The 288,358-nt window shown below is 35.6% G+C and overlaps 10 protein-coding genes and 1 long non-coding RNA gene across 15 annotated transcripts; 4 read left to right on the top strand and 7 right to left on the bottom strand.

The window, feature by feature from the left end:
• Positions 1 to 7,058: 7,058 nt before the first annotated feature.
• On the bottom strand, positions 7,059 to 39,801 carry LOC123556938 (NTF2-related export protein 1-like). Its single transcript, XM_045348039.2, has 4 exons — positions 39,688 to 39,801; positions 26,874 to 26,960; positions 9,894 to 10,038; positions 7,059 to 7,888 (listed from the first exon to the last, which is right to left on the bottom strand). The coding sequence occupies exons 1-4, from the start codon at positions 39,703 to 39,705 to the stop codon at positions 7,719 to 7,721; spliced, it is 420 nt and encodes a 139-aa protein (XP_045203974.2). The 5' UTR covers positions 39,706 to 39,801; the 3' UTR covers positions 7,059 to 7,718.
• Positions 12,005 to 24,245, bottom strand: LOC123556937 (serine/threonine-protein phosphatase 6 regulatory ankyrin repeat subunit B-like). Its single transcript, XM_053543259.1, has 2 exons — positions 19,911 to 24,245; positions 12,005 to 17,358 (listed from the first exon to the last, which is right to left on the bottom strand). Exon 1 carries the CDS (start codon positions 24,038 to 24,040, stop codon positions 22,433 to 22,435), a length of 1,608 nt encoding a protein of 535 aa, XP_053399234.1. The 5' UTR covers positions 24,041 to 24,245; the 3' UTR covers positions 12,005 to 17,358; positions 19,911 to 22,432.
• A 19,616-nt stretch (positions 39,802 to 59,417) lies between the features above and the next one.
• Positions 59,418 to 63,799, bottom strand: LOC128557302 (dentin sialophosphoprotein-like). The gene is made up of 5 exons (XM_053544552.1): positions 63,675 to 63,799; positions 62,815 to 62,893; positions 60,189 to 62,064; positions 59,923 to 59,975; positions 59,418 to 59,485 (listed from the first exon to the last, which is right to left on the bottom strand). The coding sequence occupies exons 1-5, from the start codon at positions 63,768 to 63,770 to the stop codon at positions 59,418 to 59,420; spliced, it is 2,172 nt and encodes a 723-aa protein (XP_053400527.1). The 5' UTR covers positions 63,771 to 63,799.
• A 22,507-nt stretch (positions 63,800 to 86,306) lies between these two features.
• LOC123564604 (uncharacterized) lies at positions 86,307 to 88,794 on the top strand. The gene is made up of 2 exons (XM_045358310.2): positions 86,307 to 86,734; positions 87,131 to 88,794. The coding sequence occupies exons 1-2, from the start codon at positions 86,465 to 86,467 to the stop codon at positions 87,638 to 87,640; spliced, it is 780 nt and encodes a 259-aa protein (XP_045214245.2). The 5' UTR covers positions 86,307 to 86,464; the 3' UTR covers positions 87,641 to 88,794.
• LOC128557301 (uncharacterized) lies at positions 87,859 to 89,223 on the top strand. The gene is made up of 2 exons (XM_053544551.1): positions 87,859 to 88,422; positions 89,032 to 89,223. Exons 1-2 carry the CDS (start codon positions 87,859 to 87,861, stop codon positions 89,221 to 89,223), a joined length of 756 nt encoding a protein of 251 aa, XP_053400526.1.
• A 1,648-nt stretch (positions 89,224 to 90,871) lies between these two features.
• LOC128557300 (uncharacterized) lies at positions 90,872 to 92,719 on the bottom strand. Its single transcript, XM_053544550.1, has 2 exons — positions 92,553 to 92,719; positions 90,872 to 91,882 (listed from the first exon to the last, which is right to left on the bottom strand). The coding sequence occupies exons 1-2, from the start codon at positions 92,717 to 92,719 to the stop codon at positions 91,213 to 91,215; spliced, it is 837 nt and encodes a 278-aa protein (XP_053400525.1). The 3' UTR covers positions 90,872 to 91,212.
• Positions 92,720 to 95,704: 2,985 nt separating this feature from the next.
• On the bottom strand, positions 95,705 to 101,838 carry LOC123553745 (uncharacterized). Of its 2 annotated transcripts, none has more exons than XR_008370956.1 (4): positions 101,643 to 101,838; positions 99,485 to 99,623; positions 98,720 to 98,809; positions 95,705 to 98,373 (listed from the first exon to the last, which is right to left on the bottom strand). It is a non-coding gene; the product is annotated as an uncharacterized LOC123553745 (long non-coding RNA). The 2 variants fall into 2 exon arrangements; XR_008370955.1 differs by having other exon boundaries at positions 101,647 to 101,832.
• Positions 101,839 to 114,941: 13,103 nt separating this feature from the next.
• LOC123555718 (uncharacterized) lies at positions 114,942 to 120,245 on the bottom strand. The gene is made up of 2 exons (XM_045346310.2): positions 119,882 to 120,245; positions 114,942 to 116,384 (listed from the first exon to the last, which is right to left on the bottom strand). The coding sequence occupies exons 1-2, from the start codon at positions 120,243 to 120,245 to the stop codon at positions 115,834 to 115,836; spliced, it is 915 nt and encodes a 304-aa protein (XP_045202245.2). The 3' UTR covers positions 114,942 to 115,833.
• A 57,935-nt stretch (positions 120,246 to 178,180) lies between these two features.
• Positions 178,181 to 183,634, top strand: LOC128557471 (N(4)-(Beta-N-acetylglucosaminyl)-L-asparaginase-like). The gene is made up of 8 exons (XM_053544852.1): positions 178,181 to 178,333; positions 180,501 to 180,657; positions 181,035 to 181,147; positions 181,296 to 181,408; positions 181,830 to 182,020; positions 182,349 to 182,456; positions 182,813 to 182,946; positions 183,573 to 183,634. The coding sequence occupies exons 1-8, from the start codon at positions 178,201 to 178,203 to the stop codon at positions 183,632 to 183,634; spliced, it is 1,011 nt and encodes a 336-aa protein (XP_053400827.1). The 5' UTR covers positions 178,181 to 178,200.
• A 2,259-nt stretch (positions 183,635 to 185,893) lies between these two features.
• Positions 185,894 to 193,651, top strand: LOC128556981 (complement C1q-like protein 3). The gene is made up of 2 exons (XM_053543257.1): positions 185,894 to 186,213; positions 191,254 to 193,651. The coding sequence occupies exons 1-2, from the start codon at positions 185,973 to 185,975 to the stop codon at positions 191,664 to 191,666; spliced, it is 654 nt and encodes a 217-aa protein (XP_053399232.1). The 5' UTR covers positions 185,894 to 185,972; the 3' UTR covers positions 191,667 to 193,651.
• On the bottom strand, positions 192,250 to 287,750 carry LOC123558312 (solute carrier family 4 member 11-like). 4 transcript variants are annotated; one of them, XM_053543254.1, is made up of 19 exons: positions 287,614 to 287,750; positions 253,013 to 253,470; positions 252,592 to 252,629; positions 249,825 to 250,029; positions 236,159 to 236,243; positions 223,207 to 223,330; positions 219,998 to 220,189; positions 218,020 to 218,104; positions 211,395 to 211,517; positions 207,397 to 207,510; positions 206,100 to 206,232; positions 202,913 to 202,986; positions 201,932 to 202,121; positions 198,724 to 198,830; positions 197,886 to 198,057; positions 196,952 to 197,125; positions 196,154 to 196,346; positions 195,508 to 195,677; positions 192,250 to 194,894 (listed from the first exon to the last, which is right to left on the bottom strand). In XM_053543254.1, exons 1-19 carry the CDS (start codon positions 287,649 to 287,651, stop codon positions 194,834 to 194,836), a joined length of 2,736 nt encoding a protein of 911 aa, XP_053399229.1. In that variant the 5' UTR covers positions 287,652 to 287,750; the 3' UTR covers positions 192,250 to 194,833. The 4 variants fall into 4 exon arrangements, with proteins under 4 accessions (XP_053399229.1, XP_053399231.1, XP_053399228.1 ...); XM_053543256.1 differs by lacking the exon at positions 287,614 to 287,750 and adding an exon at positions 283,163 to 283,260; XM_053543253.1 differs by lacking the exon at positions 287,614 to 287,750 and adding an exon at positions 282,705 to 283,002.
• Positions 287,751 to 288,358: the final 608 nt, after the last annotated feature.

Here is a 288,358-nt window from a genome sequence, read left to right as displayed (position 1 = left end):
ATGCGCAAGAACCAGGTCCCTAGGTCTAAGGTCCCAAAGGGCACACTTAGAGGTCAAAGGATACAAGAATGAAAACTTTGTCCGGAGCATTTCTTCTTCATGCATGGAGGGATTTTGATATAACTTGGCACAAATGTTCACCACCCCAAGACGGAGTGTCATGTGCAAGAACCAGGTCCCTAGGTCTAAGGTCAAGGTCACACTTAGAGGCCAAAGGTCAGATACAAGAAAGACTGTCCGAAGCATTTCTTCTTCATGCATTAGAGGGATTTTGATGTAACTTGGCACAATTATACACCATCATGAGATGAAGTGTCATGCGCAGTTCCCTTCTTTAGAATTACTTCCCTTTGTTGTTACATATAAATAGCTTATATTGTAACTTTTTCATTACTAGTCGTAGGGAAAAATCGAGACCACTTTTCTGTAGTACAACATGCATGCTACATCCAATTATGAGGTGTATTTTGACCAATCTCTACCTGGTAAAGATTTTTGTGTGGACTTACAATTTTTTTTTGATTTTTTTTTTTTTTTTTTAAGATTACCTTCCCCTTTGTTGTTACTATAAATAACTTATATAGTAACTTTTTTATAATTGGGCCGTAGGGAAAAAACAAGACCACTTTTCTGTGTACAACATAGATGTTACTTTCAAATTTTAGGTGTATTTTAAGGTATCTCTACCTGGTAAGAGTTTTTTTGTGGACTTAGAAAAACAAAAGACTTACAATGATTACTAAACAACCACAAAATTAAAATTCCATTTGGAAAACAGGTGCTAGAGTAAAGAAATTTGCTGTGACGGGCGTATATTGTGACATTCTGGCACTCTTGTTTTTTATTATTTGACATAGTGACCTAGTATTTGAGCTCATGTGACCCAGTTTTGAACTTGACCTAGATACCGAGATAAAAATTCTGACCAAGTTTCATGAAGATCCATTGAAAAATATTGACTAGAGAGGTCACAAGGTTTTTCTATTATCTGACCTAATGACCTAGTTTTTGAAGGCAATTGGCCTAGTTTCGAACTTGACCTAGATACCATCAAGGTAAACATTCTCACCAATTTTCATGAAGATCTCATGAAAAGTACGGCCTCTAGAGAGGTCACAAGGTTTTTCTATTAATTGACCTAAGGACCTAGTTTTTAAAGGCACGTGACCCAGTGTTGAACCTGACCTAGATATCATCAAGGTGAACATTCTGACCAATTTTCATGAAGATCTCATGAAAAGTATGGCCTCTAGAGAGGTCACAAGGTTTTTCTATTTTTAGACCTAATGACCTAGTTTTTGACCATACGTCATCCACTTTCGAACTTGACCAAGATATCATCAAGGTGAACATTCTGACTAATTTTCATGAAGATCCATTGAAAAATAAGGCCTTTAGAGAGGTCACAAGGTTTTTCTATTTTTAGACCTTATGACCTAGTTTTTGACCGCACGTGACCCAGTTTCGATCTTGACCTAGATATCATCAAAGTGAACATTCAGACCAACTTTCATGAAGATCCATGGAAAAATATGGCCTCTAGAGAGGTCACAAGGTTTTTCTATTTTTAGACCTACTGACCTAGTTTTTGAAAGCACGTGACCCAGTTTCAAACTTGATCTAGATATCATCAAGATGAACATTCTGACTAATTTTCATGAATATCCATTTAAAAATATGACCTCTAGGGAGGTCACAAGGTTTTTCTATTTTTAGACCTACTGACCTAGTTTTTGACCGCACGTGACCCACTTTCGAACATGGCCTAGATATCATCAAGATGAACATTCTGACCAATTTTCATGAAGATCCATTGAAAAATATGGCCTCTAGGGAGGTCGCAAGGTTTTTCTATTTTTAGCTCACCTGTCACAAAGTGACAAGGTGAGCTTTTGTGATCGCGCGGCGTCCGTCGTCCGTCCGTGCGTCCGTCCGTAAACTTTTGCTTGTGACCACTCTAGAGGTCACATTTTTCATGGGATCTTTATGAAAATTGGTCAGAATGTTCACCTTGATGATATCTAGGTCAAGTTCGAAACTGGGTCACGTGGGGTCAAAAACTAGGTCAGTAGGTCTAAAAATAGAAAAACCTTGTGACCTCTCTAGAGGCCATATTTTTCATGAGATCTTCATGAATATTGGTCAGAATGTTCACCTTGATGATATCTAGGTCAAGTTCGAAACTGGGTCACGTGCGGTCAAAAACTAGGTCAGTAGGTCTAAAAATAGAAAAACCTTGTGACCTCTCTAGAGGCCATATTTTTCATGAGATCTTCATGAATATTGGTCAGAATGTTCACCTTGATGATATCTAGGTCAAGTTCGAAACTGGTCACGTGGGGTCAAAAACTAGGTCATTAGGTCTAAAAATAGAAAAACCTTGTGACCTCTCTAGAGGCCATATTTCTCAATGGATCTTCATGAAAATTGGTCAGAATGTTCAGCTTGATGATATCTAGGTCAAGTTCGAAACTCGGTCACGTGGGGGTAAAAACTAGGTCAGTAGATCTAAAAATAGAAAAACCTTGTGACCTCTCTAGAGGCCATATTTTTCATGAGATCTTCATTAATATTGGTCAGAATGTTCACCTTGATGATATCTAGGTCAAGTTCGATACTGGGTCATGTGGGATCAAAAACTAGGTCAGTAGGTCTAAAAATAGAAAAACCTTGTGACCTCTCTAGAGGCCATATTTCTCAATGGATCTTCATGAAAATTGGTCAGAATGTTCACCTTGATGATATGTAGGTCAAGTTTGAAACTGGGTCACATGCGGTCAAAAACTAGGTCAGTAGGTCTAAAAATAGAAAAACCTTGTGACCTCTCTAGAGGCCATATATTTCACAAGATCTTCATGAAAATTGGTCAGAATGTTCACCTTGATGATATCTAGGTCAAGTTCGAAACTGGGTCACGTGGGGTCAAAAACTAGGTCAGTAGGTCTAAAAATAGAAAAACCTTGTGACCTCTCTAGAGGCCATATTTTTCATGAGATCTTCATGAATATTGGTCAGAATGTTCACCTTGATGATATCTAGGTCAAGTTCGAAACTGGGTCACGTGCGGTCAAAAACTAGGTCAGTAGGTCTAAAAATAGAAAAACCTTGTGACCTCTCTAGAGGCCATATTTTTCATCAGATCTTCATGAATATTGGTCAGAATGTTCACCTTGATGATATCTTGGTCAAGTTCGAAACTGGGTCACGTGGGGTCAAAAACTAGGTCATTAGGTCTAAAAATAGAAAAACCTTGTGATCTCTCTAGAGGCCATATTTCTCAATGGATCTTCATGAAAATTGGTCAGAATGTTCAGCTTGATGATATCTAGGTCAAGTTCGAAACTCGGTCACGTGGGGGTAAAAACTAGGTCAGTAGATCTAAAAATAGAAAAACCTTGTGACCTCTCTAGAGGCCATATTTTTCATGAGATCTTCATTAATATTGGTCAGAATGTTCACCTTGATGATATCTAGGTCAAGTTCGATACTGGGTCATGTGGGATCAAAAACTAGGTCAGTAGGTCTAAAAATAGAAAAACCTTGTGACCTCTCTAGAGGCCACATTTCTCAATGGATCTTCATGAAAATTGGTCAGAATGTTCACCTTGATGATATGTAGGTCAAGTTTGAAACTGGGTCACGTGCGGTCAAAAACTAGGTCAGTAGGTCTAAAAATAGAAAAACCTTGTGACCTCTCTAGAGGCCATATTTTTCAATGGATCTTCATGAAAATTGGTCAGAATGTTTACCTTGATGATATCTAGATCAAGTTTGAAACTGGGTCACGTGGGGTTAAAAACTAGGTCAGTAGATCTAAAAATAGAAAAACCTTGTGACCTCTCTAGAGGCCATATTTTTCATGAGATCTTCATGAATATTGGTCAGAATGTTCATCTTGATGATATCTAGGTCAGGTTCGAAACTGGGTCACGTGGGGTCAAAAACTAGGTCAGTAGGTCTAAAAATAGAAAAACCTTGTGACCTCTCTAGAGGTCATATTTTTCATGAGATCTTCATGAAAATTGGTGAGAATGTTCAGCTTGATGATATCTAGGTCAGGTTCGTAACTGGGTCATGTGCTGTCAAAAACTAGGTCAGTAGGTCGAAAAATAGAAAAACCTTGTGACCTTTCTAGAGGCTGTATTTTTTCAGGAGATCTTCATGAAAATTGGTGAGAATGTTCACCTTGATGATATCTAGGTCAAGTTTAAAAGTGGGTCACGTGCCTTCAAAAACTAGGTTATTAGGTCAAATAATAGAAAAACCTTGTGACCTCTCTAGAGGCCATATTTTTCAATGGATCTTCATGAAAATTGGTCAGAATTTTTTATCTTGATGATATCTAGGTCACATGTGCTGAAAAACAAGGTCACTTTGTCAAATAATAGAAATAACGACGTCATACTCAGTTCAACACTGGGTCATGTGGGGATAGGTGAGCGATTCAGGACCATCATGGTCCTCTTGTTAGACCTACTGACCTAGTTTTTGACCGCACATGACCCACTTTTGAACATGGCCTAGATATCATCAAGATGAACATTCTGACCAATTTTCATGAAGATCCATTGAAAAATATGGCCTCTAGGGAGGTCACAAGGTTTTTCTATTTTTAGACCTAATGACCTAGTTTTTGACCGCACTTGACCCAGTTTCGAACATGACCTAGATATCATCAAGATGAACATTCTGACCAATTTTCATGAAGATCCATTGAAAAATATGGCCTCTAGAGAGGTCACAAGGTTTTTCTATTTTTAGACCTACTGACCTAGTTTTTGACAGCACGTGACCCAGTTTCGAACCTGACCTAGATATCATCAAGATGAACATTCAGACCAACTTTCATACAGATCCCATGAAAAATATGGCCTCTAGAGAGGTCACAAGGTTTTTCTATTATTTGACCTACTGACCTAGTTTTTGATGGCACGTGACCCAGTTTCGAACTTGACCTAGATATCATCAAGATGAACATTCTGACTAACTTTCATGAAGATCCATTGAAAAATATGGCCTCTAGAGAGGTCACAAGGTTTTTCTATTTTTAGACCTACTGACCTAGTTTTTGACCGCAGTTGACCCAGTTTAGAACTTGACCTAGATATCATCAAGATGAACATTCTGACCAACTTTCATAAAGATCCCATGAAAAATGTGACCTCTAGTGTCGTCACAAGCAAAAGTTTACGCACGGACGCACGCACGGACGGACGACGGACGCTGCGCGATCACAAAAGCTCACACTGTCACTTTGTGACATGTGAGCTAAAAAAAAAAAAGGAATGGAAATATAATTATATACATGTATGTATATATTTATTTTTTTAGGGGGTGGGGGTGCGGGGGAACGGGAGAGGAAACAAAATTTCACATGTTTCACATGTTGATTATAAACATTGATGGAAAATTAAAAATGAAAAAAAAAAAAAGAGGTAAAAGGATGAAGTTTGGGGGGGGGGGGGGGGAGATGATGCATGATTAGTGGTGGGCATGACTGTATGGAGGAGTGAGGTGGGGGAACTTGCATGTTGATAAATAATCATTGAAGGTTTGAAAAAAAAAATTCTAAAATAAGAAATGAAAAAAAAATATTATTCGTTTTTTTTTGGGGGGAAGGGGGGTTACCAAGGCAAGTGGGTGACGAGGTGTAGGTGCGCAACTTCACATGTTTGTAATAAATGTTCACAGAAAAGAATGAAAGAAATTTAATGAAATTCTGCCGAATGGTAAGTTATGTACAAATATGTGGAATTTTTTTTTTGGTGGGGGGTGGGGGGGGGGGGCAGAGGATGCATGATCAGTGGTGGGCATGACTGTATGGAGGAGTGAGGTGGGGAAATGGTACAACTTGCATGTTGATAAATAATCATGGAAGGTTTGAAAAAAATCTAAACTTAAATGAAAAAAAAAATATTTTTTTTTGGGAGGGTGGGGGGGGGGGGGGGGGGTTGGGATGGGGAGGGAGTGTGACCAAGGCAAGTAGGTGACGAGGTGTGGGTGCATAACTTCACATGTTTATAATAAATGTTCACAGAAAAGAATGAAAGAAATTTAATGAAATTCTGCCAAATGGTAAGTTTGTTATGTACAAATATGTGGATTTTTAGACAATTAAAGGGCAATAACTCTGAAGTTACAAAAGAAATCCGTACAAAATTATATGTGCACAACCACATTATATTGCATAGTTTCATAGTTCAAGGTCAAATATATCAAAAGTTATGATGCAGAAATTAATTGCCATATCTATAGATCTATAGTTACCCTATATTATAGTTAACACTAGAAACTTCTAAGGGCCATAACTCTGGTGTTACTTGGGCAATCTGTCTGAAACTTGATGGGCCCCATAACCTCATAGTGGTGAACATGTTTATGAAGTTTGTCTGAAAAAATGTAAAATAATGAATTTTACTTTTTTTTTATTTATTTTTTTTTTTGGGGGGAGGGGGAGGGGTGTGATCAAGGTAAGGGGGTGACCAGGTGTGGGAACACAACTTCACATGTTTACAATAAATGTTCATGGAAAAGAATGAAAGAAATTTAATCAAATTCTACCAAATGGTAAGTGTATTATGTACAAACATGTGGATTTTTATACATTAAAGGGCAATAACTCTAAATTTACAAATAAATCCAAAAGAAATTGTGTGTACACAACCACATTATGGTGATCTAAATTCTGTTTAAGTTTCATAGTTCTAGGTGAAATATATCAAAAGTTATGATGCAGAAATTGCCATATTTATAGTACCCTATTATAGTTAACACTAGAAACTTCTAAGGGCCATAACTCTGGTGTTACTTGGGCAATCTGAATGAAACTTGACGGGCCGCAAGAACTCATAGTGGTGAACATGTATATGAAGTTTTAAATAAATATTCCCAACCATTTCCTAGATATGGCTCCGGACGGAAAGACGGACGGACGGATGGAAAGACGGACGGAAGGACGGACGGACGGACAACGCCAAAACTATATCCCTCCGACTTTCGTCGGGGGATAACTAGGTCAATCTGCCAGGTACAGTAAATTGATACAATAAATCTGTTACTCTTGTAAAAATTGATATCTTTAATCAGACATTTAAAAGTCATTATTTAAAGCAATGTACTATGCTCAAGCCAAGGGCTCGTATATACAAAACACACTGTTCTTGATTTAGAAATTCATCTTCAGCAATAATCATCTCGTCTTCCCACAATAATATTTCTGTCTAAACGCTCCATTAGACTGGCACAACAATTTCTTTTCAAAGTCTGAACTGTCAATAATCTACAAAATGTCTGTAACATAATCATTAACTTTCTCTTGATCATTCCAGTCATCAACCTTGAAATATCAATATATCACTGGCAATCTGAATGGTGTCTGTGTAGCTCACTGGCTTTTCCATGTCGACTAGTTTTACAGTTACTGCCAATTAATATCTGGATTCTGAATGTATCACTGGCAATCTGGATGTGTCTTTATACAATAGAACACATCAGTAGGTTCTTCTGTACAGTTGCTTAACATTTATTGTTTTTTCTATAGCATTCATCACGTATTTTCTATTGTCCAATTGTTTTACAATTTATTTTCAATTGTTCTACATTTACAATTTATTTGTTTTACAGTTATTTTCAACTGCCAATCTTGTCCGGAAAGCTGAATGCACCAGTGTCATTCTCTGTCTCTAACACATTCTAACTTAATGGCTTATTTTCAATGATCAGTTATCTGACTTATCCTGAAATCTGAAATTGTCACTGATAATTTTCCAGACATTGTTCTGTGACGTGAGGATAAAACTTTGATAAAATGATTTCAGAGCATTATTTGGGTACTTCACTGTGCCATATGTCTTTACAACTATGGTGAACTGCCCCCCAGAAATTTCCGCTGAAATGGATAAGAAAAATGGTTAAAAATAGGTGTGTTATGTAAATGAAAACACAATTGTTATAACAATGACACAGATGTAAGACTATCACACAGGTGTTATTATGTAAATGACATTGCAGTAGTTATCACACTATCTCAGATACAAGACAACCACATGTTTTGTTGTGTAAACAACATCACAGTAGTCATCACACTATCACAGATACACGATTATTTGAGTGTGACCTTGACCTCTGAGATAGAGGCCTTGGGTTTGCATGTGACACTTATGCCAAATAAAAATAAGATTGTTCATGCATGTCAAAGTTATGGCACAAACAAGCTCTAAAATGACCTTTGACCCCTAAGTGTGACCTTAATCTTTGAGGAAGGGGAATGCGAGTTGCATGCTACACTCCGTCTCAATGAGGCAAACATTACCACCCAATAAAAACAAGATTGCTTTATGCATGGCAAAGTTACAGCCCGGACAAGCTCTAACCTGACTTTTGACCCCTAAGTGTGACCTTAACCTTTGAGATAGGGACCTGAGGTTAACGCATGAATCTCCGTCTCATAGAGGTGAACCTTTATACCAAATAAAAAAGATTGCTTCATACTTATTAGTCATGACCCAGACAAGCTCTTAAATGACCTTTGACCCCTAACTGTGACCTTGACCTTTGAGATAGGAACCTTGGGTTTGCATGTGACATTCTATCTCATCAAGGGTAACATTCTTGCCAAATATAAACAAGGTTACTTAAGGCATGTCAAAGTTATTGTTCAGACAAAAAAATCTGGATGCGTCCATGCACTAACGTACATACAACTGTACACCAAACAGCCATTTGGAGGACTATGTTTGCTCTCTGCAAGCAACAAAAATCAATTAATCTTGTTGGGAAATGCAAGAATAGAAAAGAGTAAATAATGAAAGCTGAAATGATTCACACTGTAGCTTTTTAAAAGCTAACCTTGTGATTTTACAGTTAGGCTTGAGTTGTCCTCAGACAAGTAAAAATCTGAGATCTGTTGAAAAATGTTCCATTCACAATAAAATATAATCAGCTCTTGACAGGTTTTTATTTAGCAGCATAAGTGGTGATTGTTTCATAAAAGATATTTTCATACACAGGGATGAAAAAAGTATTTAGGTGGCAGTTTTTTGTTTATATGCATAGTTTTATAAATGTACATACATGTGAGAAAATGTTAAATTTAGCAATATTGGCAGTTATCATGGATCATCACTCAAAAAATACCAGAAAGTACAGAAAAAGAAATGAAGAGCAATTTTCCATTTTGGGAAGGGACCTAATAATGATGATAGAGACCAAGTTTGATGAAGATCCATGCATCAGTGAGTTCATATCAAGAAATCAATTAAATGTATTTCTATTAATTTTTTAGCTCTAGTGGCCTCTAAAAGGGACCAATCTCCTCCACTGGAACAAACTAATGAGAGGACTTTATAATAACGCTGCAGACCTAGTTTGATGAAGGTCCATCAAGCAGTTCAGAAGAAGTCGATTAAGGCTATTTTTAAATTTAGTCCTAGCAGTCCCTACAGTCCCATTTCAACAAAAATTGGGAGAGGACCTTTTAATGATGCTACAGACCAAGTTTAATAAAGAGCCATCCAGCAGTTCATGAGAAGAAGTTGTTTAAAGGTATTTCTAATTTCAGCTCTAGCAGTCCCTAAAAGGGGCCAAGTGCCCCCATTTGAACAAAATTTGGAGAGAACCTTATAACAATGCTACAGACTGAAGTAAATGAAGATACATCAAACAGTTCATCAGAAGTTTACAAAGTTTCTATTTTAAGCTCTGGCAGCCCCTAAAAGGGCCAAGGTCAACAATCTGAAATCACTTGATAGTTGATACATGTCCATGCCAGGATGCTACTGACCAAGTTTGGTGTAGTTCTGACCAGTAGTTTCAGAGGAGACGTTTTAGTAAAAATGATGACACAGGACTCCAGACCATCCACGTAATATTAATAATAATATTAATAATTTTACCTGACAGAGGATGACAGTCTAAGGATTCTACTTTGTGTTCTGTTGTTGGTAACTCCTCAAAGAATTTCAATATGGCTTCTTTCCCCTTGAGATTATTTCCATTCCAAGTTGCCTCCCCTGTGTGTTGATACAGCTTTGTCAGTAACTGAAATATCACCATGGTATTTTGTTTTCAATTAGAACTCCTTATCTGAAGAACTCCTATGCTGTTTGTTGCTATGATGAAACAAATACCTTGTACTAAGTTGTTTTCAATCTGAAACTTTCGAATATTCAGTGTCATAAACTCATACTGTCAACTTGATGTTCAGCTTAAAGTGTTGAGTCATATTGGAAAGGAGGATTTTGTTTCTTCAAACAATTGAAGTCATTATCCATGTTCTATTATAAACATTCAAAACTAAAACTATACCTTCCATTAGGACAGAAAATATAAATTCATACTTTGGATACATAAATCAATGTACATATATAAACAATTCGGTAATGCCACTAAAAACTATATTTTTTTCTTAACAAATAGCTATTAATACATACAACAATTAAATCTGATTGCAGCCCTACAGACAGTTTAGGTTTACATCAAACTTTTTTAGTGAAAGATATATATAGTGCATCCTTAAAGTTTCCACTACATATATATATATAAGAAAAAGTTACCACACCACCTGGTGGCCATGCTTTTTGATTAGGGATGGGAATGAATATTCTAATATTGGAAAATCATTCGAATATGAAAATCAAATTCGAATATTCGTAAATTATTGTATAATTCTTTTTTCAAAATAAATATCATTGATTTTGGGCAATATGAGCATGCTAATTCAACAGAATAAAACCCTGTCGTGTTTGTTAATCGCGTATCAAAAGATGTCCAATTAACAAGAAAATAGCAATGCATAACTGGCAGGGGCTATTGTTACGGATTAACAGTTTGCAACAGGCGTCAATGTGTCAGATGCAAAAGTATCTGGACAAACTTGGTACTGAGTCACTGAAGTGAAATTTCTGTGAAATTACTTCAAAACTGGATTAGGGATATGGAAGGTGATTTGATTGGAAGAGTTTTCTATTTTTAGCTTGCATGGGTATGTTTTGACAATGAACAGTCTTCAAAGAGGATCATCCAAGGAATATTTTTGTGAAACTGTTCCACAGACCAGTGGTATAACGGAAGTCAGTTGAAGATATTTCTACTTTCAACTCATGGCCATGTTTTTTTACCAATTACAATAATTTGATGATCAAAGTTGAAATGTTTACATATAGGTGAACAAACTCGAGTTACAAGTGGTATAAACTTTATGCACATTATAAGTCAAGGGCAATAATGTATGTTGTACTGAGTAAATCCTTAACAAAACTCAAGGTGCACAACTAAACTTCATTAAGCTAAATAACATGCGTATGTTTTTTGATTCTAGGTTAAATGACAAACCTTAGAATCTTCACCAGGACTAATGCATCCATAAAGTGCCCACAAATCTGGTTACACAAATACTAGTAAGAGTTAGCACTAAACAATATTAATATCCAACATGCAGTTTTGATGCTTTGACCTACATGTGTGACCTTGACTTTGGATCTAGTGACCTGGTTGTCATCTTTGTGTAGTTACCGGTACTGGAAAATCCATAACCTCTGGGGGATATTAAACAGGAAAGATATTGACCAACATGTTGTTTTTGTTGAGTTTAACATCACATCGACACAACATTATGTCATACAGCGACTTTCCAGCTGTTCAATGAGTAGAGGAAAACCCCATGTTTCCCTCTGGGCATTATTTCATCACAGACCTTCACCTCAGTAGAACCACTGACCTTCTGTAAGCCAGCTGGATGGCTTCCTCACATGAATAATTCTACGCCCTATGTGAATCTCAAACCCAATCTATGAGGAGCAAGTGATTTGAAGTCACCAATCTTAACCACTCAGCCATGGAGTTCCCTCAACCTGCCCGTATTACTCCAAAACACCTTCTATATTTTAAGCATATGGGTATATAATAATTTCACGACATTAGAAACTTTGCTTTTTAAGCTATAAACATGTATCACTAGTAAAATTTAATGTTCTATAAAGGATTTATTGACAAAGAAGTACAAAAATATAGTATTATTATGTTCTTTAATAAATGAATTCATACAGCAAGACTATTTTAGAAAATAAAATACCACAGAATATTTAGCAAGTTCATGATTCCTTTGATTCCATTTTAACATACTGCATATCAGATATATATATCTAAGTTAATATCAAAATTCTATTCAGTCTTAAATCATTCAATCTGAAAACTGTTCCAATAAAATCAGGTGCAAATACAATGTACTCTTTGATATCGAATAAAATCACATTATCTATACATAACCTTTTCTATTCCTAGCACTTAGTACTTACTCTAAGAGAAAAGCAGCTCACTACTCTTTCATAAACTAAACAAAATCATACGAGCCGCACCATGAGAAAACCATCATAGTGCGTTTGCGACCAGCATGGATCCAGACCAACCTGCGCATCAGAGCAGTCTGGTCAGGATCGATGTTGTTTGCTAATAGTTTCTCTAATTGCAATAGGCTTTGAAAGCGGACAGCATGGATCCTGACCAGACTGCGCAGATGCAGCTCAATTATTCTATTTTCTTGGTTAATTTAGCAACTAGTAATAATCTCTTGGTTAACAAAAGGAAAAGTTAAAAAACATAAAAGACAACAACACAAAAGTATTGATTATACCTATAAATCTCACATATATACAAACCTCAATAACTCAAATATGACCATATAAAACTAGAACTGTCACAGAAGTGACTCATACCCCCACAATACGGTCTTGTCACAGAAGAATGGCAACCATAAGGAATCTTAAAAATACTTTGGAGTACTTCATCCTGGGCTTCCACATATAAGTAATACTAGTATAATACTAGTATAGTAATACTAGTAAATATATTAAATCTCTAATATTAGAGATACACTACAAGTGAATACAAAAAAGTGTCTTACCGACCCATGTTACCACGGAAAAATGTTTTTACTTTTTACATAGGACTTATAATAAACAAGAGCTGTCCATAAGACAGCCAAGCTCGACTATTCGAAATATTGTCCCAGAAGCAGGAAAATATTACCCAAAAAGGTTAAATATCAAAAGAGTTTTAAGTTCAAAAGGGGGAATAATTTGACCAAAATGCATATCAGTTATGGGACTTGCTGCTATCAACTAGTTTTATAACCCCGAAGGCACATGTGAAGTTTCAATTCAATATCTGCATTAGCTTTGGAGATAGAAACTTGCATGTAAAACTTTAACCAGAATTTTCAAAGTCCAAAAGGGGGCATAATTTGCCCAAAATACATGCCAGAGTTATGGGACTTGATCCAGTGAGGTTAGTAATTGATCTAGAAAAAGAAAAAATAAGTTTCAAATCTATATGCCTTTTAGAAATAGCTGTATGTACTTGCACGCAAAACTTTAACCAGAATTTGCTAAGTCCAAAAGGGGGCATAATTTGGCCAAAATGAAGGTCAGAGTTATGGGACTTGCTGCTATCAACTAGTTTTATAACCCCGAAGACACATGTGAGGTTTCAAATCAATATCTGCATTAGTTTTGGAAATAATAACTTGCATGTAAAACTTTAACCAAAATTTTCTAAGTCTAAAAGGGGGCATAATTTGCTCAAAAAAACATGTCAGAGTTATGGGTCTTGACCCAGTGAGGTTGGTAATTGATCTTGAAAAAGAAAAAGTAAGTTTCAAATCTATATGCCTTTTAGAAATAGCTGTATGTACTTGCACGCAAAACTTTAACCAGAATTTTCTAAGTCCAAAAGGGGGCATAATTTGGCCAAAATGAAAGTCAGAGTTATGGGACTTGCTGCTATCAACTAGTTTTATAACCCCGAAGACACATGTGAAGTTTCAAATCAATATCTGCATTAGTTTTGGAGATAGTAACTTGCATGTAAAACTTTAACCAAAATTTTCTAAGTCCAAAAGGGGGCATAATTTGCTCAAAATACATGTCAGAGTTATGGGACTTGACCTAGAGAGGTTGGTAATTGACCTAGAAAAAGAAAATATAAGTTTCAAAGCTATATGCCTTTAATTGATGGCTGTATGTACTTGCATGCAAAAACTTAACCAAGGTGTGACGCCGACGCCGACGCCAGGGTGAGTAGAATAGCTAGACTATTCTTCGAATAGTCGAGCTAAAAAGTTAGAAAAATACCTAAAATATTGAAAATCTAAAAATAGGATTTCTAAAAATAGACTAATTCCTGGAATTTAAGGGGAAGAAACTCAGTACAAAGGTTAAAAAAAAGGTTACTTCCCTTTGGCTCTAAGCCAATCAGAATGAGATATAGTGAAAATACATCTAAATTAACCTTAAATTCTAGGTAAAAGGGGACACAATTCAAGAAAAATAGTGTCAGAGTTATGCACCTTGTGTCACATGATGTGGGTGATGAGGTGGAACATCTATTTTAAGTCTGAATCAAATCCATTCAGTAGTAATTGAGATATAGTGAAAATACATCAAAATTAACCTTAAATTCTAAGTAAAAAGGGGCATAATTCATGAAAAATTGGTGTCAGAGTTATGCACCTTGTGTCACATGATGTGGGTGATGAGGTGGAACATCTATTTTAAGTTTGAATCAAATCCATTTTGTAATAATTGAGATATAGTGAAAATACATCAAAATCAACCTTAAATTTAAAGTAAAAGGGGACATAATTCATAAAAAATTTATGTCAGAGTTAAGCACCTTATGTCACATCATCTGGGTGATGAGGTGGAACAACTATTTTAAGTTTGAATCAAATCCATTTAGTAATAACTGAGATATAGTGAAAATACAACAAAATTAACCTTAAATTCTAAGTAAAAGGGGACATAATTCATGAAAACTTGGTGTCAGAGTTATGCACCTTGTGTCACATGATGTGGGCACATGATGTGGGTGATGAGGTGGAACATCTATTTTAAGTTTGAATCAAATCCATTCAGTAGTAACTGAGATAAAGTGAAAATACATCAAAATCAACCTTAAATTCTAAGTAAAAAGGGGCATAATTCATAAAAAAAATGGTGTCAGAGTTATGCACCTTATGTCACATGATGTGGGTGATGAGGTGGAACATCTACTTTAAGTTTGAATCAAATCCATTTAGTAATAACTGAGATATAGTGAAAATACAACAAAATTAACCTTAAATTCTATGTAAAAGGGGACATAATTCATGAAAACTTGGTGTCAAGAGTTATGCACCTTGTGTCACATGATGTGGGTGATAAGGTGGAACATGTATTTTAGGTTCGAATCAAATCCATTTGGTAATAACTGAGATAATAGATTTCGGGACGGGACGGGACGACGGGACGGGACGGGACGCGACAAAACTGACTCCTATATACCCCCCTCAAACATGTTTGTAGGGGGTATAAATATGAATAGAATATTTCTAGTTACTGGCAATAAAGAAGGGTTTTAGATTCTAGCTACTACAGGTAAGCAGTCATTTGTTTTTTTCCAAGAAAATCAATTGCAAGATATCATCTCTCTGGATTACACTCTACACAAATAACCTAACACAATATATTTATTAAGGTAATTTAGGTGAAACAAGAGCACTGCCTTGCAGGTGCTGACGCTCATCTGATTTTTTTTGTATAATAGAAAAATTGTCCTACCCATGATTTTCTAAGTCCAAAAAGGGCCACAATTCTTGCAAAAAACAGGATGGAGTTATGTTTCTTGATGTACAGAGCCAGCTTATGATGGTGGACAACTGTTGCAAGTTTCAAAGCAATAGCTTGAATAGTTTAGGAGAAAAGCCGACCTAAACATAAAAGTTAACCAATAAATTTATTTTCTAAGTCCAAAAGGGGCAATAATTCTTGAAAAAAGCAGGATGGAGTTATGTTTCTTGATGTACAGGGTCTGCTTATGATGGTGAACAAGTGTCGCAAGTTTCAAAGCAATAGCTTTGATAGTTTAGGAGAAAAGCTGACCTAAACATAAAACTTAACGAAGAAATCTGATATTTTTTAAGTCCAAAAAGGGGCCATAATTCTTGCAAAAAGCAGGATGGAGTTATGTTTCTTGCTGTACAGGGTCAGCTATTGATGGTGAACAAATGTTCCAAGTTTCAATGCAATACCTTTGATAGTTTAGGAGAAAAGCTGACCTAAACATAAAACTTAACCAGGCAATGCCGACGCCGACGCTGACACCGAAACCGATCAAGTGATGACAATAACTCATCATTTTTTTTTTCAAAAAATCAGATGTGCTAAAAAACCTTATGCATACTAAGGAAAACTAATCTGGCTGAAATAGTAGGTTAAAAAATTCCCTTAAATAACCTTTTCATGTTAATGTGTTCATACTTTTGGAAATTTAATTCATGAAATATTTAACAACAAGAGCTGTCACTAATGGTGACAAATGCCCCCGCAGCACCTTGACCTTTGACCTGGTGACCCCAAAGTCAGTAGAGTGGTGTACTCAATAAGTACTATCAGCATGTTAAGTTTGAAGATCCTGGGTGCAGTGGTTCGCGAGTAAAGTGCCTTCATGCAAAAAGTTAACGTTGGCCCCTGTGACCTTGACCTTTGACCTGGTGACCCCAAAGTCAGCAGGAGTGGTACTAAATAAGCACTATCAGCACGTGAATATTGAAGGTCCTGGGTGCAGTGGTTCACGAGTAATGTGCCTTCATGCAAAAAGTTAACGTTGGCCCCTGTGACCTTGACCTTTGACCTGGTGACCCCAAAGTCAGTAGGGGTGGTGTACTCAATAAGTACATTCAGCACGTGAAGTTTTAAGGTCCTGGGTGCAGTGGTTCGCGAGTAAAGTGCCTTCATGCAAAAGTTAACGTTGTGACGAACGAACAAAAGAACGAACGGACGGACAGTTGAAAACTAATATGCCTCCCTTCGGGGGCATAAAAAGTAAAGCTGCTTTTATAAACTGATGAAGTGTCACTTGGCACCATATTATCAAAGATTTTTTTTTTCACTGTAGGTTGAATAGGGACATCTCTAACAAATTACTTAACTTTTTATCAACGTTTACATCAAATTATTCCTTGATATCTCTTACAATATTAGACAAAACAATTCATACGTTACATAAAAAATTCTAAAAGTAGAAATAGGAACTTCTCAAATTCTAAAAATATCTTGAGTACTAAGGTAATCAAAGAAAAAATTTGAGAGTAATTCTAGGACACCAAAACTTTCAACTGTCATTTTATTTCTTGATAGATTATGAAATTTTCAAAATAGCACAGAAACAACATTTGCCCGCAAAATTTTGTAATATTTTCTGACAATCAATTTTTCAAAAAAAAAAAAAAACAAGAGGACCATGATGGTCCTGAATCGCTCACCTCTTCCCACATGACCCAGTTTTGAGTATGACGTCGTTTTTTCTATTATTTGACATAGTGACCTAGTTTTTCAGCTCATGTGACCCAGTTTTGAACTTGACCTAGATATTTTCAAAAATAAAAATTCTGACCAATTTTCATGAAGATCCATTGAAAAATATGGTCTCTAGAGAGGTCACAAGGTTTTCTATTATTTGACCTATTGAAACCCAGTTTTCAAGGTACGTGACCCTGTTTGACCTTTAACTAGATATCAAACAAGGTAACATTCTCACTATTTTCATGAAGATCTCATGAAAAACATGGGCCCCAAGAGAGGTCACAATGTTTTTTCTATCTTTAAACATACTGGCCTAGTTTTGACCGCACATGACCCAATTTCGAAACTTGACCTAGATATCATCAAGGTGAACATTCAGATCAATTTTTTATGAAGATCCATTGAAAAAAATGGCCCCAGAGAGGTCAAAAGATTTTAATAATTTTAGACCTACGACTTAGTTTTTGACCGCAGTTGACCCAGTTTCAAACTTGACCTAGATATCATCAAGATGAACATTCAGACCAACTTTCATACAGATCCCATGAAAAGTATGGCCTCTAGAGAGGTCACAAGGTTTTTTTATTATTTGACCTACTGACCTAGTTCTTTAAGGCACGTTTACCCAGTTTCAAACTTGATTTAGATATCATCAAGGTGAACATTCTGACCAATTATTTATGCAGACCATTCACAATATGGCCTCTAGAGGGGTCACAAGGTTTTTTCCCATTTTTAGACCTACTGACCTAGTTTTTGACCGCACATGACCCTTTCGAACTTTACCTAGATATCAACAAGAAGAACATTCAGACCAATTTTCATACAATCCCATGAAAAATATGGCCTTTAGAGAGGTCACAAAGTTTTTTCCATTATCTGACCTACTGACCTAGTTTTTGATGGCATGTGACCCACTTTCGAACTTGACCTAGATATCATCAAGACGAACATTCAGACCAACTTCATACAGATCCCATGAAAAATATGGCCTCTAGAGAGGTCACAAGGTTTTTCTGTTATTTGACCTACTGACCTAGTTTTTGAAGGCACGTGACCCCACTTCGAACTTGACCTAGATATCATCAAGGTGAACATTCTGACCAATTTTCATGAAGATCTCATGAAATATATGGCCTCTAGAGAGGTCACAAACTTTTTCTATTTTTAGACCTACTGACCTAGTTTTTGACCGACGTGACCCAGTTTCAAACTTGACCTAGATATCATCAAGATGAACATTCAGACCAACTTTCATACAGATCCCATGAAAAATATGGCCTTTAGAGAGGTCACAAGGTTTTTCTATTATTTGACCTATTGACCTAGTTTTTGATGGCACGTGACCCAGTTTCGAACTTGATCTACATATCATCATGGTGAATGTTCTGATCAATTTTCATGAAGATCCCATGAAAAAAATGGCCTCTAGAGAGGTCACAAGGTTTTTCTATTTTTAGACCTACTGACCTAGTTTTTTTATGGCACGTGATCCAGTTTCGAACTTGACCTAGATATCATCAAGGTGAATGTTCTGACCAATTTTCATGAAGATCTTGTGAAATATATGGCCTCTAGAGAGGTCACAAGGTTTTTCTATTTTTAGACCTACTGACCTAGTTTTTTAAGGCACGTGACCCAGTTTCAAACTTGACCTAGATATCATCAAGGTGAACATTCTGAGCAATTTTCATGAAGATCTTGTGAAATATATGGCCTCTAGAGAGGTCACAAGGTTTTTCTATTTTTAGACCTACTGACCTAGTTTTTGACGGCACGTGACCCAGTTTCGAACTTGACCTAGATATCATCAAGATGAACATTCTGACCAATTTTCATAAAGATCCCATGAAAAATGTGACCTCTAGAGTGGTCACAAGCAAAAGTTTACGGACGCACGGACGGACGCACGGACGGACGACGGACGATGGACACCGCGCGATCACAAAAGCTCACCTTGTCACTTTGTGACAGGTGAGCTAAAAAAAAAAAAAAATCATGGTTACTGTTACCAATAAAATTAGTATTATCAAAGATACCTTTAATATTCAGAAAGTTCCTATAACCTGGAAACCTTCATTATGAAGTGTATAACTTATACCTGGAAATTCATCAAATACCCTGTAATAAGAATTTGGTGACTTGAACAGTGACTGCATTCAAGAAAACAAGATATCCAAAACCTCGATTTTATTGTTACTTCCAACACAACCTGATTTATTTCCCTATCAACTCTTCTCCTGCTAAATGTCTATAATGAACTTAACCATCTTTCAATTTGGATAGTACCACTAACTGTTAAAACGCTGCACAGATGTGCAGGCTGATCAAAATCTACACTGATCACAAAGACATGATCAATCCTGTCCAGCATGATAAGGATTAAACAAAGAGGACTGAAACTGTGTGTTATTAGGCACTGTTTGTACATCACAATGATTACATTATTGTGTCAAATGTTGTAGTGGCACCCAATAAAAGAACAAGAGGACAATGATGGTCCTGAATCGCTCACCTCTTCCCACATGACCCAGTTTTGAGTACATCGTTTTTTCTATTATTTGACATAGTGACCTAGTTTTTGAGCTCATGTGACCCAGTTTTGAACTTGACCTAGATATTATCAAGATAAAAATTCTGACCAATTTTCATGAAGATCCATTGAAAAATATGGTCTCTAGAGAGGTCACAAGGTTTTTCTATTATTTGACCTATTGACCTAGTTTTCGAAGGTATGTGACCCTGTTTTGAACTTTACCTAGATATCATCAAGGTGAACATTCTCACTTATTTTCATGAAGATCTCATGAAAAATATGGCCTCTAGAGAGGTCACAAGGTTTTTCTATTTTTATACCTACTGGCCTAGTTTTTGACCGCACGTGACCCAGTTTCGAAACCGACCTAGATATCATCAAGGTGAACATTCAGATCAATTTTCAAGAAGATCCATTGAAAAATATGGCCTCTAGAGAGGTCAAAAGATTTTAATAATTTTAGATCTACTGACCTGATCTACTGACCTAGTTTTTGACCTCAGTTGACCCAGTTTCAAACTTGACCTAGATATCATCAAGATGAACATTCAGACCAACTTTCATACAGATCCCATGAAAAGTATGGCCTCTAGAGAGGTCACAAGGTTTTTTTATTATTTGCCCTCCTGACCTAGTTTTTTACGGCACGTGATCCAGTTTCAAACTTGACCTAGATATATCAAGGTGAACATTCTGACTAATTTTTCTGGAAATCCATTCACAAATATGGCCTCTAGAGAGGTCACAAGGTTTTTCTATTTTTAGACCTACTGACCTTGTTTTTGACCGCATATGACCCTGTTTCGAACTTGACCTAAATATCATCAAGATGAACATTCAGACCAACTTTCATACAGATCCCATGAAAAATATGGCCTTTAGAGAGGTCACAAGGTTTTTCTATTATTTGACCTACTGACTTAGTTTTTGAAGGCACGTGACCCACTTTCGAACTTGACCTAGATATCATCAAGATGAACATTCAGACCAACTTTCATACAGATCCCATGAAAAATATGGCCTCTAGAGAGATCACAAGGTTTTTCTATTATTTGACCTACTGACCTAGATTTTGATGGCATGTGACCCAGTTTCAAACTTGACCTAGATATCATCAAGGTGAACGTTCTGACAAATTTTCATGAAGATCTTGTGAAATATATGGCCTCTAGAGAGGTCACAAGGTTTTTCTATTTTTAGACCTACTGACCTTGTTTTTGATCGCACGTGACCCAGTTTCGAACTTGACCTAGATATCATGAAGTTGAACATTCAAACCAACTTTCATACAGATCCCATGAAAAATATGGCCTTTAGAGAGGTCACAAGGTTTTTCTATTATTTGACCTACTGACCTAGATTTTGATGGCACATGACCCAGTTTCGAACTTGACCTAGATATCATCAAGGTGAACATTCTGACCAATTTTCATGAAGATCTTGTGAAATATATGGCCTCTAGAGAGGTCACAAGGTTTTTCTATTTTTAGACCTACTGACCTAGTTTTTGATGGCACGTGACCCAGTTTAAAACTTGACCTAGATATCATCAAGGTGAACATTCTGATCAATTTTCATGAAGATTTTGTGAGATATATGGCCTCTAGAGAGGTCACAAGGTTTTTCTATTTTTAGACCTACTGACCTAGTTTTTGAAGGCACGTGACCCAGTTTCAAACTTGACCTAGATATCATCAAGATGAACATTCTGACCAAATTTCATAAAGTTCCCATGAAAAATGTGACCTCTAGAGTGGTCACAAGCAAAAGTTTACGGACGCACAGATGGACGGACGGCGGACACTGCGCGATCACAAAAGCTCACCTTGTCACTTTGTGACAGGTGAGCTAAAAAGAAAATCACACAAAAAAGGCAAACATTTAGTGAATTTCTTCAAATATGTAGAATAGTCCTTGAAAACAGTTTAAAATTGAAATAATATATTGAATAAAATCATTGTTTGCCATTTAGATATGAATTTTTATATCATTCAGGCTGTGCCATCATGAGATAATTCCTTCACATCTGAACTCTAAATTATGATTTTATTTGATGACAAATCACTGCTTTGGCTATATTATTATGTAAAGAAGTCATTGTACAGGGTTCAGATTCATATCAATTACATCACAGGAGTGCAGAGCACGCGATATAACGATAAGCATCTGAATGATAAAGATGTTATTCATGAATAAAATCACTTTTAAGTTGGGGATATATTTTTTATTATTCTAACATGACTTTCACCTGTTTTGTGATGTATTCTTTTTAGGACCCCGCTATGGTACATTCACTATGACGTAGAAAAACTGGTTTTTACCGTAGAATAATATCACACTTTTACCCTTCTTTGTTTAACCTTTAGTCTGCTGCAGGCAAGTGATTATGCCTTTTCGACCAGTGCAGACCAAGATCTGCATTGTTCGCCATTCAGTCAGTAAATATTTAGTGAACACCACTTCCAATAATAAATGGTACTGCCCAAATTGAATGATAGACCAGTCCATTATAGAAAGGTCAACTGGAAAACCAATCAGGTTGTGTTAGAATCGATATATCTTAGAAATCATCAGAATAGTCATCAAATGAATCAAAAGGTGATTCATGCGTATTCCTTCTTTCTTTTAGAAGGTCTTGCAACAACATTGCATCTGCAACTCTTTGGGGTATGAAATTCTGCTTGACAAGGGACTCCACAATTTTCAGTATGTCTGTTCCATATACTCTTCTCAGGTGAAGCCGACATAAATGCTTCAGAGTTTTGGGAGAATAAAAGAAATCATATATCCATTCCACCAGTTCTTCATTCTCCCTCACATTTTTGGGGAGGCGCTTCAAACGAACCTGATGTTCCTCAACAGGAAAGCCTGCCCTTAAAAGCAACTTGATCATTTCATCATTATTACATGTGAAAGCTATTTGTAAGGCGTTCATGGGATTGTAAAGATCTTTATATGCAGAATAATCGTCCAGCGCACAATTTTTGCTCAACAAAAGTTTTACTTTCTGTGTACTGCCATTATCTACAGCATAGTGTAATGGAGGTGCACCTAGTTTTGTTGTGACATCGACGTTGGCACCACGTTCTAGAAGAAGAGTAAACAGATTGTTATTTATATCACAGGCAGCTTTACAAAGTAACGACATATTGTAATCCCGGTTTGTAAAATTTACGTCACCTCCATAGTCTAGTAACATTGGAGCAATAGTGGCGTTATTGTCAGAGACTGCAATCCAAAGTGGTGAATTGCCATCAGAATCTACAACATTCACCAGTGCCCCTGCACGCAACAAATGTTCCACACATCTATCTTCACTCTTTGCGACTGCAACATGCAGTAATGATTTCTCATACTTATTCTTGTAGTTTACGTCAGCGCCAGAATCAATCAAGACTATCACAGTTTCAGTATTTACTTTCTGTCTACAAAGAGCAGTCATTAACGGACTACTTTTTTCCGTATTTGCATTAACATCTGCCCCAGACTTTATCAATTTTTTTACTAGACCTGTACTGTGCCATTTCCCAGCAACAACATGTAGAGGTGACATATTTGATGGCGGACTAAGATTCACGTCACAACCTGCTAATATTAGTGCATCTATCGCCTTCCCGTAGTTATTTTCTTTAAAAGACGTATCAGACCTATAAACTGCCTTCATAAGGGGAGTTAACCCTTGGTTATTCTGTTTGTCCTTCAAGCTATTATCATGCTGCAGTAAAATTTCTACACACCTATAATGCCCATGCTTACAAGCAATATGTAAAGGCGACTCTCCTTTCTTATTTTCTATTTTTGCATCTGCACCTAGGTCTAGAAGGCATTTCACAAGTGCATGACCATCTCTCTTACAAACAAAATGCAGCGCTGTCCAGCCTTTGTAAGGTAGCTCTATAAACTGTTCAGTAAAGGCATGATTCACATCCACCGATGAATTGGCAACAAAGGAAGTAAGTGTTTCAACACTCTCTTTCTCCTTTAAACTCTCATAAAATTTTTGCATTACATTTTCCATGCTTTCTTCTGTTGTAAAGTGATTCTCAATAGTTTTACCATCATATTCAAGTTTTAAATCCTCCATTCCAACACTGTCAAAGTCTTTTGACTTAACATCTTCATCTGTTTCAACATTTTCATGCAGTGAATTCATTTCAACAGATGCCATTATTCTTAACAGATTTCTGAATATTTAGGAAAACAGATGTCAGCCTTTGGATTTTTTATTCTTACAAAGCACCTTTGGTCTCTTTAGAATACAGGTTATCAGCTAGGTAAATTTATCCATATTTGAAGAGTAGCTTTCCCGTCTCTCAGTAAATTTGGTCGATTGTAAACCTCATCAATATGGAACACACTTAGTACCGTAAAGTCTGAAAATTTAATAAGATTATTTGCCACACACTGCTAAAATATTCTTGTCCATGCGTTTAGTAACGCTGGTCTTGATGTAAGAGAAAAAGAATAAAAGAAAAAGACAAAATACAGATATACAGTTACAATATTTGCAAACAATTTTAATTATGTAAACATTACAATGACAATTTAGTACTTAATAGAATACATAATGGTGAGAGAAGTAACACTACTACAAGTACAGTGAACCACCACTCCCTCGAGCATCAGTGGCTTAAAGCACCAGGACTGACCACAGCAATCACTGTGATCCCCAGCAGTTTTCCTTACATGTTCTATATTTGGATTGCTCAAAACCCCAAACATCTCAAGCAGTTTGCTCATACCCTTGAGACTCTGAGCAATTGGTGCTTTACTGTAATGTGTAGCATTTTCATAAATTTAAATCTTTGACGAATAATAATTTAATTTAATGAATAATGGAACTTTTTTCACTTAAGTTTCCTGACGTCTTTTAGCATAGAACACATGCTAAGACTTTTGAAAAGCAAAATTAACAAGAGCTGTTTATAAAAAGACAATATGTCTCCTCATGTGACCCGCCAGAGGAAACTGGATGTGTTTTTTGTTGTTACTTTGATCTAATGACCTACTTTTGGGTTTATCCATTGATGATAAATAAGCATACTATGAAGTCTGACAACTATAGGCCTAGGCAATCTCCAGCTACACATCTAATATACACTTTAAGTCACAAGGTCAATGTGACCTTGACCTTTCACCTCCAAAACAATAGGGGTCATCTACTGACCACAGAAAATCGTGCAATACAGCAATAGGTCCAAGCCATCTCAAGCTTTCAATAAAAATATCATATATCATCTCACTGTCACTACGACCTTGACCTTTTACCTGCTGACCCCCAAGCCATAGACATCATCTACTGTAAAATCTGGTAAATTAGCGTATACGCTTATAATGATTTTAGTGACACTTTTATGCGCCTATTTTTGATATGCGCTTATACTTAAGCTAAAAATATGCGCTTATTTTTGATATGCGCTTATAGACAAGCCGTGTGCAACTACTTTTGATATATTAGGAATAATGACAGTGCTTACTTTGGTTGAAAAAATGAAAAAAACATATGGTCATGGACGTGGGCAGTGAACTACTTCCTTTTATTGCATAGGGCTACAGTATTTATACATAATGAAACCATAATGAACTTCATAATTTGCAAAATATGTTCAATCTCTCGGACCCTTCAATAATTGTTCAACTGTAAGATTTAGCATTTTATCCATATTCTTTTCAAAAATTTACAAAAGAATGACAAACTGTTATGACCACGCAAACAACTTTTCTGGTATTCAAACTTTTACTTTAATTCACTGAATTTACGTTATAATCTTTTAACACCCATCCGCTATTCAGCAGGTATGAAAACTTGTCACCTGTATTTATGATAATCAATTATTACTGTATAATACCATTAATTACAGCTTTTTTCTGCATCTGTTGTTTGTTTACCAGTAATCAGATATGGGCCTACTTTAGAGACAAAATTATGGTAAGGGCATGACATGTGCTTATTATCCCATACGGAATAACGGTAAGGCCGTATGCGCTTACTTTTGATATGTGTTTATATTCGAATATGCGCTTATTTACCAGATTCTACAGTATTTTATAAGCTCAATCAATTCATGATATCAAGTTTGAAGATACTTGGTCAAGTGGTTCTCAAGTTATTGTGCAGAAACCGTTTTTAAGGTTTAAGCACCTGTGACCTTGACATTTGACTTACTGACCCCAAAATCAGTTCAGGTCATCTACATCATAAGCCAAATCATGCTATCAAGTTCGAAGGTTCTGGGTCAAGTGGTTTTCAAATTTTCTGTGTGGAAACCATTTTCAAGGTTCAGGCAACAGTGATCTTGACCTTTGACCTATTGGCCAAGAATCTGTAGGTGTCATCTACTTTATAAGCCAAATCATGCTTTGTTAAGCTGAAGTTTCTGGATCAAATGGTTCTCAAGTTATTGAGCAGAAACTGTTTTCAAAGTTTGGGTCCCTGTAACCTTGACCTTTGACCTAGTCATTCCCAAACCTAAGCAGGTCATTTACTTCACAAGCCCAATTATGCTACCAAGTTTGAATGTTCTAGATCAAATGGTTCTCAAGTTAATGAGCAGAAACCATTTGCTCTATCAACAGACGGTTTGAGTCTCACCCGAGGTGTTGAATTTCTCATGTGAGGCAGCTATCCAGCTGGCTTATGGAAGGTCAGTGGTTCTACCCAGGTGCCCTCCCGTAATGAAATAACACAAGGAGGGGCATCTGGGGTCTTCCCACCATCAAAGGCTGGAAAACCGCCATATGACCTATAATTGTGTCGAATCGACGTTAAACCCAACAAAAACAAAACCAACAGATGGATGGACAGACCAACCGACATGCGCAAAGCAATAACATATTTATTATCAGTTTTATACTCCCCATCTTCTTTCAACTGCAGCTGAAGTCAAATAACAAAATGTTATCACTTCTGAGTAAAAATATCTGGGCTTAAAAGTTATTTGTCACCACAGTAATATTCACTTCACACTATAATTTTATTATGCATGTCTTGTAATACTTACATGTCGCTTTTTATCAATAGTATCATAATACAGCTTTGAAAACTCCTGGCCAGCCTGGCATGCTTGCTCTACTCTCAGATGATTGTCCTGGAGGAAAAAAAAGATGTTACCATCATAAAATATTAAGTGCTTACTTTTCATTGTTACTTATATTTCTACGGCTGACTTTCTGTATACATGGCTAATTTTGCGTATCAGAAACCATGTCCGTCTAGTGGTTTATCCAATTTTTACTGAGAAAAACAAGAGCACCGCCTTGCGGGTGCTGACGCTCATCTGATTTTTTTTGTATAACAGAAATATTGTCCTACCCATGATTTTCTAAGTCTAAAAAGGGCCATCATTCTTGCAAAAAGCAGGATAGAGTTATGCTTCTTGATGTACAGTGTCCACTTATGATGGTGAAAAACTGTTGCAAGTTTTAAAGCAATAGCTTTGATAGTTTATGAGAAAAGTTGACTTAAACATAATATTCAACCAAGAAAATGATTTTTCTAAGTCCAAAAGGGGCAATAATTATTGCAAAAAGCAGGATGGAGTTATGTTGCTTGCTGTACAGGGTCAGCTTATGATGGTGAACAACAGTTGCAAGTTTTAAAGCAATAGCTTTGATGGTTTAAGAGAAAAAGTTGACCTAAACATAAAACTTAACCAAGAAATCTGATATTTTCTAAGTCCAAAAGGGGCCATCATTCTTGCAAAAAGCAGGATGGAGTTATGTTTCTTGCTGTACAGGGTCAGCTTATGATGGTGAACAAGTGTTGCAAGTTTTAAAGCAATAGCTTTGATAGTTTAGGATAAAAGTTGACCTAAACATAAAATTTAACCAAGAAAACTGATTTTCTAAGTCCAAAAGGGGCAATAATTCTTGCAAAAAGCAAGATGGAGTTATGTTTCTTGATGTACAGGGTCTGCTTATGATGGTGAACAAGTATTCCAAGTTTCAAAGCAATAGCTTTGATAGTGTAGGAGAAAAGTTGACCTAAACATAAAACTTAACCAAGAAATCTGATATTTTCTAAGTACAAAAGGGGCCATAAATCTTGCAAAATGCAAGATGGAGTTATGTTTCTTGCTATACAGGGTCAGCTTATGATGGTAAACAAGTATTCCAAGTTTCAAAGCAATAGCTTTGATAGTTTAGGAGAAAAGCTTACCTAAACATAAAACTTAACCAAGCAACGCCGACGCAGACGCCAACAACCGCTCAAGTGATGACAATAACTCATCATTTTTTTTCAAAAAATCAGATGAGCTAATAAGCACAGAATAATATCTAACATTGCCTTGTGCAATCTCACATACATCTGGGCTCGTATCCATCAAAGAACAAGGTCATTACAGTTGTTATTGCAGTTCAACACACTGAATAGGTAGTTTTACATTTTTATAAAAAAAATGAAGAACTAGAAAATGCTTTTGTAAAAAAGCACATGTCTCCCCCAATGCAAAGTCCTATAGGCAAGAAGTCAATAGGGGTCAGGAGCGAAAGTCAAAGAGACACTGATGGTTGCCTGCAATAGGGATCATCTACTTGGCATGTCCAGTCATCCCGCTAAATTTCAACATTCTTGGCCTAGTGGTTCTCAAGTCACTGTTCAGACTCCTATGACCTTGACCTTTGATCAAGTGACCTCAAAACAAATAGGGGTCATCTACTCTGCATGTCCAATCATCCTATTATGTTTCAACATTGTAGGTCAAGTGGTTCTGAAGTTATTTCCAAAAAACGATTTTACATGAACAGGCCACTGTGACCTTGACCTTTAATAAACTGACCCCAAAATCAATAGGGGTCTTCTACTCTGCATGTTCAATAATCCTATGAAGTTTCAACATTCTGGGTCAAGTGGTTCTCAAGTTATTGATCGGAACTGGTTATCTATGTTCTGGCCTCTGTGACCTTGAACTTTAACAGAATGACCCCAAAAACAATAGGGGTCATTCACTCTGCATGAACAAACATCCTATGAAGTTTCAACATTCTGGGTCGACGAGGTTCTCAAGTTATTGACTGGAAATGGTTACCCATGTTCAGGCCCCTGTGACCTTGACCTTAAATAGAGTGACCCTAAAATTGTTAGGGGTCATCTACTCTGCATGATCAATCATCCTATGAAGTTTCATCATTCTGGGTCAAGTGGTTCTCAAGTTACTGACCGGAAATGGTTTTCAATGTTCGGGCCCCTGTGACCTTGACTTTTAACAGAGTGATCTCAAAATCGTTAGGGGTCATCTACTCTGCATGACCAATCATTCTATTAAGTTTCAACATTCTGGGTCAAGTGGTTCTCAAGTTATTGATCGGAAATGGTTTTCAATATTCAGGCCCCTGTGACCTTGACCTTTGAGGTAGTGACCCCAAAATCAATAGGGGTCATCTACTCTTCATGATCAATCATCCTATGAAGTTTCAACATTCTGGGTCAAGTGGTTCTCTAGTTATTGATCGGAAATGGTTTTCAATGTTCAGGCCCCTGTGACCTTGACCTTTGACGGAGTGACCCCAAAATCAATAGGGGTCATCTACTCTTTATGACCAATCATCCTATGAAGTTTCAACATTCTGAGTCAAGTGGTTCTCTAGTTATTGATCGAAAATGGTTTTCAATGTTCAGGCCCCTGTGACCTTGATCTTTGACGGAGTGACACCAAAATCATTAGGGGTCATCTACTCTTCATGATCAATCATCCTATAAAGTTTCAACATTCTGGGTCAAGTGGTTCTCTAGTTATTGATCGGAAATGGTTTTCAATGTTCAGGCCCCTGTGACCTTGACCTTTGAGGGAGTGACCCCAAAATCAATAGGGGTCATCTACTCTTAATGACCAATCACCCTATGAAGTTTCAACATTCTGGGTCAAGTGGTCCTCTAGTTATTGATCGGAAATGGTTTTCAATTTTCAGGCCCCTGTGACCTTGACCTTCGACGGAGTGACCCCAAAAACAATAGGGGTCGTCTACTCCAGCAGCCCTACAACCCTATGAAGTTTGAAGGTTCTAGGTCAAATGGTTCTCCAGTTATTGCTCGGAAATGAAGTGTGACATACGGACGGACAGGGCAAAAACAATATGTTTCCCCCAGAGGGGGGGAGACATAATTATTGGTACCTGTCCTTGGTATTTCAAATTCACACTCAACCGCTATTAGTAAGCTGGGCTTGTTTCACTTCTGAAACTTAGGGAGCCCAAGCATATGACATAATACCATGTGGTATGCCTTGCATATATACTTACTTGTTTAAGATTGTGAATGAGGAATAAATGTACTGTAATCAATATAAAACATCAATTTACATTTATAAGTCATTTTGATCAAACAGAATTATTATCACCATTGTCAATGTGCTTAATAAATTTCAGTTTTCCAGAAAAAAATTACCATTAAATAATTTTGTAATATTATTAAATCAAAACAAGTCTGCATAATTATAAGATATACCTAGAACAGCAGCTGCATTACCGGGACACCCATTACCATAATTATAACATATACCTAGAACAGCGACGGAGTGACCCCAAAAACAATAGGGGTCGTCTACTCCAGCAGCCCTACAACCCTATGAAGTTTGAAGGTTCTAGGTCAAATGGTTCTCCAGTTATTGCTCGGAAATGAAGTGTGACATACGGACGGACAGGGCAAAAACAATATGTTTCCCCCAGTGGGGGGGAAGACATAATTATTGGTACCTGTCCTTGGTATTACAAATTCACACTCAACAGCTATTAGTAAGCTGGGCTTGTTTCACTTCTGAAACTTAGGGAGCCCAAGCATATGACATAATACCATGTGGTATGCCTTGCATATATACTTACTTGTTTAAGATTGTGAATGATGCATAAATGTACTGTAATCAATATAAAACATCAATTTACATTTATAAGTCATTTTGATCAAACAGAATTATTAACACCATTGTCAATGTGCTTAATAAATTTCAGTTTTCCAGAAAAAAATTACCATTAAATATTTTTGTAATATTATTAAATCAAAACAAGTCTGCATAATTATAACATATACCTAGAACAGCAGCTGCATTACCAGGACACCCATTACCATAATTATAACATATACCTAGAACAGCAGCTGCATTACCAGGACACCCATTACCAGAATTATAACATATACCTAGAATAGCAGCTGCATTACCAGGACACCAGGCCCGTGTGCAGGATTTGTTTGCTGGGGGGCCCAACCTGGGGTGGGTTCGGAAGGGTATCCCCTCCGGACTGCGGATTTTTTTAATATGGCACATGAATAGATGCATTTTCCTGCTACCTGAAACACCTTTAAGGATGCATGAATGTATCATATTGTAAAAGGAGCGGAAAAATGTGCAGCCCGATACAGGACTCGAACCTGCGACCTTCTGCTTGCAAGTCAGATGCTCTACCAACTGAGCTAATCGGACAATCAATATCATAGACTAATTATATACATTATACACACACTGCTACATTCCTCTCTCCTTTTTTTCAAAGACAAACTCAGGTTCTTTTGACTAACCTAGCCATTGCTTCACCCTAGCTCTAGGATTCCAAGGCTAGTCACCACACTCACGGCACCAATGTAATAGGTGCGGAAAAATGTGCAGCCCGATACAGGACTATACAGGACTCGAACCTGCGACCTTCTGCTTGCAAGTCAGATGCTCCACCAACTGAGCTAATCGGACAATCGATATCATAGACTAATTATATACATTATACACACACTGCTACAATATATTTAAGGAAAAGTCTACTTTTTATGCCCCCGAAGGGAGGCATATAGTTTTTGAACCGTCTGTCATTCTGTCAGTCTGTCGGTCTGTCCGCAATTTTCGTGTCCGGTCCATATCTTTGTCATCGATGGATGGATTTTCAAATAACTTGGCATGAATGTGTACCACAGTAAGATGACGTGTCGCGCGCAAGACCCAGGTCCGTAGCTCAAAGGTCAAGGTCACACTTAGACTTTAAAGATCACTTTTCATGATAGTGCATTCGTGTCCGGTCCATATCTTTGTCATCGATGGATGGATTTTCAAATAACTTGGCATGAATGTGTACCACAGTAAGACGACGTGTCGCGCGCAAGACCCAGGCCTGTAGCTCAAAGGTCAAGGTCACACTTAGACTTTTAAGATCATTTTTCATGATAGTGCATTCGTGTCCGGTCCATATCTTTGTCATCGATGGATGGATTTTCAAATAACTTAGCATGAATGTGTACCACAGTAAGACGACGTGTCGCGCGCAAGACCCAGGTCCGTAGCTCAAAGGTCAAGGTCACACTTAGACGTTAAAGGTCATTTTTCATGATAGTGCATTGATGGGCGTGTCCGGTCCATATCTTTGTCATTCATGCATGGATTTTAAAATTACTGGGCATGAATGTGTACCACAGTAAGACGACGTGTCGCGCGCAAGACCCAGGTCCATAGGTCAAAGGTCCTAAATTCTAACATCGGCCATAACTATTCATTCAAAGTGCCATCGGGGGCATGTGTCATCCTATGGAGACAGCTCTTGTTAATCATTTCATCAAGCCTTTTCAATGTATGTATGATTGCACAGTCACAGTGTATGGACTTATTTTTCTGTATGATACCCAGTTGAAAAAAATGTTGAAGTTTTAAGATAATTATTAAGTAGACTAGCTCCTAGACTATGATAATTTTTTTTCACATTTTTATGATTTCATGTAGTGAACTGAGCCAGTCTATATACTATGTCCAATATTACAATATTAACATCAGTCCTCTTAGAAAATCTCTAGAATAGACTGGCTTTTGTCTCTATGAACATAAAAAAGAAGAAAAAAAACATAGAAATATCATAATTATCAGTCTAGTGGCTAGTCAAATTATTAAGGGTATCCTATTTGCAAAATGGCCAAAATTTTTTTAGATTTCCAACAAAACAAAACAAAGTATTATGACAATTACTATTTACATCATAGATTTCAAATGACCAAAGATCTATAAAATAAATAGATGTGTATTTTATACTTCTTTGACTGTACAAACTATAACATCACAGAACATATTAAATGATATTTTTATGTATAAAACCCTCATAAGTAACGAGTTTTAGATGCGTTTTGTAAGATTTACTGAGAAACTACTTTTAAAACTATGAGAGTTTTTAAGGTTTCGATGGAGGCCTTGAGAAAGAAAAATCAAACAACACCAAATCATAGAAAGAAAGAGTTGTTTGACATGAAAATTAAACAGCATGTAAAACATGTATATTACTTTACGAAACAAGTGTCAGTATACTGATATAAACATTGAATTCCGGAAAAGGGCTGCCTAAAGGGGCTCCACTTCCGGACAGTTAAACGCCTTTAAAAACTCACCATTTTCAAAGAACTGTTACACATGTTTGTTTTGATGCATTTGCAATAGCGTGCGAGTGGTGAAATTTCACGTAACAAGGTGGAACATAGTTTTCAGCAATTGTTTATCTTTTCTTCTTTACAAATGGCATTTATTTTCAAAGGGAGACAACTTTTTCTCAAAGATTACTTAAAATAATCGGAAAAAGTTGTTTCCCTTTGAAAATGAATGCCATTTGTACTTAAAATAATCGGGAACAGTTGTCTCCCTTTGAAAATGAATGCCATTTGTAAAGAAATAAAGATAAACAATTGCTGAAAACTGTGTTCCACCTTGTTATGCGAAATTTCACCACTCGCACGCTATTGCAAATGCATCAAAACGAACATGTGTAACTGTTCTTTGAAAATGGTGAGTTTTTAAAGGCGTTTAACTGTCCGGAAGTGGAGCCCCTTTAGGCAGCCCTTTTCCGGAATTCAATGTTTATATCAGTATACTGACACTTGTTTCTTAAAGTAATATACATGTTTTACATGCTGTTCAATTTTCATGTCAAACAACTCTTTCTTTCTATGATTTGGTGTTGTTTGATTTTTGTTTCTCAAGGCCTCCATCGAAACCTTAAGTAAGGTTATTGGACCCAAAAGAGTAAAATTGATACAGTAGTTTCAAATTCATAATCGTTGTAAAATAAAAAGATAGGATAAATATCTATCAATTTAATAAATTTGGGGAATGTGCCTTAATGTAAAAACAAAATACAACCATCATAATGTTTCAATTTTCAGATTCATTTTAAGATTTACTTAACAAAACCAACAATGTTCTGATCATTTTATAACACTTCCAAAGAGTAAATAACATAATAGTTTCTCAAGTACCGATCAATGAAGCATGCACAGATAAACTTTTACCTATGACATGCCTGGGGCTAATTTCCACTACCGGACACGGTTTTATGGCTCTTTAGCCTGTGTATTGCTGTCAAATCAAGCCAGTTGCGCTTGTGTATAAATTTGTTAATTGAGGGGCCCATAGTAACAAAAATCGTAACTAGCCAGCCAGCTGGGGGGGCCCGGGCCCCCTGGCCCCCCACCTGGACACGTGCCTGGACACCCATTACCATACATGCAGTCATACCTAAACAAGGATCATTCATAAATGACAACTGTCCATATTTTGTTTCAATTATGATTTTTCATAAATAATGTTTTCATCACAGCAATCAGATTGTTATACTTTACAATCCATCAAATAACTCCACCACTTTGGAAGCAATATACATGCCAGAATCTTTACATGTGCACAGACACTGGACATTCAGTAATAATGTATCAAATATACATTTGGGCTTAGTATATACTTGTCATCAGATGAAGTCTAAATAATAATAGAATTACTGGAAATCGCAATTTTTACATGTAGCAGCTTGCTGATTGGGCAATGTCGTAAAAGATTGGCGAGTGTTAATTTGCCTGTATTATCCAGGTGAGAGAGATCGCTTTTTGGACCAGGCCAGTTAATTTGCTAAAAGTTCATTATTTTACTATTATTATCCTATCTTTCACTAGTTTCCATCTAAAGGAAAAAAGTGTAACATGAGCACCAACATTATGCATTGCTTTCAAAAGAAAAACAAGGCCGTCGCCTGAAAGTGTCTCGCCCACTGAAGCTAATATGAGTTTTTGAACCATCCTATAAGGTTTCAAAGCAATATTATGTAACGGTTTTTAAGGCAGTCATTTTTTTGTGAATTTTCAAAGGCATCATTTTTTAAAAATGCTAATTTCTTCAAAGTCAAGGTCACTAGGGGGCAAGGACTCACCAAGAGGGTGTAAAATGAGTTTTTGAACCATCCTACAAGGTTTCAAAGCAATATATGTAACAGTTTTTGAGACACTGTCATTTTTGACGCTCATCTGATTTTTTTTGTATAAAAGAAATATTGTCCTACCCATGATTTTCTAAGTCTAAAAAGGGCCATCATTCTTGCAAAAAGCAGGATAGAGTTATTATTCTTGATGTACAGTGTCCACTTATGATGCTGAAAAACTGTTGCAAGTTTTAAAGCAATAGCTTTGATAGTTTATGAGAAAAGTTGACTTAAACATAATATTCAACCAAGAAAATAATTTTTCTAAGTCCAAAAGGGGCAATAATTATTGCAAAAAGCAGGATGGAGTTATGTTGCTTGCTGTACAGGGTCAGTTTATGATGGTGAACAAGAGGTGCAAGTTTTAAAGCAATAGCTTTAATAGTTTAAGAAAAAAGTTGACCTAAACATAAAACTTAACCAAGAAATCTGATATTTTCTAAGTCCAAAAGGGGCCATAAATCTTGCAAAAAGCAGGATGGAGTTATGTTTCTTGCTGCACAGGGTCAGCTTATGATGGTGAACAAGTGTTGCAAGTTTTAAAGCAATAGCTTTGATAGTTTAGGATAAAAGCTGACCTAAACATAAAACTTAACCAAGAAAACTGATTTTCTAAGTCCAAAAGGGGCAATAATTCTTGCAAAAAGCAAGATGGAGTTATGTTTCTTGATGTACATGGTCAGCTTATGATGGTGAACAAGTATTCCAAGTTTCAAAGCAATAGCTTTGATAGTTTAGGAGAAAAGTTGACCTAAACATAAAACTTAACCAAGAAATCTAATATTTTCTAAGTACAAAAGGGGCCATAAATCTTGCAAAAAGCAAGATGGAGTTATGTTTCTTGCTATACAGGGTCAGCTTATGAATGTGAACAACTATTCCAAGTTTCAAAGCAATAGCTTTGATAGTTTAGGAGAAAAGCTAACCTAAACATAAAACTTAACCAGGCAACGCCGACGCCGACGCCGACAACCGCTCAAGTGATGACAATAACTCATCATTTTTTTCCAAAAAATCAGATGAGCTAAAAATGCTAATTTCGTCAAGGTCAAGGTAACTGAGGGGTCAGGACTCACCATGGGGGTGTAAAATGAGTTTTTGAACCAACTTACAAGGTTTCAAAGCAATATAATATAGGCAATGGTTATTTGAAAAATTATCATTTTTGTGAATTTTCAAAGGTGTCAAAAATTCTATAAAATGCTAATTTCTTCAAGGTCAAGGTCACAAGGGGGCCAGGACTCACCATGGGTGTAAAATTAGTTTCTAAATCATCCTACAATGTTTCAAAGAAATATATGTAACGGTTTTTGAGTTATTCCCAATTGTTGATGCTGTCGCTGCTTCTGGATTTTAGATTACGTAGTCTCGACGAGGGGCAAGATAAAAATATAATTTTACTATTATGTCATTTCATTACTGGGCTATCATAGACCGATTAATACTAGTTCTTTTTATTTCAAAGGTCACTTATACACGGCCTATGGTAAATTAGAAATGAGTAAAAAATGATTTAGAGTTTAATCTAACGTTACAACATATGAATACGAGATTTAACAAATCAACAAAAGCAACATGGCATCCTAAAACTATAATACAGTTCCTAGTATCTTATTAGTTAGCCATACGTGTTCAGTTTATGGATGGCTTTTATTTATGATCTGATATTTTATAAACAGTAGCAATAACCACAGGAAAGATAACTCTTGCAAACCCTGGATAAATGATTTCAAAAAAGTGAGTCCACAAAAAAACCCTCACAATCTGTTTTCAAACCTGGCTTATTAGTTGCATTGAGTGTATTTAAAATACTGTAAAATTACTCGCATTAGAAACTGTAAATATTTTGTAATTTCTCTAAAACTAGAAATGTGTCCATGGGACACAGATGCCCCCACTACATGACAAAGGACAGGGGCCATAACCCCTACAATACTGAATGAATCCAGACGCGAAATCCCAGGTGCACAACTGCAAATGCTGACCAACATTCCTGTAAACTTTGGTGACTCTAGGTCAAATACTTTCGGAGCTACACGCGACACAACATTAAAATGACCAATTTTTAACTAAGTCAGGGGCCATAACCCTACAAGACTGAATGAATCCGGACGGGAAACCCCAGGTGCACAACTGCACATGCTGACCAACATTCCTGTAAGCTTTGGTGACTCTAGGTCAAATACTTTTGGAGCTACGCGCGACACAACATTAAAATGACCAATTTTTTACTAAGTTAGGGGCCATTACTCCTACATGACTGAATGAATCCGGACGCAAAACCCAGGTGCACAACTACACATGCTGACCAACATTCCTGTAAAGTTTTGTGACTCTACGTCAAATACTTTTGGAGCTAGGCGTGACACAACACTAAAATGACCAATTTTTACAAGTCAGGGGCCATAACCCCTACATGACTGAATTAATCTGGACGCGAAACCCCAGGTGCACAACGACACATGCTAACCAACATCCCTGTAAAGTTTTGTGACCCTACGTCAAATACTTTTGGAGCTAGGCGCGACACAACATTCTCGGAAGGACAGAAGGACGCACTCCAATATGATTCATGTATTAGGTGGTCATTCCATTATTTGAAAACAATAGAATGACCACTTAAAGAACAAAAGAATCTAGTGGTTACGGAATGAATACAAAGGATTTTTATTGTCCTAGGCCACACCTCCTATCACCTAAGGTACCAATCGTGTGCTCGGACGGACGGACGGACAAGGGCAAATCTATATGCCCCCCCCACAAAGTGGGAGCATAAAAAGAGAAATCTATATTTGTAATAGATGAATAAATCTTATTAAAATAAACCAAACAAATGTAACACAAAAAAAATGAATATGTTGTGTCAAAATCTAGAACACAACTTTAGCACTAAATGTGTATCAGCTCCCTAAACAGAAGGTTGTTGTTTTTTTATAAAAGTATACATATCTGTCTATGTCATTATTAGGCCTAACTCTTTATTAACTCAATAACATAGATTTCTCCGTTTTCATAATGTACTTACCGTATTTTCCCGAATTAAGGCCCCCCCCTCTAATTAACGCCCCCCCCCCACCCATTTTGGAGGGGAAAAAAGTCAACAAGAACGAGAACAAAATACCCTACCTCATTTTTGTAAGTCCATGTAATAAGTAATTTAAAGTACTAAAGTCCAATGTATCAAAAATTAAACACACTTTTAAACAGTCCATGTACCGTAAGTCCACAACATTTGTACTAAGTATGGTACGTATCCAATCATCAAACAGAAAATTAAACGGTAAATACATTTTTGATTTGTTTTTACACCACTCGCGCACACGCTTCCCGCCGACTTTAAACAAACTTGCAGCAATGTGTTTACGATATACCCTTTTCTTCGGCAGTTTTACGAACTTTTAATTTAAAGGCAGTGGCTACGATTACGGTACCGTAATCCTAGCCTCCGGTTCTAGGATTACGGAAGTTCCGTATTCCTAGACAACCCTATGAGAATAGGCTAGGATTACGGAAGTATTTAAGAGGCATCAAATTTATGTTAGGACATGCATAAATGACATTGTAAACTTACTCATTTAACTTACTTTCACTAAATATTTCGTGCTATCGATCGGCCGTTTGGGTAAGTATAACCTTAATGGCGCTGGGCGGAAATATAGAATTATCTATGTTTCGTATATGCCTGCATTTTTTTCATCAAGTCACCACAAATGGTCTTTAATAACATACAATATGATTATAAATAATAAAATTCAAAGTATAGATTTTTTTTAAATCTAACTTTGACACTCGTATTTCTAATATATCTCCGCGCGCCGCCATTAAGATTATACTAACCCAAAACGGCCGATAGAAAACACGAAATTATAAGGCAGGCTTGAAAAATTAAGTGAAATAAGTTAGTTTACAACACCATTTATGCGTGTCCTAACATATACTTTATGCTTCTTAAAATACTCTCGTAATCCTAGTCTATCCTCATAGGGTTGTCTAGGAATACGGAACTTCCGTAATCCTAGAACCGGAGGCTAGGATTACGGTACCGTAATCGTAGCCACTGCCTAATTTAAAAGCAGGCACAGCAGCGTGTCAAACCACTGACATTGTGTATTGCGCTATTAGCTACCCGCATGTACTAAGGAAAATGTTATCGGAGTACACAGCTGTTTGGGTCATGACGTAATGTGTATTGTTGCGAGCCTGTCAAGAAGCCAGACATGGAATACACGAGGTATCGATACCGTATTTAAATGCATAAAAGACACACTGCATTAAACTGGATGCCAAATAATTACGTTTTTGGGGGGATTAAACAACACAGAAACACTTGACAGCTAGTTTGAACCATGTTTTTAAGTTTTGTAAACATTTTCAGTTTTTATTTTTTTACCTCAAATAAACGCCCCCGGTGGCGTTTATACGGGAAAATACGGTAACAATTGTACAACCTGGTAAAATTCTATCCAAAATTGCCGCGACCGACTACCTGTTCAATTTACTAATATTGTGTAACGTTTTAAAACCAGGTGATCTTGTGGGAAATAGAGGTTTCTAATAAGAGCTGAGGTTGATGGTAACAGTTATATGGCATGTTCTTTTGTAATTAGTTCACATTACCTCAGGAACTGATCCCATTTCTGTGTCATATGATTTGTGTAAACAAATGGCAAGAAGCGAAAAGTGTCAAAATTATTAGACGAAAAGATGGATAAAAAAAAGAAAATATCGGTAAAACCGATGCTCCCTACCTGTTTAAAAAACAAAAGTGGAATTCACTGACTGGGCATATATAGTAGCTTATTTTGAATAATAAAAGGCAATATCTTATTGAAAAATAATCCCAACGGAACATGAAGATTGAAACGAAGCATCCTACTGGTTGAGGACCACCAAATCTGGACAACCACCAAACCGGACAGCTGCTAAATTTTGCTATATTTTTAGCAATCTTTTATAAGTCAAACACACATTTGATTTTTTAACAATAATGTGGAATTATATCTGACAAAAATAACTTATTGAGGAGGAAATTTCATTTTTTGATTTCGTCATTCATACTGAAGCATGAAACTATCATGGGGGATTTGGAAATCCGCACTGCATTTCTTACTATCATATAGCAGTTTTCCACACAAAACAAATCTGAATAAAATTTATATCTTTCTGGCCAATAATGAATACTTTGACTCTTTTTCACATCACATAGCAAAATGTCATCAGTACAGAGGTTCCCATAAGTTGTAAAAAAAACAAACTGTCCAGATATATGGTACTGCCAAGATGTGAAAGTAAGTAGTTTAGTTGACCCTACATTCGGCCCTGGAAAGGGCATTAATCATTCGTTAGGGGTAAACAAATTAAGTCTTCTTCTTGAGGGTGCACCTAACTATGTTCATGTGAAATTTCACAGTTGTAATGAAGGAAATGAAAGAGAAAATGGCGAAAAACCTCTAAAAGTGTCCGGTTGTTGGCCTCCGACCAGTATGGTTGCTGAGAAATACTCCAGATAGGGATATCGCTATAATTTACTATTAATGTTGAGTAATCCTAGGACGATAACGGCAGCCTGGAAAACCTGGGATGGGCTCATGGGTTGGTATGGGATGGGCTGAAGGTCCAAATGTCAAAGAAATATACAGCCAGGAATATGAATTAAAAGTTCAACTGAGCAATTAAGAAGTCAGCTAAGGATAACAGGGACACAACCTGTGATTACAATTCCCAGAATGAGTGTATTCGCTGCCAAAAAGTGAAACAAAGAAAAATACTAATACTTAGTCCTCTAACTTGTTAAAACGTACATATACGATTCCGATATAAGAAATGAAAATTTAAAGGATTGTATTCTTTATCACAAGTAAAGCAAAAAAGCAAATATTTGGAACAAAATATAATCATTTATTTCCATTTTGTGTGAATGTAAAAATCAAAAATTATTTATTTTATCTATATTCAAAAATTGACATATGTCTAATGTATCTAAATTCATTTCTGTAATCTATTTTTCATATTGAAATCTGTCAATTAATGCTGTTATCTTTCTATTTTCAGTAACTTTTTTTCAAAATTGAATTGTTTCCATTTCACATTTTCTCTCAAAATTAATTTTTATTTCTAACAAATTAATGTTAAGGAAAATCAGTGTAGGTTCATTCTCTGACTTGGGTTAGAAGTCAACTGCTGAATCATCATTTTTCTCCCGGTGACATAATTAATTCTAACCTTTATCTTCATAAATCTTCATCGTACTGAATTGTTTGATATTCAATTTTTTTCACCATATAAGTCTACTGTTATTTCATAAAGGTATCACTTATAGATACATATGTATTCTACGTGTTTTTATTTTTTATAATCATTACTTTAAAATCATTACTGTTTTATTCGGTGTACTACAGACTGGATCAAGATAACTAATTAACAATAATAATGATAATGATTATAAGAAAATGTAACTAGAAAATGCTTTTGTAAAAAAGCGCATGTCTCCCCCAATACAAAGTCCTATAGACAAGAAGTCAATAGGGGTCAGGAGCGAAAGTCAAAGAGACACTGATGGTTGGCTGCAATAGGGATCATCTACTTGGCATGTCCAGTCATCCCGCTAAATTTCAACACTCTTGGCTTAGTGGTTCTCAAGTCACTGTTCAGGCTCCTGTGATCTTGACCTTTGATCAAGTGACCTCAAAATAAATTGGGGTCATCTACTCTGCATGTCCAATCATCCTATTAAGTTTCAACATTGTAGGTCAAGCGGTTCTCAAGTTATTTCCAAAAAATGATTTTACATGAACAGGCCACTGTGACCTTGACCTTTAATAGACTGATCCCAAAATCAATAGGGGTCATCTACTCTTCATGACCAATCACCCTATGAAGTTTCAAAATTCTGGGTCAAGTGGTTCTCTAGTTATTGATCGAAAATTGTTTTCAATGTTCAGGCCCCTGTGACCTTGACCTTTGATGGAGTAACCCTAAAATCTATATGGGTCATTTACTCTTTATGACCAATCATCCTATGAAGTTTCAACATTCTGGGTCAAGTGGTTCTCTAGTTATTGATTGGAAATGGTTTTCATTGTTCAGGCCCCTGTGACCTTGACCTTTGACGGAGCGACCCTAAAATCAATAGAGGTCATCTACTCTTCATGACCAATCATCCTATGAAGTTTCAACATTCTGGGTCAAGTGGTTCTCTAGTTATTAATCGGAAATGGTTTTCAATGTTCAGGCCCCTGTGACCTTGACCTTTGACGGAGTGACCCCAAAATCAATAGGGGTCATTTACTCTTCATGACCAATCATCCTATGAAGTTTCAACATTCTGGGTCAAGTGGTTCTCTAGTTATTGATCAGAAATGGTTTTCAATGTTCAGGCCCCTGTGTCCTTGACCTTTGACGGAGTGATCCCAAAATAAACAGGGGTCATCTACTCTTCATGACTAATCATCCTATGAAGTTTCAACATTCTGGGTCAAGTGGTTCTCTAGTTATTGATCGGAAATGGTTTTCAATTTTCAGGCCCCTGTGACCTTGACCTTTGACGGAGTGACCCCAAAAGCAATAGCGGTCGTCTACTCCAGCAGCCCTACAACCCTATGAAGTTTGAATGTTGTAGGTCAAAAATTTCTCCAGTTATTGCTCGGAAATGAAGTGTGACGTACGGACGGACGGATGGACGGACGGAAGGACGGACGGACGGACGGACGGAAGGACAGACGAACGGACAGTGCAAAAACAATATGTCTCCTGGGGGAGACATAATTACTGTTATTTGCCTATAGAAAACAAAGAAATATCAAACAGGGAATGCCACGTACCAAAAACGCAGCCTCCACAAAACGAAATCCACAGCACGTAGACATGCACACCACGCACACACACACACACGCACACACACTCGCACACAGGACAAAACGAACGAACAAACAAAGGAACACAGTGGGGCACCGCCTTGAAACGGTCAGTGGCAAAAACACCACTGAGGAGCATAAACCGGTTTATGGTGCGCACCCAACCTCACTCTTACCCCCACCATGTTCAAAAGATACGGGACAGTGTAAATAAAAGTTATTCCCGCCAGGTGAATCTCTAATACACGCAATGGAAACAAAAAGGCATGGCATGTAAAACACAAAAATGATCGTGTATAAATATATAAAAAGCAAACCTTAAGAACCAAAAACGTATGTACTCGATGTCTTTTCAGAAGACAGAGCAACACGACAAACACCCTTAAGGGTCCGATGAAATAGGCCAGAAGACAGATATCAAAACAGTTCAGTCCTGGTAGGATTTAAAAAATGCTTTTCATAGAGTCCTCCCTCTCTTCCGTCAGACACAATCAAGGAGGGAAGCGTAGTGTCCAACTGTAAACGGGTTGAACACTTAACATGCGGTTTGTCTCAAAACAGTTGGGTCGTATAACCTCTTTTAATAAAACGTTTTATAATTTTACCAAATACAGTTGGATAATTACCATGACCCGAGATCTTACGAAATTTTTAAACCACATCCCCATAAAAAGCGGGTTTAGAAATACCTTCTCGCAGAAGTGTCTTTAAATTACTATTGAATTTTAAAACCGAATCAGAATTACGATAGTAAAATTTAGCAAAATATTTACGCAATTGTAATAACGGTAACCTTGCTGAAGAAGTTTACTTGTAATACATTGATTACGTTCATTAAAATCCTTGACATGACTACACGCTCTAGCAAACCGAATTAATTGAGAAATATGTACCCCATAAGATGTAAAGATGTAGCCTTAGGTACATCCCCATCCAAATGGGGAAAAAATTACAATACTAAAATTAAAATCAACCCTCTTGTAATAAATTTTGGTATGTATAATATTATCATAAATAGAGAGATGTAACTCTAAAAATGAAGCAGCAGTATCCGAATTGTTAGTTTTAATTAACTGAAGCTCCCTATGATAAATAGTATCCATCAATTGACCAAAAAACGGATTATCCACATTAAGGATATCACCCAGATAGCGTGATGTATTATTAAATGCATTTATAATATCTGCCCGCGTATCAGGAGACAGGCTGAACATAAAAGTCTCTTTCATAACAATTTAAAAACATATCTGCGACAAGGGGTGCACAATTTGTTCCATTGGGAATACCAATTACTTGTCTGAAGACTGCATTCCTAAACCTGATGTAAATGTTGTTCAATAAAAAGGAAAGGGCTTTACAAACTTCGTCACAGGTCCACATTGTATAATGTTTAATAATATTGCTAGTAATAAAAGCTTTCTCAAAATTGCAAGCGAGAAATGTAGCATTCTCTCTGGCAAAAGTCTTTTGAATTAGGGCAGTTAGTTTGTCATTTATTAAATTATGTGGTAAAGTGGTATACAAAGTAGAAAAATTGTATGTACTGACTGCAGATACCTTGTAATTATTAATTTTAAACTTATCCAGGATTTCGCCAGAATATTTAATCGACCAAAATAAGTGTTTACCGGAGTTTTCATGTACTTTATCGCAGTATCTTTTCACGTGGGCTTTCACAGCAGTTAGGCATGATGTTAATAGTTTTGAAATATTTGTAGTGGTACAAGAGCTTGAATTAGCGATGAAGCGAGCTTTATATGGTTGTTTATGTAATTTAGGAATCCAGTTTAATTTGTTGATCGTCTATACGAACTTTCAAATTATAAACTTCAGCGATGTGATCAGTGACCAAATTATTTTCAACAGAATGACTCAGTGTATAGGCTTTAGTGCTATTTAGTTCGTTTTGTACAACATTAATATAATGTAGGCGTCAAATGATGATAATATTGTTGGCCGCCTTGTCTGCTGGAACTAAGACATACTTAGAATGAAATTCTTGGAAGAAGACATTAACCCCTTTTGTTACTCTCGACCAGATCTTATTGGGGTATCATTTATTTTGTAGAGAACTGTTTCACCTAAAGACACCTTCGAGAATCTGAGAAAATGTTTGGGTCAAATGGGTTCAGCCCATGTCCTTGAGCCAATCCCATCCCACGAGACCGTCCAAGGTTTTCCAGGATCCCGGTAATTACTCAGTGAAAACCATCCGACCGGTACATAAAGATAAATATGCCAATCTTAATTCTCTTGGGAGTGAAATAGCTTGTCATAAAGTTTCGATGAAATCCAGCCAGTAGCTGCTGAAGAATACTCCGGAAAAGAAATAGTACTATAGTAAACTAATGTTGAATAATCAAAGACCAATAACTTAGTGAGAAATCATCCTAACAGAAGATAAAGATAATATGCGCATCTCCTCATAAAAGTGAAGCTCCCAATAAAATTTGGCTAAATTCAAATCAGTGGTTGCTGAGAAATATTTAGGACAAGAACTGTTCTACAATAAACAAATGTTGAGTAATTAAAGGGCAATAACTCGGTGAAAAAATTAACCGACCAGAACATGACAACAATATGCTCATCTCCTCTTTATAGTTAAACTTCGTATGAATAAAATCTGTAAAAAGATCCTTTGGAAGCATATAGAATTTAACCAAGAATATAATAGCATAGTGACGAGGTTTTATTGAGTCTGTTCATGAGAGGCAATGAAATATGCAACACCTCTCATGCGTTCTAACAGTGGTAGGTGAGAAATAGTCTGTTTCACTGATCTGTCTTATTGAATACAAATGTTAATATGTAGTATCTAACGCGTGGAAGAGTCTAAGGTGAGAAATACTCTGGACAAGAATTGTACTACAGTATACAAATGTTGAATAATCAAAGAGCAATAACTTGGAGAAAACGTAGCCGACCAGAGCACAAAGACAATATGCGTATCTCCTCTTGAGAGTGAAGCTTTCTATGAAGTTTCGCTAAATCCCAACCAGTGGTCGATGGGAAATCATCCGGACAAGAAATGTACTGCAGTATACTAATATTGAATAATTTAAGGTCAGTATCTCTGTGAAAAATCCTCTGACCGGAACACGAAGACAAAATGGGCATCTCCTCTTGATAGCGAAGCTAAATTCCAACCAGTGGTTGCTGAGAAATACCTGGACAAGAATTGCGACACGGACGGACAGACGGACGACTGTATGCTTCCCCTTCTTGGAGCATAAAAACAAATAAAGCCTACCTGTGTTGATAATGTGGATAAAATTTTACCGTTCTTTGTTAATTATAATTGTACATATACCATACCTGGGATAATAATGAATATACCATACCAAGATAATGGCCCATGCGTAGCAAACAATTTTTTAAAAAACAAAGTTGCCTGATACTGCGGATGTTTTTCTGTTCATAATTAGAGCTTTTTCAGTTAGAACATTTCCTATCCGGTTAAACATTTGATGAAAATTTGTTTTCATGTTGTTGCTTTTTTTTTTGGTGCTGTTAGTAAAAGCATGTTAACGCTCACATCTAATATTAACATACATATTATGAGAAAAGAATAACATCTAATGTTTGTTGTAAAGTATTTGGAAAGGTTTCCAGTCGTCATTCAAAATGGTTGAATATTTGTGATTCTCTCTTTTTTTCTACTATGGTATGAAATAGAGAGGTAATCTAACAGTGTTGAATTCAGTTGGACCCGTACACGGCAGTAATAACCCATAGTTGGACTAGGCGAATTCCGAGTCCAAATATGGGTTATTACTGCTGTACACGAGTCCCATTGATAGACTTCAGTATTGTACTCAACACTGTGAGATAACCTCATACTATATAACAGACAAAAAATCCCATACATACATCAAGTTACTAACCATGTCAAAGCCGACATCAGCTGTTGTACAGAGGTCAATTCCTATCTAGAATCCCTAATACAGTGTTATCATGGTTATCAGGTTATTTCAATACTCCAGATATAGATTAGTTAACTGAGTCCCTGAAGTCCAAATACAAGTTCAAAGACCTATTTGAGGACTTCCCTGATAACCCCTTCAACCTGCAGCAAATGGTCAATATTCACACCAGAAATGAGAACCAAATTATAATACAGTTTTCCATGAAATTAATATTAAGATAGGCAGACCCTTTTAATTGGACTTATAATTATATTCTTGTACGTACAACATGTGTAAATGTTGAGTTCTGCTCAACCCGTGACTAGAGGGCGTGGACGGTAGCTTGCATTTCCGCTACCGTCCATGAATAGGCTCAATCAAACCGAGCCTGCAACATTTTCATTTATGTCGTGTTGGGCGACCTATGGTTTTCCACTTTTTTTTTTAAATTAAGAAATATAATATAATAAAACAACTTGGGTCAACTTCACAACTGTCTACACCCACCTTCTCACTTGTCAAATGCTCCAGAGAGCTAAGACGATGTAGTTCCTCTCTGAACACATTCCAATATTAAGTCAATAGTTAAGAGTATAGAGTTAGAGCAACGTTACGAATAAATACCTGGTGCGTTTTATATGCTAATAACGTAATGCAGGCCTTAGCTTTTTATGTTCAGGGCTATAATGACTTTTTTTAAGACGGATAAGACTTCACAAGTAAGACACAGAACGGTATCCGCTTGATTGCGTTGCGTAGCGACCCACTCGAAACTGCGTTGCATTAGGTTTTCGACCGATTTTTCAGAAACAAACCCAATAATTCTATGAAAATACACACGCTTTGTTTTAAGAGGTAGCCCTTTACATAAAAAGTGTTTTAATAACTACTTGTATCCGATAAACACTATATTTGATGCGATATTATCAAAAACTGGCAAAAGTCTCCTTCCCCCGCCGGACTGTACAGAAGTGTTTGAATAAACGGCACAAATCTCAGCTAAATGGACACATGTGCTAAAAAATGGACACATTTGGCCTTCAGGTGCTCCCATCGTTTTCATTTGCTCCTAACTATTTTTGCACAAGAAAACAGTATTTTGTACTATCGATGCAGTCTTCAAATGTATAAAAACATAAAAAAATATGGACAAATATCTTATGTAATATACTTACAACTTGGCTCACTTGGCCTTAAGTTGAATACTCTATTCAAAAGCTCTATCTAAGGTAACCAAAACAAACCTCATTGACTAGCTTCGATGCGGTTTTATATGAGTAATAGTGAATATCTTCGTTTTGTATTACTATAATTATAAGTAATTTATTTCGAAATATTAGTTAATATATTATCATATCCTGCTACTTAGCATACTCTAAAGAGAATTATCCCACTTATGTTTCACTGAGTGAGGTTCAACAATGTGAATAAAGAATCCATTAAATGACAATGGTGTGTCCACAGGTGCCGATCGAGACGAATCTTTCCACCCCATATCAGCCTATCTATCTGTAAAACTATCAAAGAATATTTAAATTCGGATTGATAAGGGGCTGGAGTGGAATTCGTCCCTTACCTGTGGGTGTGCCTGCAGTGGTTATTGCCACTTCTCACTTCTATGCCCTGTTGCAAATATAAGTGAGGTTTTGCCAATACATCTATATCTACATGTTTCTGCCGAGCAATCATTTACGATTTTAATTGGGATGCGCACGTCTGGAAAACTGCGTGTTAGTTTATAATGGTTATGTGCCAACTGGAAAAAGTTAGCTGCTCCATAACCACAGATGCCCTCTCTAAATCCTAGTTTGTTTAGTTCAGCATAATTATTTTCTAGTTTAGGGCAAAAGCATTATCTTATCTTGGGACCATACGCCCCTTTTCGTGGAATTGCACCCTGTGCATCATAGAAGGTTCCATGTGCACCGCCGTATGAAAACATCTGCAGATGTCTCTAAATTACATTGTGGTTCTTATAACATGTGTAAATGTTGAGTTCTGCTTAACCGGGGCTAGAAGGCGTAGACGGTAACTTGCATTTCCACTATACCGTCCATGAACCGTCCATGAACAGGCTCAGTGAAACCGAGCCTGCAACATTTTCCTTTATGTCGTGCTGGGCGACCTGTGCTTTTCTACTTTCTACTTTTTTATTTTAAAAGATATAGAACAGTATAAGTATGCTAAAAGAAAGATACAATCATTGCGGAGACTGAGGTCTAGAAGGTATCTGCCGCCAACCTGTCACAGAAGACATTTATGCTGGGGCTAGACTGAGTATATGTTGGAAGAGCATTCCAGTATGTGATGGTTCTGCACAAGAAAGGATTTGAGTGATACTAGGGTATGATAAAAAAAATTTGGTGCCGTGTTGGTATCAGGTAACTGTGGCCAACAAAGACAAGTTTATACTTGATCTTTTCTAAAACGATAAGTTACAAGTTTTGAATTTGTTCTATGGTGTTCTAGAGATTTCTACTGGAGTTCTTGAGTCATTTTAGTTACACTATAAGTAAAGTCATAGTTGGTACAGACATATCTAACAGCAGGTCTCTGGACACTCTCAATTTTACTAATAAGGTGTTTTTGCCAGGGGTGTCAGACAATAGAGCAATATTCTACCTGGGGTCTTACATATGTGTTATTGCTATTGTTTATATGTTAGCTCCAATTTAGATCTTTTGCAATGGATATACCAATATAGTTTGGCCAATCAGTCGTTTTAGTTCAGTACCATCGATGATATAAGGGTAGATAATTGGATATTATCTTTCGGGTGATCCTGAGCACTTTAAATTCCATGACCCAGTCTTTTTCCCAAGATTCCTGACAGCGGATATAATTTTGTAACTGTTCAGCGTCTGTCCTAAAGTCAACGGTAAGTTAGACAGTTGTGTCGTTGGCAAATAAGCAGGTTTTACCTTTTACAGTATCAGGGAGATCATTTATGTAAGTCATGAATAAACAGGGCCAAAGGACAGAGCCATGTGGAACCTCTGATAGAACTAAAAGCTTCTCAGAAAGGTGACCATCAACCGTTACTCTTTGGGAGCGATTTTGTAAGAATGACCTAATTCATGCTGTTATTTCTGGATTTACATCTAAACTCTTAAGTTTATGTATAGATGTATAGCTTGTTCAACCTTATCAAAAGCTTTTGAAAAGTCCATGACTGTCATGTCAGTCTGATGTCTTTTCTCTAAATTATAAAAATCTCCTGTGTGAAGTTAATCAGCTCGGTCTCGCAGCTCTGTTTTGACCAGAATAAATGTTGGAAGGGGATAAGTATCTCATTTCTATAAAAGGAAGTCATCAAGTTTGAGACTATAACGTACTCCGCGAGCACTGATGAAATACAGGTCAAAGATATTGGTCGGTAATTGCTAGCCTTAGGCTTTGGACCTTTCTTATAGACGGAGACAATAGTTGCCATTTTTCCAGTCATGAGGGACAATACCTGTGTGAAGTGACAAGGTGAAGTGTGAAATGATAAGGTGAAGATTCTACACAGCATTGGGGCTACCTCAGTATGAAGTTCTTTGAGGACATAAGGTGATATCCCGTCTGGGCCTGAAGCTTTGTTTGGGAAGAGACAACTTAGTAGTTTGTCTGTACCCTCAACTGTTATACTTACTGGAAGCATGGAAGCGGTAGGAGAATTCACCAAACGTATACAGATCTGTTTGAGGCTTAAGGGTTGGGGACGTGAGAAGACCGATTCAAATTGCTTATTTAGGATATTAGCATTTTGTGCAGGAATAGTATGCTTAATGCTCTGTAACAGTGGTACTCTACGACTTTCAGATTTGTTGTGTCTGGTAAAACTATAAAACGTTTTGTTCCTGTTTGGCTCAGAGTCCCCTTCAAAGATAACCGATTCTAAGTATGTCCAAAACGAGCTGTGAATTTTTTTCTGCTTTTAGATGGGAATGAGACTTTGAAGCAGATCTATTGCTTTTCATTTTAGAATATAATTCGTCCCGTCGCCTTTTTGTACCTAGTACATGTATGTTAGGGTTATCCAGGGGAAGAATGTGGTTGTCTTTTAAAGGATGAATGCCAAGCACAGATCATTTAGCTTGTCCTTAGAAGCAATCCAAGCAAAGTCAGGGTCTGTATAGCTGTTTTTCTTGAATTTTTTACCAAGCTCCGAAAGCTGCTTTTTTAATTTTGACCAGCTTTATTTTAACAAAAGATATTTCATCTGGTCTGGAGTGGCCCTGTGTTGAGCTGTATTTCCTGGAATGCAATATTGTGATCAGAATTTGCCAGACTTGGAAGGGTTTTTACCTGATGTACAGTTGACGGCATGTTTGTTAAGAAAAGATCAATATGTATTTTAATTTCTTGTTAGAATTTTCATCATTTGTTCCATGTTCATGTTGACAAAGTTTTCAAGGAAGCTTTCACATCAATCTTTGCATATGCAAGTTTGTTTCAGTGTTTCGATTGTCCAGTCTATGTCAGGCATGTTAAAATTTCACAAAGGTGTTGGAGAGCCTTATCGTCAAGTTTATTTGGTTTACGGTAGGAACAGATGTAAACAGCTTTAGTACCTGGGATGCATAGTTTAGCCCAACATCAGTTACAATTAGTCTTAATTTCTGGTTGCTCTTAGCTGACAAGACATTTTGAAACTGCCACAAGGACTCTCCCACCCTGGCTCTATGTTCTGTCATCACGAATAACATGAGGAAATATTTCAGAGGCATGTCTCTCTGGTCTGAGCCAGGTTTCTGTACAACAGATAACATCTGGTTTTATTTGGTCTATCACTTGATGTAGACCAAGGAGTTTATTTTTTGACTGAGCGACAATTTATACAGCGATATGTTCAGTCCTGTTTAGCATACTTTGTTTCTTATTCTTGGATTTCTGTTTAATTTTTGTAGTGCAGGTAGCTTTAGGATAGGAAAAGGATTAAAGGTGTTGATGGATGACCTTACTGATAGGTTTGTTTGGTTGCCTTGACTGTTGGAAAAGGAACTTTTTCGAGATTTTTGTAAATATTTTTGTCTTTTGGAAAATCCAGAGACTCTACGCGATAAGGGGTAGTTACTACTATGTACCACACCCCTGGCAAAACCATCTGAAATGCATGTGAATCAGACAGTTTGTTGTATGTTGAATTACCAATCCCCTGGCAATCTGCATGGTACCACCTGTCACATGTACTGCATAAGATAACTCTTTGATTCAATATGAAATCCACATCAATTTTCCACAAGGACATTGTGGGTTCTGACTCTGACTCTCCAGTGGTGGTTTTGCCACTGACCGTTCTGTGTGTCGGTGTGCTTTGTGTTAGAGTGTGTGTGTTGGTCGTGAGCGTTCCCGCGTGCAGGGTAAACGTTTGTGGAGCCTACGTTTTTTTGGATCGTGACTTTCCCTGTTGGATTTTATCCTTGTTTTTTACATGCAGAATATCTTTTATACAGCAGTCGATACACTCCAGTATATCCCAATAACCACCTAAGTCACGCAAATTCCGTTTGATAAGTGTATTTTGTTATCACATCATTTAGAATAACTCAGCTTTGAATTTAGCGAAGAGCAGCAAATGAAGATGATGAAGATCAATCTCAGTCTACTCCAAAGCGGAAACTGCGGCAACGTAATGTTAGAGGATTTGCCATATCAAGGCTACCGACAGAAATTGGACAATCAAATGTCAAAGCTGTTTTACGCCTGCAATCTGCCTTTTAATATGGCAGATAACGGTGTATGGAAGGAAACTGTGGAAATGCTTCGGCCTGGATATCAACCTCCTAACCGGAAAGAGATAGGCGGCCCTCTATTGGAGAAAACCCACACAGAGTTTATTTTGAACATGAAATGTGAACTGAAGAGTAAAAATATAACTCTAGTTCAGAATAGGTGGAGTCACATACATAACACACCTGCTATTGTAACAAGCTTACATACAAATGGCAAGAACAATGTCTATTCTTAATTTGAAACAGGCACCAACAAAAAGAGAGCTGCTTACTGCACAAGCATTGCAATGAAAATTATTGAAGTGGCCGAAACAGAATGTGACTGCAAAGTAAATGCTGTAGTGACTGATAATGAAAAAATGGATGTCATGAGGAATAATATCAGATAATCAAGACCAGATAATTTCACCTATGACTGTTAAGCTCACCGGCTTAATTTATTAGGCAAGGATGAGACTCCTTCCCAAGTTATCAATCAAATTGTTAAAATAAAGAAATATTTCCGAAATCACCATCTTCCTAGTGCCCTACTTGGGCAAATTGATGGATCTGTAAAGACATAACTGCCAGAAGACATTCGTTGGAATAGTCAGTTGCAGTGCGTGAAAATATTTCTGAAGAACAGACCCTTTATGGTATTAGCTATTGCATAGAATGAAGATGTATCCGGAATTTTATTCATAACATGTGCTTATTAAATGAAGCAAAACACCTTGTGCAACAGTTTAGCCCAATATCACAAACACTGGACAGCTCACAGGGAGAATCAACTTCTATAGCTGATGCTTGCAAACAGCGACTGAACCTTACTCAGTCGGCTGACCTGGAGCCACATAAAAACTCTGTTGCAAAGAGATTTTCACAAGCAATGACCTCGCCCATTTCCTTTCAGAAGACAGAGCAACAAGACAAACACCCTTAAGGGTCCGATGAAATAGGCCAGAAGACAGATATCAAAACAGTTCAGTCCTGGTAGGATTTAAAAAATGCTTTTCATAGAGTCCTCCCTCTCTTCCGTCAGACACAATCAAGGAGGGAAGCGTAGTGTCCAACTGTAAACGGGTTGAACACTTAACATGCGGTTTGTCTCAAAACAGTTGGGTCGTATAACCTCTTTTAATAAAACGTTTTATAATTTTACCAAATACAATTGGATAATTACCATGACCCGAGATCTTACGAAGTTTGTAAACCACATCCCCATAAAAAGCGGGTTTAGAAATACCTTCTCGCAGAAGTGTCTTTAAATTACTATTGAATTTTAAAACCGAATCAGAATTACGATAGTAAAATTTAGCAAAATATTTACGCAATTGTAATAACGGTAACCTTGCTGAAGAAGTTTACTTGTAATACATTGATTACGTTCATTAAAATCCTTGACATGACTACACGCTCTAGCAAACCGAATTAATTGAGAAATATGTACCCCATAAGATGTAAAGATGTAGCCTTAGGTACATCCCAATCCAAATGGGGAAAAAATTACAATACTAAATTTAAAATCAACCCTCTTATAATAAATTTTGGTATGTATAATATTATCATAAATAGAGAGATGTAACTCTAAAAATGAAGCAGCAGTATCCGAATTGTTAGTTTTAATTAACTGAAGCTCCCTATGATAAATAGTATCCATCAATTGACCAAAAAACGGATTATCCACATTAAGGATATCACCCAGATAGCGTGATGTATTATTAAATGCATTTATAATATCTGCCCGCGTATCAGGAGACAGGCTGAACATAAAAGTCTCTTTCATAACAATTTAAAAACATATCTGCGACAAGGGGCGCACAATTTGTTCCATTGGGAATACCAATTACTTGTCTGAAGACTGCATTCCTAAACCTGATGTAAATGTTGTTCAATAAAAAGGAAAGGGCTTTACAAACTTCGTCACAGGTCCACTTTGTATAATGTTTAATAATATTGCTAGTAATAAAAGCTTTCTCAAAATTGCAAGCGAGAAATGTAGCATTCTCTCTGGCAAAAGTCTTTTGAATTAGGGCAGTTAGTTTGTCATTTATTAAATTATGTGGTAAAGTGGTATACAAAGTAGAAAAATTGTATGTACTGACTGCAGATACCTTGTAATTATTCATTTTAAACTTATCCAGGATTTCGCCAGAATATTTAATCGACCAAAATAAGTGTTTACCGGAGTTTTCATATACTTTTTCGCAGTATCTTTTCACATGGGCTTTCACAGCAGTTAGACATGATGTTAATAGTTTTGAAATATTTGTAGTGGTACAAGAGCTTGAATTAGCGATGTAGCGAGCTTTATATGGTTGTTTATGTAATTTAGGAATCCAGTTTAATTTGTTGATCGTCTATACGAACTTTCAAATTATAAACTTCAGCGATGTGATCAGTGACCAAATTATTTTCAACAGAATGACTCAGTGTATAAGCTTTGGTGCTATTTAGTTCGTTTTGTACAACATTAATATAATGTAGGCGTCAAATGATGATAATATTGTTGGCCGCCTTGTCTGCTGGAACTAAGACATACTTAGAATGAAATTCTTGGAAGAAGACATTAACCCCTTTTGTTACTCTCGACCAGATCTTATTGGGGTATCATTTATTTTGTAGAGAACTGTTTCACCTAAAGAAACCTTCGAGAATCTGAGAAAATGTTTGGGTCAAATGGGTTCATTTTCTTTTCGTTTTCATTTTCATTCCCGTATTTTTGTTTCTTTCTTTGATAGTTTGTATTTGTATGTATGCCCTAATATAAAACAATAGTATTATTATTATTTGCATGGCTTAAATGCATGCATTTAGTCAATATCATCTTTGATATAATGGTAAACTTTTCTGATCTGCCATATCGGCTTAAGATACTTCTCAGCTGTGTTGTCACAAAGTTCATGACGGAATCTAAATCTTTAAGAGAAAAAAGATTAATGTCGATGCTGAGTTTCGAACCCACACGGCAAAAGATCTATTTAACACGGACTGTATGCTTTACCACTGAGCTAATTTGCAACTGGTACAAAATCTGGACATAATTAGATTGTAACATGTTAGAAAAATGTTGAATTCCCTATGTTCCATTTTAATCTATTTATAGTCATGTTTGTAAATATCAAGTTATCGTTGGGGCATAGTATGTACTAAAAAGTTTATTGTCTTTGCAACGGAAAATATGCACTCATTCTTTAGCGGAAGAATTTTGCGCTCCTAAGTCACACAATATTTCAGCTGCAGAACTTGTGCATATTTCCCGAGACAAAGCTTATAATCTATAAGTATAATCATTTTATTTAATGTAATTTTTCATGTTGTCACCTATATAAATATTACTTTCCTGGAAAAAACTGGAACGAACGTCAGTAACTGAAATCTTAAATCAAACTATGATTTCAAAATTTTTGACCTCCACCTCTGATGCATGTGGGGAAGTTGGCAGTTATTTGCGGAGAACATGTTTTTACTGGTACAGAATCCAGGAACACTGGTAAGGTTAACTGCCTGACGTTACATAACTGAAATACTGTTGAAAAATGGCGTTAAACAAACAAACAAATCAAAATTCTGCTTGAATGTTTTGTGATGGTAGAGGTCTCTTTTCTGAAAGGGGAGAGCACTGCGAAGAGACTGATCACATCGTATGCTTGTAATTTCTTAAGATTCTTAAGAATGTTGTTGTTTTAAGATGATTTAAAAGTGCTTCAAATGTATGTGATTTCTGTCATTTACAGAATAAAAGTTGGAAGGCGAATGTTAAGTTTTTAATGAAATCTTGAAAACCAATCACCATTATCCAGATTATATTTGACAGAATAAAGATGGAGCCCAGAAATATGTCATCTAGTCGATTACAAAAACAAAATGATGGAGGTGAAATTGGAAAGCCCACACCTGCATATAACCGTACAGCCCTACTTAACTAGAATATGACCAAGAGACAAGTGTGTCAGCACCTGATTTTGTTTTCTGGTGTTCTGTGTATAATTTGACCCACTAACAAAACAGTTATGGTCCTTGTTTGTTTTGTTTTGGGTTTAACGCCGTTTTTCAACAGTATTTCAGTCATGTAACGGCGGGCAGTTAACCTAACCAGTGTTCCTGGATTCTGTACCAGTACAAACCTGTTCTCCGCAAGTAACTGCCAACTTCCCCACATGAATCAGAGGTGGAGGACTAATGATTTCAGACACAATGTCGTTTATCAAATAGTCACGGAGAACATATGCCCCGCCCGAGGATCGAACTCACGACCCCGCGATCCGTAGACCGACGCTCTACCTACTGAGCTAAGCGGGCGGGCTTAGTTATGGTCCTTGAATCAATATTTTATTCACAATTCTGCTAGCTTGATATAATGGTGTTTTGGTTGGTATGTCTGTTGATAGACCATTTGGTTTCTGATCAATATCATCTACATATACTGTAGAGAATACTTTGGCCTACAACAGCTAAACTTCAAAAGGTGATTGGCTATGGTCAACAGATTTTGTGAATTAATAAAAGGTCAAGGTCACAGTGACTTTCAGACATGTAATGGTTTCCAGACGATAAGTGGAGACGGTTTTAGTCTAGAGTTGTCAATTATTATATGATTGATTATTCCATTGTAGTGGTCAAAGGTGACATTGCAAACCAAGATACCTCTTACATAAGAATTTATCAGTTTTTAGCTCGACTCAATCTGACTAAAATACATCTCCTATTACGCTACGCATAGGATCTGACAACGAGCTATTGATGGCCTCGTTCTGACAACCCTTCAGTTAGCCAATCAAAAGCTACCTTACAGCATTCTGCAAGCTTTAAAAAGCCTTAGGTTTTGATATCAACAATTTTTATGTCGAAAATTTCAGATAGTCGATTAGCTCAGTCGGTAGAGCACTTGCTCTGTAAACGAGAGGTCCCAGGTTCTAGCCCTGGATTAACTTTAAATTTTTCTTACTCTTTGACATTGGAACACGTTATCTGATTGGTTCAAACAAAAATAGATTTGCGAAAATAAAAATAGCAATATTGGAAATCCAAAATATACAGAAGACAAATGTGAATGGGTCGTTCTCAGATCTTCGTTTAGAAGATCAAGTACTTTAGTCAGATTGTAGCTCGACTATTCAAAGGATTGGGGAGCTATCCTACTTGACGGGTAAAAAAACAAATGGTCACTGCATTTAATCATGTACATTATAGGTCTTTGATTTAAAGAGACATCACACGGAAAACCGATAAAAATATTTTTTATAATTACTCGATTTGAAAAAATTACAGATTTCATTGTTTATTAAAGCCTCATCAAAGTACACAAATCAATATCAAAGACATGATAAAATTCTATATATACCGGTACATGTACTTTTTTGCCACTCTTTAGTAGAGTTATAAGAGACTACTAAAAACATAATACTATCACAGTTTTCAATAATTACTACACATTTAAAATAACATGATTCATTTGTTGGGGCTTCAGTTGAAACAAGTGCAGAAAATCGTCTTTGAAACCCGACTGTACAAAAAAAAAAAAAAAAAAAAAAATGGGCTGGCAAACATGAATGAAACCGGAGTGGTGCTGTTTATCAAATCGGTGTTTTAAAACGTTTCTATATGATATTTTGTTTACATCAGAAGAGAACATATAACTTTATGAAATGTAGTTGCTTATTGAAGTACAACGTAAGTGAAATGAAATATCCGTGGCCAACCCGCGTGACCTTTTGGTACTATACATGCGGGAAATTCGAACTTAGCGTTCACATAACGTACACATTCGGTCCGCGGCAGATTAAGATACTGAGGCTTTTTAGCAGAAAATATGTGTCGTGTAATTCACTTTGATGCATTGTATTTTATAGAATTCCGTCAAGAATGAGGAAACATCATAAAGTATCTGCTGTGTATACGGTACCGAAGTCACGTGCGTTGGCTTTTAGACTAGTTACGTACACTGTGTCAATGCCGGCAATTTTATCCTCGCAGGAAAAACATCAAAATTTAAACAAAGTAACGATCACACATAACACTGAATAACTGTCTTCATTGTATGGTAACTCGCGGTGACCGGTAACTCAGTTTTAATGCATGACATGCTTATTTCTTTACCCTATCACGTTTTACACAAAATATGTATGAATTGGGTGTGGTGGTGCGCGATGGTAGCGCGATGTCAGGATTCGTTCGACGATTGAGTTATCAAAATTTCCGGAGCCCTGTGCACCAGTATAACACTACAACCAGATCCATTTTGAACTTTATGAATAATAAAGCAGTCTGCAGTCAATCTTGCTTAGTTGTTAACAGACATGCATGTATTTTAATCCTTAAGCCTGTGATTCTGCCCTTGCGATCAGTGCAGATCAAAATCAGCCTGTACATCTGTGCAGGCTGATCCTGGTCTGCACTGTTCGCTATTCAGTCAGTAAATTTTCAGTGAAAAACTCTTCAAATAATAAATGGTACTGCCCAAATTCAATGATATACCAGTCCAGTTTAGAAATTTGGCAGGGTAAAGGTTAAAACATATTCGAGTATACTACAGTCAGACTTGCTCAAGAGACCACGTCTATTACAACACATTTTTATTTCCTTTTTTTTTAATGCTAAAGAATAAATTATGTTGTGTTGAAAGACCATTTGTATTAAGAGACTGCTTTTTGCTTTTTCACTAGGTGGTTGCTTAACCTTTAGCCTGCTAAATTTCTAAAATGGACTGGTCCATCAGTACTACTTATTATTTGAAGGGGTGTTGACTGAAACTTTACTGATTGAATAGCGAACAGTACAGGTCATGATCACGGATGTGCAGGCTGATCTTGGTCTGCACTGGTCGCAAAGGCAAAACCACTTGCTGCCAGCAGGGTAAAGGTTAATGTAAATTTAACTGCATATCCTTAATGCTACATGTACCTCATTGGACTTGATGAATCAGACTTTTTCTGTTCTGGCTTCTTCAGTTTCTGGAAAACTAAATAAAAACACAAAAATGGTAAACAACCTGAAAAACACATTCAAGTATTGATTTGATGTACAACAAAAATTTAATTTAGAATAGAACATTAATTTAGGATTTTAATTTGGAAGTACAGTAACTATACTGGTATTTCACATACATATTTGTCGGATATCTCACCAGTCAAGAGAAAATGTGCTCACTTCATTTGTGTTTAAAACTATTTTCCTCATTATCTCAACTGCACAATGGACAGTTTACCTAACCAGTGCAAGAGCACTTGCTTTATCTCCACACTGTATTGATGATAAGCCATACAACCTCTAGAACTGTAGGCTTGATTTATCCCTAATGAACTTACTGCACAAAAAAAAGTAAGAAAAACATTAACGAGTTTACTGCAGCAGACAGCTGAAAAAGGTTATAATTATGAAATACAGCTAAAAGCATACATGCTTCAAGGTCACCATCACTACTGGAATCACTGCTGAATCTTCTACTGGACCTGAAATAACAATACATTCGATTATTCGCACGTACCTGGGTGCCCTAAGTCAATTATAAGTCATCCACTATGATATTACTTTATATCATTTAATAGTGAATTTAGAATTGCAGTATTGCTGCCAGCCATTCTTAGTATGACTAGCATTACTTCCATCAAGATTCATGCTTATTAAAATTAATCATGTAAAAATAAATTACTCGGAACACTCACCTCCAGCTCTGGTCTGTGACATCTACTTTCTTCTGCTTCTTGTTCCTAGACTTCTCAGCAAGCTTCGCAAAACTTGCACTAATAGCATCTGAGCTATCACTACTGTCACTAGTTCTTGCAGAGATATCCTCCCTACTTCTTTCACTGGTATCAGATTCATCTGATATGTCTTCCATCATTTTCTTCTTCCTAATAAAATCTGCCTCATTTTTACTGACACTTTCATCATTGCCAGAACATTCATTTTGTTCCTTTTCTTTTAGTTCATCCTCACTGCTTCCAGCTTCAACATTACTTTGATCTGATTCTTTCTGTTCTTCATCAGCAGAAGCTCTCTCTACCTTATAAAGCTCTTCAGTTTGTGTGCCGGCATCATTGACTTCATATATACTTTCTTCAGCTTCTGACTTTGTTTCAGATTCGGTACTATTAATTTCACCATCAGTGATTTCTTCATGCACATTTTCCACACCATTATTTGTTTCTTGTAAATCTTCATTAACCCCAACCAATGGTACATATGCTTCAAAATGATTATGACCAGAATCTGTGATGTTTGTTTCTTGATCATATACAGCAGTGTTGTTATCCAAACCAGTAGTATTATTAAAAACATCTGTTTTTGAAAAAGACTTGCTTTCATGACCAACTGTTTCTTTAGAATAGTCATGAACATGTGTACTTATAGTTGTTGATGCAAGCTTGTCTTCAATAACTGTAATGTTAGTATATAGAGATACGCCTAACTGTTCTTTTTCTGAATTTGACAATTCTAAAGCATCCGATACTTGTTGAAGAGAACGACTTTCTGCAATAGCATGACTATCCTGCACAGTGTCTTCATCATACATATCAGTTGTTCTATACCTGTTGTAAAAATCAAGAAGTTTTCCTTGGGTGTCCAAAATGGTTTCTTCTTTATATGCTCTATGCACTTTCTTATCTGATTCGCCAGTCTGTTCTAAACTATCAATGTCAGCAATAACAACTTCATCTGTCTGAGTGGCAGTGTCCATTACTTCCACCTCTTCTTCAGATTCACTCTTGTCTGAATGAATCGGGCTCCTTATTTTACATATATGATTGTCATTTTTCTTTTCTTCCCTGAGGTTATCTGGCTTTTTTCTCATTTCTTTGATGGGAGCTCTATCACCAAATTTTCCGTTAGAGTGATTTGACTGTGATGAATTCAATGTATCATCAACGATTTCTGTTGCAGTTACATAATTAGTTTCATCACATACTGATGCTTCATGGTCCATCATTTCATCTGCCAGCTTTTCTCTTCTAAATGTGTTAGTATTTTCAACCACTTTGCAATCTTCTGCAGAACTGTCCAAATCTTCAATAATTCTTTTGTAAGTAATACTGCTTCGTCTATGTATTCTGGTAGATTCAACTAGTGGTTCACCAAGATTGTCAAGATCTAGTGTACAAGAAGCAAGAGAAACTCTGTTCTTAACAACAGTATCATTATAGTCTATATCAGATTCTCTCTTTGGTTTTACATCTAAAATTGGTTCGAACTTTGGACATGACATATTTTCTGGTACATATATACCTTCAACTGCATCTACAAAGCTTTCTTTAATACATGCATTAGAGTTATTATTAGCAATTCCAGTATGTGCCAGATCATCATCAGAGTCACTACACACTTGAAGGACAGCCTTTCCATTGCCTGTTTTGACCTTTTGTTTAGGTATGTCTGTGAAACTTGAATCACTGTCAGAGGACAGCAACACTTTAAAACTTTGGGCTTTAGTTTGTAGCAATGTCTGTTTGGCAAGAGTTCCTGATTTGTCTGATTGCTTAGAAGCATCCCCTGTAACTTTTGTCTTCTTCTTTTTCAGTTTCAGTTTGTCTGTCTTCTTTCCTAAATAAGAAAACAAGTAATCGTTTTACCGGTATACAGTCTCAAAACGTATTTCATAATACTGATTAACATGGAGCACACTTTATAACCAGGGTTTTTTTTGTAAGTGGGTAAAGAGCTTGGGCCTGTTACTCACATGTAAAAACAAGCTCAGTATTTTAGTACAGGAAAATAAAAATCCCACTGTAAAGTCAATTTTAGGGGAAAACAAAATGATCTGAAGGGCCCTATAAACCACTCCAACTTTAGGAGAAAACAAATCCTGATCCCTATAAAATTCATTTTTGTAATATTGGTTTCAAAGTCTAATCTACAAGTATAAGATAGTACTGTTTACAATTGAAAATCTGTCTGAAAGTTTACAAATGTAAAACAGTCAAAAATAAAGCAAAGATCTTACTTACTTACAGCGATACATTGAGGATATTTGTTTGTTTCAGTGTAAGACTGAAATATCTTTCACAAGTGAACACCAGATGCAATATTTTCATGAGTGGCATAGCCTCGAGTGAAAATTTATGATATGGTGTTCATAGTGAAAGATATTTTGATCTTACATGTGAAACACACAAATTTTCTTTTTATTTCATATTCTGACTAAATTTATTCATTTTATAGTTTCACTTTACCACTGGAAAACATATTTGATTTTTTTTCACTGTGAGAACCCCGATAAATTTCGCTCTAATTTTTCGGTAATTCACTGAAAAACATAATAAATAGTTTCAATGACAAAGAAAATTCTCTTACCATTTGATTTGGAATCATCAATCACTGTGTCAACATTTCCTTTCTTCACTTTTGTTTTCTTCTTTGCACTCAGTGTCACCTGCAAAATCAGAACCTGCCAGTTGAATGTCAACTTGACAAGATAGCAACATAATATAAAATTGATTTTGGTCACAAAATCAATGCAATATGATTGCAAAGGACACCAGTTAAAAATCATTTCCTTTGAAAAAACAGTCCGGGAGTGAGTGTTCATTCAAAGTTTATGTATCAGGTATTTGACACAGTTTTGCAATTCATTTGCTGGTTTATTTTTGGAGCCTAAAGTGGGTCAGTTAAAGAAAAGTAAAATGACAACTCTATGTTTTGTATTCTCATTGTGACAGACTAATAAAAGATTGATGGGGTTCTATACCAAGTGCTCTGTAAAGACATTTATGCACCTGTATTTCTAGTACTATCTCTCATTTCAATATATATCAGACTTTATTGAAAACTGTAGTAAATTTCTCTAATTTCTCTGTCTTTTCTGTTCCACTGATTGTAAATCTGAAGTCTGATGAAAGCAAACAAATTATAAACCAATTTCTTCCATGTCTTTCAGTTTTAAAGTAATCATAGAATTCATTCTGAATCAGTTTCCATGTCCATCAAACTTTTATAAGCCTTAAATACCTTTCAGGCTGAAAAATAACAAAAGCTTTATTTCATCTTTTCCATTTTTTCTGATTTAGGTCATGGAGAAAATGCTTAATATGATAAGAAGTAAATATCCATATAAATCGATTTTCAACTGAACAAAATTTAACAAATATTACCAAATATCCTTGCATTTAACAAGACAGTGTAGTTAAGAACCTAGTCTAACAATATGCCCTTACTGCATTTTTGGCCTCATCCGAATTATTATGCTTGAACCAGCCTAATTTCTCTCCCATCTTTTGAAACATTTCATTCACATCAGTTCTCTCAGCCATTTTGTTCAACTATTACTGGATCTGAAAAAAAAACCCCACAGCAAATGAAAACTGATGGTTTCCATGTCATAAATTTACTAACTTGGTGATTCTGGTGAATACCATCATCAAATTCTTATCATGTTTCACTGCTGTAATGTATGCTGAATTTCTACATTGACTGTGATGCACAGTTCAGTTTTAATTTTGTTTCTATAATTACCTAAGGCTAACACATTCAATTTCAGATCTGTTTAAGAGTAGGTAACAGTTTAGGCTGAGGTTCTATGGTATCACTAAAATTACTGCTTGAAAGGCAATTCTAAGAGCACAAAATAAAACAAATTTTATAAATGATTCATTCTTATTTCGAAGAAATCCAGACTCCTTCCAAAAACATCAAATTTAAATGATCTTGTCCTATTTACTACTTTCAGTACAGAGCTAATGACATTGTAGCTCACTGAGGTGGTAGTAAATTAGAGATAAAACAGCTATTTCTGTGATACAATTGAATGTGTGCTTATAATGGTGTTGTTCATAATGTGTATTTGTAAAGTTTGTATTCATGACATAATTATATATTCATGAATAAATCTATCTATCTAACCCTGAGAAAGACATTTTCACATTTTGCGTCAAATGTAAAAATATTGTTCTGGCGTGTTCCGGTAGAGCATGCGCAGTGTTAGTAAACAAATCTGAATGAAAGAAGTATGGATTCCGAGGGTAAATTTATGTTTTAAAACACTGTAAAGAGTCTAAATATTGAATGTTTACATTATACAGTGTGATCTGTCATTTAGCATAGATATTATAATGAGCCCTATGTCATACTCCAGTAATTGTACATGTAAGAAAAGTACAGGTGCTATAGGTAATAGCAAATAATGGTATAGAAATAGAATTATGAAATTCCGCTCTGTCTGCTGCCACTTTGAGAAAAATACCTGATTTGCCACTTATAGGCTATATATAAATAAAAGAAATTGTTCTTTGTTTCATATAAAATTCAGCTACTTCAGAACAATGTTGATACAGTTTCTAATTTTCACTCTGTCGTAGACTTATTTTCCACAAGATATCCATACATTTGCTTCAAGAAAATGAAAAGACAAGAGAGCCATGATGGCCCTATATCGCTCACCTGAGTACCATTGCTCTTAATGACAAGATCAAGTTTTGACATAGATCACATGGGCATACACATTAAATATCATCAGGATAAAAAAATTCTTGCAACTGTCCCTTTTGACATATGGGTCACATACTAGTCAGGGCCAATCTTCATACCAAGTTTGAGGGTCCTAGGCTCAAAAGCTGCATTTTTGTACTAGCATGACTATTTCTTACACTGGAAGACTTAAATAACATTTAAAACCAATCTCATTAGATGCTGCTGATGTATTTTCATTTACATAAAAAAGGGAGGTAATTTGTCATAAATTCAGTCAAAAGTTGTCTACCCTGATTGTCCGAGTCCATCTGATGGCATAAATGACATTTCAAATCAGTATATTCATTGGTTACTGAGATATGCCCATTTTAATTTGAAACAAAGGGAGGTAATTTGACATAAAATCAGTCGATATTATCTACACTGATTGTCTCAGTCCAACTAATGACAATAATGAAATTTCAAATGAGTCCTATAAATACTTACTGAGATAAATCCATTTTTATAAAAATCAGGGGAGGTAATCATGCATTGGTATATACATGTAGAAGATACAGAGTACAGAGTACAAGCTTTTACAACAATATATCAGAAAAGTATTCATATCGATAAACCTTCAATCAAGAGTTATCTAACTGTAACTTGACGATTTCTTACCATGGAAGACATAAATAACCTTTCAAACCAATCTAAATAGAAGCTGCTAGGTAAATTCATTTACATCAAACAATAAAGGGAGGTAATTTGTCATAAATTCAGTCAATATGTATCTTCACTGATTGTCCAAGTCAATCTGATGGCATAAATGAAATTTCAGATAAGTATCTTCGTTAGATACGCAGATATACCCATTTTAATTTGAAATACAGGGAGGCAATTTGACAAACAATCAGTCCATAGTTATCTACCCCGATTGTCTCTGTCCACCTAATGACAATAATGAAATTTCAAATGAGTCCTGTAAGTACTTACCGATATAAATCCATTTTGATTAAAATCAGGGGAGGTAATCAGATATAAATAACTCCGGAACCTATGATTGGTTCTGACAGATTCATCATGGAATCCAAGATTTATTGTTTTTGAAGATATTTTGCAAGTTTGTATCAAATCAAACCATAAATGAAGTCTTTATATGGCTGCAAAAGCCATAATAGCAAATTTTGGCCCCTTTAAGGGGCCATAACTCTGGAACCCATGATGGGATCTGGCCAGTTTTCGAAAGGAACTGAGATATTATGCCAATACAAGTTGTATGCAAGTTTGATTAAAGTTGATTGCAAAATGTTGTCTCTATCATGTTCACAAGCCAAAAAAGGCAAATTTTGGCCCTTTAAGGGGCCATAACTCTAGAACCCATGATGGAATCTGGCCAGTTTTCGAAAGGAACTAAGATATTATGCCTATACAAGTTATGTGCAAGTTTGATTAAAACTGATTACAAAATGTTGTATCTATCGTGTTCACATGTCAAAAATGGCAAATTTTGGCCCTTTAAGGGGCCATTACTCTAGAACCCATGATGGAGTCTGGCCAGTTTTCGAAAGGAACCAAGATATTATGCCTATACAAGTTGTGTGCCAGTTTGATTAAAATCAAATACAAAATGTGGTCTCTATCGTGTTCACAAGGAAATTGTGAACGGACGGACGGACGACCGACGAAGGGCGATCACAAAAGCTCACCCTGTCACTATCTGACAGGTGAGCTAAACAAGAGGGTCATGATGACCCTGGATTGCTCACCTGAGTAATATGAGCTACATGTTTCAAATGCCAAACTGATGATAAAATATTAAGAAAGTCAGTAGGTCACATTCAATGAAATTCAGTTTTACGATTTGTGTGCAAAACTGTGTATGTCATCAAAATTTCCAGGCTGTATCTTAAAAAACAAGAAAGTAGGTCAGTAGGTTAATGTCACAGTCAAGTGACATCATATTACTTGGGGTCATCAGGTAATTATAATCAAATAGTCTTGGAAATAGGATCAGATGATTTTTTAAGTATTTTTCCTATATAACTCACATAATAACTAAGTGACCCCAGGGCGGGGCCTCTTTTAACCCCAGGGGCATAATTTGAACAATTTTGGTAGAGGACTACTGGACAATGCATCATACCAAATATCAAAAATCCTAGGTCATACCGTTTCTGACAAGAAGATTTTTAAAGCCTTTTCCTATATAAGTCTATATAAAACTTGGGACCCCAGGGCAGGGCCTCTTTTCACCCAAGGAGTACAATTTGAACAATTTTGGCTGAGGACCATAAGATAATGCTACAAACCAAATATCAAAGGTCTAAGTGTTGTGGTTTCAGACAAGAAGATTTTTAAACTTTTTTTCATATAAGTCTATGTAAAACTTGTGACCCCCGGGGCGGGGCCATATTTGACCCTAGGGGGATAATTTGAACAATCTTGGTAGAGGACCACTAGATGATGCTACATACCAAATATCAAAGCCTTAGGCCATGTGGTTTTGTACAAGAAGATTTTCAAAGTTTTCCCTATATAAGTCTATATAAACCATGTGACCCCGGGGTGGGGCCATATTTGACCCTAGGGGGATAATTTGAATAATCTTGGTAGAAGACCACTAGATGATGCTACATACCAAATATCAAAGCCCTAGGCCATTTTGTTTTGTACAAGAAGATTTTCAAAGTTTTCCCTATATAAGTCTATATAAACCATGTGACCCCCGGGGCGGGGCCATATTTGACCCTAGGGAGATAATTTGAAATTTGGTAGAGGACCACTAGATGATGCTACACACCAGATATCAAAGTCCTAGGTCCTGTGGTTTTGGATAAGAAGATTTTTAAAGTTATTCCTTTCGGTTGCCATGGCAACCAGAGTTCTGCATGGAATTCATTTCTTTGAACAATTTTGAAAGGGGGCCAGCCAAGGATCATTCCTGTGAAGTTTGGTGTAATTCTGCCCAGTGGTTTTCAAGAAGAAGATTTTTTAGGAAATGTTGACGGACGGACGACGGACATTGAGCAGTCACAAAAGCTCACCATGAGCCTTTGGCTCAGGTGAGCTAAAAAAGGGTGTTGAATAGTATGCAGTGAAATGCAAGTCAGCTGAAGTCAGGTACCCTCATATTGCCGCATTTCAGAAAGCGGACCACAGAATAAACACCTTACTTTCGTTTTCAAGTAAACAACTCAAAAAACATGCGAATATTAGCATGAAAAGTGTCTTATTTTATGTAAAATTCATTCCACAAGTGAAATAACGCCCATTTCGCCCCTGGTTTACGCGTAAACACACGAAAAATGGAAAAATTTGGATCTATTTATTAGGGACTTTTTTTCGACTACACCACAGAAGCACATTTTTGACCGAATTACTGCTATATAATCTATGAAACATGACAACACTGCGCATGCTCTATCGGAATGCACCAGAACAATATTTACACAATTGGCATTGTTTCGTTCCATCGTTTTGGCGATCGCGCCAGAATGATAGAATGCCAAGACGACATTTTTTGTAAGTGTCGTTCTTTTGTTCTGTTGCATTGCATTCTTCGTTAAATCGTTTTGGTGGGGGCGCCAGAACGAGGGAAGTGTAGTGACTTGAGGCTTCTGGTAAACCAGGAGCCCGGTTAGCTCAGTTCGTGGAGCACCTGACTTCAAGCTCAAGGTCTAGGTTTTAGCCATACAATGGGTAGATGATTTTCTCACCAAAAATACATCACTGGTGACGAGGTAAATTGGTAAGTGCAGGCTACAGTGGCCAGGTTATATACAGCATGCGGTTTGCTAGGGCTATACTTTGCTGGAAGCTGAACAGTTGATGCCTCACTCTGCAATTCCACTGTAAATAAAGGCTACTTGCAGTACTTGAAGAGGCTATACTATGTTGGAAGCTGAATAGTTGATGCCACGCTCTATGGTTCCACAATAAAGTTTAAGCCTTCAAAATTAAAGTGAGGAGGAGTGTAGTGATTAGAGGCTTCTAGTAAACCAGGAGCCTGGATAGCTCAGTTGGTAGAGCACCTGACTTGCAAACAGGAGGCCATAGGTTCAATACCTATACTGGGTAGATGATTTTCTCACCAAAAATACAACAGAACGAAACAATGTCAAAAGAGGAAAACGTCGTTCTGGCAGGGGCGAGACGCCAAATGTGAAAACGTCGTTCTTTTGTTGCGCCAGAACGACACTGGCAGAAATCAGCCACCTTAGATTATTGAGTAAGTAATCATTTCTTAAAAATGATAACATCTACATCTACATCTATGGAGATACTCCCAACAATCAATTTCTGATTATAACTGGGAGGTCGGGGCAGTTATTAAAAGCATGTTGCTTTGTTACATGATACATGATATTCATGTTGTTAAGAGAGTAAGAGCAGTAATATATACAGCTTGTTAAAAATTTCAAAGTTAAAAAGGGACATCAAAATTCAAATCAGAGTTATGGGAATTGTGTCTCCTAGTGTAGACTTTGATAGTAATTAACTCTTTGGAGTTTCAAGTCAAAAGCTTTAATAGTAACAAAGATATCTGACTTTATCAAAAAATTTTACAAAAAATTCTATGTTGAAAAGGAGCATAATTCTGTCAAACTTCAAATCAGAGTTATGGGGTTGTTTCTCCTGGTATAGATTTTGATGATTAATAAGTATTTTAAGTTTCAAGTCAATAGCTTTGATAGTAACAGAGATATTTGACTTTATCAAAAACTTCAACCAAAAATTCTAAGTTAAAAAGGGGCATAATTCTGTCAAAATTCAAATCAGGGTTATGGGGATCGTTTCTCCTTGTGTAGACTTTGATAGTAAATAATGTTTTAAGTTTCAAGTCAAAGCTTTGATATAACGAGATATCTGCCCCCCCTTTTATAAAAACTTAAACCCAACCGCGACCCCGCCCGGGGGGTTGTAATACTTATTTTTTTCCGAAAATCAAGCTAATAAAAACAGATGAGACATTATACATATAGACTAGGTCAACTGAAGCCGAAATTCACACTGCCCTTATGTTATAAGAAAGGTTCCATATCTGTTTGTGTGGAGAAAAAAGGGAGTTCATATGAATTGTGTTCTTAAATTTGGGATGAAAAATTTTCAATTTCAGGGGTTTTGTCAGGTGGTTAGATCACAGAGATAGGTTTTGCGTGTATTTTATACAACTTTTTTAAAAAGATGCAGATTTTTTTTTTGTTCTAAGGAACCATTTAATGTTTGCCATTTAACGGCTGTAACATCCCGAGGGGCTAACGACATAAAAAAAATTTTTTCTTTAAAAACTTGGTTTCCATTTATTAAGCATAACAAATGTACAAATTAAAAAAAAATACCTTTGGGTGCCTTCATTTTTGGTAGAATTTTTCCCCCCTTTTCAGTTTTTTAGATGCAAATTTTTGAACCAAAAAAAATGTTCTAATGCAAAGTTTAAAACAAAAAAGGTTTCAATGGTTTTCTAATGCTCTAAATTTAAATTGCGCTAGTACATGAATGTGTACTTTTTACTCTGTTTTCATTTACAAAATTATAAAAAAATGTTAGTTCTAAAAAAAACGCTCATACATCTGCCTAGAAACAAAGTTTTTTACCCTAAATATATAGAATAAAGTATTGGCGCACGGGTTGAGCAAAAGAAAGCCTTAAACCTTTTTTTTTTTTAAACTTTGGCATTAAACAAAAAGTTTTTGGATTCAAAATTATGCATGATAAAAATCTGAAAAAGGAAGTAATTCTAACAAAACTAAAGGGGCAAAAAATGATTTCACCTTGTCAGCATCAATGTTAGCTTAAAAATGGACCAATTTGAAAGAAATATTTTCATTTTTTTTAAAGAAATATTTTTTTTTATTTCAAAAGCCCAGTGGGCAATATTACCCCTTTAAGAAATCAAGCATTGACTTACGTGCTTTGGTATGAAGTCATTCATGCGCCTTTTCCTTTCTATTTGATAGTTAATTTTTCTGCCTGGAGCCAATAATTTAAAGTTTTCAAATTGTGGGCGAACGTATTTTTGTGGGCGAAACTTTTATCTGAAATCTCCCCAACCTTTTTCGCAAATTTGGCCAATTTGGAAAATCGCGAAATCATGTAAAAAGAGAAGAAAGTGAAAACAAAATCAGTTGAGTAAAAATAGTTTCAAACCTTTGTTTATTTTCAGAACAAACTTTTAAAATTTATTATCAAGATGCGATCCGCTTACTTAAAAAATTTTATCAAAAAACTTTGATTATTTACTTTTTTTTTCGGGGTAAATCCCCGCTTTGGGAATTTCCCCAAAATTACTATCTTCCTTTCCTGTCATCCGAACAAGATTTGCTGCCCAAAAAGGTTTCCTTATAGCACATATAAAATATTTTTAAGGGATCTGTTTTAATCATGTTCAATGTTTAATAAAACAATGATGAAAAATATGTTTATTAGTTTAGGCTTTCTTAACCGGTCAGTGAAAACACCCTGGCACCCGGGGGGAACTTGGACGTTTCCCCCCAAGACATTTCGACCCCAAGACATTTCCAAAATTTTAATTTTTTTTGGAAAATTCGCCCCCAAAGACTTTTTCGACCCCTCAAAATATTTTGATTTTTCATTTATATTTCTTCCAGTTGCAATTTTAGAAAATATAATATATAGATTTTATAAAAGCTTTTTTTAAAATAAAATCAACACAAAATACATTTTGTGAAAAACTGCGGCCCGGGAAAGTTTATTTTGGAACTAATTAAATTTTTTCTTCTTTTTTAATTGATAATTTAAGAAGAAAAATTATTATAAAAATCATTTTTAAAAAAATTATATCATGTTTTTAATGAAATAAAACGTTTACTGTATTTATTGCCAAAGCCAAAATTTATGCCCTTTGATTAACGGCGAAACAAAAACTCCTCTATTATTTGATAGAGTTTGTTGGATTATCCACCTGTTGATTATATCAATTAATCAGTAATTTGAACACCACAGGAAGTACATTAATTTTTTTAAAGTTTAAGGAAGTGCTTTTAAATATGATAATTTTTATTTAATTTAAAACAAAAAAAAACCCGGCGACTGTTGTTCTTTCCACGAGTGCGCAAATTTCCCGTCCCCTCAACAATTTCAACTTCGTGTAAAAATTTTTTGTGCTTTATTTCCTTTTGAAAATTAATTTTTTATTTGGATATGATTGAATTCTATCAAAAACCCTAAAAACACTTTTTATTTAAGAAATACCTGTGTACATTAGAGAACTAGGACAGGAAATTCCAAAATGCACACTTTCCGTGCGCAGGCCGTTTTTAATCAGTACAAGACGAACCGCAAAAGTTTTTCCCTTTTGAAAAATAAATTTTAGATATAATTTTTGAAGTCATCTAAATCATTAAAAAATACCATTTTTAAAAAAAATAGGGGTGTATTTCTTAGGGAAATTTTCCGCGTGGTCGCCGAATTTCAGTTTCTTATAAAATCTTTTTGCGTTAAAAAATTTTTACTTATCCTTCTGAAACTACGCCTATTTTTAAATTCACAAATGATTTCTGCAAAAACCCTAAAAAAAAATACCATTTAAATAAAAAAATTTTTTGGGTAATGGAAATTTTGCGTGAACTTTTTTATTTTCCTTTCGTTTTTTATTCTTTTATGAAAATATGATTGAATTTTTTTTAAAAAAAAAAAACCTTAAAAAATACCTTAATTTACAAAATACGGGTGTTCCCGGTTAGGGAAAAAATTTTTCCGGGTACCCGATTTTTTAGGTGGATTCCCGTTTAATTGGGACCGAAATCGCTTGAATTTCTAAACAACTTTTAAAAACATATTTAAAAATCACGGTATTTCTTAAATAATAGAAAAATGAAAAAGGCTGCCACTTTTCTTTACAGAATAAAATGATAATAATTTTTTCCCCTTTTAAAACAGAACAGATCTTAATTCTTAATTTTTTGCAGAAAGGGGGTTTTCTTTTTGTTTTTTTAAATGGGGGAATGCTTCTAGAAAAAAAAAGAGCAGTTTGAAATAACAACAAAATTCTTTATTCGTAAAGCAAATTTTTACGTGTGCGTCAAAATCCTTGCGAAAATAACATTAAAGCAAGGGTTTGTTAACCTACGCTTTTTTTTACTTTTTTGCCAAAATTTTAAAGAAAATTGACACTTTTTTAAAATATCCGGTCACCAAAATCGCTTAAATTGTTTTTTAAATTTGCAATGCCACTGCTGAAAAATATACACGGGTTATTAACAAACAATTTATCAAGGTTAAAATTCCAATCAAAAGGTCACTTTTTTATTATGTTTTAAAAAACAAGTAAGAGATGGTGACATCTTATTTTTTCTTGAGTTACATTATAATTATTTTTTTTGGGGTATTTGTTGAAAAAATAAATAAAGGGATTAAAGATGTGACTTTTTTAAAAGTTATTTTCATAAAAAAATCAACGCCGGCCCATGTTTTAAAAATTTTTGTTTTTTTTTTTTTTTAATATGCGTGACTAAAAAAACCTTTAAGATTTTTAAAAATATAAATAAACACCAAGTATAAAAAACTTATAAAAAAGGTTATTTTAAGATAGAAAATCAAACGGTTTGTTTTTAAATTTATTTACGTATAAACGCGGCGATACAAAATCCCGTATTTCGTTAAAAAAAAAAAAATATGATGTTTTTTTAATTTCGTAATTTGAGATAAAAATCATCATTCTCAAAAAGGGGTTTTAAAAAAGTCTTCAGAAATTGAAAAAAAATTTTTAGAAAATGAAAAAAATTTAGAAAATAGGGCTAATTTCGTAAACAAAAATCTTATTTTCACGAAATAACCTTTTTTTAAAATTTTAATTCTAATTAAGCATTATAACTTTTTGAAATTGCCAAAACTATAGATTAAAACTTAATTTAATAATACGGATTCTTAGATTTTTTTCTGGATACTTGAATGGGGTCAAATGCCCAAGATTTGGGGGTTGAAATGTTTTGGGGTCAAATTGCTTTTGGGGGTTGAAATGTCTTGGGGTCGAAATGTCTTGCTACCTGGAACCCCCGGGTTTCTTAATTACTTTAGAAAACCTTTGTTTTAATTTTTAATTGGGATTTTATGCTTTAAACAGTAATGGAGAATGATTACAGGGTGTAATAAAAAGCTGAGTCAAAACAAAACCCCGGGATCTTGAAAAATTCTTCACAAAAAAGGCTTTCATTTATAGCTGTACCTTCTGAATATTAAATAATTGGCGTTTATTTTCACGGACTTTTTTCAATCTGAAATGATAGCTCTTGGAAATGTCACGCATAGAGTACACAGTGGAACAAACCGGTGATTCACACCCGCATGGAAATGCCAAAAAGGAAAGACATTTGTACACAAATTTTTAACCAACCCTCTTTTTATCATTTTTAAATTTTGTTTGACACTTGTAATTCTTTTCTTTATTTTTTTTTTTACCCCGTCATAGTTGTTTCTAACGAATTTTTTTTAAACATTCAAAAGCAAGATTTTTCTTTTCTTTCCATTTTTCATTCATATTACTTTATACAAAAAATAAAATAATAAAATAAACCAATACAAAAATTTTGTTTAAAACAACCACCGTAATCTACTAAACGATGTCTCTAACTGGACTTTTTTTGCAACTTACTGTAACTCTCGCCGCTTTTTTTAAATTTAATAAATTTAAATATTTTCAATAAAAAAAATTTATATATGCCATTTTAAAATGGACAAATACATTAATTTTGAGTTTGATTCATTTTTGAGAAAAAAAATTGATCTATCTTGAAATTTACATTGTTGTTTTTTTAAAGCAATAATTTTAACTGTTTTAAAGCTTTCATAAAAATTCAAATTTCGGTAACGAAGAAAAGAGTAAAGAATACAAAAAAAATGAATGAAAAAAACATAATAAAATAGAAAAAAAAAACCCCAAAAAAAAAAAAAAAAAAAAAGAAAGAAAAAATAAAAAAACACAAAAAAAAAAATTAAAAAAAACAACAAAAAAAAGGGGCCATGCAAAGCGCCCCCCCGGGGGGGCCCTGGATATGTTTGTACCTTATAGAAAAACCACTATTTTGATAATATGCGACTTTAAATTTTCTACTAAAAAAAAAGAAAATAAACGCCAGTTATTAATATTCAGACAGAGTCAGCTGAACAAACGCTCTACCCGTAAGAATAATCAAGCGTCCCGGGGGTTCACTTTTTGGTACACAGGGAAACTTTTCTCCTTTACTGTTTAAAAGCAAAAAATAGTGTACTAACGCGGGGTAGTCTTACTTATTGGGCCCCTTTCGCTTCGCCCCTATCCCCGGTGTCTGTTGCTGATCGGGAAAACGTCGCTTTTTTGGTTAGCTTTTTTAATTAATTTGTCTTCTTTTTAGATTTTTGTTCTTTTTTGCATTACTTGATTAGGTAAATGACATTTCAACTTTTTAAAAAATTTTTCACATTTAAATCGTTTAAAAAATTAAGAACCATAATCTCGTTGCTTAGACTTCATTCGAGATAGAGTCTGCAGGGGAAGGGGGGCAAAACGCAATTATTTTTTCAATTTGCGTAAATAAGTGAATTGAAAGTTTTTTTTAAATACTTTTTGCCACTTTTGATCCGTCTTGTATCTTTTTACCGTATTCCCCTGTACAAAATATTCAAAAAGTCATCAGATCCAATTTTTTTATTTAAAGTCACTCTCACCCCTTTTACATTTAAAAAAATTTGATTGACAGCACCTGCACGCAGTCTGTACGGCAAGAGTCGTAAATCAGGGAAAAAGGGTTAAAAAACTCACATAGGGAAAGAAGTTTTTTCCATAAAAATACGGTTTGCCCCCCCATGAAAAGTCCTGTAGCTAACTTTTTGTCCAAAGTCATAATAAATTTTCAACTCAAACTTTTTTAAACCCCAAAAAATTTCCTTGGCATTTGGGACCCCATTTTGGGGTTCGGGAAAACGCAGAATTCGGAGTCCCCAACATTATTTGCCCCTGGATACGTGTTTAAATGAAGTTTGGGGAGTCCCCGGAACAAGTTTTGCAGGGGAACCATCTTTAACCCCGTAATTAATTTTTTTCAAACACCTCGCATATGTAGAAATATTAGGGGGCGGTTACCGCTTGTCATTGATACCACGAAAAGTCAATCAGCGTTGCCCGTTTGCATTACCCGCAAGCCATGAGGGGACATGTATTACATTTGCAGTTCATGTGATTTCTGCTGTTTGCTAGGTTACAAACTGATAGTGACTGTAAAATTTGGTTTGAAGAATATCAATGCTTTCTCATGTACTAAAGCAAATAAAGGCAGAATTTAAACTTAAAAAAAACATTCGAAAAAGTTGTAATTAGTCTTTTTTAAAGTTTTTTTAAAGTGCTGTTCAGGTTCCACTAAAATTACAATTCGCCCTAGACTCCCAAAGCTGAAAAGTTGCGCCCCAAAATACTGATAGACTGAGGACAGACTTAATTTTTTTTCGTAAAACACAGGCCCAAATGACTGTCAAATTAAGTGAAAAGACCGACAGACTTTTGTAACACAATTCTTCACCCAATATTTTTAAAGGGTGCAATGTAAAGGTAAGGAAAAAATGTACTCAAAAATTAAGTAGGACAAAATCACCCCGCAAAACACCCCCACCCCCCACCCCCTCCTCTCGGCCCCACCCCTGCTTTTCGATTTCCTGGACAAAACCCCCCTGTGAAATTTTCAAGGTGGAAAAAATTTCCCCCTTGTAAAAAAAAATTTTAGAAAAATTTCCCCCTTTTGATAATTTTTTCTTTACCTTTTATTTCTAAATGAAGGTAATTAAAATACAGTGAAAAAAAATACATGAAAATTACTGATTTTATTTTAATACTTAAAAAAGAAAAACATTCGTCTAAAATACATTAAAAATGCACAGTATTCTATGATAAACTTTTTAAAAATAAATGTTTTCTTCTAACTCATCGTTTTGCAGAAAAATTATACGACTAAGACGGGCATGCAGACTTAAAATTCCCGGGAACAAAATTTTTCCTTAACATCACTTTTTCAAAAAAAATTTTTTAAATCCCTGGTAATTATACGTGAGAAAACAATGGGATTTTACTCCAAAAATACGTACCCGTCGTTAAAAATTTAGAATTGTCCCCTATCAATCACGCCGAAAATCAATGTATACATTGAGTTAATTATACATATGCAGCAAATCTCTCAGTGACTGAAAACGGAAACCTAAATTGGCATACGGGGCTATCGGTGACAAGGGGTGACCCCGCCCCATATTTTGCTCTCGAGTCAAACCTTGTGTATTCACAGGTTTATGTAATAAATTTAAATTTTTCATTGCGTCCGCTGCAAAAACTGCGCCCGGGGACCCCCAAGCTGCAAAAACACCGTATACCGGGACCAAAATTTAGCGTACGGGGACCCGATTTCCGCTTTCCAAGAACCCTGCTGTTGATCCGTTTTAACTGTGATAATTTCATTAAAAATTTAATATTTTAAAAATTTTGTTCAATTTGGCAGAAAATTATTTTTTTTTTTTGGAAAAAAAGAAAAAAAAACGATCAACGAATCCTCTGACTCGCATGAGATCGTAGTGACATGTTGCAAAAAGTTTTTAAAGCAATTTTTATTAAACAAAAAGAGTATTTCATTTCCCTATTCTGTCTTTTACCTTTTACTCATTTAGCTCTGTTTTGGGTTTAAAAAATATTGTGATCAAAATGTCACTGTCGAACTTTCTGTACAAAAAAGGGCCCAAAAATTTTTCAAATGTTAATCTCCTGCAGTCTATTTAGGACTGCAACTTCTACAGCTTTGGGGGTCCCAGGACGCAACTTTAAAAATTTCAGGGGAAAAACCCTGCATTTTTTAATAAGAATGGTAGAAGGAAAAACACTGTTTTTTAAATATTTCCCTTAAATTATATTTAGAAGGATGCGTTTTTTTTTATCTCAACTTCTCAAAAAAAGTGACTATTGATCCCCGCCGTTGGGTTTAAAATTTTTGATAAAGTAAATATCTCGTTATTCAAAGCATTGACTTCAAAATTAAAAATTATTTAAAATCAAAGTCAACAAACCAGAAAAAAAAACCCCTAAATCTGATTCTAATTTTTTCAGTTTTGCCCCCTTTTTTAATTAAAAATTTTTTGGGTTTAAATTTTTTTTAATAAAAAGAAAATCTCTGTTACTATTCAATTTGACTTTAAAATTAAAAAGTTATTTACATCAAAGCAAACCCGTGAAACAATTCCCAAAAATCTTTTTTGAATTTTTGACAGAGTTAAAGCCCCTTTTTAACTTAGAACTTTTTTTTAATTTTTATAAAGTTTTTTCGGAAAGCTCAATTCAAGTCAAGCACTTTTAAAAGTCACATACTGTCTTTTTAATATGAAAAAGGTGCTCCTAAATGGCAAGTGCACTTGGCAGTACGTGCCCCCCAAAAATTTTTTTAAAGTGGTTTATTGCTAGGCAAATTTTAATTACGGATTTCTTTGTTCTATAAAAAATAAATTTTTCTTTTAAGAAATCCAAATTCATGAAGAAATTTAGTTTGTTTTGAAACTTATACTGCATTAAAAAATTAAAATCAACATGTGAAAAACCGGGAAATTTCAAAAAAAAAAAAGTGTGGGCCATAAGAGCAAAAGATAATGAAAAAATTGTAAAATTTTTGTTAATTTTAGTTGTAATTTTCAAACAACTGTATTTACAATTTCACAAAGGGAAATTATGGTCAGAGAAACCAAGCCAAAACTAAATGCTTTAAAAATTAAAAGCTTGTCATTAAAAGTAACCAGAATGGGCAGGATTACGCCGTAATTTTTGCCCGCCTTTTTTAAAAAATTCACCCACAAGTTCCTGCGGTGGGCATACAGCCTTGTGTTTACTACCTTCTATTTGATCGTTATTTTTAAGTTTTAAATAATTTACATATACAGTGATGCGCTTGCACACCCGGGAAAATTCCTTCAGATTTTTGTTTTCATTGCTAAGTCTGGCTCAACCCCTTCCGTTGGGGGTTAAAATGGCGATTTCTACCCGTTTTTTTTAATACTTGGGAAATCAGAATTTTTAAAAAAACATTTTTAAAACGAAAGCGTGTTTATTTTTAATATAAATTAGAAAATCTCAAAAAATTATAAACATAAACCTTTTTTCACCCATACTTTTCATAAAATATTTTTCAATTAAAAAAAAAAAAAAAAATTTTCACCAAATAAAATCTCTATTCTTTTTGCCAAGTTATTTCGAATCCCTTAATGCATAAAAGAAGTTTGCCGGGACAAAAAAAACCCTGTTTAACCTTTTAAGTTCACATTAAAGAGAAAAGGAAAAAAATAAACCAATTAACACAAAGCGGTGTTTTGTGTAAAGTTTAGAGAGGTAGGTGTAAAGTATTCAAGGGTCACACTTTTAAACCGGAACCACCTAAAAACCGGGAAAACACCGGAAAACCTTTGAAACCGGAATACACCTGTTTTTTTCGCTCCCGAGCAAAGCCAGGGGAGTTTTTCTGACGCTCGATTTCCCGGGGTCCGTCGTCTGTCGTCTGTCGTCTGTCAAAATTTGCTTGGTATCGATAGAGCGATTTTTCATTAATCTTCATGAAAATTTGGGCAAATAAACCTTGATGAAATCTAGGGGGGAGTTCGAAAATGGGTCATCTCGGGGCAAAAACTAGTCACTAGGGCAAATCAAAGAAAAACCTTGTTATCATAAGGCTGGATTTTTCAATTAAACTTCATGAATATTGTCAGGGTGTAACCTTTTGAAATTAGGCCGAGTTTGAAAATGGGTCTCTGGGGCAAAAAATAGTCACTGGGCAAAACAAAGAAAAAACCCTTTTGTAGCGATAGAGGCTGTATTTTTCAATGGATCTTTATGAAAATTGGCAGAATGTTGCCTTGAGAAATCAGCCGGTTCGAAAAGGGGGTTTTTTCGGGCCAAAAACTAGGTCACTAGGGCAAAACAAAGAAAAACCCTTTTGTATGCATAGAGGCTGTTTTTTCAAATTGATCTCATGAATATTGGGCAAAGATTGCCCTTTATGAAAAACAGCTGGTTCGAAAATGGTCTCTCAGGCTAAAAACTAGGTCACTAGGGCAAATCAAACAAAAAACCCTTTTTATGCGATAGAGGCTGTATTTTTCAAATTATTCTTTATGAATATTGGTCAGAATTAAACCTTGATGAAAAACTGGGCCCAGTTCGAAAAAAGGACTCGGGGGAAAAACTGGTCACAGGTCAAAACAAAGAAAAAACCCGTGTTGCGTAGAGGGGTATTTTTTTGTTGACCTTCTGAATTTTTTGGGCAGAATATTACCTTGATGAAAACTAGGCCAATTTCGAAATGGGCATTGGGGGCAAAAAATAGGGCACAGGCAAATCAAAGGGAAAAACCCTTTTGTATGCGATGAGGCTGTTTTTTCAATTGTCTTCATGAATTTTGGTCAGAAGATTACCTTTAGAAATTTTGACCAAGTTCGAAAAAGGGTCATCTGGGGCAAAAACTAGGTCCTAGCTCAAAAGAAAGAAAAACTTTTGTATGCAATAGAGGCTTTTTTTTTAACTGACTTTAGAAATTTCCAGAAGTCCTGGAAAAACGCCGAGTTTGAAAAAAGGGCTCTGGGTTCAAAAACAGGTCACAGGTCAAAAGAAAAAAAATTGTGTATGCAATAGAGGGTGATTTTTCAATTGATCTTTAGAAATTTGGGGAGATGATTGCCTTGAGAAATCTAGGGGAAATTTTAATTGGGTCATTGAGGGCAAAAACCCAGGTCACTTGGGGCAAATCAAAGAAAAAATTGGTAGTGATGGGGTTATTTTCAATTGATTTCATGAATTTTGGTAAATGATTGCCTTATAAAATCTGGGCGAGTTGAACATGGGTCACAGGGTCAAAAACGGGGAACAAAAAAGCTTGTTTTATCGCAAGAGACCCAAATTTTTTGGTCATCTTAATGAAAATTGGCAGAATATTATTTCCCTGAAATCACTTGGTCAAACATGTTTTTCAACGTTAGGTGTTTTCTTTTGGTGGCGACCTAGGGCCCTCTTGGCCCTCTTGTTTAATTTTAAAAGGGAATTTTAAGTGTTTTTGAATAATTCATATTTTTCAAAATAATTAACATACAAAGAAAATAAAATACGTTCCGCAAAGATTGAAATTTGGCACGCGCCGAAATTTCCATAACGGGAAAAACAAACCCTATTTTTTAAAAATGGGATTTTTTTAGTGGTTTTTTTTTTTTTTTGAAAACATTTGTGTTTAATATAAATAATAATTTTTAAAAGGAAAAAAAAAAACTTAAAACAAAACGATTTTACAGATTGAAATTTTGGGGACCGTCGGGAAATTACCATAACCAAATACACCCGTATTCTTAACAAATGGATTTTTGAAATAGTTTTTACTGAATTCAAACATATTTATATAAATAAATTAATTTTCGAAAGGAATTAAAAAAACTTTTTTCGCATTACGTCTTGGCACATTGAAATCGGCGTGCGCACTGAAAATTTGCGGCATTCCTGAATGAATTTCCATGTCCTAAAAATTTTGTAATTTCCCCGTATTTCTTAAATCAATCGTATTTTAGGGTTTATGACAGAATTAAAACATACTTTAATGAATAATTAATTTACAAAACAAAAATTTAAAAGGGGCAAAAAAGTTTTTTATAAGGTTTAAAATTTGTTGAGCGCATGGGAAAAATTTCGCACCTTTTTTGGGTGAACCCCAATCGCCATAATTTGTTACTTTTTAACATTTAGTGGACACTGAGCTTATATCAAACAAAAAAATTTAAAGAAATTAAAGATGTTTTTAGGCTTTTCGTTGTCAAAATAATCTTCCTCGGGAAATATGCTTCATTTAATAAAAATTAAAAACCATAGCCCAAAAAAATTTTTACAGTTTCTTACACCCTGGAAAATCAACCAAGGGGAAAATCTTTAAAAATTAATGGGCCTTTTTGGGGTTTTCTGGAAAATTTAAATCGAAAAAAAATTAGGCCAAAGTATGAAAATCGCAATTCATGCTGTTTTAGTAAAACTTGATAAATGTTTAGACGTTTTAATTAAGAATGGCGTTAAGCTTTTCGGTCAAAAAAAAAATTATACGAATGTACCTGTTTTTTTAAATTTTTTAGCTCACTGTTTTTTTTAAAAAAAAAGATATTTGTTCTCACTTGAGCGGGTTTTCGGCGTCGGCGCGGGGCGGCCGCGTCAGCGTTTCCCGGTTAAGTTTTTTTTTAGGCAGCTTTTCTCCCAAAATATCAAAAGATTTCTTTTTAAAATTGGAATACTTGTCACCATCATAAGGACCCCCTTTTAGCAAAAAATAACCCCCTCTTGCTTTTTGCAAATTTAGGCCCCTTTTGTAATATCAGATTTCTTTGGGTTTAAGTTTTTTTGTTTTGGTAACTTTTTCCCTACTATCAAAGCTTTTGCTTAAACTTGGAATAAATTTTTTCCCATCAAAGCAGACCCTTCATCAAGAAACATAACCCATCTTTTTTTGCAAAAATTATTGCCCCCTTTTGGGTTTTAAAAAATTTCTTGGTTAATTTTATGTTTAGGTCAGCTTTATCCTAAACTATCAAGCTATTCCCTTTAAAAACTTGCCCAACCTTGTTACCATCATAAACTACCCCCGTACAGCAAGAAACATAACTCCTCCTGCTTTTTGCAAGATTTTTTGGCCCCTTTTGGGCTTAGAAAAATCAGTTTTTTTGTTAATTTTATGTTTAGGTCAACTTTTCTTTAACATCAAAGCTATTTCTTTTAAAATTGCAACCTTTTCCCCACATAAGCTGACCCTTACAGCAAGCAACATAAATCCATCCTGCTTTTTGCAATATTATTTCCCCTTTTTTTACTTAGAAATTTCATTTTTTTTGGTTTAATATTAGTTTAAGTCAACTTTCTCATAAAAATCAAGCATTTCTTTTAAAAAAATTGCAACATTTTTTCATCTAAGTGGACACTGTACATAAGAAACATAACTCTATCCTGCTTTTTTCAAGGTGATGGGCCCTTTTTTGACTTGAAAATCAGGGTAGGACAAAATTTCATTTTACAAAAAAAATCAGATACGTCGCACCCGCAAGGCGGTGCTCTTGTTTAATTTGCAATAAAATCGACAATTTAAATGAAAAAAAATAAAGGCTTTTCAATTTAACTGACTTCCCTCGTTAACATTATTTGTCACATGTCATTGTGTGTGCTTTTCAAATATACCATTAATTGGTTCATAGGGGTGATAATCCAACAAATTCTACGGGCAATCAAGGGGAAAGTGTTTGTTTTCCCGCTATTTTTTAAGGAATTTAAATTTTCTTGGCAAATGAAAGCAGTAAACTTTTTTAATTTTATATATTAAAAGATATAATTCTTTTTAAACTGATTTTTAAAAATATTTTTTTCTTAAACATGTTTAAAAAATCAGATTAATTCTGAGAAAATAATTCAATTAGTTCCAATAAAAAACAAAAGGCCGGTCCTTCAGATCGCGCACTTATGCGCGACATGGTTTTTGTGAAAAACATTTAAAAAAAAGAATTTGTATTGTTTCCCATTTTTTTATTTTTTATTGTTTTCGAAATTTGAAGAAAAAATTAAAAATTTTTCCCAAAAAAAACATAACCCCCTTCCGTCTGTTTGTCCCTTTCCGTCACGCGGTTTATCCACGCGTATTTTTTATATAATTCATTTTAAAAAACAAAAAATTTCTATTTTATAATTCCTAATTTATTTTCTCTTTTATTTTTTAATAAAAATGAAGAAACAATAATAATTTTTAAATAATAAACATAGACAAACCCCCTTTCCGATCATTAAGCCCCTTTTTATCATGTGGTTATGTCATGACCCCTTTTTTGTCATAATTCATTTTTAAAATTGAATTGGGATTTTTTACAAAAATTATTTTTTTTTTTTCATTTTTTAAAAAAAAGGAGAAAATATTTAAATTTTTCCTTTTCAAATTCCGGTATCTAGTCAGAGCGAATAACGTGCAACTTTCCCTAAGCTCCCGAATTTTAAACTATAAAATCGTTTTGCTTAAAATATTTCATTTTCCTTTTGTAAACTAATTTTTTTATATTATACCGAAGTTTTCTGCAAAAGCCCTACAAAAATACCTTTATTATTGAAATAGGGGGTATTTCGGTTTGGGAAATTTCTGGCGCGGACGCCAAAATTCAATCTCGAAAAATTATTTTTCGGAACTTTTTTTATTTTCCTTTCGTAATTTAATTTTAGATAAATATATTGAATTAATCAAAAAAACTTCAAAAAATACCTTTAAATTAAAAAAAAACAGGGGTTTCCGTTATGCAAAGTGTATTCCCATGATTCCGTTTTTTGGTGGATTTCCGGTTTAATTTTGGGCCGTATTCAAAATTGCACGACCAAATTTATGAGACACACATACAAACGACTGAAAGCAGACCGATGGTGCCCCCTTTTAACACCCTCCTTTAATCGTTGCGGGTTATAATTATGAAGAAAACTACAGGACAAGAAAAAAGCTGTTTTTATAGATAATCATTGCAGACAGGGACACAGTCCTTTTTTTCAAAGTCGCAAAAATTTTACAGTACTCAAGCAAAAATGCATACAACGGGAAAACAACCGACTTCTTTCATTGGGGTTTCAAGTTGGGGATTTTAGCAATGGTTTTTTTTTTTTTTTACCCAAATTTTTGGTTCTTTATCCATGAAACTGAGATTTATTAGGTCATTTTTCAAGCAAGAAAATATGTACTTTGACGCCAACAAGAAAATTTTTGACAAAATCATGATCAATTGGGTTTTTTTCTGTAATTTTTCCTGTAAACAGACTATTTAAAAAACATTATATACAGGAACAAATCTGTTCGCTTCCAAATTTTAAAATATACATACCCTCAAAGCAAATTTATCACTTTAAAATGGGTTTTTCAACTTTTTCTGTCAGTTTAGTTTTGATTGGGCGCAAAAGAAGAGGGGAAAACTCGTTTTTAGGGTGTGTTATTTAGTATATCTCATTTTCAGGGTTAAAAATAGTATACACTCAGGATGCTAAATCAAATAGAGGATTTAAAACCCAAAAAAAAATGGGCCCCAAAACTAGCTAAAGGGATATAATATTGGATTCAATGAGGTAAGCCAAGCAACCCGGGAAAAAAAGAACAAAAATTTAATATTGAATTGTAACTAACGCAACAAAATTCATGGGGTTTGTACCCAATAAATAGTTTTTAAAACTTATTTTTTTGCTTTTCCCTTCATAAATTTTTTAGGTAAATTCTCCCAGTCGTTTCAAATTTTCCTTTTACTCATTCACAAAAAAAGTGTGAGTAAAAATTCAAGGCCCCAAAAAAAAAATCGGAGCCCGACCAGTGAAAAAATTTTTGTTGATAAAACTTAAATTTTTAAAATTTGTCCATATAATATTTAATTTTAAGTTAGTGAGGGGGAAATTTGGGAAAATTTTGGGAATTGACAAATTTTTATATTTTCCCAGCGTAAAAAAACAGCCAACCCATCATAAAAAGTACCATAACATGGAAAAGGGAAAAAAAAAAAATGATACTTTGTCTCTGCCCGTATCTTACAAGTGAAGCTACTTCTTTGGGCCTTAAATCCTCAAAATAGCCAGATTTTTTAAGGTAAAGATATCATAATTTTTCGCGTAGCAAAAAAACGCAATCAACATTGGGTAAAATTTTTACCTTATTTAGTTTTTCTTATTTTTTTTTTGAACGAAAAGAATATTGAGAGAAATTTTATGATTTTAAAAAAAAAGGATAAAAAGCCACACCTTTCAACTGGAGATTTTCCCCCCTCTGGGCCCTTTTTAAAAGGGTAACAATGCGCCCAAAAGTGCAATTATTAAGTCAGACAAATCAGTGATTGGGTTTAATTTATTTTTACCAACTTAAAATTTGAACTTTGAACTGATCATGATTCATGCATGTGTGTTTCTGAGGACATACTTCTGATAAACACATTTTTTCTGAAAAATATTTTTGACTAAGTGTTTGGACAGTCTTGTAAGCCATAGATATATAGCAATCACAGTACTAATAACCTAAAAATTCTACAAGAAAAAAAAACCATTAAATTTCTAAAAGATTTAAATATATTGCTGCTTAAAGGCTATTAGTAAATTCCTGACAAAAAATACCTGTAATCAGGTGAAAGTCTCTGTGATTGTTAAAGTTCCTGTTTCCATCTAATATTTTCTAATCTTGTTGTGTACTGAATTAAATTACTTTTTGAAATAAATTAGTATAAGAGACTTACCTAATGTCTGTCTAATAGCCATTTTAAAATTTCTAGCAACAAAGTTTATTTCCATTCCTCCAAGAAAGAACTTCCTGTTTACAGTTCATTCAAATTTTCATATTCATGGGCAATTTCCTTTGGTATACTTAAGTACTGAATAGCATTTGTACGATATCTAGGCCGTTTCTATTTATAGCTGGCACTCTTATCAGCAGTCTGTGACGTCAGGCGATTCGGACAAACATTTCGGAATCGCACTGAGTAAACTGTAATGTACATGTAAACAAAGCTCAAGATTAAATATTTCTGGAGATAAATTAATGGATAAATCATGGTAACAACTAAACACTGTTGTTATGGAGATTGTAAAAGTGACTCGAGGACTTTGAATAATGATGGAATTTTTTTCATTGGTTTTGGAAATGGATTTCCAAAGCCCAAAACAGATCGTGAAAAGTGCATGCGTTGGGTGCAAAACTGTGGACGGAAATATTTTACCATCGCCAATGTTAACAAGGATACTTATATATGTTCATTGCATTTCGTCGGCGAGAAAGGTCCGACGGAAGAAAATCCAGACCCGATCAAATGTGGAACAGAGGTAAAACCGTGTTTCATTTACAGACTATTACTGAGTATTGAGTCAGTATTATGTAAATGACCGTCTGCCGAACATATGAAAACGCGTTGATTTTAATAATGAAATAATACAATCTTATTTGATAATGTACTTAGAATGTGTATGCACCAATACTGAATCGAATACACAGTAATGAAACAATGAAATAATAATAATCAATAGGATGCCACTAAAAGTTTGAGAAGGTGGGTGGGTGGGGTGTTGTAGACTACCTTGTTAAAAATCAAGTTTTGAAATTCTTACTAGTATAACCAATCAAGACAAGACTCCTAGCCGTAGACCAGGGCGTACGCGGCATATTTCACCCCAGATTCTGTTGTGCATGATTTTAACTGAACTCCACTTTTATATGTACAGGTTACCAGAAAGAGAAAAAGACCTGCTGAACGCCTGCCATACAAGACACCAAAACAGCAGCGTACAGAAAGAAATGAAGCAGCCCAAGCAATGATGATGTTACCAATGACTGATACTATCAGTCCTGTCGTGAGTGAAAATGCACATGAGGGCTTTGAGACTGTTGCAAATAATGCTCCAAAAACGTTGTTCACAAGTACAGGAGTTAATTGTAAACCAGATGTACAGGAAAAGGAAAGTCAGACAAAAAAAACTGTGTCATCAGATATTGTACGGTTAAAAATACAGAACAGAATTTTAGAAAACAATCTCAAAGTCTCATCTCAAGATCAGTTCCAGATTCAGAAGCCAAAGAAACAAAATACAGTTGAAGAAAAGGCAAGAGTCACTGAGGCCTTCAGTGTGGACACCTATATGAACGATGACAAAGCGTTTAAGTTTTACACTGGTTTGACATGCATTCAGTTTTGTGCCTGTGGGACTTCTTGGGAGACTGTACACAGAAAATAAATTTTTGGAATTCCAGTGTAAGCAATCCAGACAAGACTCCTAGCCGTAGACCAGGGCGTAAGCGGCTTATTTCACCACAGAATCAGTTGTTTATGTTTCTCATGCGAGTTCGGCTTGGATTGTTACACCAAGATTTGGCGTACAGGTTCGAAACAAACACGAGACAAGTTTCCACAATAATAATAACCTGGGTTCAATTACTTTATAAACAGTTTTCGATGTTAAAGGAACTTATGTTTGCTTCCAGAAGGAAAGTCCGAAAACATTTGCCAAGATGTTTTAAGAAATATAAAAATATACGCTGTATAATAGATTGTACTGAAGTTCATGTGCAATCCCCAGGAAATTTTGAAGCCCAGGGAAATCAGTACTCTTCTTATAAGGGATACACTTCATATAAGTTTCTTGTTGCAGTTGCACCAAATGGCGCTATACTTTATGTAAGCGATGCGTTTGAAGGCAGTATAAGTGACAAGGAGATTGTAAAACAATCAGATTTTTTAGAATTTCTTGAACTAGGTGATGTTATAATGGCAGATCGTGGGTTTCTGATAGACGATATGTTAAATGAACGTCAAGTTAAGTTGATTAGACCACCATTTCTTGGTTCTAGGCATCAGTTTACGCCGCAGGAGGAAGCTTTGACAAAAGACATTGCTAAACATAGAATTCATGTCGAGCGTTCAATTGAAAGAATTAAAAAGTTTAAAATTCTTCAGCGAGTTATACCACAGGCTTTGCAGCCAGTTTTCTCACAACTAGTTTTTGTTATAGCTTGCTTAGTAAATTTTCAAGACCCACTAGTTAAATGAACAATTAGGCGTAAAAAAATTGTTTGTTTCTGGCATCACGACCTACCCTAAATTTTTGGCTCTACCCTAAATGTTTTTATGGCCTTGGAGAATATTTTTTCCAACTTATTAACAAAAAGTTGCAAAACTTCACTTTTTATGCTTTAAACATGGTCAGTGATGTTAGAAACCAACTTACTTATTATATAAATGCTCTAAAGGCATAACCCCCTTACTTGTAAAAATTACTTTTTGGACATAAAAATAATTTCTGAAAAGTCTCTTAATAAAAAAAAATTCCCCCCAAAAGATTTCCAACCTACCTATCCTAATTTTTTTGAGCATGTTACCGGAAACAAAGAATTTTTTAGGCCTTATGATCTGCAGTTTCAACTTTTGTCCTATAAAAACACAGGCAATTCGTTTGAAAAGAGAAAAGTCAATGATCACTCTTAAATTTGTATTTACTTTTCATGTATTTACATATGTTACAATAATGATTTCAGTTAATACTACAATACTAATAAAATCATGTGTAAAGTTAACAATAATAAATATTTGTTTTCACTATATTCATACATTGCTTATAATGTATAACAGATACTGGTTAAACCAGTGTATACAGATTCTGCACTAGTACTGACTTGTTCCCCACAAGTACTTAACAACTTCCACTCTAAAATAAAAATATGTGCATATACACCAAAGGATGGTAACAAGTTTTCCAGGCCCCATTTAATCAGTGTAAATGGATTCTGGACCAGTAGTGACTTGTTCTCCACAAGTGCTTAACAAGTTTCACTCTAAAATAAACATATATGCACATATACCGAAGAATGATAACAAGTTTTCAAAACCACACTTAACCAGTGTACACAGATTCTGCACCAGTACTGACTTGTTCTCCACAAGTACTTAACAACTTCAACTCTTAAAATAAACATATGTGCTTAACAACTTCCACTCTAAAATAAAATAAACATATATGCATATATACCGAAGGATGATAACAAGTGTTCCGAGCCGCACTTAACCAGTGTACATAGATTCTGCACCAGTACTGACTTGTTCTCCAGAAGTACTTAACAACTTCCACTCAAATAAAATATGTGCGTATACACCGAAGGATGATAACAAGTTTTCCAAACTGCACTAAACCAGTGTATACAGATTCTGTACCAGTACTGACTTGTTCTCCACAAGTACTTAACAACTTACACTCTAAAATAAAAATATGTGCATATACACCAAAGGACGGTAACAAGTTTTCCGGGCCCCACTTAATCAGTGTACACGGATTCTGCACCAGTACTGACTTGTTCTCCACAACTACTTAACAACTTCCACTCTTAAAATAAACATATGTGCTTAACAACTTCCACTGTAAAATAAAATAAACATATATGCATATATACCGAAGGATGATATCAAGTGTTCCGAGCCGCACTTAACCAGTGTACATAGATTCTGCACCAGTACTGACTTGTTCTCCACAAGTACTTAACAACTTCCACTCTAAAATAAAAATATGTGCATATACACCAAAGGACGGTAACAAGTTTTCCGGGCCCCACTTAATCAGTGTGCACGGATTCTGCACCAGTACTGACTTGTTCTCCACAAGTACTTAACAACTTCCACTCTTAAAATAAACATATGTGCTTAACAACTTCCACTGTAAAATAAAATAAACATATATGCATATATACCGAAGGATGATAACAAGTGTTCCGAGCCGCACTTAACCAGTGTACATAGATTCTGCACCAGTACTGACTTGTTCTCCACAAGTACTTAACAACTTCCTCACTTGAACAGAACATTCATTGTCAAGTTTATATAATTTTTAAGCTGCTAAGCTCACGTGGTGTCCTCATTTCGAATAATTCCGGACAAATGTAAGAGTGGTGAAAATTTATTAACTTTTCCTTTATTTCAACCCAGAAAGTTTCATCAAACCTAATCCTTTGAATAAAAGTCTCCTTGCTTGACCAAACAACAAAATCACAATACTTTAAGCCTGTTACCCCCATTTGCATCTGAACTTGATAGAAGTACGCATGTTTCTTTTTCAATGTTATTTCCCCGTTACAATCTTCTAAACAGAATGTTTTCACCTGTGCTGGCTTAAGCACAGTCTTGAAGTCAGAAATTTTATGATTTTCCAAAATTTTGGGGCATTTAACTTCTAAAATTCCATATTTGCACTGGGCTTCATCCAGATCTAGAATTAATCCATCTGGACTACATGCAAGTTCAGGATTTGTACCATTTACCCAAAGACCTGTGTTTATTGTTTTCAGACGTTCACTGTTTTTTAAGTCTTTGTAACATTTAATAGCCTCTGTCTCATTCTTGACACCATAGCTAAGAGCTGCTGATGTCACTTTTTCTGTACTCCAGAGTTTTCTGTACAGGAAGTTCCCTATGGCAGTCCCTGACTGGAGGTGAACTACAGTGTGGCAAGTTGACGCAGTTAGCCTAACTCTTCTTTCGGTAAACCAACGATCGCTCCTTTGATCCTCAACCAAAAGAGTTGGATAACTGTTTTGCGAAGGCACTTTGAGATGTTCTAGAAATATTTCTCTCCACTCTTTGATTACATTTATCTGATCACTAGTCACTTCATAATCCTCATAACTGAATTCTAGAATAGAATTCCACATTGATGAACTAATTCTTCTATTTTGCAAGTTCCACAAAAAATTGTCCTTGACATTATCTTTGTCTTTGTTTACTGTTGATGGCCCCCTTGGATCAAAGTCAATTACAGAATTAATATTACGTTTTTTTTGAGCTATATGATAATTCTTGTACACGTTTTGGATTTTTCTGTTTTTGACGACCTCTATTCCATGTACAGGGTAATGAAGTGCAGCTGGTAAGGTCTTTACCCGATAATGACAAGAAATTTTCCAACGCATACAACAGTCCAGTCACATGACTACAACGTCCCATAGCGGATGCAATGCAAGTGCAAGATGCATCTTTAACAAAGCCAGAATGTACACTTAATGTCACTGTCACATCATATTCCACATTTGTCCGCATGGAAGCCATTACCTTGCTCTTTAAAAAATAGTGCTCAGATTTGACACAGTCCTGCATTTTCTTCACATGTCCGCTCTCAAAAAACTTTAACCCCTTTTGCATTGGCTTTGCAGTGTGAAGATCTTCAATATCATCATCACTTTCATCACTTACATCTTTGGCATTCACAAACTGAACTGATTCCACAATGTGGTGGTGAATGTGGCCCTTATTGAAAAGTTTTGGCATTTTCTCCTGACAAGATGGGAACTTTCCCCATCCACAGTATGGTAGCAGAGGAACACGAGAAGGCACTCCTGCAAGTTGTAGCTTACTTTCCTTTTTCAGTTCATACCATTTCCCACAATCTACCCCGACATCAATTTCCTTGTCTTTGCCAGCACTGATACAACTATGAACTCTGCAAATAGAAACAAAAATAGAAATAATTTTTCAAAAAAATACCTGGTAAAAATTTATGAGGCAAACTACCTAACGCTTGTCAAAAATCTCTGATTAATTTAATGTAGGCAGTGGCTAGGTAGTTGGCTCTATATATTCATCGTATATGAACATGTAAGTCAAGTTCAGGGTTCTCGGAAATGCCATATTTGGTCGAGGTAGCCGGCTTACTATATATACATACCATAATGAACATATAAGTTGAGTAAGTGTGTCAAAGTAGCCCATCCATACATACTAGTTAACAGGTACAATGAATATATGGATGGCACTTGTTTGAAATTAACTGAATAAATGATCTAGCATTTACCACAAATGACTACGCATTATTGCAGTTTCAAACAAATCTACAGTACTGTACCCTACTGCAGTACTGTAAATATGTTACTTTCGGTTCAGTTCGCACTACTGTTTCGGTAATATAATATTCCAGACAAATACACATGCATATACACGAGAGTTACGCTTTTTCATGTAATTTTTTAGTTAACGATCATTAATTTACACTTGCCTGTTCCTTACAATGAACAAGTTCACATTGCATCCACAATACACATCACATTAACAATGTACAGTCTACTAACAGATGTAGTACACGGCATAGAGTTAACACAAAGAAGTTGACTTACCGCTTCAAGATTTCACTCCTATTTCCAGTTTTACATAGTCCTCGGCATTCCAGCCACCTACTTAATTGTGTATTTGAATGTTTTTCAATAGACTCATAAACAAACTTTGCCCCAGGCACTTCGTTTTCATTTAATTCTATGTATTGAAAAGGTTCACTCGCTGCCATTGTTGATAATTCTGAGATAATGTTTGTCCGAAATCTTGACCACGTGACCTTTTGTACTATAATTAGAATGACCGCATCGCTTTGTGACGTATGCATACCTGGATATCGTACAAGTGCTATTGAACATTTAGAGTGCTAATAATATCTGTATGTACAGTACAAGGGGGGATTTGTTCATGTATGTACTGATTTAATTTGCATAGATGATTGTAATAGTAACAGAAACAGAAAAAAATGGGACTACTTTTTGAGCTTCAGCAGCCAAACATTGCATCTTCATTTTCATTGGTTCTTATCTTGATGAGGTTTCTAAATGTAAGATACCATCTGGTATCAGTTATCTCTCTCTACATCAACTGAACAGCAGAATATTTTATTGACCCTTAGATATCTAATGACTGTGAATCAGTCAAGGTATAGATAAATCATGTTATGGTGATGCAACAGACTAGCAGAATAGTACCCTTCTTTGGCTATATGACATTTAACCCTAATAAAACTTAATGTTTTACTTATATACTTGTTTGTGCTATTGTTTGAAATGTTCAATAATAAAGAGAAGATGCAATTATATTAAAATGATTACTATATCTAATTAATTTAAAAACTTGTGTGTTTTTTTTCAAACTATAAGAAGTGATTTTTTTCTAATTTAGATTTCTTGTTTCATTTCAATTTATTTGAATACCTGTACCTGTATAAAAAAAGAAGGTACCTGTATAAAAAAAAGGAAAGTAATGAATTAATGAAGTTAAAAAACTTTTCCCATTGTTCTGACTTGAAACTTTTTCTGCCAATTTCTGTTCCTGGCTACCAGGACTTTACTGGGAATTGTATGAAGACTACTTTTCCCAGGTACCAGGATACCAGGAATTTGATTTTTGTGTGTAGCTTACAAATCTGAAAAAAGAATTCCTAGCTCCTGGTTTTCCTGGTATTTTATATGTTAAATTCCTAGGTCTCCCTGTTATTTTTATTGTAACATTAAATTCCTGGTATTTTCTTGGTTTTATCCTGGTCCTAGGTCCTAAAAATCCCAGGATCCCAGCTTTTCTTGAATACTAGGATTTTCATACCAGGATAGAAAGATTTCCCAGGAAATTCTTTTACCTGGGAATAATTTCTGCATGGGTTTTGCACACCAGTCGTAAAACTGAATTTCATTGACCATGAATATGACCTACTGACTTTCTTAATATTTTATCATCAATTTGATCTTTGAAACATGTAGCTCATATTACTCAGGTGAGCGATCCAGGGTCATCATGACCCTCTTGTTTTTTTTTATTTAAATTAATTTTTTTTTGTCAGAAAATGGATACAAATGAGGGATTTTGCCTTTAGTGCATCAGTGAGTTGATTTCTAAGATCACTGACCATGTTTAAAGCATAAAAAATGCAGTTTTGCAACGTTTCGTTTAAAAGTTGAAAAAATATTTTCCAAGGCCATAAAAACATTTAGGGTCGGGCCAAAAATTTAGGGTAGGTAAGGATACCGGGAACAAACAATTTTTTTTTACTCCTAAAATGATCAGCATTCCACTTCTAGCACTGGGACATTTTCTGTTGTATGTAAAATGACTAACATTCATTTGGGGGAGTTAGCCATTGTGATTAACTTTGATACACACATACACATAGTGTATATTATGAAACTTGCATTTTGCATTAAAAGAGTAATTAAAAATATGTGAAATTGTAATATTTTTCTCTTAACAGGGAAAAGAGCAAGCAAGTACCAAGATTGCACTGTTTGTTACCAGTATACAGAGGTAAATACAAATTGTGTTTCTTCAATGTTTTCTTTCACATTATACTAATGTCAGAAAAATGGTGTAACAGTGGAACTTAGAACTGTCAGAAAGAGAGATACCAATGTGAAGGAGTACTGCAGTTGTTTATTATAATAAAAACAGCATGATTTGTGGACTATCATCAGGGATATTGCTAGAACATAACTGAGTTGACAGGTCATAGGAGCCTGATCATCTTTATCATATTTAACAAGCGTTTTAGTAGCATAATATAGTATTCTTTCTAAAATACAGTGAGAAAAGAAAAGCGAAAAAAAATACAGAAATTTGTACAGTGATGTATAGTAGTCTGCATTTCGATGCAAGTGATCATGATTGTTACAATGAAAGAATAAGAATTTGTTTAGGCCTCATAACTTGTGCAGTTGTACTGGTTCAAGTCGTAAATTCGGCCAGGTTGTAAATATTCAGCCACACACTTAGAAGCTTTTTTTGGAGCCAGATGATTGAGAACGCAACTGTGTCATCAAAAGCACATGCGTTAGCAACAAAGTCGGCAAAAATAATGAGTTGAGATGAGTAGAAAAAAATTTGTCTTTACCTAAAGTTGCGTACTCGAAATAACAAATATTTTGTCTCACCCCAGCAAACACACCACGTTGTTACAACGTTGTTATGACGTCTTTTCCTGACGTTGTAACAACGTTGTTTTTTGGTTGATAATGAAAGGTGCGTTGACGTCTTGTCACAACGTTGGAAAGACGTCTTTTTTGCAACGTTGGAAAGACGTCTTGTCCACAACGTTGGAAAGACGTTGTTATTTGGTTGATAATGAAAGGTGTGTTGACGTCTTTTTCACAACGTTGGAAAGACGTCTTTTTCACAACGTTGGACAAACGTTGTTTTTTGGTTGATAATGAAAGGTGCGTTGACGTCTTTTTTGCCACCTTGGAAAGACGTCTTTTTCACAACGTTTGAAAGACGTAGTTTTTTCTTTGATTGTGAAAGGTGTTTTGACGTCTTCTGCAGTGTTGGAACAACATATTTTTCACAACTTTGGAAAGATGTATTTTTTACATTTGAATGACATCTTTTCTCAATGTTGTTTCGTCTAAAAGCACAAAAAAAACCCAACAGTCTATGGTTTTAAACAAAAGTGTACTGAATAATAGAATAGTCACAAGACGTATCATAACATACTGGGTCTAGTAAGAAAAAATACTAAATATGATTCAACTGAAATGTTTTTATTAAAAAGTACATATACCATTCAATCAAAAATAAATTTTGTTGATGCATGTAATCTGTAAAAAGAGCTGTTCAGGGACAGCAACAGTCAATCGACTATTCAATAGCTTTTTAACAAAATATTTCATCAATGAATACAACGATAAACACTTGTGGAAATGGGCAACCATTTTGCTTGAATGTAATAAAGTGTCATAGCATATAAAAACAAGAGCTGTCATAGAAGCAGCATGTTTAACTATTTTAAAACTTGATACTAAGTGAAGAAACATTATCTTGAATTCTAGCATAAAACTGCTGTTATTGTCACTTTTCAGGGGTGTCTTAACAGGAGAGAAAACGTGTATTAACAGAGAGATTCTCGCGCTCACATGCTGTTGTAACACCTTTTTATTTATGCGCGTTCCGTGGCAAAGCGTAAACGTATTACGGCCCCAAAACGAATAATTCAAAAGGAAATGACGTGAACGTGATAAAACAAACTTTACCGCGCATTTCATGGGAATTTAATGACGTTGAGGGACAATATATTCATTTACTTGGTTTTGCGTTTTATGCCAGAATAGCGTTAGCGCATGTTATTTTCGTGTTATAACATCTACAGAATCCCTCAGGAATCATTGGTACCTGGCTTGGGTACCAACCAATCCCTCGGGATTCTGGAGATGTTGTAGCACGAAAAACATGCGTTATCCCTACACAATTACTTTATGTTTGAACAAAAAGCATTGAATAATAGCCATAAATGAGTGAAACTGCCTAAAATTCCTTTAAATAATTCAAGAATACTGGTTCGATACCACACTTCGGTCTGTGAAATCTGATCTTAGATGCCGACAGAAAACAAGTAGGATAGCTCTGCATATAGTTTGTACAGTCTAGCTAAAATCTTAAAGTTACTCACCCACAGTTTGGGTGAAATTTTTCAACATCTTCCTTTCAAAAAGTTTAGCAGAGAATGTGTATTTGACACAGAAATGTGATCTAAAACGGTTGAGAATAAAATTTAGATATTGGTAAAAATGCAACAGGAATGTAAATTTTCTGCAATATTTCAAATTTAGTATACTACATTCTGCACAAGATTTATTGTTATTTAATGGAATATCTTGCTTAATCATTCCAATAAGTTTGACTGAACCAATTTCCAACTCCAAAAAAGACCATAATTTATCCAAACTCGTTGACAGAGTTATCTGCTCTTGCCTACAGATGGAAATCATGATAGTAAGTAAGTAAGTGTTCAAAGTTTCAAAGCCATATGTCAAATAGTTTTGACAAACAGGTACTTGTAGGCAAACTGAACCAATTTCTAAGTACAAAAAGGCCATAATTCAGCCAAAATAGTTGACAGAGTTATGAACACTTACTTACAGATGGCGATCATATAATAAACAAGTGTTCAAAGTTTCAAAGCCACACATCAAACAGTTTTCACAAAACATGGACTGGTAAGAAATTGTACCAATTTCCAAGTCCAAAAAGAGTCATAATTTAGCCAAAATACTTGTAAGAGTTATGCACTCTTACCTACAGATACAGACTATGGTATAATAATAATCAAGTGATAAAAGTTTCAATGTCATATGTCAAACAGTTTACACAAAATATGAACTAGTAGGAAATAAAAGGTACCCTAATTCAGCAAAAGTCCTTGATAGAGTTATGTGCCCTTGCCTGAAATTGGATATGGTGATGATAACAAGTGTTGAAAGTTTCAAACCTTTATCCCCGAAGGTTTTGCCAAAATGTAAACTGGTACCAAAAACTTAACCAAGGTGTGACGCAAAGCTGATGCCATATCGAGTAGGATAGCTATTCTTATAGTTCAAATAGTAAAGTTATAAAGGTCCAATTGCGGCATCCTTTATGCAGTTTCCGAAAATGATTTTAATAAAAAATCTTGCAAAAAAGTTCTATGTAGAACAATCTAAACAAAATACATTTTTTTTCATATATAACTTTCAGCCAGGTCATTTAATATTGATTTATGTGACAAATTATTTTAATTATTCTCAAAATCACTACAAATGGATAAAGTCTGCCCATCACTTAGCTTGAGACAACATTAACCTTAACCAACAAATTCTTGATTTTGCCTTGTGAATGAGTAATCTAATCCATTCACAAAAATATTAAGAATAAATAAAGTAAAGTTTAAGTGTAATGGACTGGCAAAACAATGAACAAACAACTGCAAATTTTTGAAAAACAATTCATTGTGCAAACTTTTTTTCTCGAGATACTATTTGAAATATCTTCACCTTGTAGAATTTTAAATTATCTGAAAAAAATTCCAATAACACTGTGCATCCAGAAAATGAATTGGATACAAGTTCTTCAGTTTTGTATACAACAAAAAATCAAACTTAACTTGCACTGTTTTCACACATTTCATGTATATCACTTTTCAGCTGCATTTAGAATTTACTGAAAGATTCATTTTGTAAGTAGAACTGTTTTGCATTTAACACATTTTAAATTCAAATGTTTGTGTTTTAGAGCAGATTACACAGTATGTAAGTCATGATTTCTGCTATTTCACTATTTCAGATTTCCTTTTGAACTGGATTTCTATCTGATAGTGCATATATCAGTCACAGGCACTTCTCCCACTCCTAGCTCCCCTTCCTGGTCCTATGTCTACGCAGGCTGAAAATATACATTTTAACACACATGTGAACTTAAACGTTTTGTTAAAAACTAGAAGATGATCACACATATTAGAATTATGTATAAAGTTAAATGTATGGTAAGGTGACGGTGTATCATTTTTAATGCATGACATACTAATTTCTTTACTTTATCACAAAGTTTATACGGTAATACAGTGGGTGGGATAGCGCCGATGTCGTGAATTCATTTCGGACATACTGAGTTTTCAAAATTTCTGGAGCCCTGAATACATTGGACAGGTTCATTCAAATGCTAGAATTTCTATTCTTACTAACACCATTCTCACGTAAGTATGATCAAATATCATTTCTTAAATATTTACCCTTCAAGATCGAAAACAATGTTGTCCTTTCTTCTCCCAGTTTGCTTTTCCTCTGATGTTAACATGGTCATTAGTTTCATTGTCATCAACCTGTGAAACAGAATGAATTTGGTGATAAAAAGTTAATAAAAAAGGTACAATTTGAATCTATATCACTAAAAATTAAATCAATAAGACAAGTATGCCAAGGAGCAGAGTGTTGAGCCCGCCAGCTGTCAAGTGGACCTTGGACCTAGGGACCTGGTTCTTGCGCACGACACTCCGTCTCATAATGGTAAACATTCATGCCAAGTTACATCAAAATCCCACCATGCATGAAGAAGAACTGCTCTGGACAAACTTCAGTATGACCGTAGGCCTCTTATCTGTGACCTTGACCTTTGAGACAGGAACATGGGGTTTACGCATGGCACACCTTCTCACTTAGGTAAACATTCATGCCAAATATAAACAAGATTGGTTCATGCATGTATAAGTTATGGTCCGGACAAAATCAGACAGACACAAGCACATACATCGAAAGTGGCGACTATATCGAGCTCACCGTAAGTGGGTTCAACAAAAACTTGACACAAGACAAATACAACTCTTGCATAATTATTATTTTTCATTCGCTTAAAGTATTCTTCTAAATTTAAAACATGCACAAAAATGCTTGTGAAACACGATTCAGATGAGTTTCAGTTAAGTTCACGCATATTTTATTCAAGAGGAAGTAAAAAACAGGTAATAAATTTATGGAAACTTTATTCCAATATTACTTACTTATCAAACACCATGATATCCTTGTACAGCTAGAAATTGTGCCACTCGCCCATGAGTAAGTGTTGTATATAAGCAGAAGATAAAGATTCTATTCACAGTCCCTCATAGATGTTCTTCCAACAGCAGACAACATGGAAACCTGTCAACAGCAAAAAATTTCAAATTAGAGCTACTTTGTAATAATCTACATTTTAAGCACACACAACAGTAGTACACCCATGCATAAAATAAATTTTGAGAATTTACTGTCTTGCATTTTAGATGTAAACAACCTTGAATCAGTTTCACAACTAGTTTACGGTTAACCTTTAGCCTACTAGCAACAAGTGATTCTGCCTTTGCGACCAGTGCAGACCAAGATCAGCCTGCACATCTGTGCAGGCAGATCATGGTCTGCACTGTTCGCTATTCAGTCAGTAAATTTTCAGTGAACACCCCTTCGAAAAACAGATGGTACTGTCCAAACTGAACGATGGATCAGTTCATTTTAGAAACTTAGCAGGGTAAAGGTTAATGAAAACTTATGCCTGACTAAACTCAGACATACCAAAGTCTTTGTAAAACAGATCCTAGGTTTTCTGCACGAGGCATATATGTTACTAGTCAAAATAATTCGCCGTTCAGATTGTTTTATATTTGTGACGGGCAATCTAAACGTCAAAACTTTGAAGGACCAAAATAATGGAATATAAATCACAGTACACAGTCATGTAAAGTTATTGGTTTTGCGTTTTCGCATATTTGCATGTAGAGACACGGTAAACTTTAATCGTGTACAGTACATACATACATTTAAATCACCAGAAAATAAGTAATTTTGGATATTATTTGATAATTTTGGCATAAATCATTGAGAAATTGAATCCCCGTTCAATACATGTAAGTTTATTTGAATTTAAGACTAATGTTTGAAAATAATCGGCATTTAAACCTATAGCATGTAAAGCGTTGGCAGCGATGAAAATTTCATCGGAAATTGCTTCAACTATTTTGGTCTTTAGAGTGTTTGACGCAAGTGGGGATACTGCCCATATGAAAAGAATTATCCCAACATTTCCTAGGATCGCATCAAATTAGTTGGACTATTATGTTACTTCTGAAGAGAATCATCAGGCATCAAACGAATGTGAAGCAGTATAATAAATTATATTATATGGAGATGTCCAAATACAACGTAACAGGATGTTTCGGGACAGTGTGATAACTTGACTGTCGCTGTCTCAACATGTCTAAACTTATTTGGCACGATTTCTTTCAGGAAATCTCTAAAACATGTGACGTCACGCAATGGCTTTGACTACAAACAAAATGTTAAAACTGTTGATTTTATGTTAGTCAATATGGTGACAGCGACAAGTAAGCATAGTTCCGGCTATATTTCTGTTGCCTTTAGATAATGGATGGCACTTCTGTTAAATTTTCTTGTTGTATGATGGATGGCGTGTGAATGCATTGCACGTTATTATGCAGAAGGGGGGATGGGCAGGGACTTTTTTCATATACAGAATTTTGGTGGCTTGATAGAATTTTGATCAGAATTGATAAAAAAAAATATTGATAGAATCTGTGTTTTAAGAATATTGATGCAGTTAGAAAAACATCATTGTTTACAAAAAAAAAAAACATGGACGTCTAGCCGCTCACTGTCTTATCAGTTCTAAAAATAGAAACTACAACGGATTTGTTTACAAACACCATCTAGTCTAGTCCTATATCATGACCCGCATAAAATTAGTTTGACTACCACACCCCTAGTCGCTTCCAACAAGTAATGCTGTTTGGTGACAGATATCAACATACAAATGGCATGTAACTGTTAGACACTAAGCATACGTGAATTTATAAACTAAAAACCCTTTGTCAAAACCTTTATAATTTATGGAAAGTTCTAACTATTTTTTGCACTGTAAACAGTAAAAGACTGCAAAATGTTGACAGTCTGATCTTCGTCGCATGCAAGATATTTTAAGTAAGTCCATTTCTAGCCTAAAATGCATAATTATTAATTTATCCTCATGCAGCACAACAATGTCAACATACAAATTACCGGTAATAGGCCTACCGCGAAAATATATGACAATATAAGTTATAGCTATAACTTCAACAGTTTTAAAAACGTCATGACAAAAAATAACTGCTGTAAAAACTAACAACATACTTACAGGTGGAGAAGCCATGATTTGACATATAATCTGTACAGGGCGCTTTTTAAATACTTCCACGAATTTTCAAAACTCCGATCAACAACATGAACGAGGGCAAAAAGGCACGTGAGCTAGACCTGTTTTGATTGGTCAATTTCGAACACATGTCGGAAATCATGGGACGGAACTCTTTCGAGTTAATGTTAGATGGTTAATGTTACTAACCTCACGACATGACGAATAGCGCTAAACGACAAATATGCAATAAAGTATTCACGCAATGAAATTATTTTTGCAGCTTGAAATAGTTTAAAGTTTCAGTAGATCTAAAGACGTTGTTCCAACGTTTTTACAACGTCGGAATAGCGATGTCGGATTTTGGTCGCTGTAAAGCTGTTGGAACAACGTCGGAATTAGCGACGTCGGATTTGGTTGCTGTAAAGCCGTTGGAACAACGTCGGGATAGCGACGTCGGACTTTGGTCGGTGTAAAGTCGTTGGAACAACGTCGGATTCTGGTCACCGACGTCGCGACCCCAAAACAACTATAAAAAGACGTCTTTGCGACGTCGTGTGTTTGCTGGGACGGGTCGCATAACGTCATCGCATGCGCTCGATTATGCTGAGGCCCGGCAAGGGTTAATTCAAATTAGTAAGAAAATGCGCTTACTAGCATAAAACGCGTAAAACCAAGTAAATAAATATATTGTCCCTCAACGTCATTGAATTTCCATGAAATGCGCGATAAAGTCTACGTTGTTTTTTCACATTGACGTCATTTCCTTTTGAATTATATGTTTTGGGGCCGTAATACATTTACGCCTTGCCACGGAACATATGTAGAAAGGTGTTATAACAGCATGCGAGCGCGAGAATCTCTCTGTTAACACACGTTTACTCTCCTGTTAAAAAAAACACCCCCGAAAAGTGACTAGAAAAGCTGTTTTCTGTTAGAATGTGTAATAAACAATGACGTAAAAACTAAACTACATCATACCGGTGTGAGAAGAATGACGGACGCTTTTTAAATCTATTGGCAAATATTTCCCACGAGGTATGCTATTGAAAATTAATTTCAGTTTGTTGAAAAAAGAACGATTTTGGCTGTAGCATTGATTTATTTCCAAGACAATGTTGAAAACATAACCAACTTTACGTTTAAAAAGTGGCCGAATATTTACAACCTGTAGAAGGTAGAATGTGGAGGCTAAACCTGTCTGTTATTTTAAGCGCAGTTTTATTGTTTACCATACTGTGAATGGTCGTGGATGATAACAATCAATGTTGCTTGTATTAAAGCACATATGGTAGAAATTTTGTACAAATCAGTTGTATAAAGAAAGAAATATTTATGAAAAACCACAAAAAGTGGCCGAATTATGACTCGAACCACTATATGAAAATGTTTAAATCTCATAGATCAAGGTTATCATAAAAGCAACTTATTTTTAGCTCACCTGAGCGAAAGGCTCATGGTGAGCTTTTGTGACCGCTCAATATCCAACGTCCGTCGTTTGTCGTACGTCCGTCAACATTTTCTAAAAAAAATCTTCTTCTTGAAAACCACTGGGCAGAATTACACCAAACTTCACAGGAATGATCCTTGGGTGGTCCCCTTTCAAATTTTTCAAAGAATTTAATTCCATGCAGAACTCTGGTTGCCATGGCAACCGAAAAGAAAATTTTAAAAATCTTCTTGTCCAAAACTGAAAGGCATAGAGCCTTGATATTTGGCTTGTGAGATCATCTTATGGTCCTCTATCAAGATTGTTCAAATTATGCCCCAGGGGTGAAAAGAGGCCCTGCCCCTGGGGTCACAAGTTTTACATAGACTTATATAGTAAAAAACTTTAAAAATCTTCTTGTCTAAAACCACAGGACATAGGCCTTCGATATTTTGTATGTAGCATTGCCTTGTGATCTTCTACCAAGATATTTCAAATTATGCCCCTGGGATGAAAAGAGGCCCTGCCCTGGGGGTCTCAAGTTTAACATAGACTTATATAGGATAAAAACTTTAAAAATCTTCTTGCCTGAAACTGCAAGACCTAGGCTTCTGATATTAAGTATGTTGCATGTTTCTCTACCAAAAATGTTCAAATTATGTCCCTAGGGTGAAAAGAGGCCCTGTCCTGTGGGTACCAGCCCGGCTGTAGTATGTCCATGGATTCCATGGATTTCAGCATGGTCTGTTGTCCATGGAGTATTGGAACACATATCCATGGACAAAAACTGTGTATCCCTGGATAAAAATCCATGCCTGTCCAGGGACAGTGGCCATGGACAATGTCCATGGCATCCATGGCCAGTGTCCAGGGCATATCCATGGACAGTGGCCATGCCATCCATGGACATTGTCCAGTGTCTAAGCCGTCCATGGATGGTGTCCATGCCATCCATGGACTGGGTCCATGCTGTCCAAGGACCTGTCATCATGCAGCACTTCTTAGCCTAACCTGGCAATTGTGGCTTGAACTTAGCTTCAACTAAAAAATTAAACTAAAAGATATATTAAATGTAAAAATTATTTAATAGAAAGTTATGAATACAACAAAATCATTTTTGGAGTTATGTTGGCTCAATATAGGTGGCACCAGAATGTCTCTTAGCTTTGCTAAAACCATCACCAGGGTCAGGAACCTCATTCCAGCCATTTCTGAAATTGATATAACACATATATAAACAATTTATATTAATAATTGCAATTAAAATGTTTAGACAATATAATATTACCTATGTGAAAATGAAAACTCTAAATCCAGAATTAATTTGCAGTTACCATTTAAATGTTGTATCAAAACCAATTACTTTATAATTGGACACTGAAATGAAAATAAGAGCACAATCTGTGGGTACTATCCCTCATCTCAGTTAATGCCTATCAATAATGATGACAGGCAAGCTTAAAAAGAAATTTTAGAATTCCGTTCTGACAAAAAATTAATGTCATAAAATGTTGATGGAATTATCAGCCTGTCAGTGGAACCATAAATCCTCAACAAGATAAATTAATACATCATCAACCTTTTATAGAAATAAATATACTAGTATAAGTGTTTGCAAATATTTACTTACAGTTAAGTGTTTGATGGGGTCTCTGTCTGTGATCTCATTTCATCCTGTAGCATAGTCACTAAAGCCATCAATTATCTCTGATTACATCATTTCATTCATACATGTTGAAGACAATGCTTCTAATAACTCAATATGTACACTCTTGTATCTGCAAAGTAAAATTATAACAATGTTTAGACTTTGTTGTAAGCCAAAGTGATTGTAGGACTAATTACAAGAAATGAATAATAGAAAACTGCAAGAACTATATGCATTAAATAAACTGTTGCTACAGAAGCATAATTATGTATCATTCACATATACCTTAAAAAATACCTGTAACAAGGTGAAAGTTTAAGCCACTGAGATGAATAAAGTTCCTGCTTCAGTCTATTTGTTTTAGTTCTATGATATATAGATTTAAATTATATTTTAGTTTAGAAAGTTTAATGTTCTTACCTGATATCTCTCTAAAAGCATTTTAGAATTTCAAGGTACAAAATTATTTAGCTCCATTCCATTTTGCCTCCAACATCTAGAACAAAGCACTTCCTGTTTACATTCAAATTTTTGTATTCATGAGCAATATTCCTTGGTACAGTATAGTTACTGAAGGGAATATCTGGAATGTTCTTAAAATATATATATACAGTTCATGAGAATTTTTCCATTTATTTGCTCACAGAATTTGCAAAGATCACAGAATTTTTTTTTTAAAAAGTACTGGGATTATTTCTTGGGGCTACATGTGTAAAACGGCTTCAGAAGCCTGCACATTTCCATTGGTCTTTATCTTGGTCAGAATCTCCAGATGTTATCAGCTATCTCTGTGTGTTCATTTATACAACAGTACACACTGAACAGCAGTGTATTAAAAGGCTGTAAAAGCTAGATAATTAATCACTGCCTGGATTATCAAAGGCATAGACTAATTCAGTTTATAATATGATGAGTTTACATATATGAGCATAATTTCATAACAATTTCTTTGACTATATGACATTTAATCCTTATGAACTACTGTATTTTTTTTTGGTGCCATTGTTTGAGATGTTCAATAACAAACTGAAAGAAATAAATAGCTTATAGTGGGATATATTTTCAATGATGTATGATATCTTGTTACATCAACTGTCAGGATGAATTAATAAAATGATGTAATTCTAATTTACATTTTTTTTTTAATATGCAAAATGAAAACATTTTATTTAGTTACATTCCTTGTTTCATTTCAATTAATTTGAATACCTATATGACCATAAAACTAAGGACAGTAATGAATTAATAATTTTTAAAAAAATTCCCATTTTTTCGACTTAGAACTTTTTCTGCCTTATTCATCAGAGAATTTCTAAGTGTGAACAGAAAAGCTGACCATGGACCATGTCCATGCTGCTATTCACTTTCCATGGACAATGTCCATGATATCCCTGCCTTCATCCCTGGACAACTGTCCATGGATTCAACTTTTCCATGGCAAAACTCCTAATTCACCTGGATATCCATGCTCTGGCCATGGATATCCATGTTTTAACCATGGATAAAAATATCTGGCCATGGACATTCTACAGCTGGGAAGTTTAACATAGACTTATATAGGGAAAAAAAAGATCTTCTTGTCTGAAAGTTCAAGGCCTGGGCCTTTGATATTTGGTACATAGCATTGCCTGGTGGATCTCTAACAAGTTTGTTCAAATTATACCCCAGGGGTGAAAAAGAAGCCCCACCCTGGGGGTCATTTGTTATAATTATGAGTTAAATAGGAAAAAATACTTCAAAAATTATCAGATCATATTTCCTAGACTGTTAAATTATAATTACCTGAAGACCCCAAGCGAATAGGGATCACTTGACTGTGACCTTGACCTACTGATCTACCTTCTTGTTTTTTAAGATACAGCCTTGAAATTTGGATGACATGTACAGTTTTGCACACCGATATTAAAACTGACTTTCAGTTACCATGAATGTGATCTACTGATCTACCTTCTTTATATTTTAGTATCAGTTTACCATTTGAAAAATGTGGCTCATATTACTCAGGTGAGCGATTGAGGGTCATCATGACCCTCTTGTTAAACAATTTTGATGAATGGTTTCGTATTTTCTATACAGAATGTTACCAAAAGCTCGAGTGTTGTACTGCAGTGCCACAGGATTGACAGATGTAAAGAACATGGTAAGATTAGAAGTTACTTGTTCACAGGAAAGTGGAGAATCTTCATTTACTAAGAATTTGACACAAAATACCCATTAAGACAGAGACATAACAACACAAGTGAAAATTTGCTGTGCTGTCTGTGCACCCCATGTGGATACTTGAAAATGTTTATATCAATACACAAAAGGATATTTTAACAAGACACTAGTAGCCATTTCATTTGTTTGTTGCTCTGTCTGTCCATCTATCTGTGTGTGTGTGTGTGTGTGTGTGTGTGTGTCACAAGTGGTGGATTCTACCCTTAATTAGTTTTTAAAGTAAAAAAATATTTTTTCATGAATTCGAAGACAGATATAGAAGGCACCATGTAGAATATCAATGTTTGAAAGAAAAATATTTTTATGAAACATGCCTTATATGTGTATTGGGCTTTGCTGCATTTTCTCAGTTTTGATAGGTCAGTCTACTAGTCTACTAGGAAAAGGCATTGAGCAACTTACATTTTAGCATTCAGGTTTTTACATCATTGTTTGTAGGATACTGAATTACTGTTCATTTCTTTATCACAGGCATTTATGGAAAGACTTGGACTCTGGGGTGAAGGAGCTCCGTACAAGAATTTTGAGCAGTTTCTTGACTCTGTACAGAAGAAAGGTTTAGGTGAGAATTATTATGGACTAAATTAAGCCACTATGTCTCCCACATGCAGTGGTTTTGCTTTAGTGCTGTCCATCTGTCTGTCTGTTTTTGTGTCGCAAAGTTTGTCCATGCAGTTCCTCCAACACTGTCAGGCTGACTTACGGAAGGTTGATAGTTTTACCCAAGTGCCCGCTTGCGATGAAATTATGCACAGAGAGGCAGCTAGGGTCTGTGTTGGTGTTACATTAAATCCAACAAAACAACAACAAAAATCTAGCAGATTTACACCAAACTTCAAAAAGTGATCATTTCCAAACGAAGCTGTGCATATCTTGGACATGTTCCTGTTTGATGATTTGATGGAGTTATTGCCCTTGATCTGTCAAATTTTATATTATTTAGGAAGCTTATCTTATTGGGCAGATTTTCACCAAACATTGCAGAAGTGATCAGTGCCAATCCTGATTGTGCATGTTGTTTGTATGTCACATTATGCCAGTTCATAGATTTTCAGAGTTATGACCTTTGCTTTGTTGTATTTAAGTGTTTACACTACTTGATGTATACCATAGGGCTGAAGTTCTCCAAACCTCAAGAGTGATCAGTGTGAAGCTTAGTTGTGCATATCATTGGCATGTTCTGTTTAAATGATTTTCAGCAGAGTTATCACCCTTGATTTGTCAAGTTCTATAATTACTGTGCTGCTTCTCCTATACCACTGGTTGAATTTCACCAAACTTTACAGGAGAGATCAGTACAAAGCCTAGATGGAATATTTTTGATCATTGATTTTTCACAGCAGTTGTGGCCCTTAATTTGTGGCATTTTACAATGTCTGCCTGTTAAGTGGTGGGAGACATAGGTTTTTGTGAAAAACAAGCTCTAGTTCTTAACTTGTGTTCTGGATCACTATGTTTACATGCATATTTTGGTAAAGTTCAGTTAACACTCAGATTTTCCAAGAGGCTCGAGTTATGACCGTTTAATGACTAAATACTACAAAAATTGACAGTGTTCACTGTCTAACTTGAGTAGTTCTTACTAGAAGTTCACCTTTTTTGGTCACAATGTTAATTGTCATTAGAATCATTTGATAACGGACTGAATACATCCAGTCACTACTCAAGCTATGGCCTTGAATTATTCTGAATAATTGTGAAAATTGAATGTTCATATAGTAACTTAAGCAGTGACAACAAGATGGATAGTCCTTGTTAAATTGGAGATATAGCCCTTGAAAAAGTTGAAATTTAAAAAATTGGTAACTTGTGTACTTAGTATGTAGAGTTTGTAAGAAGTCAAATATGATTTGCTGTGATGGACATATATTGTGAGAGTTTGCCACACATGTTAAGACTGCTATCTGTATTGAAAATTCTGCTGTGTTGCTGTAATCTGGAGGCATACCTTTTGAAAGGAAACTTAATATTTCAGGTATGGCTGAGATGTTGGCAATGGAGATGAAATGAGCTGGAATGCACGTGTCGAGAGGTCTGAGTTACAAGCAAGCTGAGTTTCTCACAATAGAAGCTACATTGACGAAGGAGCAGGTGAAGATGTATGACACAGCAGTAATAGCTCAAAGGTCAAGGTCACAGTCCTTTGTTGAACTTACCCAATTTTCACTACATATACAGATTACTAAATTTTCAGGTTTTCTTACAATATTTTTTTGCCAATAAATAGGGCCAAGGGTCCTTCATTTAGTTTGTGAGCAGTACCATGCCTGTGACCTTTCTCATGTTTCAAGGGCATCCGTGTCTGTGACACATTTCTAATTTTAAGTATAGACAACATTGGTCAAATAAAGAAGAATTTTTTATGTTGAGCAGAAAAAGTTAACATGTGATAAAAATGTCTTTCCACAGTTTAAATCAGGCATGAGTTTAGTAGATGATCTTACTCGAGTGTCTTCATATTGCTCTGATTAAACTCATTGCATAAAAATGGCAGAGCCTCATGTTTTATTATTTTATTCAACTTGTTTAATAAATTCAGTATGAAAAAAAAGCTCGTGTAAGAGCTTCTATCTAAAAGATAATCATGCCAGGATCAAAATCCTTTATGTAAAGCTGTACTTTGATATGGCTTTTTGAAAGTCGGTGGTTCTACTAATTAATATGCCTAAAACTGCCTGAGAAAAAATCAACTGGAGATATGGAACATTTTGTGAAGAAATGTTTCTGTACCAGTAAAATTCAAAGATGTTATATTATGCTTTCCTATCAGTATGACTGAGATTGGGTGTGCCCCATTACCTTGCAACAAGAAGTTCCTCATCAAATTTTATCAAAGCTGCAATGTATGTTCTTTCACAGATCATTTAGACTTCCTTAAGGTTGTAACTATGTGTTAATAATTTGCTAAAAAAAGTGAAGTCTGTGTCATACATATTTCACAGCTGCAAATTAGTGTTTTGCCAGCGTGCTTGCAGAAAGTCTGTGGTTTTACCTCAGTCCACCTGGACTTGAAGTAGTGTGAGATGGACAGTTGTTGTCTTTCTCAACCCCTAACAGCTAGATAATCACTATATGACCTAAAGTGTGTTTGTGTGAAACCAAACTAAAAGGAAGCAAATACTGTATGTTTACTTTTAACCAATATTTATCTTTTGTAATATATAGGAATGAGTTGCGTAAAGCCCTGGAGTCAGCCATCGGAAGGACAACCAGCAACTACACAAGGCTGTGGGCCCAGTTCTGGTCCTGTCACCAGAGATTTTTCAAGCAACTGTGGTGTGTATATTATTTTGTAGAGAGTTGATTAAAATTTGGAAAGGTAATTGTAAGAATATTCAAATTCAAACAGTTTGGTGTCAGGTTTCTACCAAAGAACTTTAATTATTTGATTGAAAGAAACTTGGTAATTATAGTGCACTACTTAAAGGCGTACGCTAGAATTCCCTGTATATGAGATGGGCGAAAATTTTCCCAATAACAGAATTTCTTTAAACTTTGGATATTGAAGGACAATTATCTAAGAAACAAAAAAATGCAATAAAAATCATAGGTCACCGGATTCGAAAAAGAGTTATCTGCCCTTGAAAACGTCATTTTTTGGGAAAATGCCGTTTTCAAGGGCAGATAACTCTTTTTCGATACTGGTGACCTATGATTTTTATTGCATTTTTTTGTTTCTTAGATGATTGTCCTTCAATATCCAAAGTTTGAAGAAATTCTGTTATTGGGAAAATTTTCGCACCAAATTCTAGCATACGTCCTTAAATTACCTTCCAGACTTAAGCTTATCTGAATTTTTTTCCTCATAAGGCCATTGGTAGATCACTTGGTTTCAGATCAACTAGAGGTCCTCTACCAAAAACATTCAAATTATCCCCCAGGGTCAAATATGGCCCCGCCCCGGGGCCCATGGTTTATATAGACTTATATAGGGAAAACTTTAAAAATCTTCCATTACACAACCACATGGCCTAGGGCTTTGATATTTGGTATGTAGCATCATCTAGTGGTCCTCTACCAAGATTTTTCAAATTATCCTCCTAGGGTCACATATGTCCCCGCCCCGGGGGTCCCAAGTTTTACATAGACTTATATAGGAAAAAAAACTTTAAAGATCTTCTTGTCTGAAACCACAACACTTACACCTTTGATATCTGGTTTATAGCACTGTCTTATGGTCCTCAACCAAAATTGTTCAAATTGTACCCCTTGGGTGAAAAGAGGCCCTGTCCTGGGGGTCCCAAGTTTTATATAGACTTATATAGGAAAAAGCTTTAAAAATCTTCCTGTCTGAAACCATACGACCTAGGCTTTTGATATTTGGTATGATGCATTGTCTAGTAGACCTCTACCAAAATTATTCAAATTATGCCCCTGGGGTTAAAAGATGCCCTGCCCTGGGGTCACTTAGTTATTATTGTGAGTTATATAGGAAAAATACTTAAAAATCATCTGATCCTATTTCCAAGACTGTTTAATTATAATTATCTGATGACCCCAAGTAATATGATGTAACTTGACTGTGACCTTGACCTACTGAGTAACTGACCTACTTTCTTGTTTTTTAAGATACAGCCTTGAAATTTTGATGACATACACAGTTTTACACACAAATCGTAAAACTGAATTTCATTGACCATGAATGTGACCTACTGACTTTCTTAATATTTTATCATCATTTTGACATTTGAAACATGTAGCTCATATTACTCAGGTGAGCAATCCAGGGTCATCATGACCCTCTTATTTAAGATACACCATGAAATTTGGATGACATTGTACAGTTTTGCACACCGATCTTAAAACTGACTTTCAGTGACCATAACTATGACCTACTGACCTACTTTCTTGTTATCCCCCGACGAAAGTCGGAGGGATATAGTTTTGGCGTTGTCCGTCCGTCCGAGCTCACATTTGCATACTTAGGTGGCTATAGGAACAATAGGTAACTGTACTTTTTCTTTGATGTCATTCATTCCGTAAGGCTATTATGTGGCTATTTTTCTCTTATGTGGCTAAAAGAACAATAGAGAGAACAAAAGAGTAGCCGCATAAGTATCCATATGTAGGAACTTCCGTCCATCGGTCCAGAGCCATATCTAGGAAATGGTGGGGAATATTTATATAAAACTTCATATACATGTTCACCACTATGAGTTTTTGCGGCCCGCCAAGTTTCAGTCAGATTGCCCTAGTAACACCAGAGCTATGGCCCTTAGAAGTTTCTAGTGTTAACTATATAGGGTACTATAAATATGGCAATTTCTGCATCATAACTTTTGATATATTTGACCTAGAACTATGAAACTTAAACAGACTTTAGATCACCATAATGTGGTTGTGTACACACAATTTCGTTCAGATTTATTTTGTAAATTAAGAGTTATTGCCCTTTAATTGTATAAAAATCCACATATTTGTACATAACAAACTTACCATTTGGTAGAATTTCATTCAATTTCTTTCATTCTTTTCCATGAACATTTATTGTAAACATGTGAAGTTGTTCACCCACACCTGGTTACCCCCTTACCTTGATCACCCCCCCTCCCCCCCCCCACCAAAAAAAATTAAAAATTATTCTTTATTTTAGATTTTTTTCAAACAAACATCATATACATGTTCACCACTATGAGGTTATGGGGCCCGTCAAGTTTCAGTCAGATTGCCCTAGTAACACCAGAGTTATGGTCCTTAGAAGTTTCTAGTGTTAACTATATAGGGTACTATAAATATGGCAATTTCTGCATCATAACTTTTGATATATTTGATCTAGAACTCTGAAACTTAAACAAAATTTAGAGCACTATAATTTGGTTGTGCACACACAATTTCGTATGGATTTCTTTTGTAACTTCAGAGTTATTGCCCTTTAATTGTCTCAAAATCCACATATTTGTACGTAACAAACTTACCGTTTGGCAGAATTTCACTAAATTTCTTTCATTTCTTTTCCCTGAACATTTATTATTAACATGTGAAGTTGTTCACCCACACCTGGTCACCCACTTGCCTTGGTCACACCCCCTCCCCCTCCCAACCCCACTCCCCCTCTAAAAAAAAATAAAAAAATGTTCATGCCTTATTTTAGATTTTTTTCAAACCTTCCATGAATATTTATCAACATGCAACTCGCATATCAATTAACTGCATTTAATTTTAAAAGCTAAGCTTATTACAGTAAGCATATCCCATTCAAAATAAATTCTTTAGTCAGGATCAAAGTATCATACATTTATTATGTACTCTTTAATTAAACATTTGTTTTCTGTTAAATTGATTTTGACTAATGAAATTATTTGCTTCTTATTAACATCCTTAACTTTTTGCCTGATATATTTTTTTGCCATTCCTCACCACAAAACCTTTCGGCGGGGGATACCAATTCATCGAATTTGCTTATTTTTTAAGATACAGCCTTGACATTTGGATGACATGTACAGTTTTGCACACTGATCTTAAAACTGATTTTCAGTAACCTTGAATTTGACCTACTGACCTACTTTCTTGTTTTTTAAGATACAGCTTTGAAATTTACATGACATGTATATTTTTGCATGCAGATGTTTAAACAGACTTTCAGTGATCATCAAAATGAATCGTGTAAAACTTCTTTATGTAGACTAATTTGAACCTTTCAGGTGGCGTCAGCGAGTTTAACGAGGATCGAGAAGCTAGGACTTGCATCTTGAGGGTAGGATAGGATAGCGGCTAGGACTTGCATCTTGAGGATTGAAGGAGGTGTCGGAGATAATGATGACGACAGTGGCGCTGACGCTGACGGTGAGTAATAACATTAATATTAATAACATTAGTAAAGTATTACGCCCGACGTATGACCGCCCGTCGTGTATAAATAGTGATAAAGCACTGTTTTGCTATAAATTATTAACTGAGCCGTGCCATGAGAAAACCAACACAGTGCGTTTGCGGCCAGCATGGATCCAGAACAGCCTGCGCAGTCTGGTCAGGATCCGTGCTGGTCGCTTTCAAAGACTACTGTTATTAGAGAAACCATTAGCGACCAGCACGGATCCTGACCAGACTGCGCCTGACCAGACTGCGCAGGCTGGTCGCAAACCCACTATGTTGGTTTTCTCATGGCACGGCTCATTTCTTAAATTAAAAGTAATAACATTAGTAAAGTTTTCATGTTTCAGGCCGAATACAACACTAATGTGACCAACTGACCAACGTTCTTGTTTTCTAAGCTACAACAAAAGGATTTGGATCACCTGTAATATTTTTTTACAGATTTCAAAAGTAATCTTGCATAATCTTTACCTTGACCCACTCTCCTACTTTTCTTGTTTTTAAAGTTTTAGCTAAGAAATTTGTTCTAGCAAACAACTCTACTCAGGTGAGCGATATAGGGCCATCATGGCCCTTTTTAGCTAGACTTTAAGTAGAGCTATTGCACTCGCCCTGGCGTCGGCATCGCTGTTGGTTAAAGTTTTTGATGAAGTCAAATATCTCTGTTACTATCAAAACTATTGACTTGAAACTTAAAATAGTTATTTACTATCAAAGTCTACACCAGGAGAAACAATCCCTATAACTCTGATTTGCATTTTGACAGAATTATGCCCCTTTTTAACTTAGAATTTTTGGTTAAAGTTTTTGATAAAGTCAAATATCTCTGTTACTATCAAAGCTATTGACTTGAAACTTAAAATACTTATTTACCATCAAAGTCTACACCAGAAGAAACAATTCCTATAACTCTGATTTGTATTTTGACAGAATTATGCCCCTTTTTAACATAGATTAAAAAAATTTTTTTTTGATAAAGTCAAATGTCTCTGTTATTATTTTATCATTCTGAAAACCGGACGAGAACCACATGACAAATGGACAACAGACACCGGCAAGATTTGATAGTTAATGGACGTTGCCGCCACGGCGACAGCATAACCTGTGACGCTCTAATTATTTCTGGACTGACGTCCATCCCCTTAAATATTGACAACAGATCTTTATATGAGCGAACGGACTGACGGACAGAAGCTGATAAAGTGATACCTTTGTGTCAGAACTTGACACAACACAAAACCAAAATTCTGTAAGTTTAATAATTTATTACGGCCTTTACTAGCCAAGATAAGATAACATTACACATTGTATAGTCATATTTATGAATACTAGTAGTAAGCTGCCATAATTATTAATAGAAGTATGGAAGATATTGGCCACTTAACAGATGACAGGGAATGCCGAAGCAACTGTCAACTGAAGAGAAATCCTATCAGCCGAGAGAAGAACAAGCCTACAACGAATTACCGGCAATTAACTAAGCTAAAAGCGAATACTGTTGCGGATTCATTTAGCAAATGGCAATACTGTTACGAATAAGGCGACGCCTAAGTACAAAACCAAGACACGTCATTTGGCAAGCGTAACAGTACAAGCAAGCTAGGATTGTCAGCACCTTATGGGCAAAACCTAGAAACGCAACATGGAAACTGTGCAAACGCAACAGTTTACTAGATTAAATCAACCCGATTACATACAGCTACAATAAAGGAAACCAGCCGCCTTTGCTCCATGACCGACGGGAATGAAGCCGGAGCCCCAACGACGATCACTGAGCAAACACGACCGTTATGATTACTGCAAAAATACTGAATTTGAACATTAATAACGGCGCGTTTTGTAAGACTGGCTAGCTCGACCCTCGACTGACAGAATTTTCCGCCACAATAAATTTTTTAACAAATTTATCCCCCAAAATTCTGCGTAGAAACCCAAATGCAGTAAATGATTACTAAATGAACATAAGATACTGCAACATATGGAATGATTAAACATCAGTTTTGTCGAAAAAGATGATTAGCCTATATATGTTCTTGAAAGTTTACTGTAACTACATTTTTTTTTTTTTTTTTTTTTTTTTTTAACTTAAGTTTTTTAGCAGTATATCCCTTAAGCCATCCAGGTAGAACTCTAATCCTACGTCATTGAGGTGGACCCCGTCACGTAGCCAAAATTCAGTCTCTACATCAATGTCGTGTGACAGAGAGTCGTAACGACCTTTACAACTAACCAGGTATCGACCCCAGCGATTAATTCTCCTTCTCTTGAATTCAATAGTTTTCCAAGACTTAAGGGCTCCTTGCCACTTGCGCCTGGGTAATATATCAACCCAAATGATAACTGTGTCAGGGAAAGCTGCTCTAAAGTATTTTATTTCTCTCTCAATAACGTTTCTGATCTGTAAAATAGATCGAGAAGTCAAATCGTTTCCTCCAAGGTTGATTACGAGGATCTTTGGTGGAGAAGCTAATAATACTGAAGCCTCAATACAATTGCGGAGCGTTTGCCAGCGCAGGCCTCTAACCGCCCGCCAAGCAATGGTCTTACCTGGCAAGCGGAGGTTTGGCTTTCCAGTAGTTCTGGCTCTAACTCCTGCCCAGTATGGGATCGAATCCCCCAATATCCACACGTCTATAAAAAAATAAATTTTATCAAAGTACGTTGCAAAATGCTAAGGCTATTTAAACCTTGATCAAGTGTGCGGCAGGTCAGTTAGTAAGTTTATAAAAAAGAAATGTACTAAGATCTGATATAAACTTTATATGAATCAGAGGACCAGCGGCCCATTCTCCTAATTGTTTCAGCAGGAAGTCCTGAAGCCGCGAGATCAGTTGCCCTCCCCATTCTGAAACTATGAGACCTGTAGTGGCCGTACCGAAATCTAGTTCTGGCAATGCATTTAGCAAGAACCCCCGAAAACTGAGATCTTGTGACGGGTACACCATTTGCGTGAATAAATAGGGGCCCTTGGAATTTTTGCCTTATAGACAAAAAGCTGTTAAAGGGTTTTACGGGACAAAGCTGGTGATCTACCCGTGGTAACTTAATGCTAATTGGTTTTCCACACTGATTAGTTTTGAAACAGCGAAGTTTTATTATAAGGTGTGTATTATTGTTTGTACAAAATACGTCACTCGGCTGTATTTGACTGTTTGTGCCTAGCCTTGGTGCAACTAGTTCACTAACTCTGAATAAGCCGTAATATGCAAATACGAATAAAGTGGAAAATAGTATGTATTCGTAATGATTTATCGTGACGAGCGGTAATGCGGAGCATACGTCAGTTAAAACGCTCCATGTTATAGGTGCCCTATTGTCTTTAGAAGTGCGATTTCTGTGACAGCCTTCTAATACTTTCTTCACTATAAAATTGTTAGTAATGTCATAAAACCCATATAATTTGTGGTAATAGTTTAACCCAGAAATGTATGTTGAAATGCTCCTTGGTGACAAGCCCTTCTCGAAACAATGGGCCATGAAAATAATTATGTGTTTAATTGGAGCTGGCCATAACGCATTTAAGTCGTAAGACTGTCTGAATTGTTGGAAAGTTCTAAATGTGACTTGGTAAGTTGAGAGAGAATTAGAGGCTATTCCAGACCGTAATAGCTGCCCGGCTCTAAATTGAAGATATCCCAGAGGAAAGCTGGTACCCGGCGCGGAGCTGAGTCTGCCTCTGGAGCTAACTGTCTGAATTTTTCCAGCTGAAATCGAGATAATGCGTCACAAACGCTATTTAAACGACCTTCAATGTGGTTAGCCTTTATAAGAATATTGAGCTGTAAACATCTTAATGCGAGAAATCTAACCAAACACATGACAAGGTTTGACTTCGACGTTAATTTATTTAGAATGTGAACCACTGCGATATTATCACAGTTGAACTTTAATTTCTTGTTTTTTAGCTCTGTACCCCAAATAAACAATGAAACAACAATAGGGAATAATTCCAAGACTGTAATGTCTGAAGTTAACCCAGCTGTGTACCATGATTCAGGCCATTTAGCGTTACACCATTGACCTCCAAAGTAAATACCGAAACCTGTGCCGCCCGCGGAATCTGTAAACAGTTGAACGTCCTCGTTTGTGACCCAGTAACGGTCATGGAAGACAGATATCCCATTAAAATGTTCAAGGAATGTTAACCACATTTCTAAATCGAGGCGGATTTCTTTCTTAATACGAATATGATGATGTGGCTTAGAAAGGCCACAAGTACTGTTTATCAGGCGGCGAACGAAAGGTCTACCAACTGCAATGGCGCGACAACAAAAGTTCAAAGAGCCAATAAGGGACTGCATCACTTTCAAGGTTGTTTTAGGATTACGTAATAAGTCTTTTATCTTACTTATAACTTTGTGCACTTTTGAGATCGGTATTCTGACCAACATTTCAGCTGAATCAAGTTCAAGGCCTAAATATACGAGGACCTCCGCCGGGCCGACAGTTTTGTCCTCAGCCAATGGAACCTGTAATTCTAACATAGTCTGTTTGAATGACTGTAAGGCCAAAGCAGAAAGTTCAGTGTTTCTTGCCCCGCCGAGGAAATCATCTAAGTAGTGTATCAAATCTGTTGATTTCATTTTTGATTTGGCCAAAAATTCCAAAAACCTAGCAAAACGTTCGAAAGTGATGCAACTTACTGAAGCTCTGAATGGCAAAGATTTATCGAAATAGAGGAAATTTTTAAAACGGAAGCCTAGCAGTTCAAAGTCAGCAGGAGAAACCGGTATTAGAGGAAAAGCACTCTTTATGTCTACCTTAAATAACTTACAATGCCTACCTAGACGTTGGACTAACTTGACAGCTTCGTCGAAATTTGTATATTGAACTGAGCACAACTTAGGATCGATGAAATCATTGACACTTTGATTTTTTGGGTACGAAAGATGGTGAATCATTCTGAACTCGCCTGGGGTTTTCTTAGGCACAAGGCCGATCGGTGAAACAATAAAATTTTGAAAAGGTGGCACCTTGAAAGGACCTGCAACCCTGCCAGCTTCGATTTCGGTATTTATCAGTTTTTGTATAATATCTGGATTTAGGTTTGTAGACTTAAGATTAGGCGAATCTCTAGCTTGACGAGGACCGCTATATTGCAGTGAAAATCCGTTTTTGAAACCATTAATTAAAAATGCTGCCTCAGTTCGATCGTAAGTTTTTAGACCTTTCTCTAAAGCTGAAATATTAATTGGCGAAAACGCTAAACTGTACAGGTCTAAATTGTGTGGCACCTGGGTAATTCTATTTTGAAGGCTGACCTCGGCCTTGACCCCTGAAAGGGCGGGCATATGGACGGGTACGAAACGGTTGGTTAAAAGTTGTTTGGCTATTCCCTTGAGGTATATTTTGTGACTGCTTCTTAGGACACGTCATCGCAGGGTGAGGCTCATTACACAGCTTACATGTATGTGCAAACCTGCAATTTGGCCACCTGCAAGAACCTTGATTGAAATCGTTGCATTTGAAACTGAAAGAGGTCGAGGGCCTAGAGCTGTTACGCACTTGTACACAACGCCACCAGAGGTCATTGTTAATAACTGACCAAGGGGAAGGCGTGAGAGCTTGGCGGAGGCGAAACTGCTCATCATAGGTCCTCCAAGCATAACCCCCCTGACGCGTAGCACACTCACGAATCGTGAACATGTAATGAAGGAGCTCATAGATTTTGTTCGAGTGAGATGACAAATAAATGGACGCATAGATAATAAAGGCATCAGTCCATCTTTCAATTGAGTTAATTTTCTCCTTACATTCCTTTTTTGAAGATTCGATATGACCATCGGGACCGACCAATCTTAGAACATTGCCACTACAAAATTCTGATAGTTCAACGGCACCTTTCAAAAGAAGAGCCAGATTTATGTACTCTCCCCTACAAATTTGTTGTTTAATTGAGGAAGGGACGTGAGCAGCCAAATCGTCCCCAGCTAAACGCATATCTGGTAAATTTGAAAGGTTATGAGAGTTACTTTGGAATAAAGGGAAGTTTGTGGAGTTACAACCTGTGTCGGCCGGAGATAAGAGCTGATTTTGCCTACGTGCAACAGAGCTCCCGCCGCCCACCTCAGGTGGCAATACCCCAGAATCCCTTATAAGAGTATCAAAATCAATTAAATGAGACCTACCCGAGTCAGGCTGCAGCAGGTCGTTACTATCCTCATCAAGGTCATCTGCAGTCCTTTTCTGGCCACGAGGGTCCTCCGGTGGTGGGTCAGTCTGGATTTCAGCGTTTTGGACAATAACTTCAGCCTCTCCATCGTTCTCCAGGGCCTCTACATGTACATTTGCAGCGGCATTTACAACGGCAGCTTGCCGGTCTCGACGACGCAGTCTGTCGTTTTCAGCGTTGTTTTGGCGTGCATTACAACCAAAATTTGCAGCATTTATGTCGGCAGCTGGCCTGTCCCGACGACGCAACCTCATATGTGCTTCTTGGTGTGCGTTTTGCCTGTTTCCTCTCCTGCGAAATCTCCCTCGACCACGTGGCATTGTGAGTAAGCTTTGAAAACGAAGTCCGAGTTCGTAAGCTAAATTAGTTGAGTCCAGCTAAACGGTATTGAACCAAGTGGCAGTTGCACGGATTTCGTGATATTTATATGACTTTAGGTTGGTTCCCGGCTAAGCGGTGTTAGACGATAAAGTATAGTATGCTTGATTGGAACCAGACGTTCGCCTAACGATACGTCCCGAGGATAACCAAATGCATAGCAACGCATCAGAAACGGGTTTTCCAAGAAAAATAAAAGAAATTATTTATAAATAAAATAATTTGTACTATTAAAGCTTTTGACTTGAAACTCAAAATAGTTATATACAATCAAAGACTGCACCAAGAGACACAATTTCCATAACTCTTGCTTGAATTTTGACCGAATTATGCCCCTTTTTAACTTAGAATTTTTGGTTAAAGTTTTTGATAAAGTCAAATATCTCCGTTACTATCAAAGCTTTTGACTTGAAACTTAAAATACTTATTTACTATCAAAGTCTACACCAGGAGAAACAATATCCATAACTCTGATTTGAATTTTGACAGAATTATGCCCCTTTTTAACTAAGAATTTTTTGTTAAAAGTCAAATATATCTCTGTTACTGTTAAAGCTTTTGACTTGAAACTCAAAATAGTTACTTACTATCAAAGTCTACACCAGGAGACACAATTCCAGTAACTCTGATTTGAATTTTGACAGAGTTATGTCCCTTTTTAACTTAGAATTTTTTTTACTGGCAAAGCTCTAATTCAGAGTCAAGCACTGAGAAAAGTCGAGCGCGCTGTCTTACGGACAGCTCTTGTTTTCTGTCTGGTCCATAACTCTGCCATCCATGAAACCACTGAGCTGTCCAATCCTGAGGTCGGGGTGCGATCCCCGACAGCTACTCGGGAATTTTCAGAAACGCTTTTCAGTGTTTCCCACCCAACTAGAGGTGTACTGGTCAGGAACCCAGGCAATCCTTGCGTGTATCAGTGCTATACACTGGGCACGTTAAAGAACCAGGCTGTCTATTCGAAACGAGCTTGGCTAAGTTAGCGGGATAAGCCTGTATCTGATTTCTGATCTCTCTGTCGTGGGGGCTTTGTCTCACTCTGTCCCTCTGGTCAGATCGCTCTGTGTCTGTACTAGTAGAGGATGAATTATGCGCCCTGTGTGGCTGCATTTGAACTATGTAAAGCGCCTTGGGCGCTATATAAATCAGGTATGATTCAATGTACAACGCCATTGAATATACTATGTGTAAAATTAGGCATTTAATCAAATAAAGCAGTTTCAGTTTCAGTTTCAGAAGGGATTTTAATATTACTTGGCACAGACGTTCCCGATGATGAGCCAACTTGTCCTGTGCAAAACCCGGATCCGTAGCTCAAAGTTCAAGGTCACAATTGGAGGTCAAATGTCAATAGGTTGTTTTTCCTGTCCAGTCCAGAACTCTGCCATCCATCAAGGGATTACAATATTACTTGGCATAAATGTTCCCAATGATGAGACATATCTGTTGGCACGAATATTCCCCTGGATGAGACAACATGTCATGCGCAAAACCCGGGCCCTGGTCTAAGGTCAAGGTCACACTTAAAGGTGATAGGTCAAATACAAAAATGACTTTGTCCAGAGCATTTCTCCTTCATGTATGGAGGGATTTTGATGTAACTTGTCACAGATGTTCACCACCATGAGGCAGATTGTCATGCACAAGAACCAGGTCCCTAGTTCTAAGGTCAAGGTCATACTAAGAGGTCAAAGGTTAAATTTAAAAATGACATTGTCCAGAGCATTTCTTCTTCATGCATGGAAGGATTTTGATGTAACTTGGCAGAAATGTTCACCACCATGAGTCACCCTTGTTTTTAGAATAACATTCCTTTGTTTTTACTGTAAATAGATCATATTGTTGTGCACCCCCCACACCCCCCTCCCCCCCCCTCCACCCCCCACATGAGTGGTGGGGGCATATAGATTTGGTCTTGTCCGTCCGTCCATCTGTCCAAGCTCACATTTGCATACTTAGGTGGCTATAGGAGCAATAGGTAACTGTACTTTTTCTTTGATGTCATTCATTCCGTAAGGCTTTTATGTGGCTATTTTTTTTCTCACGTGGCTAAAAGAACAATAGAGAGAACAAAAGAGTAGCCACATAAGTATCCATATGTAGGAACGTCCATCAGTGCATCCGTCCGTCCGTCCGAAGTTCGTGACATGCCTAGCTGGAAAAGTATTTGATATAAATTGATGAAACCTTGCATGAGTCTTTATCATGATATGAACTTGTGCACCTCCTATTTTTCGTCTGGCTCCGCCCGCTATTTTCAGTTATGGCCCCTGAAATAGTCAAAAATGCACATTTTTACCTTGTAACATGACTAGCTCAAAAAGTATTTGATATAGATTCATGAAACCTTGCATGAGTCTTAATCATGATATGAACTTGCGCATCTCCTATTTTTCATGTGGCTCCGCCCTCTATTTTTAGAGTTATGGCCCCTGAAATAGTCAAAAATGCACATTTTCACCTTGACATGCCTAGCTCAAAAAGTATTTGATATAGATTCATGAAACCTTGCATGAGTCTTAATCATGATATGAACTTGCGCACCTCCTATTTTTCATGTGGCTCCGCCCTCTATTTTCAGAGTTATGGCCCCTGAAATAGTCAAAATTACACATTTTCACCTTGTGACACGCCTATGAACTTGTGCACCTCCTATTTTTCATTGGGTTTGCCCCCTATTTTCAGAGTTATAATAGTCAAAAATGTACATTTTCACCTTGTGACGTACCTAGCTCAAAAAGTATTTAATATAAATGGTTGAAAACTTGCATAAGTCTTTATCATGATATAAACTTGGACACCTCTAATTTTTAGGCTGGCTCCACCCCATATTTTTAAAGTTATGGCCCCTGAAATAGTAAAAAAATGCACTTTTTCACCTAATTATGTGCATAGCTCAAAAAGTATTAGATGTAAATTCAGGAAACCTTGCTGGAGTCTTTAACTTGATGTGACCTTGCTAACTTGGCATTCTTCTTGAGAATCTTAGCTCTTATTACAGAGTTATAGCCCTTGAAATAGCCAAAATAGTGGATTGTTTGTTTGTGATGCTCATAGCTCAAAAAGTATAGGGCCTAGAATAATGAATCCTTTTCATAAAATGTTTGTTGAGGCTATACCTTATTAAGACTGCAAACATTTGAATTACTGCCCCTTATTTGTGACAAATGTACCAGTTGGGGGCACACCCTGTGTCCTACAGACACATTCTAGTTATTTTTTTAGCTCACCTGAGCAATGCTTATGGTGAGCTATTGTGATCACGCTGTGTCTGTCCGTCCATTGTCAACAATCGTGTTTAAAAGACATCTCCTCAATAACCACTGAATGGATTTTGATGAAACTTGGCATGGGTGTTCCTTGGACTGTCCTCTACCAAAATTGTTCAAATGGTTCCACTTGGTTGCACATAGATACTGCAAGAGCTAAAAATATTAAAATTTTCAAATGACATCTTCTCCTAAACCGATGGTCCGATTTTGAAATAATTTCACACAAATGCTCCTTATATCACCCTCTACCAAGATTTTTGAAATTATTTTGATTCGTCAAAAAACATGGCCACCAGAGGGCATGGTCACTTTTCCCTACATGTATATAGTGGAAACTTTAAAATTCTTCTTGTGCGAAACTGCTGGCCCAATTTTAGAATAATTTTACACAAATGTGTGACTCTACCAAGATTGTTCAAATTATTTTGATTTATCAAAAACATGGCCGCCAGAGGGCATGGTCATTTTCCCCTATATGTATATAGTGGTAACTTTAAAAATCTTCTTGTGTGAAACTCAGAAGCTAGTCTGATTTTAAAATTATTTTACACAATTGTTCCTGTGTGACCCGCTACCAAGATCATTCAAATTATTCCTGTTCGTCAAAAAACATGGCTGCCAGGGGCGAGGTCACATTTCCCTTTATGTATATATAGTAGAATTTTCTGATTCGTCATAAAACATGGCCGCCAGAGGGCGTGGTCACTTTTCACCAACAATTTCTTTAAATAAAATCTCCTCAAAAACTACTGAATGTATTTTGATGAAATTTTACACAAATAATCTCTGGGTAGCCCTTTTTAATCCCCCGCCACAAGTGGTGGGGGGTTATAGGAATGGTCTCCATCCGTCCTTCCGTCCGTAACACTTTCGTGTCCGCTCCATATCTCCTAAACCCCTTGAAGGATTTTCATGAGACTTGGGTAAAATGATCACCTCATCAAGACGATGTGTAGAACCCATGAGTCAGCCATGCCAGCTCAAGGTCAAGGTCACAACTCAAGGTCAAAAGGCCCGCCCGCTTAGCTCAGTAGGTAAGAGCGTTGGTCTACGGATCGCGGGGTCACGAGTTTGATCCTCGGGCGGGGCATATGTTCTCCGTGACTATTTGAAAAACGACATTGTGTCTGAAATCATTAGTCCTCCACCTCTGATTCATGTGGTGAAGTTGGCAGTTACTTGCGGAGAACAGGTTTGTACTGGTACAGAATCCAGGAACACTGGTTAGGTTAACTGTCCGCCGTTATATGACTGAAATACTGTTGAAAAACGGCGTTAAACCTAAAACAAACAAACAAAACAAGGTCAAAGGTTTGAGCCTTCCATTTTGTGTCCGCTCTATATTATCCTAAACCCCCTGAAGGAATTTTATAAAACTTGGGTCAAATGATCACCTCATCAAGACGATGTGAAGAACCCATGAGTCAGCTATGCCGGCTCAAGGTCAATGTCACAACTGAGGGTCAAAGGTTTGAGCCTTCCATTTTGTGTCCGCTCTATATCTCCTAAACCCCTTGAAGGATTTTCATCAAACTTTGGTCAAATGATCACCTCATCAAGGCGATGTGCAGAACTCATGAGTCAGCCATGCCGGCTCAAGGTCAAGGTCACAACTCAAGGTCAAAGGTTTTAGTCTTCCATTTCGTGTCCACTCTATATCTCCTAGACCCCCTTCAAGGAATTTTATAAAACTTGGGTCAGATGATCACCTCATCAAAACGATTTGCAGAACTTACGAGTCAGCCATGCTGGCTCAAGGTCAAGGTCACAGCTTAGGGTCAAAGGTTTGAGCCTTCCATTTTGTGTCCACTCTATATCTCCTAAACCCCTTGAAGGATTTTCATCAAACTTTGGTCAAATGATCACCTCATCAAGAGCTCATGAGTCAGCCATGTCAACTCAAGGTCAAGTTCACAACTCAAGGTCAAAGGTTTGAGCTCTGTACCTCCTAAACCCCTTGAAGGATTTTCATGAAACTTGGGTCAAATGATCACCTCATCAAGATGTTGTGCAGAATTTATGAGTCAGCCATATCAGTTCAAGGTCAAGGTCACAGCTAAAGGTCAAAGGTTTACCCTTTCACTATCCATAACAGTGGCGGGGGATTTAGCTGTCTTTCAGACTGCCTTGTTCAAAGTTGTTAAATGGCTCTGGTTCATTGAATATATGGGTCTGTTTGGTTGAAAATAGGTTTTCAGCTATCAGACTTTAAAAATCCTTTTCTCTAGAGCTTTGTTACATGTATTTGGCATGTGATATAAGGGTTTGATTCTCTACCATGATTGTCCAAATTATCGCCCTAAGGACAATAAAATGGCCATGCCTGTGTCTGACATGTACTTACTATAGGCTTATATATAAGAAATTTTGAAAATCATCTTCTCTGAATCAATAATAGCTAGAACCTTGATATTTGGCGTATGGTATCAGATTTGTAATGTCTACCATAGTTATTCAAATTATTGCCCTAGGTTCAAAATGTGTTTGACATGTATATAATATAGGCTAACATAGAAGAAACCTAACTCTGTACTTATACAAACACACTTGAAGCCTTGTACACAGGTGAGCACTTTAGGGTCAATGACCCTCTTGTTATTACTTGCCGTAGGGAAAAATCGAGACCACTTTTCTGTGGTACAACATGCATTTTACATCGAATTTTTAGGTGTATCTTGACCTATCTGTACCTGGTTTATAAGGACTTTTTTTTTTTTTTTTAGGATTAATTATTGATTTGCTCCTGTCTGTGTGTGTGTGTCTGTTTGTCTGTCATACTGTCATAAAGCTTGTCCACACTCTAAGTCAAACATTTCCCACCCGATCTTCAACAAACTTGAACAAAATGTGTCTGACCATAAGACCTCATCCAAGTTCGATAACTAGTCAAATCGGCCCAGGCACTTCGGAGTTATGGTCCTTGAGTTACCGAAAAATCCTCAGAGCACATGCGCTTTCGTGCACCCAAAACGTACCCTATACTACTTTTATTTTATTACTAGTATAGGATATGTTTTGGGTGCAAGAAAGCGCATGGACAACTAGTATAGGCTACATTTTTGGTCCAAGAAAGTGCAGACTGACTTACTATTTAGATAATAGGCAGTTGTGGGAGACATGCTCTTTTCTCAAATTTCCTTTGTTGTTACTATAAATAACTTAATATATGAAAGCTTTTTAGCTCACCTGTCACAAAGTGACATGGTGAGCTATTGTGACCGCTTGATGTCCGTCGTCCGTCAACAATTTCTAAAAAAAATCTTCTTCTTGAAAACCACTGGGCAGAATTACACCAAACTTCACAGGAATGATCCTTGGGTGGCCCCCTTTCAAAATTGTTCAAAGAATTGAATTCCATGCAGAACTCTGGTTGCCATGGCAACCGAAAGGAAAAACTTTAAAAATCTTATTGTTCAAAACCACAGGGCCTAGGGCTTTGATATCTGGTGTGTAGCATCATCTAGTGGTCAAAAATGGCCCAGCCCCGGGGGTCACATGGTTTATATAGACTTATATAGGGAAAACTTTGAAAATCTTATTGTACAAAACCACATGACCTTGGGCTTTGATATTTGGTATGTAGCATCATCTAGTGGTCCTCTACCAAGATTGTTCAAATTATCCCCCTAGGGTCTGATATGGCCCCGCCCCGGGGCTCCCAAATTTTACATAGACTTATATAGGGAAAAAAGTTTAAAAATGTTCTTGTCTGAAACCACAACACTTATACCTTTGATATTTGGTTTTTAGCAGTGTTTTGTGATCCTCAACCAAAATTATTCTAATTGTACCCCTTGGGTGAAAAGAGGCCCTGCCCTGGGGATCCCAAGTTTTATATAGACTTATATAGGAAAAAGCTTTAATAATCTTCTTGTCTGAAACCATACGACCTAGGCTTTTGATATTTGGTATGATGCATTGTCTAGTAGTCCTCTACCAAAATTGTTCAAATTATGCCCCTTGGGTGAAAAGAGGCCACACCCTAGGATCACTTAGTTATTATGTGAGTTATTTAGGAAAAATACTTAAAAAATCATCTGATCCTATTTCCAAGACTGTTTAATTATAATTACCTGATGATCCCAAGTAATATGATGTCACTTGACTGTGACCTTGACTTACTGACCTACTTTCTTGTTTTTTAAGATACATTGATGACATACACAGTTTTGCACACAAATTGTAAAACTGAATATCATTAAACATGAATGTGACCTACTGACTTTCTTAATATTTAATCATCAGTTTGACATTTGAAACATGTAGCTCATATTACTCAGGTGAGTGATCCAGGGTCATCATGACCCTCTAGTTTTATAATTGGCCAAAACAGTTCCATATGAAAACAACTGTAGACTTTCATATAAGGAAATTTTAATCAAAGTGTTTTGTTATAACATAATGTATATATATTATAGTACAATATTGTTTATACATCATTGACAGATATCAGTTCATTATATTATACAGCAGTAGAAAAAATTAGGTGTCTTCCAGTAGGGGACTTTATATTGCATGGCAATACTTCATTCACTTGTTTGGTTAAGTCAAATATCTCAGTAACAAGTTAATCTCTGAAATTTCTTGTTTGAATTTCAGGTCATACTTTTATGCCAGATAACGAGACTTGAGACTTTCTTACCAAAATACAGCCTTGACTCGGACAGCCTCGTATTCCCAGCTGTTGATGCTAAAGAATCCACCTGCAGGACTATATAAATGACAAGCACAGGAACAACTCCAATATTGTTTGATCTTGAGAGAGATTCATAAAAGTAAGTTACTCGTGTAGTACTGAAATAATTCTGTTTTTATTTAAGAAACACTATATCTCATTTAATGGTTTGTCGCTGAATAAAATCATTGTTTGGAGTTCAGATGCAAAGGAATTATATCACGAGGCTGCAGCAATGATTTTGAGATATATTAATTTGATTCTAACACATTACCAAGTATTTTAAAGTACATCCTTGACGTCATTCATTAAATGTTTGCCTGTTTCCTGTTAGTCTCTTTACCAGTGGACAGCTATGCTGTTAGACGCTATGACATAATTGTGACGTCAGAAAAATGAATTGTTGTTTAATGACGCAGTTTTCAGCCTTCTTTGTTTAATAGGAAAATGGAATGGGTCGTGTTAGAATTTATGATTTTATGAGTATATATAGCTTTGATCAATATCAGCCTTAATTAATTGCATATGAAATTAAAGTCTAAAAAGTGATGAACCTTTAACTGCATCATTTACTGTCTATCGGACATAATTTAGTCATGTGGGGGCCTTGATTTGCCTATAAAATGTTTAAACATTACCCCTAGTGTGGATATTTTGATTGGCATTAGCAGAAAATAGGCTGAAAAAGTTTTAAATTGACCTTAGAAAAAAACGTATGTTAAAGTTTAAAACATCATAATCTTTGATGTTGATTGTGCCTTTGTTCAGTTTGATATATAAAGTGCATGCATACAGTTTATTTTGATTTCAATTCTAGTGCATTCTCTGAAGCCTGCCAAAGTCTTGATGAAAGGTCAGAGACAAATATATGTTGTGAAGATCTCCCCCAAAGGAGGTGAAAACATACAAACACAAGATGAGAATGAGGCTGAATGATAACAACAAATATGACAAGGTAGGTTATACTGGCCATGGGGACAAATTTTTGATAGACCCTTGCAGATTAAGTGCTTAAGGATTCCTGTTAGAATTATTATGAAATTTAGTGCTGCCAGACAAGAAAAGCCCATTTTGTATGGTCATTTCTATCCTTTCAGGTGAAAAATTCTTTTAAATTCAGTTATTTCTTTTGAATAGGTCCATTTTGGTACTTTTCCCAGGAAATTATAGATAGGTTTGTGTAGGAAAGGAACAACTGTTTGCATTAAAGAAGAGTCACAAAACAAATGAATATGACAGGTTTACTTTGACAAACTTAAACTGTTATAGTTAAAAAAAAACCTGTAAGTTTACTCACATGATTTCTTTGAAAAAAGGTTAAAATATATACTGTATTGTATCTGTAATAGGAGCAGAAAAATGTGCAGCCCGATACAGGACTCGAACTTGCGACCTTCTGGTTGCAAGTCAGATGCTCTACCAACTGAGCTAATCGGGCAATCGATACCATAGACTAATTATATACATTATATACACACTGCTACATTCCTCTCTCCTTTTTTTCAAAGACAAAGATTCTTTTGACTAACACAGCCATTGCTTCACCCTAGCTCTAGGATTCCAAGGCTAGTCACCACACTCACGGCACCAATGTAATAGGAGCGGAAAAATGTGCAGCTCGATACAGGACTTGAACCTGCAACCTTCTGCTTGCAAGTCAGATGCTCTACCAACTGAGCTAATCGGACAGTCGATACCATAGACTAATTATATACATTATATACACACTGCTACATATTATTATGCTCTTTAGATTGATGGGGTCTTCCTCCACCTCTAGAAAGTCACCATATGCACTATGATTAAATTGTATCTGTGTAGCGTTACACCCTAAAATTTAAAAAAATGTCTAACAAAATAACCATCCCCACCTATAAAAAATCTTGTTGCAGAATGGGAAAGAAAATATCTGACTTTGAAGAGACTGTCCCTAACTAGATATTCAAAGATCTATAACAGAGGTTGTACTGTAATTTGAATTTGAATTTGTATTTTTAACCCTTACCCTGCTAAATTTCTTTATAATGAACTTGTCCATCTTTCAATTTGGAGTTAAAAGGGATGCATACCAAAAAGATACTGACTGAATGGCGAACAGATGTGCAGGCTGATCATGATCTGCATTGGTCGCAAAGGCAGAATCAGTTGTGTCCAGCATGGTAAGGGTTAAAGATATTAACTAACACAAGGAAGATGATCATATTGACTTAATGGTTGTGGTATGATTGATCTGCATTGAAATTCCACTTTTTGGCCAACTATTTCAAAAGATAGAATATACAAGAAAACAAATGCAGTGTTTGTTAATCCCCCGCCACGAGTAGTGGGGGGTTATAGGAATGGTCTCCATCCATCCATCTGTCTGTCCGTTCGTAACATTTCATGTCCATACTGTATCTCCTTGTAAACCCTTGAAGGATAATCATGAAACTTGGGTCAAGGGATCGCCACATCAAGACAATATGCAGAACCTATGAATCAACCATGTCAGCTCAAGGTCAAGGTCACAAGCCATGGTCAAAGGTTTGAGCTGTCCATTTTGTGTTTGCTCTGAATCTCCAAACCTCCTAAGGATTTTCATGAAACTTGGGTTAAATTGTCACCTCTTCAAGATGATGTGCAGAACTTATGAGTTAGCCATGTTGGCTCAAGGTCAAGGTCTAAACTCTGGGTCAAATGTTTGAGCCTTCCATTTTGTGTCTGCTCTGTATCTCCTAAACCCCTTGAAGGATTTTCATGAAACTTAGGTCAGTTGATCACCTCATCAAGATTCAAATTTCACCTCATGCCAGCTTAAGGTCAAGGTCATGACTCAGATGTTTAATTGTTCTACCCAATACCATCAACCCTTTCACGATCCATAACAGTGATGGGGGATATGGCTGTCTTTCAGACTGCCTTGTTTTACATGTATCAATGGAGGTACATGTAGTAGAACTGTTATAACAGTTGTCAATTTCCATTCAGCTACTTATAGTTGGCATTCTTCAGTTGTTAATGTAGCTCATAGAAGTATATGCCATAACTTTCCATAACAGCCATAGAATATCTAAATTGCAAATGGAGAATACAGAAAATGTAATTTTAAATAGCAGAATATGTAATATTGTGTAGTATGTAATTCAGCTGAATATGTAATTTAGCAGCATGCATAAATTAGCAGAATATTTGATTTAGCAGGATATGTAATTTTGCATTCTAAATAATTTAGCAGGTTACATGACTTCGCAAAGTACATGATTTAGCAGAATACATGATTTAGCAGTATGTAATTTAGCAGAAATTGCTGATTGTCATCAAGGGTCGGTTACCTTAAATTTTTGCAGTATATTTTTAAACAAAATATTTTGAGGAATTGATAATGGCTCCAAAAGGCTTGTGAGGCATTTGTTGTACATATTATATAAATATTTCAGGAAGGTTCAGCGGAGGCCCCACAAGTGTTATTGGAAACACGGAAATGTTCTTCAAACCCACATGTGTTGGAACCTCATCAGAATGAACAAACAGTATCAAGAAAGTCTCAAGAATACCCATTAGGTAAAAAAAAGTCATACGCATTAGATATAATTTTTTATTTCAAAATTATATATCCACAGTGGTGTGGGAGACATATTGATTTACTCCTGTCTGTGTGTCTGTCTGTGTGTCACAAATCTTTTCCGCACTCTAAGTCGTAAATTTCTCATCCGATCTTTACCAACCTTGAACAAAATGTGTTTGACCATAAGTCCTCGGCCAGGTTTGATTATTAGCCAAATCGACTCGGGCACTTCAGAATTATGGCCCTTGAATTACCGAAACTCTTGTCCACATTTATTAATCAAACATCAACAAATTGTGTTTGACCATAAGTCCTCAGCCAAGTTGGATATCTAGCCAGATCGGCCCAGGCACTTCGGAATTATGGCCAGGGGTGTAAAATTCCACTCGCCCGCTCGCATTGGCGAGTTAAAATCTGGATAGGACGAGTGGATCTCGCTGTATACTCGACCGATCGGGCGAGTGGTTTTTACGTCGTAGCTTTAATGAAATTCAGAAATTACATCTTGAAAAACGTCAACAAACTTTAAGATAGTTCAGTTGCTACTTTGATTGACTGGAATTTACCCGCGAATCGTAAAGATATCAAAACGTCATGCCGGTAATTTTCCATTCCGAGAGCACGTGCGACCTGTCAAATTTACATCTCCGTTACCTTTGTTTATCAACACGTACACAAAAAACGGGCGTAGTGCATTCATTTTTTAACATTATCGCTTCAGTTTTTCAACATCGCTTGAGAAGTAATACAATCTTAATTCTACTAAGATTTCAATAAAATATCGACGGAATTTGTATGAAAACGGTCGACTTTTCATATAATCATTTGTTAAATTTCAAACAGCGCGATCTTAATTACTGATTTCTTTCTAAGTGAAAATAAGTGATACATACTATGGGCATAAAATTCGGACTTTTGACCAGAAAGAACAAAAGACAGAATTAAAAAATCTTAAATAATGAAAAAGCTGCAGTAATTTATATACATTGAGTAAAACGATTTTTTTGGTAAAAAGGTTTCTGTTAGTGCGGCGGAATAGGGTACGTGACCTCGTGAACGTAAATAGAAATGTGGTTTTAAAATAAAACAAAATGATGTTGTTGCGTTTTTAAATAAGTTTTAAATGAATCTTTGTAGATCTACATGTATTTTTTTTTATAAAATATTCTTCTCAAACGATAATGTAAATTCCTTGAGGGCAAATAGGTCACATGGCGCGAAAACTGTAATGTGACGTAATGCCATGACAATCTCGTGCAACAATACCGCTTTGATCTCCACTTCAGATGTCATGATACCGACACACTTCTTTTAGCTCTTTGAAAGGATGTTAATTGATGATGAAAACAGGCCAATTACTTAGTTTATCGACAGAATAATTACCGATGATCGTCAACTTTTTTTTTCGCTTTCAAGACGGGTAGGTGTATGATGATTATTGTGTCCATATTTTTAGGACACTTTTCAAAATAATTATTTTTCGGGAAATAAGTCTTGAGAAAATGAAAATAACTGATGTTTAATACTATCCTGACACTTTGGGAAACTACGGTAGGGGTTAGACTGTGATTATTTTTACTATCAATGCAGTTATTATGGAGAGCAACTTGATGGTGGAGATGACAAAATTAGTGAAAGAAAAATGTCTGGTTTGAAAAGGAAATTTAAGAGTAACAAAAACGAATAATAAAAAGGAAACGTAGTGTACGAGCTATGTGTTATGTTTGAAATTTTCTTGTTGTATATAATACTCCTTCCATAAAACATGACAGTATTAAAATATTAGGGCGAGTGACTGTCCACTGAGGGCGAGTAGATTTTACTAGCTACTAGTCCTGCAGGGCGAGTGGTGTGAAAAAGAATTTTACACCCCTGATGGCCCTTGAATTACCGAAAATCGGCCTTGTTACTCTTGTCCGCACTCTAAGTCAAACATTTCTCATTCGTTCTTCTATAAACTTTCACAAGATGTGTTTGACCATAAGTCCTCGGCCAAGTTTGATAAATAGCCAAGTCAGTCGAGGCATTTCGGAATTATAGCACTTGAATTACTGAAAATTGGCCTTTTTACTCTGGTCCGCGCTCTAAGTTGAACATTTCTCATCCATTCTTCTATAAACTTGAACAAAATGTGTTTGACCGTAAGTCCTCAGCCAAGTTCGATAACTAGCCAAATTGGCCCAGGCACTTCGGAATTATGACCCTTGAATTTCCGAAATTTCGCCTTTTTATTCTTCCAAGGTATATTTGTAATTAGTAAGCAGCATAGATAGACTGACTTACTATTTAGTTTATTAGGCTGTTGTGGCAGACATGTGCTTTTCTCAAAAGCAGCTCTAGTTGTTTTTAAAATAATCATGAATTTTAGATTTAAATTGCAGAGGTTTTAGTTTTTAGCTCACCTAAGCAATGTTCACGGTGAGCTCGAACAAGAGATTAAGAAACAAACTATTTATTTGATGAAAAATGAATGAAATGTAACACTCAAAACACATATATGAAAACCTAATGTTCTATTTATCCTACCATCTGATTTAAAATCAATTTTTTCAAATAAAATTTCCCACCAGCTAGAGTATCTAGGCAAGCCTGTTAGGGGGTGTCTAGGGGTATGGACCTCCTTTTCCCAGATATTTAGGGTAATTTACATCTTTATTTTTATTATCCCCCGACGAAAGCCGGAGGGATATAGTTTTGGTGTTGTCTTTCCATCCGTCTGTCCATCCGTCCATCCGGAGCAATATCTAGGAAGTGGTTGGTAATATTTTTATAAAACTTCATATACATGTTCGCCACTATGAGTTTATGTGGCCCGTCAAGTTTCAGTCAGATTGCCCAAGATCTCCATAATGTGGTTGTGCACACACAGTTTCGTTCAGATTTCTTTTGTAACTTCAGAGTTATTGCCCTTTAATTGTATAAAAATCCACATATTTGTACATAACAAACTTACCATTTGGTAGAATTTCATTAATTTTTTTTCATTCTTTCCTATGAACATTAATTATAAACGTGTGAAGTTGTAGTTGTGTACCCACACCTGGCCACCACCTTATTCTTTATTTTAGATTTTTTCAAACCTTCCATTAATATTTATCAACATGCAAGTTGTACCATTCCCCTACCTCGCTTCTCCACCCAGTCATGCCTACCACCGATCATGCATCCCCTGCCCCACTTTCCTTCCCCCATTTTTTTTGTTTTTCATTTTTAATTTTCCATCAGTATTTATAATTAACATTTGAATTTTTGTTTCCTCACCTGTTCACACACCCCCGTCCCCCTAAAAAAAAATTATAAACGTATATTTATATATATACATGTATATTATTTCCATTCCTTTTTTTTTTTTAGCTCACCTGTCACAAAGTGACAAGGTGAGCTTTTGTGATCACGCAGTGTCCGTCGTCCGTCCGTGCATCCGTCCGTAAACTTTTGCTTGTGACCACTCTAGAGGTCACATTTTTCATGGGATCTTTATGAAAGTTGGTCAGAATGTTCATCTTGATGATATCTAGGTCAAGTTCGAAACTGGGTCATGTGCCTTCAAAAACTAGGTCAGTAGGTCTAAGAATAGAAAAACCTTGTGACCTCTCTAGAGGCCATATATTTCACAAGATTTTCATGAAAATTGGTCAGAATGTTCAATTTGATGATATCTAGGTCAAGTTCGAAACTGGGTCACGTGCCATCAAAAACTAGGTCAGTAGGTCTAAAAATAGAAAAACTTTGTGACCTCTCTAGAGGCCATATATTTCACAAGATCTTCATGAAAATTGGTCAAAACGTTCACCTTGATGATATCTAGGTCAAGTTCGAAAGTGGGTCACGTGCCATCAAAAACTAGGTCAGTAGGTCAAATAATAGAAAAACCTTGTGACCTCTCTAAAGGCCATATTTTTCATGGGATCTGTATGAAAATTGGTCTGAATGTTCATCTTGATGATATCTAGGTCAAGTTTGAAACTGGGTCACGTGCGATCAAAAACTAGGTCAGTAGGTCTAAAAATAGAAAAACCTTGTGACCTCTCTAGAGGCCATATATTTCATGAGATCTTCATGAAAATTGGTCTGAATGTTCACCTTGATGATATCTAGGTCAAGTTCGAAACTGGGTCACGTGCCATCAAAAACTAGGTCAGTAGGTCAAATAATAGAAAAACCTTGTGACCTCTCTAAAGGCCATATTTTTCATGGGATCTGTATGAAAGTTGGTCTGAATGTTCATCTTGATGATATCCAGGTCAAGTTTGAAAGTGGGTCACGTGCCTTCAAAAACTAGGTCAGTAGGTCAAATAATAGAAAAACCTTGTGACCTCTCTAAAGGCCATATTTTTCATGGGATCTGTATGAAATTTGGTCTGAATGTTTATCTTGATGATATCTAGGTCAAGTTTGAAACTGGGTCAACTGCAGTCAAAAACTAGGTCAGTAGGTCTAAAATTATTAAAATCTTTTGACCTCTCTAAGAGGCCATATTTTTCAATGGATCTTCATGAAAATTGATCTGAATGTTCACCTTGATGATATCTAGGTCAATTTTGAAACTGGGTCACGTGCGGTCAAAAACTAGGCCAGTAGGTATAAAAATAGAAAAACCTTGTGACCTCTCTAGAGGCCATATTTTTCATGAGATCTTCATGAAAATTAGTGAGAATGTTCACCTTGATGCTATCTAGGTAAAGTTCAAAACAGGGTCATGTACCTTCGAAAACTAGGTCAATAGGTCAAATAATAGAAAAACCTTGTGACCTCTCTAGAGACCATATTTTTCAATGGATCTTCATGAAAATTGGTCAGATAATATCTAGGTCAAGTTAAAAACTGGGTCACATGAGCTTAAAAACTAGGTCACTATGTCAAATAATAGAAGAAACGACATCATACTCAAAACTGGGTCATGTGGGAAGAGGTGAGCGATTCAGGACCATCATGGTCCTCTTGTTTTTTTAATGTTCAAACCTTCAACATGTTAAGTTGTAACTGCCCCAACCTTGCCCCCAGCCATGTTCAAGATATCTTACTTGATTGTGTTCTCTTAAGGACATCTGTTCTTTTAAGTTAAAATGTACATGTTAAACAGCAACACTTGATGCCAAACCACTCAAAGACAATATTTCGTTCCAGTTAAACTTCAAGCTCACATTTCAGTTAACTGCATTTAATTTTAAAAGCTAAGCTTATTACAGTAAGCATATTCCATTCAAAATAAATTCTTTAGTCAGGATCAAAGTATCATACATTTATTATGTACCCTTTAATTAAAAATTTGTTTTCTGATAAATTGATTTGACATGAAATTATTTGCTTCTTAGTAACATCCTTAACTTTTTGCCGGATATATTTTTTTGCCATTCCTCACCACAAACCCTTTTGGCGGGGGATACCAATTCATCAAATTTGCTTGTTGAAAATGAAACATCAAATACCATTTAAATAATATTCACCTAAAATTTGAATCTTAATTGTTCACAGATACTCAGTTGTTGACATTATTCTTTAAAATGTAAATAACTGAGGATCACCAAAATTTGATCAATCATGAGGAATTGAACTTAGACAAAATAATGTTTAACTATCTTGTGACAGACCTTTTTATAAGCCTGTCTGAAAGACGGGACGTATTATGGGAATGCCCTTGGCGAGCGGGCTTTATTCACAAACTTTGTCCAGAACATTCCTTCTTCATGCATTGAGGGATTTTGATGTAACTTGGCACAAATGTTCAATTTTATGAGGAGTGTCATGTGCAAAAAAAGGTCTAAGGTCAAGGTCATACTTAGAGATCAAAGGTCAAATTCAAGAATGACTTTGTACTGAGTATTTCTTCTTCATGCATGGAGGGATTTTGATGTAACTTGGCACAACTGTTCACCAACATAAGATGGAATGTCAAGTGCAGGAACCAGGTCTGTAGGTAGGTCAAGGTCACAGGGGGCAAAGATCAGATACAAGAATGACAACTTTGTCTGGAGCATTTCTTCTTCATGCATACTTGGATTTTGATGTAACTTTTCACAAAAGTTCACCACCATGAGACAGAGAGTATTGCACAAGAACCAGGTCCCTAGGCTTAAGGTCAAGGTCACACTTAGAAGCAAAATGTCATATGCATGGAGGGATTTTAATGCAACATGGCACAAATGATCACCACCATGAGATGGAGTGTCGTGTGCAAGAACCAGGTCTCTAGGTCTAAGGTCAAGGTCACACTTAGAGACCAAAAGTCAGACACAAGAATGACTTTGTCCAGAGCATTTATTCTTTATGGAGGGATTTTGATGTAACTTGGCACAAACGTTCACCACAAGGAGACGGAGTGTCATGCGCAAACTCCAGGTCCCTGGTCTAAGGTCAAGGTCACACTTAGAGGTCAGAGTTCAAATTCAAGAATGACTTTGTCCGGAGCATTTCTTCTTCATGCATGGAGGGATTTTGATGTAACATGGCACAAATGTTCACCACCAGGAGACAGAGTGTCATGTGCAAGAACCAGGTCCCTAGGTATAAGGTCAAGATCACACTCAGAGATCAAAGTCCAGATTTTAGAATGACATTGTTCGGAGCATTTCTTCTTCATGCATGGGGGGATTTTGATATACTTTGGCACAATTGTTAACCATCATGTGCGCAAGAACCAGGTCCCTAGGTCTAAGGTCAAAGGTCAGATACAAGAATGACAACTTTGTCAGGAGCATTGCTTTGACCTACAATCTCAAGACTTGTTGTGTTGGTACATGGACTAGAGACCTACTAAGACTAAAATTCTTAGCTATACATCCACTGACAAAAATGGAGTTCGGGCAGCATCCATTGTTTTCAACAACAGCCCTTGTTTTCATATTTTTGATGCTACAGTCATGATATTTGAATGTTATGTGCAGTTCTGTAACAAAAACTTCTAACAAGCTCTCGACGGGTGTGGCACACTTGGTCGAGAATAATTAGGGCATTTATGTTTTCATTTTATAGCCATTACAAAGATTTCACAAACATGCAGTTCCTTTTACTAAATTGTAACAACTAATTGCTCTGTGTCAATTATTTATTGAGAAATAATAACACAAATGGTGCATGTGCCTTGTAATGTCATAAAGGTTGTTTTTATGCCCCCAAAGGGAGGCATATTAGTTTTCAACTGTCCGTTCGTTTGTTAGTCACAACGTTAACTTTTTGCATGAAGGCACTTTACTCGCGAACCACTGCACCCAGGACCTTCAAATTTCACATGCTGATAGTACTCATTGAGTGCACGACTCCTACTGACTTTGGGGTCACCAGGTCAAAGGTCAAGGTCACAGGGGTCATTGATAACTTTTTGCATGAAGGCACTTTACTTGCGAACCACTGCACCCAGGACCTTCAAACTTCACGTGCTGTTAGTACTCATCGAGTACACAACCCTTACTGACTTTGGGGTCACCAGGTCAAAGTTCAAGGTCACAGGGGCCAACGTTAACTTTTTGCATGAAGGCACTTTACTCGCGAACCACTGCACCCAGGACCTTCAAACTTCACATGCTGATAGTACTCATTGAATACACGACCCCTACTGACTTTGGGGTCAAAGGTCAAGGTCACAGGGGCCAACGTTAACTTTTTGCATGAAGGCACTTTACTCGCGAACCACAGAACCCAGTACCTTCAAACTTCACATGCTGTAAGTACTCATCGAGTACACGCCCCTTACTGACTTTGGGGTCACCAGGTCAAAGGTCAAGGTCACAGGGGCCAACGTTAACTTTCTGCATGAAGGCACTTAACTTGCGAACCACTGCACCCAGGACCTTCAAACTTCAAATGATGATAGTACTCATTAAGTACACGACTCCTACTGACTTTGGGGTCACCAGGTCAAAGGTCAAGGTCACAGGGGCCAATGTTAACTTTTTGCATGAAAGCACTTTACTCACGAACCACTGCACCCAGGGCCTTCAAACTTCATATGCTAATAGTACTTATTGAGTACACAACCCCTATTGACTTTGGGGTCACCATGTCAAAGGTCAAGGTCACCAGGTCAAAGGTCAAGGCGCTGCTGGGGAATTTGTCACCATTAGTGACAGCTCTTGTTAAAAAATTAATTTGGATTTTTTCCAATTGATTTCCTATATAATTAATTCAAGCATTCAATAAGCTCGTTAATTCTTTATCATCTAAAGTTATTGGCATGGAACAATATGTTCATCTTGAGTTCCTCGGTTATTTACTTTTTGAAAGAAGATCTAAACAACCAAGCAGTTGCTGATAACTGTAAACCATTTAGATTCAAGTTTTAGGTGAATATTTTTGAAGTAAAGTTCTTTGTGTAGAGATATGGATCCATACTGCTAGACACTTCCTAAAAATTGATATACCCTCCAAATTACAAAAACAAACTTCATTGAAATAGCTTTTAAAATTCCCAAACAATAATATGAAATATGTCTCTTTCTCTTAATTGCGAGCCTTATTTTTGAGCCTTCTCTTTAAACGAGCCTTTGGAAAATTAGCACTTGCAGATATTTCTTGTTTCTAAATTTTATGCATGTTGTGGCAAACTATATGACAACTGAAAAGAAATAAAAAGAATACAGTATTTCTGTATTCACATTAAAATAGAAATAGACACAACAGAAAATTTTTGTACAAAATTTGCTTAATATCTTAAATCACTGGGGTATTAAAATAACTTATTACTTGTAGGAAACGGTAACCACAATAACTACATAATATTTAAAAACTTTTTTGTCTGCAAACACAATTATAACGTCTGTTTTTAATAATTTTGTCAAAAAGACGGCTTTAAGTTTTGAAAGCTAGTACAAATGATCACAAGTCTTCGTTCAACAAAAATCTGGCTGTTTCAACATTTGATAGCCTGGATTATTCATTTACAACAATCCTTAGAATTTTACCTCATGGGGATCTTTTTTGTTAAGTTTAAATGTTAGAGTATCAAACTGTAGCAAAAACTCTTTTGAAACTTAAATCTGTTACTGACCAGAACTGAAATACAAGTTAAGGAGCTCAGAATAATGAGAAAAGGGTGGGGAAAAAAGGATAACCTTATGTTTTGAACCTGTACTGCTGGACACGAATGACTACTTTTGATTTGCTGCTGAGTTAAGTTTTATCCGAAGTTCTGTCAGTTGCAAGTCGAATACCAATTCTCACCAAGCAAACATAATAGGCGTGATGTAGAAAAAATAGATAAGCGTTTCCTCGACCATTTCACTCAATAACATTCCATTCCAAATACAATATTCCTTTATTTAAATGCAGAAAGCTAGAGTTTATGGATGAGTCATCTTCCATTTCTTCAGTCATTTCTGTTAATTTTAAGGTATCCGATCCACCAATAAGCAAATTCTTTATAACAGTGCTGTTAAAATATATTTAATATTCTAACACGACCAGCAAATAACCTATATACATGTAGAGCAAAATCTATCTCGGGTTATTCTGCAATATACCACTCGCATGCAATGACGTCATCCGATCCAGGTGCATAACGCGGTCGTAAAAAGTAGTTACACACAGTTGATACTAGTTTGTCCTGTTAGAATCGAAATAATAAGTTCCCAAGTGTGATTTATCATAGAATAACCCGAGTTTTTCGTTCTTTTGCGAAACAATATATCACTCAGGCCTACGGCCTTCGTGATATATTCTTACGCATAAGAACTCAAAACTCAGGTTATTCTACGATAAACCACGTTTGGGAACTTATTATTTCTTAATTAATGCATGGTAAGCTCATAGAATTTTGGTATCATATGGAAGTGTATTGTCTACTGACAAAGAAAATATAAATAGCATGACAAAAGTATGTTATACAATTTGTATTTTTTACTTTACAATTTTCATTGATATTTCAACAAAGTGTAAGATTTATCATTTCACAGTCAAAAAAGGCATGACTGTTACAGTAGTGATTCCTGCATATCATTTATGATCATCTTGTATACTAAGTCTTGTTCAGCAAACTTAACTCTTCCAAATGATACCAGAAAACATGAGGACACAAGGCATCAGAATGTTACTTATTTGTGGATTGGATACCTTAAAGGCATTATAAAAATTTGTTGTGGTAATTGCAAATATGATAGGCATATGCTATACATTAGTGACACGGTCTCACGTACCTAATAAAAATCCTTTTATAACAATCATTGCATAAATATGTCTCGGAGGTTGTTCTCAAAAACAAGACAGCGTTGTCTTCAAAAGAAGAAGTCTGGCAAAATTTTGTTTAGTCACTGACTTAATAAAGCAAAATTTATTATACCCCTAGATTTTGCCATTTATCTTTATTTTGCATGAAGGTAGGATAAAATACAAACTTTTTCCAATGCAATCAAGGTGTAACAATGAATGAAAACAGGTTTATTAATGTATAAAGCAGGTTTACCAGGCACAATATAAATATTTCAACAATCATCACACATTTAATACTAACCCTTTTTTGCATTAAATGCTGGGGTTTACAAGGATTGTTACACTTCAGTTTGATATGTATTTCAAAATGTCTTCAGTTTTCTGCATGGGATGACATTTTAAAACTGAGTGCAGACTAAGCAGCAGAAGCCACAAGTGACCCGCCGCAAAAAGGAGCACATTTGTATTACTGTATATAGTCCAATATACATATTAAGAAAAAGGCAGAGCTCATGACACCTTCTTTAACCCGTACCAATGGACACAATTGATTCTGCCTTTGCGACCAGTGTAGATCATGATCAGACTGCACGGATGTGCACTGTTCGCTGTTCAGCCACTATCTTTTTGGTAAGCACCCCTTTTTACAGTCAGTGGTATTGTTCAAATTGGAAGGTGGACAAGTCCATTATAGAAATTTAGCCGGATAAGGGTTAAAAACAGTACCCAGATACATATCATAAAATGTTACCACAGACTGTCTTTTCATCTGTTATTATTTCTATGTTACAGACTGAGGACTCTAACCCAGAAAAATTGTGGTCAGATCTGGATGTTCACTAACTGGGTGGTTTTTAACCACTTGGTTGCAGCCTAAAGTTTGTACTATGTGAAAACGAAGAAGACAGAAGCTTGGATTGCCTGAAGTAAGTTACATGCATCTTTTAAATTTAGCTCACTTGAATATTTGTTGAGAGTGAGTTAGCCAAATAGTACACTTGTATTGTCCGGCTCGAACAATTTTACTTAGACATGTTCACCTATGAAACTACTGGTCAGAATAACACAAAATTTAAAAGTATTAATTCTAACACTTTTTCTTTCCTTTTGTCAACTAAGAAATCATCTGAATTCATTATACATTCAATGTTCCTTTTTATGCCCCTGAAGGTGGGCATATTAAAATCGCACTGTCTGTGCGTCTGGTAAATTCTTGTCCGGACTGTAACTCTTCCATCCATAAAGGGATTTTGAAATAACTTGGCATAAATGTTCACCATAATGAGACGAAGTGTCATGCGCAAGACCCAGACCCCTTGCTCCATAGTCAAGGTCACACTTAGAGGTCAAAGGTTAACATGGTCTGTTTCGTGTCCGGTCCATAACTCTGCCATCCATGAAGGGATTTTGGAAGAACTTGGCATAAATGTTTACCATAATTAGATGACGTGTCATGCATAAGACCCAGACCCCTAGCTCCAAGGTCAAGGTCACTCTTATAAGTCAAAGGTTAACAGGGTATGTTTCGTGTCCGGTCCATAACTCTGCCATTCATTAAGGGATTTTGAAATTTCTTGGTATAAATGTTCACCATAATGAGACGACGTGTCATGAGCAAGACCCAGACCCCTAGCTTCAAGGTCAAGGTCACACTTAGAGGTCAAAGGTTAACTTTTATTTAAATTTTTAGTTAAATTTTATAAAGCTTGGGTCATATGATAACCTCATCAAGAAGATGTGCAGAACTCATGAGTCAGCCATGCCAGCTCAAGGTCAAGGTCACAGCTTATGTTCAAAGGTTTGAGCCTTCCATTTTGTGTCCACTCTGTATCTCCTAAACCCCTTGAAGGATTTTCATGGAACTTGGGTCAAATGATCACCTTATCAAGATGATTTGCAGAACTCATGAGTCAGCCTTGTTGGCTCAAGGTCAAAGTCACAACTCCGAGTCAAATGTCTGAGCCTTCCATTTTGTGTCAGCTCTGTATCTCCTAATGCCCTTGAAGGATTCATATGGGTCAAAAGATCACCTCATCAAGACAATGTGCAGAACTCATGAGTCAGCTGTGTTGGCTCAAGATCAAGGTCACACTTTAGGGTCAAAGGTTTGAGCCTTCCATTTTGTATCCGCTCTGTATCTCCTTATCCCCTTGAAGGATTTATATGAAACCTGGGTAAAACGATCACCTCATCAAGACAATGTGCAGAACTCATGAGTCAGCCATGCCGGCTCAAGGTCATTTGATAACCTCATCAAGAAGATGTGCAGAACTCATGAGTCAGCAATGCCAGCTCAAGGTCAAGGTCACAATTTAGGGTCAAAGGTTTGAGCCTTCCATTTTATGTCTACTCTGTATCTCCTGAATCCCTTGAAGGACTTTCATCAAACTTTGGTCAAATGATCACCTAATCAGGAACTCATGAGTCAGCCATGTCAACTCAAGGTCAAGGTCACAACTCCAGGTCAAAGGTTTGAGCTCTGTATCTCCTAAACCTTTTGAAGGATGTTCATGAAACTTTGGTCAAATGATCACCTCATCAAGACGATGTGCAGAATTTATGAGTCAGCCATGTCAGTTCAAGGTCAAGGTCACAGCTCAAGGTCAAAGGTTTACCCTTTCACTATCCATAACAGTGGCAGGGGATTTAGCTGCCACGTGTGGTGTGGGGTTATAGGAATGGTCTCCATCCATCCGTCCTTCTGTCCGTCTGTAACACTTTTGTGTCCGCTCCATATCTCCTTAACCCCTTGAAGGATTTTCATGAAACTTGGGTCAAATGAATGCCTCATCAAGACGATGTGCAGAACTTATGAGTCAGCCATGTAGGCGCAAGGTCAAAGTCATAACTCTAGGTCAAAGGTTTTATGCCTTCCATTTCTTGTTCGCTCTATATCTCCTAAACCCCTTAAAGGAATTTTATAAAACTTAGGTCAGATGATCACCTCATCAAGACGATGTGCAGAACTTATGAGTCAGCCATGCCGGCTCAAGGTCAAGGTCACAACTTAAGGTCAAAGGTTTGAGCCTTCTATTTTGTGTCCACTCTGTATCTCCTAAACCCCTTGAAGGATTTTCATGGAATTTGGATCAAATGATCACCTCATCAAGATGATTATGAGTCAAGTCAAGTCAAGTTGACAACTAAGGGTCAAAGGTTTGAGCCTTCCAATTTGTGTCCACTCTGTATCTACTAATCCCCATGAAGGGTTTATATGAAACCTGGGTCAAATGATCACCTTATCAAGACAATGTGCAGAACTTATGAATCAGCCATGCAGGCTTAGGGTCAATGTCACAACTTAAGGTCAAAGTTTTGAGCCTTCCATTTTGTGTCCACTCTGTATCTCCTAAACCCCTTGAAGGATTTTCATAAAACTTATGTCACATGATCACCTCATCAAGAACTCACGAGTCAGCTATGTCAACTCAAGGTCAAAGGTTTGAGCTCTGTATCTCCTAAACCCCTTCAAGGATTTTCATACAACTTTGGTCAATTGTCACCTCATCAAGACGATGTGCAGAATTTATGAGTTAGCCATGTCAGTTCAAGGTCAAGGTCACAGCTCAAGGTCCAAGGTTTACCCTTTCACTATCCATAACAGTGGCGGGGGTTTTAGCTGTCTTTCAGACTGCCTTGTTTATCTCTCAATCAAGTTATATTGCTACGTCGTTATACTTCTACCAGTTTCTTAACTATTATTTGATGGTTTCATCATTGTTGTCAATAATTTTGTTTTACATCAACCTATTATTTATAAAATGGAAAGCAAGTAACAAACGAAGGTCATAAGCTATTAAAATAAGTCAATTAATGCTCTACAATGCATTAAATGATAAGAAGGTATGACAGACCAGTGAAATAATAGCTTCTTATTACATACTCAGTTATTAACACTGTTTAGTTACAATGGAACCTGAAACATCAATATTTTTCCATACTGATGTTCATATACGGTGTTTAAATTGCAGACTGCCTAGTACACCCTTCATGACACCCACCAATACTTGACCTTTTTGTGATTTTCTTTCCCAGCATGCAACTTTAATTTAAGTTTGACACTGAAGAAATAATTGTGATGTAAAATAGGGACTTTGTTGCATAACCGTGTTACAATTTAAGTCTACTTTATTTAATAGGAAGACAAGTGTTTTCCAGTTAAATTTAAAAATTAAAATCTTCTGTTATTTGGAGAACTACAAGGGATCAGATCAGACAGGTTAACATACTAGACCAGGGTGGAGGGACCAATGGCCTGATGCAGGCATGATTTGTCAGCATGTTCACAACTTTAGCTCAGGCAGACAGCTGGGAAGAGGCAAAACAAGACTACTCAGAGGTGGGGCTCTAAAGTTGAGAAAATTTCAGGTATAAATTATATCACTAGTTATTAGCTTGTCTGATTTTTGAAAAACTTGATCATCTGCATCTGAGATTTTTAGCTCACCTGGGCCAAATGCTCATGGTGAGCTTTTGTGACCGCTCAATGTCCCTTATGCGTCGTGTGTTGTCCGTCCGTCAACATTTTCTAAAAAAATCTTCTTCTTGAAAACCACTGGGCATAATTACACCAAACTTCACAGGAATGATCCTTGGGTGGCCCCCTTTCAAAATTGTTCAAAGAATTGAATTCCATGCAGAACTCTTGTTGCTATGGCAACCAAAAGGAAAAACTTTAAAAATCTTCTTGTCCAAAACTGCAAGGCATACAGCCTTGATATTTGGCATGTGACATCGTCTAATGGTCCTCTATGAAGATTGTTCAAATTGTGCTTCTGGGGTGAAAAGAGGCCCTACCCCGGGGGTCACAAGTTTTTCATAGACTTATATAGGAAAAAACTTTAAAAATCTTCTTGTCTATTTGGTATGTAGCATTGCCTTGTGGTCCTCTACCAAAATTGTTCAAATTACCACACTGGGGTGAAAAGAGGCCCTGCCCCGGGGTGTCTCAAGTTTTACATATATAGGAAAAAACATTAAAAATCTTCTTGTGTGAAACTGCAAGGCCTAGGCTTTTGATATTTGTTATGTTGCATTGCCTTGTGGCCTCTACCAAAATTGTTCAAATTATGGCCCTGGGGTGAAAAGAGGCTCTGCCCAGGGGGGTCTCCAGTTTTACATAGACTTAATATATAGGAAAAAACTTTAAAAATCTTTTTGCCTGAAAGGCATAGACATATCTATAGGGATTCAAGTTTTGGTTAAAGTTTTGATGCACTTTCTCTTTATCCTTGTTATTACTTGATGGATTTACTTCAAACTTAAAATAGTTGTTCCTCATTATCACCCACATCATATGACACAAGGGTCATAACTCTGACACCAATATTTCATGAATTATTCCCCCTTTTTAGCTCACTTGAGCCAAAGGCTCAGGGTGAGCTATTGTGATCACTCACCGTCTGTCGTCCGTAAACTTTTACTTTAAACGACATCTCCTCATAAACCGCTAGGCCAATTTCATCCAAACTTCACAGGAATGTTCCTTGGGAGAAGCTCTACAAAAATTGTTCAAAGAATTGAATCCATGCAGAACTCTGGCAACCGAAAGGAAAAACTTAAAAAATTTTCTTCTCAAAAACCAGAAGCCCTAGAGCTTAGATATTTGGTGTAAAGCATTGCCTAGTGGACCTCTACCAAGTTTGTTCAAATCATGACCCCGGGGTCAAAATTGACCCCGCCCGAGGGGTCATATGATTTTACATAGGAAAATCTTAAAAAAATCTTCTTCTCAAAAACCAGAAGCCCTAGAGCTTAGATATTTGACATGTGGCATTGCCTAGTGGACCTCTACTAAAGTTGTTCAAATCATGACCCCGGGGTCAAAATTGACGCCCGCCCTAGGGGTCACTTGATTTTACATAGATTTCTATAGGAAAATCTTTAAAAAACATTAAAAAATAAACCAGAAGGCCTAGAGCTTAGATATTTGACATGTAGCATTGCCTAGTGGACCTCTACAAGATTTGTTCAAATCATGACCCCCGAGGTCAAAATTGATAGATATTTGACATGTAGCATTGCCTAGTGGACCTCTACAGAATTTGTTAAAATCATGACCCCCGGGGTCAAAATTAACCCCGCCCCAGGGGTCACTTGATTTTACATAGGAAAATCTTCAAAAAATTTCTAAAAATAAACCAGAAGGCCTAGAGATTAGATATTTCACATGTAGCATTGCCTAGTAGACCTCTACAAAATTTATTCAAATCATGACCACACGTGGTCAGATTGACCCCGCCCCATGGGGTTACTTGATTGAACATAGAAAAATCTTTAAAATTTTCTAAAAATAAACCAGAAGGCCTAGAGCTTAGATATTTGACATGTAGCATTGCCTAGTGGACCTCTACAAAATTTGTTCAAATCTTGACCCCGAAGGGCAAATTGACCCAGCCCCAGGGGTTACTTGATTGTACATAGGGAAATCTTTATAAATTTGCTAAAAATAAACCAGAAAGCCTAGATCTTAGATATTTGATATGTAACATTGCCTAGTAGACTTCTACAAACTTTGTTCAAATCATGACCCCCGGGGTAAAATTGACCCCGCCCCAGCGGTAACTTAATTGTACATTGGAAAATCTTCAAAAAATTTCTTATAATAAACCAGAAGGCCTAGAGCTTAGATATTTGACATGTAGCATTGCCTAGAGGACCTCTACAAAATTTGTTCAAATCTTGACTCCCGGCATCAAATTGGCCCCGCCCCAGGGGTTGCTTGATTGTACATAGGAAAATCTTCCAGAAAATGTCTAGAAATAAACTAGAAGGTCTAGAGCTTAGATATTTGGTGTATAGCATTGCCTAGTGGATCTCTATCAAATTTGTTCATATAGGGCCATCATGGCCCTCTTGTTACTTAGAATTTCAGGTTAAACTTTTGGTGCACTTTCACTTTATCTCAATTATTACTAAATGGATTTGATTCAGACTTAAAACAGTTGTTCCACATCAGCACCCACATCATATGGCACAAGGGTCATAACTCTGGCACCAATATTTCATAAATTATCCCCCCTTTTTACTTAGAATTTCAGGTTAAAGTTTTGGTACACTTTCACTTTATCTCAATTATTACTAAGTTGATTTGATTCAAACTTAAAATAGTTGTTCAACATCATCACTCACATCATATGACACAAGGCCCATAACTCTTGCACCAGTATTTCATGAATTATCCCCCTTTTTACTTAGAATTTCAGGTTAAAGTTTTGGTGCACTTTCTTTCTATCTCAGTTATTACTAAATGGATTTGATTCAAACTTAAAATAGTTGTTAATCATCATCACTCACATCATATGACACAAGGGCCATAACTCTTGCCCTTTTATTTCATGAATTATCCCCCCTTTTTACTTGTAATTTCAGGTTAAAGTTTTGATGCACTTTCACTCTAACTTCTAAGTTATTACTGAATGGATTTGGATCATACCGGATGTATCAGATAAGCGTTTATTATAATTAATCCAATCAAGCAGGGTCGATAATGTTTGACCTTAAGTGTGCCGAAGTTTTCACACCCCATGGACAATCATATCAGATACTGCTCGTTGCAGGTAATTAGCAAGGCAATATTTCGGCACTTTTAATCTAAGCAAAAGCTGAAATTTTATGCAAAAAAAAAAACAACAAAAAAACCCAAAAAACTGGTACGGCCGATATCATGCTTGGCCAAAAAAGTCCGGCAGGACCATCCGCAACGGCCTTGCATCATCACCTATATCATATCAAACAAGAGCCATTATCTACTGCATCAGTATTTCATGAATAATCCCCCTTTTAAACTAGAAATTTTATGTTAATTGTGGTGCACTTTCACTATATATTTTATTATTAGCTAACCTTAGCCAAAGGCTCATGGTGAGCTTTTGCGACCACTCAATGTCCGTTGTCTGTATTCTGTAGTCAGTCGTGCGTCCGTCAACATTTTCTAAAAAATCTTCTTCTTGAAAACCACTGGGCAGAATTACACCAAACTTCACAGGAATGATCCTTGGATGGTCCCCTTTCAAAATTGTTCAAAGAATTGAATTCCATGCAGAACTCTGGTTGCCATGGCAACCGAAAGGAAAAACTTTAAAAGTCTTCTTGTCCAAAACCGCAAAGCGTAGAGCCTTGATATTTCGTGTGTCACATCTTCTTATGGTCCTCTATCAAGATTCTTCAAATTGTACCTATGGGGTGAAAAGAGGCCCCGCCCCGGGGGTAACAAGTTTTACATAGACTTATATAGTAAAAAAACTTTAAAAATCTTCTTGTCTTAAACCACATGACCTAGGCCTTTGATATTTTGTTTATAGCATTGCCATGTGGTCCTCTACAAGAATTGTTCAAATTATGCCCCTGGGGTGAAAAGAGGCCCTGCCCCGGGGGGTCTCATGTTAAACATAGACTTTTATAGGAAAAAAAACTTAAAAAATTTTCTTGCCTGAATTTGCAAGGCCTATGCTTTTGATATTAAGTATTTTGCCTTTCCTAGTGTTTCTCTACCAAAATTGTTCAAATTATGTCCCTGGGGTGAAAAGAGGCCCTGCCCAGGGGCTGCCAAGTATAACATAGACTTATATAGGAAAAAAATTAAAGATCTTCTTGTCTGAAAGTTCAAAGCCTAGGCATTTGATATTTGGTGTGTAACATTGCCTGGTGGACCTCTACCAAGTTTGTTCAAATTATGCCCCTGGGGTGAAAAGAGGCCCCGCCCTGGGGGTCACTTGTTATAATTTTGAGTAAAATAGGAAAAAATACTTGAAAAATTATCAGGTCATATTTCCTCGACTGTTTAATTATAATTACCTGATGACCCAAGCGAGTAGGGTCTAGGGATCACTTGACAGTTACCTTGACTTACTGACCTACTTTCTTGTTTTTAAAGATACAGCCTTGAAATTTTGATGACATGTACAGTTTTGCACACCAGTCTTAAAACCTGCTGACCTACTTTCTAATATTTTAGCATTAGTTTGCTATTTGAAACATGTGGCTCATATTACTCAGGTGAGCGATTCAGGGTCATCATGACCCTCTTTGTTACTTTATGAATTTGATTTAAACTTGAATTAATTCTTTTACATCCTCCTCCTCATTATATGGCACATGGCCAATAGTCTATGAATTATGCCAGTATTTAGGTCGCTGACTTTGAATTACTACTTACAATATCACCTGGCTTGGATTCAGACTTTTTAGCTCGACTATTCGAAGAATAGGCTAGCTATTCTACTCATCCTGGCATCTGCGTCAGCGTCACACCTTGGTTGAGTTTTTGCTTGCAAGTACATACAGCCATCATTAAAGGCATATAGCTTTGAAACTTATTTTTTCTTTTTCTAGGTCAATTACCAACCTCACTGGGCCAAGTCCCATAACTCTGACATGTATTTTGAGCAAATTATGCCCCCTTTTGGACTTAAAAAATTCTGGTTAAAGTTTTACATGCAAGTTACTATCTCCAAACCTAATGCAGATATTGAATTGAAACTTCACGTGTCTTCGAGGTTATAAAACTAGTTGATAGCAGCAAGTTCCAAACTCTGACCTTCATTTTGGCCAAATTAGGCCCTTTTTGGACTTAGAAAATCCTGGTTAAAGTTTTGCGTGCAAGTACATACAGCTGTTTCTAAAAGGCATATAGATTTGAAACTTATTTTTTCTTTTTCTAGATCAATTACCAACCTCACTCTGACATGTATTATGGGCAAATTATGCCCCCTTTTGGACTTAGAAAATTCTGGTCAAAGTTTTACATGCAAGTTATTATCTCCAAAACTTATGCAGATATTGAATTGAAACTTCACGTGCCTTCGGGGTTATAAAACTAGTTGATAGCAGCAAGTCCCATAACTCTGATATGCATTTTGGTCAAATTATGTCCCCTTTTGAACTTAAAACTCTTTTGATATTTAAGCTTTTTGGGTAATATTTTCCTGCTTCTTGGACAATATATCGAATAGTCGAGCTTGGCTGTCTTACAGACAGCTCATGTTCATTTGAGAAAGTCAACTGTTGATATGCTGGAGTTACTTTAAACATGTATAATCAAATTGGCAATCATTTAAAGACAGGGTTTAGCTTTGAAACTTATTTTTTCTTTTCCAAGGTAAATTACCAACTTAAGTGGGTCAAGTCCCATAACTCTGACATGTATTTTGGCCAAATTATGCCCCCTTCTGAAAATCCTGGTTAAAGTTTTACATGTAAGTTACTATCTCAAAAACTAATGCAGATATTGAATTGAAACTTCACATTTGTCTTTGCAGTTATGAAACTAGTTGATAGCATCAAGTCCCATAACTTGGACATGCATTTTGGCCAAATTATGCCCCCTTTTGGACTTGGGAAAGCCTGGTTAAAGTTTTGTGAGCAAGTACATATAGCTATTACTTAAAGACATATAGATTTGAAACTTATTTTTAGCTCGAGCTATCCTACTTGACGCGGCTTCGGCTTCCTTCCGTGTCCGCACTTTGGTTAAAGTTTTTATGCACTTTCTCTTTATTTTTGTTATTACTTGATGGATTTGCTTCAAACTTAAAATCGTCATCATCACCCACATGATATGGCATAAGGGTCATAACTCTGGCACCAGTATTTCATGAATTATCCCACTTTTTTTACTTTAATAGAATTTCAGGTTAAAGTTTTGGTGCACTTTCATTTTATCTCATTATTAGATGGATTTGATTAAAATGGTTGTTCCACATCATCACCCACATCATATGACACAAGGCTTATAACCCTGGCACCATTGTATCATGAATTATGCCCCCATTTACTTAGAATTTTATGTTAATTTTGATGCATTTTCACTATATCCCTTTGTTTTTACGAGGGAAAAATAATTGTTCGTCATCAACACCTACATCATTTGGCACAAGGGTCATAACTGTGACACTGGTAATTTATGAGTTATCCCCCTTTTGTACTTAAAATTTGATTCAAACTTAGAATAGTTGACTACATCATCATCCACATCATATGATACAAGGGGCGTAACTCTTCCACCAATATTTCTTGAATTATGCCCCCTTTCTTCTTAGAATTTCAAGTTAATTGTGGTGCACTTTCACTATATCTTTGTCATTACTGAATGAAGTTGATTAAAACTTAAATTAGTTTTTTTCAGATCATCATCCTCATTATAAGGCACAAGGTCAGTCACTCTGGCACAAATGTTGTACGAGTTATATCCCCTTTTATATCTGCTGTTAACTAAATGGATTTAATCAAACTTAAAATGGTTGTTCCACATCATCACTCACATCATACAAAACAAGTTTGATAATGCCGGCACCAGTTAGGCTGTACACTATGAGTTATGCCCTCTTCTTACTAATAGAATTTCCTGTTCAAGTTGTGATGCACTTTTGCTGTATCTCCAGTATTACTAAATAGATTTGATTAAAACTTAATATAATTGTTCCCAATTATTAGCCGCATGTGATATGACACATGGTGCATTACATTTGCAGAAGTTTTGCATGAATTATGTTCCTTTTCTACTGATTTAATTTATTGAAACTTAAGCTATTGTCCAATATCTTCATCCACATTTTAGTCATTAAACTCTCCAGTGACAGCTCCAACTTTCTCACATGTACCAAATTTCACTATCCAGCATCAAAATAATCGAGCGCGCTGTCTCCTGTGACAGCTCTTGTTTCTTTTTCTAGGTCAATTACCAACCTCACTGGGTCAAGTCCCATAACTTGGAAAAATTATGCCCCTTTTTGCCCTTACAAAGTTCTGGTTAAAGGTTTGCATGCAAATTTCTGTCTCCAAAACTAAATGCAGATATTGAATTGAAACTTCACGTGTCTTTGGGGTTAAAAAACTAGTTGATTGCATCAAGTCTTATAACTCTGACATGCATATTGGCCATATAATGTCCCCTTTTGAACTTAAAACTTCTGGTTAAAATTTTGCATACAAGTTAACATCTCCAAAACTAATGCAGATACTGGATTGAAACTGTAAAAATATTTTAACATTTAGAGTAATATTCCTGCTTCTGGGACAACGATTCGATTAGTCGAGCAATGGCTGTCACAGGGACAGCTCTTGTGTTTTTTGTAACATTTGGCAGGAAGGTCTAATACTAGTATCAGTTTCTCCTTTCCCCAATATTTTTGGTATAATTTATTCTGAACTTCATCGTTATATTTCTCATTATCAGTTATCTGAATGTTACAAATACAAGTTATATAATTTTCATTTTGTTATAGGCCTAATATAATCTCAGTTGCTAAGGGCCAACCATCTAATGTTGTTAAAACTTGCAGTTTGATCCTTCAAGTTCAACTAAAATTTTGTTCACCTTTGCATTCACGTCTTAAGTTGTATTGCCATATGGAGAAATAAATAAAATGTGATTAAAGTAAAAAAGCCATTCATCTTGCTGTTTGAAGGTCGGCGGCTCTATGCAGACTGCATTCGTTTGTGCCTGCAATGAAGCTCAGAGGGGCATCTGGAGTCTTCTTCCACCACGAACTAGAAAATTACCATGAACATGTGTGATGCCAGACCTAACAAAAAACGTACATGGAATGTAAATGTTCCATCACAGCGCGTTCTGCTGCATATTCTACGCGACATTGAGAAAGTCACATGATACTGCAGAATGGCAGAGACGCCAAAGAAACAAATTCCGGCAACCTGTCGCATTTATCAAACTCCCAATAGATATTTTTACAAATATCACTTTATTTTGTTATTTGAACAATTATGTGTGCGAATATTACGCAGGTGCACATAATGCAATTTAAAAAATAGTCTGTTACACTGATCTATCTTATCGAATACAGTATTTAATGCGTGGAAGAGTCTATTAAAAGAATAAACAAACCTGAAGTTTGGTCCTTTTTTAGACAGTTAGGGAATAGTAGTTTCGTATTTGGCCCGGGGACGTTTTCTAGATAAAACAGATAGATGTATTTTATAGTCGTCTATATTCAATTGGTTATTTATGATGCTTTTTAAACTAAAGATTTTCGCGAATGAATAATTGTTACATAAAAGTAAATAAATGCTCGAATGAAAAATTGGTGACGGTTGGGTCTAAAACGTTTTAAGGTATCGGAAGTCAGTTAAGAAATGGAAACGGTCATGCATCTATCCAGATTCAGCTCAAATTTGAGAAAAACTAAACTGTTATCAGACACTTATGCTACCACTATCGCATGCTATAAAAATACACAATCTGTTTTAGGTAATTACGCCAGAGGCCTCGCTAGGTGTGCAATTAAGCCTTTTTTGCCACATAATTTGGCGTCCTGAAACAAATATTTGACTTCAAACGGCCGTATTTATACAAATCCACATTGAAACATAGCTGACTGACTTTTTTGTTTCCTTCAGTTTAGTAGTACAAAAAATTCAATATCATGAATCTGATATATATTTATTGTCAATGTTATGAATCTGATATCTATTTCAGGACAAGCAACCAGTATCCCTTCCCTAACCAAGTTCCACGCACCAGCTGTAAATCAACCAATCACGACGCCTCCTCCATCATACCTCCTCCAACATCCAGGGGATCAACCAATCACAGCAAAGCGCAGCAAGGGACAACAAGTGTTTATGTGTCATATGAAATTACAGGACAAACTACCCGGAGTGTGAAAATATCCAGCCGTAAGTGCTGACGGGCTTTCATGGTACACACGTGCGCTTTTTTCAAACAATTTTGTTTTTCTTGTGTGTTGCCCTGTACAATAATAAAGTGTTTTCCAGTGTGTTGCCCCAACCAATCACGATGCCTCCTCCATCATGCCTCCTCCAACATCCAGGGGATCAACCAATCACAGCAAAGCGCAGCAAGGGACAACAAGTGTTTATGTGTCATATGAAATTACAGGACAAACTACCCGGAGTGTGAAAATATCCAGCCGTAAGTGCTGACGGGCTTTCATGGTACACGCGTGCGCTTTTTTCGAACAATTTTGTTTTTCTTGTGTGTGCCTGTACAATATAAAGTGTTTTCCAGTGTGTTGCCCCATACAATATTAAAGAGTTTTCCAGTGTGTGTTGCCCCATACAAAACTTAAAATTTTTCAGTTTTTTTTGTGTGTGTTTCCCATCCAAAACATAAGTTTTTCATTTTTTTGTTTGTTGCCGACAAAGTTTTTCAGGTTACACGGGTGCGCTTTTTGAAACTTGTACATTTACGTTGTGTGTCACCCCATACAATACAAAGAGTTTTCCAGTATGTGTTGTCCCATACAAAGCTTAAAATTTTCATTTTATATTGTATGTTGCCCTAAACAAAACATAAAAGTTTTTCAGCCATACAAAACTTAAGAGGTTTTTCATATCTTTGCGCCAAACAATAAAATTAAATATGAAATCAACCGTTTAAACTAGGTGGCGGTAGGGGATGGACAGGTGGGTGCGCGCGCATTTTTTTTTTTTTGTTTTCTTTAGAAGTATTTTTCATTTTTTGTGTGTCGTCCCATACAAAACGTAAAATTTTTCATTTTTTTGTGTTGCCCATACAAAACAAAACAATGTTTACAAAACCTAAAATTTTTCATTTTTTCTAAGAGGTATACCAGTGTGTGTTGCCCCATACAAAACAAATATGAAGTTTACAAAATTTATAAAGTTTTTCAAAATGTTTACAAAACCTAAATTTTTCATTTTTTCTAAAGAGTTTACCAGTGTGTGTTGCCCCATACAAAACAAACATAAGTCTACAAAATTTAAAATTTTTCCTTTTTTTCTAAAGAGTTCACTAGTATGTGTTGCCCCATACAAAACAAACATAGATGGTTTTTTCATATCTAAATTGCACCAAACTATAAGATTAAGTATGAACTCAACCGTTTTAAACTAGGTGGCGGTAGGGGTTGGACAGGTGGGTGCGTGCGCGTTTTTTTTTGTTTTGTTTTTTTAAATCTTTTTCAGTTTTTTTTTTGTGTGTTGTCCCATACAAAATGTAAAATTTTTCATTTTTTTTGTGTTGCCCCATACAAAACAAACATAATGTTTACAAAACCTAAACTTTTTCAATTTTTCTAAAGAGTTTACCAGTGTGTGTTGCCCCATACAAAACAAACATAAAGTCTAGAAAATTTAAAATTTATCATTTTTTCTAAAGAGTTCACAATCGTGTGTTGCCCCATACAAAACAAACATAATGTTTACAAAACCTAAACTTTTTCAATTTTTCTAAAGAGTTCACTAGTGTGTGTTGCCCCATACAAAACAAATATGAAGTTTACAAAATGTATAAAGCTTTTCATATTTTTTTTGTGTTTTGCCGAAGAAAAATACAACGTTTTTCATGTTACGCGTGTGCGTCTTTTCAAACTGTTTCATCTTTCTTGTGCGATGCCCCCAAACAATACTAAAGAGTTTACCAGTGTGTGTTGTCCCATACAAACCTTAAAATTTTTCATTTTTTTTTGTGTGTTTCCCCATACAAAACATCCCATACAAAACATAAAGTTTTTCATTTTTTGTGTGTTGCCGAAGAAAAACATAAAGTTTTTCATGGTACGCGTGTGCGCTTTTTGAAACGTATTCATTTTTCTTGTGTGTTGCCCCCATACAATATTAAAGAGTTTTCCAGTGTGTATTGTCAATGTTATGAATCTGATATCTATTTCAGGACAAGCAACCAGTATCCCTTCCCTAAGCAAGTTCCACGCACCAGCTGTAAATCAACCAATCACGACGCCTCCTCCATCATGCCTCCTCCAACATCCAGGGGATCAACCAATCACAGCAAAGCGCAGCAAGGGACAACAAGTGTTTATGTGTCATATGAAATTACAGGACAAACTACCCGGAGTGTGAAAATATCCAGCCGTAAGTGCTGACGGGCTTTCATGGTACACGCGTGCGCTTTTTTCGAACAATTTTGTTTTTCTTGTGTGTTGCCCTGTACAATAATAAAGTGTTTTCCAGTGTGTTGCCCCATACAATATTAAAGAGTTTTCCAGTGTGTGTTGCCCCATACAAAACTTAAAATTTTTCAGTTTTTTTTGTGTGTGTTTCCCCATCCAAAACATAAAGTTTTTCATTTTTTTGTTTGTTGCCGACAAAGTTTTTCAGGTTACACGGGTGCGCTTTTTGAAACTTGTACATTTACGTTGTGTGTCACCCCATACAATACAAAGAGTTTTCCAGTATGTGTTGTCCCATACAAAGCTTAAAATTTTCATTTTATATTGTATGTTGCCCTAAACAAAACATAAAAGTTTTTCAGCCATACAAAACTTAAGAGGTTTTTCATATCTTTGCGCCAAACAATAAAATTAAATATGAAATCAACCGTTTAAACTAGGTGGCGGTAGGGGATGGACAGGTGGGTGCGCGCGCGTTTTTTTTTTTTGTTTTCTTTAGAAGTCTTTTTCATTTTTTTGTGTGTCGTCCCATACAAAACGTAAAATTTTTCATTTTTTTGTGTTGCCCCATACAAAACAAACATAATGTTTACAAAACCTAAAATTTTTCATTTTTTTCTAAAGAGTATACCAGTGTGTGTTGCCCCATACAAAACAAATATGAAGTTTACAAAATTTATAAAGTTTTTCAAAATGTTTACAAAACCTAAAATTTTTCATTTTTTCTAAAGAGTTTACCAGTGTGTGTTGCCCCATACAAAACAAACATAAAGTCTACAAAATTTAAAATTTTTCCTTTTTTTCTAAAGAGTTCACTAGTATGTGTTGCCCCATACAAAACAAACATAGATGGTTTTTCATATCTAAATTGCACCAAACTATAAGATTAAGTATGAACTCAACCGTTTAAACTAGGTGGCGGTAGGGGTTGGACAGGTGGGTGCGTGCGCGTTTTTTTTTTTGTTTTGTTTTTTTAAATCTTTTTCAGTTTTTTTTGTGTGTTGTCCCATACAAAATGTAAAATTTTTCATTTTTTTTGTGTTGCCCCATACAAAACAAACATAATGTTTACAAAACCTAAACTTTTTCAATTTTTCTAAAGAGTTTACCAGTGTGTGTTGCCCCATACAAAACAAACATAAAGTCTAGAAAATTTAAAATTTATCATTTTTTCTAAAGAGTTCACAATCGTGTGTTGCCCCATACAAAACAAACATAATGTTTACAAAACCTAAACTTTTTCAATTTTTCTAAAGAGTTCACTAGTGTGTGTTGCCCCATACAAAACAAATATGAAGTTTACAAAATGTATAAAGCTTTTCATATTTTTTTTGTGTTTTGCCGAAGAAAAATACAACGTTTTTCATGTTACGCGTGTGCGTCTTTTCAAACTGTTTCATCTTTCTTGTGCGATGCCCCCAAACAATACTAAAGAGTTTACCAGTGTGTGTTGTCCCATACAAACCTTAAAATTTTTCATTTTTTTTTGTGTGTTTCCCCATACAAAACATCCCATACAAAACATAAAGTTTTTCATTTTTTGTGTGTTGCCGAAGAAAAACATAAAGTTTTTCATGGTACGAGTGTGCGCTTTTTGAAACGTATTCATTTTTCTTGTGTGTTGCCCCCATACAATATTAAAGAGTTTTCCAGTGTGTATTGTCAATGTTATGAATCTGATATCTATTTCAGGACAAGCAACCAGTATCCCTTCCCTAAGCAAGTTCCACGCACCAGCTGTAAATCAACCAATCACGACGCCTCCTCCATCATGCCTCCTCCAACATCCAGGGGATCAACCAATCACAGCAAAGCGCAGCAAGGGACAACAAGTGTTTATGTGTCATATGAAATTACAGGACAAACTACCCGGAGTGTGAAAATATCCAGCCGTAAGTGCTGACGGGCTTTCATGGTACACGCGTGCGCTTTTTTCGAACAATTTTGTTTTTCTTGTGTGTTGCCCTGTACAATAATAAAGTGTTTTCCAGTGTGTTGCCCCATACAATATTAAAGAGTTTTCCAGTGTGTGTTGCCCCATACAAAACTTAAAATTTTTCAGTTTTTTTTGTGTGTGTTTCCCCATCCAAAACATAAAGTTTTTCATTTTTTTGTTTGTTGCCGACAAAGTTTTTCAGGTTACACGGGTGCGCTTTTTGAAACTTGTACATTTACGTTGTGTGTCACCCCATACAATACAAAGAGTTTTCCAGTATGTGTTGTCCCATACAAAGCTTAAAATTTTCATTTTATATTGTATGTTGCCCTAAACAAAACATAAAAGTTTTTCAGCCATACAAAACTTAAGAGGTTTTTCATATCTTTGCGCCAAACAATAAAATTAAATATGAAATCAACCGTTTAAACTAGGTGGCGGTAGGGGATGGACAGGTGGGTGCGCGCGCGTTTTTTTTTTTTTTTTCTTTAGAAGTCTTTTTCATTTTTTTGTGTGTCGTCCCATACAAAACGTAAAATTTTTCATTTTTTTGTGTTGCCCCATACAAAACAAACATAATGTTTACAAAACCTAAAATTTTTCATTTTTTTCTAAAGAGTATACCAGTGTGTGTTGCCCCATACAAAACAAATATGAAGTTTACAAAATTTATAAAGTTTTTCAAAATGTTTACAAAACCTAAAATTTTTCATTTTTTCTAAAGAGTTTACCAGTGTGTGTTGCCCCATACAAAACAAACATAAAGTCTACAAAATTTAAAATTTTTCCTTTTTTTCTAAAGAGTTCACTAGTATGTGTTGCCCCATACAAAACAAACATAGATGGTTTTTCATATCTAAATTGCACCAAACTATAAGATTAAGTATGAACTCAACCGTTTAAACTAGGTGGCGGTAGGGGTTGGACAGGTGGGTGCGTGCGCGTTTTTTTTTTTTGTTTTGTTTTTTTAAATCTTTTTCAGGTTTTTTTGTGTGTTGTCCCATACAAAATGTAAAATTTTTCATTTTTTTTGTGTTGCCCCATACAAAACAAACATAATGTTTACAAAACCTAAACTTTTTCAATTTTTCTAAAGAGTTTACCAGTGTGTGTTGCCCCATACAAAACAAACATAAAGTCTAGAAAATTTAAAATTTATCATTTTTTCTAAAGAGTTCACAATCGTGTGTTGCCCCATACAAAACAAACATAATGTTTACAAAACCTAAACTTTTTCAATTTTTCTAAAGAGTTCACTAGTGTGTGTTGCCCCATACAAAACAAATATGAAGTTTACAAAATGTATAAAGCTTTTCATATTTTTTTTGTGTTTTGCCGAAGGGAAAAATACAACGTTTTTCATGTTACGCGTGTGCGTCTTTTCAAACTGTTTCATCTTTCTTGTGCGATGCCCCAAACAATACTAAAGAGTTTACCAGTGTGTGTTGTCCCATACAAACCTTAAAATTTTTCATTTTTTTTGTGTGTGTTGCCCCATACAAAACATCCCATACAAAACATAAAGTTTTTCATTTTTTGTGTGTTGCCGAAGAAAAACATAAAGTTTTTCATGGTACGAGTGTGCGCTTTTTGAAACGTATTCATTTTTCTTGTGTGTTGCCCCCATACAATATTTAAAGAGTTTTCCAGTGTGTATTGTCAATGTTATGATCTGATATCTATTTCAGGACAAGCAACCAGTATCCCTTCCCTAAGCAAGTTCCAGCACCAGCTGTAAATCAACCAATCACGACGCCTCCTCCATCATGCCTCCTCCAACATCCAGCGGATCAACCAATTTACAGCAAAGCGCAGCAGGGACAACAAGTGTTTATGTGTCATATGAAATTACAGGACAAACTACCCGGAGTGTGAAAATATCCAGCCGTAAGTGCTGACGGGCTTTCATGGTACACGCGTGCGCTTTTTTCGAACAATTTTGTTTTTCTTGTGTGTTGCCCTGTACAATAATAAAGTGTTTTCCAGTGTGTTGCCCCATACAATATTAAAGAGTTTTCCAGTGTGTGTTGCCCCATACAAAACTTAAAATTTTTCAGTTTTTTTGTGTGTGTTTCCCCATACAAAACATAAAGTTTTTCATTTTTTTTTGTTTGTTGCCGACAAAGTTTTTCAAGTTACACGGGTGCGCTTTTTGAAACTTGTACATTTACGTTGTGTGTCACCCCATACAATACAAAGAGTTTTCCAGTATGTGTTGTCCCATACAAAGCTTAAAATTTTCATTTTATATTGTATGTTGCCCTAAACAAAACATAAAAGTTTTTCAGCCATACAAAACTTAAGAGGTTTTTCATATCTTTGCGCCAAACAATAAAATTAAATATGAAATCAACCGTTTAAAACTAGGTGGCGGTAGGGGATGGACAGGTGGGTGCGCGCGCGTTTTTTTTTTTTTGTTTTCTTTAGAAGTCTTTTTCATTTTTTTGTGTGGTTTGTCCCATACAAAACGTAAAATTTTTCATTTTTTTTGTGTTGCCCCATACAAAACAAACATAATGTTTACAAAACCTAAAATTTTTCATTTTTTCTAAAGAGTTCACTAGTGTGTGTTGCCCCATACAAAACAAATATGAAGTTTACAAAATTTATAAAGTTTTTCAAAATGTTTACAAAACCTAAAATTTTTCATTTTTTCTAAAGAGTTTACCAGTGTGTGTTGCCCCATACAAAACAAACATAAAGTCTACAAAATTTAAAATTTTTCCTTTTTTTCTAAAGAGTTCACTAGTATGTGTTGCCCCATACAAAACAAACATAGATGGTTTTTCATATCTAAATTGCACCAAACTATAAGATTAAGTATGAACTCAACCGTTTAAACTAGGTGGCGGTAGGGGTTGGACAGGTGGGTGCGTGCGCGTTTTTTTTTTGTTTTGTTTTTTTAAATCTTTTTCAGTTTTTTTTGTGTGTTGTCCCATACAAAATGTAAAATTTTTCATTTTTTTTGTGTTGCCCCATACAAAACAAACATAATGTTTACAAAACCTAAACTTTTTCAATTTTTCTAAAGAGTTTACCAGTGTGTGTTGCCCCATACAAAACAAACATAAAGTCTAGAAAATTTAAAATTTATCATTTTTTCTAAAGAGTTCACTAGTGTGTCTTGCCCCATACAAAACAAACATAAAGTCTACAAAATTAAAAAAAAATATTCATTTTTTTTTTTTTGTTTTGCCGAAGAAAAACATAAAGTTTTTCAGGTACACGTGTGCGCTTTGGAAACGTATTCATTTTTCTTGTGTGTTGCCCCCATATGATACTGTACTTAAGAGTTTTCCAGTGTGTGTTAATTGTCCCATACAAAACTTAAAATTTTTCATTTTTTTTTTTTATTTTGCCCTAAACAAAACTTAAAGTTTTTCAGTGTTGCCCATACAAAACTTAAGAGGTTTTTTCATATCTTTGCACCAAACAATAAAATTAAATATGAAATCAACCGTTTAAACTAGGCGGCGGTAGCGGTTGGACAGGTGGGTGCGCGCGCGATTTTTTTTTTTTTTGGTTTTCTTTTTAAAGTCCTTTTCATTTTCTTGTGTGTCGTCCAATACAAAACGTAAAATTTTTCGTTTTTTTGTGTTCCCCATACAAAACAAACATAATGTTTACAAAACCTAAAATCTTTCATTTTTTCTAAAGAGTATACCAGTGTGTGTTGCCCCATACAAAACAAACATAAAGTCTACAAAATTTAAAATTTTCCATTTTTTCTAAAGAGTTCACTAGTGTGTGTTGCCCCATACAAAACAAATATGAAGTTTACAAATTTATTAAGTTTTTCAAAATGTTTACAAAACCTAAAAAATTTTCATTTTTTCTAAAGAGTTTACCAGTGTGAGTTGCCCAATACAAAACAAACATAAAGTCTACAAAATTTAAAATTTTCCATTTTTTTCTAAAGAGTTCACTAGTGTGTGTTGCCCCATACAAAACAAACATGAAGTCTGCAAAATTTAAAATTTTTCATTTTTTCTAAAGAGTTCACTAGTGTGTGTTGCCCCATACAAAACAAACATAAAGTTTACAAAATTTATAAAGTTTTTCAAAATGTTTACAAAACCTAAAAAATTTTCATTTTTTCTAAAGAGTTTACCAGTGTGTGTTGCCCAATACAAAACAAACATAAAGTCTACAAAATTAAAAATTTTCCATTTTTTCTAAAGAGTTCACTAGTGTGTGTTGCCCCATACAAAACAAATATGAAGTTTACAAAATTTATAAAGTTTTTCAAAATGTTTACAAAACCTAAAATTTTTCATTTTTTCTAAAGAGTTTACCAGTGTGTGTTGCCCAATACAAAACAAACATAAAGTCTACAAAATTTAAAATTTAAAACTTTTTCTAAAGAGTTCACTAGTGTGTGTTGCCCCATACAAAACAAACATAAAGTCTACAAAATTAAAAAAAAATATTCATTTTTTTTTTTTGTTTTGCCGAAGAAAAACATAAAGTTTTTCATGGTACACGTGTGCGCTTTTGGAAACGTATTCATTTTTCTTGTGTGTTGCCCCCATATGATACATGTACTTAAGAGTTTTCCAGTGTGTGTTAATTGTCCCATACAAAACTTAAAATTTTTCATTTTTTTTGTATGTTGCCCTAAACAAAACATAAAGTTTTTCAGTGTTGCCCATACAAAACTTAAGAGGTTTTTCATATCTTTGCACCAAACAATAAAATTAGATATGAAATGAACCGTTTAAACTAGGCGGCGGTAGGGGTTGGACAGGTGGGTGCGCGCGCGTTTTTTTTTTTCTGGTTTTCTTTTTAAAGTCCTTTTCATTTTTTTGTGTGGCGTCCCATACAAAACGTAAAACTTTTCATTTTTTTGTGTTGCCCCATACAAAACAAACATATGTTTACAAAACCTAAAATTTTTCATTTTTTCTAAAGAGTATACCAGTGTGTGTTGCCCCATACAAAACAAACATAAAGTCTACAAAATTCAAAAATTTTCATTTTTCAACTAGGGTTCACTAGTGTGTGTTGCCCCATATGAAACAAACATAAAGTCTACAAAATTAAAAAATTTTCATTTTTTTTTTGTGTTGCCAAAAAAAAAACATAAAGTTTTTCATGGAACGCGTCTGCGCTTTTTGAAACATATTCATTTTCTTGTGTGTTGCCCCCATACAATACGTAAGAGTTCACTAGTGTGTGTTGCCCCCATACAAAACAAATATGAAGTTTACAAAATTTATAAAGTTTTTCAAAATGTTTACAAAGCCTAAAATTTTTCATTTTTTCTAAAGAGTTTACCAGTGTGTGAAAATATCTAGTCGTAAGTGCTGACAGGCTTTCATGGTACACGTGTGCGCTTTTTTTCAAGCAATTTTATTTTTCTTGTGTGTTGCCCTGTACAATTATAAAGAGTTTTCCAGTGTGTTGCCCCATACAATATTAAAGAGTTTTCTCATTTTTTCTATAGAGTTTACCAGTGTGAGTTGCCCCATACAAAACAAGCATAAAGTTTACAAAATTTAAAATTTTTCTTTTTTTTGTGTGTTTTCCGATACAAAAAATAAAGTTTTTCATGTTACGCGTGTGCGCTTTTTCAAACTGTTTAATCTTTCTTGTGTGTTGCCCCCATACAATACTAAAGAGTTTACCAGTGTGTGTTGTCCCATGCAAAACAAACTTTTTCATTTTGTGTGAGTGTGTTGCCCCATACAAGACTAAGTTTTTCATTTTTTTGTGTGTTGCCAAAGAAAGACATAAAGTTTTTCAAGGTATGCATGTGCGCTTTTTGAAACTTGTTCATTTTTCTTGTGTGTTGACCCCATACAGTACTAAAGAGTTTTCCAGTGTGTGTAGTCCCATACAAAGCTTTATTTTATTTTTTTATTTTTTTTTTTTTTTGTATGTTGCCCCATACAAAACATAAAGTTTTTTCAGTTTTTGTTGTGTTGCCTTATTCAAATCTTAAGAGGTTTTTCGTAATTTTGCACCAAACAAAGAGCTATAAAAATAAATTTTATACTTCTTTGCACCAAACAAGTATGTACTCAACCGTTTAAACTAGGCGGCGGTAGGGGTTGGACAGGTGGGTGGGCACGCATTTTTTAAAAATCTATTTAATTGTTGTGTTTTTTTCCCCATAAAAAACAATGTTTTTCTTTTTTTGTGTGTGTGTTGCCGAAGAAAAACATATAGTTTTTCATGGCACGCGTGTGCGCCTTTTGAAACTTATCAACTTTTCTTGTGTGTTTCCCCCATACAGTACTAAAGAGTTTTCCAGTGTGTGTTGTCAACATTATGAATAATGTGAAAAATAATGCCTCAAAATATGCATGCATGAGTATACACAAATTTCTCGGTCAATAGTCAGAACTATTGCCCGAAATCCGAAGGACTGAGACTGGTGAGCTATTCAATTAGCTTTGTTTTTTTACTACGTGACATCAGGAATTAATTTTATCTTGTTTTTTTTTTTACAATTCTGACTTATTAACCATATTAATATGTGCTGAATATTTACCGGTCATGTTGCACAAAATATGGATAAAACGTCATGTAAGTCATTGGTTAAATAGTCACCCGCAGTGCATTGTTATACGTTCAAGTGGACTTAAGGTGTATTTAATTGTGATGTTTGATCTTGTTGTAGTCTTTATGTATAGGTTAGTGTTTATTAGTAAGCATTTATCAAATTAAATTGGTCTGGCGCGGCGCAACCGCGCGACCAATTTAATTTGATACATGCTTACTAATAAATACTAACCTGTTTAGTGGTAGAAATTATATTTTGTTTACTATCTTTGTCCCCGCCCACAATCTAATGCAGCGAGTGTCAAACGTATCTTACGTCACAGGTCATACAGGTACCTACTAGCTTTATTCAAATTAGTTCCAGCGAGGTGTCCTGGACAGTTAGTTATCTAGATCATTCCATCGGAATAAAGACACGTGCTATCACGCTATTGAATTAAGTGTAAAATGGGCGACGAAGAAAAAAATCTCGACGTCAGCTGCTTTGATCTCCTTGAAGATACAGAACTGTTAAAAATGTTACAGTCTGGTGTTTTGAGTGACGAGCCAACATGTGCCACTGCCACCGTTACGGCAACACGCAGGAGCTTCTGATACCCCGGGCCCGGGCGTCGGAACATGAACGCGGTAGGTGATGTTTTTTGCTGGTTTACTTTTTCATTGTACACATTAAAAGCATACAAATTACTACTAAACCTCAATTTCTTCGATTCTGTCATTTGCAGTAAATTGGGCGCATTGCACTCAAATTGCTGGTCGTCCTGCATCTACACGTGCAAAATTTTAATTGAATCTGATCAAATCTTTCTGCCCAGTAGACTAGATTTTTTAGTATGTAACAAAACTTTAAAATAAATCCAGATAGTGGAATGTACATGTAGATCTATCTACCATTATGGGATTTGCTACCACTTGTTGTACCAGTATATGATATTTGAATGCAATTTCATTGTGCTTTCAGTGTCCAGTGCTACCGACGACCACGCCAAGGACGGTGTCCGTTCGAACAGCGATACGAAACCCTTGTCTGCCATCAGTGACAATCACCAAACCGTCGCCAATCCTTCTACGAGTAAGTTTGATCAAATTAAAACAATAAAAAAGACAATAATATGCAACTTCTGCAACTGGGATGCATACTAGGTTGTGTACGTGCAACTGTCGGTCAGATTTCAATGAAAATTCACTAATAAGTTCCAAGCCTTGGTATTCATATCCTAAATGCAATGTTCAGATCTTAGAAGCTTTCATAGAATATATGAGCAGCGTTATGCGAAAACCAGCCTTATTGCGATTGCGACTAGCCTGCACATCCGTGCAGCATATAATAATAAAGTAGTTGTGTGTGTCAAGGCGGTGCTGTATTCCTTGCGTTCAGAGATACTATACTCTTGTTTTACATAAATCTAGTTTATTATGTACTTATTTGCTTTGGTATATTTCAGGTGCAGCTAGGTTTGGAGATCCCATGTCAGAACAGCAGATTCGAGAGAAGAATGTCGGCGCTGTACCTAAGAAAACTAGGGCATTAAACGAGTGGTCAGTGAAAGTCTGGGTGGACTGGGCGAGGCATCGCAATGCACAGCCTGTGACAGTGTACGAACCGGGGTATCCCATACCGGAGGATATAGGGCTGCTGGACGATGCTATGCTTAATTACTGGGGACAGCGTTTTATAATGGAGATAAAGAGACAGGATGGAGCTGATTACCCACCGAACACACTCCATCGTTTGCAACGTTACTTAAGAAACGTATGCGGCAAACTGTATATTAACTTTATTAAGGAAGGTACGCAGTTTAACGACTTCCGGAAGAGTTTAGATACGCGAATGAAGGAATTGGATGCAGCTGGAGTCGGGATCAAAACGTCTTCTAGTGATCCTGTTACCATGAGTGACGAAATTCGTATGTGGGAAATCGGAGTATTTAACAGCAGTAGTGCCACGGGACTAAGTAATGCAGTTTTTTACTATAACGGTAAACTGTTCGGTTTCAGGGGATTTCAAGAACATATTAATTGTCAAGCTACCCAGTTCAAAATACTTAAGGACAAGGAACAGAATTTGCGTTATATTCTATTCACTCCTGGTCAACGTAAAAACTCGCAAGGTGGGCTCAAAGGTCGCAAATTTGTCCAAGAGCCAGTGCGACACTATGAACAACCGGACAGACAGCATAATCTTGTTGAATTGTATGAACGGTACCTGGCCCTCATTCCTAGAGCCGGGCCTATGTACAGGCAGCCACTTGACGGCGTGGATGAAAATAACAATCCAAAATTTAGTGCCGCAACAATCTCACACAATGGAATAAAATCTATGATGAAGCGTTTCTTTACAGAAGCCGGTATTGACACAAACGATAGTAAGATAACAAACCACTCTGCACGAGTATCTCTTTGTACAACGTTATACAATAAGAACTTCGCGGACAAGGCCGTAACTAGCCGGAGCAAACATAGGAGTAACGCTGTTCAAGCTTATCAGAGAGAACAATTTGATATTTTGAACGGTATAAGCGATGCACTCGAGCCGGAGTTGAAAAACCCAAAAGTCCAAGTAAAAGGCGATGGACTCGAGCTGAAACTGGAAAAACCAAAATTCTGTGTAACGGAAACTGTTTCATCAGCAGCTGATGAGAAAATCTCGTCTGCTAAGGTCGAACAATACTCCCGGCCTGCAACCATGGAATTTCCAGTTTTACCAAGCAGTGATTGCCATGTGGATGTTGGATTAGTGATTCATGTACCGAACTGTGTGAAAAATCTAGTAATTGTTAAAAGCGATGGGAAAAAATGATCTTTGACATCTAGATATGAAAGACTTTTGAAAACAGTTGATATTTTCAAGTTTTTTTTTTAAAGTTTGAGTTTTTTGAGTTTTTCAAGTTTAAATTTTTCTTCGTGTTAGACTTTGGAGACAGTTTAGGACGATATATGAAGTGTATCTGTGTTGTTAACTTTTATTTCTACGAACTTAAGGTTTCGATGGAGGCCTTGAGAAACAAAAATCCAACAACACCAAATCATAGAAAGAAAGAGTTGTTTGACATGCAAATTGAACAGCATGTAAAACATGTATACAGGCCCGTGTGCAGGATTTGTTTGCTGGGGGGGCCCAACCTGGGGTGGGTTCGGGAGGGGTATCCCCTCCCGATTGCGAAATTTTTTTAATATGGCACATGAATAGATGCATTTTCCTGCTACCTGAAACACCTTTAAGGATGCATGAATGTATCATATATTTAAGGGAAAGTCTACTTTTTAATCATTTCATCAAGCCTTTTCAATGTATGTATGATTGTACAGTCACATTGTATGGACTTATTTTTCTGTATGATACCCAGTTGAAAAAAATGTTGAAGTTTTAAGATGATTATTAAGTAGACTAGCTCCTAGACTATGATAATTTTTTTCCACATTTTTATGATTTCATGTAGTGAACTGAGCCAGTCTATATACTATGTCCAATATTACAATTTTAACATCAGTCCTCTTAGAAAATCTCTAAAATAGACTGGCTTTTGTCTCTATGAACATAAAAAAGAAAAAAAATCATAGAAATATCGTAATTATCAGTCTAGTGGCTAGTCTAATTATTAAGGGTATCCTATTTGCAAAATGGCCAAATGTTTTTAGATTTCCAACAAAACAAACAAAGTATTATGACAATTACTATTTACATCATAGATTTCAAATGACAATGAACTCTTAACTGTACCAGAGATCTATAAAAATAAACAGATGTGTATTTTATACTTCTTTGACTGTACAAACTATAACATCACAGCACATATTAAATGATATTTTTATGTATAAAACCCCTCATAAGTAACGAGTTTTAGATGCGTTTTGTAAGATTTACTGAGAAACTACTTTTAAAACTATGAGAGTTTTTAAGTAAGGTAATTGGACCCAAAAGAGTAAAATTGATACAGTAGTTTCAAATTCATAATTGTTGTAAAATAAAAAGATAGGATAAATATGTATCAATTTAATAAATTTGGGGAATGTGCCTTAATGTAAAAACAAAATACAACCATCATAATGTTTCAATTTTCAGATTCATTTTAAGATTTACTTAACAAAACCAACAATGTTCTGATCATTTTATAACACTTCCAAAGAGTAAAAAACATAACAGTTTCTCCACTACCCAATCAAGTACCGATCAAGCGATCAATGAAGCATGCACAGATAAAGTTATACCTGTGACATGCCTGGGGCTAATTTCCACTATCGGACACAGTTTTATGGCTCTTTAGCCTGTGTATTGCTGTCAAATCAAGCCAGTTGCGCTGGTGTATAAATTTGTTAATTGAGGGGCCCATAGTAATAAAAATCGTAACTAGCCAGCCAGGGGGGGGGGGGGGGGGGGGGGGGGGCCGGGCCCCCTGGCCCCCCACCTGGACACGTGCCTGGTATATTACTTTACGAAACAAGTGTCAGTATACTGATATAAACATTGAATTCCGGAAAAGGGCTGCCTAAAGGGGCTCCACTTCCGGACAGTTAAACGCCTTTAAAAACTCACCATTTTCAAAGAACTGTTACACATGTTTGTTTTGATGCATTTGCAATAGCGTGCGAGTGGTGAAATTTCACGTAACAAGGTTGAACATAGTTTTCAGCAATTGTTTATCTTTTTTTCTTTACAAATGGCATTCATTTTCAAAGGGAGACAACTTTTTCTCAAAGATTACTTAAAATAATCGGAAAAAGTTGTTCCCTTTGAAAATGAATGCCATTTGTACTTAAGATAATCGGAAACAGTTGTCTACCTTTGAAAATGAATGCCATTTGTAAAGAAATAAAGATAAACAATTGCTGAAAACTGTGTTCCACCTTGTTATGCGAAATTTCACCACTCGCACGCTATTGCAAATGCATCAAAACGAACATGTGTAACTGTTCTTTGAAAATGGTGAGTTTTTAAAGGCGTTTAACTGTCCGGAAGTGGAGCCCCTTTAGGCAGCCCTTTTCCGGAATTCAATGTTTATATCAGTATATTGACACTTGTTTCGTAAAGTAATATACATGTTTTACATGCTGTTCAATTTTCATGTCAAACAACTCTTTCTTTCTATGATTTGGTGTTGTTTGATTTTGTTTCTCAAGGCCTCCATCGAAACCTTAAAATAAAAATGTAAGTATTCTGATGTGAAATCATTAAAGTTGTGAAATTACTTTGTCATTCATTCTACCTAACTTAAGCTAAATTATGCTATCCCGATTTTGTTAACAGACGTGTACCAAAGACTCATTACAAAAATATGGTTTTTTTTCAAACCCTAAATCATATCTATGTACTGTCAGTGCGTTGTTATAGGAACTGTCCACACCTCCGACGCCTGCGCAATGGAATTCAATACTGTACGTAGTAAATTCAACCGATTTACCAAGTTAATAAAGAATGGCAGGTTACTGTTGATTTACCAAAATAAACATCGGACAAATTTGAAAAATACTGCAAGCCCATTGGACAAAATATAATTTCAACCACTAAAACAGTTTGAACACAAATAAATGAATGGATAATACTTGTATTATGGCAATATATAACTGGTGGTCCGTGGTACAGAGGTGTAACTTTGTGACTTTTGCATACATCGAGTACAAAAGTAAACATGAAAGTCAATTTTTTTTTATCTTAAATGTTTGGAATTTATAAGTCATCAGGTCATTTACTGCTTGTTACAAATCTGAAAAAGTATGTTAAATAACATAAACAAAAGAGAATGGTGTCTTTGATATCTTGAAATGCCACATGCAATACTAATAAAAAAAAAATAAGTTTCAAAAAGTCAGAAAGTATTTTCACCGCTGCATTTCTGAAAAATATTTGATTTCTAAAGCTTTCTTGCCAGTAATAAAATCAAATTAATAATAATAAGAAACATTTGTAAAGTCATTTTAAAGTGCTTTCATATTTACATATAATTCGCGAGTTATAATGAAAATATCTGCGGATGGGCCTCAACATCTGTCCAGCACCGCATCGAATAACAAATCGAGAAGAAAATTATTCACGCATGCCTTGGAATAAAATATTAGGTTTGCTTTTGGGTTTCAAACCGTTTTTCAACAGTCTTTCAGTCATGTAACGGCGGGCAGTTAACCTAACCAGTGTTCCTTGATTCTGTACCAGTACAAACCTGTTCTCCGCAAGCAATTGCCAACTTCCCCACACGAATCAGAGGTGGAGGACTAATGATTTCAGACACAATGGCGTTTATCAAATAGTCATGGAGAACATACGCCCCGCCTGAGGATCGAACTCGCGACCCCGCGATCCGTAGACCAAATATTAGGAGAAACGTACTTGTTTAACGTGAATTATCAATAAAACCATTGTCACGGTGAGGATGGATATTGACATTTTGTGGTAAAAATCGCGATGTCATTTTAGTGCTAAAACATGTTGTAAATGGAAATGGTGGAGCTTATGTTCAGTCAGAATGTTCAGCGTAGACTTGTATTTTACAAGTTACTTGCTTAAATATTTAAGCATCTTTCAATATGACAAAAGATTCTTGCACAGCTGTCCAACTGAAATTTGATTCGTTCTTATCAAATTTTGTTGCCGTCTTACTATCGCTTATCTGTATTCAAATGCCAAATGTAATATACTGGTGGAAAGGCGGTCACTTTAGGTTTACAATGACACCCTGATCACAAAACTGGTTTGTTTGTAGAAGTCGTAGGGGCTTGTCGTCATGACACTGTTCAGGAACCCAGTTAACAGATTTTTTTCGACTTACCTTGCATACATTGATATTAACTACAGAACAGAACATTCCACGTGCGCTCATACTGTTAGTGAACATTATTGGTAATGAACAAATTCGACCTTTTCGACGTAAATGTATATGTACACGACTATGAAGTAATATTATGTACTTCGGACAAATCCTGGGGCTTTTATCAAGACAAGAGTGCAATGAATAATAAAACATTACCACAGGAGTCTGTACATCATTCAATTAAAATATCAAGTCATATGTTTCCTTCTAACAATCATGGTACAGCATATTTTCACAACCTTAGGAAGGACTGACCTCTGTTGTCGCCAAAACTGAACTGACAGACTTATTGCACTTTAATTCACCTTTAGAATGTTCTACAGTAACCCTGCATTTCTGCAACAACATATTAAATTTCTTGCACTTCCTTTGTTCTCTGTTGCGTCTGTTTATCTGCGGAGTGGTAAATGGTGTTATCAAAGGATATCTTCGTTGATAAATTATATTGCTGCGCATTATTCAAATGACCGAAAATGCCAGACTCGATGTGGCAAAATAATTCCTCATAATCAACTACAAATTGCGTATGCTGACAGTGGCATTGCCGGTATCCCGAATAAAACTGTTGTTGCGGCTCATTCATTGGTCGAGATATGCCATCAATGGCACCTACGGCACTGTCTAGTCCATCCCATTTTCATTCCTTTAAACGCCAAAGTTCTATGGATGATCACTGTATTAAAGGACAAAACTTGTTCTGAAAACAAGGCAAAATGACTGCAATTTCATCTTTCACTGTTGTTAAACTAATACCAAATATAACGGCCAGACTTGAAAATGTTGGAAACTGCCTGATTAAGCCACATGCAAAATAACAGTATCCTGTTAATATTACTTAAGAGGCTGTAGTTCTGATTCAGCGAGAAGCTGTAGCATTGTTTCTGGTGTTTCATCTGTATAGTAGAAAAAACTGATGTATGTTGTCTGCAAAAGATGTAAAACCATCGCGCCCTTCGTACAAGTAGTTGTCCCCTGAAATGGACAAAAGAGGATAAAAAACGCTACATGCATACACTAGGTAAACAAAATAAGATATACATTGTAAATGAATACACCGAACATTTTATTTAAAAAAAAAATCTAGCTACAAAGATACTGAGAAAATTTGAGAAAACTAGCTAGGTAAATGTATTTATTCCGCACAAAATGGCCGAAATGCATTGTAATGTAAAATTTCCGCCGTTGAAAGATAACATAGGTGATAAACGAAATATAAAACATACCATGAAATAACCCTTGGCGAACATCTAGTATAGGATCTGGGACTTACACTACAAGGCTCAGAAAAATCATCCTAGTCAAATCCATATGAGCCGCGCCATGGGAAAACCAACATAGTGGCTTTGAGACCAGCATGGATCCAGACCAGCCTGCGCATCCGTACAGTCTGGTTAGGATCCCTGCTGTTCGCTTTAAAAGCCTATTACAATTAGAAAAACTGTTAGCGAATAGCATGGGTCCTGACCAGACTGCGCGGATGCGCAGGATGGTCTGGATCCATGCTGGTCGCAAAGCCATTATGTTGGTTTTCCCATGGCGCGGCTCATATATTCTATAGCATCAGATGGAGGTCGTACCAATTCGGCTAGTAGGGCCAAATCAAGCCGTCTATAGTGTCTGTCCATACTTGTTAAAATATAAATAAATGTTATTATAATGCTGTGATGTTTTATATTTCACGTACCCCTTTGGGAGATTTAAACATTGCAAGCCTTATGTACGAAAATTTCGTGCTGAATAGATGCAATTAAGGGGACGCATATTGCTACATTCACAGTTCATACAGCAATGCGGAAGGGGTGCATATTCAAGAAATTGATGGTGGGAAAATAAAAAACATATTCCTAAACTGATATAATACTGATGGACACCTGTAATATTCAGTATTTTGTGGATAAGGATGTGGTACTATGAATGTAATAGGAAAACAGAGGTGTTTGTGAAAGTACATTCAACACAAAATATTAAGCTTTTGTATTAGGAAAAAACAGGTTTTTTACAATAACAGTGTTCCAAATAATGTTGAAGGGATGAGATTTTCTTTCTAACACACCAGGTTTGCTTAAACATGTAAAAATTTAACGCCACGTCAGTTCATCTCGGGATGGACGCCATATTTCTCATTGATAAAAAATGTAAACAAAAAATCAGAGTGGGATTAGCATTGCAAGGGCATAACATGACATTCTACACAATGAATACCTTAGAACAGATATCTAAGATGCTACACAGGTCAGGCGGGTTAAATGCATAATGCCGATCACTTGAAATTCATCTTGAAAAGGTGGTTATTTTTAGTTTGTTTACATGGTTTTTAATTTTCCCACGACTTCTCGGGGATTCACTGCAAATGTATTACTGCGCCGGACGAAAGGTAACTCTAATAAACAACGGGAGACAACTTAGGTGTCAGCACGTGTACGCTTTTTAAAAAAAACATGTCGATGATTATAATTTCTTATCAAATAATGAATCCTATTCAGATATTCGTCTTTAATATTAGAAAATTATTAATTTCTGTGGACATTTGTCAAAAAATATTACCTACAGTGGACTACTTTGCGCATCAAACTGGTTTCCGCTTCAGTTGTGAGGCACTTCCGTTATACTTTTGACAACAATAACAAAACACAAAATGAATCGATAAAGTCACTTATAAACCGACTGCTACTTAAATTAGTGTAAGTAAAGTTGTTGTTACAACATTATACATGTTCGTTACGTTATGAGATAAAGTTTATCTTGAACTGCATAATCCATTAACTACGTTTACATGATATTGCATTTACAACTTATTTGACCCCATTTTTTTACGTGAATGACAGCATTCTCGTGCAACTCGTGCAAACAGAGTTATGAAAAGTATGGTGGAGAATTCAAGGACAAATTATAAATGACATTAAAATGAGGATAACTGTATATTCGTCCAGTTTTGATCATTGACATTCCTGCTGTGTATTAGTAACTTTTGTGAACAAGATTAGAATGTTGCTTTTGCACATATACACATTGATCGGACCTCTCAACAAAATTTCATACCTTATTTTAGGGATTTTTAAGACAGTACATTTTCAAAAGTTTGTTGAATGTGTTTTGATATTTAAGTGCATTGCAATTCATGAATACCAAGTTAAAAATTAATAATGGCAACATTTCTAGGCCTTTATTGTAAGCCACTAGACTTCTGTAATGATAAATGTTTAATGTATTAAGGGGAATATACTCTTTTAGTTTTGTAATGTGGCATTCCTTGACCACCGTATCTTTTCTTATGCACTACTTTGTAAACAAACTAAATAATGTGTTTTAGCTCACATATGCCAAATGAAAAGCAAGACAGTGAACTTATTTCACATTCTTTCTTTAAATTAGAATCTGTAGGACATTGATAAATGTTTGGACAAAGTGAAGCACTATTATTTTCGCACCAAAAAGTCTTAATTGTTGACTTTGAATGTACACAAGAAGTGTTATGTAATTCAACAATAACTTTCTTGTTTCAGTTTTTCTCATTTTTATTTTAGTGAGCAATCCTTTGTGTAGTTATAACAGTTGAAACAGTATTCATTTCATTTACCAAAACCTTGTACTTTTTTGCAGGTAAATTTTATAATACCCCACCCACTTTTTTCTAATTTCAAAGTATGCGTCCCCTTAAAGACTATGTGAACATGGAAGTTGAAATCAATCAAGGTATGATTTATATATGTTTATGGCTAAATATATTCATGTTAATGGCTAAATATATTCAACGAGTAACCCGACCATTCATAATTCATTTATTACTTTAAGAAACTTACCGTTTTATTCGCTTTCTTGGTATAATATACACACCTGCTATGTGCTGTATATACTTCACGCACGTGTGTTAACGGAAATTAAACGTGGCATGTTTATATTTGATATATTTATGAAGAATGTTCAATGTAAATTTGGAACTAGTGGAAGAATTCTGCAGAAAAGTTTGCAAAAATACATGTTTAGGCACTTACACGTATGCCTGCTCCAGAATATCTTCATGGAAAGTCGAAATGAAAAAATACAGCTCAAAAAACTAACACCACTATTCACCGTTATTGATTTCCTACCTCTGTGGCAGCCGCATCCCTCGGTGTGGTGGACATCAGGTAATAGGTAGTCATAGCCTCTATACCATCTAAACAGCTGATCGCATGTATTGGCATGCTGCCGTTTGGGTAGCCGAATTCAGAGCTCTAGGTATACTGGTACTGATGATAAACCCGGACAGATGATAAAGTCGAACACCTTGGAAATATTCGATTGCAATCGGTTATTTATAAAATTGAACACACCATCTAATAATTTCCACTTACAACTCCAACTGGTGTAAACAAAAACAAAACTGGTAAATATTCTGTATAAATAAATGACTTACATAAATTTGTATAAAAAATATTTATCCCAAATTACTGGGGAAGAGGGTGTTTGTTGCGCATGCTCACTGTCGAAACATGAAGGCCTGACATTTGTTAACTTTTCATTACTTGATCAGGAATGACTGTTGCAGCTTTTTGGGGAAAGTTTCAATATAATAATACCAAGAAAATTTTGTAAATGACAAAGGGTTCGAATTTATCATCAGTCAACGTTCATAAAGTCCCCTTTTTACATACCCCTTTCAGGCCCTCACTTCGTGTGAGTTTGCTTACTAAATATAAATTTGAATTATGTAAAGAGTTTTCAGCAAAGGTTAAGCTTTATTTTGATACCGACCATTGATTTCAGTTTGCATTAATAAAAAAGTTACAGGTAAAAAACCCCATTTTCTGTTCGGGTTTATCATCAGTACCAGTAGATCTAGGTAATAGGGTGTGCAAATGTGAATAAATAAAGAAAAACTCATCTGAAAACTTACCGATGACAGCGGAAATACAGTCACCCGGCCATATTTATCCACCGCTTCTGAGACGAATCCTCCACCGCCACGACGTTGGAACCACATTCGACTGTTCTTTACCCTGATATTGTTCTGTAAGAATATAACATTTCGTCTCTAGCAAATCTTGCAAGGTTTTGTCATATTTTTGGATTTACAATATATGCCATGATAATTTAAATGCAGAACCAACACTAGTTTTATCTCGATCTTGAGACCTATTTATTTCTATTTATACTTGAAAATGTCTTAGTTCATACTGATAGTACAATATGTTTGAAAGAACATTGACTGTTGGATTGTGTGTGTTATGTTTTGTACAAGGTTTTATTTTAGAAGGCACCACTAACGATACATTACCTCTCGTTTTAACCACGTGGCCTTATCAAGATGCTGTAAGAGCAGGTTAGTGCTTTGATGTATTCTCATTTCTTCTACGAACAGTTTGAGCTAGATTTAATATCTTCTTACAAGTAGTCAGAACAAACTTTACCACTTCTTCTCAAATCGCATGCCTCTTAAAAGTATGTTGCAACGCAGTACCTGGAAAGAGCGATCTTCATGCGATCTCCGTTGAAACAAATTCTGCTACTCCAAGACAGAAATCTGCAAAAAAACGAAATCTAATTATTTGGAGAAAAGCCAATTTCGAAAAAAAACTCAAGACTAAGGGCATGTCCCTATCCAATTACAACTGTATCAACACCGCTACAGTATATCAACATAATCAGAAACCTATTTAATGGTGGCTGCTAGGAACTCATTCACAATGGAGTTGCCTGAAAAGTGCTGGTTCCGTCTAGCCAGAAAACCAATGACACAGGCAAGCAACTGGGAAAGTACAGAACAAACAATACAGTTTCACGGAGAGATGACGAACTGAAACAGCGCCAATACCTTGAAAACTGACATTATTAATAGGCAGATTTCTCTCGTCGTCATAAAAAGATAAACGGCAAGGGTAGATTTAATTGAAGCACACAGCGAAGCAAACACAGCCTCATACATCGAATGTAAGCCTACCAAAAAGTAGAAACTTTAGTGGAAAGATGTAGCAGCTTAAAACCCCAAAGCAAGTCTATTTTAAATAGCAGAAGTTCGTACCTCTCTTGCACGCCCTGCGTCCCTTAAAATACAGTTCTTGGTGCTTTGATATACCTAGCCTATTTCAACGACCTTTCGAGCAGAAATTCTTCTACACCTAGACTCTTTATTTACGACTATTTACTCTTTCATATCATCCAGAGCAAGCCGATGCAGATATCTTCGACGAGACCTCAACAACCATGAATTCTACCCAATGTTCCTGAAAGTAACCGTCACCAAATGCCTTAAAAGGGGAACCGAACTGACCTTAATGACATTTCCAAGAAAGCTAACCCGACTCTTTCATTTCTACGTAGAATCATCAAAGCCAGTTCACCAGCTTCTAAGCCCAAAGCATTTAAGACATGTGTCCGTTCTATTATACGAATGTCTCTTCCGTCTGATCTTCACACCGAGTCAACCAAAGCCAACAACTGGAGATGACTAAACACAGTAATGCTCGCTTCGTCAACACCGACTACTTCCATACAAGCAGCGTCTCATCCATGCTCTAAGATTTGAGCATGTCTTCAGCATCCCTTCAAATTGAACTGATATATGACGATGTTTACATCTGAACCAGATCCAGAATAACATTGTTGATAGCTCTATTCCCGCCCAAAGACTCCATAACACCCTCATTAACAGTTATTCTATCTTTCTTAAAGCACCGCCAGGCTCCATAACAAACGGCTTATACAGACACGTTGGAACAGCACAATTTATCTATACAGACTTTTTCCTGCCACCATCACTTTGCAGAATAGCCCTGTGCACCGCCGAAAACCTGCTGGGCACCTAACCTCTTATAGATACGCTGTTCATTACGATTTTAACTTTTGTACATTCAGAGGTAACACCTTTTATACACTACAGTCTGTCAGCTGCCCATGCACAGAATTTACCCTATTACAAGTAAACTGTAGTAACAGGGACACTGTTACCTATGATGGTGGTGGTGTTTGTGTCAGTGATGAAGATGATAATGATATACCTGCCTCTCATAATGAATATACAATCTTCCAATTGGCCAAATGTAGCAACAGAGAATGGACGGATTCAAAACTGTCAATCATTAATGTTTACATAAAACAGAATGTCCAATCAGGACTGTCAAATACGATTGACCTAGTTTACACAATAACACATGTGGGTTTTGTTTGTGACACCGTTTGTGAGCACTTGACCTTGGTATGAATAGAATAAAAACAGAAGGAGGGGTTAGATAAAATCAGTCGACAAAAATTGGAACTGTACACTGTTGGCAAACGTAAGAGTAAGACAGAAATAAAAGATCATTTTGCTTTTTTCTACTCTTAAGATGATATTCATACGCACTGGTATAGGTTCATGTGAGTACTTTAAATGTGAAATCAAATACCTGGTATTTGTCGAAAGCAAGTGATCTTCACAACAATAAATAAACGGCGATCATTAATGTCTAATGCTCTGTAAAGTCATATTCATCAACAGTATTTATATTTAGGATGGATGACCTTAACTGGAAGTGGTAACAGCGCAGTTGATGCCGTTGAGGCGACTGGTCATTCTTGTGAGATGTCTGCGTGCCGACACACCGTAGGATTTGGAGGCAGTCCCGACGAAAGTGGTGAAACTACTCTTGATGCAATGATAATGGACGGGTAGAGAACTTAAAATGCTAAAGTCATTTAAAATCCGAAAACTAGAATCAGCTATTAAATATTCTATTACAAAACAAGAATAACAGTCCAGCAGGAAAATACACATATAATTAACACCGCCATCCATAAAACGAGTTTGCGAAAACTCCTTAAGGCGATGTAATACATGTACTGGTTATTCAAACCTTTTGCTCAGGGTACGAACTCTGCAGCGCTTTCAGTCTTACGGAAACAAGTAATAACTTTTTGTGACAATACCCAAAACCTTTCAATTCAGATACGACCAAATTTTTAACTGAATTACAGACTGTTAATCTCAGTTTTTTTGTGGATATGAACCATTTATATCATAGACTGTCTTTGAAATTACATTTCAGTACAACACACAATGTGGGTGCAGTTGGTGGGTTAAGAAGGATCAAACAAGCCATATCAGTAGCCAGGAAGGTTCTAGACAACACTGACCATACATTGTTAGTTGGAGATGCAGGTTCGATCTTAAAATATAAGTGTCATTCTGAAGGTTTTATCTATAAGGGGTTTCTTTTTTTCGAGGCTCGGTAAATGATGTAATTAATTAAAAAAAAAAAACTTTATTAAGGGTGCCATATCTAGTACAAAAAAAATTACTATTTTAGCGACACAGTTTGCCGTTGAAATGGGGTTCATGGAGGAAAACCTGACAACATCATACTCAGAGCAACTGTGGGAAGTATGGAAAAATGGAAGTTGTCAACCAAATTTTCGTGAGGTATTCAAATTCTTCAGTTTGTTATTTATTCAAATAGAAGTATGTTGTGTAACAATTAGTTACACGCTAGTGTCTTCTTGAGCTGAAAATTGCTATAACAATGGCTTGTTTCGGTTAATAGTGCTATCCGTGATATATGTTTGTTCTAGACCGATAATAGCTTCGTCAACAACTGTTTAAGCAATATTATTCATTTTGTCTTATTTTCTTATATTTTTATTTATCTATTTTTATTTATTTATTTGTTTATTTATTTATTTATTTATTTATTTATTTTGCTTTAAAAAGATAGAATGTCGCTACTCTGGCGTTTAATATCTGATGAGGCTGGCTACAATAAATAAATCATACTTAAAATAGCGATGTTAGAAGTTTAAGCCTCGATTTGTACAGGGCAGTGACATGTTCAGTATTTTAACAGAATGTCTTCCCAGATCCCAGCAAATCTTGCGGCCCGTATCATCCAATCAAAAGCTCTGATACATCAAGAGATGAAACGCCAGGAATGATTGGTGAAAACAATCACGACACGATTGGAATCATCGCCATAGATGCACATGGAACAGTTGCTTCAGGCGCGTCCACCAATGGTTTAACGTATAAAATTCCAGGGTATACTTTTTTACTTTCAAATTGTGTATAATGATCTAGAATAATTGCATTTGTCATTATTGTTGCTCTCATACCAACGTACGTTTCAGGCTGTGGTCTTTATATTCTCTAATGCTATGCAATGAGGTAACACAGGCTAGATGATAAAATGTTTATCGTGGAAACTCAAAGAAAATCAGTCCGTTTATTTTAAGAAAAGTGTACAGTATCTAATATATTTGATATTGTCTTCTTGGCATTGAGATTGTGTATGTATTAATTAGAAAACATATAGACTACTTGCAAGTTTGGAGTGTTATAGAATCACCCATTCATTTTGGATTTACAGTCGTGTTGGCGACACCCCTGTTGCCGGAGCCGGTTCCTACGCAGACACAGATATAGGTGCAGCGGCATGCACGGGAAACGGAGATATAATGATGCGATTTCTGCCAAGGTTTGCAAAAGTAGATTTTTCCCTTAACGCACGTGAAATTATTGTTTCCACTCCGCTGCTTCCATTTTTGTTTTGTTAAATCGATTATTTGATACAAACTATTACATGTATCAGCTTTAAATTCTTATAAAAATTCATGATATAGAAATTTGTGGTGGCCGTGCCTGAAAGATGAAATTGCGAGCACTCCCTATGCATGGATTGTAACAGTAACAGTCAGTGCATATCTTCCTTAAAAATAATCAGCTTTTGTAAATTGTAAAATAATCTGAAGTATGCTGACATACTCCAGCTCATTTCAGTCACCTGAACTGTCATAAACTTCAAAGGCACTTTAACTAGTAATATATTTTCAGTTATCACGCTGTAACTTTGATGGGCACTGGTATGTCACCGACGGACGCTGCAATGGCTGCTATAAATGCAATACGCCGGAAGTACCCGACCTTTAGCGGAGCAGTAGTCGCAGCAAATAAACAAGGAGAATATGGTATAAATATGTATTACTTTTTATTTCCACAATATGTGTTGTGGACATAGAAAAGAAAACGGATGAAAGCTGGTCAGTACATTCTTTGAACTGTTCAGAACTCTAGGTAAAAATGGATATTGTAGTATGTAATGTTAGGTCAGAGGGAACAAACTCATTTTCCAAAGGCCAACATTGTAATGTTTTGTGTTATGGCTAACTATTCTACCTACTCAGGATGGAAGACCTTCCAGGGCCAATCATAAAACAGCAAGAAATGTACCTGTTGACCATCATTTTTGGGCACTCTTTTCCGTATTCGAACTCAGTTACCGATAGTCCGGTAGTGGTTTTTTAATGCTCCATTTTGGTAAAACATACATATCTATCTCCCAAAATGCATCATTCCCAATATTTTAGCCAGTAATCATGGATTTGAATTTTAATTTATGAAATTAGATAATTTTCAAAAACGTTCAACACATATTCGCCCTATGGGAGACCACTTTACATGGAAATATACACAGCGGAATTCCCCAACATTTTCAACCAATTAGAAGCCTTATGGGTTGCTTCCTACTAACCTTACCATATTCTCTATGTTTGCTTATCAGTTCACGTACGAAGTACTTTCATTATTTATTTAGGTGCAGCTTGCCATGTGTGGACGAATTTGTGCCATCACTGTAAGGACCCCAGCTCTTTCTGATGCTAACCGTCTATAACATAACATGTACACAGTAGTGATTCGAATAAAATTCATGTTGAATGGGGTAAAACAAGAACAAGGAGTTGTTTACTATACGACCCAATGCTTTTTTAATGCTTAGCCTTACATTTTGAGAAAACAATTAAAACAAAAACAAAGAAACGGTTGTTTCACATGAAAATTGAACAGCATTTAAAACATGTATATTACTCTACAAAACAATTGTCAGTATACTGATACATACATTGAATTCCGAAAAGGGCTGCATAAAGGGGTCACATTTTCGGACAGCTCAAAGCCTTAAAAACTCACCATTTTTAAAGAACTGTTACATACTTTTGTTTTGATGCATTTGCAATAATGTCCCAGAGCTGAAATATCACTAACTAGGTGGAACATAGTTTTCAGCAATTGTTTATTTTTATTTCTTTACTAATGGCATTCATTTTTAAAAGGTTACAACTTTTTCAGAATATTTTAAGTATCCACTGTACGGGACAGTACAGCAAAACATGTAATGGTCAGGTCAGGTTTGTTGGTAAAGATGCTGTTCGTTTATCAAATATTTCTGTGTTTTGAAGATATACTCCTAAACCTTAAATTTATAGTCATGACTGCATAGAGTACTTGTACCCACGTAATGAGTAGGCCTAATTCTATTCGAATTCTGTCATAATGTAATGATAATGGGCACTTTCCGCGCGAAAACGTATTTTCCGCAGGCATTCATCGGACGTAAAGTAGCTCGACGCGCAAACGGGTTTCTGTAAGAAACGAAGAATACCGAAATCGCTTACGGAGAATTTGTCATTAATTGTCCATTACCTCAAAAAGTAAACATTCTATGTATCATTAAAACGATTGATTACCGTGAAAATTGGACAGGTGACCTGTCCCGGTCCTACTTCTATAAATGTTTGTGCTAAATGAACCCTTTGTTCGTACATTATCGGCATAATTAAAAGTTCACAAAACCATTTTCTAAAGACTTACATGCATTTCTTCTTTTGGAAAACAGTCAGGTTATTAATTTGTTATTTTTCTCAAAATCATACTGCTAAAACTTCTAAAAAAAGAATTGCATTTAAGTGTTCACGGTAAGCTTTATTAACACTTTTTTTCATTCATTTTCTCATTTATGTCAATGGTACGTCGAAAAAATTAAACTTTCAGATTTGCCTATTCTTTACATACATACATAGGGTAAAATGGGGTAACTGGGACAATGGGGAAACTGGGACACTTTACACTTTTCAGTAAATTGGGGTAAATATTGGTTACGTTCCCTAAATAAGATCATATGTTGAAAAAGAACATTCAGTGTTAAAGCCTATTATGACAAACTTTTCTGCCGATGGATTGGAAAATATTTTAAGAATCGATTTTCTTAACATATGTTGAGAGTATATACTAATTAAATAAAATAAGAAAACATAAAATTACACGCTGTAAATAATTATGCCTATTTTTTTCAGATGGTGCATTAAAATATTCTCGTTATGTTCCTGTCTAGTGAACGCACAGTTGAAATAGTCGTCCGACTTTCTAGATATGTTTGCTTATATGTGTCGGTATATCAATAAGATCTTAAAAATCTTAATTTTTGTAAGACGGTTTCCACGGTCGTTCATGAATTGGCTTAGTCAAACTGAGCTAGCAACATTTTCATTTGTGTCATGTTGGGCGACCTGTAGATTTTCACTTTTCTATATTATTAGTTACGTGACGTCTATGTGACAATACTATGGTATGGTACGGTGATTAGGAACAACCAGTGACAGCGAGGTCTTGTTTTGTTTACGTGACCATAAATTTGCATACTATGGGTATTCATACACTTGGTTGTTTTTTTAATTAAAACGAAAACTTCAGTATATGTTGTTTTAGTCACCTTCAAAATAAAATGTTTTAAGGCATACCTGTGGTAGCACTGCACACTGCACGTTGTGGAAATATTTTTTTGTGTGGAAAGCCTAGAACGGTTGGTGTTAGGGTGGTCTTATGAACTGGTAGATATCTCAAGTCAATGTTCTTTTTGACACAGGTGGCAGCAGCCACGAAAACATTCTAAAATTCAGTATGCAGGGTTTTTACAACGTATGCTGGTGATATTCTCTTCACAGCTGTGCACGTCCTTAAATGTTGTTTTTTTTTACCAAGGAGCACCAGCTATTTTGATATTTTCCTTCTTCCTGATTATTCTTGAGTACAAGGACTATGAAGGCATTTTATTGGTCATAGCTTAGTTTATACATAAGATAATTTTCTTCACATAAATTTGTGAACTACACGTTCTCATTTCATAAACTCGCCACGCAAATATTTGTAAAAAATACTTATGACAAAATACTATTTTATTTTCGTGTTGGTTGAAAGCTTAATTTTCAACTGGTGTTTTGCGGGGGAGCCAGACAAGTTTAGTTATGAATCCAAACTGCTAGACAAAGTGATTCGCCTGGAACTGAAAGTTGAAGAGATGGAAAAGGAAATGAAAAAGACACAGGCAAATACGGTGTCAGTGTTGGAAAATGTGAACCGAGTACTGGATAACAAAACAGCCGAGCTCAAACTGTTAGAAGGTATTGTATCTTTTATATTGAATTTTTTTTTAAATTTCATCGTAATATATATTCCGAAAAGCCAAATGCTTAATTTGTTGCTCCCTTAAAGCATTAGATATCAAAACTGGCAAAACTTTAAGGAAGTTTCTGCACATTTGATACTTAGTTAATACTCATTTATTTTAGCTCGATGAAAGTTGATAGTTGTGATGAAAGCTTTAAGCTTATTTGAACCCGCTTCCTGGGAAAACCAGTACTGGTGTCGTATGTGAAAGCGTATAAGTCTGGTATAATATAATATATAAAGTGTTAAACAGTCGGTGCTACAGTCTTTCTTAATGTTTACTTTGACAATAGACAGGGTTTGATGTAAAAGAAGTCAAAAATAATAACATAAAATAAGCAGCAATGTCAGGACTCCAGGGGATATTTCGCGAATTGTGAGAATTCAAGCACAATGACCTACACATTCATTTGTAAATATGATTGAAAACCTGTACATCTACAACTTTGAAAAAAATCACTAAAATCTACATTGTGGAACTTCTTCTGTACCCGAAAATGTCACCAAAAGAGCGAATTTCACATAGAAGCCAATTATGAAAATTGACCGGAGGACCATTTTCCCATTGTGAAAATCGACAGGAGTACAAATATTTTCAAATCGGCCTAACAAAAAAGCAGACAGATGGCCTTACCTTTATATTGGTCGAATTTTCTTCCCATATTATGATGCCTTTGAAAAAATATGGTTTAATAAAATTCTACATTATAGAACAATATATGTTTGGAATCTGCAGAACTACCTTAAAATGAAATGTGACAGAATCTTGCCATATCCAGTTTCTTGTACAATTAACTTCAACAGTTTGATTAAAGATCTTACTTCAATATTTTATTCTTTACTATTATATTGTCAAAAATAATTTACATGTACATGTATTATTTCTGACCTAAATAAATTATAACTTTTATGACTTTTTTTAAATTTCCATCAGAGGTCTTGTCTCCATTCGTGTCTTTATTGTTTAGCCTTTTGTTTTTCGTTATCTGATGCTACAAAAATGTCTTTGCATAAAATGTGTCCCATGTGGTTCTGGGACGATCTGTGTATAAAAAGAATTGGAACCACTGCCCTACCCTTGCATGATCGTAAGAGGCGACTAATAGGGTCTTAACACTTGGTTTTGCTGTAACTCTGATTCCAGCAGGTATGCAAATTTTGATTCCATACCTCATGTTTTTATTTCGATGTAAATGAAATGTGAAACCAAAACTTGTAGTCCTGTTTGGCGCCATATAACCTATACTGTGTTGGTGCGCCGTAAAAACCAAATAAATAAATTGTATAAAATGTGGCTGCCACTTTAACATGAAGTTTTAAATTGTTTTTATTACCTCCCTTTACGACTCTTAACTATAATAGTTCATGTGCAATATGAAAAGTAGTGCTTTTTTTAAGCATGTAATTATGCATAACATCTATTTGGAAAGCTGTTTCGTTTGTTTTTAAGATAAAAATGTAAAGCGTTATGGACCGTTAATGTCGTTTTATATTTGCGGAGCCCACTTGCGGTGAGGTGTAGATCTATAGCAGGCCCCTATCTCAAAGATCAAGGCTACATATTGGATGATCAAAAGTTATTTGGATGTTGAGAGGACTGTCTGACATACATAGAAAATAAACTTTTTTTGAGGCAGAAATATTTCATTGTGATAGCATGTGTTAAGCGAGACGCAAGTCCCTGAGTCTCAAAGCGCATGTTCACACACTGGAATCTTGTCAATGTGCATGGGGCATTTTTAGGTTACAGAATAGCTTGTCTCAATGAGATGAGCGACTGTGGCGTAAAAGGCCCGGGTAACTATATATGAACAAGAAACGCGGCAATGCCACGAAACCAGGTTTTCATCACTTTTCATAAGAATAAACAAGAGTGCCAGAATGTCACAATATACGCCCGTCACAGCAAATTTCTTTACTCTAGCACCTGTATTTGCAGATGTAATTTTAATTTTGTGGTTGTTTAGTAATCATTGTAATTCTTTTGTTTTTCTAAGTCCACAAAAAAACTCCTTACGAGGTAGAGATACCTTAAAATACACCCAAAATTAGAAAGTAACAACTATGTTGTACCACAGAAAAGTGGTCTTGGTTTTATCCTACGGTGAATTATAAAAAAGTTACAATTTAAGTTATTTATAATAACAACTAAGGGAAGTTAATCTTAAAAAAAAAAAAAAAAAAAAAAAAAAAAAAAATTGTAAGTTCACACAGAAATCCTTACCAGGTAGAGATTGGTCAAAATACACCTCAAAATTGGATGTAACATGCATGTTGTACTACAGAAAAGTGGTCTCGATTTTTCCCTACATCTAGTAATGAAAAAGTTACAATATAAGCTATTTATAGTAACAACAAAGGGAAGTAATTCTAAAGAAGGGAACTGTGCAAGACACTTCGTCTCATGATGGTGTATAATTGTGCCAAGTTACATCAAAATCCCTCTATGCATGAAGAAGATATGCTTCGGACAAAGTTTTCATTCTTGTATCCTTTGACCTCTAAGTGTGACCTTGACCTTAGACCTAGGGACCTGGTTCTTGCGCATGACACTCCGTCTCATGATGGTGAACAATTGTGCCAACTTTCATCAAAATCCCTCCATGCATGTAGAAGATATGCTAACCCTAACCCTAACCCTATTTTTAGTTACAATGACCTTGACCTTGATCCCAGAAACCTCAAAATCAATCCCAAGCTACAACTTTATATAAGTTTTCTATACACCAAGTTTCATCATGATAGCTCATTCCTAAGTTAAGTTATTGACCGGAAACCCTTTTTCTATTTTAAGTAACAGTGACCTTGACCTTGATCCCAGAAACCCCAAAATCAATCCCAGTCTTTGTCTTGATATAAGCTACATACACACCAAGTTTTATTCAAATATCTTTACCGAAACAAAAGTTATTGACCGAAAACCCTTTTTCTATTTTAAGGCCATACCAAATTGATTAATAGTTCTTCGGAAAATTTAAAAAAAAAAATGGAGCGGGCGAGCGAAATTTTTATTTTATTTTTTTTTTTCTCAATTTTGATTTTTTCAGAGGAGGGTAGATTTTACATGGAGCGAGCGGGCTTTTTTTATTTTTTTTCCCAGCTTGGACCCTTGAGGAGGCGGTTATGATTATACATGAAGTTAACATTTCTTTAGAAATAACACAGAAATCAAACATTTACAGTGTGGGTAACACAGTATATAGCTTTTCTATTATGTTTTAAAGACTACATGAATGATTTTGCAAATAAATTCTTGCCAGACCTCACTGAATCACTTTGTTTTTTTTTTAGTTATAATTTCTAAGGGATGAGTGTCTTATTTTTAATTTTGATTTTTTCTACATTAATCTGAAGGCCTGCCTATTTAACGGCACAGCATGAGGAATATTTAAGACAAAACAGGCACATGTGTGGAATAACATTTCTTCTGAAGCACAGTTAGATGGCTTCGGCACATGAACAACTTTGTGCCTCTAGTGGAACTCCAACCCATAGAGGTGAAGGGAAGTAACAAACCACTTGACCAGTGAGACCAAACAGAGTTGGTCATACAGATGGTTCGACATTGCTCGAATCCCTTTGGAATAATTTCTTAACAGGTCAGGCTAGCTTATGTTTTTTGTGGTGGAGATTCATTTCAGGCAAAAATGATAACAAGACTGACAAAGAGTGATCCAAATATGGCCACCCTTAAAGTGTTATATGGCCACCCTTAAAGTGTTGTTTGTTTTGCTTTGACTGAACTAGAAATTTAGAGTTGGGGAGGTCTGTTTTTTCCAGTTTTTTTTTCGTTCTATCAATTCACAGCCAAGTAATAGACAAACAGGCAAAATTGGGGTTACAAAAGGACAGATTTTATATCTACACTACTTATTTGAAAAGCTAAACAATTTCTAAATTGACTAAATGCGTTTCAATAGAATATCTGACTGCTGTACTAAAGAAGTTACGTTCAAAAAGATTTGGCCTAGACAATGTGATAGGTCGGTCAGGATCTGTGAACAAACATTTTTTTAAGATAGTAGTCGGCCTCAGCTTTGGGCTCTAGATATAACATACTGAACTAAACAACTGATAACAAATGGTTTGAAAACTATATCTGAACAATATTTCCAAATATTTTTAACTGCATCCCTGTGCACGTCTTACAAGTCGTGCTTCGTTCCTTTCACTGTATTGAACAAAAGTAGAACGTGCCTACTTCTTTACCTACCGACACATCGAAGGTCATGTGTGGCACTAGCACAGACACTCCAGATTTAAAACAAATGATGAACAACACCATAATTCCTGACTTTTTGAGTTTTGGTCATCAGTAACATGTATTACGGATGCATGAAATCCGATCAATATCACTTTGACGCATTAAAACAACGATAAAACCTGCTTTGCCGTTATTATTCCGGACCGCGTAATCGGGAAAAAAAAAATTTTTTTCGGAGATTTTTATGTACGTGCGGGCGGGTGATTTTTATTTTTTTTTCTCGGGAATGAAATTATTGATGCGGTAGTTCCGACGAACGACATATCAATTTGGTATGGCCTAAGTAACAGTGACCTTGACCTTGACCCTAGAAACCCCAAAATCAATCCCAGCCTTTGTCTTCATATAAGCTACATACATACCAAATTTTATTCAAATATCTGTACCGAAACAAAAGTTATTGACCGGAAACACCAGTTTGACGCCGCTGCCGCCGCCACCGCCCGCCCAACCGACATCTACCCCAATCTAATAACTCAAGTTTTCGTTGAAAACCTGGTTAAATATCAAGTAACCCAGGGCCAAAGGTCTTGTCTGATCTCATACAAACTGTAACTTCGACATGAATTTCCCTTTTAAATTGGCAGACACTTTCGTATCAATAAGATAGTGCGTCTTTGACGTCGTAGTGTTTCGGGCATAAGTAAGTCATTACCCTATGAAAGGCATTTTTTTAAAGTAACACATCAAAACGATTATGATGGCAAGTTAATCTCGTTGTTTATTTCAGACAGAGTTGACAAGCCAATGGTTGCTTTCAGTGCATATAGTCCCGTGGATAAAAGTTTAGACTCTAGTCAGATCCTGGTGCTACAAACTGTGCCCTTGAATGAAGGCAATGGATACGACAACGTTATTGGGGTTTTCACTGCACCGGTAACAGGGCTCTACTACTTTGTGGTACATGCTTGTAACTATGCAGGCCGGGGCTTCTACTATGACATCATCCTTGAACACAATCCAGTAGCCAGGAGCACGCAATTCAACAATGTAAATCACGACTGCAATTCTGTTAGTGCTGTTACCATGGTTACAGCTGGTCAACGAGTCTGGGTAAAAAGCACAAGTGGCAATAGCAGTCCACAGCTGTACGAAAATTCCTACAGACGGACAACATTTGCAGGTTTCCTTTTGCAAAAATGAATTGCAAAATAGTGAAATCCATGAAAACAAACCTGAAACAGGACTTTTAATACGTTTACACTTTATGGCATTGTTTTCTTTTTCTTATTATTATCGATGTTGTATTGCTTACATTAAAGTATTTGCTCAATTATTTCTTCCATTTTTTGTAAATTTTTACAAGTTACTATGTATAATGAAACTCTTAAACAATCTTAAGTTTCACATTGTCAGTATAAGCACCAAAGACACATTTTCTTGATACCATCACATAGGCTATGGACATTGACTGTAGGGTCAGGTAAAGCACAGCTCGTGTTTTCTAGGACTATTATCTTTTACAAGTATACACTTTCTTAGTCCCAATGCGCGACTCTAGTTACCTCCCCTGACGGTCCATACACAGACGTTTTTCATACTGTGAAGCTCATAATTTATGTTCGGATATTAATCACTAGTGATTACGCCTGTTTTCAGACGTGGCCGAGTTGGACCTAATATCAGACTGAAATGAAATGAAAGTGACAATTACGTCACGAGTTGGACTAATACTTTCCTGACCAAATAATAAGTATTATTTCAAATATAACAAATGCACAAAGTTCAAATCATCATGATTTATTTTTAACTATGCATGTATAAAATCTGTACATATTTGTATAATACAATGTTGTCTAATGTAAAAAGCTTACTCTTTTGTTAACAACAAACAACAACAACATGAATGAAATGGTTCAATAACAACATAAAGAGCTACCCCATACCTTTGTTGTTAAGACTAGCCACTTAACTGATAATAAAGAATTTGTCACAAAAATTCATCTTCTGTATTTTTCTTTTATTTTATGTGAAAGTGACAAATTCAAGTCTATTTTAGAGATTTTGTCAGAGAACTGATTGTAGTATTATCAGTCTATGATATTGGACATAGGATATAGACTGGCTATATTCACAATTTTAACAATAAAAATAAAAAAAAATATCATGGTCTTGGAGCTAGTTTACTTTGTTGTTTACGTTCCCTTAACACAAAACATGGAACATACTTTGTACTATATTTGAAAATAACCTTCTTTTTGTGTAAAGTAACTTGAATATTCATCTATGCATAATGAATTAATTGACCATACACGAAAAATGACCTAAATTATTTGACCTCTAATTTTGACCTTGACCTTTGAGGTAGATGTCAGTATCTTGGGCATGACATCATCTCATTATGGGGAATATTTGTACAAAGTAGTTTCAAAATCTGCTGATGGATGTCAGTGTCACACACTGGACAAAAAAACTGGCCCTGTCAACCTTTGACCTCCAAGTGTAGCTTTGAACTTAGCGCTCATTACAGGGAACATTTGCACCAAGTAATTTGAAGACGCCTTCATAGATGGCAAAGTTGTGGACAGGACACACAACAATCATTGTCAAATTTTGACCTCAAACTGATGCCTTGACCTTAGAATGGCGTCTGGGTTTTGTGTGCAACATGTCGTGTCATTATGAAGAACAACTGTGGTAAGTAATTCAAAAATCTCTTGATGGATGGTAGAGTTATGGACACGACATGTAGTGTGACAGGACAGACAGAAGGACACAGTCCATTTCAAAGTCCCCCTTTTTTCCTTTAAGTAAGTGGGGACAGTAATTCAGTCGAGGGCAGTCCTAATCACTATGTGTTTGCTTTGTATAAAATATTTGAATAACAATTATATGTACAAAATATAACAGTTCTGTGTATAGTCAAAAGTGTCAAAGGTATAGGCAACAAAGATATAAGAAAGCTCTTTACACAAAGGTACATTTTTGATCTACATGACCATAATATTGCAAGTTTTGATTATCTACAAAAATATACGAAAAATATGTACATCTTCATGATACAATTGTGTACCTGGTCAAACAAAAGAAGTCTTAGGCCCATTGCTTTGCATTTCTATTACCAAACAAGGTTTATTAATGATTGAGAATTACTTTAACACAGAAAAGCTTTTTATTAAACATAAATGGAACACAAAATATTTGGCCTGTTCTGTTTCAAAATACATATGCAATGCCCTAAGAAGTTTTACTTGAATATAATATTATATTATGCTCAAAAGTCATATCTGAATATATAAACAATAACAACACAGTGGATATGTAAATGGAAATTGTGTGTGTTCAAGAAAGGACACACTAATATATGTCAAAGTATACGCAGTATGAATATGTAAAAGCCACTATTAAAAAAAAGCAGGACGTTTTTTTGTTGTTTTTTTAACAAATATAGCTGATACTTTTGGACATTTAACTGCGAGATCAGCTCTACATACACTTTTAGTTTATACTATTTATCTGAACCAGATCAATATCTCATCATACAACATGTGAGAGATGAGCATAGAATATCTTTCCAAATACAATCTCAAATCAAACCAAAATTCAAGCATTTGACCCTATCTTTTTTTGTTGGCTGAATTTCTTTTACATTCAATGATGTTTTGAAAAAATAAGGTTTAATAAAATTCTACATTGTAGAACAATATTTGTTTCAAATGTGCAGAACTACCTTTATGGTCAACAGTTATCCTCAAGTATAAGGTTAATTAACCTTCAAAAACATGTAAAAATCATTTTCAGCGGGGAATGAAATACTAATTAAACACATTAATGTCTCAGAAAGTGAACAACCAAACAATAACAAAAAACAAAACATTATCATTGTATAGGCTTCAAACTTAACAATATTGGTCCTTTTCTAAACTGCAATATTTTGAACTCTTAAGTCTCTCTGAACTGAGAAATTTTCTTGCCCTAGTCCTTTTGAACAACAATATTTTCAAGCCTGTGTGTTTCTACTTTAAATCAAATGTCTACAAATTATTGATTTTTTTGTTATCTTTAGAAACACAACATATCAAGTTCAAACTTGTTTACATGTTCATTCTTTTGTTTCATACACTTAATCATAGCAAAAATTGTAATATATTAATATTAGTATGGTATAGTATAGTATTAATGTGTTAGTATCCTGGCAATTTTTTGGAATAAAAAAAAATTGGGAAAGACAACAATTCATATGTCTATATGACATGGCACCACAATGTGCATAGGAATTTCAGATCCTCAGTCCATACACTTGCATGATGTATCTTTTTCCAATTGGTTCAGATCTGATATCATCCGTAAGTGAAATATTATCAATACATTCAGTGTCCATCCATGGCATTCAGATATTTCTGTTGGATAATCTTTGGAATTATTTTTTGTCTGAAATGAAGAACAAAATGGAATCTACTAAATTGTTTTATACTATCCATAACATACAAATCAGTGACAAAATGGTGAGGTTTTGCAGCCAATATGCTAACTTGTATTACACTTTTTTCTTTCTTTTCTTTTAAATTTTCATGAAATAAGAAAGAAATCTGTGAAAAGACAAAATGTTTTGTGTGATACTCTGAGACTGTTCAAATCATTTAGTCAAAAAACAAAAGGGATACAGTGATCTACTGGTTACAGTGTCAACCGCTCAAAATAGAGGTTGTGAGTTCTAACACCATAAGGGTTACTACCATGCCTTTTCATATGGCACTAATACTGGTTTTCCAGGAAGCGGACTTGAGAGTGGTTCAAATCAGCTTCATGCTTTCATCACAACAGTGCTAAAACAAGACGGTATAACTTAAAACATGACTGCTAGGAGGTCAGTCACCCTTTTCCCCATTATGACACAAACAAATTTTCACATTTCAGTAAAAAACAAGCTTGCATTACGGAAAACAAGTAGTAGAATCAATTTAAAAAAAAAACAAACAATTTTTAGCTCTGGGAGACTCATTTTAAAAAATAAAACATTGAAAGAGATTCGAGAAATATTTACCTCAGTGGAATCAGGATAAAGATGAGTATTGGGAAGAACATTTTCAGATATGGATATGGAGTAAAACCAAATACACAAAGTACAGCCAACTGGATCAACTGTAGCAACGTAAAGAAATGCATCATTCGTTGTGGTACACGACGGATATAGTGGTTGGGTGGATATGCACTCTGAAATGAAACATCAAAATCACGAGCTACTTACTGAAACATCTGGTGAATAAATACCTACTCATTTTCTTCTAAAATCCTTGTCTTCTGAGTGGTAAAAGGCTCCTTTTTAAGAAAATAAATACCCTATATGTATGCCCCCTAACTGAAATGAGCTTTAAGTAAGAATACCATAGATTTAAACCCAACAATGATGCAATATTGACAGCAGAAAACAAGACAAAAGTCATTTGTCCCCTAACCTCTCATTCATACACAGTTGTTATTTATTTAAGGACTGAAGTACACAATAAAGGAACTTTGCATGGAGTGACTGACTGCTTCTATCCACATGAAGTAGTGTTAAAAAAACAACAACATTTAACCAAACAAAATAAAACAATCCCTGATTTATATTTAGGAGAGATGTCAGAAACCCAAAAATGCATCACAAACTACTGCACTGTTCCAAATAATAAAACAGACTTTACTGGTACCTGTTCTGTAATGAGCAACATAATTCTCTCAAACATCTGGTTCCCGGTGAGCGCTGTTACAGCTATATACAGAAAGAGTCCGTACAGCACGGGTGTTGGAATATAAGATAGTACAGGCAATATCAGCAGTGATAAACCAATCAGAATGTGTGAAAATATTGCTGTGAGGCGTGTTTCCCTTACTTTCACAATACTGAAATATAAGAAATATTTGTAAAAGTACAGCAGTTTTAAGCAGTGATATGCTGATAAAAGTGGTGTTGACAAGTTATGAATATAACATGTCATTATTAACTCAAATTTTTGTCATTGACAAAATCTGATGTCCTTACCATGTCATCTTGTGATATATTCATTTTATTAGAAGAAACACAATATTTATCTACTAGAGTGCATGTAAAATTATTTTTAATTTGACAGAAATGTGGAGTATAAGCAAGTCATTGGCGTTTCCACAAAGTCTGTAGCAGTCAGCATCAGGAATTCTTAACCCTTACCCTGCTAAATTTCTATAATGAACTTGTCCGTCTTTCAATTTGGACAGTACCATTAACTGTTAAAAGGGTGCTCTCCAAAAGGATACTGACTGAATGGCGAGCAGTGCAGATCTTGATCAGACTGCATGGATGTGCAGGCTGATCAAGATCTACACTGGTCGCAAAGGCAAAACCAATTGTGTCCAGCATAATAAGAATACTCTACAATTGATACAACATTAAACAATACAATAACAGAGTGGTCTACTTACCTATTACAAACAAGTTACAAGAATTATAAATATATCTGTTACTGTCTTACATTGAATAGATATGCCCTTGATCAACACGTTCCTCTACATCAGCAAGAGCACGTACGTGTAATGGGGAGTGTGGTAGAGCAGCGTGCACCCAGGGAAATCCAAATATTGACAGTACACCATTGACCAATCCTATCACTAACAGGTCCCAATGATATGCTGTTCCTTTCTTCATTCTGAAGTTAAAACATGAGTACATCCATAATTTGTTTCCTCTCAGATCCTCCTAAGTCATATTATAAAATAAGAGATCCTTGTATTATAAAAAGCATGCATTATTGTTATCTGGAATTCATTTTGTTCACAAAAACTGTCATAGAACAATGCACTTATTTTAGTATGACTTCATTAATTTATTAGATATTTGAGACTTCACACTTTGACCTACTCTGACATTTAAGTTACTCTCACCAAGCACTGCAGCCTATAGTCAACCAAATTTCACACTAGTGCAATAAATAATGCATATGCTCACGTATACACAGACCGAGTGGTTTTGCAAATTTCAGCAAAGTTTAAGCAGAATCAGTTAATCACAACAAAACTAACTGCAATGTAAAAAGTGACAGCAAATGTAAAGGCTAAGTTTGCGGCATTCTGAGTCCTTGTGTTTGTTAAGTTTAACGTCGCACCAACACAATTATAGGTTATATGGCGACTTTCCAGCTTTTTATGTTGGAGAAAGACCCTAGGTGCCCCTCAAGGCATTATTTCATCACGGGTGGGCTCCTGGATAGAACCACTGACCTTCTGTAAGTCAGCTGGATGTCTTTCTCACATGAAGAAAAATTTTTAATTTGCGCCCCAAGCCACATCAGTGAGGGGCAAGTGATTTGAAGTTAGCAACTTTAACCACTCAGCCACAGAGGCTCCTAAACTAATGCCTGAAAAAAGTTAAAAAAATGTAAGAAGCATATCACATACAATATTACTTACTTATTTTGTGGAGCATTTACAAGTGCTGCGGAGATATTTTGATCCATAAAGAAAAGCAGTGAGAGACAGAAACCCAGTCCCATACCACCGAATACTGCACCAACTGACAACTTGTGTAGAGGAACTACCGTAAATATATTATTTCCACGGGCTGAGTCAAACCCTTTACCCACTGAAAAGCGTAGAGAATAAATATTACTAAAATATTTCATGAAAATATCATATCGGAAACAATCAGGGCTCTAAGTGTTAATGTGAACAAAACATTCCTCACTGTTAAAGAATCCACATTTTTTAATAGTATTCAAATAAACATGTAATTTAGTTCAGTGGACACACATTGTTTTGCTGTAATTTACTGGTTTAGTTATTTGGCTTAAAAAGCTGCATACCTCTAGATTTATGTTAAAATTTTCAAAATTTAGAAAATGCTTTTATGAGTTAGAACTTCCAATAGAAAGAAATTTCAAAGTGATTCTGTGCATTTAAGGAAGTTTTTCTCTATAAAAACACCATTTAAGTAAAATATGCAGAAAACTGTCAAATGAGTTACCCTTTAAAATTTAAGGAATTTAGCTGTTCCTTATTTCATACCCAATAACATAAACTATTTAAATGATACTTATCTTAATTAGCATTCAAAACATAATTAACAGACTTATTAACAGGCACTAGTTTCATTTTCTGTTTTGCCAAAATTGAAAAATGCCCTTTAAAATCCCCACCCGTCACCCTCCCAATAACCCAGACAGGGCCAAGACCCCATTACCACAGTGGAAGAAAGGTCCTGTAACATACAACAAACACTAACATGAAGGATATTGAAAATGCTACTTACTATTTACATCATCAAAAGCAAACACACCAATAAGACTAATAATAACAACAGCAACAGGTAATGAGTAGTCAGCCAACAGTTCTCTCTTTCCTGGATTCAAATATGGCCTGAAATGAAAAATCACAAATAAAAGGCTTGTAACTCTAGCAAACATTACTGGACTGGAAATGGTTGATGTGTACATTAAGATTCATCTTAAAACTTTTTTCAAAATACCATTACTCTAATTAAACACCCTAACAACCAAAATAGCCTAGATTCAAATAGAGTCTGAAAAGAAAAAACAGGTAAAGGGTTGTAACTCTAGCAAAACCCCTTGGACTAAAATAAAAACTAGAAATGTGTCCATGGGACACAGATGCCCCCACTACATGACTACACTATACTACATGACAAAGGACACAAATTTTTTCCTAGGTCAGGGGCCATAACTCCTACAATACTGAATGAATCCGGACACGAAACCCCAGGTGCACAACTGCTCATGCTGACCAACATTCCTGTAAACTTTGGTGACTCTAGGTCAAATAATTTTGGAAGTACACGCAACACAACATTAAAATGACCAATTTTTAACTAAGTCAGGGGCCATAACTCCTACATGACTGAATGAATCTGGACGCAAAACCCCAGGTGCACAACTGCACATGCTGACCAACATTCCTGTAAACTTTGGTGACTTTAGGTCAAATACCTTTGGAGCTTTGTGCGACACAACATTAAAATGACCAATTTTTTACTGAGTCTGGGGCCATAACTCCTACATGACTGAATGAATCCAGACGCGAAACCCCAGGTGCACAACTACACATGCTGACCAACATTCCTGTAAAGTTTTATATATGACTACGTCAAATACTTTTAGAGCTAGGCGTGACACAACATTAAAATGACAGATTTTTACAAAGTCAGGGGCCATAACTCCTACATGACTGAATGAATCCGGATGCAAAACCCCAGGTGCACAACTACACATGCTGACGAACATTCCTGTAAAGTCTTATGACTCTACGTCAAATACTTTTGGAGCTAGGCGCGACACAACACTAAACTGACCAATTTTTACAAAATCAGAGGCCATAACTGCTACATGACTGAATGAATCTGGACATGAAACCCCAGGTGCACAACTACACATGCTGACCAACATTCCTGTAAAGTTTTGTGACTCTACATCAAATACTTTTGGAGCTAGGCGCGACACAACATTCTCGGACGGACGGACGGAAGGACAAGGGCAAACCTATATGCCCCCCACCCCACAAAGTGGGGGCATAAAAACTAAAAACATGTACATGATTAAGTGCTTAAAATAATTTACAAACATAATTCAAGCTCAACTGTTTTATATAACACCTGTGATGTCTAGGTTTTATCACTTATATTTGATTGATTAGTCTTTACTTACCATAAAATGCGTATAATTTTACAAATCAAACATATTTTAACAGGATTATATCATAACAAGAGCAAACCTTTTATGTCTGCTTAGCTGTGCATAAGCATCCAAGATACTAGGATAAATCTGTCAGCATTTAAAACTTTAGTCAAGCATGTAATATGTTTTATCTGATCTCTTTTTCATTTTAAAATGCAAAAACTCACCATAGATTCACAAAAACTTGAACTCTCAAAAGCTTTCTACCATCATATTTATTTGTATCATAAGTACTTTAGATTTACTTAATTATAAAACTAATGTATCAGATGTTTTATAACCACAATTGGAATTTATATGATAGATGCAATCATGTGCCAATATCCAATACGGTACCAAATTTCATTTAAGTACCTTACATAATTTTACAAATTGAGGGACCAAGACTTTGTGGATGGAGAGGCAGATATATGAAAGAGATTGAGTGATGAGAATAACATGATTTGTATGAGCAAAACAAAAATCATCCATCCCATTTTCTCATGGATAAACACATGCATGAAGTCTGTTGTGTAATGATTTATGATGTCAATTTATTTTGTTTACATGAGATGGTGCCAGAACAAAATACATTAAGACTTCTACAAGGGTGGCTTATCAGCATGGAAGTGCAGATCTCAATTTTATACAGATTTAACTGAGAGATTTTGCCTTCTAGTTATCTGACTGTATATATAACAACTGTTTTCTAATGAAAATAAGACTTAATCTTGAAGCTACCTGTAAACAATATATATATATCACAAGATAGCTTTATTAACAAAGTGTTAGCTGCACTTTGGTACATCAATATTCTGAGTTCTTTGTGTCTATATCAAATCAGTAAATAATTACAGCTGGGGATGATGGGAGCTCCATGGGGTGTTTATTGTCACTGACTTAAAGGTCCATTACTAAGGGAAAGTGAGTTGGCAATTTTTTTCATAGCCAGTGCATAGACTTCTGCAAGACACTTATTAATGAAGATTGGCAGGTCAAAATTTACAGAAGGTCTTTGGAACTCAAAGAAATGTATGTGTATTATGTTGAAATTTCAATGAATCGACAGAATGACCCCCCAGGTCTTTTTAACTTTCTTCATACTTCATAGAAAAATAATTGTACATATACTGCGATTTATTTCGAATTTCTACATACCAACTTTCATTTTCCAATAAAATGAAATAGTTTCTGTGCTTTTTAAAAGAAATTAAAATGTTCACTTTCCTTAGTATTGGACCTTTAAAATCTCTGGCACCTTTGAGTTGTGGGTTTAAGTCTTTTTGTCAGAGGTAGAATTCTTTCATGTGTGAATGCTATCCAACTGACAGTTTGTTTTGGGTTTTAAGTCTGCTACAGCAACACTTCAGGTTATATGGCAACTACTCAGTTTTAGCTGATGAAGACCCAGGTGTCCCTCCTGGCATCATTTCAGGCATATAGGCAAGAACACAGGTAGAACTACTGACTTTCCGAAAGATGGCTGGGTGACTCCCTAACTTAATGACACAAGTGGGGCTCTAACCTACAGGAGATGCAAAGTCTACATCCTCAACTACTCAGTTATGGTGGCTCAATGCAATATACTTACCTTACACACTTCAATTCTCTTGAAATCTGCAACATCATAGGAATGACTTATACCCAATACTTTTTTCAGCATGCCTCCAAATTCAAGTCAGAATGTTTGCTGTTTCTATGTGTATAGGCTAAAATCAAATCAACATTCTGTTAACTAACCAACATTTCTTCTAGAAACATATAATCCTTCATAACATAAGTTGTACTAACGTTTTTGTAAAGTTGTAGAGTGTCACACCGAGCCATAGGGTTCCCAGTAATAGTAACAAATAAAGTAAACTGACATCTCGTTCACAGGGACGGACCTCAGCTGTAACATTGTTCAGTGCATTTTCAACAGCCACTTTCGTACTGTTAAAATCATTCGCACACTCTGGAATGCTGTAATGAACGTCAAAATCTGGAAGAAAAGAATATGCAAACTAGAAATGTTCCTGCTACAAAAGTACAACTCCATCCCCACTGCCCACCCACCTCTACCTCACAAAAAAATTTATATTTTAACAAATGTTTCTTTTACAATTTAACAAAGGACCCTAGCTATGGGTAATAGAAGCTTTAATCTATTTATTGTTCCCAGTGAGAATTTTCCAGATTACTTTTATCTATATATTTCATTCATTTATTCGTTCCAAGTACAAAAAATGTATCTTTGACTACATGTATATTCACTCTAAAACATGTGAAATCTTAAATTGAATTGTTGCTAAGACTTTTTTAAATCATTATATACTCTTGTTAAGATTATGTTAAACTTGTAGTAGCACAAATAATTTAAAAACTGTAAAAAGTGGTATAAATGAAAACTTTGTCAACTGATAAAAAGTACATAAAAAAACAACTTTTCTATCAACTGATAAAAAGTACATAAAAACACTTTTTTATCAACTGATAAAACGTACATTAAAACAGTCTTTCAAACTGAATAAACTTTAAATGATAGTGAACTATATTTTTTCAGATTTATATAAAAAAAAAAAAACACTGATCATAGAATTATGTGCTTTTAAAGTTTATGCACCATAAAGATATAGAGATAAAGCTATCACCCAAATATCTAAGTAAACAATTTTCTACTATTACCTATGTCTGATCTAATCACATTTAATGAAGATAATCAGGAGAAAAATACTGAACAGAACTATAAAAGCTTCGTTTAAGGCAATAGATGTAAATTGTATCATTACATACTTTGTACAGTATTTTTGATAGCATCAATTGTGAAAGCTATGGAAATGAACAACGCAAATATCTCCTCTGACGACCTGAAATAAAACAAAATTAATTGTAAGATTTCTATTAAGATTGATAATATCTGTCATTTGTTTACGAATTGGATAAAAATATCCGTCTCGAGGGCACCTGCGCGTTGGACGGTAACGAGAATTGCCGCATACATATAAGCTTTTTATTCTGATAAGATTATTTTTCTTGCATATCGTATTTTAAAAATAATAGAATAAACATTTTAGGAAATAGAAAAAGCACTCTTTCTTATATTAGGGTATGAACACAAAGCGCAGGAAATTAATGTCCGTAAACAGAAGTGAGGTCATGATGTTTTAGTGACATACATTTTAGTTTTATCACTTTTAGCGTAACGTTAGGTTCTTGCCGTAAAATAATGTATTCTGAATCGAGAAATATACTATAAGGAACAGAGAGAAACTATTATTATTACCTGATTATTTTGTACTTTACATAAACGACATATAATCAGTGCATGAATTGTTAACAGCATGACAGTCATCTGGCATGCGGGGTGCCAGATGGGTTTTGCCAGCATGGGTAAAATCACTGGAAACGCCAGCCTAGTGTGCAAGAATATAAACTTCCTAATACAGAGCACTATACAAACACAAAATAAAATCATCTAATGTAAAACATCTTAAAAGATATTTGATATAATATTGGTACTTCAAATACAATTTATAATATGCTTTTGTACAATAATGGAGATTATTAAAACTCAATGCAAGCCAAAAGCATTATATAAACTAGATGTGGTGTCGATCTATATGAAACAAGTGCCCCCTTTCTGTCACTGTACATAGTTTCATGACTCTAAGTGAAATATTTTTAAGATATATGCAACACACTTTTAAGCACTTTATCAGTATTTTTCACAAAGTGATGGACCGTAAGTCTGGCCTAGCTGAGTGAAATCCCAAAGAGTTACACCCTGTGCACAACTTTACATACTAAATAACAATCTTCTAATGTTAATGCCTCTAGAACAAGTACATTTTGAGATACATGAGACACAAACTTTTATTTTTTGACTAAGTCAAGGGCCATGACTCTGGTCTTGCAAAGTGAAAAAAAAAAAACCTCAGGTGCACAAATTCACATGCTGGATAATATTCCTACATGGTTTCATGACTCAAGGTGAAATCTTTTAAGGATATATGCAACATAGCACTTCATGTGTATCTTTTACTAAGTCAAGGACCATAACTCTGGTCTGGTTGAGTGAAATCCCAAACAGAACACCAGGTGCACAACTTTGTATGCTATATAACAATCCCCTAATGTTCTATGACTCTATGTCTAATATTTTTTCAGATACATACCCCAAAAACTTGTATGCCCTTTATGCATATTTCTTGACAATCATAACTCTGATCTGTCTTACAGTAATCCGGAAAAAAAATCCCAGGTGCACAACTTCACATGCCGAATAATATTCCTTTAATGTTTCATGAACCTAATTTAAATACTTCTTGAGATATGTCTACACAAACTTTTATGCTGTTTTTTGCATATTTTTGGCTAAATCAAGGGTCATAACTGTGGTCTGGCAGAATAATATTTCTAACAAAATCCCAGGTGCACAACCTCACATGCTGAATATAATTCCTGTAATGTTTCATAATCTTTGGTCAAATACTTTTTAGATACATGCGACACAAACTTAAGCCTATTTTTGACAAAGTCAAAGGCTATAACTCTCATCTAGCTGTTCGAGATCCAAATTAAAACCCTTGATGCATAACTTCCCATGTGATTAACAATCCCGTAATGTCGGATGACTCTGCATCAAATTTTTTTTGAGATATGCACAACACAAATTCGGATGGACAGACAGATGGATGGACAAAGACAACTCTAAGTGCCGCCCCCCTCTCCCCCTACCCCCAAAACATTTTTTGAGGGGCACAAAAATATGTAATATTATTAATATTTTACATCTAGTTTTTGTAGCTGTATGTTTTAGCATGTTTGTGTAATTAAATGGGGAAAAAATATATTCAATTTTCTAGCAGTGACAAACAACTTCCAAATGTAACTATTATCAAGAAAAGAGCTATACACTCAAATTCCAATAATGCTTCGCAATTAAGTATCAGGCACTAAAATCCTGAAAGGAGAAAATTATATGCTAGAAGACAGTAATCTATAAAGACCAGCTGCTGTAGAAAGCAAGAATTAGATTAAGTACCTTAAATAATATTATCTTCACATCTTGTAGAAGTAATGCAATTTGATAACCCCTCTGGGAACACACAGGTTCTAATTTCTATAAAAGTACATTTTGTACTTGTTTTTTTACCCCTTTTTTTAAAATCTGAAAAGTTTCTGGTTTCTGTCTCTGTAACTGCCAAGACATTGTGTGTTTTGATTTTGTAATGTTTAAAAATCATACAGTCAGGCAACTTTCCCTTTTTTTAATGGTGGAGGAATACTCTGCCCCTTGGAGCATTATCTCAGGTAATGCCCGGCATTCCCGGTAGAACCATCAATCCTCTCTAGGCCAGCTGGAAACTTTCCTCTGATGAAAATTCTATATCCCCAAGCAAGGTCTCAAACCCACAGCAGCAAGCAGCGATTTGAATCAATGACCTTAACCACTCTGCCAAACAGGCCATAAAGTTGTTTTCTCTACGATACATGAGACTTGAACAAATAATTTAACTGACATATTTTATTTTAAAGTATACCTATTTCAGAATGGTTTCTTACTCTCCGACTGCTTATTTTAGCTCAGTTGAAAAGAAAACCTTAAGCTCTGCATGACAGTTATCAATTTCTTCAGAATAACCAGTTTGTTTGTCTGCTAGGAGAGGTCAGGACCTCAGTGAAAAACCATTATCTCTACGGTATGAAGCTGACATCTTGTCTATTGGACTAACACTACCCTTACTTAACCTTTAGCATGCTAGATAAATTGTCGTCTGCTGGAAATGTCGTCTGCTAAAATTGAAAAGTTCATTCAATTTGCTCCAAAATTGGAAGAAATATTGTCAGAGTAGCAAACAGCTTGGAACCTGATCAGACGCCGATTTAATCGGCGTCTGATCTGGTTCCAAGCTGTTTGCAAAGGCTGTTAAATTCGCCTGCAGCAGGCTAAGGGTTAAACTAAATTAACTAGACATACCTTGTGGACCACTTCATGACTTCGCTGAGATCAAATGCCGAGTATAAAAATAGAAAGAAAGTGTTCCACAGTCCAACACAACAAAACATGGCTTCAAAGTCCAGGTCAAAATCTTCACATATACTGTAGATGACTGAAATAGTGACAGGTCAATGTTTAGAACGAAATTTAAACCCAGAATAAAAATTTACAATAAATCAAATTAGTTTAAACCAGTACTTGGGTGACTGCCTGCTGGTGACCCAAATAGGGCTCAAACACACAACCCCTAGGTTGAGCAGCTGACATCTTAACCACTAGACCACCGCTCCTCTTATAATATTTACTCTTCTCTATTGAAATTGATGAAAATATAATTGAGCCGCACCATGAGAAAACCAACATAGTGCATTTGCGACCAGCATGGATCCAGACCAGCCTGCGCATCTGGTCAGGATCCATCCTGTTCGCTTTCAAACCCTATTGCAATTAGAGAAACCGTTAGTGAACAGTATGGATCCTGACCAGACTAAAGATGCGTAGACTGGTCAGGATCCATGCTGGTCGCAAATGCACTATGTTGGTATTCTCATGGTGCAGCTCATATTGTACATGAATATATTTGTTCTCTATCACTAAAGATTATCACCAATTGTTGATCTATCCTGTGTTGGGACACAATTTCCATATACACTGTACAGTTCCTGCCCATGTGTTTCTATCAAATGATTACCTGACTAAAGCATTAATTACTGGCTACTCATATTCAATAAAGGATTTATAATTGAAAAGTAAAGGTTAGTTTTAAAGCAGCTTTATTCTTTATGTTCAAGAAGAACTCTGTTATACCTGTATTACATAGCCAGCCAAGGAATGACATAATCTGACTGCTTAAGACAGGTAGATGTTTAACACATTCAGGCCTATACTCTTAACCTTGAGTGGCAGTCTAATATGTTATTTTCAGTTGCAGTCGACTGCTGATTAGAAAATTAACCCTTACCCTGCTAACTTTCTATAATGAACTTGTCCATCTTTCAATTTGGACAGTACCAGTAACTGTTAAAAGGGGTGCTAACCAAAAATATACTGACTGAATAGCGAACAGTGCAGATCATGATCAGTCGGCATGATCTACACTGATTGCAAAAGGCAGAATTGATCGTGTTTAGCATGATAAGGGTTATTAACTGATTCATGCAGGGTGTGAAACATAAAAATTAAAACATAACAAGAAGTTAATTTGATAAGTTAACTTAACTGACTGGCTGCTTAAGATAGGTGACTGCTATGCAATGTCTACTGTAAAATTACATACTTTTGGTGTATAAAGCCAGTGGTGCAGTAGTCAGCAATACAATCTGTGGCGTTCCTCCAAACAGAGCAAATGCAAGACCTCCGATAGTCTGGGAATATAGCACCTTCTCCACATCTGTACAAAAGTGAAAAGCAATGTTTATATTTTTTGTCAATTTTAGGTAACTTGAATCATTTATATTAAAAAGGAGTAATCACTGTAGAAAAATCATTCTTGTAATTGGTAAACAACAATAAGTTGATACAAGAGGGTCATGATGACCCTGGATCGCTCACCTGAGTAATATGAGCTACATGTTTCAAATGTCAAACTGATGATAAAATATTAAGAAAGTCAGTAGGTCACATTCATGGTCAATAAATTCAGTTTTACGATTTGTGTGCAAAACTGTGTACGTCATCAAATATTCAAGACTGTATCTTTAAAAACAAGAAAGTAGGTCAGTAGGTCAAGGTCACAGTCAAGTGACATCATATTACTTGGGATCATCAGGTAATTATAATTAAACAGTCTTGGAAATAGGATCAGATGATTTTTTAAGTATTTTTCCTTTATAACTCACATAATAACCAAGTGACCCCAGGGCGGGGCCCCTTTTAACCCCAGGGGCATAATTTGAATAATTTTGGTAGAGGACTACTAGACAATGCATCATACCAAATATCAAAAGCCTAGGTCATATGGTTTCAGACAAGAAGATTTTTAAAGCTTTTTCCTATATAAGTCTATATAAAACTTGGGACCCCCAGGGCAGGGCCTCTTTTCACCCAAGTGGTACAATTTGAAAGATTTTGTTTGAGGACCATAAGACAATGCTACAAACCAAATATCAAAGGTCTAAGTGTTGTAGTTTCAGACAAGAAGATTTAAACTATTTTTCCTATATAAGTCTATGTAAAACTTGGTATCCCCGGGGCCGGGCCATATTTGACCCTAGGGGGATAATTTGAACAATCTTGGTAGAGGACCAGTAGATGATGCTACATACCAAATATCAAAGCCCTAGGCCACGTGGTTTCGTACAAGAAGATTTTCAAAGTTTTCCCTATATAAGTCTATATAAACCATGTGACCCCTGGGGCGGGGCCATATTTGACCCTAGGGGGATAATTTGAACAATCTTGGTAGAGGACCAGTAGATGATGCTACATACCAAATATCAAAGCCCTTGGCCATGTGGTTTTGTACAAGAAGATTTTCAAAGTTTTCCCTATATAAGTCTATATAAACCATGTGACCCCTGGGGCGGGGCCATATTTGACCCTAGGGGGATAATTTGAACAATTTTGGTAGAGGACCACTTGGTGATGCTACACACCAGATATCAAAGCCCTAGGCCCTGTGGTTTTGGACAAGAAGATTTTTAAAGCTTTTCCTTTCGGTTGCCATGGCAACCAGAGTTCTACATGGAATTCAATTCTTTGAATAATTTTGAAAGGGGGCCACCCAAGGATCATTCCTGTGAAGTTAAGATGAACGGGATGACCTAGTTTTTGACCCCATATGACCGAGATTCGAACTTGACCTAGAGGTCATCAAGACAAACATTCTGACCAATTCTCATGAGTTCCAAACTTAAACTGTGGACTCTAAGTGTTAACAAGATTTTCCTTTGATCTGACATAGTGACCTAGTTTTTGACCCCACATGACCCTATTTCCACTTTGGCCTAGAGATCATTATGACAAACATTCTGACAAAGTTTCATAAAGATTGAGCCACAAATGTGTGGCCTCTAGAATGTTCACAAGCTTTTCCTTTGATTTGACCAGGTGACCTAGTTTTTGACTCTACATGACCCAGATTTGATCTTGACCTAGAGGTCATCAAGACAAACAGTCTGACTAATTCTCATGATTTTGAAACTCAAATTGTGGTCTCTAGAATGTTAACAAGATTTTCCTTTGATCCGACCTACTGACCTAGTTTTTGACCCCACATGACCCAGTTTTGAACTTGGCCTGGAGATCATCAAGACAAACATTCTGACTAAATTTCATAAAGATTGAGTCACAACTGTGGCCTCTAGAGTGTTCACAAGCTTTTCCTTTGATTTAACCGGGTGACCTAGTTTTTGACCCCACATGACCCAGATTAAAACATGAACTTGAGATCATCACGACAAACATTCTGATCAAGTTTCATAAAGATTGAATCAAAACTGTGGTCTCCAGTGTTCACAAGCTTTTCCTTTGATTTGACCTGGTGACCTAGTTTTTGACCCCACATGACCCAGTTTCAAACTTGACCTAGAGATCATCAAGACAAACATTCTGACCAAGTTTCATAAAGACTGGGTCACAACTGCGGCCTACAGAGTGTTCACAAGCTTTTCCTATGATCTGGCCTACTGACCTAGTATTTGACCCCACATGACCCAGTTTTGAACTTAACCTAGAAATCATCAAGATAAACAATCTGACCAAGTTTCATAAAGATCGGGTCACAACTGCAGCCTCTAGAGTGTTCACAGTTGACGGATGACAGACGACGCTGGACAATGACCGGTCACAATACCTCACCTTGAGCACTTCATGCTCAGGTGAGCTGAAAATATAAAGGACATAATATAAACAAGAGCACCGCAAAGTGGAGCAATATATGCCCAAAGGTATGACCTCTGACCCTTAAGTGTGACCTTGACCTTGAAGTGAGCCATCCAAAACATGCGCTCTGCACGTTGTTTCAATGTGGTGCACATTTGTGTCAAGTTTCTTTGAAATCATTCAAGGGGTTCAAGAGTTACAGAGCAGACACGAAATTGCTAACGGATGGATGGACACTGGCGTCATAACATTTGTTTTGTTTTTGTTTTGGGTTTAACGCCGTTTTTCAACAGTATTTCAGTCATGTAACGGCGGGCAGTTAACCTAACCAGTGTTCCTGGATTCTGTACCAGTACCGTAGATACCCATGTATAATGCGCAGTTTTTTGACCCCCGGGACCACCCCCGAATCGTGGGTGCGCATAATACACAGGTATAGACAATTTTCCAACTTCAAAACAAGTTTGTTACCGATGTTCGCCATTTTGGTAAAGGGAAACTACTCCCCGCTCTTACTGTCTCCGCTAAAATCTATGATTGCCGTTACGTTCCGTAAACGATCGAATTGTTTATTTTTCTTTCAAACAAAATTAATTTCATATAAATTTAAAAGTATTTTGACGAAAGAAATGTTTATAAATCACAAAAATTATGTTACTAATTAAAGATCGAGAATTATCTTTAACCGAGATCAAACTGTGAACAACATAATTGACACGAGGTGACACGTTGATTGCCGGTAATTACTGGCTTTATGATCGTGACAAAAAGACTATCACACCTTTTGTTATCAGTTTAAATTGAGAAGCTCATGTCATTTTGAAAGATACCATTCCGAAATATTGAATCAGCTGCTATTTATTTATTCAAAATAGTGAATTAAAAAAGGTAAAACAACAAATATAACAATAATTTACTGGTTTTATTTTCGAGAAAACAAAAATCGATAGTACCGTGAGACCGATGCTGCTCTCCGCCATGGAGATAAAATTTATTACCGGTGTCGATGTAAACTCTACTTTCGTTTTCCATCCACCTCAAATTTGACCAAATTTTTTTTTTTTTTTTTTTTTTTTTTTTTTCCCCAGGATTTTGGACTAAGATCGGGGGTGCGCATTATACACGGGTGCGCATTATACACGGGTATCTACGGTACAAACCTGTTCTCGGCAAGTAACTGCCAACTTCCCCACATGAATCAGAGGTAGAGGACTAATGATTTCAGACACAATGTCATTTATCAAATAGTCACGGAGAACATACGCCCTGCCCGAGGATCGAACTCACGACCCCGCGATCTGTAGACCAACGCTCTACCTACTGATCTAAGCGGGCTGGCCGGCGTCATAACATAATATATCACTATGGAGGTATAAAAGTATATGTACAGAAAGTATACTACCAGTTTATCTGTGAACAAAAAAGACCAGAAATAAAGGTTTTGTAACTTACTGAGAGATCCGTAAGTATTTTCACTATTGAGTACACCAAATGCAATGGAAGGCATGAGGCAGGCAAAGTACAGGAAGAAAGTCGTAGATAGTGTCTTCTGTATAGACTTTGGTCCAACAACACCTGTAAATATAGTCACAATTTATCTTACCCATATCTTAACACAACTTTAAGCTGATGAAGTAAGAATTATTCTGAATGCACTATAACCTTTACCCTGCTAAAATTCTATAATGAACTTGTCCAAATGTCAATTTGGACAGTAAAATTTGAACAGTACCAGTAACTGTTAACAGGGATGCTCACCAAAAAGATACTGACTGAATGGCGAACAGTGCAGACAATGACCAGACTGCACGGATGTGCAGGCTGATCTTGGTCTGCACTGGTCACAATGGCAGAATCACTTGCAGCAGGCTAAGGGTTAATGGTAAAGCATAAAAATATCTACAACAAAACCAAACCAATCATATACAATGGTGTAAACATTACAAGTTTGAATTAAATGCCACCTAAAGCTCACTTCATTAATCTTATTTCTTCGGGACTTTTATAATGATGGGAAAATTTTAATTACATTGAATTTCTGTTAATTAAAGTCAAGAGATATCTTTTGGTGGAAACTTGCAGTTTTTTACAGCTTTAAGTCAGCCAAAGCTTAGAATGTTGCACCATTTTTAAATCACAATCCACGCATGTCTTGATAATGCACCAAAATATTGAGATCTTGATAATGAACTTCAGACCTATGTAGATGATAACATTATTTCAGGCCTATTGCACTATTTCAGACCTACAGAGATTATCACATTATTTCAGACCTATGGAGATGATCACAATATTTCAGACCTACAGAGATGATCACATTATTTCAGAACTAAGGAGATGATCACATAATTTCAAACCTACAGAGATGATCACATTATTTCAGACCTACGGAGATGATCACATTATTTCAGACCTACGCAGATGATCACATTATTTCAGACCTATGGAAATGATCACAATATTTCAGACCTATGGAGATGATCACATTATTTCAGATCTGCAGAGATGATCACATTATTTTTAGACCTATGGAAATGATCACAATATTTCAGACCTATGGAAATGATCACAATATTTCAGACCTATGGAGATGATCACAATATTTCAGACCTATGCAGATGATCACAATATTTCAGACCTACGCAGATGATCACATTATTTCAGACCTACGGAAATGATATTATTTCAGACCTATGGAGATGATCACAATACTTCAGACCTACGGAAATGATCACAATATATATATGGAGATGATCACATTATTTCAGACCTATGGAGATGATAAAATCATTTCAGATCAAATGAGATTATCATACTTTTAGACCCAAGGAATTTATAACTCACATAATTCAAGGCCAAATATGGTAACATTATTTCAGACTAAAGGAGTTGACCACAATATTTCTGGACTATTGTACTATTTCAGGGTGAAGGAGATGTTGACAATATTTCAGAGCAATCCCACTATTTTAGACTGAAGGAGACGATAACATAACTTCAGGCCAAGAAATATCATAATATCATCTCAGGCCTAAGAAGATCATAACATAATTTCAGACCTAAAAAAATTATCACAGCACTTCAGACCTAAGGAGATGATATTTTCCAATGTTCTATAGAGATGATAGCATTATTTCAGACCTAATGAGACAAATGAATTATCCAAGACAAGATGGGTGATCAAATTTTTCAGACTAAAGGTACTGATAAATTTATTTCCAAACAAAGACTAAAGGTACTGATAAATTTATTTCCAACCTAGAGATGATCACATAATTTAAGACCTATTACCAATATGGCAATGTTTATTCCTGACTTAAAGAGATGATACAATTTTTTTTTAGCCCAAAAGGGATGATCATATTATTTCTGATAACAACATTTCAGATGTAAGGAGATGACAACATGTAACGATGATGTAGGAGTGGAGCAGATTGTTTACCCTTTTATTTACTTTTGCCTTGATCTGATCAACTGATCTCTTTATCTGTTCCTAAAGGAAATTAACCAACAATCTATACATTATGATTATGGAAATGAAGATCTCCCCCACAGCATTGTACTACAGTAAACCTCGCTTATAAGGAACAGCTTGGGACCTCTAAAAATTGTTCCTTATAACCGAGGTTCCTTATATCCGTATAGCGAACTAATTCCTTGTAACCGAGGTTTGTATAACGAACACAATTTGTATAGCAAACACTATTTGACTGGCGTTTGAAAAGGCCCCCGGGTCGACCATGAATCTTTATGTGAGAAAGTTGTGAGTCTAGTACCGGTCCTTTCCTAGAGAGATGGTAAGAAACTGACTGCGTGTATATGACTGAAAAAGCGTTGAAACACGGCGTTTAAACCTAAACTAAGCCAAAATGTACGTCGGTAAGAATGACGTGATTTGTGTTTATTATTGTCGGCTATTTCTATCTTCTTTTTAGGAGAGCACTACATTATAATTATAAAATATGTTGGAGCCCTTACCTTGCTCGACAGCATGTTATGTGAATAGGCATCAATACTAATATAAAATAAATGTTCAAATAATTAATACAAACATGTTAAATTAGACTACCAATTAAGATTTAAAACTAGGGTGTTTATGACATACAGTGCATTACGACTAGACAACGGCGCCATACATATGGACTAAAGTGTAAACTATACCTATAGTTTCGCTATTGTCCATTTTAGCACCTGATATAATTTTTACAATTGAAAATTTGGTAAACCGGACTGTTTGCCATTGTTAATCACGCGTAATTAACACATTTATTTAGGATAGTATGACATGATCATGTCCACGACTTATTTTCGTTCAGTATTGTTATCATGAAATACCTTATACATGTAGCTCTCAAACATAATCTCGAGTAAATATAAATTAATGATGATATTATTTATTTTCTTTTTATCATAACCGTGAAATAAAACAAACTAAAGATCATAGAAATGAAATAATATATGTTTATTAATGTGCATAAAAGCGCGTAAAAGTGCCGACATTACTCTGACGTCATCAGCAATTCTCCTGTTTATTTCCAGTTTTCAATAATTTTTATTCTTTATGTCTGTTCGCTATAACCGAGGGGTTTTCCATTGAATTTCGTACTTTGGGACTAGAAAAAGTGTTCCTTATAACCGAGTGTTCCTTATAACCCAGTTCCTTATAACCGAGGATTTTTACATTGAATAAAGAAGGAATTAAATCGGGGAATTGAAAATTATTCCTTATAACCGAGTGTTCCTTATATCCGAGTTCCTTATATCCGAGTTCCTTATATCCGAGTTCCTTATAAGTAAGGTTTACTGTACTACAATAAATGGCTACTAAAATAGCCCATTAATTGATATAAATCTGGTGTGTGTTCCTATTACAGACAAGTCATGTATTTGTAGCTTAGTGTTTACAATTTTGACTGGACCTTTGTTTTCTTATATCCTCTATTTATATTTGACCTCAGCAGACAGGGTTTTGGACCCTGTATTAACTTGGAGCAGGGTTTTGGACCCTGTATTAACTTGGAGCAGGGTTTTGGACCCTGTATTAACTTGGACCATTTGTGAACAATACCACCTGGTTCTGCAGACCACGAGTTTTTTCTCTCTAATTTATATGTTTTTGCTAGATATTTACCTCTTCTGAACCTAAAGACCACATTTTCACACTCCTAGGACATGTCCTTATTGACACGTATGACTGTACTTAATCGTTCAAAAAGGGAATCCAGATCTAGTCTGAAGTATTTTATAGGACAACTTTACCAATAATCTAAACTTTCTGGAAAATGAAGTTCACCCTTACAGCAATACACTCAAGTAAATGATAGGGTATAAAGTGGACACTGAAAGATGTGACCATGTCATTACCAGAAAATAATGGGGAATGTTATTTTCAACTGTTCATTACAGGACAAGATGATGATCTTGTTTGTTTTTAACCCAAGTAATTATCTATAGTTTACAGAGATCCAGAGACCAACTGCTGAAAAAACACCACCTATAAATTTGTTTTAATACCATACTCTTAGCTAAAAGAAAAGCCATTAACAGTCAAACTTGTACTAAAGACCACCACCCTATACAAACCACACAAATAACATGTCTTGATGGCCAAAATATCCTCTAACAGATTATCTGTTAACTAGACCAGTTATTTCATTATCCAAGTTAGTCTTCATATACATAATTGTAATTCTTACCTGCTCAGAAAACAATAGATTATATAACTGTATCTTTGTACAGCCTGTAGCTTGTGTAATAGCATGCCCAAAACAAGAGCACTGCTGTATGCAAAGTAATGCGTCTACAGATCAATTCTGAGCATCATAGGTTAAAGCATTGTGTGGTTATTAAGTAGTAACTAAATTTCAAACAGACGGACAGATGACCAGCATAATTACATGGTATCTTAACATTTAGCAAGACAGTGACCATAAACTTTGACTAGGAAACTTCAAAATCATGAAGGGTATATGATGGCTGTTCTTCATGTGTAATTGGTCACTGTGACTTTTACCCACTGACCTTAAATGAATGGAGGCAATTCACTGCCCTATGGTGATGTACCTGCCAAGTTTAAGGGTTGTAGGTCAAGTTATTCTCAAAATACTGACAGGGAAGAGTTTTGCACTTTCATTGTGACCTTGACCTTTGACACCCCTACCCCTCCTCCTTCAAAAAAAAGGAAAAAGGTAGCCATCTACTGCATATAAACTATATGCTTGCCAAGTATGAGAACTGTAGGTCAATGCAATCTCAAGATATTGAGCAGAAACTGTCTTTGTACTAACAATAACCATGACCTAACCCATGAGCAATGTGCACATCAAGTTTGAGGATCATAAACCTATAGAGTTGTTGAACTGAAACAAAATCACTAACAGAAGAATGGATGGATACCAGCGCCGCGCATAATACCTCCATTCGAATGTATAAAAAATTAAATTGTCCCCATTTCTATGATCATACACTACAACATGATATAACAATAAAACAGAAGAGTTAGGAAGGCTTGTGATCATTAAAATATGACAGAGCAATAAATAATGATTTAGAGAGAGTATCATTTCTCATTTTATTGTATTGATGTAATCCAAGATTCTGCCACAAAGTCCTTGGAATCGACCTTAACAGATGTTTTACTGTTGTAAACAAAATATATGTATTTCCACCAGACCGCAAATTAATGCTTGCGCATTATTCATAACTGCTGGTAGTATCAAATTAAAGCAGTAATTAAATTTCAATATTGCAAATAACACGTCTTTTTTATCACACATACCATTTAAGGAAATGTTATTTAAAATTGAGAAAGGCACTTCATCACTTGTACTTCACATAAGCATAGAAAGAAAGAAGAAAAAAATGCTCCCCTTTGGTTGCATAAAAAACTGCCTGTGATAGACAATACAGCAGCCATCACCTCTTGCGGCCATTGGAAGATAAAACATTTTTGTACAGTTAAACCTTGCATTAAAAGACCAACACCGAATAAACACCATCTCTGATCAAGAGCCATTTGTAAAATTGTGCCCCCATTATGGGTTGTTCTATTTTCAGTTGCGTGATTACTATGACCATGACCTTTGACCTACTAACCCCAAAACAATTGGGGGTCATCTACTTCATAAGCCCAATCATGCTATAAAGTTTGAAGATACTGGATTATTGAGCTGGAACAGTTTTCAAGGTTCTGGCCTCTGTGACCTTGACCATTAACTTACTGACCAAAAAAAAAACAATAGGGGTTATTCATTTTATAAGCCCAATCATGCTGTCCAGTTTGAAGGTTCTTGGTCAAGTGATTCTCAAGTTACGGTGCAGGAATATTTTTGAATGTTCAGGTCCCTGTGAACATGACCTTTCACTTATTGATCCCAAAAATATTAGGGGTCATTTACTTCACAGGCCCAATCATGCTATCAAGTGTGAAGGGTCTGGGTCAATTGGTGCTCAAATTATTGAGCCGGAACCGTTTTCCAGGTTCCGGCCCCTGTGACCTTGACCTTTGACTTACTGACCCCCAAAGCAATAAGGATCATTTACTTCATAAGCCTTATCATGCAGTCCAGTTTGAAGGTTCTGGGTCAGGGGGTTCTCAAGTTACAGTGCAGGAATTTTAAATGTTCATGTCTCTGTGACCTTCACCTTTCACTTACTGATCCCCAAAATAATAGGGATCATTCAATTCATAGGCCCAATCATGCTATTAAGTTTGAAGGTTTTGGGTCAAGTGGTGCTCGTTATTGAGCAGAAACCATTTTAAAGGTTCAGGCCCCTCTGACATTGACCTATCGATTCCCAATCATGCTATCAAGTTTGAAAGTTCTGGGTCCTGTAGTACTCAAGTTATTGAGCGGGAATGGTTGACTCTACCGAGATGCGCAAAGCAATTTACCCCTATTTCTTCAGCAGGGTCATAATAAAGGACACAACTATATAACCTGGCTTGAAATTTACCTTTTTTTTCCTCCCCTATTCTATGCAAAAAAACAAGTTTATCCATTATGAGAGACTAAAGTTTGGTCTCCTTTTAAAGACAGGCCTTCATATACAGGTGTGACTGTATTAGTGAACCTACCATCTTTGTAGTCGGACCAATAATGTGGAATCCTCCTCTTCAGATCCCCAACAACTCCAGTCATAAATCGACAGCACTTCTTCTCCTGTTAAATAAAAAACAAAAGATTCTCTCAAAATATTTCCATGGGACCAATAATCACTGTCACTTGATTGGAACAAATGTAATTAGTCTGAATTCACTTCATCTCAATCATATGGCAATTTGTTATTGACTTACTGAGACAAAGAATTTGTTTTAAAATGCAGAAAAACTGCAAGGCTGCCAAATCAGGGGACTGTACTGCATTGGTGAGATCACACCCCATTGCACCACTATTTCCATGAAATTTGCAATCTTTATACAAAATCTTATCACCAGCTTTCCACTTCCTTTATGCTTTTCTGTATTTTTTTCAGCTCCCTAAACTCAGCCTTACACAGTATACAAAATGTTTTTGTAAGTCTCTCATGTACAGTCTTTAAAAGACATGAAATGTGATCAAAAATCTTCTATCTTCAAACAAAATTATATCTCAGGTTAGAGTCAAAATGGCCTTCCTGAAGTAATCATTGTATACTGAATGACTGGTATATGGTGATCCTGCAAACACATGGACAAACTTATTCTGTTGTTTGAACAGAACCATAAGATGTAATATTAATTTTAACCTTTATCGAACTTACTAAACACAAAAAAACTTTTATAATGTCTAATTTTTTGACCCCTGATACCACCTCCTGAATAGTGGGTGCATATCATGATTATAATTATTAGATGATTTTCCAACTTCATATTAAGTTTGTTTACTATTTTTTTCTGCATTTAATTTGAAGCAACACAAGTACAGAGTAAAGATTATAAGTTGTACGCACTGATGCACAACAAAAAAGTTCCCTCCCCGCCCCCAACACTCCTTTCCCAATTTTTTTATAGCTTCATTGAGGGGGCTCTCTCATAGGCCCAGCCCTCAATCCACAAGTTGTTGGCAGCTCTGCACAGTAATGTCAACTTAGCACCAGTATATACCTATCCATCCCTCCCACATCTCTAGAAGTTCTAACAAAAACAAAACATTTTTCATAAAATAACCTTTAAGCACTCCACTGCTACCAGTTGTTTGCTACAATTTCAGATTTTCCAGGGATTTGCATTGGAAACACATGATGAGTGAAATAGATAATTAAAGTGTCAGAATTTTATTATCAGCTACTTCAAAGCAAATCTGTTTCTTCAAAGAAGTTAGAACAAATAAATCAAATAAATTTCATTGCTTTTGCAATTCATGAAAGTGTTGCATTATGTGCCTGAGCACCACAAAGGATAAAATGTTTACTAAAACCCTTTAAATGATTGCCAAACAGTTAACAAAACAAATTTACCTAATTAAAAAAAATGCAGTGATACTTCTTTATGCTTTACGCAAGTAATATTTTGCAGTGGAAAAAAATGCATTTCCCCTTTGATGTTACATCTATGAACATTGGTTTACTGCGAAATCATAAATATTCATGGGGAACAAAACTTTTCAAGAATTTCATGGTTGTGGCACTCAGCAGAAATTAATCCCAACAAAAAAGTAAATTTGCATCATGTCAAACTCCACAAATTTATATCCCAAAGAAATAAGAATCTAAGCCATAACCATGAATGTTCCAGCCTAAAAATTAAATGATTCCAAGGAATACATTTTAGTTAAGGTAAATTTAACAACTTTAAAATTCTTTGGGAGTGCAAGCTGACTCAAGAGTAAAAGTCTTTCAACTTACCTGCAATTCTCAAAAGTTTAAAGCACAATGCCTCTTTAAAAATACTGTAAAATATATTTTGACCTGCCCAATCATAGTTGCTATTCATAGATTTATCAAAACACAATTTGGCCAGTAATAAAGAAAGAACCATGATGTCACTGTGACCAAAATGGCCACCATTGCAATACAGTCGTAACTGGTCCACTACCTTTGTAGCATAATTCGACTTCAAACTGACTGCTTCATACCTTTTCATTATCAAATGTTGGCACTTTTTCATCAACATGATGCATTCGTTCCATCATTGCGTTTGTATTGTCAGCGAGAACTTTCTTAAACTCTTCCTCTGTATGGCAATCTAAGAGCTGCGTTCTGTGGTCAGGATCTGAGAATATTGTTGAGAATGTTCTGCCTGTCTCTAAATCATTCTTCGTGCTTTTCTATAAACATAAATAGAACTGACCATGAAACAGTTATCAAGATACTTAATGTAAATTTATCAATTCCAAGATAATCAATAACTTGCAACAGATACAGTGTAACTTCCGAAAACCGGACCTTCTGAAAACCGGAAACCTTTGAAAACTGCACGAAACTCAAGGTCCCGATTTTTTCTGTTCTTATTTGTATTTATTTTTAATTTCTGAAAACTGGAACTTCCGAATTCTGAAAACCGGACAATTTTTGAAGGAACGTTTATATTTCAAGACTAAAATTGACTTCTGAAAACAGAACAAAATTTTTGCTGGGTTAAAAATGTCACCTGTTAATCCAAAAACGCTGTCAACATTTTCTTTTGTTTATCTATCAGCAGCCCGCATTTATTTTGACACGCTAGATAAACACAATGATCATTTGATGTGAAAATAAGCAAGTAATCAGTGATTACTTTTATTTGTATTCGTATTATGAAAACGTGATAAATTATATATCTTAGTGTGAAAAACTTTTTTAATGTTTGAACAAAAGAAGGATAGGTGTTTTAGTTCATTTAGATACATCTATTAAACTATGCATTGTCAACATTAATGAAATGTTGACGAACTCTGAACTCCAAAAATGGTAAATGTAAGTGGAAAATATTTGCGTAAATGCTATTATTTAAGATATGTTGTTTCTTTTTATCTTTGTTATTTATGTATTTATTATCCTAAATGTCTGTAATTAATTAATAAATTAATTATTAACTTTTAATTAAATTGTAAAATTAAAAAGGATAATAATCTCCTTCATCCTACGTGTAAGAAAACATGACTCTTGTGTACCAAGTCCACTTTCTCGCAATCGCCCCTCGAATTTTATTATTAGGCTAAACTTGAAAATGAGTTTAATTTGTAATGATCTACATTCACATGTAGGGGTTAACCTGACTAAAAGTATGTGCATATTCTAGTTTTTAAATTTAGGGGGCCAGCTGGGATAAAGTTTTAGCCCTTTCTCATGACTTAAAAATATCTGGGGTTGAGCACGACATGTCAGTTTGAAAAAATAATTGCAAGTGGAAATATCCAATAGGGGCCCCTAAATGAACAAGGAACAAGAGCTGTCTCCATAGGATGACACATGCCCCCGATGGCACTTTGAATGAATAGTTATGGCGGATGTTAGAGTTTAGGACCTTTGACCTACGGAGCTAGGTCTTGCGCGCGACACGTCGCCTTACTGTGTCACACATTCATGCATAGTTATTTTAAAATCCATGCATGAATGACAAAGATATGGACCGGACATGCCCATCAATGCACTATCATGAAAAATGACCTTTAACGTCTAAGTGTGACCTTGACCTTTGAGCTACGGACCTGGGTCTTGCGTGTGACATGTCGTCTTACTGTGGTACACATTCATGCCAAGTTATTTGAAAATCCATCCATCGATGACAAAGATATGGACCGGACACGCCAATCAATGCACTATCCTTTAACGCCTAAGTGTGACCTTGATCTTTGAGCTACGAACCTTGGTCTTGCGCATGACACGTCGTCTTACTGTGGTACACATTCATGCCAAGTTATTTGAAAATCCATCCATCGATGACAAAGATATGGACCAGACACGCCCATCAATGCACTATCCCTTAATGTCTAAGTGTGACCTTGACCTTTGAGCTACGGACCTGGGTCTTGTGCCCGACACGTCGTCTTACTGTGGTACACATTCATGCCAAGTTATTTGAAAATCCATCCATCAATGACAAAGATATGGACCGGACAGACCGACGGTTCAAAAACTATATGCCTCCCTTCAGGGGCATAAAAAGGGGAAATAATTCATGAAAAATTGGTCCCAGAGCTATGCACCTTGTGTCACATGATAAGGGTAATGATGCTGAACAATTGTTTAAGTTTGAATCAGATCCATTCAGTAATAACAGAGATAGAGTGAAAGTGCACCAAAACTTTAACCTAAAATTCTAAGTAAAAAGGGGGAATAATTCATGAAAAAATGGTGCCAGAGTTATGCACCTTGTGTCATATGATGTGGGTGATGATGTTGAACAACTATTTTAAGTTTGAATCAAATCCATTCAGTAATAACAGAGATAGAGTGAAAGTTCATCAAAACTTTAACCTGAAAATCTATGTGATAAGGGGGGATAATTCATGAAATATTGGTGCCAGAGTTATGGCCCTTATGTCAGATGATGTGGATGATGATGAGGAATAAGTATTTCAAGTTTGAATCAAATCCATCAAGTAATTACAGAGATAAGTTGAAAAAAGAGAAAGTGCACCAAAACTTTAACCAAGGTGGGGACGCGGAAAGACGCCGACGCCGGGGCGAGTAGGATAGCTCTCCTTATACTTCGTATAGTCGAGCTAAACAACGGAGGTTTCTGGAACATTGTTAAATCGTTAGAAAGGCCCTTTTTGATGTTGTCTATATGAGTCAATATATACCTCAAGTATCAGATAATGCGGTATTGGAGAGCTGCTGACCTAGACATTTCAGCAATATTTTCAAAATGATCTTAGTATAATAGATGTTGATTCTACAGAAGCGAGGAAAGACCTTAAGTCGCTAATACATTTATCTAAGTTACAGGTACAGAAAAGATATGTTTTTATCTTAGCCTTAGCATCTTTGCTTTGTACGCAAATGCCAGATTAGCAAAAGTCAAAGATTTACATAACCCAGCCATAAAACTGTATTATCCCAGTCTTAATTTTTGTTAGTCATTTGAACAAAGCCAGGAATAACTGTGAACAAAGCAGGGGACTGCAGACAAAGCGGGGGCATTGTAATTTACAAACCAGTAAAATGTAAAATGATTATATTTTTGCCTCAAATAGTAATTTTATCATATAAGATAAAGCTAGATGTGTGTTCATAAGATGTTGGTCCACTACTTACCATTGCTGTATGGTCATTACGTTATTTAATGACAATTTTTTAATAAGTAATGAGTCATAACTATTGTCTGGTCTGGCACAATCATAGGAAAAATGTGACTTACCTCCTTGGTTGGTGTGAGAATAAGTATAACAAAGTATACTTCTTGACTCGATGGTCCAAAATTAGCAGGATGTTTGAGCTTCGCAATACCAACATGTCTTCGGCTGATAGATGGCACACTTGCTCTGAAAGGTAAATTACATAACTTAATATTTTATATACAATATCTTTAAATTTTAATGTCTTGACCAAGCTGACAAAATCTTCTATGAAGAAACAAAATTTATGTAGCCAATATGAGAGGTAGATTGTTTGTTTTGTTGAAACAACATGCTATCAGAGAACACAAGTTCTGCATGAAAAAATAGCCAATCAGAGAGATGGTGACAAATCCTGTTTAAGACAATGATCAAACAGAGAGATTGATGCAAGTCCAGCATGAAACAGCAGACAATTAGAGAGATGGAGATGGCGACAAGTCCTGCAGTAAACAACAGCCAATCTGAGAGATGGATGCAATTCCTGTAAAAGGCAACAGCCAGTCAGAAAGATTGAGACAAGTCCTGTTTAAGGCAACAATAAATCCTAGAGATGGATGCAAGTCCTGCATGAAATAGCAGCTAATCAGAGAGATGGAGACAAGTCCTGCAGTCAACAACAGCCAATCCGAGAGATGGATGCAAGTCCTGAAAAAGGCAATTAACAGCCAATCAGAGAGATTGAGACAAGTCCCGTTTAAGGCAACAATCAATCCTAGAGATGGATGCAAGTCATGCATGAAACAGCAGCCAATCAGAGAGATGGAGACAAGAAATGCAGTCAACAACAGCCAATCAAAGAGATGGAGACAAGTCCTACAGTAAACAATAGCCAATCAGAGAGATGGAAACAAGTCCTGCATGAAACATCAGTCAGTCAGAGAGATGGAGACAAGTGATGTTGAACTTGATACACTGACATATAGATGGGGGTATACTTGTTGTGATAGAGAAACCAGACACAAAGCCAATTTTACTATTTTTCATTTGGCTTACGTCTGTTTCTCTCTTTCATTTTCTAGTTTATTTTGTTTACAATTCTCAGAAACCTTCAATACATGAGACTACACCCTCTGAAGCAATATATTCAATTTATAAGTATAAGTAGCAACCTTGAATATCATAGACTACACCCTTCAAAGCAATATATTCTCAATAATATGCGTAAGAAAACTTCATAAAACATTTCAATATTTATAAGCTTCAAACATAAACAAGTGAAATAACATTATTCAACAGCAGCAATTTTCAGTCAGCATGCCAGAATGTTACTTAGCTACCAGACATGAAACATAACTGAGCACCTAACTAAAATATTTACTGGAAATTCAAGGTAACAAGTGCTTGTTTGTAGGAGTATAGGTGCTACAAAAACTTTTTTATATTGTAATTAGAAAGTTCTTTCACTTCTACCTATTTCTGGAAAAGTATTCACAGGGTGAAATAGTTACAAAAATGCCATAAAATATTAATTGTTCATGTTGTATTTTGGTTGGTGGGATTCTAGCATTTTCCCTGCATTTACAACTGCTTTGTTTACTTACCTTCAATTGTTTGATGGAATTTCAGTCTTCTTTTTTTCCTTAGAAAACTGGGTTAGCAACAAAAATATCTCAGACACCTATATTGTTATTATGTAAATAAAGATCTTTGATTTCCAGGTAAAACCTTGGTAAACACAATCATTAAAATAGACAGTCTACATCTTTTAGGAAATGGAATACAGTGATAATGCACAGGGACAGTTATACCATAACATATTTTCTGAGACTGTTATTTTAACTCTATATCGCAAAAATGGTCATCTTCAGTACAGGCTTGCCTTGCTCTAAGATACACACACAGTCTTAAAGATAATCTGAATAATAAGCTTTTGTATCACTTCCCTTTGACTCAAGATTGGGATTTTGATAGCTTTAACTTGTTTTGTATGATCTTGCTCTGGTTCAAGACCATCCACCTGGTCTAGGGTTTAGCTAGCTTTACTTCTAGATAATCCATACTGCCTTATGTTAACTTTATTTATATGATCTTGCTTTGATTCAAGATCATCCCCCTGGTCTAGGGTTTAGCTAGCTTTACTTCTAGATAATCCATACTGCCTTATGTTAACTTTATTTATATGATCTTGCTTTGATTCAAGATCATCCCCCTGGTCTATGGTTTAGCTAGCTTTACTTCTAGATAATCCATACTGCCTTATGTTAACTTTATTTATATGATCTTGCTTTGATTCAAGATCATCCCCCTGGTCTAGGGTTTAGCTAGCTTTACTTCTAGATAATCCATACTGCCTTATGTTAACTTTATTTATATGATCTTGCTTTGATTCAAGATCATCCCCCTGGTCTAGGGTTTAGCTAGCTTTACTTCTAGATAATCCATACTGCCTTATGTTAACTTTATTTATATGATCTTGCTTTGATTCAAGATCATCCCCCTAGTCTAGGGTTTAGCTAGCTTTACTTCTAGATAATCCATACTGCCTTATGTTAACTTTATTTATATGATCTTGCTTTGATTCAAGATCATCCCCCTAGTCTAGGGTTTAGCTAGCTTTACTTCTAGATAATCCATACTGTCTTATGTTAACTTTATTTATATGATCTTGCTTTGATTCAAGATCATCCCCCTGGTCTAGGGTTTAGCTAGCTTTACTTCTAGATAATCCATACTGCCTTATGTTAATTTTATTTATATGATCTTACTTTGATTCAAGATCATCCCCCTGGTCTAGGGTTTAGCTAGCTTTACTTCTAGATAATCCATACTGCCTTATGTTAACTTCATTTATATGATTTTGCTTTGATTCAAGATCATCCCCCTGGTCTAGGGTTTAGCTAGCTTTACTTCTAGATAATCCATACTGCCTTATGTTAACTTTACTTATATGATCTTGCTTTGATTTAAGATCATCCACCTGGTCTAGGGTTTAGCTGGCTTCACTTCTAGATAATCCATACTGCCTAATGTTAAGATTATTTATATGATCTTGCTTTGATTTAAGATCATCCACCTGGTTTAGGGTTTAGCTAGCTTTACTTCTAGATAATCCATACTGCCTAATGTTAACTTTTTTTATATAATCTTGCTTTGATTTAAGATCATCCACCTGGTCTAGGGTTTAGCTAGCTTTACTTCTAGATAATCCATACTGCCTAATGTTAAGATTATTTATATGATCTTGCTTTGATTTAAGATCATCCACCTGGTCTAGGGTTTAGCTGGCTTCACTTCTAGATAATCCATACTGCCTAATGTTAAGATTATTTATATGATCTTGCTTTGATTTAAGATCATCCACCTGGTCTAGGGTTTAGCTGGCTTCACTTCTAGATAATCCATACTGCCTAATGTTAAGATTATTTATATGATCTTGCTTTGATTTAAGATCATCTCCCTGGTCTAGGGTTTAGCTATCTTCACTTCTAGATAATCCATACTGCCTTATGTTAACTTTATTCAAGTGATCTTGTTTTGATTCAAGATCATCCACTTAGTCTAGGGTTGACCATTCAGATGCCTAATGTAGATTTATGGTCAAGATCATCAGTATGGTCTAATTTCATTCAGGATTATCCACATTGCCTTATCTTTAACTTGATTTGTGTGATCTTGCTTCGATTCAAGATCATTCGCATGGTCTAAAATTTAGATACATTATTTTACTTCAAGATAATACACATTGCCGAATCTTGACTATGTCTTGTTTTCTGCGATCTTGCTTTGATTAAAAATCATTCACATTGTTTGAAGTTTAGCTAGCTATAACTCAAAATCATTTGCATAGTGTGGGATTCATCTTGCTTTAATTCAAGATGATCAATATTACCTGAATGTTACTTTCCCTTTAATTCAAGATAATTTACACAGTCTGGAATTTAGATAGCTTGAATTCATGATAATCTATACTGATAGTTAGTTACCCTGTTTTGTGTCATCTTGTTCTGATTAAAAAATACTCACATGCTCTGGGGTAGCTTTACTCCAATTTGCTTCAATATAATCTTCTATTGCCTTGAAATTAAAGTATAGCCTTGTGAATGAAGAAGGTTTACAGAGTTGAGATTTACTTGCATTAATTTTTTTTTCAGAATGTGTGTAATACCCTGAAATCCCGAAAATAAGCCGGTTTCGAAAATAAGCCGGTCTCGAAAATAAGCCACCATTTCACTACAGGCTAAAGGGGCTCAGAAATAAGCCATACTCAAAAATAAGCCGTCCAGTTTTTTGTATCGGTATCAAATAGTATCAATGACTTTGTTTGGACACAATATAAGATAGTAAACATTACAAACATGTACACAGCAAATTTATTTCCACATGTTATAACAATAAAGCATACTTTGGAATAAAAACACTTAAAAGAAAATGCAAGTTGTGCTGATTTTTAAAACCCTGGACAAATTAAAACTTTAAAAGCAATAAAGTTCCTGTCTCAAACACTTGTCACGTCAGTTCTTCTAATTAACATGACCGGTCTTAATAACACAATGCAATGTTTATCACATATTGTGTAAGTTATTCAAAACCGTTAGACGATTATATCAAATGTGTATTTGTTTGTTAGACCAGACAAAACTTTCTAATGGGTTAATATCTGTTAGTATCGGATCATTTTAATTACGAAATTGTAAACAAATTGTAACAAAATTGGTATGTCAGAAGTATAAGTATTTACCAACGTCGATGTTTTTAATAGAAAGCATAATATATGACATCCATATCTTCCCTATTTCGGTACTCGAAAATACACTGGTTTTTAAACCGTTACGGAATATATGTACTCAAAAGTTCGCCGGACTCAAAAATAAGCCGGTCTCAATAATAAGCCACCAAATCCTTAGGAAAATTTAAAATAAGCCGCGGCTTATTTTCGGGATTTCAGGGTATCTATTATATCAAGACCCCCACCTACACCCATCACAAATGCATGCTGCAATTCGTGTTTCAACACGAACTTGTTATCATTTGCAAGTTTAATATCTTTCAATCTATTTACATTAAACTCAATAGTAAGTGCAGGTAAATAAATCAAGGGTTTTTCTATAATTTACAGTAATGAAAACTAAATCAGTTCTATTTTGGTTTGTAGGAATCTATATCCAGTTGTTTATCAGAATGTTTTTCTTTTCCATGAAATGATAAACAAGCCAAATCGATACGTTTGAAGTTTTTCTCCTTTGAGTGATACAAACTTAACACAAATGTTTAACAAGGAAGTCTGAAAGACAGCTATATCCCCCGCTAGGGGTTTAGGAGAAACAGAGCGGACACAAAATGGAAGGCTCAAACCTCTGACCTTGAGTTGTGACCTTGACCTTAAGCCAACATGGCTGACTCATGACTTCTGCACACTGTCTTGATAAGGTGATCATTTGACCCAAGTTTCATGAAAATCCTTCATGGGTTTAGGAGATACAGAGCAGACACGAAATGGAAGGCTCAAACCTTTGACGTTAAGTTGTGACCTTGACACAGAGCAGACATGGCTGACTCACAAGTTCTGCAAATTGTCTTGATGAGGTGATCATTTGACCAATGTTTCATGAAAATCCTTCACGGGGTTTAGGAGAAACAGAGCGGACACAAAACAGAAGGCTCAAACCTTTGACCTCGAGTTGTGACCTTGACCTTGAGCTGACATGGCTGAATTATGAGTTCTGTACAACGACAGGGTGGCAAAAATACATACAGAATGCTCATTTTGTCAATTTTGTTACTAGCAAATATTCATGTCCCTCAGGTCATGTGATTATAGTACAGTACTGTAGTTCTTTCATTTCTGGTTAAAAATCACACAAAAATCTCAATCACTGCTCATGTAGAACCATTGACCTTCCACAAAAAATACAGACAAATGTTCAGGCGAGCTATCAGACAGAACATTTGGAAGCTGTAGTGTCTATCTGTAAGGCAATGATAACCCTATACCAACATCTTGAAAGACAGATCCAACAAATCAGTCTATATCTAGTTTGTGTCAGTTTTTGCAGATTCCATTCATATTTAACCTACATCTTTGACATGTTCTCAACTGATGGCATTAATTAGACTTGTAGCTCATTTTTATGTGTTTTTTCTCTAAAATACAAACATTACAGTAGCTACTGTTTCAGTATTTTTTTTCTTTGTTTTGAATTGAGTTTAGAGACACTTTTTCCAGGTAGAGGAAGATCTTATATGCTCATCCGTGCATTGTTTTAGGCAGCACCTGGGTAGAATCACTGACCTTGGACAGGTTCCTAACATGAAGACTTCTACACCTTGAGCAAGGTCTTGAACCCACATGTGATCCGAAGTCAACAACCTTAATCACTCAGCCATGGAGGGCAAGTTTTTGTCTGTTGTAAGTAAGTTGTTGTTGCAGTAAAGTAATTATTGAAGACTGCATTCCTAAATCCTATCAAAGTCTTTTAAAAGGTGACTAATATTCTGGAATACAAGGTCACATACTAAACAACAACTGTTTTTAGAAACTAGACTAGTATACTTAACATAAACCAAAAGGCAGTGCAATACACCAGTTTTGAAACAGACTGGGAAGCAAAGCTGTAAAAAGTAACTCACAATCATGCTCTTTGGAAAGCACACACTAAATTGTATCCAAATTCCAAAATGTAATGCCATTGTCAGTCTTACCAAATTCTAATGCATAGGAAGTTCTTAATTCAATCAGGTAAATCAAAAGAATATGGCACTGATCTGATATTTATTTTTCCTGAAGAATGTTATATAGCAATTCAATTGTCCAGGATATATCTGCCAAACAGAGAGGATAAACTCAATTATTTTGTTGCTGTATAAGTGGGAAAGTTTTCAGATATATCTAAGGTTTAGTGAGTAAAAAAATTTTTTTCTTAAACATGATATAAACAAGAGCTGTCACAACTCCAATGTGGATGAAGATATTGGACACTAGCTTAAGTCTGTGTCAAATGTATTTAGTAATAAAAGCGGAAGAAGTGTATGACTAGAAATGTGTCACAGACTTGGATGCCCCCCGCAACATGAGAAAGGTCACAGGCATAAGTTATTTATAGTAACAACTAAGGGAAGTTAATCTTAAATTATCTTTTTTAACAAGAGCTGTCTCCATAGGATGACACATGCCCCCGATGGCACTTTGAATGAATAGTTATGGCCAATGTTAGAGTTTAGGACCTTTGACCTACGGACCTGGGTCTTGCGCGCGACACGTCGTCTTACTGTGGTACACATTCATGCCCAATAATTTTAAAATCCATGCATGAATGACAAAGATATGGACGGGACACGCCCATCAATGCACTATCATGAAATATGACCTTTAACGTCTAAGTGTGACCTTGACCTTTGAGCTACGGACCTGGGTCTTGCGCATGACACGTTGTCTTACTGTGGTACACATTCGTGCCAAGTTATTTGAAAATCCGTCCATGGATGACAAAGATATGGACCGGACACGAATGCACTATCAAGAAAAATGACCTTTAACGTCTAAGTGTGACCTTGACCTTTGAGCTACGGACCTTGGTCTTGCGCGCGACACGTCGTCTTACTGTGGTACACATTCATGCCAAGTTATTTGAAAATCCATCCATGGATGACAAAGATATGGACCGGACACGAATGCACTATCATGAAAAATGACCTTTAACATCTGTGTGACCTTGACCTTTGAGCTACGGACCTGGGTCTTGCGCGCAACACGTCCTCTTACTGTGGTACACATTCATGCCAAGTTATTTGAAAATCCATCCATTGATGACAAAGATACGGACCTGACACGAAAATTGAGGAGACTGACAGACAGTTCAAAAGCTATATACCTCCCTTCTGGGGCATAAAAATCCACACAAAAATCCTTACCAGGTTAAGATACTTCTCAAAATTGGATGTAACATGCATGTTGTACTACAGAAAAGTGGTCTTGTTTTTTCCCTACGACCAGTAATAGGAAAGTTACAATATAAGCTATTTATAGTAACAACAAAGGGAAGTAATTCTAAACTAGGAACCTGGTTCTTGCGCATGACATTCTGTCTCATGAGGCAAAATACATCAAAATCCCTCCATGCATGAAGAAGAAATGCTCAAGACAAAGTCATTCTTGTATGTGACCTTTGGCCTCCAAGTGTGACCTTGACCTTAGACTTAGGGACCTGGTTTTTGCGCACAACACATTGTCTATTCATGCTTATTATTTGTGTCAAATTATTTTGAAATCGGACCATGCATGTCAAAGTTATGGACCGGACACAAGACCACATTATCAATATATATGTAGTGAAAATTGGCTAAGTTCAACCAAGGACTGTGACCTTAACCTTTGAGCTAGGGACCTGGTTTAGTGCATGACACATCCTCCATCCATGCTTATTATTTGAGTCAAATTATTTTGAAATCCGACCATGCATGTCAAAGTTATGGACCGGACAGGAACATCACCCTTTCCTGAACACACGGACGGACAAACGAACACACACGAACATGGGAAACACTATACCCACCCCCCCCTCATTTTACATTAAACAAGAGCACCGTAATGCAGAGCAATATACACCCAAAGGTATGACATTTTGACCCCTTAGTGTGACCTTGACGGTGAAGCTAGCCATCCAGAACATGCGCTCTGTACATCTTCTCTATGTGGTGAACATCTGTGTCAAGTTTTCTTCGAAATCCTTCAAGGGGTTCAAGAGTTACAAAGCGATGATATCTGACCCCTAAGTGTGACCCTGACCTTGAAAGCGAGACATCTAGAACATGCGCTCTGCACATTGTCTCGATGTGGAGAACATTTGTGCCAAGTTTCTTTACACAGGCCTCCTAGCAGGCCTGAACAAAAATAAAGGTTTTTATAAAGGCTCCAATCTATGGAAATAAAGGCCTTTTAGTGTAAAATATTAAAAAATAAAGAGTAAATAAAGGCTATTTTTGCCGGAATTTTCGTTGAAAACACATAATATATATAGGTATTTACTACATGTATGTGGTCTGGTGAACACAACAGCATTCTGAAAAACTCAAGATGAAAGATACACAAGCAGTATCCTAATAACAACACTTAAAAAGGGGGAAGAAATACAGTAGTATAACCATTACTTGCTTTAAACTGGCACGGCAAGCAGTCTGAACAAAAATATAGGTTTTGAGTGAAAATTACAGGCTATTTGGCCGTTTTAAAGGTTTTTTCAGAAGATTTAAAGGTTTTAAAGGTTTGCTCTGAAATTAAAGGTTTTTAAAGGTTTTAAAGGTTTCACTAGGAGGCCTGTTTACATCTTTCAAGCAGTTCAAGAGTTACAGAATGGACAGGAAACACACTCATATGACTATTGATCCCTGTGACCTTGACCTTGAAGCGAGACATCCAGAACATGCGCTCTGCATGTCGTCTCGAAGTGATGAACATTTGTGTCAAGTTTCTTTGAAATCCTTCAAGGGCGTCAAGAGTTACAGAGTGGACACGAAACACACTCATATGACCTTTGACCCCTAAGTGTGACCTTGACCTTGAAGTGAGCCATCCAGAATATGTGCTCTGCAAGTTGTCCAGATGTGCTGAACAATTGTGTCAAGTTTCTTTGAAATCCTTCAAAGGGTTCAAGAGTTACAGAGCGGACACAAAATTGCTAACGGACAGACAGACAGACAGACGGACATAATTCATGGAAATTTTCTGCAAAATTAATGCACCATGACATTGTTTCATATCATATGGCTAATAATGTGGAGCAACTATTTTAAGTTTGGATCAAATAAGTGAGATAGAGTAGAAGTGCATCACAACCTTGTAAAAAGGGGGCATAACTCATAGCATTTTGGTGCCAGCATCATGAACATTATGTCATAATTATGATGTGGGTGACCATATGGAACATCTGTTTTAAGTTTGGATAAAATATGTTTAGTAACAACAGACATATAGTGAAAAAGCATCAAAATTAAACTGAAATTCTAAGTATAAAGGAGACATAAGTCACTTAATATTTGTGCCAGAATTATGGGCCTTTTGTCATATGATGAGGACCATGATTTGGAAGATATATTTTAAATTTGAATCAAATTCATTAAGAAGTAACAAAGATAAGTGAAAGTGCACCAACACTAACCTTTGATTGTTATGTTTGTTTTGGGTTTAACACCGTTTTTCAACAGTATTTCAGTTATATAACGGCTGGCAGTTAACCTAACCAGCTTTCCTAGATTCTTAACAAGTATAAACCTGTTCTTCGCAAGTAACTGCCAACTTCCCAACACGAATCAGAGGTGAAGGATGATTGATTTCAGACACAATGTCTTTCATCAAATTGTCACAGAGAACATACGCCTCGCCTGAGGATTGAACTCACGACCTCGCAATCCGTAGATCTGTGCTCTCCCTATTGAGCTAAGCGGACAGAGACATAAACCTGAATTTCTAAGTAACAAAGAGGCATAATGCATGAAATATTGATGCCAAGAGTTACGGCTCTTGTGTCATACGATGTAGGTGATGATATGCTACAACTATTTTAAGTTTGAATCAAATCTGTTTGGTAATAACAGATATATAGTGAAAATGCATCAAAATTAACCTAAAATTCTTAGTATGTGTGTGTGTGTTAGGGTTTAACGTCTTTTTCAACAATTTTTCAGTCATATAAACGACGGTAAAACGGGGCATCATTCTGACAAAATGCAAGTTAGAGTTATGGTTCTTGGCATACATAGTCAACTAATAATGATTAACAAGTGTGCAAAGTTTCAAAGCTGTAGCTCTGATAGTTTTGAGAAAAAATTGGTCTAAACAAAATATTTAACCAAGAAACTCAAATTTTCTAAGCACAAAAAATGGCCATAATTTTGACAAAATGCATATCAGAGTTAGAGTTCTTGGCCTACACAATCCGCTAATGATAATAAACATGTGTGCAAAGTTTCAAAGCTGCAGCTCTTACAGTTTTTGAGAAAAGGTGGACCTTAACTAAAATTTTAACCAATGCCGACACCGGCAATCAAGTGACGACAATACCTTTTAGATTTTTTTCAAAAATCAAACGAGCTAAAAATTGGTGCCAGAGTTGTAGCCCTTGTGTCATATGATGTGGGTGATTATGTAGAGCAACTATTTTAAGTTTCAATCAAATCCATTTGGTAATAACTGAGACAGAGTGAAAGTGCACCAAAACTTTAACCTGAAATTCGAAGTAAAAAGGGAGGATTATTCATAAAATATTTATGCGAGAGTTATGGCCCTTGTGCCTGATGATGAGGAAAAACTATTTTAATAACTTAAACCAAGGTGTGGATGCGAAGGGATGCTGACAGCGCCACTTGGGCGAATAGGACAGCTCTCCATATACTTCACATAGTCAAGCTTAAAAGTATTCATTGGCAAGGACATTTGAATAATTACTAACAAATTATCCATTTAGATTGCACAGCTACTATCATTTACTGGTTTTTATCTGTTTTATTTAAATGTGCGAATCTAATTCACTTGTCAATGACTTTAATTTATGGTAGTATTTGTCCAACACTGAAGTCCAAACATTTTCCCATTGGCAAATATCGCTAACTTTTTCTTGTTGCAAAATTGATCACCTATACAGAATTCAAAATCCTAAAAGAGCGAAAACAAGCAGAGATATATCACATAGTGGATATATGGCTGAATACCTAATCAGTATTATGTGTTACCAATTTAAATTCAACATGGTACACTAAAAAAAATATTTGACAGAGTAGGCAGTATTCAAATCCTAATGAGGCAAAGAAACTTTATCAATAAACTTTCTGTACTGACTTTGCTGTCACTGTTGCTGATGAAACAAAAGCTGCACTTGCAACACTTGTAAGAAACAAAGTTGCACCCACTAGACTTGCAAAAAACAAAAGTTGCATCCACCAAAGACTTGCAAAAAACAAAAGCAGCACTCACTAGACTTGCAAGAAACGAAAGTTGTACTCACCAGATGCTGCACTCACTAGACTTGCAAGAAACAAAAGCTGTACTCCATAGACTTGCAAGAAACAAAAGTTGCACTCACTAGACTTGCATGAAACAAAAGTTACACCCACTAGACTTGCGAGAAACAAAAGCTACACTCACTGGTCTTGCAAGAAACGAAAGTTGCACTCACTAGATTTGTAAGAAACAGAAGTTGCACTCAGTGGACTTGCAAACAAAAGTTTCACTCACTGGACTTGCAAGAAATAAACTTTGCACTCACTGGAATTGCAAGAAATAAAAGTTGCATTCACTGGACTTGCAAGAAACAAAAGCTGTACTCACTAGACTTGCAAGAAATAAAAGCTGCACTTACCAGACTTGCAAATATCAAACTCTGGTCATAGTACTCACAGTGCACATATCAAGCTCATTTTTAATCTTACATCAAACATATTCAGCTCTGGCCATGAGTCTTATTACATTGCAGATACGGAGATCTGCTTTTAGAATTTACATTGCTCATATCCAGCTGTAGTCATAAATTTTACACTGCATATATTCAACTCTGGTCATAGCAATTACACTGCATATATCCAGCTCTGGTCATAGCAATTACACTGCATATATCCACCTCTGGTCATAGCAATTACACTGCATATATTCAGCTCTGGTCATAGCAATTACACTGCATATATCCAGCTCTGGTCATAGCAATTACACTGCATATATCCACCTCTGGTCATAGCAATTACACTGCATATATTCAGCTCTGGTCATAGCAATTACACTGCATATATCCAGCTCTGGTCATAGCAATTACATTGCACAGATCCAGCCCTGATCAAAATACTTACATTGCATATATCCAGCTCTGGTCATAGCAATTACACTACATATATCCAGCTCTGGTCATAGCAATTACACTGCATATATCCACCTCTGGTCATAGCAATTACACTGCATATATTCAGCTCTGGTCATATCAATTACACTGCATATATCCAGCTCTGGTCATAGCAGTTACATTGCACAGATCCAGCCCTGATCAAAATACTTACATTGCACATATCCAGCTCTGGTCATAGTCAAAGCCACCACCTTCAGAGATACTTGTGCACTGTAAAGTGCGAGTTAACTGATGCACTGAAAATAAAACAAAAGGACTATAGCAGCTGTAGGTCACTCACCTTAACTTGACTATTTGACTGTTAATACCTGTATGACACACTGAATCATGAATGGTAACAATTGTATCAAGCAAAAAACATAAATAGGTCAAGTGTCACCCTTTTGAACAAATATGAGGGATGCTATGGAAGATCCACCAAGCAGTTCAAAGAAAAAAGTCATTTTAAGATATTACTATTTTTAACTATAGTGGTCCCTTAAAGGGGCCCAATTGTCCCTATCTGAAAATAAATGAAGGAAGGATCAAGTTTGATAAAGATCTCTAGCAGCCCTTATCTGAATGAAACTAGTAGAGGGCCTTATTATGATGCTACTGAACAAGTCTGAAGAAGATCCATCAAGAAGCTCTTTAAGGCTTTTTCTATTTCTGGCCCTAGTAACCCTTAAAAGGCACCGAGTATCTGGGAGTACGATGTTTCAGACCAAGTTTGATGCAGATCAATCAAGTGGTTTGTGAGAAGTTTTTTTTTTTTCGTTTTTAGCTCTAGCAACTCCTAAAATGGACCAAGCACCTCCATTAGCAAAACTATGCAAGAGGAACTTCACATAGTGCTACAGATCAAGTTTGGTGTCATTCTGACTAGAGTTTCAAAGCAGAAAATTCTAAAAAAAACTGTTTTGCAAATATATATATAAAGGGTAGGTGGTAGCATTATTATGCAAGAGAAAAGCAACTGAAATTTAAAGTATGAAAGGCTATAACAATGAAATCTGTAATCTAATGCAATCTTCTTCAAGCGGAAAGGGGGCAATAAAATCATAGCAGTGGATGATGGAAATGCTTTAAGTTAATGAGTTTTTTTTTTATTGTATCATGACATGTTTATTCTTGCAAAAACTCTAAATGCAGAAGTTGACAATAATTCCATTTTAAGAAACTGACAGATTCAAAGAAAATTGAGCCGAAACTGAAAGCCACCAAGCCTTATGTTTCCTATTCCAATTTCATCCAATTTGATTTGATTTAAATGAAGCTGAGGCCGAGACTTAATTAGACGAAGCTCAATAATGAAAGAACAGTTTTTAGAAACATTTATTGCTAAATTCAAACTGTAAAACCTATTTTAGAAACAAAAATTGTATAATCAATTGAACATGCAATCAAAAATAACAGGAGAGAAAGTATTTTTGACATTTCAGTATTTTTGACATTTCCTAAATAGGAAACATCCTATAACTGATTTAGTTAAACAGTTAATTTGATGAAAAGAGGTCTAATAATTATACACATATTAGGAAAGTCTGTCAGAAATAGCTCATAGGTAATCTGATAATGGACGACTCTAATATAGTGTATACAGTTTAAAGTGCCACTGTTTCGATTCTTGGGAAATTTAAATACAATAAAACCTGCCCTACCCTGCACCCTTGGAACCAGTTTGAAGCAGATTTTCCATTATACATGGCTTTGGGTACAATGTGCAATTGCAATCAATGTGCAACTTAAAATGTGTTATGATATCTGAAACGAATATGATAATTGAGCCGTGCCATGAGAAAACCAACATAGTGGCTTTGCGACCAGCATGGATCCAGACCAGCCTGCGCATCTGCGCAGTCTGGTCAGGATCCATGCTGTTCGCTAACAGTTTCTCTAATTGCAATAGGCTTCGAAAGCAAACAGCATGGATCCTGATCCTGATGGTCTAGATCCATGTTGGTCGCAAAGCCACTATGTTGGTTTTCCCATGGCACGGCTCATATTATGAGGTACATTGTAATGTTTTTTCTTGGTATGTTAATAACACATTGCTGCTTAAAACTCCTAAAAGTGATCTCATGTGTGAACATATGTGATATGTTACATGTTGTTTTGAAACAAAAATGTATTGTCCTTCTGGACATCATGAAAATTGTAACCATAAGCTCACTCTTAACATGAAGAGGATAGTTATAGGACTGGTCAGTTTGGTGCCAGTATAAGACTTGGTGGGGTATCATGTCATGTGTCAGTATGGTGTGATATTTAAGCAAGGCAGCATTATAAAATTCATAAAAAGATCATTGCACATTATGAGGAAAAAGCAGTTAAGCAACAGGAAGAAAAGAGTTAATGTTTCTTGCAAGTTTCCATAAGGCATATCCAAAGGGGTGTCAACTTTTGCCTAATAAAATCCATTAAAATTCAATGCCATCATAGACAATTTGGAAATTTGAAAAAGCAACTTTACAATTAGTACGACAGGGTGGTTGGGTGGGAGTTGAATAACTCCTAGTAAATGGTTTCCAAGAAAAGAAAATATAATAACCAACACAGTCTGATACATATAACTGATTGACAAGGAATTGTAAGTTTATAATGCATGTCCTTAAACTTCATATTTTTAAATTTCAACTGCTGATACTGAAAAAAGAATTTTTGGTTTTTGGTTATCATGTTTGAATGTTACCAGAGCTGTAATTTTATATGCTGTGACCTTTACATTTGACCAAATAACTTCAAAAACATCAGGGGTCATCTACTGACTACAGGCAACCATCCTAAGAAAGTTGTCAGCTAAAACATTATGAATTCCGACAACAAGGGACAAAGCATTCTTTTGTTATCCAGCGGTAACTGTTTTCTTTCTCAAAGTCACTGTGACATTGACCTTTGACCTAGTGATCCAAAAAACAATAGGAGTCATCAACTGAGTACTGGCAATCATCCTATGAAGTTTGTAAGCCAAGGCGTTCTTAAGTTATTGTGCATAAACTGCTTTCAGTATCAGGATCACTGTGACCTTGACCTCTGACCTACATTATTAACATATCATCAAAGCAATTAGGGTCATCTACTGAACACATGCAATCATCCTATTCAGTTTGATCATTGTGAGACCAAACATTCTCTAGCTATTAATCAGAGACCAAATGGTCTACAGACAGACGAACAGACAAGCAAATACTAAGCAAAACAGCATACCACTTGCTATTCAAAGGTGGGCATAAAAACTATGAAATCTGGATAAAAACATTATTTTGCAAAAATTGAGACCCATTTGCAAAGCAAGACTGCCACCTCAATTTTTAAATCTCTTAATCAATAAGCCAAAAACTGCTCCTTTCAAACAGCATTTAAAGTAAACATACCCACCAAAGGTGTTTTCTTGCCAAAATCTGATAAAATTTGTTTACATTTTCAACATACTAAACATTATTTGAATACAAAATATAAATCAAGCCAATATTACAAATCAATAGTGGCTGGGATATTAAACAAGTCAATATAGATTAAAAGATCTTAATTTTACAAACCTTTGATGCTAATCTTCAAATGACAAAACAACAAACCTTTTAACATATTGGGTAAAAAACATGTTTACTGCTTTACAGGCTTGATTAAAGATCTAACCTTGTATGGTTATGTTTGTTAAGGAAATCTTTGTCCATTGTTGACTAAAAAAAAAAAAATCTTAGATATTTACTTCAAATGTAGATTGTCATCAAATGTATTTAACTTAACTAAATGTACACATATAAATTAATTATGAAAGTACAGCTACATTCAGAATGAAAAATTTATGCAGTAACAGCTGACTTAAATTTAAAAAAAAAAACTCCCCAATTTTTTCGTGGTAGTACAGTGTAATTCTTTAAACATGTATTGTGCAAACTGAACCTACACTTCATGTTTACATAAACTATAATTATGTAGTAATTGTTCACATTTTCAAATATGAACTTTGGGTCTAGTATACCTTTAATAAGAGAATATATGGTTATGTGTGGAAGCATGGGTACGTCAGAATGTTAATGTGAAATGTAAGGAGGCATTGGTATGTCAGATTGCATAATTTACATCTTAATGTGTGAAAACATGGTCATGTAAGGCGGCATGGGTATACCAGAATGTATGGTTTACATGCTAATGTGAAATGTAAGGAGGCATGGGTATATCAGAATGCATGGTTTACATGCTAATGTGAAATGTAAGGAGGCTGTGTATGTCAGAATACATTGTTTACATGCTAATATAAAATGTAAGGAGGTATTGGTATGTCAGAATACATTGTTTACATGGTAATGTAAAAATGTAAGGAGGCATGGGTATGTCAGAATGCATTGTTTACACATTAATGTGAAATGTAAGGAGGCATGGGTATGTCAGAATGCATGGTTTACATGTTAATGTGAAATGTAAAGGGGCATAGGTATGCCAGAATGCATGGTTTACACATTAATATAAAATGTAAGGAGGCATGGGTATGTCAGAATACATTGTTTACATGTAAATGTGAAATGTAAAGGGGCATAGGTATGTCAGAATATATGGTTTACATGCTAATGTGAAATGCAAGGAGGCATGGGTATGTCAGAATGCATGGTTTACATGTTAATATGAAATGTAAGGAGGCACGGGAATGTCAGAATGCATAGTTTATATGCTAATGTGAAATGTGAAGAGACATGGGTATGTCAGAATGTATGGTTTACATGCAAATGTAAAATGTAAGGAGGCATGGGTATGTCAGAATGTATGGTTTATATGCTAATGTGAAATTTAAGGAGGCATGGGTATGTCAGAATACATTGTTTACATGTTAATGTTAAATGTAAAGAGGCATGGGTATGTCAGAATACATGGTTTACATGTTAATGTTAAATGTAAAGAGGCATGGGTATATCAGAATGTATGATTAACATGTTAATGTGAAATGTAAGGGGGCATGGGTATGTCAGAACACATGGTTATGTAAGGAGGCATGGGTATATCAGAATGCATGGTTTACGTGTTAATGTTAGAATGCTTAGTTATGTAAGGAGGCATGGGTATATCAGAATGCATGGTTTACGTGTTAATGTTAGAATGCTAGTATGTAAGGAGCATGGGTATATCAGAATGCATGATTACGTGTTAATGTTAAATGCTAGTATGTAAGGAGGCATGGGTATATCAGAATGCATGGTTTACTGTTAATGTTAAATGCTTAATTATGTAAGGAGGCATGGGTATATCAGAATGCATGTTTAGTGTTAATGTTAGAATGCTTAGTTATGTAAGGAGGCATGGGTATATCAGAATGCATGGTTTACGTGTTAATGTTAGAATGCTTAGTTATGTAAGAAGGCATGGGTATATCAGCAAGTTAATATGAGAGTGCATGTGTTATGGAAGGAGGCATGGGTATATCAGAATGCATGATTTACGTGTTAATATGAGAATGCTTAGTTATGTAAGGAGGCATGGGCATGTCAAAATGCATGATCTACAAGTTAATGTGAGAATGCATGTGTTACGTAAGGAAGCAATTAGGTATATAAATGCAAAGTTTTCGAGTTTTCATAGTTTTGTGACTATGCATGGTTACATGATAATTCATGGCTATGTGAAAATGCAAGACTATGTAAACATGCACTGATATACGAGTATGCATGACTGTGAGGATGCATATTTATGTGAAAATACATAGCTATGTGAAAATACAAGGTAATGGAAGAGTGCATGGTTATACCAAAAAACATGGCTACGTGAGATGGCATGATTATGTGAAAAAGCATGGCTATGACAGTGTGCTGTTACATGAGGATACATCTGGTTATTTTTTTTGGTAATATGGTTATGAAAGAATGATTGGTTTTGTAAGAATACAATGACACCTGAACAAGTGTTTGTGAAAAGTGCTGGTATGCAAAGAAAAAAAGCATGACCATGTGACTATGCTTGGCTGTGAGAATGTATGGCAACATATGACCACATCTATAGCTTTTTGGTAAAGCTAATTCATGGTTCGAACAGGATATGCAAGACAAAACTCAAGTACTTTTCAAGGACATTTAAAGTTCTTTTTTGTACTTTTTCAAGGCCTACTTTGATCTAAACCAAGTCCTGAAATCTTCAGTTTGAACAACTTTTGTCATCTATTGCCAAAAACAATATTACAGTGGAAAATGCTTTGTGTTAACTGCCATGATACCAGTATTGGTCCTTACCTGGATCGGTAGTGAGGAAATTCTATATTTTCTGTCATGATAACTTTTTTCCATTCCATATTTAAATTTACTTAAATTTATTCTTTATCAAGCTGACAGAACATTTTTTTCCAGCAGTTATTGGGGGGATTTCCCCCCCCCCCCCCCCCAAAATTCAAGTACTTTTTCAGGTCTTTCAGGATTTAGTCATTTTCCATTGTTTTCAAGGACTTGCATCAAATTCAAGGATTTTTCAACGCCTGTGTGAACCCTGCATATCACAATAAACTGTAATAATGGCTTTATGGTTAACGTGAGACACTTCAATTCTGTTACAATGTACAACTAAAAAAACAAGAGCTGTCAAAGGACAGCAACGCTCGACTATTCAACAGCCTTGTCAGTTGAATGAATATAAAGTCGAAAAAGAGGAATAATTTTGTAAAATTGCAAAATAGAGTTATGGAACCTGTGCAATGCATATCAGTTCATGACAATGGACTATTGTGTGAAGTTTCAATCCATTCCTATTAGTGGGTACTGACATATCAGCTTACATACAAAAACTTAATCAAACTGGGACGCCGGCGCTGATGCGGATGCATGAGTGAGTCTAATAGCTCTACCTATACTCTGAATAGTCGAGCTAAGAAATGTATGGTTTATGAGAAAGCATATCTTCAAGAGTAAGCATGGATTTTATGGGGAATGCATGGATCCATAAACCGATCAATAAACTCCGCCCCTTAGTTACTATTGCTATTTCCCACAAGCTTCTGCAAAAATGGCCGATTCATGTACAGTTGCAATGGACTCTTTTCTGTAAAATACTTACCCGGGTGTGTAAAGATTGCGCCTAGAAAGATGTCAAAGAGACTTAATTATTTTACTAAAGGATAAGAGCGTGACATTAAAATTAACTCAGAAGAACTCTATGTAAAATATAGCACAAAATATTGGCATTCTAAAAGAAAGATTAAAAATCCACGGACACTTATGCTTGATATTGCTGGTGGGAATATTGTCGAGTCCTTATGCAGGTATGCATAGTTGGGTATGTATAATCTAAGATACCTCTGAAGCATTGTCTGAAACTGATCTAACGCATTAGATTATTAAATAAATATTAGATTTGAATTTGCCTACACAATATTAGGCCTACTTCCATTTTAGAGCCTGCAATTCGATGTTAGGTTTATGTGACGGAACCTATTTAATGCCACATGCAGTCACATAATTATGGTGAAAGTGTTTTCTTAAATCACAATAACATTTTCGGCAGATAGCTTTTAACTAACAGTGCGTAAAACCCTGCTGTTCTTATCTAAGGGTATATGTAAATGCGCACCCGCTGCTGTTACAAGTGATTGTGTAATGGTGGATCAATGCTGTGATGTAAATTAACAAGAGCACCGCCTTGCGGGTGCTGACGCTCATCTGATTTTTTTTGTGTAATAGAAATATTGTCCTACCCACGATTTTCTAAGTCTAAAAAGGGCCATCATTCTTGCAAAAAGCAGGATAGAATTATGTTTCTTGATGTACAGTGTCCACTTATGATGGTGAAAAACTGTTGCAAGTTTTAAAGCAATAGCTTTGATAGTTTATGAGAAAAGTCGACTTAAACATAATACTCAACCAAGAAAATGATTTTCTAAGCCCAAAAGGGGCAATAATTATTGCAAAAAGCAGGATGGAGTTATGTTGCTTACTATACAGGGTCAGCTATGATGGTGAACAAGTGTTGCAAGTTTCAAAGCAATAGCTTTGATAGTTTAAGAGAAAAAATTGACCTAAACATAAAACTTAACCAAGAAATCTGATATTTTCTAAGTCCAAAAGGGGCCATAAATCTTGCAAAAAGCAGGATGGAGTTATGTTTCTTGCTGTACAGGGTCAGCTTATGATGGTGAACAAGTGTTGCAAGTTTTAAAGCAACAGCTTTGATAGTTTAGGATAAAAGCTGACCTAAACATAAAACTTAACCAAGAAAACTGATTTTCTAAGTCCAAAAGGGGCAATAATTCTTGCAAAAAGCAAGATGGAGTTATGGTTCTTGATGTACAGGGTCTGCTTATGATGGTGAACAAGTATTCCAAGTTTCAAAGCAATAGCTTTGATAGTTTAGGAGAAAAGTTGACCTAAACATAAAACTTAACCAAGAAATCTGATATTTTCTAAGTACAAAAGGGGCCATAAATCTTGCAAAAAGCAAGATGGAGTTATGTTTCTTGCTATACAGGGTCAGCTTATGATGGTGAACAAGTATTCCAAGTTTCAAAGCAATAGCTTTGATAGTTTAGGAGAAAAGCTGACCTAAACATAAAACTTAACCAGGCAACGCCGACGCCGACGCCGACAACCGCTCAAGTGATGACAATAACTCATCATTTTTTTTCAAAAAATCAGATGAGCTAAAAACGCTTCATTAATTTCTGCATACTGTTTTATGTATTTGTAAAATACTATACCATTGTCTTAATAATTAACATATTATTCCATGCTCAGTTTTGTGTGTTAAACATATTTCACTAATAACCAATATGCTGACTTCAATATTTTGTCAAACTTCGGTTGTCTATTGCTGCTGCTTTTTTTTTTTATCAGTGTCACACATCATAGCGCTGATTACCTAAGTCCCTTTGAGTCTTAAATTCCACAATTTCAAATAAATCCCAGACCGGCGAAGTTGCATGCACAAGTTTACCACAACATGGCACAAACAAAGAGGATCCTGCCAAAATGTTGTTGCTAGACTGCTGGAAACATTGAAAAGAAGGCATACATGTGATCTGTCAACTTGACAGTTTATAAAAAATAAGTAAATATATCTTCTTTTTCAAATACAAAGAGAGAAAAGGAAGGATGAAATAATTTCATTTGCATTTATTATATCACAGCAATAATGATAATTGTACATGTATTTATTTTATGTTAGTTGTAAGGTAAAATAAACACATGTAAACACAAGTATGACTAACAACAGATCTGCGACTTTCTAAACTGATTTAACGTGCTTGTATGTGGTATTTTTAGGAATTCAGTATAATCCATTTTCAGAATTTCTAGAAACAGAAATGACATTTTAATTGATTTGTAATCACTATATATCTGGTTTTGAAATCCTGATGCACAATCATGAATGGACCTTTGTCTTCAATTCAGTACAATCAATAATTACAAGCTTAGTAGTTGGAACTCATTTCTAAATTCCAGTGGCATGTTTTGTGTTTCTGTGTGGCCTAAATGTGTAACTGTGCAAATTTGAAATACTATGGACAAACTGTGTTAAGAATTTGTTTTTTTTTAACCACCAGTTAGATAAATGACAATAATGCTAAAAACCTTAAATAAGTTATTCTTGTGTAATACATAAAATTTTAATGTTCTTAATTTTGTTTTTTCTCTTTTCATCACTGTGTCAACACAAACTATAGATGGAGTCTGTTTGAGTGAGTAAACCCCATTAGAATATTTTTTTTCTTGTATTATTTGTAATTTTGGACGACATTTTTAAATTTTCCAATTTATTTGTCCTTGACCGATATAACTTTGTAAAAGTTCATTGATCTGGAGTTCATTACAGGTACTCTGGAATTCTGTTTGTAGCCTCTGTATGTTCAATACTATGTTGGTTGCCAGTAATAAACTGTCCATGCCACTAATTCTCCTAAGATACTAGACCAAAAAATTTTAAAAAGTTGTACAGATAATAATCACATATTAAGAAGACACTTTGCATATTTTTTTCAGTTGGAAAATGCACAAGACTGGAATATTCCTATACAGTTGAGCGGCTGTGGAGTTGTCAATAAATTTCCAGAACGACTCTTTTGTCCAAACTGCTACTGAATATGGAAAAGGGACGCAGCCGACTTCAAAGTAAGTATACCTACCAAGATATACAGACAGACATATTCATAAATGCGGACTCATCAAATGTCAGAAATTTCATTTTTGGATGCGACTCTTGATGGAAAAGTGTGTAACAACAGTGAAACTGGACTCCTTGAAATCAAATCTTTTTTAAGTTAATTAAGATACACTCTTTCAAAATTTGTGTCTGCTGTATTCTTGATAGATTCAAGAATACGTCCTCTTTTTGTCGGGAGTGGAATTGTGTTGTGCACACAATTTATTAATATCATTTAAGATTATAAGGAATTACATTTGTGTTTATTGAATCGTTCAACAATCAACCATTTGTGAGGCGATCCACATGCTTTTATCCAACGGTTACATTTTTCAAAATCTGACTTTGGTGTAAGGAACGAAAAATTCTCCATTTCTAGCCTTTCTGGGTATCGCTTGTTGGCATTACATATCAGACCATCTCCCTCCACACCTTGAGAGTCACATGATCTAAACTGTATATATATGACTACTACTGTGATTTAATAAAAGCAAACCTAAGCAAACCTCAACACAATTACCCACCTCTCACACACAAAAGAAGGCAGCCTGAAAGACAGCTATATCCCCCGCCACTGTTATGGATAGTGAAAGGATTGATGGTATTGTGTGGAAGCATTGACGTTGTTAAGTATATTTTATAGTCCATGTATGATGACATCAATGAGTTTGAAAATCCTTCAAGGGGTTTAGGAGATACAGAGCGGACACAAAGTGTTACAGACGGACGGAAGGACAGAGACCATTCCTATAACCCCCACCACTCGTTGTGGGGGATTAAAAAGTGAAAGCTTGTGGGAAGAATGGCTGGTTAGCAACAAGTGAAGCACACTGAATAATCCTCATTATCTTATTGGCCAATGTGATAGACAGCAATTAGTTTGATAAACAACCTCGATCAATTCATTACGACTAGTTGAGAAAGGAAAATGCATGTTGATGACAGAAAGCTTGGAATATCAGAATACATGTCTATATATGGGTGTATTCTACCTATATGAGAGTTTCATACATGTTTTTATCCATTTCACTGACCCTGCTTCTTACTTCAGGGAAGCATCTATCTGCTATACTGTCAATCCAGAGTTTTTTTACCAAGAGGGGAAGGGGCCCAGGCCTGTGATTTCGGGAAAAAAACAGCTCCGTATTTGGGCAAAGGGGAATAAAAAACCTGACGTAGTCAATTTTTGGGGAAAACAAAATTTTCTGATGGGAAGGGGCCTATTAACGGCCCCTATTCTAGAAGGGGAAAAAAAACTGCCTAAAATTGCCTTTTATTAATTTTGTGGATTTACCAACTATTTGATACTGTGGACAATGTTCATAAATAATTTTGACCATGACCTTTCTATGCCCTTGAACAACTAACAAACAAACATATTGGATGACACATGAAAAATGGACACTGACAATTGATCCCTCTAACTGAAATCTACCTTTAGAGTGACCTTTCACATGGGTAAATGTAATGGTACATTTATTGATTTATTGATTTTTGAGAAACATCACTTATTTGTGTTTGATTTAAATATTTTGTTGACAAATAATAGTTCACTGACTACAGCTTCACAGATATGGTGCAAGATCACAGTTTCAACTTTTAGAAATTAGACAGTATTTTAGATGGTAATTTAAATAAAGGTGTACTTGTTAGATCTAAATAAAATGTTGCATCTTAAAAGCTATACAAAGTTATATTAATTCATCATTTACTGTGTTTTGTGCGCGTTAGTGTGCTTTTTGTCCACATTTAGATTTACTTTGTAAACATTACAGTAAACATTACAGTATCAAATGAAACATCAACTTGAAAAAAATCAATTTTAATGATGCAGAAATCATGTGATAGCATTAAAATTAATAAAAATAAAAATAATACTTAAAGAGCATAATCAACATACATAAAGCATTTATATATAAGTGATTTGCAAAGTTTTGATTGCGCAATCAGTGTATAGAGGGTGTGTATAGAGGGTATCTATATCTAAGTGGAAATTTCATAAAGTTTTAAACTATGTGTTTAAATTAACGATTTCTGTGACAAACATTATTGTTTTTTTTATGTATATTAACTACTTAAGATTAACATGCTGACTAAGTTTCATGAAGACACAGTCATAAAAAAAAAAAAAAACAAGAGCTGTCTCCATAGGATGACACATGCCCCCGATGACACTTTGAATGAATAGTTATGGCCGATGTTAGAGTTTAGGACCTTTGACCTACGGAGCTGGGTCTTGCGCGCGACACGTCGACTTACTGTGTCACACATTCATGCGTAGTTATTTTAAAATCCATGCATGAATGACAAAGATATGGGCCGGACACGCCCATCAATACACTATCATGAAAAATGACATTTAACGTCTAAGTGTGACCTTGACCTTTGAGCTACGGACCTGGGTCTTGCGCACGACATGTCGTCTTACTGTGGTACACATTCATGCCAAGTTATTTGAAAATCCATCCATCGATGACAAAGATATGGACCGGACACGCCCATCAATGCACTATCCTTTAATGTCTAAGTGTGACCTTGACCTTTGAGCTACGGACCTGGGTCTTGCGCGCGACACGTCGTCTTACTGTGGTACACATTCATGCCAAGTTATTTGAAAATCCATCCATCGATGACAAAGATATGGACCGGACACACCCATCAATGCACTATCCTTTAATGTCTAAGTGTGACCTTGACCTCTGAGCTACGGACCTGGGTCTTGCGCGCGACACGTCAGCTTACTGTGGTACACATTCATGCCAAGTTATTTGAAAATCCATCCATCGATGACAAAGATATGGACCGGACACGCCCATCAATGCACTATCCTTTAATGTCTAAGTGTGACCTTGACCTTTGAGCTACGGACCTGGGTCTTGCGCGCGACACGTCGTCTTACTGTGGTACACATTCATGCCAAGTTATTTGAAAATCCATCCATCGATGACAAAGATATGGACCGGACACGCCCATCAATGCACTATCCTTTAATATCTAAGTGTGACCTTGACCTTTGAGCTACGGACCTGGGTCTTGCGCGCGACACGTCAGCTTACTGTGGTACACATTCATGCAAAGTTATTTGAAAATCCATCCATCGATGACAAAGATATGGACCGGACACGAAAATTGCTGACAGACTGACAGACTGACAGACCGACGGACCGACAGACGGTTCAAAAACTATATGCCTCCCTTCGGGGGCATAAAAAAAAAATACTCAAGCTTATCAGGATTGTTTTTATTAAATCACAGTAGTAGTAGTATATATACAATTTAGATCAAGTGACTCTCAAATTGTGTAGGGAGACCTCTTGGACCCCTCTGGAGCACAAAAAGGCATCCAAGTAAAACTATCCTCCTTCCATAATTTAGCTAGAGATTCTTTAAAAATTCCTCACACCTTCAAGATTCCTGTGAGGTGTAATCAATCTTAACCAGCCTGGTCTTTTGACATTACTGTTTTGCATTGTTTAACTACTTGGAATTCAATAAAGAACCAAAAGCTTCAAAATATACATTCTCATTGAAACGAGTTATACAGGGAAATTTAGCAGTCAAGAGCCTAAAATCAGGACCAGTCCTACAAAATCCCATGTCTGTGACTTTATTGTGACATGGAAAAAATTCAGTCTGAATGAATTTCTTTCAGAAGTCTATATCGAGACCCTAGTAGCATTTTTCATACACGTTTCTGAAGCAAGGAATCTTAGACTACAGTGGATACATACCGTTATCATGGGTGAAGAGTGCAGAACGTGCCTGATCAAAGGCTACTTTGCTCTCCGCTGTGTCGAGCAGTTTATGTAGAATCTCGTCAATGATCGCATCCAAGCTGACCTGTGTCAGATCGAGCAGCAATACTGTGTTGTTAAGGAACTTCTTGATATCCATGTGAGCACGAACCTCCATCGTGAAGTCCTTCAGTGGTACTTTCTGTAATGTACATACTTTTTTGTTCCATACTAATGTATACGTGCTTAATTATGAGTTTTTTTCTGACATAACAGAGGCTTACAATGTTGGCAATGTTAAACAAACTTGATGGTAGGGTGCAGGGGCAGGGAGGCTGTATCACAGAGCTATATTTGCAGACAGTAGAGATTTCCTCTCACTAAAAACTAAGTATTAAAAAGAGCCATAAATAACCAAGTACCTAAGGTCAGTCCAAGTACCTAAGGTTAGTCCAAGTACCCAAGCTTAGAAGGTCAGTTAAAAGTTCTTTATAAAAATATGCTAATTTATTAAATTTTCTGTTCCTATTAAGGTAATCATGTTACAACTGAAATCAGCTGACTTCTAGCTGCTATTTCAAATGAGGCCAATCCAAGAATACTGTGTGGTTCATGTGATATGCTTGTAGCTATAGGAGAACAGTATTACAAATGATTTTAACAAAGGCTAGCAACAACTTTTGCAGCTTTTTTTTAATTCGAAAGGTTATAATATGTATCAGAGTCATATTTTCCCCCTAAAATATCTTAAAATGAGACTCTTTATAAGAAAGAATTCTACAGAGCTAAGCTAACATTTGCTATTATATTGTGAAAACAAAATAATATGAAACCTTGTCTTTGACATAATTGTATGTCCAAAGGCCAAGTCGTAAATATGACACATTAAAAGAACTATTGCACATCGAAATATGCAAATTTGCAACATTATACCCTCTTGAGCATATTTTTTAAATATTATGACACCACTATTTAATCATTGAAATAAGAAATTAGGACGGTATTGCATTCAACCCTGTCTATGGTGACATACTACCTTTTGAAGCTTTAGTAGAATTAAGTTAAACTTGTTTATTATGTACTCAAATTATGTTAATGAGTTGTTGTTTCCTGTAATGACACCCTGAACGGATGTTACATAGATTTATCTTGCAAATGGTGAATAAATTTGTATAAATTACTTCAATTCTACCCTCTTTTTAGATACTTAATCATGGTGACTTGTCAACAAAATTAAAGAAGTCGGACACGTCACTTGAAAATATTATGGCTTATGTAAGTATTATGACATGTACTGGTTTCGAAGCAGTTTCCGTCGGCTAGTAGTATCCGTCAACGCGTTATTTTACGTTTGGTGACGTTCTTCACAATGAAGTCGAGATTGTTTCCATAACGCAACCCTGCAATCCAGAGCTCTGTGAAATTTCAGCAACAAAGGGTAAAAACTTTTCAAGAAAACTCGAATTGTTCATTCCATAATTGTTTTGTTTACATTCCGCACATGGGGGATTTCACGTGCAACCAATGCGCATGCGCAAAGAATAACTCTGTAATCCCCATTTAAGTTGAAAGTTCCTCCTTTTGGCAGTCGAAACCAGATGATTTACCAAAAATACATAATAAAGATAAAAATGAGTCATTTTGTGCATCGGTAGAACATCGGCTTCACAAGCATGAGATCGCGAGTTCGAGTCTTAGGTTTTGCTTTTTTTTTTACCTCCTATTTTCAACAAGCCTAATTTAACACATGAACCTTCAAATTTCTTAAAATTGTATTAATAAATTTCACCAGAAAGATTAAAAAAACACGGATGGTGCTTTTCTAGTCGTATTCACTGTAAAAATGTACATAAATATTAAAACAAAAATTGATGACGGAAACTGCTTCTGTTATCAACCGATTCAGCTCTATTTATTCACCCCTTTTGGAGCCCCTCTGTGTGTTATCACGTGCGCTAGACACTATTGATATTCATGTTTTCGTAAAGCAGAAGAGCTAAGGTGTTCTCTTTGGGAGCATTTTACGGAACTGAAACGTTCAAGAAAAAAGATATTTTAAAAACTTTCATTTTATGACGGAAACTGCTTCGAAACCAGTACTGGATTGCAAAATGTCATCTTGATTCCTACAACATCTTTAATACTTTTATTAGGGTCTTTGAATCTGTCTTTTCTTTACACTTGTAATAATATATATTTATGGTAAATTTTATTCATATTTTCATAGGTCAAATATTCCTATTGCACTTGTCTCCTTTTTGCCTAAATTTTGATCCATATTGCACAAGTCTCAATTGCAGAGAAAAATTAACATCAAGAGTGCATACGTACTTGAAGAAGAAATACGTTATTTGGTATATGACTTTGTGCTCACGAAGAAAAGGTAATTAAACTGGACAATCTGAAAGGGTCATCAGATCATTTGGGAAATTGGAAAATTAAACAGTGAACCATGATTGTAACCTTATCGGCAAGACAATGTGCCACAAGGCATAATGATATACTGTCTCAATTACATGTAAATGAGATGAAAATCATACGACAGAATTCTTGCTCACAGTACATATTTTCTCTAAAACTATCAAAATCAACAGTCAGATTACATGTCTGCTCAAAAATCAGGTTCACTGCCCAGTCAGAAAGTTAGGCCATTTAGTAACTGTGTCACTTTGTAACACCAGAGAACATAAAGATGTGCAACCTACCAGATATGACATGGATAGAAAAACTGTATGCATGATTTGATGAACAAATATTTTCTTACCTCATGTCTGGAATAAATAAGTGTAGTGCCGGACTCATCTGCAAAGAAATTAGAAATTCAAGTTTGAAGAACCACATATAATTCTCAAGAAATACTTTATTTTCAGAACCAATTTGAGTAGTAGAAATTTTGTATGTTTTCTATGTTGTGATACAAACAAATTCTAAACACAAGTTACTTGCAAAGGCATGTATGCAGAAATGCAAAATATTAAGATGCAAGTCACAAGCCGACAGTACGAGTCAGAAAATTAAAATATCTGCAATGGCTGTCTAAAGGTTCTAATATGCAGATAAAAAACAAGGCTCCAAGACAAATATGAAAGTCTGAAATGTGTTGACTTCTAGTTGCTTTATATATCAGTTATCTAAAATTTCATTTAAATCTCTGCAGGTTTTACAGGTTCTGTGTTCAAACATACCTATGAAAGAGTCATCAAACTTCACACCACTGATCGTGCTTTTACTCTCGTACATGGAACTCTTTTTGTTGTTCGGATCAAGGAAAGTTTTACCAACTGGGGTGTTTGGTACCGCCCCATCACTCTTATGTCTTTTTCTGGTTTCCACATTTGTACCATCCACTGCCAAGAGACTATCTAACTTCTGAATGTCTCCATTTATACTAATGTTCGAAGGTGATGTCGCTCGTTTTTGATAACCCTTATCGTCTAAATGCCCTCCTCCCGGAATATCCCCACTACGAGAATTCTCTCCTCCATCTGAGGGACCGATGTAGGGTGGTGGTCCAGAGTCAGATTCGGTTTCCATGGAGAAAATCGGATTGGCATGTGAGTTAGCAGAATCTGCTTTGGATGTTATCTTCTGTAAGGCAATACCATTTTCCTCCTGTCCCTTGTCCATGTCTGATGTGATTGACCTGAAATATATATGAGTTATATTTGGATTGTCAATTTTCAAAATTTGGAGTAATTCAAGGACCATAAGTCATGTGATATTCGGACATTCCCATTACTTAATGACCTTTGTCAAGACGTTATGCCCATAAACATTCCAACAAAGTTTGAAGAATGCTGGATAAAAACTGCTAAATTACCATGGGTAAGTAGGTAAAACATCCTGCTTCAAAAAGTCTATGACTGGCTTTGGGAACTCTAAGGTACCTGTTCCTGTGATAACATGGCTCTGCTGAAACAGTTGTCCTTGAGTAGGGTATTCTCACTGACATCTACAACCAGTGAAAGTTCTTAAAATGTTAAAATCCTATTTCTGAAGCAGATAAGCCAGAATTTCTGCCAGCTCATTAAAAGTCCATTATTAAAATGGCATGATTATTACTGGATGTTTATACTTTTTCACAAGTCTTGATATCCTTAGGACACCAGGCACATTTTTATGCAATCTCGCCAGGTATAGGTATTTTTTTGACAAAACAGAAAATGACATCACTTGACCTTCAGCTATTTCAAGAAGTAAAGAAAATGAAAGTAGACAGGCTAAACTTGAAAGCGAAAGTCGCATTTGCATTGGTCGATAGTCAGGGGTCACGCGCAGAGGTCATCCCGTCTAAATGTATGCGCATGGATTCAAATCGTTCAAAAGGTCCTTTCTGATGTTGTCTGAAAGTGTCAGTATATGCCTCAGATGTAAGATATTTCTTTATTTGAGAGCTGCAGACGGAATATTTTCAAAAAGAATTTCATGTAATAAATGTTGATTCTACAGAAGCATGAAAGGGCCCTAAGACGCTAATACGTTTTATTACGTTACAGGTGCGGAAAGGATATTTATCAAGTTTTTTCTAACTGCTAATATTTCAAAATATTGCAAATTACACTTTAAACTGTTTACAAATTATATCAAGAACAGCTAGTTCATGAAATTGTAAAAATTGAAATTGATACAGCATAACATCATAAAAACATAATATCGTATCTATGCATCTACTGTGTTTTTTGTAATTCGAGGTTTCATCAATAATTTACGTGCATTCAGAATTTAGTAAACAACTCCATATATTCTGCTAGAAGGAGTTACTCAGGTCTACTAAAAAAATTAAAAGGACATTACACTGCAATAAAACAATAGTTATTGTAACCTGATAATCTATTAAATCACAATTTAATAGTAAACAACTCCATATATTCTGCTACAAGGAGTTACTGGTCTACTAAAAAATTAAAAGGACCATTACACTACAATAAAACAATAGTTATTGTAACGTGGTAATCTATTAAATCACAATTTAATAGTAAACAACCTTACTGAAATGTTTGTATTTTCCCTATAGAATCTAATACTACAGTAAAACAAAAGTTACTGTAAAGTGGTGATCTAATAGTAAACAACCTGTCCCAAGTGTCAAAATACATACAGAACATTGCAAGCTTCGTACACATTCAACTGTTCTTGAAAAAATAAACTTACAAATTTTTAACAGGTAGAATTGTAATTATTTATCTAAATTAAAAACATCATGAGCATTATTCGTAATTATAAAAACAGATAAAATGTAATAAAAATATAAAAGACTTGCTTCAGTCTCACTCCAATAGTTCCCACCAAATTTGACTGGAATCTAGTAAATTAAACCATTCATTAGCTTTCTTAGTACTGAACAATATAGAAGATTGTTATATTTCCCCTTACATATGAGAACAGAGTGGAAACAGTAATGAATATTAATGAACAGTTACATAATACCAGAAGGTATATAACAAGTTAGAATATACTCCGATTTTCAACAATGTGGATTGTGTCTTTGTCTATGAAATGAGATGATAGCAAACCATGAAAATGCTGTCATGAAATCAATTTCCCCAAAGAGCTGAAATACATTTGGACAAACCTATACTGGTTTCAAGCTATATCTTTTAATGATGTTCACTGATAAAATCTTTCACACTTTCTAGAATAGATAAAGTCTCAGTGATATGATTTGCATGGTGCATCTATTAAATACTTCAAAATCAGAAATTTTCTCAGCGTTTAATTTAGCTATAGTCCCCATTTTTTCAGAAGTGTGGATATAAATACTTGCAAAAGCGCTACTACTGTTTACTATTTATAAAAATACCTGCGTAATTATCTATGTTGGCCAAGATAGTCACATACAAATGTATCACAAATATTCTACCTTGCTAAGCATTTCCACTGCTAACTATAGTATCACAAAACAGTCTACTCTGCTAAGCATTTCCAATGCTAAATATAGTATCACAAATATTCTACCTTGCTCAGCATTTCCAATGCTAAATATAGTATCACAAATATTCTACCTTGCTCAGCATTTCCTACCTTGCTCAGCATTTCCAATGCTAAATATAGTATCATAAATATTCTACCTTGCTCAGCATGTCACAAATATTCTACCCTGCTAAGCATTTACATTTACATCGTTTTAGTACATTTTAATAAATGTTCTTCTATTTCATTTCATAATTTCATTTAATGTTCACTCATTGTACTCTATTTAGCGAATAATTAATGTATATGTATAAGAGTGGCAAACTGTGACAATGTACACTCATCAAAGTAAAATGCTTACTCTACTAGTAATCTATATTCTCAATTTCTACTAATTCAAGGGCCTTCTAACAGTATTCCTGGAGATATACCGCGGACAAGGAAAAACAACATAGCATCAAAGGACCATAACTCGGTAAAAAGTCAAGCCTGAATAGGCTGATAATATATAAATCCCGAAATTGGTAGTGAAGCTTCTTATGAACTTTTGTGGTTTTGGTGATGAAGTCTGGAAAAGAATCATTTATGTCTGAAACTATAAAGAGCCAGTGGTTTCTTAAAAATAGCTCAGGCAAGAATGTTGGGACAGACTTCATGTTGACTTTGTGTCTTAATGTCTAAAAATCAAAGGGCCATAACTCAGTGAAAAACTGCACCATCATGAAACCTGTAATGTATGTACAACAACACTTCATATCAATCATTCCTATGAAGTTTTATCAAAATCCTACCATCAGTACTGGGGCTGAAATTCAAACAAATTTCACTTGGAAAGTACAATTAAAGGACCACATCTCTGAAATAAATTATCAGACTGGGACATGCCATTAGTACATCTACAGTGAATCAATCTTCTTGTGAAGTTTCAATGAATTCCAGCATGCTTGCAGGCATGTACAGACACATGCAACTGCAACTATATGCTCCCCAACTCCCCTCCACCCCTAATACCTTTGGAAGTGTTGATACAAACATGACTTTATTAGAGCTCAAATTATTTAAAGCCCAATGGCGAATGAAGAAGAAGAAGAAGGAAATTTTCATCAGGGTATGGAATCTATCAAAACAAACTGCAAATGTTTCCTGTTTACAAAGATAAATCTTTAGATTTATTGTGAAAACGGATGAGTAGCCTGGCTGGTATAATGCATTCTAAACTGACTCCATTGATTTATTTTCAAGGAATATATTAATGAAATGAGATAAGCAGCTTCTGTGTATGTTAAATTTCATCCTCACAGAAGTTTTGCAAGCAAAATGAAATTTATTCCACTCAATATGTACAGCCAGGGTACATTAAACTACCTGAATGAAAGACAAAAATTGAATGCAAAACATTTTGAATTGCACATATTTCAGTTAATAAAACCACACTGCTAACCTGGAAAACTTAGGTCAGATTAATTAGCACAATCATAAAACTGGGCTGTGACACACCACCAAAGTAAGAGCTTATAATCTCAATTTTTTAAACTAAGCAAATCAATAAAATGTGACAAATTTTGTGTCTACAGTAGTTAAAAAAGTTTTTTGTATATCCCTTTTTATTACATGTTTTTCAGTGAATTATTGAAATACTGGAGTGAATAGAAATATGTCTGTTATTTTCACAGTAAAAAATATCAAATATAGTTTTCACTGTTAATAAACTGTCAAATAGGTAAACATAGTCAAAACATGCAACAACAAGAGCACTGCAATGCGGAGTAATATACATCATCTCGAAGTGGTGTACATTTGTGCCAAGTTTCTTTAAACTCCTTCAAGCAGTTCAAATGTTAAGAGCAGACACCAAACAAAGTCATGAAATTATGACCTTTGACCCCCTAAGTGTGACCTTGACCTTGAAACAAGTCATCCAAAACATGTGCTCTGCATGTCGTCTCCATGTGGTGAACATTTGTGTCAAGTTTCTTTGAAATCCTTCAAGGGGTTCAAGAGTTACAAAGCAGACACAAAATTGCTAACGACCTAATTGTGACCTTGACCTTGAAGCGAGCCATCCAAAACATGCGCTCTGCAAGTCGTCTTCATGTATTGAACAATTGTGCCAAGTTTCTTTAAAATCCTTTAAGCAGTTACAGCGGACACGAAACAAAGTCATATGACTTTTGATCGCTAAGAGTGACCTTGACCTTAAAGTGAGCCTTCCAAAACATGCACTCTGCATGTCGTCTCAATGTGGTGAACATTTGTGTCAAGTTTCTTCAAAATCCTTCAAGGGGTTCGGAGTTACAAAGCAGACACAAAATTGCTAACGACCTAAATGTGACCTTGACCTTGAAGCGAGCCATCCAAAACATGCGCTCTGCAAGTCGTCTTCATGTGTTCAACAATTGTGCCAAGTTTCTTTAAAATCCTTCAAGCAGTTAGAGCAGACACGAAACAAAGTCATATGACTTTTGATCGCTAAGAGTGACCTTGACCTTAAAATGAGCCTTCCAAAACATGCGCTCTGCATGTGGTCTCAATGTGGTGAACATTTGTGTCAAGTTTCTTCAAAATCCTTCAAGGGGTTCAAGAGTTAGAGCAGACACAAAATTGCTAACGACCTGTGACCTTGACCTTGAAGCGAGCCATCCAAAACATGCACTCTGCATGTCGTCTCAATGTGGTGAACATTTGTGTCATGTTTCTTCAAAATCCTTCAAGGGGTTCAAATGTTACAGAGCGGATACGAAATTGCTAACAGACAGACAGACACCGATGTCAGAACATAATACATCCCTTCGGGCGTATAAAAAGAAAATTTGTTTGTTTTACATTTAAAATCAAAATAAAAAATCTTTCACTCATGAACACCATATCTTACATTTTCACTAGTGGCCAGGCTAATTTCCACAGTGACAATATTGCATCTGGTGCTCACTCATGAAAGATATTTCAACCTTACATCCTCTATAAGTCTCTACAGTAATTAATGAAATCAACAGTATCAATCACTCCCTTCGGAACATAAAAATACACTTATATCAAATCAATCAATATGAACTGTTTAATAATAATAACTTAATTAAAAGTCCTGCTGACAACATGCCGTGCTTTATGACAATACACCACTTTCTGTTATTGTTTCCAACTGGAAACTACAATGTATATGATACAGACCGTCAGTAACTGTTTCATATAACGTATGTGAAGTTTCAAATTGCCACATTATTTTTATTTCCAAAATACAGATTTTTAATGTTATATTGAAGTAGTTGTCTTTCTTTTATTATTCTTTATTTCAAGTGCAATTTTTCAAATATGAACAGCATAAAATAACCATCAGAGGAACCACGGGCATGCTTTATTTCATTAGGCAATTTAATAATCTGGCATTAAAGATTCTTTGCTGTTATTGATCAAACTACATTTCCAGGAGGTTATCTTACTCAATAATGTCATTTGAAATCATACTGTTATATTATAACAAAACACAACATGCAACTCCTGCGAGTCTTTCTTATATGAGCAGTCAGACAGAAAACTACGCATCAATTTTATCCAACTTCCAAATTTTTCTGACTGATTTTAATAAGGATTATATTACCCATCTTACCTCTTTCATAAGTTATGCGACTGAAATCTGAAAATTTTGATGCAAACTAATCAGTAATGAGTACTGGGGCACACACATGCAATTTAATAATTTCTAAACACATCTGTCCTGCCATAAAGACTTTATGTCCTGAAATTAAAAAACAGCTTTGGAAATGAATTAGTGGAGAGAATGGGATTTAATAAGGTAGTAGCACAAGTCCATACAAGCAAATTCGATGAATTGGAATCCCCTGCCGAAAGGGTCAGAGTTGAGGAATGGCAAAAAAATATATCCAGCAAAAAGTTAAGAATGTTACCAAGAAGCAAATAATTTCATTAGTCAAAATCAAATTAAAAGAAAATGAATGGTTTGTTTGGGTGGGGGGTGGGGTGAGGATACAACAGTTTACATGTTGATTATAAAAAATGATAGAAAACGAAAAATGAAAAAAAAAAAAAAAAAAATTGGGGGGTGAGGGGGAGGGGGGTGACCAAGGTAAGGTGGTGACCAGGTGTAGGTACACAACATCACATGTTTATAATAAATGTTCATGGAAAAGAATGAAAGAAGTTTAATGATATTCTTCCAATTGGTTGGTTTGTTATGTACAGATCTGTGGATTTTTAAACAGTTAAAGGGCAATAACTATATGAAAAATTGACCTATCAAAAAAAACTTGAAGGGCATCGTCGCAGTATCTTGGTTCATGTCTATTTCAAGTTTGATGAAATTCTACCTGCTAGTTACTGAGAAATGGCTGCAGACGGACATTTTTCATTTAATCAAGGGCAATAACTCTGAGGGAAATTGACCTATCAAAAAAAAACTTGATGGGCATCAGCGCAGTATCTTGATTCATGTCTATTTCAAATTTGATGAAATTCTACCCGTTAGTTACTGAGAAATGGCTGCAGACGGACATTTTTTATTAAATCAAGGGCAATAACTCTGAGGAAAATTGACCAATCAAAAAAAAAAACTTGACGGGCATCATCGCAGTATGTTGGTTCATGTTTATTTCAAGTTTCATGAAATTCTACCAAGTAGTTACTGAGAAATGGCTGCGGACAGACGGACGGACGGACTGACTGATGGACGGACAACGCCATATCAATACCCCCTTCCCGATTTCATTGGCGGGGGATAAAAAAATTAAACAAGGACCTGCATTCAATAAACGCTTGATGCCCCCGGTGGCATCCTTGTAGATACAAAGCAGCCTAAGTCCAAAACGAGGTCAAGCTCAAGGTCAAGGTCAAACTGAGGTCAGGTGATGTCTGAAGATGAGGAATGGTCAAAGGATACACCTGCATTAGTATCAAGTCATTCTAGTTAGGGGTATTGATAATAGACGAAATGTGTCAAATTTGGTTAACCTAGTACGGATGGACGAACGGAAGTTCCTACATATGGATACTTATGTGGCTACTCTTTTGTTCTCTCTATTGTTCTTTTAGCCACATAGGAGAAAAATGGCCACATAAAAGCCTTATGGAATGAATGACATCAAAGAAAAAGTACAGTTACCTATTGTTCCTATAGCCACCTAAGTATGCAAATGTGAGCTCGGACGAACAGACGAACGGACTGACAGGACAATCACTATATGCCTCCCGCATCAGTAGATGCCGGGGGCATAAAAAAATAAAACTGACTTTACAGCAGCCTATTATGGGAGAGCATTACCAGGAGCTAATACACAGCATCTTCCCCTCTAAAATTTTTCAAATCATGCAGTTTTCCCCTGAAATAAACTTTGTTTTCCTTGGCCAAATATGCTGTTATTTTTCCTCCTAAACAGGCGCAGCACCCTTCTACACCGCTGTACATAGTTTGGAGTTAAACCCCCCCCCGAAGTCAAAGGCAAAACTGCTTCTCTTAAAAATATTACAAAAGAACCTACAATTCTGCTGCACTTGTCTAATGAATGGTAATTATTTTCTATAGGCTAGCTATATCTGCAGGTACAAGTATTTCATGAAATAGAAAATTTGTCTGAAAACTGAATATAATTGCATGTTAACAATAAAACAGATGGACAATGACTGTAGTAAAAATAATACATCTCACCTCTTCCAAATGACACTACTTTCAAAGTCCAGATTTTTTTTAATTAATGTACCTTTATGTTTTAATTTTATAGTGTTACTGTTCAGTTCTGCATTACTGTGGACAAGTGTCAATGTGACTATTGACATAAGAGGACAAAGTGTGGGGTAGATACATGATCTGATTATGTAGTAAACAATTAACAAACAATTCCCTTAAGGGGGTTAATGGACCATCTGGTCAGCAGTTTTGAAGTTGGGAACTTGAATATCTCTCCTGAACTATTTAGGCTCTAAGGTTTTCAAACTGAGCTAAATGGTGATTCAAACTGTAACCTGAATCAGAAGCTGGTAACTCAGTTTCACACTTTTTACACTATACCAGAGTAGTAAGCATTTTAGGAGGGTTTTTGTTTTCAATAAAGCCTTAATTTTTAGATTAAATCATTTCAAGGTTGATGTTGTCAAATTAAAGATTTCCCCTGTGAAAAAGGTTCATGAACTTCATGAATTTATTCATGAACAAATTCATGAAATAGTTCATGAATAAATATTCATGAGAGTCAAAATTTATGTTTCATGAATTTCAATATTCTTGAACGTCTTCATGAATTAAAAACAATACATGAACAAGTTCATGAATATTGAAATTCATGAAACATAAATTTTGATTCTCATGAATATTTTCATGAACTTTAATTTAAGAAGAAGTTCATGAATATCAAAATTCATGAAACATAAATTTTGATTTTCATGAATTTTAATTCATGAACAAGTTCATGAATATTGATTTTCATGAATTTTTATTCATGAACTATTTCTGGGTAATGAAAACTTGTCACATTTTAAAAGGATTTTATAGTTTTTAAAATGAACGATTTATGACAACACCATAATTACTCACTTGATATTCAGTATACTCATGTTCCTTTTAAACCATTCCTAACTGTAGTATGATAGATATTTCCTTCTTATTGCTGCACAAACTTCTCAAAAATTGCTGAATCACATGTGCAAACAAGAGCTGTCTCCGTAGGATGACACATGCCCCCGATAGCACTTTGAATGAATAGTTATGGCCGATGTTAGAGTTTAGGACCTTTGACCTACGGAGCTGGGTCTTGCGCGCGACACATCGTCTTACTGTGTCACACATTCATGCATAGTTATTTTAAAATCCATGCATGAATGACAAAGATATGGACCGGACATGCCCATCAATGCACTATCATGAAAAATGATCTTTAACGTCTAAGTGTGCCGTTGACCTTTGAGCTACAGACCTGGGTCTTGCGCACCGCATGTCATCTTACTGTGGTACACATTCATGCCAAGTTATTTGAAAATCCATCAATCGATGACAAAGATATGGACCGGACACGCCCATCAATGCACTATCCTTTAACGTCTAAGTGTGACCTTGACCTTTGAGCTACGGACCTGGGTCTTGCCCATTGCACGTCGTCTTACTGTGGTACACATTCATGCCAAGTTATTTGAAAATCCATCCATCGATGACAAAGATATGGACCGGACACGCCCATCAATGCACTATCCTATAACGTCTAAGTGTGACCTTGACCTTTGAGCTACAGACCTGGGTCTTGCGCACTGCACGTCGTCTTACTGTGGTACACATTCATGCCAAGTTATTTGAAAATCCATCCATCGATGACAAAGATATGGACCGGACACGAAAATTGCGGACAGACCGACAGACTGACAGACCGACAGACAGACAGAAGGTTCAACAAGAGCACCGCCTTGCGGGTGCTGACGCTCATCTGATTTTTTTTGTGTAATAGAAATATTGTCCTACCCATGATTTTCTAAGTCTAAAAAGGGCCATCATTCTTGCAAAAAGCAGGATAGAGTTATGTTTCTTGATGTACAGTGTCCACTTATGATGGTGAAAAACTGTTGCAAGTTTTAAAGCAATAGCTTTGATAGTTTATGAGAAAAGTTGACTTAAACATAATACTCAACCAAGAAAATGATTTTCTAAGTCCAAAAGGGGCAATAATTATTGCAAAAAGCAGGATGAAGTTACGCTGCTTGCTGTACAGGGTCAGCTTATGATGGTGAACAAGTGTTGCAAGTTTCAAAGCAATAGCTTTGATAGTTTAAGAGAAAAATTTGACCTAAACATAAAACTTAACCAAGAAATCTGATATTTTCTAAGTCCAAAAGGGGCCATAAATCTAGCAAAAAGCAGGATGGAGTTATGTTTCTTGCTGTACAGGGTCAACTTATGATGGTGAACAAGTGTTGCAAGTTTTAAAGCAATAGCTTTGATAGTTTAGGATAAAAGCTGACCTAAACATAAAACTTAACCAAGAAAACTGATTTTCTAAGTCCAAAGGGGCAATAAATCTTGCAAAAAGGCAAGATGGAGTTATGTTTCTTGATGTACAGGGTCTGCTTATGATGGTGAACAAGTATTCCAAGTTCCAAAGCAATAGCTTTGATAGTTTGGGAGAAAAGTTGACCTAAACATAAAACTTAACCAAGAAATCTGATATTTACTAAGTACAAAAGGGGCCATAAATCTTGCAAAAAGCAAGATGGAGTTATGTTTCTTGCTATACAGGGTCAGCTTATGATGGTGAACAAGTATTCCAAGTTTCAAAGCAATAGCTTTGATAGTTTAGGAGAAAAGCTGACCTAAACATAAAACTTAACCAGGCAACGCCGACGAAGACGCCGACGCCGACGCCGACAACCGCTCCAGTGATGACAATAACTCATCATTTTTTTTCAAAAAATCAGATGAGCTAAAAACTATATGCCTCCCTTCGGGGGCATAAAAAATTCCCAGCATGCAACAAAATAATGGAAACTGATCATGTGACATTATGAATTTAATGTTCATGAACATTCACGAACAGTTCATGAACTTATTCATTATTGTAAAAGGTAATAAACCTAAGTTGTATGTTTAACGACATTCTCATCCATCAGATGTTCGTCAAAATCCCGAGACGAACCTCTGATTTATTTCTGTCGTTTATTTGGTGAGCATGCGCACTCGTAATTACTACCGGGAGAAGTTTCAGCCAATCAATGTTCGCCACTATTTGGCAAACTATATGTAAGCAAGGTAGTTGCTAACGATGGATAAAGACGATATTCCATGATTGCGATTAATAAAGATTTATTTCTGTTATTTGATGTTAAGAAATTTACCTGAAGAAATAATAATATTCCTCGTAAGTCGGCATCGATATGAAAGGACGCGGTCACGCTTTTCACGGACGATTTTGATTGGTTCGCTACATTTTGTCGCGAAACGACGCTGATTGGCTGAAACGTTTTACCTGTAATGTAAGCAAACCACAAATATCGGCGAAATGTGCCAGAGGTTCATCCGGGGAACCACGGTAGACCTCTGGTATGCGAGAATGGTTTAACGAATGAACAGTTCAGAAACTCACAATTGGGTTCAAGATCTGGTACTGAACTAGAAAAAGGTTTTGAATTTTAGTACTTTTAATGAAGCTGTGTTCATGGGCAATTTTGGTGTTTAGTCTAATACCAACAGTAACTGTTCAGGAACTGGTAAAGTTCTGTAAGTTATTGAACTTTTGCAATTTTTGAACCAATGGTCAAGAACCATCATTGTTCTAGAACCACAGTCCAAGAACTGTTATGCTGGTTCAGGAACAGTTTTTTAAGTTCTTCAGAAGTTCTTCAATGTTCAAGAACTTGATACTAGTTCTAGAAAATCTTTTAAAGGGGAAAACCATAACCCTGTAGTTCCTGAATCACAATCTCAATCATTATCTGAATTTCATTTTCAAGTTCATGAATTTCTTAAATTATTTAATGGATTTTCTAAAATGTTCATGAATTACATTTACAAGTTCATGAAATGAAAATAATATTCTTGAACTTGAGAGTTCATGAATTTAAGTAAGTGAACTTTTCCTGGTAGTTCATGAACTTTTTTGATAATTCATGAATTCTTACAAATTCATGAATAAATTCATGAAGTTCGTGAACATATTTCACAGGGGTTATCATCTAGATGCAGTAGAAGTAAAGTATTTAGAAGAAAACTTGACAAAAAAGGAGTTATTGAGAAAGATGAATTGAGAATTTACAATAAACAAAAAGAATGAAAATTCTGATGAGAATTTACAATCAACAAAAAAAAGGAAACAAGATTACTCATTTTATACAAAATGAAAGACAGAATGCAAAATATATTCAGTCCTGAAGACAGATTATACTGCAACTTTCCATTAGCATGCAGACAAATGTTTCATCAGTATAGCCAATCCTAGAAAACCTTCCTTGTGCATTTCCATTTCCTATCGATTAAAAAAACACATCTTAAACATCCTGAACTGTGACTGATTGCATGGGTGTGAAGAGACTGTGCAGTCTTGATATCACAGAAGTTATAATCTATCACAAGTGGCTGATGCGTCTTTTTAAGGGATGTTAGGGCTTAAAATAAGTGCCATGTTCCAATGCTTCATATCTGAAGAGGAAATGCCATTAATAAACCACTCAAGTGAATATGTTCAAACACTTGCAGTACAATTTGTTCATTGGATGACAAAAATTATGGTTCAATTCAAGAGTACATATATTTTTTGTGATAATTATATTACAAATATATTTTACAAGAAAAAACAAATGCTTTTTAAAAACTTTGATGGTCATTTTGTACAGTAAATACACAGATTCAACCTTTCTGATAATTAAGGAATGTTCCCCCACACTCCTTGGATACTCAACAGTTGCTGTGTCTGGATCACTTAGCCTTCTCTAATACAAAATGGGGGATACATAATTATGTCACAGCTTTTCTTTTATAAAAATATTTAAACCTCCTATTAAGGTGACATTAATTCTGTAAAAACAATAGAGAAGTAGAGTTGTTAAATGTCAATGCTACTGAAGTCTTTATAATTTAGAATTTGTAGGAACTACTTTTTTTTTATATCTAAAACTATATAGATCATAGGGACATTAATATAATAGTCACATAAAGCTTATGGCTTAGCATTAACAAAGCTAAAGGATAAGAAGAACATATTTATCTCATTGATTATTTTACTAGTTTGACTAATTTGACTAACAGGCTGAATCTACGTGTTTGGTTCCATCCAAGAACAATCTAAATGTGGCCTCAGAAAAAAAATTAGCTTGAAAATCATTCTCTATTAATTTTAAGTGCATATAAATACTTAATTTTTGTATAAATTCTCCAAATTCCTAAATTCTTTCATCCCCTGCGAAATGCAGTTCTTGAAATCATGAACACTTCAAACCATTAAAGAACTGTTCATGAACTAATCTTCTACAGTTCTTGATTTGTGTTCATGAATTTTTGGACATGAACTGTCCTTAAAAAAGGGTTCATGAACAGTTCAAGAACTTCTAAAGAATCACACAGAGTTCTTGAATTGTCCGTGATAAAAGGTTAAAGGAACAATCATTATATTATTTTCTTGAACCTTTCATGACAGGTAGTTCATGAACTGATGAAGAATTATGTTCATGAACGGTTCACAGCTAGTTCTTGACGATAAAATGGCACAATAAAAACATATAACAAAAAGTTCATGAACTATTCATGTTCAGCAAAATATCAAGAACTATTCATGAAGTGAATAGTTCATGAACTGTTCATGTACATTAGTTCTTGAAGTCATCTTTCACTTTTCATGCACTGTTCATGAACACGGTATTTAAGAATGTTTCAAGAATTTGTGCCATTTTATCTTCACGAACAATTCAAGAAGTGTTCATGAAATATGCATGCACTGTTCATGAACAGTAACGTTTCATTTCGCAGGGGATATAATATTTATATCTTCTATCTATGGGACACTACAGAAGAAGTGATGATGGCACAGAGGGCAGATAAAAAGCAACCAGATTCTGGAAAACATAATTATGTGTCGGTGGTAATTGCCTGTCAGGTAAGCTCTAATTATTTGGCAGAATTTTCTACAGTCAACAAAATGTCCCTTCACCAACAAAATGTTCTGGAAAATGATTTTATTGTTCTAACAGACATTCTAATAATAATTGTTTAAGCAAGATACATATCAGGTAGTATACATATTTCTTACGTACTCAAAACGATCATTAAACTTGAGGAAAAGACATGACCAAACACTGGAATGTTTATATATTTACTATCTAAAACCATTCTTCAGAGAAAGCCCTGAGCTCACAAATTTGTTCAAAATGGTTCAGCTAGGTCCCTTGTAGTGGCAGTCAGATTTAACAAGAGCTGTCCGTAAGACAGCCAAGCTCGACTATTCGAAATATTGTCCCAGGAAAATATTACCCAAAATGTTAAATATCGAAAGAGTTTTAAGTTCAAAAGGGGACATAATTTGATCAAAATGCATATCAGAGTTATGGGACTGCTATCAACTAGTTTTATAACCCCGAAGACACATGTGAAGTTTCAAATTAATATCTGCATTAGTTTTGGAGATAGTAACTTGCATGTAAAACCTTAACCAGAATTTTCTAAGTCCAAAAGGGGGCATAATTTACCCAAAATACATGTCAGAGTTATGGGACTTGACCCAGTGAGGTTGGTTATTGACCTAGAAAAAGAAAAAATAAGTTTCAAATCTATATGTCTTTTAGTAATAGCTGTATGTACTTGCACGCAAAACTTTAACCAGAAGTCCAAAAGGGGGCATAATTTGGCCAAAATGAAGGTCAGAGTTATGGGACTTGCTGCTATCAACTAGTTTTATAACCCCGAAGATACATGTGAAGTTTCAATTCAATATCTGCATTAGTTTTGGAAAGTAACTTGCATGTAAAACTTTAACCAGAATTTTCTAAGTCCAAAAGGGGGCATTATTTGCTCAAAATACATGTCAGAGTTATGGAACTTGACCCAGTGAGGTTGGTAATTGACCTAGAAAAAGAATAAAAAAGTTTCAAAGCTATATGCCTTTAAATGATAGCTGTATGTACTTGCATGCAAAAACTTAACCAAGGTGTGACGCTGACGCCAACGCCAGGGTGAGTAGAATAGCTAGACTATTCTTTGAATAGTCGAGCTAAAAATAGAAAAACCTACAAACAACTTCTTCTCATGAAATTGTAAACTGACCTTTAGCATCTTTTTTATGGTTTTCTCTAAAGTTTGTTCAAACGGTTCCATTTGGCACCTTTTCTGGGCCTGCCTGAGCCAAAAATAGAAAAAAAAAACTTTATATGATTTCCTCTCATGAACCATTTAATGGATCTTCCCAAACTTTGTCTGTAGCATCCTTGTATGGACCTCCCTCAGACTTGTTCAAATTGTTTTGTTGTTGTTGTTGATGAGAAATAAAGGGGCATAAGTGCAAACTTTGTGTTTTTCAAAACATTTCAGGCAAGGTAAGAATGATGAGCTCACCAAGGTTAGTATACAAAGTACTTTGCATAAAACAATAGTTTTTTTTTATCTATAATCCTTGAAATATAAAAAAAAATCTTAAAATAGGACAAGAACTAAAAGGTATGCAGGGTGATAAAAATCTAGTTTAAAATTTTCACAGGCATTTAGAACAAAGGTAAATAGGTTAAGTTGAAAAACTCAAATAAAATAATTTTTCTCTGCCAATTTTGTAATTCCTTCAAAACAAATGCTTTTAATTATTTTAATAATGTATTCTGGATTCTTGCCTACATAATATTATGCAAGTCAAATGGAAACATGCAGTGGGGTTTCTGTCCAAACTTTGTGTTTTTCAAAACATTTCAGGCAAGGTAAGAATGATGAGCTCACCAAGGTTAGTATATAAAGTACTTTGCATAAAACAATAGTTTTTTTTTATCTATAATCCTTGAAATATAAAAAAAAATCTTAAAATAGGACAAGAACTAAAAGGTATGCAGGGTGATAAAAATCTAGTTTAAAATTTTCACAGGCATTTAGAACAAAGGTAAATAGGTTAAGTTGAAAAACTCAAATAAAATAATTTTTCTCTGCCAATTTTGTAATTCCTTCAAAACAAATGCTTTTAATTATTTTAATAATGTATTCTGGATTCTTGCCTACATAATATTATGCAAGTCAAATGGAAACATGCAGTGGGGTTTCTGTCCTCTCTTTTATAAATAGTAGAATGTTTTGCACAAATTTTACAAATCATGCCTATATATTAATGGTGTTTTGTTTTTTTGATAACTTTTAATTTATCAATAGAACAAAAGTGATGGAGTTAATGAACTGCCTTCTTTGATTTTCTCTACCTTAATTATTATTTTTTGTTGTTGATAGTCTATAATGGAAACAAGTGTACATTTTCTAAACCAACTATGTTGCACCTCACCAAATTAAAAGAGTTGTTGTTTAAACAAACCCCGTTAAATTTTTTTTGCAGTGCTATTTCAGATGGATGTTGCAGCATAAAAAATATCTTAATTTCAGCCCCAATCATCTTTAAATTGACTTTAATCACTGTACTAACATTACCAACAAATAGTTGGGTTAGAGTCTGTTACTTCCCTTTATGCAGCTTACATTATTCTCCAATTATGTTGTTACCAAAGTCAGGTTGATATACAGATGAATAAATCACTAATTGATCTGATAAAATGAAAGCTACTTACCACAGAATAATTAAAATTCGTTAGGTATTAAAAATTGCTCTACTTGTACATGCCCTCATGAAAAAAAAAATCTGAATATTTCTGAATTGTTACCTGAATAATTGCAGAACATTTCTGAATTTGTCTGAAAATCTAATGTCTGAATACTAAATGCTTAAATTGGCACAATTCAGACAAATTCAGACATCAATTCAGAAATGTTCAGACATAATTCAGAAATGTTCAGACAAAATGCAGAAATATTCAGATCAAATCAGAAATGTTCAGACATAAATTCAGAAATGTTAAGACAAAATTCAGAAATATTCAGGTATAATTCAGACATCAGTTAACCTCAGGGCATACCCAAACAATGTCCATGTCGGGCCATAAGAAACAGAGACAGAATCAATTAACGATCATATGGAAAAATAATTAACACTTCATAAACCAAAACATACAAGTTACAGTCTACTCTAATTATCTTAGCAAAATCTCCAAACTAGTGTTCGCAGTCGCCTTTGTTGACTGTTTACATCTGAGGATTTTTTTTAAGGTGTAGAAAAAACAATGAAAATACTTTAATACATTCAATTTCATGTTCTAAATTAAGGTTTTGGTACTCCATGAAAAATCAGTGATTACAAAGTAACAAAATGAAATTTAAATGTAACAAATGCTATTTACATAGTCCAAAATTAGTCCATTTCCCTGGAAGGTAACTTTATTCTGCACTTTTCTGGCAGGGGGAATATGTTTTTATTTATGTTACTTTTCTGGTTTTTGGTGTTCAAATTACTGGTGTTTAGTATTCAAGTGGGTGGGGTAAGGAACTCATAATATCTCAGTTATCTTCAGACCATTATTCAAATTTCCGCTTAGAATAATACACTCGAAACCCCTTATAACGCTACTCCATATACCGCGGTATTCGTTATAACGCTATATGGTCTTGGCTTCCAAATTTTAGAGGGTAAAAAAAACAAGAGGGCCATGATGGCCCTATATCGCTCACCTGTTATCATTGCACTTGAGGACAAGAAGGTCCTCAGAAAAAATATCTAAGTCCAAAGGACAGGAACAACAAAGGGAAGAAATTAAACCAAAGAAAAAAAAATTCTTACAAGGTACAGATATGTCAAAATACACCTAAAAATTTGAGGTACCATCCATGTTGTACCACAGAAAAGTGGTCTCGGTTTTTCCCTACGGCCAATAATAAAAAAGTTGCTAAAAACAAGCTATTTATAGTAACGTAAATGGGAAGTAATTAAAAAAAAAAAACGATTGTAAGTTAACAAAAGAAGGATCTGCCAAATAAATCTGTTGACAAAAATGAAATTTCAGATCAGTATCTTCATTAGTCATGGAGATATACCCATTTTAATTTGAAATAAAGGGAGGTAATTTGACATAAAATCAGTCCATAGTTATCTACCCTCATTGACTCAGTCCAACTAATGACAATAATGAAATTTCAAATAAGTCCTATAAGTACTTACTGATATAAATCCATTTTGATTACAATCAGGGGAGGTTATCAGATATAAAATAACGCTGGAACCTACGAATGGATCTGATTTGTCATGGAATCCAAGATTTATTGTTGTTGAAGATATTTTGGAAGTTTGTATCAAATAAAACCATAAATGAAGTCTCTATATGGCTGCAAAAGCCAAAATAGCCAATTTTGGACCTTTAAGGGGCCATAACTCTGGAACCCATGAAGGAATCTGGCCAGTTCAAGAAAGGAACCAAGATCTTGTGGTGATACAAGTTTTGTGCAAGTTTGGTTAAAATCAAATCATAAATGAAGCTGCTATTATGCAGACAAGGTCAAAATAGCTGATTTTGGCCTTTTCAGGGGCCATAACTCTGGAATCCATTATGGGATTTGGCCGGTTCAAGAAAGGAACCTAGATCTTATGGTGACACAAGTTTTGTGCAAGTTTGATTAAATTCAAATCATAAATGAAGCTGCTATTGTGCAGACAAGGTCAAAATAGCTAATTCTGGCCCTTTCAGGGGCCATCACTCTGGAACCCATAATGGAATCTGGCCAGTTCAAGAAAGGAACCAAGATCATATGGTGATACAAGTTGTGTGCAAGTTTGGTTAAAATAAAATCATAAATGAAGCTGCTATTGTGCAGACAAGGTCAAAATAGCTAATTTTGGCCCTTTCAGGGGCCATAACTCTGGAACCTGTAAAGGAATCTGGCCAGTTTAAAAAAGGAACCGAGATGTTATGGTGATACAAGTTGTGTGCAAGTTTGGTTAAAATCAAATCATAAATGAAACCACTATCGTGCAGACAAGAAATTGTTGACGCACGTTCACACGAGACGCACCCACGGACGACGGACGAAGGGTGATCACAAAAGCTCACCTTGTCACTATGTGACAGGTGAGCTAAAAAAAAAAAAAAAAAAAAAATCCGCGGAAGTTATTTAATTTGATCATAACCAGCGTTAAAACTACATGTACCTGTGTACATTAACACCTTTCCATGACAACTGTGACAAAAATCAATAAACGTCTGCTAGCTTACTTGTTTGGGTATCGCCTTTGTTTCAATACATGTAGACCTGTGACAATTAGGCAATCAGTACGGTGTCAAAATTAAAATTGTTTGCATTAACAAGCGTGTAACATCGGTCAGTCAACTATCAAACCGTTTAAGTTTGCACCAATTAAGGTAGTATGCGCCCTTTATTGAGATTTTTTAAAAGTCGTCGGATTCCTTTCAAATTTGGATTAAATAAACGTGATACAACTGCCGTTGGTTTTATGAACTTTTTGTTTTATTCCAACGTCAGTACCGTAGCAACATAAGGACGTCAAAGCGCCATCTGTCGGCTCAACTGAAATCGGGGTGTTTCTATCTTTTTTCGTTGTATCTTTTTAATTAGTGCATCAAAATTTAAAATTCAAACTTCACTGTAATCACGAAGAAAATATCTATGAAAACATTACTATATATTTGTTGTTAATTCTCCGAGTGTGTGTAAATCAGTAAAAATGCAACGTCAAAACGTTAAAAACATACCTGTTTTGAACGCACTGTTGCATCTTTGACTGCGTATAATGAAAAAATGGCCCGGTAATTTTTTTTTAGATATTTGCTGTGAATTCGTCTATCATTTCTGCACTAAATGAATTTATAAAAAACATACCTTCTCGATTTAGATTTTGCATAATTCAACTCAATTTGAAACGCGATGCATTGTGCGTGTGACGTTATTGTTGACGGTTTGTCCTGATCTCCGTGTCTTACCCGTTTAATGAGCTCATAAAATAAGGCTGTTAAATACGGGAAAAGTACATACTCATTAAAGTGCACATAAAGGAATTCCTGAGAGGGTGATATGCAAAAAGGCCGGATTCACACATGCACAAACACCAAAAAAGGTCATTTAATCCTAAAGTATCTATAAACGCTTTGTATGAAAATGTATCATCTCAGTCTTTTTATCAATGCGAAAGTATAGATATCTCAATGGGAGATATGAAAAAATAATATCACATGCATAGAAAACCAAAATAGCGTAGTTGCGCATGTGATATGAAATTATGCATCATATCACATGTGCATAAATTGAAAATAACGGCTTTGTGCTGGAGTTATAAAATCACTGGTGGGTATGATATATCATTCAAGTTAATCTAATGGAAATATAATAGAAAATTTGCATTGGATATTTATGTGAGATAAAATAATATGTAAATCTTGCTCTCACGAGAGGGTGATATAAAAAAGCCGATCGTCGATGAAATGACAAAAAAAAAAAAAACGCGCAGGTATATTGAATGATTTTCAAGGAAAGGACTTCGGACACTATCATATGCTTCTAGCCTACATTTTGAAGGCAAAATTCCCATTTAGTATTTAAACAATACCGAAATCGTTTCGATTCAATGATAAACCAATGTGTTAGTTAATTTATTACAGCAGAAACTGGTTTGTATCTGTTCCTATCAAGATGTTTTTCTTATTTTATCTAGGCCAGGGTGTATTTTCTAGAAAAAATAAAATCTTTAATTTCCGTAAAAATATAATGTCATCACTTTACGGAAGTTTTAAATATATGAATTCCAGTCGAATAAAGTGACAAAATCATTTTATTTAAGGAAAAAAATAACATTTTAAGATTAAAATCCTATAAATAAATAAAAAATAGAACGATATTTTTGCAAACAACCTGTACTTGATTTATCTATACACTGTTTGTAATGTAAAGTTATTGATGCATTACATGTGTGAATAGGTATACATGTATAAGTGACCAGTCAGTTTTATTACAGTGGTTCAGGTTGTTATTTAAGTACATGTACTTGTCTTTATAGTTCTGTTATAAGTGATGGCAGATAGTTGTGTGCTGCATAACATTAATACTAAGAAAAGGCAGCCGTATGGATGGTTCTTGTTTGGGATAAGTACCAGTGGCGCAGATAACATTTGAGCCGCGCCATGAGAAAACCAACAGATGGCATATATAAATACGGCTAGACGCGAAAACGAACTAAAAGGTCCAGTCGAGTTTCAGGTGGATTTTTTATGCAGCGACCTGGATACATTTTTATTACATGTTTAAGGCAAATGAGCCATGCCATGAGAAAAACAACATAATGCAATTGCAACCAGCATGGATCCAGACCAGCCTGCGCATCTGCGCAGACTAGTCAGGATCCATGCTTTTCGCTAACGGTTGGTTTAATTCCGAGAGGCTTTGAAAGCGAACAGCATGGATCCTGACCAGACTGCGCAGATGCGCAGACTAGTCTGGTACCATGCTGGTCGCAAAGCCACTATGTTGGTTTTCCCATGGCACGGTTCATTTGGCTTAAACATGTAATAAAAATGTATCCAGGTCGCTGCATAAAAAAATCCACATGAAACTTTTCGCGTCTAGCCGTATTTATATATGCCATCTGCATGGAAAGCGACTTGACACATCACTTTCGTGGCATCGATCAAATTGAATGTGAAACCGTCACTGATATGACCTGCCATGAAGCTATTGTTCTTGACCTATGCATCACAGGCATATCAATGCCAAGCGTTATTTCTGTTGGATAGACTATAGTCAGGATCAGATTAACTGCTGTGCACATATTGCCTCTTTTTTGTGGTATTTAGGCCTAGTCCGCCGCAAAGAACAGTCTTCAATTCAGTTTTCACAGAAGGAAGAACATGAAGTGATGAATGCGTGTGACATTTAGTATGTGTCTAAAAAGAATAAATATAAACGCGCAGAAGATGAAAAAATAAAAAATTGAAAAATATATAAGAAATACAAAAAATAATAAAAACAAAATGGAAGACAAATTACATCCTCATCGCTAGTGGCGTGAGCGTCCAGAGGTGGGGAGGGGTGGGGGCATGCAGAAGATTACCTGGTGTGTTGCAAGTACGTTAAAGCAAATATTTGTTAATCTACTGCAACAAACAACCAGGATACGCCAATGAAAATTTAACCCAACAAATAATAATGAATTCACAGTATTTGCTTCTTTCACTACTTTACATGTATAACATGCCTATAATACCCTTTCAAACATTTGTATAGTATTTGAGTTCCAAACAGATGTAAAAATATGTGACTATCAATTTATTAAAAATGAATATAAAATGTATTGGTCACATTACATTCGGGAATACCCTGTAGTTATATTTTTTGTTTAAAAGTACTGTTCCACCCCTTGCATCAACATTATAGTCACAGAAAATGTGTATAATTAATATCTCCATATGCTGGCTAAATATGGTTTTGATGCACGGGTGGGAACAATGTTGTATAAAACAAAACGCTTTTTATATCTATATAACAGGGTACGTAATTCTATTTAGAACAAAAATCACTGTTCTATGAAACAAATATTGAAAATTTGACTTTAAGAAATAATCTCAAATATGTATTTTGATGGCATATGTAATTAAATGCTTATTTCTTAGTAGTTTATTTTTCACTCTTGGAGTAGGCAAATTCATATAGAAAGTGTCCGAAGTCCTTTCATTTTTCCCCCTTTATTTCTCATAAAAGTGAAATAAAGGCTTGATATTCTTGTTCAGAGGGGTGAACGATTTTCATGTCACATTATCGAATGCAATATTTTATTATACCGACAGATATCGTCATAAAATAATTATGAGACCAACAAAACCCATATGGTATATAGTAGTAACTGGGTGAAAAATGTGCTTCCGTGATTCGGTCGAAAGAAGTCTCTAATAGATTAATCAGAGAAGAATTCTTTAAGACTATGTGACTTTCATTCTTATCTTTTCCTACTTACCTTGTTCAAACTATGATGTATGTTTTAACTTTGTACATGCATTACTGTGAATGAAATATGTTTAATCTAACAAATTGATCCTGATTTTCCCATTTTTCCTGCATTTTCGAGTCAACCGGGAGCAAAATGCGCATTATTTAACTCATGAAATGAATTTCACATGAAATAAAAACTTTTCATGCATTCGAGTTGTTTGCTTGAAAATGAAAGCAGCGTATTTATTTTACAGTTTGCTTTCTGAAATGCGGCAATGAGGGTACCATGATTTCAGTTGACTTGTATTTCATTTCAAACCATTCAACACCCCTTTTTCTTTTCGTTTTCTTGTGTGGATATCTTGTGGAAAAAACAGATCTACGACGGGGTGAAAATCTAGAAATTGTATTAAAATTGTTTTGCAAAATGGACACAATCGGATGTCCTTGGATTTAATCACAGGTTTAAACAGTACAAAGTGTTCTCAAGTCACTGACCTGAGAAAGCCTGCTTTTCTCAGACAGGCTTTATCAGGCAGTTGCTATAGTAACGTCACTATTGTCAAAATCACTGTTTCTAATTCAGCTGGGTTCATCAACTTTCCATTTATCTTGTTACTTTCAGTTCATGAACCCCTGGTTCATGAACTATATATGGTTCATCAACTTGATGAATAGTTGATGCCACAAAAAGTCCCATTTGTAGTTGATGAACTGTTCATGAATAGTTCACGAATAGTTCAAGAATTATTCATGAACTGTTCATAAAGTTCACAAATTTCTGGTTCATCAAATTCATGAACTTTGATGAATACATCCAGTTCATGAATTTGACGAACCAGTCTAGTTCATGAACCTGATGAACCACGCCAAGTCCATGAATTTTTTATGCCACAAAAAGTCCAATTTGTAGTTCACTAACTTTCACAAACTATTCGTGAACTGTTCATGAACAAAGTTCTGGAATAGTTCAAGGATTATTCATGAACTGTTCATGAATTTCTCAACAGGGCTGATTTCAGACCTTAACTGATTCTTTACTTCACAAAATTTAAACCATGAAAAGATCAAGGAAAAAATGCAGGATAATTTTTCACCATGATTTAATGTTTTACATTAAATATTCAAGTCTATGTCATTATTATGATTTAAGTTTATGCATTGTTGCATCTTATATATTTCATAATAAAATTTTCAACCATATACCATATTCTATTATACATGTTATATGTTATTATATTTTTCCACTCACTTCATTGTGATTTTCTATCATTCACTGGTGAATGATTCTTATTTTCTTTGATACAATGTCGTAACAGCCAAAACAAATGGGCAGAGCGCGAAACTATATTTAGCTGGACTATTCAAAGAAAGTAGAGCTATTGGACTCACCCGTGTCGGCGTCCATGTCATGATTTGGTTAAGTTTTTTATGTAAGCTGGTATCTCAGTAACCACTAATGGGAATGGATTAAAACTTCACATACTTGTTCACTGTGATAAACTGACTTACACTGCATAGGTTCCATAACTCTACTTTCCTTTTTTACAAAATTATGCCCCTTTTTCGACTTAGAAATTGTTGGTTAAAGTTTTGTATGTAAACTAGCTGGTATCTCAGTACCCACTAATAGGAATGGATTGAAACTTCACACACTTGTTTGCTGTCATGATCTGACATGCACTGTGCAGGTCCCATGACTCTACTTTGCATTTTTTCCAAAATTATGCCCCTTTTTCGACTTAGCAGTTTTTGGTTAAGTTTTTGTATGTAAGCTGGTATCTCAGTATCCACTTATGGGAATGGATTGAAACTTCACACACTTGTTCACTGTCATGATCTGACATGCACTATGCAGGTCCCATGACTCTACTTCGCATTTTTTTCAAAATTATGCCCCTTTTACAACTTAGCAGTTTTTGGTTAAATTCTTATATGTAAGCTGGTATCTCAGTGCCCACTAATGGGAATGGATTGAAACTTCACACACTTGTCCACTGTCATGAGCTGATAAGCACTGTGCAGGTTCAATAAGCCTGTTTCCCATTTTTACAAAATTATGCCCCTTTTTCAACTTTTGTATTCATTCAATTGACAAGGCTGTTGAATAGTTGAGCGTTTCTGTCCTATGACAGCTCTTGTTGTATCTTATTCTTTCTTTATTAAAAGTTATATTAGTTTCAATTTAATTTTATTTTCTTAATTTATTTTAGACTAATTAAGCTCTTCAGTTGCTCCAGTTTTCCATAAATACAAATGTTTAAATTAATTTTCACTGGCTGATGAACAACTTTTGGTGTGGCCTTATTATTACCTGTATGAACTTCAATTTCATCTTCCTCCTGCCCACTTAGTCCAGCAGAGAGGATAATAGGGACATAAGTTTGAGCCATGGGCAAGCTAAAGTTTCTCCATGACGATTTGACAGATGAAAATTATCATCTACAATCGGTTATTCTCATCTCTTGACTTGTGTTTTGGAGCTGGTAGTACTTCATGAAAAGACATTATTTCAAGCATGGATGGGCACCGGTAAGCCTGCCAGATGGCTTCCTCACATGAAGAATTCTACACCCTAAGGTCAATTTCAAACCCACATCGGAGAGGAAAAAGCGGTTAAAAGTCAGTTAAACCTTAAGCAGTTAGCCACAGAGGCTCTCTTAGCAAGCTCTTTTAGAATAACTTTAAGGGGACGCATACTGCTACATTCACAGTTCATACAGCAATGCGGAAGGGGTGCATATTCAAGAAATAGATGGTGGGAAAATAAAAAACATATTCCTAAACTGATATAATACTGATGGACACCTGTAATATTCAGTATTTTGTGGACAAGAATGTGGTACTATGAATGTAATAGGAAAACAGAGGTCTTTGTGAAAGTACATTCAACACAAAATATTAAGCTTTTGTATAAGGAAAATACAGGTTTTTTACAATAACAGTATTCCAAATAATGTTGAAGGGATGAGATTTTCTTTCTAACACACCAGGTTTGCTTAAACATGTAAAAATTTAACGCCACGTCTGTTCATCTCGGGATGGACGCCATATTTCTCATTGATAAAAAATGTAAACAAAAAAATCAGAGTGGGATTAGCATTGCAAGGGCATAACATGACATTCTACACAATGAATACCTTAGAACAGATATCTAAGATGCTACACAGGTCAGGCGGGTTAAATGCATAATGTCGATCACTTGAAATTCATCTTGAAAAGGTGGTTAATTTTAGTTTGTTTACATGGTTTTTAATTTTCCCACGACTTCTCGGCGATTCACTGCAAATGTATTACTGCGCCGGACGAAAGGTAACTCTAATAAACAACGGGAGACAACTTAGGTGTCAGCACGTGTACGATTTTTAAAAAAACATGTCGATGATTATAATTTCTTATCAAATAATGAATCCTATTCAGATATTCATCTTTAATATTAGAAAATTATTAATTTCTGTGGACATTCGTCAAATAATATTACTTACAGTGGACTACTTTGTGCATCAAACTGGTTTCCGCTTCAGTTGTGAGGCACTCCCGTTATACTTTTTGACAATAACAAAACACAAAATGAATCAATAAAGTCACTTATAGACCGACTGCTACTTAAATCAGTGTAAGTAAAGTTGTTGTTACAACATTATACATGTTCGTTACGATATGAGATAAAGTTTATCTTGAACTGCATAATCCATTAATTACGTTTAGATGATACTGCATTTACAACTTATTTGACCCCGTTTTTTTACGTGAATGACAGCATTCTCGTGCAACTCGTGCAAACAGAGTTATGAAAAGTATGGTGGAGAATTCAAGGACAAATTATAAATGACATTAAAGTGAGGATAACTGTATATTCGTCCAGTTTTGATCATTGACATTCCTACTGTTTATTAGTAACTTTTGTGAACAAGATTAGAATGTTGCTTTTGCACATATACACATTGATTGGACCTCTCAACCAAATTTCATACCTTATTTTAGGGATTTTTAAGACAATACATTTTCAAAAGTTTGTTGAATGGGTTTTGATATTTAAGTGCATTGTAGTTCATGAATACCAAGTTAAAAATTAATAATGGCAACATTTCTAGGCCTTTATTGTAAGCCACTAGACTTCTGTAACGATAAATGTTTAATGTATTAAGGGGAATATACTCTTTTAGTTTTGTAATGTGGCATTCCTTGACCACCGTATCTTTTCTTATGCACTACTTTGTAAACAAACTAAATAATGTGTTTTAGCTCACATATGCGAAATGAAAAGCAAGACAGTGAACTTATTTCACATTCTTTCTTTAAATTAGAATCTGTAGGACATTGATAAATGTTTAGACAAAGTGAAGCACTATTATTTTCGCACCAAAAAGTCCTTATTGTTGACTTTGAATGTAAACAAAGTCTTACGTAATTCAACAATAACTTTCTTGTTTCAGTTTTTCTCATTTTTATTTTAGTGAGCAATCCTTTGTGTACTTATAACAGTTGAAACAGTATTCATTTCATTTACCAAAACCTTGTACTTTTTTGCAGGTAAATTTTATAATACCCCACCCACTTTTTTCTAATTTCAAAGTATGCGTCCCCTTAATCTAAATCACATATGTACACTTTTTACTATACATTTACAGAATGACTTGAGGGTCAGTAGTCAAAACGGTCAATTCAGTTCAGTTAAGTGTTTACATGAGAACAGAAATCAATTTGCAGTTTTATTTTTAAATTTTTGACTTACTTCTAAGCCCAGTAAACAACTGTTGAATACAGACTCCTTATATAAATTGCAAGTCCATTCTTTGTGCAATATAATAAGTCTATAATTATTCTACCTGTGGTGCCTCCGTGGCTGAGTGGTTAAGATCGCTGGCTTCGAATCACTTTTAATGCCCCTCGCAGATATGGGTTCGAGCCTCACTCAGGGCATTAAAATCTTCATGTGGGGAACACAGGTACTCTGCGGCTGGACATATAACCTGCTGACTACCCGCCGCGATTTGATCGTTATTTCTCCTATTTGAAATTCTTTACATAGTTACCAAATAACCCATAACTTTCGATTTAAATGTTTTTTAAAAAAATATTCAGACTTTGCCCATGATGAAATAATGCATGGAGGGGCACCTAGGGTCTTCCTCCATCATCAAAACTGGAAAGTCGCCATATGACCTAACTTGTCTCCGTGCGACATTATACCCAACATAAACTATATTCTACTAATGCATACTGGGCTACAAAGTCAAAAATTTAAAAATAAAACTGTAAAAAAAAATTCTAATGTCATGTAATAAACACTTTTTGAATGACTTGCCAGTCTACAGTCAAAGCTATTGGCCCTCGCTCAATTTCCTTCAGACCTGAGGCAATAGGTTTGCAAATTGACTATTGACTGGGAAGCCATTCAGTAAGCTTATAACTTATATGGACAGTTGTTTTGCTGGTTAAGCAAATCATCCCATTGTGTAAGTTCCAAATAGCATTTGGTCTGATTTCTGAAATTTATACTTATATAGTTATTACATTAAAACATTTTAAACTGAATATTTTATGTCTTATATGTTCCTATGTTTTACAGCATTTCTCTTAGGAAAGTTTCCATGAATATTTTTTGTAAATAAGTATGTAAATATACAGCATCTTCGATAAATTTTTTGTATACAGAATTCAGAACAGGGCTGTGCTGACTTTTAGTGTTTAAAATTCCATACAGCTTTTTTACTTTTATGATGAAAAACAGATAAAGCAGATGGACGAATAGAAAATATGGATATTGCATGATTAGAAAAGTACTGCACAATGAACTTACTCTGTCAGAGCAATAAAGGGAGATAATCACAAACAATGGATTCAAACAATAAGTTCTACTATGTTAATTAGATAATTAAACCTATGACAAATATAGATGAACACTATCATCAAAAATTGGATTTTGATACCAAAAACTTGTGTTTGTTCATTGCAAAAAAAATGTGGACTCAGCTACATTATATACAAAGATAATTGTTCACAGACATTACAGACTGCTGATATTGGTATTGTACACATCTCTATTTCTCAGTGATATTACAGTACATGTCAATCCCTAGTAGCTAATAATTCAGTGATTTGCTAAACAGATGTAATGATAAAGGTCAGCTCAATTATCAACTAAGACAATGGAACTTATTAATGCATACAACATGATGGTCAAGATGACTATAGTGCTGCTTAATGCAAAACAGTCTTGTCTTAACAGTCCTAATTATACTGTTACAGATTTTGGGTAGCCAAGGTCAAATCTATGAATTGTTTAACCTATTTCCTAACTGAGAAAAAATAATATTTATTTCTATTTGTACACCCATTTAATATAGAAATGTACATGTGTATTTAACATTTTAACATAAATGATTTTCTTAACCCTATGAAATATAAAGCCAAAACTGTTTATCCTATCAAAATAACTCTGCAAGCTTAAGATACATGTACATTAATTCAAACTAACAAAACAGCTACTGTACCTAGTTAAATCCTTACACTGTATCACCGTAACTTTTTTCTTTTCACTCATGATTTTTTTTTCACCTATTTTATCCCAAAACTGACTAACTCCTGTCACTTAATTACACAAGCACAATTCTACTAAGCACTCTCTACCTCTTTAACAAAAGAACATGCACACTATAAACTTTAAACCTCTCGGTTGAACTGTTAAAGTCGATAAGTACATGTACTATAATTTACTATTTTCACATTACAAAGTGTAACCATATTTCTGCAAAAATCAATAACTTATACAACTTCTGGGCTACCCCTTTATAAAATGAACAAACACAAAAAAACAAAAAAAGATTTAACAAATATTATATCAAAACAGAAATCCAACTTAAGAAATATCCAACTTAGTTTTTTTCCAATAACACTATTTTTACAAAAGATCAACTTTTAATGTTAGCAGAATTAATTAACAGCAGCATACCTTCGAGATTGACACTATATAATTGCTAAAACAGCCAGAGGTGTTTTCAATAACTGGGAAAAAACAGCTGTTTATAACATGTGGAATCCTGGTACAAAGAACTTGCTGTCAGGTATTATTGGTTTTAAAAAAACCTACTTTATACGAGTGTGATGTTTTCTTTTGACATCTGATAAAAATAAAAACAAAATAAAGTGCTTAGTTGTTCTGAGGTATTATCATTTAAACAAGAGGACCAAATGGTCCTGGGTCACTCACCTGAAGAATCTGATCAAATTTCATGAATATCCAGTGAAAAATGCAGCCCCCATTGCATGCACAAGATTTTTCTTGATTTGACTGGGTGACCTCGTTTTTTATCCCAGATGACCCATATTCGCATCTGACCTAGACTTCATCAAGACAATAATTCTGATTAAATTTCATGAATATCCAGTGAAAAACACAGTCCCTATTGCATACACAAAGGTTTTCTTTGAATTGACTGGGTGACCTTGTTTTTGACCCTAATTTCATCAAATCAATCATTCTGATCAAATTTCATGAATATCCAGTGAAAAATGCAGCCCCTATTGCATGCACAAGGTTTTTCTTTGATTTGACCGGGTAACCTAGTTTTTGAACCCAGATGACCTATATTCAAATCTGACCTAGATTTGATCAAGACAAATAATCTGATAAAATTCCACAAATATCCAGTGAAAAATGCAGCCCCTATTGCATACACAAGTTTTTTTCTTTGATTTGACCATGTGACCTAGTTTTTGACCCTAGATGACCAATTTTCAAACCTGACCTAGATTTCATCAAGATCATTCTGATAAAATTTCACGATTATCCAGTGAAAAAAGCAGCCCCTACTGCATACACATAGTTTTTTTTATTCAACCGTACACCTGTTAACCTTTGACTTCTAATCGTGACCTTGACCTTGGGGCTAGGGGCCTAAGTCTTGTGCATGACATATCAACTCATTACAGGGAACATTTATGCCAAGTAATTTTAAAATCCCTTCATCGATGGCAGAGTTAAGGACTGGACAAGAAACAGACCATGTTAACCTTTAACCTTGATGTGTTACCTTGACCTTAGAGCTAGGGGTCTGGGTCTTGCGCAAGACATATCGTCTCATTATGGTTAACATTTATGCCAAGTTATTTCAAAATCCCTTTATGGACGACAGTTACAGCCCAGACAAGAATTTACACAGACACATGGACTGACAGTGCGACTTTAATATGCCCACCTTCGGGGGGGCATAAAAAACCCTCTGGCCTAAGCTACTCAACCCTTCCAGGCCATTGCAAGTTAACTAAAGTATAATAATGAGGAAGGACACCAGGTGCACAAAAATGGGCAAATGCAACTATCAAGCATTTGAAAGGTCCATTAGCCTTCCTATATTACAAGGATAAATTATATTTGTCCTATATAACGAACCTCAAAGTGAGAAACTTCGTATTTTTCCTAGACATACAAAATATAAGTGTACTGATGGCATAAAAATAACCTGAACAGTGTTGTGATAATATTCTTATTATTATATATTATTATCTGTAGGCGGTGGTCTATTTATAAGATGATTAATGAGCAACTTATGCCTATAAATACTTGGCTAATCTCAAAATTATACTTCAAAGATATAAGAAATAGACATTCTTAAGAATTCTGCAATATTCTGTTGAATAATTTCAAGGAACAGCAAAATATTTACTTCCACACAGACAGAATATGACAATTCTCTTACCTTGGAACATGAATAATTTACTATATCATTTCGCACATTATTATAACTTGCTGTGCAAAAAGGAAAAATGCAAAGTTCCTGAAAATATATATCCCATACCAATTTACTGAGCATTTCATGTCTATCCCATATCAGTACTAACCATATGATAATTATTATGTCCGTCCCATACCATTACCGATGATAAAAGTACTTGTTTATCCAATACAATTACCGACGATAAAGTATTATGTCCAGCCAATACCATTACCGTCAATAAGTACTATGTTTATCCAATACCATTACCGATGATAAAGTACAGTAACTATGTTTATCCTATACAATTACCAACCACAAAGTACTATATATGTCCCATATCATTACCGACGATAAAGTACTATGTCCATCCCATACTATTACCGACGATAAAGTACTATGTCCATCCCATACTATTACCGACAATAAAGTACTATGTCCATCCCATACTATTACCGACAATAAAGTTCTATGTCCATCCCATACTATTACCGACAATAAAGTTCTATGTCCATCCCATACTATTACCAACGATAAAGTACTATGTCCATCCCATACCATTACAGATGATAAAGTACTATGTTTATCTAATACCATTACTAACCACAAAGTACATCGTCTGTCCTATACCATTACCGACGATAAAGTACTAATAAAGGAAAATCATAATTGGTTATTATGTCATGTAATAAAGAAATTAACTTTTTATTTTTGTTTGTTTAATTATGTAAAATACTATGCTTTACTGTAAAACTAACAATACACTTTAACACCATTTCAGCACAAATAATTTATCACGGAAACGTAACCAAGATCGTGAGCGAAATACAGCTAACAAAAATATAATTTGAATTGGAACCAATGTTTTTCACATCGCGGAAATGTAACCAAGATCGTGAGCGAAATATAGCAAACAAAAACATAACTTGAATTGGAACCAATGTTTTTCACAGTATTTTGTGCCATAGTAGCTGTTAAAAGGCATTGTTGTTTCTCCCTAAGTTTCCAAAAATTGTCTGTTCAAGATGGTGACAAGATGAAAACAGCTTCACCCAGCTTGAACAAACTACAAAATAAATATTTGGTTGCACAATTTCGCTGCCCAGCCCCATTGTTCCAGCATTACACTTGACAAGTTCAGCATTTATACCAGGTCTAGGGTTGGATACCGGTTCCCGGTATCGGTACCGTACCGAATAATCACTTCGTAAAGTACCGGTATATACCGTTTCGTAAAGAACCGGTTCCGATTCCGGTATTTCCATAAAAGTAAATAAACAAAATAATTACCAAATCCGCGGCAAAAGAAAGCAGAAAATAAGCAAATAGTATTTGAAACACAGTTATAACGCGATCGACATTGTTTACTGTGACACCGCTCCGAGTAACATGGAGAGCTGGCCTTGCGAATAATTTCGTATGCTAAATATTATTATAAAAAACTTCTTTTCCCGTCGTTTTAAACTACGTGAATCATACTTAATTGCAAAATATACGACATTTTTTTGCTCTTTGTCATATTCTATCAAAACAAATGAAAAAAAAAAAACTATTTTAATAAAAAGTTACGAAACTAAGCTGTAACCTACGTAAACAAGTCATCGGTTTTCGCGAACTAATAGAAATACGTTATTGCTGGTTGTTTCAAGCGTTTTGAGGTTTTTTTTTCAATGAAAATTGTGTTGGAAAAAATGTTGCAATTTAAATACATTACTAGTTAACCTGGTTGAAGATTTATCATGAGTGACAACGAGTCTGACTTGTTAAATGGGTTAATTTGAAAGCTAGTAAGTATTGAATTTCACAGTTCTCGTCAGTGCAGAGCAAGCATTAACACAGTCAGTGAGTCCTAGATTTAAATTGCACAGTGAGCGACGTATCTACTCTTTTTTTTATTTTGGAAAACTCTAGTTTGTAAAATATGTTTATTTTATTTACTCTTTCATAATTTTAGTACAACATCAAATTAACAGACTTAAAATGTTTATATATCAAAGCAAATTTTCCTGTATAACTACTTAAAACGGTGTATTTGATACTAACCAAATCATTGCTTATGTGATGTACTTCAAAGCTTGGTATCAGTATCGGTATCGTTAAAAATACCGTATCGTTTCGTTGGTATCGGTATCGGTATCGGACCGCTTCGTCCTTAACGATATCCAACCCTAACCAGGTCATCTAGATCTATCCGCCCCTTGACTTATGGTCTGGGCAAGCTGAAAAAATGTTTTATCCAAAAGTAGGTCCTTGTCTTATGGCCGAAATAGTCTTATGGCCGAAATAGTCTTATGACCGGGAATATACGATAATTGCCATATATTATTATGTACATCCCAGATCATTACTCATGCAAACACATAGATGCAGCAAGTATCGTTATATGACTCCTTTTTTGTCTTAAAATATGGATTTTGTGTTTGTTACAATTGGCAAAATCAAATCCTAACAAACAATAAAAGTACTCCAATTATTCCTTATATCTCCGTTAGTGGAAATCCATCATTTCATAATGAAATAGCTTCACAGGAAGAAATTATTTCGAATGAGGATTGGAAATAGATTTCTGAGCAAAGTGATGAAATCTGTGTCATTTTCTATCATCAAAAACTGGTAGGTTGGCATTTCAAAAAACTGAAATGTCTGTTCAACGAAGAAATTACCCTGAGTATATAGTAAGTATACCTACCCATCTGGATGTAAGTTGACCTTTATACTAACCATCATCCTTTATATCTGATCGCAATACTGTTTCCCTACCAATGCTATTTCCACCAACAGTTCTTTATTCATTGCAAAAAAATTGTTTTTCACAGTCTCTCTGAAAACACTAATTTCTGTCTTTTTAATTTAATCAGCACATTCCCTTTTTCTGCAAAAATATTTTTACAGAATCTGTTTTCCTGAAATACGTTTCCAACTAACAAATAAAAAAAAAAATTGTGGAATAACTATATGAATACAATGAAATTGTCTTTCCGTTTGTACAAATTTCCTGTCAAATGCATTTACAAAGGATGCAGACTCCTAATATAATAATGCAACACTATTTCAACATAATATAATAATCCTTCAACATTTCATCTTAGATTTGTTGTTATCATTAATTACTTTGTCTAACAGCTCAATATTGAACAATTGTTTTGCTATTTTGAAGAGCAAAAAATGTTTGACATTAACTTAACACTATTTGAAACACTTTTAAAACACTTTCCAAGAATATCTGTCTTTCTTTAAATTCTAATACAATAGCTACATATCAATATGCACAATGGATTTCTGTATGACAACTGCAAGAGAACAGCTCGTCAGCTACTGTTTCCAAAGGCAAAACTGTCACATTGATTCAAGAAGCCAATTAATGCATGGTCTCTATGATAAATCACAGCGCACATATTCCCAATCTTTATTGATCAAAGAAACGTAATTCCTCT

Source organism: Mercenaria mercenaria, chromosome 5 (assembly GCF_021730395.1).
Source record: "Mercenaria mercenaria strain notata chromosome 5, MADL_Memer_1, whole genome shotgun sequence".
Taxonomy (NCBI): Eukaryota; Metazoa; Mollusca; class Bivalvia; order Venerida; family Veneridae; genus Mercenaria; species Mercenaria mercenaria.
The sequence above is the reverse complement of the archived record's forward strand: the minus strand, read 5'-3'. Positions and strand labels throughout refer to the sequence as shown.

Coding starts and splice junctions, on each gene's coding strand:
- LOC123556937 (XM_053543259.1), bottom strand. CDS start 24,040: ATGGCATCTGTTGAAATGAATTCACTGCATGAAAATGTTGAAACAGAT.
- LOC123556938 (XM_045348039.2), bottom strand. Junction 10,039..26,873: donor CTATTGATAAAAAGCGACAT/GTAAGTATTACA, acceptor GTGATATTTCAG/TTACTGACAAAGCTGTATCA. Junction 7,889..9,893: donor AGACTGTCATCCTCTGTCAG/GTAAAATTATTA, acceptor TATCCATTTCAG/CGGAAATTTCTGGGGGGCAG.
- LOC128557302 (XM_053544552.1), bottom strand. CDS start 63,770: ATGGCTGAGAGAACTGATGTGAATGAAATGTTTCAAAAGATGGGAGAG. Junction 62,894..63,674: donor CGGATGAGGCCAAAAATGCA/GTAAGGGCATAT, acceptor CTGATTTTGCAG/GTGACACTGAGTGCAAAGAA. Junction 62,065..62,814: donor TGATGATTCCAAATCAAATG/GTAAGAGAATTT, acceptor TTTCTTATTTAG/GAAAGAAGACAGACAAACTG.
- LOC123564604 (XM_045358310.2), top strand. CDS start 86,465: ATGGTAACAACTAAACACTGTTGTTATGGAGATTGTAAAAGTGACTCG. Junction 86,735..87,130: donor CGATCAAATGTGGAACAGAG/GTAAAACCGTGT, acceptor TTATATGTACAG/GTTACCAGAAAGAGAAAAAG.
- LOC128557301 (XM_053544551.1), top strand. CDS start 87,859: ATGTTAAAGGAACTTATGTTTGCTTCCAGAAGGAAAGTCCGAAAACAT. Junction 88,423..89,031: donor TTTTTGTTATAGCTTGCTTA/GTAAATTTTCAA, acceptor AATGTATAACAG/ATACTGGTTAAACCAGTGTA.
- LOC128557300 (XM_053544550.1), bottom strand. CDS start 92,719: ATGGCAGCGAGTGAACCTTTTCAATACATAGAATTAAATGAAAACGAA. Junction 91,883..92,552: donor AGGAGTGAAATCTTGAAGCG/GTAAGTCAACTT, acceptor TTCTATTTGCAG/AGTTCATAGTTGTATCAGTG.
- LOC123555718 (XM_045346310.2), bottom strand. CDS start 120,245: ATGCCACGTGGTCGAGGGAGATTTCGCAGGAGAGGAAACAGGCAAAAC. Junction 116,385..119,881: donor CCTGCTGCAGCCTGACTCGG/GTAGGTCTCATT, acceptor ATTTTTTTATAG/ACGTGTGGATATTGGGGGAT.
- LOC128557471 (XM_053544852.1), top strand. CDS start 178,201: ATGTTTGAAAGAACATTGACTGTTGGATTGTGTGTGTTATGTTTTGTA. Junction 180,658..181,034: donor GATGCAATGATAATGGACGG/GTAGAGAACTTA, acceptor ATTACATTTCAG/TACAACACACAATGTGGGTG. Junction 182,947..183,572: donor AAATAAACAAGGAGAATATG/GTATAAATATGT, acceptor TTATTTATTTAG/GTGCAGCTTGCCATGTGTGG.
- LOC128556981 (XM_053543257.1), top strand. CDS start 185,973: ATGACAAAATACTATTTTATTTTCGTGTTGGTTGAAAGCTTAATTTTC. Junction 186,214..191,253: donor CGAGCTCAAACTGTTAGAAG/GTATTGTATCTT, acceptor TGTTTATTTCAG/ACAGAGTTGACAAGCCAATG.
- LOC123558312 (XM_053543253.1), bottom strand. CDS start 282,754: ATGAGTGAAAAGAAAAAAGTTACGGTGATACAGTGTAAGGATTTAACT. Junction 206,233..207,396: donor ACTGGCTTTATACACCAAAA/GTATGTAATTTT, acceptor TCACTATTTCAG/TCATCTACAGTATATGTGAA. Junction 202,122..202,912: donor TATCAAAAATACTGTACAAA/GTATGTAATGAT, acceptor CTTTTCTTCCAG/ATTTTGACGTTCATTACAGC.